Here is a 288,358-nt window from a genome sequence, read left to right on the forward strand (position 1 = left end):
AGCTAACACCTGTGCTCAGGTGAGTGTTTATGTTCTTCTAAAATGGATGGTGGAATGTGAAAAGAAGGAGGAGGAGCGCCCAGCCACCCCCACACCCATACCCCCGCCGCAGCAGCAGCGGCAGCCGGAATTCCCCCAACGCCACACGGGAACAGGCAGGGAACAACCGCCCCCCGGGCGACCAAGACCGCCACCCAGGCCAGGGCCAGCAGGAAGTGGCATGTTTTGACAAAGTTCTGGACACATAATACGGCATTATTGCACATACAATAACATCAAGTATAGGTGCGTGTGGACTTGTGTTGTGAAGCCAGTGCTGGATGGGGCACACCCTACATATTTTTCAGTATAAATCAAATTTACACTTTTTTTCAATACAGAATTTAAAGAGGCATGAAAAGAAGCAGGAAATTAAGTTATCTGGAAAGATTACAGTACGTATGGAGGTCATTTTTTGTTATTAGTGATGATCAAATAGGAAACAGGATTAGGATATGTATCTGTTAAATCCATTGACTATATAAAAGAACTGGACTGACTGAGTGTGGCATCATCCGTAGAAAATTGTTTACCTCCAGCTCTATCCAACTAAAGTTAATTGCCATTTTTTTGCAATATGGACACCGCCATGTTGGAGCCAGACGACATCAGAGATCAGAGTCGATCTGAGTCAATGTTGCTATGGCAACTACTGTCGCCGAGCAGGAGTGAGCTTGTTGGAAGTCCATACCCCTAAACCTTGAAAGCGGGCTAAAACAAAATTTGTCAAACGTTTGATGTGAGACTGCATTCTTTTATTGAGGCATCAGATTGGTCAGTTTATAACTTCAACTACAGGAAAATATCATGAAATAAAAATTAGGATTAGCAAGAACATGTTAAAAAAAGGCATCTGAGCAAACACTGTTATTCTGAAAAACAGAATGTCTGAGTACTAGCTGTTTATTTCTCTATTTAAGTCTAGGATTTTGCGTTTATGGAGCCAGCGGGTACTTCCTATATGGAACACCAGGGGGGAGGAGTCACTCAGTCCAGTCAACGGTTGATCCATGGATCACTAACAAAAATCAGGCCAAAACATTGTGAGGTCTTCATCAGTGAAGAATTGCTGAGATGAAGAATAGATGTCTACCTGACGATATTGAAAAATCATTATAAACTAAACTGGGCATCCTTGCCCTTTGACCCTCCTTCGCAATAGGTTTAAGGTCAGTCATTTCACCTAAGAAAACTGTATTTAGATTATATTTACAGTGAAATGTTAAATTATTGGTTTATTTTTGAGATTGTATGATGAACTTGTCCTGTCAAAAAATATTGGCAGCTTAAAACAACTAATCCAAACAGATGATATGGTAAACTCTTAAATTAATCCATATTTACAATAAAACTATTTGGCTGGTTGCTTGTTTTCTAATGTTTTTTTTAGAAAGAAATAATTGTTTTACAGCTGAATGAAAATAAATAAATAAAAAAACATGACTGATCACATAGATCCAGCTCTTAGTCATTTCTTCAACTTTGAAGCTGAAGACCAGTCTGCACATGTCTGCAATCTGCTGTAAAGGAGAGGTCTCCAGTGAAAAGACTCCGGCAGTCTTCTCCTGTTGCTAAAGTCAATCTCCTGCTTGACTTTCTCCTCCTGCCATGATGGATGTGCTGCGTGCACACGTGTTTCAAAGGAACACGTGAACCGACACAGACAGATGGAACAAAATACAAAAAAATTCAGTGAATCATCCATGCAGGGCCTTTGTGAGGTTTATAAACATGTGCCTACAAATAATGTAAAAGCCGGAGAAGCAAATATATCAAATAGTCTTGAAGTTCCCCTTTAGGCTGATGTTAACAACGTCCATATAATAAGATTAGGTATTAGGGCCACCATAAAAGAAAGAAAACAAAACAACTTCATGAGGATGATGCTGTAAATGTATGATTTAAAAAGTTGTAATTTTAGCAGTAGTTCAGCAGTGTGATGTCCATCCCACTGCTCTGAATTGACTGCAACATAAACGAATGTTTAAAACTAATATAACATTTTATTTTCGAAAAAGCATGATTTCTTCCTTGTAAAATTATGACTTTTTAAAGCATTAATGTATGACTTTTTTCTTGTAATTGTTTAATTTTTTTCTCATAATTGTATGTTTTTCTTACTATTGTACAACATGTATAAATCCCACAAAAGTCTCACAAGCTTTTCGGATTCTTTGAGTATTTTCTTCACTTTTCAACATTGTACTGACAACCTTCGCAAACTTTTCAAGACATTTCGGAAACTTCCTCATGAATTCTAATGAAATCCATCATTTAAGTGAGGTACTACAGTGGAAAAGTGCGGTTACAGGAAGCAGACGTGAAGAAGGTGGTTGGTAGGTTCAACTGTCCAGATCAACAGAGTTTAGGAAAGAGGTGAAGGGATGTGTGCAAGCAGGTTGGAAGGATAGAGGAAGGTTTCAGGTCTGAATCTGACTGAAGGTGATGGTTTGTCCTCTAATCGCTCTTCTTGTGCTTTCACTTCACCAAAAATAAACTATACAGTATTTTCATAGCCATCATTTAATCATATGGGCCAACCATATAAGTGTAAATGTTTGTGATACATGTCCTATCAGATTGTCAAGTTCTACATGTGCAGATGATACACCAAACTCTACGATCATTAATTGATCAATTTTCACAGTTTTGTTTTGTTTTGTTTTGTTTTTTTAGGATATAGTTTCTGCAAAGAAGCAGGAGTTCATTAGAAATTTGCCTCTTAGCCGTGGGCGGGACTGTTGGTGCAGACCAACCACACCCCCTTTTCCCTTCCCGCTGCTGTGAGTAGGGAGTTTGTAGCCCGCGTTTATATCACAAATACACATTTGTTCAGACAGAATTTTTTCATCTGCTTCTGTTTCACAATGATTTGAATAAAGAGATACTCAGAAAATGAAGTTCTAAACTTAATCTTCTTTTTATATGTCCTCCATCTTCAGAAAAATCTATGCAAATACAACAATGACATTAAAAACACCAAAAACATGGTTTTCATTGAAGTGGGTCTATATAGTAAAACGAATGTCATGTATTACAATTCTGATACAATATCGAACAAAAAGTAATCTGCAACGCATTAAAGTTTGGAAGAGACTTGAATGATGATCTAATATGGTAAAGGCTTAAGGACAGTGTAGAGAAAAATCCATGCAAGTCTGTAAAGTGTTTCTTGACAGATTATGTCAGAGAAACTTGTGGAAGACAGAGAAAAAAAGCCAATTGGAGATTGTTGTTACTCATGACACAACAGCGAGGAGCTGGTCATCACTTCCACTCCTCTGCTGTCTACGCACTTGTTTGCAACGAAGCGACCCGCGTGCACGGATGAAAGACACGGAGAGTTAAGGGTCTTAAGACTTGAGTAGTATGTGATGTGATGCACCTCACGGTGAACACAGATTGGTACTGAAATAGTGTGTCACCCTTTAGCCTCCCTACGTCAGAAGGGTGCAGGTGAAACGAAACAGGGGGGGAGATGGAGAAGACAGAAAGGACAGATAGAGGAAGAGGTGAATAAATTGAGTCAGTCTGCTCAAGAAACCGATTCCAACATGAAAGTGGTACAGCGTCACACTGCATTAGGTCAGATAAAGATTGAAGAGGACATGCATACCAATATCCAACACAAAAACCACCTGCCCCCGAGCTGTGTGAATGAGGCCTCTCTCATCCTGACAAAACTTCCCAACCTCAAGCGAAACCAGCCGATTGTGTTCTCTCACCTGTCATGTTGACATCAAAGACTATTTCCTGCACTCTCTCAGTACGAAACAATTGGTTTTATTCAATTGGAAGGCAACCCAAGGGTTGGCACTCAGCATACTTTGAAAATCTGGCTGTTGGTACTTCTCCTTGATAAGCAAGTACAAAAAAAAAATCTAACCTAATCTTATGGTTATAATATTTATACCCATCAAAGTCATAGTTTTAACATGGAATCCCATTTAAACAGGTTAGTCAGTTTTCTATCAATGATCTATTAAACAAGAAGTTAAGAATTAAAAAAAAACATTGACAGCAAACATCTGCAGTACCAGTAACAACTACTATTCCAAAAGATTCAGTAACCCTTTTACCCCTTTATCCCTTTAACTGCTCAACCAAAGAGAAGAGCACATTTAGAAAACATATTATTGAAAACAGTGACTATGTATTACTTACCCAAAGGCAAAGAGCAGAAGAAAATGCATTTTTTAATTGATTTTGTTTTGGTTAAGTAGTTAAAAGGTTACGCCTGTTTTAACTTCCAATTATATTTAAAAAAATGTTCTTCCGAGTTTCCGTTCAATGTGATGTTCCGTTGAATACAGTCCTGGATTAAACTTTGCAAATTAGTAATATTAGACATAAAAGGGTTCATCTTAAAGCCGTCGTCAACAACAGGAAATTCCCCTAATTTTATTTTTGCTTTTATTTTCCACTCTTGGATTATTGCGGGACAGTAAGCCTTCAAAGTGGGTTACTGTTCCACAGACAAATCTCAGACAGAGCGGGAGGGAAGCTGCGGAAGAGAATCCTTGAACGATCTTATGGACCCTGAATGTAGAAATGATTACCGATGTTTTAGCCCAGTGGAATTTTCAGAATAAAAGCACAGCAACTACCGTTGCAGAAATACTTCCGTTGTGAGTTATTGTGTTGTGAGTTCAAGTGTTCTATTGTGAGTTCAAGTGTTGTGAGCTAAAGTGTTGTGTTGTGAGTTAAAATGTTGTGTTGTGAGTCAAAGTATTGTGTTTTGAGTTATTGTTTCGAGTTGTGAGTAAATTTCTTTTAGTGTTGTGACGAAATGTAGTGTGTTTTTTTATGTTGTGTTGCAAAATCTAAAGTGCTGTGTTGTAACCCTTCTGGGCTATCATACTTTTAAGACTTCTGTGGTCTCAATTTTTCACGTTTCGGCACAACCTGTCAGGTTGCTACAATGGATCAATATGGTCGGATTTAATTATTTAGTACCATTCATGTGTAAAATACAATAAAAATGCATATTAAGAGCATAGAAGAGAGAAAAGCTTAAGCTAGATAAACACATTTGATTAAAAAGTCTATAATTAACATAGTCTTTTAAAGGAAGTTGAATTTTTATCAGAAAGATGCATCAGCCATAAAACATGCTGCTACACTTCTAGAGGTACTACACTGATTGGCAGGAAATCAACATCGTCTAAATCATAAAGTGGAACTCCAATCTCTTACTCAATCCTCTTCTTTAATTCCCAGTTCTCAAGTCTTTTAATAAATGTCCTACTTGACTTACTAAAAGTGTTTTCTCATCTTGTAAACTGTAATAACACTTTTATTCAACATGTTTAGAGAAAAATGGAATGTTGAATTATGGAAGACGGTATATTTGCGTAAGAAAGTGTTAAAAAAAGCAATTTAAAACTCAAGCATAAAACATTAATTTCTGCGCTTCAGTGATTTAAACATAACAAACTGTGACAGTCTTGGACTCTTGCAGCCTTTCTTGACATATATCAACTCAGAATAAGCATGCTTTATATGTGTTGGTTGGTATGCATATGTGTGTGTGTGAACTGAAGATGTGTTTGAGTACATGTTGTCATAACTGAATGTGAAGCCAACAGGTATGTTTGCAACACTTGAGTAGGTGTGTGGACAGGCCCCGCCCCTTCTCACTAATGTTTACACCATAGGATGATAATCTTCCAGCATCTTGCTGCTTAATGATTGTACCCCCCCCCCCCCCCACCTCTGTAATCATCCTCCAGATTTCCTAAACTCCCCTTTTCCCCCTTTCTTCTGTGCCCGTCTCCAAAATCCCTTCTTTATTTCCTTTTCCTCTTTTCCGTCCAGTCCAACAAAAAAAGAATACAGTTTTAATTCATATAAATAAAGTTTAGCCTAAATTACAAAAGGGGTTTATACAAATACTCACCTTGTGTGTCAGATGATCCAGCGCCCCCGGTTTTAACAGCAAAATATGTCCAACAAAAGAGCAGCTCTGCTGTTGGACAGGACAAGTTAAAAAAGAAAAGAAAAAGCCTGTTTGCCTGTGTACCCAATTAGGCGCTGGTGCTTGAGGTGGTCTCATCATCAGCATTAATCCTCCGTCCTTCCTGCAGAGCGCCGCTGGAGCTATCCGCTCCAGCAGGGTCACAGGCCAACCCCCAGAACACACAAGAACACGCAAGAACAGGCAAACTTTGAAAACAGCATATGCTCGGCCACAAGGTGAAAGTGTGGCATGTTCTTCTCTTTCCCCTGAAGCCTCAATATGCTTCCTGGTGTTTGAGACCTTCAGCTGCTCTGTTTGTTTGCAAAATTGGGGAAATAAAACAAAAAAATACTTAAAAACAGAACCTGACCCTCAAAGGGGGGAAAACGTTGATCTATAACCTGGGTTTGATAATTATGTTGGGCTATTTTATTAAAGGGCCTACATCATGCTTTTCTTAAGCCTTTCAGAGTAAACTATATCCATATATATGAGAATATATTACGTTTAGCACATTAAAGAACTTTTTTTTTGTAAATATAAGTTATTTACACAGGTTATTGCCCTTTAAATAATTAAATGCACTCAAAGAGTATTTTAAAATATAGCTTCTTGGGCCTAAATGTCAAAAATTATTTTGTATGATTGGAAACAATTGCAGTTTGTTTATAAGCTAAATATTTTCAGCCATTAAAAACTCAATATAAGACAGAAACTTATAGTGTCAAAATCACAGCAACAAATCCCTCAATGCAAAAAGAAATTAAAGGTCATGATAACAATTAAAAAAAAGCAAACAAACAAAGAATTAAGTATAACAATGTAGGAACCAAAACACATTTCCAAAAAAAATTGAAAAGAAACAAAGAGGAAATGCTTCAGAAAGAAAAGGTATTTCCAGAAACCTACGGAGCCCCTGAAGGGCCATTGAAGAAAAAAAAAAATTGAAGTGAAAAAAAAAAAAAAAATTGAAATATATAAAAATCAATTGAAGTAAAAAAATAAAATTAAAAAAGCTAAAAGTTTTAAACTAAAAGACAAAGGGGCTCTGTAGTAATCAAAATTAACTGTTGAAAAAATGTAACACAATTAGAAACAATTAGAATGGGACGTCGCTGATTGAATGATGTGTTTGAGATTTTACTTTTTTTTAATGAGTCTTTAATGTATGAATACTTATACCTGCCTTTTCCCGTTTCTGATTGTGTTTTCTCAAGAAAGTTTAGTATTTTTCACAAAGTCACAAAGTTAGAGGCTTGTCGTGAAAATTGGAGGAAAGACAAACCTAACTTTGTGCGTTTCATCTCCTGCAACAGGCCCCCACTCACATTGATGGGCTCTCATGAAATGAAGTTCTGAGATATTTCTGGGCCACCGTGACCTTTATTTGAAAGAGGACAGGCACGGAAAAGTGGGTAGAGACTGAAAGATGAAACACAGCAAAGAGACAGAGGTTGACAAGTACTTTCATCCTCTCAGAGTCGAGCTGCAAAGAACCTTCCGATGGGGCCGTTTTAATGTGGGGAAAATGTTCATTTTGGAAAATTCAATTTGAGAAGCACATTAATCCCGTTTCATAACACACTGTTTACTAAAACCGTTGTCTTCGAATTTTCATTTAAGCCAGTGCGTAAACTGTAGATTGTCAAGAAGCACAGGAGGAAGTTTTATTGCAGAATTTTTAAAGTGTAATTTAACCGACTGTAATATAATCTCTACAGGGAATAAAAAGCTCAAAACAGCTTTACTGAAGTTAAGTTTCTTAATGTTGATATCCTTTACTAAGACAATAAAAGCTTTAGCATCTTCCAGAAAAATAAATTGAAAAGGAAATAAACAAGACCACACAATTGCTAGTGTGTAAGCAAAGAATAATAATATAATATAATATAATATAATATAATATAATATAATATAATATAATATAATATAATATAATATAATATAATATAATATAATATAATATAATATAATATAATATAATATAATATAATATAATATAATATAACAAATTCCACAATTAAAATGTGTATTGAAAGGGTTTATAATTAAGAAATTATAAACCATTTTAATATATTATTACCCTGACATCAAATCAAAATATGTCAGCTAAAAACTATTCCAAATAAGGTTGTATTGTAAAAACAAGACACTGAAATTGTTTGCACAGACAAAATGAATGAGGGAAAAAAAACTGTTGACAGCACTGCTGGGAAGATTCTGAGAGGATGGATTAAAGGGAAGGTTCCCAGAAATGCTAGAGGCCACAAAATTGCAGAACTATGGTTGAGATATGACCAGAAAATACAGTGCAGTTTTTTTGTGTAAGTGTGAGTGTGTGCATTTGTGTGGCAGTGAAGCCTGAGGCTTTATCTACTGAGAATGGTTTGACTGGGAATCAGACTGCTTGTTGGAGGCAGATCGTCACAGACAGTCTGAGATGAACTCATATATGAACCTCGGAGTTGCACGCTCTGTGATTGCTGCACACGTTAACGCCTAACATACAGCATGACAGCACTTATTCTTCTGCCAGCAAAAACACAAGCTTGTGTTGTGACTAATCACACTGCATTGTTTGCTGCAAATGTTGATGTCTAAAAATACTGCTGCGTCATACAACACCTGTTTCAGGGAGGATTAAAGATAAGAAATGAAGTCAAAAAAAAAAAGAAAAGAAAAAAGGAGGAGCAGATGTTTTAGCATTCAGAACTGTGTTTGAATGTTTGCTGGAATGTGCAACCAAAGATTGCAGACCAGGGTCACCTGATCGCTGGATGCCTTATTAAAAAGGTGCTACATCAACACCTGTCGAACGGCCCTCGTAGCGAGAGAACTTGCCCGTTATAACGTCGACATTGCAGCCCTCAGCGAAACACGCTTCCCAGGCAAAGGCCAGCTCAATGAGATCGGAGGCGGCTACACCTTTTTCTGGAGTGGCCGCAGTAGTGAAGAGCGACGTGAGTCTGGTGTTGGCTTTGCAATCAAAGATCATCTTATAGGAAAACTTGACAATATACCAGAAGGCATAAACGATCGTCTCATGAAACTCAAGTTCTCACTGGGCAGAGGGAGATCCGCTACCCTCATTAGCGCTTACGCCCCCACCATGACTAACCCGGAAGATGCTAAGGAGAAGTTCTATGAAGAACTGGATGCCCTCATTTCCACTGTTCCGCAGTCGGATAAGCTTCTACTTCTTGGCGACTTTAATGCTCGTGTAGGTCAAGACCACCATGCTTGGGAAGGTGTCCTCGGACACCATGGAGTAGGAAAATGCAACAGTAACGGTCTCCTCCTGCTTAGAATGTGCGCCACCCATGGCTTAGCTATCACCAACACCATGTTCCGCCTCCCATCTCGAAAGAAAACATCTTGGATGCACCCTCGATCTAAGCATTGGCACCTCATCGACTACGTCATCGTCAGAGCAAAGGACAGACGGGATGTTTGCGTGACTAAGGCAATGTGTGGTGCTGACTGTTGGACGGACCATCGTCTCATCATTTCTAAGACCAATCTGCATATTCAGTCCAAAAGAAGACCACAGGGTCAGATAGTAGAAAAAAAGCTCAATGTCAACAAGCTTAAGCTCCCTTTCATTCAAGAAAAACTAGTAGAAAGCCTAGAAAATCAGTTGACTGAGGATATCGGAAACGACTGGGACTCCTTGAAGACAACAATTCATTCTGCTGCCCTTAAGGTGCTCGGACCAGTTACCAGGAATCATCAAGAATGGTTCGATGAGAATGATGCCAAAATCACAGCTCTTCTGGAAGAAAAACACCAGCTCTTCAGAGCTCATCAGTGCGATCCAAACTCAGTCTTAAAGAAAGATGCCTACGTCAGTAAACGTAGACAGGTTCAATCAAAACTTTGTTCCATTCGAGATACATGGCTGAGTGAAAAGGCTGACGAGATTCAAGGCTTTGCAGACAGACACGACATGAAACGATTCTACGACTCGCTCAGGTGTATATTCGGACCACCAACATTAGGCAGTTCCCCTCTACTGAGCGCCGACGGAGCAACACTCATCACTGACAAAAACAAGATTGTAGAGAGATGGGCAGAACACTTCAATGGCGTACTAAATCGTCCATCTTCTATCAATGACGAAGCTATCCAACGCCTCCCACAGGTGGACATAAACCCAGACCTGGATATAATACCATCAGAGGACGAGGTTGCCAAGGCAATCAAGCAGATGTCGACTGGAAAAGCACCTGGCTCTGACGCCATCCCTGCTGAAGTATTCAAGTCAGGGGGCCCTTCTCTCCTACACAAATTAACAGTGCTACTCCAATCTTTCTGGGTAAGTGAGACCCTTCCGCAAGATTTTAAAGATGCCACAATTGTCCACATCTACAAGAGAACGGGCAACAAGCGTTCCTGTGACAACCATAGAGGGATTTCACTTCTCTCCATCGCTGCAAAGATCTTTGCCCGACTGCTCCTAAATCACCTCCTTAAACACCTTGAGCAAGGTCATCTCCCTGAGAGCCAATGCGGTTTCCGTGCAGGTCGAGGGACTGTTGATATGATCTTTGCTGCTCGTCAGATCCAGGAGAAAAGTGTGGAACACAATCAAGATCTCTATACCACCTTTGTAGTTTTAACAAAAGCATTTGACACTGTGAGTAGAGAGGGACTGTGGAAAATCATGGCAAAATTTGGCTGCCCAAACAGGTTCGTAAAGATTGTTAAACAATTTCACGATGGGATGATGGCCCGTGTTCTTGATGATGGAAATACCTCTGCCCCTTTCCAAGTGTCAAATGGAGTTAAGCAAGGTTGCGTACTTGCCCCTACACTGTTTAGTTTGATGTTCTCTGCAATGCTGACTGATGCTTTCAGGGAGACACCCTTAGGCATACCCATCAGGTATAGGTGTGATGGAGGGCTGTTCAACCTCCGACGTCTGAAGGCCGTCACTAGAGTAAAAGAAACTGTGATTCGCGACCTGCTCTTTGCTGATGACTGTGCCCTCAATGCCATCAATGAGCAGGACATGCAACAGGAAATGGACGCTTTCTCATCTGCCTGCGACAACTTTGGCCTCACTATCAATATCAAGAAGACTGAAGTGATGTATCAGCCCGCCCCAGGAAAACCATATCAGGAACCAAACATCACAGTCAAGGGGCAGCGACTTCAAGATGTAGAAAACTTTACCTACCTCGGCAGCACTCTCTCCCGCAACGCCAACATCGATGCAGAAGTCAACAACCGCATCGTGAAGGCAAGCAGTGCCTTTGGGAGACTGAGGAAGTCAGTCTGGGAACATAGAGGCATCTTACAAAACACCAAGATCAAAGTGTACAGAGCAGTCGTCTTAACAACACTTCTTTACGGCTGCGAAACCTGGACCACCTACAGAAGACATGAGAAACTTCTCCAGCAGTTCCATCTCCGCTGTCTCCGAAATATCCTTAAAATTCGCTGGCATGATCGAATCACAAACACTGAGGTCCTGGAGAGAGCAGACCTCCTTAGCGTCATTACCACCATGCGCAAAGCTCAGACACGATGGGCAGGACACGTCTGCCGTATGTCCAGGATACCCAAACAGCTGCTGTATGGTGAACTCAGCCATGGTAGCAGGAAAGTTGGAGGCCAGCGCAAACGCTACAAAGACTGCATCAAATCACATTTGAAAGATTTCAATATCGACGTTTCCACGTGGGAAACCGCAGCATCTGACAGACCGACTTGGCGCAGCTTGATTCATAAAGGTGCCATCTACTCAGAAAATAAACGTTCCAACGCAGCCAAGGAAAAACGCCAAAAACGTAAGGCTCTAGCTGACCAATCTACCAACACGACCCCCTCTCACTGGTGTTCAACCTGTGGAAGGGGTTTTCTTGCCCGTATTGGCCTTATTAGCCATATGCGGACACATCCCTCCGCCCCTTAGACAATGTACTATTAGTATTGCTATGGTCATACTCAACTACGAGTTGACGAACAACACATCAACACCTGTCGCACTAATGTTGCTGCTCCGCTCTTCGTATAATTCACTGTTAAAAGACAGTACATGGAGAGACATTAGTGTGGAGAAAGTCTTCATGGATGAGGTGAAATCAAGACAGCTTTATTTGAGTTTGGTGGCCTGAATCATAGTGCTTGGTAGCTTTTATAGAGCCTTTGGAGGAATTTTATTTAAGAAAATTGTTTCGGTGGGGCTGGAAACCCAGAATTGAAAGGAAGATGGTGGTAATATTTTACAATAAGCACAAAAATTGAGTTACGTAGTAGAAAACAAAGAAGCAACTTTTTTATTGACAGTACCATATTACATTGGTCCCTCATTTATCGCCAAAGGTGTGTTTTAAAAGTAACTCGTAAAAGGAAAAATCCACAAAGTATTCAGCTTAACAGTAATCCCCCGCCCATTCGTGGTTTAATATTCGTGCCCCGCCCATTCGCAGGTGGCCGCAGATGACGTGACGTCACAAGCGTGAGGCGCAGAACAGCGCTCATTCCGCGAATTTTGAGAAACGATTTACTCTGTACTTTACTGTAAAGTATTGTTTAAGATGCCATCCAAATGCCCTGCATCATCTCCATTTTCTGGAAATGAACCAAACGGCAGAAAAAGGTTCTGACTCTGCAGAGGCTCTGGCTCTGGGAGTTTTAAAACAGCGTCAATTATTCGCGGATTTTCGTTGTTCGCGGGGGGGTGAGGAACGTAACCCCCGCGAATACGGGGGGATTACTGTATTGTTTTATTTGACTCTGATGAAAATTGTGTTTTTAACATGTTCTCTTGGCATTTAACTGATGATGGTGGATACATGTGAAGTATCCTCCATCATCTTTAAGTTTAATTTCTAAGTATTTCTTTATTCAAATCACTGTGAATCAGGAGCAGATGAATAAAAAACAGTTTGAAAAAGATTGAATTTGTGACATATTAAGTTCGCTGGGCGTAGCTTTCTGCTCCGCTCCATTCAAATGCACCTACTTGTAGACGACTAGATCCATACCTTGGATCTGTGTGTTGTGTGGCCGTGGTGCAGAATTAGAGCGGTCGACCTTGGATCAGAAGATGGGAAGTTCGGTTCCCGCTCTGCCTGCCAATGTGCCAAAGTGTCCTTGGGCAAGACACCAAACGCCACATTGCTCCTAGGGGTTAGTGCCACTTTAAACACTCTAAGAAGGCAGTAAAGCATTATAAGTAAGCAGCATTTACAGTGTACGTCTTTGTTTTTCTCATCCAAGCTGGCATTTGGCTCAGAACTGTACAACTGGATAACTCCAACATTGCTCCTAAAACTTGTGCTATCCTAGGCACTTAAACATTGGGAGTTGGGTCATCTAGACCCACTAGACAGTGCTCTGAACCTTTTTTCTTCAATGATTTGTGATCTTCACTGGTGTCCATGGATTACATGAAATCTTTCCACCTTTATCCACCTTTGTCATGGTAGGGGGAACACGTCAATGTAAGGGTGGGGTCATCTAAGATAGCACAAGGGTCAATTTTTGTTGTACCGATAATGTTAGGTTGGGGTTCTGGGGGCTGTAAGCTCATGGGAGAGCAGATAAACAGATTGATGATGGAAAGTGCGGGTATGTTTTATCTTTGTCAATGATCCCACCCACAACTCAGAGGAGAATTTCTGATGAACTCCTGTCGCTCTGCAGAAATTATGTCCTTGAAAATGACACAGGTTTTTAGATTTTGGCTAAATGTTGCATAATCATAATTAAAAAAACAAAAAAAAAAAACTACAGGAACTCTTACAATAGCTAAAAATGTGATCAGAGTAGGACTTAAAATGATTAGGTTTCTGGTCTCAAACACAATTTCATGACTTTCAGAACTTTGAAACTCTGATGTACTGATGAGGTTGGCCGACAGAAACCTTTATTTGGTCTATTGATATCCAGATTCATCTGCAGCTTGTCTGAAAGACAGCAGCTTGTTGTGTTTGGACAGATTTGGTTTTTCTGTTTATTGTGCGTGTAGGATTCCAGAGAATGTCTTACTCTGCTATCCAAAACAAACAGCTGTTGGTGTCATCCACAGAAGCGATTCACTCCTGTGTTTTCAAACCAGCATATGGCTCTGTGAAGATTTTTTTTTCTCTAAAGAAAATCTAACAAAGCCATGAAATAGGTGATAAAAAAGTCAAAACTGTTCTCTTTCTTTTAAGTTGGCTGATAACAGCACGGCGACTGGAAGGAATAATTAGGCATCCCTCGTTTTCCACTTCTTGTTGCTACAGTTTCGACTCTGAGGAGTCACATAAAAGGACACAAGCTTCTATTTTTGGCTTCCCACTCGTGCTTGAACACAGTGACTCGGCACAGTCGAGAAGTTGTAATCTAAGGAAAAGAATTACCAAACACGCTCAGATGTCATGATGACAGAGTTATGAAATGAGCGAAACCTGTGCTCATTAAATCCCATCAGTGGCGCTCAAACTTGTCGCCATAACTAAGTGTGTAGGCAGGAGAATTGTCTGGTATTCAGTGGTATTTTGTCCTCCATGTCTGTCTATTCAGTCTAGACACTTTGCACAGAAACTTTTTTGAAGATATTGCATTTATTTAAAGTTTGAACTTCAGATTTCATGCCCTAATTTCTTGAACAGACTACAAGCAAGTCAGGACATTAACTTTTCTGAATCACTTTTCTTAATTGGGCAGAAATACATTCCCACGTCTTTAGTTTTCTCTTGAGCAAACTAATAAAATGCAGGGTATGCACCTTTTTTAATATAATGTCACTGGTAATAGATCCCAGTGGCCTGACTTATCTTCCCAAACAATGCATAAAGTGGGTGGGGGAGTGATGGGTCATTTCTAATGTTATGAGGCACAGAATAATGAGGAAAAACATTGAAAACACAACAAATGACCATTTGTTCAATGTAATGACTAGTTGCATTTGGAGAAAGAAGGGTAGTGCTAAGTTCAGCTAATGGTTTCCATTTGGACCAAAACTTAAATCTTAACTTTTTCAAATCAGAAAGCGTGGGCTAATAAGGGCAGAGACTTCTGATTTAACAGCTCAGACACTACACTCTGTCTTTAAATAAAAATATGAGGTAATGTGAGATTACAGCAGATTTAGTGGAAAAACTACACATAGTAAGGACAAAGTAAAAGCTAAGGTGAAAAATGTATTAACATTTCATTACTTACTGATAAAATAAATTCTTCATTTGGTAATCCAGGAAAACTTATCCGTTAAATGAAGGTCCTTTGATGTTGCATTTTTTAAGGAAAATATTAAGTGCCACAGCATGACTATTCAGTGGTGTTCCTTTGTAACACTGGTCTACAGCTTTTATTGGTAAAAGGGTCAATTTCCTACTGATCCAACCCAGCTAGACCACCAAGTTCCATCTACCCTTTTCGGAAAAATCCACTTTATTTACATTTTTTGTGGCCATTAAGCAGTTTATTTATAAAATCTAGCTTCTAAATAGGCACATTTATTGAAGTATAACAGTGTTATATTTTTGCATATATAACAATTTTAACTTATTTTACTTTTGACAGTAGCACATCCAGGCTCATTTCAAGATAAAATACTCTTTGTGTCAAATACAGCCGCAGATTTACTGGTATTAAAAATGCAAGAAAGTCAAACATAGAACTTTCTTTTATTGGCTTTGATTCATTTCTATCTATTTTTTCCTTTTACCATTGAATATGAATATGACAGCATAAATGTAGAATCACATTTTTTGTATATAATCCAAATGAATTTGCCTCTGAACACTAACTAGAGACTGATGTCCAGCAGAAGAAAAGAATATCCACCCTTTGGTTTATCCCGTCAGGGATTGCCACTTCGAATCAGCTTTCGCTGAGGTTTGGCAGAGATTTTTATGCCAGATGCCCTTCCTGACACAACCTGGGCTGGGGACCAGAACAGGGTTACCCAGACTTGGGGCCCCTTGTGGCTACATAAGGCAGTAGGGCAAAAGCCCTTGCCCAAGGACCCACACTGGATGAAGCTCATCGCTAACACTAACCCTGGTTTCCCATGCAGTAGTTCTTCCCACAGCCAACAGAGCCATCCAGTCACTTCAGCAAAAGAAGATAAGAATACCGGAAGTGCTAAACAACAAACCACTATGACAACAGCTGAAACTTTTTTTTTTACCATCATTTTGCTCAGTTTATCTGATATGATAAATCTCTAAGCATAAATAACAAAACTTAATAAACTAAAACTACATTACCACTATTTTTTTTAAATAGTTAAACATTTTTTCTAAAAGCCAAAGAGTCGCAAAGGGGAATGGAGGAGCTGCATGTGGCTCCAGAGCTTCAGGTTGCAAACCTCTGGTTTATGAGCTCATATCTGAAACAAACTCAGCACTAGACCTACTGTAAATAATAAAACTCATAGGTCTTATCTCCGGTGGTCCAAGCTGTCCTTTGCAGAGTTGATTGCATTCATAATCTGTCAGACTTAGAGATAATTTTATGCAAATGTATCAAAATATAGTGAATCTATAGTGAGCCATCACAAGAAAAACAGGAAAACCATCATTGGTTGAAGACGACTCTCAGTTTTCAAAAGGAAAAAAAAAAGGAAACCATTTTTTCTCAATTAGTCTCCATGACAACACGTTCCGAGCAAGCAACATCAATACAACCATGCAACATGTTCAAGTTTTATTCTGAGTCCCAAACTGTGAGCTTACTAACAGCCAACAATTACCAGCAAGAAACCAGCCTTTCCATGACTCCCCGCTCTGTTCCGTTTGGTTTCACCTCACTGACTGATACAGCAGAACTCGCCAACTTTACTACTGAATCTTCTCAACCTTAAATCTCACAGGTGGCCAGGAGCCGTTTTTCTGTCACTGGAACATTTTTATTTACATCTTTCTAATGAGCTTTTTGGACATAATGGTTGCAAAGCTGCTCGTGATTACAGTCAAACGCAGCCCAGGCTCATTTTTAATGCTGCCCTTTATCAGTTTAAATGTTGCGACTGTTTATCCAGCTGAGTTATGGGAAGTCTCCTTCTTCTCTGTTGTACCCTAATTTCTTGCTGTGCCCTGGCGTGTGGATTAATAAGCCAATTCCCAGTATGTTGTCTTGTTCCTGAGTGTAAAAAAAGATGGTGTGAAGATGGGGAGCGAGCAGGAGCTGCAGAGAGAGACATCTGGCACAGCATTTCTACAAAGCTTCCTGTCCCTGTGGCCTCCCCCTATGTAAGCCTTTAGGGCATGAGTGCTCGTCAGCATGAGGAAAGTGCTGCTTCTGCTGCTGCTCTTGTTGATGAAGAGCAGTAGGTGTCCGTGATGGACAAGAGACAACAGTGGGAAGAGCACTCTGTTGCACTTTAGATATGGGTGAACAAGTGTTGTCATGCAGGACGTGTGTACTCAGCTGTCACTAACGCTGCCACACAGCTCGAGCCCCTTTCAGACATGGAATCTGTGACATTGCCGGCTTGTTCTCCTTGTAAATGCAGCAGCTCATGAGATTCCAAAGTTAGCTGTCTCTTATCCACAGCATATACATGTTCCATAATTTATGGAAGCACGCAGCAACACTGCACATACTGGTGCAATTCTCAGAATCTTGAAAGCTGCCAAACTGACCATTGTCAGAATACAATCGCTTCTCAATAGAGCTGCAGTATTTGAATCGATATTTACACAGGGGATTCAAAAATGATGCATCAAATCCATGACTTGATTTTATTTTGAAACAATTCCTTCTTTTTTTACTCAAAGAACAGAGTCTGTTGTCTTTTAAAGTAAGAAGTTATACATTTTTAATGAGAGGTCCACTTTCATTCATTTTAAATTAATTCAAAATTGATTTAAAAATGAAAAGTTGAACATTAAATCAATATTTAATTGAAATTTCTTGAATCACCAACCAGACTGAAAAGTGAAACTGCATTGATTGAGCATTTTGCCTCTTCTAGTAGACAGTAAAGGAAGTTTTTAACTAAAAACAAGTAAAGATGCTGCATAGTTCCTTCTGAAGCTGTCTTTGGTCAATCACAATTCTAAATTCTCCTGCCTTCCTTAGTGGGGAGTGAGTTGGCGTAGGATGTATGCAAACATGTCTGCCAGAGAAGTTTTGTTCCAGTTGGATTGTTGGGAATTGGTCCTTTCAATCCAATTCAATTCAATGTACTTATAAAGCACTAGTTTATAACCACTGTTGGGTTGTCTCAAAGTTGCATGCAAAAAGGAAAACTAAAATAAATCCTACTCTCTCATTTATGATTGTTCTGAATCAGTTCCAACCACGTTATTTCAATGAGTTATTGGTTGAATAATAACAGCCTATGTAACAGATTGCATAGATAGATTTTGGTGTAATCTTTGTACTGAGTAAGTAGAAGTGAAGAGGAACAGCTGACATATTCAGAAAGAAACCTCCAGTAGAACCAGACTCAGTAAGGGCAACCATCCGATCGGTTGGTGTCTTAGAAGTCAATACCATCCTGACATGGCAGCATATCTTAAACTGAGCCTATATGTAGGTCGAACTTCACGTGTGTTGTGTGTTTCGACTGCTCTCACTAGCATGCTAAAGTGGTGAGACCGACTCAAGTAAAGGAAATGAACACTGTCGACAGGAAAACTTTTAAGAAGTTAAAATAAACGTGACAATAAGAACTAAACTTAAACTCACTAAACTCGGATGAGCCTTAAAATCAGGGAGAACATAAAGGAGATGAAAAATAAATGAGCTGACAAAAGCAAATTGAAAACCCGACTCTTAATTAGACAGAGGGATAATTGACGAACAGAAAGCAGCTGTGGATGATTTTCAAATTAAACCTGCTGTGACTAACTGAGGGAGAAACACAAACTTAACTGGAACACATCCATCTATCCATCCATCCATTGTCTACACCAGGGGTGTCCAAATTAAGGTCTCAGTCCGGTGTCCTACATGTTTCCAACCAACCTGCCATTGAAGCTCCTTATTGGCTAGTTGATCCAGGCAATCAACAACAGTCAAGGCAGAGTTTCTAGAAAACAAGCCGGAGGCTGGCCCTCGAAGCCTGCATTTAGGACCCCCCTGGTCTACTCCCTACTATTACGGGTCAGGACTCTGGAGCCTACCCAGCTACTTTTGAGTGAATGTAAGGTACACCCCAGACAGTTCATCAGATCATCATAGATAACCAGATTATTGGAACACCAGATTATTTGGCAAATATGCCCAAATAATTTGGGCATATAGCATATATGGACAAATTATCAAATTCAACCATTTATGCAATTAGCATAATTCCAGCTGATTATGAAGTGGAGAAAAGCTGCTTTGTTTTGATATGCTGCATTTTACACCAGTGAAGTCATTAGGCAGTCAATGTAAATCAACAGATTCTGATGCAGAGAAAAGCGGCTTTGCCCTGACATGCAGCAAAGTGCAAAGTGTTGCATATAGCATCAAAATTCATGGAATTCTATTGGTTGCGTAGATGGTTGAAAGTTATGGTCTTTAGTAATTTAGGTGTCACTGGCGACATCCTCTGGGTCAAACGGTTAAACTTGCCGATGTGTGTCCACTGTGACCACACGTATCAATTAGAATGGATCCTATTCACATGTGATCATATAACATAACTTGTTAAGCTTGTCTGGATCTTTTGAGCCATCTTTCCAGCCGCTAACACTTGGATCATTTAACAAGATGCTCAAACAAGTACGCTTTAAATTCTTTAGGTGAGTTGTGCCGGTGACTTTCTAAAAAAAAGGACACAAAAGGACACCATCGCACTGGACTGGAAATTGATGGAAGCGGCAAAATATGAAGAAATCTGTGACTTTTGGAGTTCTTAAAGAAGAGATTTAAAGTAAAATGTTTTTGAATGTGCAAAATTCAAGTAAAATATGGTAACTGGTACCAAAAAAGCCCAAGATCCCATGCAGGCAAGAGCTATTTTCGATTTCCTATGAATCTCATTTAAATGAAACCTCAAATGTCTGAGCTCGGTGAACTACTATAAATGTACAGAATGCTGCATTATGTTGGATTAAAGTAGACAAAAATGAAAAAAAGTGACATGCATCTGTCTGATTAATTGGAGAAATAGTCACAATTTTGAATCTTTTTAGTCTGTCAACAGTCTGCTGTCACAAAGGTTTCAGAGATACTACTCACTTTTTGTCCTTTTCAAGTTGGTGGGATATTGTTCCTAATCTGGTTGACACTTGCTTAAACAGCAGGATGCAAGGAGCCTGTGGAAAGGTGATCCTCAGCCTGCTTCAAAGAGTCTGACGGTATTAAAGCAAGATAAGACGATAAGCGAGATAAATCTGCGGAGATGAGGAGTGAAAACAGAGTATTTTAAGGATTTAGTGGAGCTTTATTTTCCTCTTCGCTGTGTGTGTGAGAAGGAGAGCCCACAGATCACACAAGAGTCTGACAGATATTCTCTGCACTTTATTGCCTTATTATTTTGGAAATCTGTCCAGCTCTGTTTTGATCTGTCTTTACACTTCACCAAGTGGTTCATCTATCTTGCAAACTACAACAGCCATGAATCATCAAGGTAACATTTATCCTCTTTCTGTTGTGACTTATACTGGAGTGCAAGAAACAGGCACATTATTCGATGTCACCTTTGAAAGAACTCCTGTTTTTTATAAACCTAACCAAATAATAAAGAGAGAAGCCTCTCTTTTTTTGCGCTAACCCTTTAAGGGCAATTCTAACTATTGTTAAAGCTAAAAAATGTAAAAAATGCTGTGGTGAAGGGAGAACTCTCAGCTGTGTTCATGAGCTTTGAGCCATCACCAGAAGAATGAGGTCCCGAATACAAGTGGCTAAAATAAGTCGCCTCCTCAGGGTGGCTGGGCATTCACCTAAAGATAGGCGTTCCGGACATGTTGCATCTGCTTAAGATCCCGGGAAAAACTCAGAACAAGCTGTAGAAACTATGACTCTTAGCTGGCCTGGAACCATAACTTATAATGCATGTATCAGTGATAGTTTTTGCTTCACATCAATTGTATGTACCACACAACACACCTCACTAACATCACAGGAGGGAGGAAGAATTGAACAGTCGAACACTCCCAGAACTAGTCAAGGGTATGTATGTAGTATGAGTCTCAGGTCAAATCTCAGGTCTGCAGGTCTAACTTCCAAGTCCAAAAATCTACTATTGTTAGTTTTTTTCCAACTGCAAAGACTTGGGAACTTCGGGCAATTGCATATGTAGTGCAGTCATCTGCACTTTTAAAGACGAGTCTCAAAGTCTGTGTGAGGAGTTGGTGATATGGTGAAAAAGTACCAACTGCAAAGTCCAATTTGCATCCCTAAAGAGGGGGGGGGGGGGGGTAAAAAATGTTATTTATTTTTGAAAGTGTGTTTCAAAAATGTTTGAATTAATCTTTGACATATGAAGAAGAAAGAATGAAAGTTACCGAGTTGGGGGGCGTGGAGTGCACTTTGAAAATCCTGCTCTATTAGCATGAGTGAAATTCTTTGTACATCACCTAATAGCATCGTTTGTTTTTCGCCATCATCGTCACGTTATCTCCTGCTGTGAAACTGATGTCTGTGCTTTCCTCCACAGGCTGAGAGGCTGTCTTGAAATGAGCCGTACAGTGGACTGAGGCAGCCGGTTGGGTAAATAAAGATAATGGTCATTATCTCCTCAACGCTTACCATAATTGGCAGATGTCTAATGACTCGCCCCGACAGGTGCTTCATCCCCTCCTTCTGACTCCCAGCTGAGAGGAGAACGACCTGTCCTTTCCTGCATGTTACATCAGTGAGCAACATTATTCAGTCAGTTTTTTTAGGATGTTTTTTCTTTTTTTTGGTTTTGCAGCACATCATTTGAAGCATAAAAGTTCCTCTTTGATGTCTCACTCCAGTGGCAGCCCCAGCAGGACTCAGGGAGCATTCCATCAGCGCGCGGCAAACAATGAAGAGGATTTTCTGCAAGTGAGAAATGAATCACTCAGATGAGAGAAGGCTTAATTTAAGTGTTTCAAGCCTAATTCTTTGTTTTTGCTTTTTCAGAGGGGCACCACTGAAACAATATCGAATGCTGTTGCTAGGAAACACCAGTCGCGGTGTATGGATAGGGTGCTGGTGAAACAAGAGATAAGCCTTGGCACTGACTTCAGACCAGTTGATAGGAGCAGCAGAAGAGGCAGATTTGATGGTTGGAGAGAAACTACGGGAGACAAGGTGAAGGAAAATATGCAGCCGATATAGTCAGGAGAATGGCTATATTTAAAGACCTCAGTTGTTTTTGAGGTACTTTGCTCGAAACTCCTTTGTAATTTTAACCCAAGCGACTTGGACGCTGCTCCTGATTCAGCACCTCCCCTTAAATCCTTCATAGCAATCAAACAGGTATGAATAATTCAGTGCCGTCAAACAACTCAGACATAATCATTTAATGAGTTTTTCTTTATCCTTTAGCTCTGATTTACGTGGGTTAAGATAACTTCCTTTCAGGGAGGAAAACTGGGTGAATCTTTTTTCTTTGAACATAAATGCATCACTTATCTCAGTCAGGATAATAGTTGAGGATGTGTGGATTGCTTTTTCTTGAATAAAGTAACCAACGAATTTTGAAATTCTTTGAAAACTGTAAACTCATCATGCGGCACATTGTTGAAAAGCAAATCTAGCATCTGTGTGAATATGAGCGGAGCTGGGGACGGTGGCTCTCTTGTCGTCTCATTTGTCAAACAGGGATTGTTTCAGATTCCAGGATAATAATAACAAAAAAGTCACAAACTCATATTTGGCGCCCCATACATCAAAGCACACAAACATGATAATGTTTTCTGTAAGACTGATTGCAGTACAACACAAGATGAAATACGAAACAGAAGCTGGACGGTTGGCTGGAGAAAGAGACTTTGTTGGTATCAGATATATACAGACCAGCAAAATTCTCTTTTCCTTTAGAAACTTCACTGTTGTAAACAAATGTAATGATAAAACATCTATTGGATGGAGGCTTTAATTATACCAAAACTTGAGTTGTCCTAGGAGAACCTAAAGATTGAAGATGCTCTGACACACTGATATCTGCACCTATTAAAAAGAAAAAAACAACAATTATCTGATTTTGTTTTTTACCTATATACTTGAGGAAAAGTTGCATGTTAGTCACTTTTGTCTTGCTGATCAGAAAATCCTCCAATCTGTTTCCCCAGCTGTTGGACAGGACAAGTAAAAAAAAAAAAAAAAAAAAAGATTGCTCCTATCTACAACCCTCCTTGGCCCTGGGCAACCCAAAAACCTGCAGAACCTGTACAGGTAAACCCCCAGTATGGGTACATGCAACTAAGGCTTTACTAAATCTCTTTGTATTTCATTCATTCATCTTCTAATTCGTTTTTCCCTTTCAGGGTCACAGGGATGCTGGAGCCTATCCCGGCCACTTGCGGGCAAAGGCAGGGGACACCCTGGACAGGTCGCCAGTCTGTCGCAGCTCTTTGTATTTAACTATTGAAATTATCATGAAATTTGTGTCATCTGTTATGTTCAATTGAGAACCAGATCAGTGTAGTATCTGGTGTTATGTGTTATGTACTGTCAGGGTTCATCTAAAATGTAGGTAAACACATTTACCTACATTTTAGATGAAGTTATGGCAAAAGGGAGTTTCAGAAATGGTGTTTCTGATTATTCTAGCTCACTGTTGTACTTTGATACAGATAATGGTGGAAAGTCATGAACGTCTGATTTTGAAGCCATATTGACAATCTGCTCCAGTGTTCTACTTCCATAGAGATTGTTTGAGCCGGCTTACCACACAGCAAAAGATGATCTCTGTGCTTTATGGATGTGGATCAACAGGTATTGCCTCAGGACATGAAGTCTTTTTCTGGGGTCTTTTGATGCTATTGGAGTGGATGTTCTACTGCAGAACATTACCAGTAAAAATTTTGAGCATTAGGAGTTCAAAAAGGTTTTAAAAAAGTGATGGTTTGAGAAAAAAAAAGTGTCGCTTTGATGCTACTTTTTTTTTAATTAAAGGTATTAAAACAGATTTGTCATCTAAATATAATATAAACTCATAGCACATGTTTCTCTTTTGGCTTTTTCCCATCAGGGGTTGCCACAGCGAACAAGTCGCATGGTAAACTTGGCAATGTTTTACACCGGATGCCCTTCCTGATGCAACCTTCTCAAAGCAACTGGGCTTGAGACCGGCACAGAAGTAGAGAAGGGAACAGGGAGCAGCCCGGATTCGAACCTGGATTTCACAGATGGAAGGCGCTGCAAATCAGCACGAGCTAAACCGGCTCCCAAACTCATATAGCACATAACTTGGAATAAAAAAGGCAAGTTTTCTGTCTGGATTTTTTGACTCGTTTAAAAAATATGAAAGACAAAAGAATTGATGTAAAAGAGAGCAACTTTTTGTTGTTTGTCCAAGTCTCTTATTAGCATTTCATGGTAGTGAAAACAGACTAAAAGGTATACTAAATAAGCATTTGTTTAGAAGCCCCACACTTTCAAACCCCAAAACGGACAACCAAAGCCTGATTTAATCAGCTAGTGTGATTGTTCCGGGTCTTATAAATGGATGGTTCTAACTTTAAGATCCCTGAACGTGGTTCTGCCTTCTGCTATACAAATTTGGAATGATTGCTAAATCTACTAGAAAAATACATCCACAACACTTTAGACATACCGGATCGGTCGAGGCCCGGGTTAACAACGACCGCCACCGATGCTGTTAACCTACAGGGTGTCGGTGGAAATTTGACTACTGTTGGTGGAAGAAAGAGGGGAGGCAGAAGGGTCCGTGGCCAGAGAGAGAAGGGAAAAGGCAGGAACATAGGTTTGAAAATAGGGACTCTTAACGTTGGCACAATGACAGGGAAAGGCAGAGAGCTGGCAGACATGATGGAGAGAAGGAAGGTAGATGTACTGTGTGTGCAGGAGACAAGGTGGAAGGGCAGCAAGGCACGTAGTATTGGAGGAGGATACAAACTGTTCTATCATGGTGTTGTTAGGAAGAGAAACGGGGTAGGAGTGATTCTGAAGGGGGAGTTTGTAAACAGTGTTCTAGAGGTGAAAAGAGTCTCAGACAGGATGATGAGCCTAAAGTTAGAAATTGAAGGGGTGATGGTGAATGTAGTCAGTGGGTATGCGCCACAGGTTGGCTGTGAGTTAGAAGTGAAGGAGAGATTCTGGAGTGAGTTGGATGAGGTCATAGAGAGTATCCCCAGAGGAGAGAGAGTTGTTATTGGAGCAGACTTTAATGGGCATGTTGGTGAGGGCAACAGAGGTGATGAGGAGGTGATGGATAGGTTTGGTGTGAAGGAAAGGAATCTGGAGGGACAGATGGTGGTGGACTTTGCGAAGAGGATGGAAATGGCTGTAGTCAACACTTACTTCCAGAAGAGAGAGGAACATAGAGTGACATACAGAAGTGGAGGTAGGAGTACTCAGGTGGACTACATCCTATGTAGACGAGGTCATTTGAGAGAGGTTAATGACTGCAAAGTGGTGGTAGGAGAGAGTGTAGCCAGACAGCACCGCATGGTGGTGTGTAAGACGACTCTGGAGGTCAGGAAGAAGAAGAGAGGGAAAACAGAAAAGAAGACCAAGTGGTGGAAGCTACAGAATGAAGAAACTAGTGAGGAATTTAGGCAGAAGTTGAGACAGGTCCTGGGTGGTCAGGATGAGCTTCCAGATGACTGGGAAACTACAGCAGAGATTATCAGGGAAACAGGTAGGAAGGTGCTAGGTGTGTCATCTGGAAAGAGGAAAGACGGTAAAGAGACTTGGTGGTGGAATGAGGAAGTACAGGAATGCGTCCAGAGGAAGAGGTTGGCTAAAAGGAAGTGGGATGTAGAAAGGACTGAGGAAGGTAGACAGGAGTACAAGGAAGCGCAGCGTAGAGTGAAGAGAGAGGTGGCAAAGGCCAAACAGAAAGCTTACGATGAGCTATATGACAGGTTAGACACAAAGGAAGGAGAGAAGGACTTGTACAGGCTAGCCAGACAGAGAGACAGAGATGGGAAGGACGTGCAACAGATAAGGGTGATTAAGGACAGAGATGGAAAGGTGCTAACAACCCAGGAGAGTGTACAGAAAAGATGGAAGGAGTATTTTGAGGAGCTGATGAACGAGGAAAATGACAGCGAAAGAAGGGAGGAAGATGTGGTTGTTGTGGAGCAGGAAGTAGCAGAGATTGGAAAGGATGAGGTTAGGAAGGCTCTGAAAAGGATGAAGAGCGGAAAGGCCGTTGGTCCTGATGACGTACCTGTGGAGGTATGGAAGTGCTTAGGAGAGACAGCAGTGGAATTTCTAACAAGGTTGTTCAATAGGATTTTAGAGAGTGAGAAGATGCCTGAGGAATGGAGGAGAAGCGTTCTGGTTCCGATCTTTAAGAACAAGGGTGACACGCAGAACTGCAGCAACTATAGAGGAATAAAGTTGATGAGCCACACAATGAAGCTGTGGGAAAGAGTAGTGGAAGCCAGGCTTAGGAAGAAGGTGGAGATCTGTGAGCAGCAGTATGGTCTCATGCCCCGTAAGAGCACCACTGATGCCATTTTTGCTTTGAGAATGTTGATGGAAAAGTACAGAGAAGGTCAGAAGGAGCTGCATTGTGTGTTGGTAGATTTAGAGAAGGCGTATGACAGGGTGCCGAGGGAGGAGCTGTGGTACTGTATGAGGTCGTCTGGAGTGGCAGAGAAGTATGTCAGAGTAGTTCAGGACATGTATGAGAGAAGTATGACGGTGGTGAGATGTGCTGTAGGTCAGACAGAGGAGTTCAAGGTGGAGGTGGGACTACACCAAGGATCAGCTTTGAGTCCTTTTTTGTTTGCTATGCTGATGGACAGGCTGACAGACGAGGTAAGACAGGAATCTCCCTGGACAATGATGTTTGCGGATGACATTGTAATTTGCAGTGAGAGTAGAGAGCAGGTGGAGGAACAGCTAGAGAGGTGGAGGTTTGCTCTGGAAAGAAGAGGCATGAAGGTCAGTCGTAGTAAGACAGAATACATGTGTCTGAACGAGAGGGATCAAGGTAGAAGCGTTAGGTTACAGGGGACTGAGGTGAAGAAGGTGCAGGAGTTTAAGTACTTGGGGTCAACAGTTCAGTGTGATGGGGATTGTGGAAAAGAGGTGAAGAGGCGAGTGCAGGCAGGTTGGAGCGGTTGGAGGAAAGTGTCAGGAGTGTTGTGTGACAGAAGAGTGCCAGCAAGACTCAAAGGAAAGGTGTACAAGACAGTGGTGAGACCAGCTCTGCTCTATGGGTTAGAGACGGTAGCAGTGAGACAGAGACAAGAGGCTGAGATGGAGGTAGCGGAGATGAAGATGTTGAGGTTCTCCTTAGGAGTGACCAGGTTAGACAGGATAAGGAACGAGTACATCAGAGGGACGGCTCATGGTGCCTGTGTTAGCGACAAAGTCAGAGAAGCCAGACTGAGATGGTTTGGACATGTTCAGAGGAGGGATAGTGGATATATTGGTAGAAGGATGTTGGAGATGGAGCTGCCTGGCCGGAGGGCAAGAGGACGGCCAAAGAGGAGATACATGGATGCCTTAACAGAGGACATGAAGTTGGCTAACGTTAGGGTAGAAGATGTTCATGATAGAGTGAGGTGGAAAAGGATGATTCGCTGTGGCGACCCCTGATGGGAAAAGCCGAAAGAGAAAGAAGAAGAGAAATAAATTACCTATATATACAACAGAAACTAATCTGAGCTGTGCTTTTAAAAATTGATAAAAATCTAAATTTTCTAAGAAAATGTCTTTTCCTGATAACTGTGCTGCTTTCACGTTTATCTTTTCTCTTTGTGTACCACTTGTTTCAACCAGAATCATAGTTGTTGAAAGATTTTCTTATGTCTACTTTCATGCGTTTACATATTCTCTTTGCTTTCAGATTTATTTCATTTTTCTTTTTCCCCATTTTTACATTTTTTCCCCTTCAACTTCAGTGTTTTCACCGATGTCAAAGTCTTCATGGTGATCATGGTTGCCGCAGTGGGAAATCCCGAGTCTGACTGCTTGCTCTAATCGGGAAATGCTGCAGTAACGTCCTCTGTGTTCATAAAAGGGGGTACACTGATTCCTAAAATACAATATTATCATTTCAACATCAAGCATCGAGCCCGACTTCTGTTTCTATTCTATTTTGGGGCACGTGGGGGTACTTATTTGCATTTTTATCATTTTTTTTCACAGCTTTTAGTTTTTAAGCTTGAAATGTATTTGTATTCCCTAGAGCACTGTGTGCTACAAATGTATGAAAAGTGTTTCATAAAATAAAGTTTTGGTTTGTTTTTTTATTATTTTACCTTTAGGGGGACGAGATAAATTAGCAAATGCAAACATCCTGCCACCTACTGCTCTGGCAGGGTATAACCGTAAACATTGGGAGGGGCAATAAATTATTTAAGGTACAGATGAAAGCCGGAAAATGCTTTAAGCCAAATAAGCAAGCTTCAGTTCATTTCACGTGATCCGTACTGTGCAGCTCCTAAGATTCCCTCGCGTGAGAAACAAAAGACAATGAAAATAAATTGGATTAAAACTATCTTGTAGTGACATTTTCAAATGAGACAGAACAAGAGGAGGAACGATTACTAAACTGTTCCCATAGTTTAGAATTTAAGAGGCATCTACAAACTAAAGGAAGCTTAATGGGCAGAAATTTTGTTGGAAAAGATTTGATAAAAGGTGGGTCTTGTATGTGAACACTTTAGAATTGCATTTTAATCCTTAAAACACAAATTAGTTTGCTATCAATTTGTGTATTAGATCATACTGCACAGCTGTTAAAGCAAGCAAAATAAAACATATTTAAACTTAAAAAAACAACAACTATAAAACAAACGAGAAACAAATACTAAGAATTAAAACATGTTTGAAGGATAACCTTTCATGAAAGTGGGTTCTGCACTTCATTCTGTTGCACTGAATGTCCATTGAATGTTTTTCTTTCCTTTGAAAAAATGATCTTCATAAAAACAGTTGATAGCAAAATTGTTATATAAATTGCTTTAGCATCTAAAAGGTATGACTAACACAAAACATGTCATTTCATTTTGTTAGTTTAAATGTTTTCTTCTGCCTTTCTTACAAAAATACTGAGCTTTAACGGTCTCATTTTGCAACCGGTTGCATAATGTGAAACTGCGAGAAACGGTGTCAAAAAATAGCTAGAAGAGAAACCCTGCTCTGCCTTAAATGTTGACTGGATTCCATTCTTTCCTCACCACTGCCTCAAAAATCAAAGTAATGTGAGGGGGGAAGAAGAGATTCATGCATGTTTGACAAGTTGTAGAAACGAGAGAAAAAGGGTGGAGCAATTGAGGCCAAACACGTAGAAGGGAAATTAACAGTTAATAGGCGGGACTTGTTAACAGACGTTTGACAACAACATCAGGCATCTGCACATGGTTCCTAATTAAATAGAAGTGTCAGAACTCTTTTGGCTTGGAAATACCTGCCAAGCATTGCTGTGTCTGCCAGCTTTTCAGCCCGCCATATGGAAAAAGTGACACAACTCTGAGATATATTGGTGTGGAAGAGAAGACATGATGCCATGCACAACTTTGAGCAATAAAAATGGAGAAGCAAAAGATGGAAGTGCATCACAAATTGATTTTTAAACACTTCTGTGCTTTGTAAACTTTTCTAATATAATACTCATAAAGCAATTAAATGTCTTTTAGGGAACATATATTTAAAAATACTTCTCATTTGCAATTGTCAAAAATTTGATATTTAAATTTACTTTTGTTCAAAGTTGAGATTAAATACAAAGTATCATCAGCATAGAAAGAAATAAATAAAAACCCCACCAAATTCTTCACTCACCCATCCAATTGATCAGAATCAGATGTCCTAATCACTTCCCCAGGCCACATGTCCATGAACTCACGCACTCGGGCATGCAGACTGTTTTTACAAACGTGTGAAAGAATGGGTAGCTCTCAGGAGCTCAGCAAATTCCAGTGTGGAACTGTCACGACTGTGCAACAAATCCTGTCGTGAAATTTCCTCATTCCTCAACATTTCACAGTGAACTGTCAGCTCCATCATAACAAAATGCAAGAGTTTGGGAACAACAGCCACGAAGCCCACGTAAACTGATGGAGAGGGGTCAACGGATGCTGAAGCGCATAGCGCATAGAGGATGCTGACTTTCTGCACAATCAATTGCTACATAGCTCCAGACTTCGTGTAATCTTCAGATTAGCCTTGAATCACATAGAACACCTTTAGGATGAATTACAGCGGACAAAGAGAGCCAGGTTTTCTCCACCAACATCATTGTGTGACCTCAACAATGATCTTTTGGAAGAATGGTCCAAAATTCCTATAAACACACTCCTCAACCTTGTGGACAGAAGAGTTGAAGCCTTAATAGCTTCAAAAGGTGGACCAACATCATATTGAAAAAAATATATATTTATCACAATTATTAAAATGAACATTGTCAGAATTTTCTCTCATTTAAATTCTCGAAGTCTAAATCTCCATAGAAAAATAAATACAGTATCACAGATTAAGCTAAAGATAATCTTTTAAAGCTGAAATCTGCATAATAGATGCAAAATAGACTCAGTATGGATGAGACTGATTGTCAATGGTTCATAGCTAGTCAGGAGGCAGAACACTAAAAACAGAGATCTCAAACAATGAACAACTTAATGGCGAGGGACCACTGTAAATCATTCAAATAAATACTAATGTTGGCCCAAGGATGGAACCTTGGGGAACACCATTGTGAACAGGTACTGGGTTTGATGCTTGGCTTTAACTGCCCTGAAACCATCTTGGAACCGTTTGTTGCTAATTTGGTCAATCTTTTCAGTGAGTGACAGAATAAAATCCCTTGGCCAAGTCCAAAAAAGCAGCTGCACTGTATTCTTCGTGTTTACAGTATCACTCACAACTTCCAAAGGAGCAGAAATCCAGCTGACACAAGGCAGTCTATGGGATTACACAGGTACGGCTAGTCAAAAAGCAAAGGCTGCTTCAAGAAGGCGAGTGCAGCCACAGACGTGTTCTGCATCTGTATTGCTTACTGGGAAATGTGTTTTCTCTGATATGCACCCATTGGGTTATCTCAGTTTCTTGTTTAGAACAGTGTCATTCATTGCTTACCCTCTCCTGAATTTGCAGCATTCTGTCTCACCTGGATTTTTTCCCCTTTTTTTTATCTTTTCTGCCAGCTTTGGCATCCTTCATTTCCCTGTTGCTGCTCCTGAATAGCTCCCCACGTCATGCACACAACATTCATGTCTTTGGGGGACAAATTAGAAATGCCGCCATAGATTCGTCTCCGAACACAGTATGTACTTCCTTTTGTAAATGCTGATAAAAAGCCTTGCACCTTCCCTCTTATCACCCGCCATTCTGTTGCTTCAAAATTGTTCTTCTGATGTAAGCAATGTGAAAGCTACATGCTTCTCCCCGAGTGCTTTCGCTCAAAACCCCCAGAACAATCTCTGAGAGAACAGATAAGTAGATGTACACTTACTGATCTTGTGGAATGCGTGTCAAGTAAAAAAAAAACAACATGTGAAAAAAGAAAGAAAAAAAAATCTGAATCTGGGAAAGAAGGGCATTGTGGGAAATCTTTTAAGCAGAAGTTAAATGGATCTGCTAAGATTCTCATCTGATCCTTTACAGGTTAAGGTTTGCATCTTTCCCAGACTCAGAGCTAAGTTGGAGCAGTTCAGACTTGAATTATGTTCACACAATTGAAGTGTAATATTGTTTAATGACTTTTAAGGATTTAAAGGCTATTTTCGTGCAAAGACTGTTATGCATGAAACACTGCAATTCTATTACTTTACTTAGACAATATCTGAGCATTACCTACATGACATTAATTCCCCAATTCTAGAATGAATTTGATGTCCAGAGCACATATGTAAACTCATACTCCATATTTCTTTATTACAAACTTTGCAAAAGAAAAAGAAAAAAGGTGGCCTAAAATCCCTTCTGCTCCACTCTTTTGCATTATGTGTTATTAAAAACTCCAAAGCTAAAATTATGTTTGTCCTAAATTAAAATTTTAAAACGTGTCTGGTAGAGATTTAAAGCCTACAGTTTAGACAGGATCTGAAAGTTTTTGGACCTTTTTCTTTTACAAATTACTCTAAAACAACGATTCACCTTTTAATCATTTTGTTTGTCAATTATTGAATGAGAGAGCTTTATTAAAAACAAGTCAAACTAACGCTGTTAATTAAAGGCCTCACAAATTTGCCGTCGTAAGAAAACGTAATTTTCAATTATTTCAGTTTTTTTGAATTAATTTTAGTTGAACGGCTTTGTTTTCTTTTTTTAATCTTTGCAAGGGAAGCAATTTACAGTAAATACCCAGATTCCTAACTGCTGTTTTTCATACATGAACTTAACACAGAAAAGTTAAGTTTATCCGACTAAACGCTTGAAGAATGTCACCATGACACCATTATTTAGAATAAAAGATGTAAATAATTATTTTAAATTCTAATTAAAATTTAATAGCTTTTTACCCCAGTTATTTATATTTTATCTAATATTTTATCATTTTTTGTGCATTTTTATTCCAAAATTTCTCTTAATTTAGTTTGTTTTTTTACACAAGAAATACAGCTGTTCGGTTCAGGTGTATGGAGTCCTATACTGTTCATAATTAAATAAATAAATATTTAATTAAATAAATAAATATGACCTCATGCAAATACACAGTCAACCAATAAATCTCTCATAAATATATAAAATGATCATGATATTGTGAAAAACATGCACACAGATTTTAAATTGGCCATTATATTATTCAATATATTTCATTTTGCTTTAAAAACCTGTTCATTATTTTAAAACAGCATTTTAAAATATTCATTTTAATCATGTTGAATATTATTATAATTCCATGTCTTTTTTCAGAAGCTCGTATTTCAAAATCAATATTTTCCAAAGTAGCTTTTTTTTAATTTCATGTTGCTGTTTTTCACAATGGCTTATTTATTTCATGAACAGCTTTTTCAGGAGAGTGAGTCTGTCTGTCAATCAGTGAAAGTAGGCGGGATCTAAACGCTCATTGGCTCATCCATGGAAATCGACTCCTATTCCTCGATACCCGCTCAGCGGTGTACCAGTCAGAGAGATGACATATTTCAGTGATATCTGCACGGCTTTGCTGACATTAGAGATCAAATAGAGACAAACAATCTGTCTGCTGCAGAAGATGCAAACATGGACCACTCTGTTTTTGTAGTTTGAGGGTTTGTGTGGACCAAACCACAGAGGAGCTCCGGTGGTCCACATCTTGATGCCCCCCCCGTTGAAACACTCCTCATTCTTACGCCATTCTCTCAGAGCTCACATCGTGCTTTACACTGTGTCGGCTCGCTGGAGGTGAGCTGGCGGACCAACAGAGTCAGAGCAGGCAGCTGCGCAAAACGGAACAAGCCTGCTCAGGCCTCCTGAACCTTATGATATTTTTCTATTTTCATTGAGACAATGATTATAATCAGGTCCTCTGATTTTTCCCTCTTGGGGAAAATGTTGAACCTTTCCTGCGATGACGTTTCTGACCATGGTCGGAAAACGCAGTGGAGATCCGGGGTTTGTTTGGGGTTCACTTTCCCCGTTCGGATGCTTCCAGAGCGGGTTAAAGTAACAAGTCTCTGTACTTTGGAGAAAACCTGTTTTTACTATTACTTTTCCGGCGAACTGAGCAACAGACCCTTAACTTGCGCTCACACATACACTCGCGCTGCCTGGGCGCTCTGATTTACACGTAATTTAAGACGTAGTTTGACTGCAGGACCTGAAGCAGAGACTCTCTGGGATGATCTCATGAACTCAAACATGGAAACATTGTTATTATGTGGAACTATTCAAAATAAATAAACCTGATCTTTTAACACTCCCTGTGCATTGTGCATCCATGCATTGTTACTGAGATAAGCACAGGCAAGCGCTCTATGTGGCTATCAGGCTAAAAACATTAGCTTGTAGCCCCTCCCACACGCGGCATGGTGCGTTCATGGAACTCCAGTTCATAGAAGCTTTGTGGAACTCCAACAACCACCCAGCCTAACTTAGGCCACTACTAGATGTTAATGAGAAGATGAAAATTGGTGAACCGACCACAAAATCATCCGAATTATGCACACTCGCTCAAAGCCACTTTTATCCGCAAATTTAGAACAAAAACTGCCCAATTTCGTGTAACACTGTGGATGTGTTGAGGTGCATCCCCCCTAGTGTTGAAGAGTGTGCATTGTGCCGTCACGTTTGGTGAAGCATCTTCGATCGATGTAGTCAGGGTGCTGCTGCTCATGTCTGAGTAAAGGAGTAGCCAATCACAAAAGTGTCTCTGCCTCGTCTAGTTTGATTGACAGACAGACTCATTCTCCTGAAAAAGCTCTTCATGAAATAAATAAGCCATTGTGAAAAACAGCAACATGAAATAAAAACAAAGCTACTTCAGAAAATATTGATTTTGAAATCCAAGGTTCTAAAAAAAAGATTTAGAATTATAATAATATACCACATGATTAAAATGAATATTTTAAGATGCTGTTTTAAAATAATGAACAGGTTTTTAAAGCAAAATGAAATATATTGAATGATATAATGGCTAATTTAAAATCAGTGTGCATGTTTTTTACAATTTCATGATATTTTTATATATTTATGAGAGATTTATTGGTTGATTTTGTATTTGTATGAGGTCATATTTATTTATTTAATTATGAACAGTATAGGACTCCATACAGGCGTGCCTTCTGTAAAACAAAAGAAAAATGTCTTGATTTTTAAGTCCATATCCAATCTGAGGCAGCTTATGACTCATTAAAAAAGGCAAAGCAATTCAGAGAAAAAGAAGAATCAGTAAAAACTTTCATAGGTTTTACTGTCATATGTCAACTGACATATGACTGTAAAATAGAGAGGATCCCACAAATTCAAGATAATAAAAAAATAAAAAAAGTGGCTAGAACTCTTTCAAATTAAGATTTTACTACATTTTACTTGTTGGCAGTCAGGTACAGAATTTCCTCACAGTGTTGTTGTCCTAGGATCTACATAAGTTGGATTTTCTTTTGTGTGTACATCATTGTGTTTGACATAAAAAATGTAAATAAGCTCTGCCCCCTCTGGTGAAGGTCATGAAGAAAGAACAGCAACTTCCCACTTTCCCTTTTCCTTCTCCTAGATCAGTGTTTTTCAACCTTTTTTGAGCCACGGCACACTTTAACCCTGAAAAAAATCCCGCGGCACACCAGCATCCAAAAAAAAAAAGCAGAAATTCATGGTCTGTATTGATCGACAGCCCCCCCCCCCCCCCCCCGCAATCTCACGTGAATTTTTGTGATAATTGTGGCAGAAAAAGCAGGAAGTTGCGGCTGTTTTTTTCTAAGAGATGAACCAACAGCTAAAGCTCGTCTTTAGCTGGTATATTTGTTAGAACTGAGCGACTTTATCAGCAGAATTAAGAACAAGGAAGTGAAGACTTTAAGCACTTCTGATTGGTCAGACTGATGACATGTGATTAAGCCTTCAAGAATGATTGGCGGAGACAGTTAAAGGGACGGGACTTTTCCTTACACAGTTATAGATGCAGCTAAATCGCGGTACCGTGATTTTTATCAAAATGTCTTTAATAGAATTAAATAAACACAAAGAAAAAGTAATTTTATGATCGTTTATATTCCTAACTACTCAGTGTTTTATCAGGGCCTGTTTGGATGAACAAAGAGCTGATCCTGGAGATGGAAAATGTTTTTAGATCAGTTAATGAGGGTAATTTCTCCACGGCGCACTTGACCATCTCCCATGGCACACTAGTGTGCCGCGGCACACTGGTTGAAAAACACTGTTCTAGATGGAAGTGGTGAAAGTTCCAGAAGCAGATGGAGATACAGGAACTTCTGTTGAAGCTTAAAGTTGGGTTTTTTAATTTTTATTTCTGTTATTTAGTTGTTTAGAATTGTTCTATTGGAAAAATTACAGTTTTTCTATTGATTGAAGTTTCTTCTTCCATTAAAAAACAAAAGTACAGCAATGAAAGCTGGTCTGTCTCTAAAGTAAAAGTTTCCCTGCCCTGCAAATAAAAGTGGAATCCACTTCCACCAAAGCTCCACCTTGTTTACCTTTGCAAAAACATTTAGCTTTAAGCCCCTTTTGGAGATTTGTAAAACTTTCATGTAAATAAGCAATTACGAACCACATTGTTGTGCTATGTCAGTTGACATATTAGGTAATTACTGTATAATGATGTTTATCCTCAAAGGCTGTGTTTGTCAGGGGAGCAGAGGCTGCGTCTCATCAAGATTCAACCTCCGCCTCTCACATCAGCCTCCATGATGTCAGTTTCATCAAAGATTATGTACTGTTCTTTTAATTACATGGAATTAATCCAAGTTTGATTTTTTTTAATGCACGCTGCACCACCACTGAATGATAAACAATAACATGATTTTCAGAACCGATCCAATTGTTTCTAAAGATCAAAATGAAAATGAATGCATAATTAATGTTAAAAAGACTAACACATTATTATATTTTATGCAGCAAACTATGACATGAATGCAGTAAGTTTTAAAAGTTTTCTTGTATTTACATTAAATGTAGTCTGTAGGAGCCAAACAGTACATATGTTGTTTGTCCTGCTGGTATCGCTATCGTAGAAATTCGACATGTTTAACATGAGTGCAATTCTGCAATTAGAAGGGTCCATTGGTCAGATATTGCCATTTAGTGAAATAAAAGGTGTATGTAAGTTTTGGATAGTAAGTAAAAAACAAATACTGTTTTAACTTACAAAAGTGGACAAAACTGAGAATCTTTTGACATGAAAAATGGCGTTTAATCTGCAGAACTCGTCAACCACACACAATAGTAGTTCAAACATTGGACTGAGCCACTATTTAGTCTATTAAAATAATAGAATCCATGAAGTTTGAAACAACCTGAACTAGAGTTTTGTAAATTTTGGTTGCGTGTTCAAATTCTAGCCAATAACAAGCAGAAAAGTGGGTTTCCTCAACTTTGCTTTTTGCAGAGGAAGAGGGCAGATTTTACTGCCGCCTTTGTTCCAAAACATGTTCGGCACCTTAAGTCACATGTAAGATTGAGTCAAGATTAAGAAGGAAAGGTTCAACTTAGCAGTTCAGAATCTTGTGCCTCGGTCCACCGTGCAGGTGGACATGCATGCTCTGCATTCTTTGAACCTTTATAATAACATTTAATGTAAATGAAAGATTTCATTTTCATTTTTTCACATAGAACAAAAATAAATGTAAACACACTTTGGTAAAAAAATTACTGTGAATTTCTGAGTTGAAGACCAGGTTGTTGACCCAGGTTTTCAACGGCTCATGTTATTCAGCCAGTCACGATCAAGGAATCGCGCACACAGTTCGTGAAAAGTGCTGGGGGACACATATTATTGATTCTATAACAAGAGCCTGCGGGCCAGTAGAAATTTGATGACATCCAGGACTTCGGACATGCTTGCTCTAAATTGTCCCCAAGTATGATTGGATGGCCCTGACTTTGCTCCACAGTAGCCTGGCTGGCGCCAGCAACCCCGTGACCCCAAAAGAGAATTCAGTGGGTTCTAAATTTGGATGGATTTGGATCATACATCCAAATGTATCATTTTCATCTATATTCTATTAGGAAAAAGGTTGCAGAGACAACAGCTGAAGCACAGCTTTGTATTCTTTCCTCTCCTTATTCACTTTCTGTGCCAAGCCTAAGTCGCTGCCACAAGTTCCACACACTGTTTGAGGTATGAGACGTTACTGGTTCTTCCATATGGCTTCATTGTCAATCAATTTGGCCAAAATTAGGTTATAACTGGAGAAAACGTTTTTTTTAAAAACAAAATTTTTCTATAAGTGTGAAGCAATTTATCTGATGCACAACAGCATTCCACCACGGTTGACAAAGCAGCTACTTTTAACCTGACTGTTTTTCACAGCAGGAATAAAAAGTGAACTTGCTGTGCTTCATTATGAGCCTTCTTTACTTTTTATTGCTGCCTCTGTCTTAAGAACCACTCATAAGATGCAGCTCTCTTAACTAGAAGATTAGGTTCCAGGAAACATAATGAACTGTGCTCGACAGGCAATTAAAGCAATTCCTTTGGTTCGCTAAGGCGTTTCACTGCTTTCTGACACGGACTGGCAGGATTAATGTCTAAAGCTCTGATAGGTTTATACTTTCATAGAAAAACATTGGCTCTTAAAAATACATGCTTTCAATCATTCAACTTCAATATATGAAATTATTCAGATAGCATTCTCCGAATGCTTGATGTCCATGTCTCTACTTTTTTCCTAATTGCTGCAGAAGTTCTTAACTTCTAAGGACTGGAGCACTCAAGCATCTAAATATTGTTCAGGAACAGCCAGTCCACTGCATTTTAATTCTGTCTTTTTGCAGTGATATCCGTGTTTAATGTCGACAAAAAGATCAGCAGATCTATACATTTTTGTTTATGTCAATGACAGAGCTTGACTGATGCCCCTTTTTCTCCCCATCTTTATCTGATGTTCAGTTTTGGATGCCTGTCAGAAAACAAAAACTAGATCCTGAAGTTGAGGTTTTACATGTAAATCGATTTTTTTGTTTTTGTTTTGCTAAATCAATTTTATTTTCTTATTTATTTCTCGGTGGAGAATTTGAATTAAAACTGCTCATCTAGTTAAGACAAACTTTAGCAAAAATAAAATGTTCATCCTGTTACAAAATGTTTGCAAAGACTATTAGTTGGATTTGGTTCCCACCTTTCTAGTGTCAAAATGTCCTTGGGCAACACACGCATTACTCCTAGGGTTAACAGGTTGATGCTAGTGTTGTGCTACATTTACTTTAAAAAAAAACTCTTCAAAAGCATCGGTAAGCACATCCTTATATCTGGGTTGATGAGATCATTCAGAGACTCTCCCAGTATGGTGACGTCCACCATCTACTGCAGGAGCTGCGTCTGAATGACGGCCGCTTTCAGCGGTACTTCCATCTGTCTGTGACCCAGTTTGACGACTGGCTGTCCTTCCAAGGAGGGAATCAATAAAAATAAGAATAACATTAGAGGACCTTTTCATCACTGAATTCAATTGAACTTTATCTTACAGGAAGGAATTCCCTCAAAGTGTCAGCTCAAAGGAAAAACAAGGGACATCATAATTACAGCTCACCAAATACCGGTTTAAAACAAAAAAGAAATTAAATAAAAAAACAGGTAGACAAAAAAATTGGCAAATTTTGATGACCTGGTCATACAAAGGATGACGCTCATTTCTACACTGCGGGTGTTTGAGTCTGTCGCAGAAGGAACTTGTCAGTCCCTTTACGGTCAGCTGCAGTGGGTGAGAACACTTGTTCCCGATGGATCCAAGCTTGGTCAACATCTTCCTCCTCCACAGAGCCCAGCGAGCTGCCAAGGACAGAGCTGTCTCCATACAAATGAAACAAATATGATAAATTTCCGTAAGCTCCATGATGGTTTAGGGGCTCCACCGCCTGATCACACCATCAACACATCACAGGCCAAAGGTGAGTTCCTAATTGGTTGATGCAACGTAAAGTCTTTGCCAAATTTCCAATTATTTAACCTTTTTGGTTAAATAATTTTGGTCGTGCCACATTCTTGCGCTGCCCAAAATGGGTCCCGCGCGAATCAAGTTTGGTGTAAACGCTTTAGGTCTTCAGGGAAAGTAGAAAAGCACTACATCATTCCCCACAAAAGATGACAAATGAAAAGGAAAATGATAGAAAAAGTAATTAAATCTAGAATCCTAAAGGATGGATGTAGTTTAGTGAATTTGCTCTTTTCTTATTTTCTTTCTCTCTTTTTCTGACAATTCTAACTGTTGTATCTTTAGTAGGCTTGACAAATCAACAGTTACTTCACAAAGAACACACAGTGGTCTGAAAAGAAGAGTCTGCAAGATTAAGTAGTTGGATGTCAAAACTTTTAGAGAAAACTGACAGAGGAAAGGATAGACAGCAGTTGGATTATTTCATTGAAGGCAAGTCCTGACATTGTGAGAACAGCCTCCCACTCAAAAGAAAGCATTTTTCGGTAAAAAAGAAAACAGCAGTCAAGTCAGTAAGAGTATGTTAGTACAAGAAAGTCCATGACACGTCTCCAAGAAAATAATAGAATGTCAGCAGCTGAAGAAACTCCGAGAGAGGCTGATCTAACCTTTTTTGTCCTGTAATAACAGGAAACTAGAAACATGTCCTGCTTTTAGCCAAAATCCCTTCTAACCTTGGTGAGGCTCATAAATGTATGCTGAGAGAATTGCATCGTGAGATGCCTTTTGAACCTTTCTGCCTGTGAGTATGCAGGAAATAATTACACACTACAGACAAGGAGCCCAAGGCTACACAGAGAGCCATGTTGGTTTTGACATTGAGTAGAGATAACACTGACAAGCAGAGGAGAAAAACCAGATCTTCAGCTCATCATTGCACTTAACCGTTCCTCTCATGAAGCATTGATCTCTGGAACGTTTGGCACAGTGGTCAAAGAAGCTGCCACCTGAAAGAAGTCATTTCTCTGGCAACTGTAAAGACAAATCCAGCAATTCAGAAAGAGAAGAGAGGGGCTTTTTCTCAGAAAGAAAAACTTTTTTTTTTTTTAGAATGAAATGTTCCTTGATGATTTGAAATGAGGTACAGGGTACGATCTACTTGAAAGTGAGGATCTGACATGTCAGAACCATTGAAAAACACCATCTGATTCTTTTTGGTTTGTGTCTCATTAGAAGGTTGCGCCAATTGAGGGTATGTAAATGTTTCTGAGTGGAGACTTCGAAAGTACAGTAAACCTTTGTTTTTCGCGGGTGTTACGTTCCAAAAAGAACCCGTGATAGGCAAAATCCGTGAAGTACAAACCTTTATTTTTTTAACAATTATTATACAATTAAATACTCTATCATACATTGAAAAGAAAGAACAAACCATTTTATGGGCTTAAGCATTTGTTTCACAAATAAAAGTACTTTAGAAAGGTTTTTTTAACAAATAACTTCTGTACTTTACTGTCAAATAATTATTTTAATCATCAATGTGAGCAGAAGGCTTTAAATTGCGGAGATTAGCCCCGCCCACCGCGACCTGAGTAATTACATTAAATGGGAGGAAATTTAAAATGCTTATGAAAAAAATAAAAAGTACAAACGGACAAATAGTGACTCAGGTGTATTTCACTGCTCTTCAGACTGAGCCGCTGCATCCTGACTCCACTCTGCAGTGTTTTCTTCTTCTGAAGCCCGCGGTGCAGCTGTGTTTTTGTTCGGGGGAAGAACATAGTGATAGGCAGTTGTTGTTGCTCTTTTTTCCGTGGGTTTTAGAGAAACTCGAAATTGCAAGAGAATTTGCACGTAATGTAAATTTGGCAAGCTGTTTTACGAACGTGTGCATATTAAACATTATTGACGCACAGGTAGAGAAGAAGCGGAGTGAATTTTAAGTCAATCAGAATGCAGAACACAATGCACAATGCAAATCCGTGAAGTAGCGAAACCGTGAAAAGTAAACCGCGTTATAGCAAGGGATCACTGTATTACTAAAAGATGTTGGACTTTTGACCTTTTTTGTCTGCTGCAGCTGGTATTCGAACTGCTCTCATTTCTTTATCTCATAAAACGATGTACATATCTGTGAAAAACATTTAATGAGGCTAATATTTTTATTTTTTTATTTTTATTTTTTACAAAATGCAACTATTTAGAGAAAGAATAGCAAGAAAAAAGGTAATTTAATTAAAAGAAGGAAAAATTTGGATTTGGATTCAAATGCGATTGGCTTTGATGCACTCTAATGAAATTTGTATTTTTGGTGTTATTAACATGTTCTTGTAGCATTTTTCTGAAAATGGAAGACATTATATATACATAAATAAGCAAGCTTAAAATTAAATTTCTGAAAATTTCTCTATTCAAATCATTGTGAATCAGGAGCAGACAAAAAAATGCAGTTTCAAAATTGCTGCTTTAGAAAGTACACAAGATCCGTGCTCAACCTGAGATGAAGGGAAAAACAAACAAAACAAGACCTGGATTCCCAGAGGCCTTGCAGGAGTCTCTGGGGACCCTAGCAATGGATTTTTTTGTTGTCAACATAAATTATTCATACTGTGAAACAATACATATAAACACACAAACACATATATACACTCACTGGCCACTTTATTAGGCACACCTTTCCAACTGCTTGTTAACGCAGCAACTCTATGTATTTAAACCTGTAGACATGGTCAAGATGATCTGCTGCAGTTCAAATTGAGCATCAGAATGAGGAAGAAAGGTGATTTAAGTGACTTTGAACATGGCATGGTTGTTTGTTCCAGACGGGCTGGTCTGAGTATTTCAGAAACTGCTGATCTACTGGGATTTTCACCATCAACTATCTCTTGGGGTTTACAGAAAAAAGAGAAAATATCCAGTGAGCGGCAGTTCTGTTGGCGGACATGCCTTATTGGTGTAGAGGAAAATGTCCAGACCAGTTCCAGCTGATAGAAGGACAACAGTAGCTCAAAGAACCACTGGTTACAACCAAAATCTGCAAAAGATTATTTCTTAACGCACAATACATCTCACATTGAGGCAGATGGGGTACAGCAGCAGAAAACCACACCGAGTGCCACTCCTGTCAGCTAAGAACAGGAAACTGAGGCTACAATTCACACACACTCACCAAAAATGGACAATAGAAGATTGGTCTCCATTTCTTCTGCCAGAAGTTACTTTCTACCCCTAAAGGATCTCAAACAAAGCCAACAAAAGTGTTCAAAATAAAGTTTCCTCAGAATATGAAACCTGAAAGTTTAAAATTCCAGATTTGTCACATAACGGAATCAATGAACTTTGTAAATAAGCCTTGATTGTGCATGCAAAGTAAAAATAGTGGGGAAAAAAACATTTTTACTGAAAATATGACCAATAATCTACAAAATAAGTGTAAATATATAAGAAAAACGAAATAACACATTGACTACGAGGGACATTGAGGAAATGGATCTAATGTTTAATAACCCACATTTAATTCCATCATAATTTTGCTTGTAATTATTGATTTTTTAAAATAATCTGAATAAATGTTTGACAGTGGATTTTCTTCACAGCCCTGGAAGCAGAGCGGCCTAACCTTATATTCGTTCAGATTTCGATCTGTTCTCTTATGAAGACAGTTTTAAGTATACAGTAGATGCTCCCAGAAAATAGACTTCATTCACTGCCCCTCACTGTGCACTTTAGAAATCCATTTTCTGGATACCGTCTCCTCTTATCTGAACTGTTTCTCATTCATATATAATTCATACACCTTTTTCATTTCATTAATACAGATTTTTCTGGGTCGTACTCACTCAGATTTACGCAAAACAATGCTATGAATTCATATCTGTCTTATTGAGAGCCAGGGTAATGTACTTGAATGAATATTTTATGACATTTTCTTTAATGTACTCCATCGAGAGAAATCAAAAGTAATTTGAAGTGGCTGCTTGAGGGAAAAGTACAGGGTCCCCTGCAGCCGGAGTGATTGTTTTTCTCTATTAACAAGTCTATTAAATTAATTAGAATAAGGTTGGTGGCCTAAAACTAGACAGATGACAGTATCAAAGTGGTGCAGTTGAGACAAAAGCAAAGAAAAAAGTTTGATAATTGTCCCATTTGTTGAGAAAAATCCAGTTTTAGATAGAATGCTACCAATAATAGAACGGAAATAGTAGATTTGAACGTTCCGTCAAAAATCCTGTATTTATGAGTTACTTTATGCGTGGGTGTAAACATGTTTGTTTATTAATTTGCACTGCAGTCCCCATGCACTGCCCCCCCCCCCTCCCTCCCTCCAGAGACGAATCATCATGATTAGCTGATGGGTTTTGTGTTTGGATCCGGCACCAATACATTTCTAAATTTAGCTTAAATAGCACATTTTGCAATGCCTCTCGATCCATTACTGGCATTATTAAGAGTCATTTTCTGCTTTTTGTTTGAAACCAAACATCCAGTTATGCGGCAGTCAAAGCAGAGTTATGGTGTCTGACAAAATATATGAAAATATTCTATATTTGAGACTCTGCAGTAAAAAGGAGTAAACCCTCACATGGATCTAAATCTGAAAACTTTTAACTATACTATGAAATTATGTCAAAAATTCAAATCTGTAGCTGCTAGACTTGTGCGTTGTTGGATGTCTTTCCCCTTACTCTATTTTGTATGTAGTCAAGAGAAGCTTTTAGGTATATTTATTCTCGTTTTAGTTATTTCAACACCCAGTTCTGCATTCTTTGTTTTTAATGAATGAAGGATGCAGTGATTTGACAGAACCGTTTAGTTTTACCTCTGAAAATAACAAAAAAATCCTGAAACTTGATGTGACAAAAGGCCCCCAACAGTGACTGACTGAAAGCTATGCTCTAAAACATGTAAAGATGTTATTTGCTAAAGCAAAAGCAGCTGTGAAAAATGTAAACGGAAACTTGGTGTGACGCGACTGAGAAAAAAAAAAAAAAAAAAAAAAAACACGAAATTTTACAGAACATAACCTTAATTCAAACAAGACATGGTAAGGAAAATATCAAGTATATGAATAAACAGGATGAGCAGTGGGTACTGGGACTGAGTATCGATCTGATTCCACATAATTACAGGAAAAGCATCGATTTCATCACACACATCAATTTTTCACCTTGGTATCGATTCTACAGATCCTCAGATCGAAACACCCACCCCTAATAAACAGAACAGACAATGCTGTCATGGTTAAGAATGGAAGATACAGCACTGAACACGCTATGGGGTAAATCAGTGACTTGATTTTTGGTCAGTGAATTGGATCCAATCAGATTGTTCAAAATGAACCTACATCGACTATGAATCGTCATCAAAAATTATGATCTGAATCGAATCGTTAAAATGAACCATTACATCCCTAGTAGACTTTATTTGATAGGGAAAGATCCCACAGGTTTGTGTAAAAACAGTAGAACATGTAAGGTGTCATAGACTGTTAAAGAAAAGAGGTAGACACAAAGAGGAACTTTAATCCTTTAACGCGAGATATGTCGCTGGTGACAACCTAACACATGTACGCATCTCTTCAACAATTTATGATTCTGATGAGGAGAAATCAAGCTTTTCATAATGGCTTTATTATATTATGCAACACCTTATGTTGGTGAAGAAGCTCTGCTGTTTAAAGGGTTAACTGAGAGTGGTGCTGATCCTGAAGAGTTTTTTCTTTTACAAATCTTTTGGTTCCTGCACTTGTTCGGCTGCACACCACCACAGCTTTTAGATGCTTCTGTAAAAGGTGCAAGTGTTCTGTGTGAATACCACATGATCCACTTCCTCCTGCACATATTGCACATATTAAACTCACTATCAATATGTCTGCTGAGCCTTCATGTTGTATTGACCAGGCATAGTTGAGTAGGGAACAACATCATTTATCATCTCCATTGAGTTCCAGAAGTTTTAGGATTTACCTGCAAGTGAAGCAATGTGGTCCAACCATCTGATTTCTTTCATTCCAGTCAGTCAATGTTAATTTCATAGATCACTTTTGTGTGTACGTGCACGAACAGATGTGTTGTTAGCATTTGCAGGTCACATATTTTTAAACATTCTTATGTATGGCTCACATATTTTGGTACAAGAATGTAAGGATCTGCTGCTGCTTTGGTTGAAATTTTGTTTGGAAATAAGATTAATGCATGGTTTTCTGTTTATATAAATGGATTCAACACACTCATTTTGGCCCTTTAAACACCATACATTATTAACTTTGTCTTCTTGAGACTGAATATGTTAAAAACCGGCTTTTCTCTCTTTTTTACCTTTTTATTTTGCATTTTATGCCCTTAGGAATGATTCTTTGGTTTCTGAAAGAGATGTCTTAAAGAATTTAAAACAGCCTTTTGAAGAAAAACAAATAAGAGTAACGGTAATGGATAGCTTAAAATTAAAGGCAATATCACTGTTTGCTAGAGGCAGGAAAAGTGCAGAGGACATTTAGCAAGCAACAGGACTTCTGGTCACTACGACCTGTTTACTTCTTTTTCTATTAAAAAAAAAAAAAGAAAAAAAAATTTTAATAAGATTTTTTTTCTTTGCAAAACAGAAAAAAAAGACGTTTTTCCTTCTTTTTACCAAGGGGTCTTTTTACTTTCCTAAGATTCTGTTTTTGCAGTGTAAAACTGAATTCCTCCAAGGCTCTGTCTGGCGATTCTGTAATTTTGTTCTAATACGAGCCCATTTCTTATACGTAAAAAATAAAACAAACAAGTACAACTTAAGTCAGTTAAAATTAGACAAATAAAAGAAACTTTCATAAATTTGAGAACAAACTTTAGAACACATTAGAAGAACTCTTTAATACTCTCAAAAAAATAATTTAAAGAATACTTTGAACATTTTTTACTTTTTAATGCTACATTAAAAATCCACTCCAATCGTCTTTTGATCAATATTAAAAATGTTTTGAGTGGTCTTTTAATTATGATTATGTTGTATTTTATCAAAAAATAAAAACAAATAAAAGCAAAGCCGTTTTCTTCCAGGACATAATTTCTGTAGTTCATTAGAAATTCACCTCTGACTTGTGGGACTGTTGTCACAGAGCAACTCCACCCCCCCTCACCCACTCCATTGCTGAGAGCTCTATGTCTACACCATCTCCCGCTAGCTTACAGCCCCTCACACACCAAATCTATCATTACTGGTTCAACAAAACAAAAAATGGTGAGTAATATTGGAGTGAACCAGCTGTACAGTTTTGAAAAAACATGTCAGCTTAGACGAGGAAAACAAAGACGTACATGGATCTAGTCGTTTACAAGCAGATGCATCCAAATGGAGCAAAGCAGGGAGCTTGTGACCCCCCCAGCATATTTTCCATGTCGCCACTACGACCTTTTTCAAATGGCATCTTTTCGTCTGTTCCTGATTCACAACAATTGAAATAAAAAAATACTCAGAAAAACAATTATGAGCCAAAATTTTTTTAATTATGTCCTCCATCAGAAAAATGCCACAAAAACATTTTAAAAACACAAAAACACCATTTTCTTCTGAGTAGATCTTTAAGGAAAAATAATAGTTTAATATTGACTGGTCACCATTGAAATGGCTTTCGTCATATAGGCTTAACAAAGCAACAGGTGTAACCATATTTTCTCCCCCATTGAAAAGACTTAACAATGGATGCCAAAGGCAAACTTTGAGTGAGTAAGTCATTAAAAAAGAATAATCATCAATTTGACGTTGGGCCTGAAGCCTGCTGCCTTTCCACAGACTGTAGCTGCTGTGGTACGTTAGTGAGGTTTAAATGTCCTCACGCCTCCTGTACGTGTAAAATAAATAAAATGAATAAATTGGGTTCAGTTTTCATGTTTAATTTCATAACAGATCTTCAATTAGGCTTTTATGAAAATTCATTCAAAAGAGCTGAGGCGGTTTTTCACTCAAACCCTCTGAGAGAAAAGCTGGTAGGTAGAAATATGAATTATAAACGTCGGCTGGGATGTCTTCTCCCATAGCTGTGTGAGAATAATTTCAAGTTAAAGTACTTTACATTGACATAACTTTTTTCCCCCTCCTGCTTTTTTATTGTTTCCGCCTCTGTTAGATGCCAGAAAGGCGTCACTGCTTTGGATTTAATGGCTACTGCTTGTAAAGTGTTCCATTAAACTTTACATGTTATATTTTTTTAACCGTCCTTCATGCTGAAAGGCTTCAGTGCTCCAAAACATCACGCCATATATGCATCAACGGGATATCATCCACTGCCGCAGCAGCCGCCAACCCGTAGGGAAACTTTAGCCTGATAGGAATATTGCCCTGCACAGACTGTTTCTATGTAATTGAATCACGTCTTGCATCTGCGCCTGTGTACCGCGTTGTGTGAGAATTAATTTAATGGCTTGGAACAATGTTAATGCATTTACAGCGTTGGGTTTGAGAGGGTTGGTGACCTACGGTATGCATCTCCACGTAGGTTTGCTTTTCAGCTAATGTGATGCTCCCAGTCTAAGGAGAGTGGCAGAACAGTTGATAAGCACGAAAGGAAGAAAAAGTCAAAGTTTTACTTTTTTTTTTTTTTTCAAAGTTCTGTTTTATCTTAATTTAAGGGCAGCTCAGAAAATTGGTCTACTTATGCTCATATTTACTCCCATGCATTCTTTACTTATCCATAGATTAAAGACAGTAAAAAAACAGGATGCTGTGGGCTTAATTCTTATAAATGGAGCAATTCTTTTCTGCAGAATCATTGGGACTAATCAAATTATTGACCAAATTTGTATTTAGAACTTTTTAACTTGATAGAATATATCAGTCCTCTTTAGGACCATTAGGAAGTGAACAAACAAATAGTAGTTTTGGAGTAACCAATGGCTTTACATGACAACCTTTTTTTTATCCATATCCCCCAACAATTATGTTTGATCGATCCAATCAATACACAAGAGCTGTTTAGAGAAAAGAGAATTCTTTCTTGCCTCTCTTTAACTTCGACCCTCTGGTTTCACCTCACCAATGGTTTGCTGTGTCCTGAAGGATGGGGGGCATTTCCATGGTCAGAAAATCCCTGTGCCCCACCAGCAGTGAGCTGGTGCTGCAGGAACAGCTGTTAGTGTAGGTGGTGTATAGTGCATGGGGAGGATTCTGGTGGGACTGCTGAGCCTTGGTTACACATCATTATACTGCTGGAATGACAACACTTGGCCACTGTTGCTGCTATACAAACCCTCGTTAAGGTTCTCTCTGTCTCGTTTAGACACTTGTTAGCTTGTGTTTGTTTCTATTCATAGTTTCCATAAGGAGTTAGATTAACCCACTGACACCGGAGCTTTAGCTCTAGTGTTTACAACCATTGAACTACCCTAACTCTGTCCCTAACAGTGGGCATAAGCAGCTTTGTACTGACATGCAACAGTTTATGTTAATGGACCACATTTCTGTTTCAGAATCAGTTGTAATTAGGCTAATTGGTTTAAGAGTTACGGTAGGTCTAAGAGCGTGTGATGTTTTGCTGTCAACAGTTCTGGTGTCAAAGGGTAGTTTTGTCGAAGCAGGTGACTGGGTCGTAGCTCGTGGCGTGACTGGGACGTGGCTCGTGGCGTAGCTGGAGGCAACAATGGCTCGAGGCTTGATTGAAGTTTGATTCTGATTTGAGGCTTGGCAGAGTAGTCCTCGGAATTCCGTGAGGAGCTTCTGTTCCATAGGACTGGACACTCAGGCAACCACTGGTGGTGAGATTGTCCTGGAGACGAGGCATAGGATGAGTCTAGACAAGGAATAACAACATGAACTAAGAAACTTAGATTGAACACACTAAGCACCATCGGGGGCAACGAAATAGCGATGAATACTGGTTCTGGATCTCCTTTTGAAGGACTGGAGGTTGATGAGGTGAGTGGTCGCAGCTGGTAGAGTCAGGAACAGAGCAGAGAGGGAAGGGGGAGGAGAGCTGCCAGAGGCACCATGACAAATCAAGTAAAAATACTACATAAAAACAATACAATCAGAAGTTATACCTTCATATAAAGACGTATTAAACTTTGGATAATTAGACATAAAATTAAATATTGGTTGAAAGGGAGTGGAAGGAAGCGAACTTATATAATTCCACCCCTGTTCTAACGTAACCATTTTATTACACGATTTATCATTTTCTGGTTCATAACTTTTTTTTTTCAGACAGAATTGAGAATCCTTAGGAATCAATAAAGCACATGACAAAGATGAATTACTTAATTATTATGTAAAAATAGACATAACTATTTTAGAAATCAACATAGCAATTGCAGATCAGTTATCTATAATATATGCAGATTAAATTCATTAGAAAAATCATGTACATAATTATAAAATAAACTCTATCAGTAAAATAGACATAACACTGTTTCAAAAATCTTCATAGCAAAAATTGATCAAGTATCAAAAGTAAAAATCATGTGCAAATTATGTTTCATTAGGAAAAATGATGAATCGATTTCTGGAGCAAGTGAAGTATAATTAGAAATCATTCATTTTAACCATCTTCAACAATTGATTGAGCATTCTTTTTTATCTTTATTTTCTTTTCAATTTTAATTTTTCTCACAAGGTACTGCTGTGAATTAAATAAAATAAAAAAACAGGGTCCATATTCTGTCGATTATCCAAGGTTGGTGTTCCATTTTCTGCTGATTCTGCTGACAGCCGTCCTTCTGGTTTAACAGATTTTTTAAGTTCTTTACGCTGTTATGTCTGCACACACTAAGGTCCTTTCCTTCTGCGGCTGTTATCAGCAGTGCAGAAAGTTGAGGTGCAGGTCAGAACTCTGAAAATCAGGGTCACTTCAGACTTAGAGATAGCGATGAATCCAGGCATCATATTTCCTGAAATTATATTTGGCTCTTTGATTTATTACTGCATGTTGGATCACAACCAGAACCTTGGTGCGGTCCGGTGGGCCGAGGGTTTTGTGCTTTGACTGACTGTCCCTCACTTGTACAATGAGCGGCATTTGGACGACTTGACGTCAGCAGAGAGTGTTCAACGTTTTATGCATGTATTGGTTTGGCTCAACACAAACGTCTCATTCAGTAGGGGGCACAAATGATTGCTTCTAAAGATGAAGCTAAAGGAGCATCAATTTGAGCAGAGCTTTAATGTTTCAATAAGACAACATCTCTTTTTTTTTTTGCAATGAAATGGATTCTGGTCAGAGCGGCAAATCTGGTCTAAGTATAGCCATGCATGAATGCAGATGGGACCGCAGCACTGCCAAAGGCTTTGCCTAGAAACTAATAGCCTCTGTGGATCGTAAAATGTCTCCTTTCAAACTTGTTAAATGAGACCTTAGAGGTATGATGAGTGGGTGTGCAGGAGAAAGCGAGTCGCGCACATTGGATAAAATAAACTCCACATAGGTTTGACTCCTTTTTTGCTTTTTACGGCGTAGAAGCAAAAATAAGCTAAATTAAAGCCACACGGACAGAAGGTGTGAAAAGAAGAGGAATGGTATTTGGGACCTGAATGCAGGAAGCATGGATTCATTGGAGACATGAAAAGTGAGACAAGCTTTTACACTTTGTTTTAACACATTTTGTTTTACCAGCAGCTTCGAGAACAACCTAACAACTGGTATTGAAATTCATTTTAGTACTTGAGGGTACAAAGATATCCTTTTGGAAGCGATTGTGGTTATAGAGATGGAGCGTTCTCATTTATTCTCTGATTTAAGATTTGTGCGAGAAGAACATTTCATAGGATGGATTCTATACATAAGCTTGAAGCACTTTGTCAGCGGAGCAAATTAATTAATTATTATTCAATTTTCTTTACAGTTTATTTCACAAAACTGCATAGTCCAGTAGCGTCTTCACCTCTTTAATGGATCAGGTTCAATTTAGACGGTCCATATCATTGTCTTTACGCAAGACATTATGGAAAACATGCTTATCTAGCAAGCTCACTCCTGATTGGCGAAAGTGCTTGCCATAGAAACATTGACTCAAACAAATCAGATCAATCCCTGCTTGTTGACGATTTCTGGCTCCAGCATAGTGTTTTATTTGGCTGGAACCAAAAGTAAGCCAATTTCTATGGGTGATGTTACACACACTCGATCCAGTCAATCGGCTAATTAAATAAAAACTATTTTTTGTTTGCCTTTTAACTGATATGTCTTGAATATTCAAACAAACATGTAGAAAAATGTGATTATAAAAACGATGGCCGTTAGATTTCTGTGCAGAGTAATGCAACACAGCCACAGCAGAGCTAAACTGAATCCATTAGCATATGAAAAATTATTTCCATTTTATTAAACACATCTAATTCACTTTAGATAACACAACTAAAGTAAAACCCATTATGGCTTAGTATAGCTAATTATTAGTTAAAAATAAAAGAAAAAACATTCAATTCCAACCTTCCAAATATTGACTTAAGACACAAAAACAGATGGAAGACGCTCCTAAGAGAAATGAGGATCCAAAAAAAGCACAAAGTCCAACATTTACTGACTCAGGAGAACCGTCTGTGTACTTTTACACATGCCCGCTTTTGCGATGCCAATAAAACTGTTAGATCCGGCTAAAAACCATCTTTTTTCCATGAGCAGATTGCAGAGCAGGTATCCAGTCATCGTGCCCTGTTATCATCTCTGTTCCCAAAGCAAACAAAATTCTATAGGTTTATAACCATTTTAAACAGGAATTATGGGAGATATTTCTTTCCATTTTAAGAGTCCACACTCAATATTCCTGTTTTTATGACAGAAAAGCTTATCTACTGCTTCTTGGGTTTTACTGCCCTGTATGGATTATTGTAAACTACTTTGATCATAGGTTAGGAAGGAGGAAGAAACATAAAAAACAATGGATCTAGGAAAAAGGAAGACAGCAAAGATGAAAAGCAGAAGCAGTGTGGAATCAGAAATGCAGAAATTATGCTGAAACGTCAGTAGCAATTAGCCTACTGGAAGAGCAATGCCTTCCCCTGGAGTTTCAGAGTTAGCCTCAACCTTTTGACCACTCATCTATAACTTAGAACTCATTAAATACTCAATAAGGCACACCTTTTACCTTGCTCCTGATGTATTTAAATATCATAATATAACAATAGTGTTCTAAAATAGAAACAGCACAGATTACCCAGTTATCACTGTGATGAAGATGATTATGTTCAGCTTTCAAACCAAATATGTCTCATTACATCTTGTGCTGTGACCATAAGCATTTTCGCAGCAGCAGCATCATCATTTAGTGCAGTTTGGCCAACTTTAAACACGACACTTACTAAAGTAATGCAACTAGTGTCAAATTATACAAGTCCTGCGTTGTTAGTGCATTCAAATTTTATATTTCGCACACAAGTTTTTGAATGTCTGCATCAACACGTGGCTCAACACTTTTTTGGTCTAGTGGAGCCATGTTTTATAACAACAATTGTTACTGTTGTTTGCCATGGCTCATCTGTTGGATTCCTAATCTGTTTACGTCGGCCAAGATGGCCGTTTTGGTCCAGTTGTTCCACACCGAGGACAGACCTTTTACAGACTGAGGAATCTCAGAGTGAACTGAAGCCGAGTCTGATTCGAAATGAACCAAGACCATCTCAAAAGATGAGTCCGAGAGCAGTTTCTGGTCCCGAAAAAAAGTTTGTTTGTTTTCTTATTTGGGCTAAAAACTGCATAATTATTATTAAAAGACAACTGAGAACACTTTGAAAATAAATCAAAAAAGGATTGAATTTTCCAGGATTTTTGTTTCCAGTTGTGTCCCAACAAAATAATGGCTGATGTTTTTCCCACATATTTACGTGCAGCCAAAATGCAGATTGCGGCATTTCCCACATGGATTTTGTATTCATTATACAAGGCTAATGTTGTTAGTACGTGTTAGCCTCTCCTAATACTGGCTTCTTCCAGCTCCGTTCTTCCAAAACCAAAGCACGGACCACACGGATTAAAATTAAAATGATGAGCGAACAGGCGCTTCATAATATTCATAACATTATTAAAAGCACATTTAGTTTTTCTAGGCCCATGTACACGGTTGAATTTTAATCCGACTATTGATCCGATCAAGATATTTTGCCCATGTAACCGCGGCTTATGTAAACACACGTATACGCGTGTTTGGGGCTTTTGCGTTCGAAACTCTTTTGTTCACACGTCACTATGCAAGTTTCTACTAGAGGTGAGATCGGGCCTAAAAATTCCAGCCCGACCCAACACAGGCCCGCGGGCATTGAAGCAGAACCCGGTCCGAACCTGACCAATTAACTTGATTTGCTGGCCCGAGCCCAAAGCAAACCCGAAAGTTCAATTTATCCCATAGTATTTTTGGCAGAAAAAAAGTCCAGATTTCTTAACGGTAAAATAATCTACATATTTTTTTGATCATGAAAGTTATTTTCTTTCAAACAGAGAGTGGTCGCTGCAGCCGCGCGCGCAGTCAAGCTCGCTGTTGTGGCATAGAGTTCTGCCGGAAGCGCTGCGCATAGGTTCTTCCCTACATGATAAATGCATTTGCACAACGAAATAACGCTGGAACACAGAATAAGAGGCCAGACAAAGAGAGTGAAAGAGAGATCTTGATGCGCACTCGCTTAATTACGCGGAGAAATTCTGCAGCCTTTTCAGTTCCCCAGTCTTAAGTTTATCCTTGACTTCTTGCTGCTCCATATCGGGGATACCTAAACAAAATAGCTGCAGACTTGCGGAGGGAAGATTACATTCACGACACGTGCGCAGAGCTGCAGGCGGCCGGTTGCTGGTTTTCTGCCAGTTGATGTCAATCAACGGTGGGCTGGTGACTGGTGGGATAGAGGGGGCGTGGTCTACCTGTGTGTGTGTGCGTGCGTTCGGTGAACGTTCTCCCTTTGAGTAAGAAGAAGCTGGCTGTGCCTTTCGGTTCGTGCGGTAACCGTTCTGACATACAGGATTAATAAAGAGCTGTTTGACAACCGCCCGCCTAAGGAGCTTCTTTGCAGCCATTAAAATATATTTATTAAAAAAGTCAGCGACAGAGAAGCCGGCCCGAACCGACCCGAACGTAATGATTGTCATTTAGTGCCCGACCCAACCCGAAATTCGGGTCGGTTCTGACTCGGGGCTCGGGCTTAAGATCTTACCTTTAGTTTCTACTACCCTTTTTGCGGCATCCATCAAATGCTTTTTGAAAGTTAAACTTGGTCGAATTTTGTGACTCAGATTTGGTAGTGACGTATGGATGTCGTCTCGGACTGTTTGAAAATTGATCATGGAGGCAAAATCAATCATTGCAGTTTGTTTCCAACCAGAATTATATAACACCAAGACTATCATATGGAGCTGTGAATTAAAAATGAGTTGCGAGACATAAGCTCACAGTATGAAATGGTTTTGATAAGCTAAAAGACTAAAGAATGTTGACACAATTAAGAGGTAGGTTTGGCGGCTGCCTGCTAATTTATGAGCTGGAATGTTTATACATTTTATTCCCATGCTGCTTCCTTATGGAGGGAGCTTCTGCATCTTAAATTTCTTGTTTAATTTCCATGAGTTGCGTTTATCTTTTTTAGGCGTCAATCTATTTGTATTTTCATCATTAAGCTCCGAAGAAAAAATCTTATGTCAGCAAAGCTTTTGTTTGTGGTAAGAAAACTCACAGCAATAAAGAAGAAAGTTTGTTCCAAAGCATTAAAAGTACATTTGTTCAACCAATAGAGTCCAAAAACAAGATCCAACTGGTGATTTGTAGTTTTATTCACTATGTAGATGGTTGTTCTCCAATTAGGGGATTTACTGTGTTTTCCAGCATCTCAACATTCCCTCTTTAAGTGCTCAGTGGATGATTGGAAAGCAAAAGCCCATGAGAGTTGTGTAAAAAGAACATTTGGTTCACAAGTGTGGGCGTAGTAGAAGCATTAAGTGCTTTAAAGAAGCTAGATAAGGTTGAACTGTGCCATTTACCTGACAGCACGTCAGACAACACAGGTTAGAAAGCCCTGCACATTTTAGTTGGTTGAATGCTGTATAGCATTCAACCCTTTGTTTTCCTCTTACGCTATCTTCCGCCGTTTTTCGGCACTTAACTCCTTCTACAATTTTCAACCTATTTTAACCATTCAACTATTAAACTGTTCAGCTCTTTCAGCTTATTACTGCTATGACTTTTGGTTTTTCAAATCCTTGAACTTTTTAAGATATTCCAGGATTTTCCATGATTTTTTCTCCATTGAAATACATGGAGAATTTTTCGTGCAGAAGTTCACAGTTAAACTTCTTCTACAATTTTTCACCTATTTTAACCATTCAACTATTAAAATGTTCAGCTCTTTCATCTTATTCCAGCTATGACATTTTGTCCTTCAAATCCTTGAACTTTTCCAGATAGTCCCGGTTATTCCCGGATTTTCCAATATTTTTGCTCCATTGGCCACACCTTTGCTTCTTTAAACAATTGTAACTTTAACATTCTTTTGGTTAGAGACACCGTTCAAACATGGAAATGTTCACAAGGTTTTGGACTTCAATATAAGGCTCAAATTATTATGGGATGGCAACACCACCTACAGTTTGGCGGCCATTTTTTGCCAAAATGTGAGGCAATTTTAAACTTCTTCAAACTTTCACCTATTTCAATCATTCTACTATTTCAATGTTCAACTCCTTCAGCTTATTCCTTTCAGCTATTACTTTTGGTCCTTCAAATCTTTGAACTTTTCAAGATATTCCAGGATTTTCCAAGATTTTCGCTCCATTTAAATACATTGAGAATCCTTGAAAACCTTTGGTTCTTTCAACCATTGTAACTTCAACATGCCTTTAGCTAGAGATACCGTTCAAACGTTAAATTGATCACAAGGCTTTGGACTATAAAATAGGTTTAGAAATCATGATGGGATGTCGACACAACCTACTGTTTGGTGGCCATTTTTTGACCAAATCTGAAGCAAATATTGCATTTAACTTCATCCATGGCTGGAACTGAACATATTGAAATTCACTGGATCTGGACATATAAGGAATGTGGGCGTGGTTAGCAAACAAACTTCGTTGCTATGGACGTCCAAAGGTTTACTTTTTCTGATTTGTCTGAAACTGACGTCGATTGGTTCGTCATCCCCAGGCGACCCAAACATAAAATGGTTGCTATGGAGATAGAATTAATAGAAAAGCCGCCATTTTGAAAAAAGTGGATTTTCTATCAACTTAGACATGTAGCTTTTACCAATATGATACTCTCAAACAATGTGTTTTTTTGAGTCGGTTGATGATGCTGATTCCAATGCTAGCACTTTTAGCCATTTTAGCAACATCTTCAAATTTTCAACAGTTCAGCCATTTTTTCAACAATTTCAGCTTTAATGCTTAACTCCTTCTACAAATTTTGACCTATTTTAGACATTCTACTATTACAATGTTCACCTTTTTCAGCTTATTCCTACTAGGACTTTTGATCATTTAACTTTTCAAGGTTTTTCCAGTACAGTTCAGACATTTCTTCAGCAAATTTAGCTTTCATTCAGCAGTACAGCATTCAACCCTGCATTTTCTTCTGGAAATGCAGCTCCTTCTAGTTTTACATTGCTTCCTTGTAGATGGAAAAGTACCAGTAAAATGGTTTTAGACCTAAATTAGATGTAAAAGCTTAATTTTGTAAATAATATATCTGATTTTGAATAGTTGAAAAACAGAAAAGTTTGCTTTAAATTTTAGAGATTTGAACACAAAAATATTAAAAGCTAGTAGATGTGAGGGCAACAACAAACTGGATCTACCATGGGGTGAAGTTCTCACCAGCACTTTAAAGAGCTTGTCTTTAGGTTAAAGATTAAACAAGTGTAGAGTGTGTACCCAACCTCTGCCTGACAGTGACTGGGATAGCAGAAACCCTGTGACTCTGAAAGGGATTCAGGGCTTTCTGAAGGTTGACAGACGGAAATTGCCCATAGGTGTGGATGAGAGTGTGCATGTTTGTCTGTCTCTGCGTGTCCCTGTGATGGACTGGAGACCTGTCCAGAGTATACCTTGCCTTTGGCCAACAATAGCTGGGATAGGCTCCAGCAACCTAGTGACCCCCAAAAAGGATTTAGCAGGTTTAGAAAATGGATTGATGGATGCTTATAGGCTAAATTGGTATCTGAAGAGGTATTAGCTGATGAGTATCCACCCTGAGACGTGTTCCAAGTCTACTGCTGAGTCATACCAAACATTCTGAAAGTAGTTCCCCAGGCCTCCCTGCTTGATGACGACATTTTTGACTCTGGTTCTGGGACTGCCAATTTCAGAGCAAATGCAACAAGAAAAATATATCCTGTGATACACAACTTAAACTCAAAGTTTATATACAATATTGCACCCACCTAAATGTTATTACTTTTTAAATCCATCTGGGATCTCCCCAAATATCTAATGTCTTCTCCTTTACTGCAGCCAAAGACTCTTGAACGCATGATGAGGAAAAACATGGCACTTATTGAGCCAGGCTACATGGACAAAGCAAAACTACACCATCTAAAAAAAGCTGGTAACTGCTACAGATTTACTTGATGCTATAAAATTCTCCGGTTAAAGCAGACATTTGGTTTGTGTGGTACGCTGAAGGACATGACCCGCCTGAAAACATCCACCGGCAAAATCTGTTGTGCAACAATTGCAAAGATGCCTGTAAGGTCTAGTAAGAAATTAATTACTCCTGTCTCCTTACCATATTTTATGCATAGCAGTTTGCCTGTATGGCATCTCTGTTGTATTAGGTCCATGTACTCCCTCCAGAGTTTTGTAAAAGTAGCAGGTACACTTTCCATCTGCATTGTTTTTATTATTGATGTGCAACGCCAGAGTGCTATCGCACCACATCCACTGTTTGTTCCTGATAAGTTCCAGCGAAGCCGCATGACTCAGCAGCAAAAATCACAGTTTCCAGCAATTTCACTGTGTCGTTATTTAACCTTCTGAGAGATTGATGATGATTGTCAAAGTTACTCAGGGATGAAGACTGCCTGGGGACTAAAGTTTTCGGTAAGTACTGTTGGATTCCACCACCCTCATTTTACAGACAATGTTTTTCTGCAGAGCAAAAGGGAAACTAAACCTCTGCTTTTTGAGTTTTTGTCAAAAAAAGGGTACTTAGAGCAAGTTGTTGAGTTCGAAATGAGCGAGTAGCAACATGTGTGGCAATGCAGCTATCAATTTGGCTTCAAAACTAAACCTCCCTCCAACAGAGAAGAGGATAAAGCATTTTTGATATTTTGTCGAATCCTCGCCTTTGCATGACAATTAACATGTTTGCATCATTACCCCCTTGGAGCGGTAGCGCTTTTAGCAGTTCTCAGATAGTGACAGAGCTTTCCAACTGCTTCATCCATTCTGTCTGCCAAATATGCAAGATTTTTCTCGCTGAACCACAATCAGTGTGTTGGTCGTTTGCCAGCCAGCATTTCGCACGGCTGTGTCTCCGCTTTCTTTCTGAGGAGCTTCCTTCTAGTTGCGAAAGGGTTTTGACGGACTCCTACACTGCACCCACCTTGTAGAGACGGCAGTGGCGGGTGCAACATTTTTATTTTCACACTTAATAACTAACTCACTGGTGAAATAAATGACATTCATTTCTGTATGAATATACATAAAAAATAAATTTGTGTGCTTTGTAAATTCTAAATCTAAAATATTTACTGCATAGGGACATACTTTTATTTTACATTGTTATAATTAATATCATTTGTTTTATGTATAAACACAAGATACACTACTCACAATTAGTTAGGAATATTGTTAAAAATAAGAGTGGATGTCATAAACAATGTTTGCTTCACTTCAGATTTTTGGAATAGGAAGGTAATTGTTTGGGGGTGATAGATACAGTTCATTTTGTGTTTTCCACATAATGGTGTCACTCTGTTGAGAGTCCTTTACTTGTTGGGGCCAAAACAAAAAACTTCTTAGAGAACAATCTTTTCCAACATTCTGTGTTTAAAAAGCTGATTTTGCTAGTAATTAATTCAAGTTTATCCATGAAGACATGACGTTAGCGCCACCTGTGGTAGTCCCTTCAGGTTGGTAGTAGGCAGTCAGAGGTTGCAGGTGAACTTGCCTTAAAGTGTCATCGGCAAACTTTCATCAAGATGCACAACTACTGGCAGAGTTTGTGACAGACCCAGGAGTTACAGACCATGACCCGTACCTAAGGACCTCTGCACTCAGACATTGTTGCAGGGCCATTAACCAGAAGTGAGGGCTACTAGGGTTTCCAGACAAACCATTCACAACTGACTCCACCGCTTTGGCTTGAATGCCAGACGGCAGTTGCAAGTGACTCCCCTGACACCAGCATAAAAAGGGTAATTGTGTATTATGTAGAGTTCACACCGAATGCAATTTATGAAACAAACTTGCCTTCACCACCTCTGTATTGAACATTGACTTTATATGAGACCTGGACTGAGCAAGTTAAGTTATAAGTTATGAACAAACTAATCAGATGCCTCAATAAAAGCATGTCTGCTCCCCAGACACTGGTCTCCACCTCAATGTTTGACAGAATTTTCCGACTCTGCTTTCAGTGGTAGGGATGTGGACTTGAAACAAGCTTACTTCTGATCACCATAGAAACGTTAGCTCAGACCCACTCAGAATAACCATTGTCGTCTGGCTCTAACATGGCGACATCTGTATAGAGAAAAATGGTGACTGAATTGACTTAATTTCACTGGAGCTGGAAGTAAACCATTTTCTATGGGTATTGTCACCCTTGCCCAGTCCTGTTCTCTCATACAGTCAATGGCTTTGAGACGTCTTGAACTGGCTCCCATTTGAGTGTCCAAAAAAGTGTAAACAAACGTCAGGCAAACCCGCCTGTATAAGGAGCTACCACTAATTTTTACTTTACAATCTTACTGGTACATTATTAAAGAAATGATGTCGAGAGGATAGTTTTTTTTTTGTTGTTTGTTTTGGAGCTAAAGGCGCCGGCAAGCACATCGCATTGTCTGTGTATTCAAGGGCTTACTGGGTATACAAGGTCATGCAGAGATGTTCCCAGTATGGCAATTTTCACCATCTATTCCAGGAGCTATGTCTGGATGATGGACAGCAAAAGAAGAAAGTCATTTTCATATGCAAACATGAAAAATCATGCTTGGGAGAGCCACAAACAGCAATGATCAGTTTTTCCTTTATGGATGTTTTTCTGACTCCACCTGCTGATCTCATTAAAAAACATGTCATTACCAAATCCATGTTCCTGATTGGTTGACGAGATTCAAATATCCAGGTTTCCAGATTTTGAAACTCTGGAAAAATTGACACATGCATCAAGCTGTACAAAACTAAATACATGAAAAGCAACGGAATGTCAAGTAGTTGGCTCCACAACAGCCTTGCTGGGAGGGTTGTAATGAATGTCGAGCTTGTTTTTCCCGCCCAATTGTAAGTTGTAGCAAGGATACCCACATCTCAGCAGGAAATTGACTTAATCTTAATCTACAAGACACATTTCACATGAATTTGCACCAAGTAATGAAAAGCAGATGCTTGTACATCATTTGCAGAAGCCAACATTAATGAAGAATCATCAACTATTGTTTAAAGGTGCATCTCCAATCTGTAAAATTAAAATTAAAATAAAAGTGGCCAAGCCCAATGATGATACATTTTGATGAGTCTTACTAATTCTTCATCAGTTTAGCTACATAAATCTGTCATGTCATGGTTAGTTCAAAGTTACAGTGTATTTTGTAAAGCAGTCAACCAAAGATGCCACTTATACACTTTCCTTACCACAAACCACAGGATAATCTTCGCTGCGAGGTTACAGAAGAGCTCAGTAAACATTTTTCTTTTACTGTATTTATACTGTTTTGCTTAACTGCGGGCATAAAACCCCAAATATGGTCTCATGAAGGCGGCACCTACTTTAAGCTTTAGTCACAGGGGGCTTGACTTGTACAAGTGTTGCAGGTTTTTGGATTCAGGCGCATAGAGATTTGCTAACCGGACCCTTAAAAGGGAAACTAAATGGGTTGAATTTGAATATCAATTTTTAGAAGTACTAACCCATGCTATCATTTACAGATGATGATAAAAAGAGATGACCAATTTACAGTAAAAAGTACTCAAAGCAAGAAAAAGATCAGTGTAAATGTATGCTTGTCATCTTGATCAGCTTTAAAAGCAATAACTAAAATTATATGTAGTCCAGCATCTTTTATTTTTACGGCAATTTCAGGAGAGCTATCAAAGAACATCAGACCTGCACACATCCCATTTTTAGAAGAATCTTCCTTTTTGAACATTAAAAAGACCCTAATAAAATAATAATTTTAACAGGCATTTAGGCATTTTTCAAATTTGTTAACATACCCAAGTGCATGTATGTGTAAATAATTACATCAGCAAAAAAGAAATATATATATGAACCTAAAAACATACATTTTACACTGTGTGTAAATTCTAAGGCGTAAAAGTTTAAAAGTTAATATCCTATCAGCAGTCAATGTTTGATCTACGCATTTAGGTTGAAAACAAACTAGATGCAGCTTTAGGCGGTTTCATAGAAAATCTCTGCTGATAATGTCAAACAATCAACAGTTGAACCAAGTATGACAGAAAAAACACACTCGCCATTTAAAAAAAGTAATTTTTCCTTTAAATAATCAACTTTTACAAGAACTTTACGCCAATCGAGAAGGCCCGACAGCCCCCGATAGCCCATTTATCAGGTCAGCGAGTCATTTTCTGATAAACTTCAGCACACTGTAAAAAGAATATGTTGACAAAATATATCAAAAGGTTTTAAATGTTGGTGTATGGAAGTCGGCTACATTTTCCAAAATGAGTCAAAACACTTTGGACAGTTTTCTTTCACCAGTATTGGGGCTCATTTAAAAAGAATGGACAACTAAATAAATAAATTAATTCACAAAAACAGATGAAGTTTAAGTTTTTTTTAAGTTGTGGTCAACATGGGATGTCAAAAAGCAAACAAATGTTGATTTTATTTTTGTAAATGATCCAAGTGATAAATAAAAGCACCTTTCTAAAAATAAAAAAATAAAAACTACTAAGCATAAACACAATAAACTCAACATGAAGGTAAATGTAGGACTGAAGGAACCAAAACCAAGAAGAGGGAGCAGCGCAAATGTGGACTTATATAAAATAAAGGAGGGTAGTTAACAAACAGGAAGCAGCTGTGCTGATTGCAAACTCCATCCATGTGTGATCGTGGCAAGAAGGTAAAACAGGAGGGAAAAAAAAACTCCCAAAACCATTTAATTGAGTTAAATAAATAAATAAAATCACCAGGATTTTTTTCATTTGCTTAATTATATTTGAACAAAAAAATACTAAAAGTAAAAACCTAAGACTGCTACAGACGTTTTGTTTTTTTGCTTTATAAATCCTGTAAGAAATTAAACTTTTGAACTAAATGTGTTGTTATGATGAAGAGGAAAAGAACAGTCAGACTCATCTATAAAATTAGGATTTAGCACAAATTGAATCTTTGCTTCCTGTGAGGACCTTACACGGAGGCCAGATCTCCAGTACCAGACTCTAAAATGGGTGAGTGCATGCCTCCTTTTCTCAAAGTGTCTCCCCTATTCAGCAGCAATAATTTCCAATTTCCTTTTGCACTGCTTTGCTCCAGTTGGTATAATCAATTTCAATTTGGTATTATTTAGAAACAAAGGGATCCTCGCTTGGCTGAGAATCTTTGATCTGGCACCAGTTTATTCCGCAGTCCTTTATAATTTGCACCGCTAAATAGACCACCATCCCATCCTCCTCCAGCCTCCTTCACTCTCCTCTTCATTTACCTACCTTTGCTGATGAAGCTGATTGCTGCTCGGATTTGAAGTAGAGAGCGTGAGGAGTCGTGCTCGAATCACGCTCTCATGCAAAATTTGATTTATTTTCAACTTGTTTTGACTGAGACATCAAAAGCAAAGAAGGCAGCAGTAAAAATAAAAAAGAGTAATGATAAATCATCCATTTCTGGTTAAATGTTATTTAAAAATACACACCATACTGTAAAATTGTTTAAATTTTTCCCTTTTTTATATTATTATCACAATAATTTTACATTCAAGACTTCCATTAGGCAGTAAAAATATAACAACAACAAAATGTTATTTGATTTAAAACAATATATTTAAAAACAAACAAATTAAAAATAACCATTTTAAACACTTGCGGCTCAATTACTTCACCATCACTGCATATCTTTAAACTGCATATTTATCTCCGACATAAAGATCTTGTCACCTTAATACATGCAAGAACAATAAACGCCTTTGCTTCTTTTTTAAATATATATGTCAAGTACACACAAATTTTAAAACCGGGAGAACTGTTTAGTAATCAATGTGCACAAAATTCCACCAGCTCTTCTATTTGAACTCACTGGTTCTAATGGCTGGGCTCCCCAGAATTAAATAAATCTGTAGAAGATAAAGATAAAGAAGTAGAAGATAAAGTGTTCTCCTCATCTATGATTCCATGTGATTTTCTTGACCCAGTTTTTAAGATTAGTGGAGAAAATATTTTCCCCATCATCCCAGGCTGGTTTAACTTCCTTCCTCACCAATAAATAATGTCATGTTTTTTTTTGTTTTTTTTTTGCAAAGTATAATGATCGTTTTAACAATTCTGCTTAACAAATGCAGCAAAAATTGTATAGAACTCAAAAAGGGAGCAAAATAGTTGTTAGTGTTCTGTGTATTTGCTGCCAAAAGGCATCTATGTTTCATAGGAATTCTAATAAAGCTCCTGGTCTGTGCTCATATTTAAAGACCCATTTTGCGTTTTTTTTTTTATTATGTTAATGCTGCTTTTAGCTAAAATTCAAAAGCCTGTATTGTTTTTTGGATATAGTTTCTGCACAGTGCCAGTAGTTTATTAGGAATTCGCCTCTAAGTTATGGGTAGAATCATTCCTACCCAGAAGTGAGTCAACTCTATCTCTGAGACAACTTCTTTCACGTCGCGATTTCATTGCATCATCCTAGAGCCAGCTTCGGCAGTGTGTCTGCGTTTCGCTCACAAAGGCAAACAACATCCAAACTTTTGCAAAGCAGAATGCGGAAATTGTGCATTAAAAGGAAAGCATTGTTTTCAATCATCACAAGCTCTGTGGAGAAAGTGGGTGTAAGTGTTAAGCTGGGGCGGTGCTGGCAGTAAAGACTCTTCCTGGAAGGGCCGGTTCTCACTGGTCTACGTCAGAAGGGCCGGCTCTCACTGGTCTACGTTAGAAGGGCCGGTTCTCACTGGTCTACGTCAGAGCGGCCGGTTCTCACTGGTCTACGTCAGAGCGGCCGGTTCTCACTGGTCTACGTCAGAGCGGCCGGTTCTCACTGGTCTACGTCAGAGCGGCCGGTTCTTACTGGTTTACGTCAGAAGGGCCGGTTCTCACTGGTCTACGTCAGAAGGGCCAGCTCTCACTGGTCTACGTCAGAAGGGCCGGCTCTCACTGGTCTACGTCAGAGGGGCCGGTTCTCACTGGTCTACGTTAGAAGGGCCGGTTCTCACTGGTCTACGTCAGAGCGGCCGGTTCTCATTGGTCTACGTCAGAGGGGCCGGTTCTCACTGGTCTACGTCAGAAGGGCCAGCTCTCACTGGTCTACGTCAGAAGGGCCGGCTCTCACTGGTCTACGTCAGAGGGGCCGGCTCTCACTGGTCTACGTCAGAGGGGCCGGTTCTCACTGGTCTACGTCAGAGCGGCCGGTTCTCACTGGTCTACATCAGAGAGGCCGGTTCTCACTGGTCTACATCAGAGGGGCCGGTTCTCACTGGTCTACGTCAGAGGGGCCGGTTCTCACTGGTCTACGTCAGAGCGGCCGGTTCTCACTGGTCTACGTCAGAGCTGCCGGTTCTCACTGGTCTACGTCAGAAGGGCCGGCTCTCACTGGTCTACGTCAGAGGGGCCGGCTCTCACTGGTCTACGTTAGAAGGGCCGGTTCTCACTGGTCTACGTCAGAGCGGCCGGTTCTCACTGGTCTACGTCAGAGCGGCCGGTTCTCACTGGTCTACGTCAGAAGGGCCGGTTCTCACTGGTCTACGTCAGAAGGGCCAGCTCTCACTGGTCTACGTCAGAAGGGCCGGCTCTCACTGGTCTACGTCAGAGGGGCCGGTTCTCACTGGTCTACGTTAGAAGGGCCGGTTCTCACTGGTCTACGTCAGAGCGGCCGGTTCTCATTGGTCTACGTCAGAGCGGCCGGTTCTCACTGGTCTACGTCAGAGCGGCCGGTTCTCACTGGTCTACGTCAGAGCGGCCGGTTCTCACTGGTCTACGTCAGAAGGGCCGGTTCTCACTGGTCTACGTCAGAAGGGCCAGCTCTCACTGGTCTACGTCAGAAGGGCCAGCTCTCACTGGCCTACGTCAGAAGGGCCGGCTCTCACTGGTCTACGTCAGAGGGGCCGGTTCTCACTGGTCTACGTCAGAAGGGCCGGTTCTCACTGGTCTACGTCAGAGCGGCCGGTTCTCATTGGTCTACGTCAGAGGGGCCGGTTCTCACTGGTCTACGTCAGAAGGGCCAGCTCTCACTGGTCTACGTCAGAAGGGCCGGCTCTCACTGGTCTACGTCAGAGGGGCCGGCTCTCACTGGTCTACGTCAGAGGGGCCGGCTCTCACTGGTCTACGTCAGAGGGGCCGGTTCTCACTGGTCTACGTCAGAGCGGCCGGTTCTCACTGGTCTACATCAGAGAGGCCGGTTCTCACTGGTCTACGTCAGAGGGGCCGGTTCTCACTGGTCTACGTCAGAGGGGCCGGTTCTCACTGGTCTACGTCAGAGCGGCCGGTTCTCACTGGTCTACGTCAGAGCTGCCGGTTCTCACTGGTCTACGTCAGAAGGGCCGGCTCTCACTGGTCTACGTCAGAGGGGCCGGCTCTCACTGGTCTACGTTAGAAGGGCCGGTTCTCACTGGTCTACGTCAGAGCGGCCGGTTCTCACTGGTCTACGTCAGAGCGGCCGGTTCTCACTGGTCTACGTCAGAAGGGCCGGTTCTCACTGGTCTACGTCAGAAGGGCCGGCTCTCACTGGTCTACGTCAGAAGGGCCGGCTCTCACTGGTCTACGTCAGAGGGGCCGGTTCTCACTGGTCTACGTTAGAAGGGCCGGTTCTCACTGGTCTACGTCAGAGCGGCCGGTTCTCATTGGTCTACGTCAGAGGGGCCGGTTCTCACTGGTCTACGTCAGAAGGGCCGGCTCTCACTGGTCTACGTCAGAAGGGCCGGCTCTCACTGGTCTACGTCAGAGGGGCCGGCTCTCACTGGTCTACGTCAGAGGGGCCGGTTCTCACTGGTCTACGTCAGAGGGGCCGGTTCTCACTGGTCTACGTCAGAGGGACCGGATCTCACTGGTCTACGTCAGAGGGGCCGGATCTCACTGGTCTACGTCAGAGGGGCCGGATCTCACTGGTCTACGTCAGAGGGGCCGGTTCTCACTGGTCTACGTCAGAGGGACCGGATCTCACTGGTCTACGTCAGAGGGGCCGGTTCTCACTGGTCTACGTCAGAAGGGCCGGCTCTCACTGGTCTACGTCAGAAGGGCCGGCTCTCACTGGTCTACGTCAGAGGGGCCGGTTCTCACTGGTCTACGTTAGAAGGGCCGGTTCTCACTGGTCTACGTCAGAGCGGCCGGTTCTCATTGGTCTACGTCAGAGGGGCCGGTTCTCACTGGTCTACGTCAGAAGGGCCGGCTCTCACTGGTCTACGTCAGAAGGGCCGGCTCTCACTGGTCTACGTCAGAGGGGCCGGCTCTCACTGGTCTACGTCAGAGGGGCCGGTTCTCACTGGTCTACGTCAGAGGGGCCGGTTCTCACTGGTCTACGTCAGAGGGCCGGATCTCACTGGTCTACGTCAGAGGGGCCGGATCTCACTGGTCTACGTCAGAGGGGCCGGATCTCACTGGTCTACGTCAGAGGGGCCGGTTCTCACTGGTCTACGTCAGAGGGACCGGATCTCACTGGTCTACGTCAGAGGGGCCGGTTCTCACTGGTCTACGTCAGAGGGGCCGGTTCTCACTGGTCTACGTCAGAGGGGCCGGTTCTCACTGGTCTACGTCAGAGGGGCCGGTTCTCACTGGTCTACGTCAGAGGGACCGGATCTCACTGGTCTACGTCAGCTCATAAGAACCTGGATTGGCGCTTACAGGGCTTTGGGGAATTACTCAGAGATGTGTGAAGGGATCAAAATACCCCATTGGGGTTGTTTTTTGTCAGGAATGAACATTATAATACCTTAAAAAGTTAATTTTGTATGAAATGGGCCCTTTAAGCTGAGCAAGAAGATTGTTTCTCCCCCAGGGTCACAAATACCATCTTTTTCAAACTGTTTTTTTTTTTTTTTTTGCTCCTGATTCAAAACAATTTGAATAAAGAAAAACTTAGAAAGGCAATTTTTAACTTTCCTAATATATGTCCACCATCATTTTTTCTACTCTGATGTCTTAACAGTCACGTCAGTCAGCTCTGAGAATCCTTTAGAAGTTTTTTAGACAGCTTATATTTAAGGAATAACACATTTTGTCATCACAGGGGGCGTTGTTTTAGATTTAAATTGTCTCTATAGAATAAAAGTAAAAGACGATGTAGATAAGAGAGGAGCAACACTTGAAAACAGAGCTTCACAGGTTTTACTTTAACAAACTGAGAGGAAGATTTTTCTATTTTGTTCCTGGCATAGCTTCAGGCTGAATCTGAAAGATTTAAAACCATTAATCGGAGTATTTGAGCCTTGGTTTCACAAAGCAAGAGGCCAAATTGCCTGTCTCCCCCCTCAAAGCAAGCGTCTCAGTGAGTCACTGCTTCACGCAGCTTTTCTTGTAGGTATTTAGAGTCTACAACAATCTCAGCACAGACAAAAGGAGGTGCCCTTTCATGCTCCATTAAAAAGAACTTGAGTATCTTTCACACAACAGGCCTGCTTGAGACGCCAAGCGCTGCCTGCGCAGCCAAGACAAGCGTGCCGCCTGTTCTTTTTATTTTGTGATACTCGGGCGACATTTGGAGGAGCTCCAGCTTTTGGGATGATTGACCACAATTCTTTTTGTGTCGCTGCCTTTCAAGCTCAAAGTTAGCCTATCAAAGTGGCGTGCTCTTTGAGCGTTAATTTTGTTTGCACTAAAACAATGGTGGCGATACAGTGGAAGTCATTTGTCTCATAGGAAGTGAGTCCAGGTTTCTGTGGTAGTTTTGCTGAGCTGTACGCCACATTTATCCTTCACTTTTTCACAAAAAATGTGAACTTAATGACCAAAAAGTTGCTCAAGACTTAAAAGTTGGATAATAAATATGTTTGTATATGAGGGAATACATTTGTTATGTCACCTACCCCTCAACATAGAAATACCAAAGGAAACAAATCCAGCTCTAGTGGATTTATAAAGATGAAAGAAATTGTGTCTTGTATCTTAAAATTTAAGGGAAAACAAAAAGCTACATTTAAAGGCTTCATGCGATTTTTTTTTTTATTTTTTTTTTTTATTTTTTTTTTTTTTAATTTATGTTTATTTTAGTAACAATTTCAGTAATTTGTTTGTCTCCTTGAAGACAAATATTTTTAAAGACTTGGTGAACTTTTGGTCAACTCAAAGGGCAGAGCTTTGGTTCGGCGAGATGCGAGTCTCTTACCCAAATCCTTCTGGTTGCACAGTTCTAATGCATCTTCATTGCCAATCTGCACTTTGGCACAGCATTCAGGCTCCGTGCAATTATCCCACTTATCCAAATAACAAAAAGCATTTCAGGCAAATGCACAGTGCCGATCTAAAGCTTCGGCACAAAAAGAGGTGGCAGGGTTTTTTTTCTTTTTTCTTGAGTGTCACCATTAATGACGTATTAATTTATGCTACTGCCCCAGCGGTTGTTTTGATGCTTTGTCCACCAATCCACTAATGCCATCACTTCAGTTAATTACCCTCAATTAAGACACTATAAAAGACTTGTAAAGAATTGCTAATAAACTCATTTGGAAACGTGGAAACATTCAAAAGCAGACCCTGGATTGAAAGCAATTAACCCCAGGCATTTAGATAGGATACTTCCATTTTTCCTTTCCATTTTTACACTTTAAAAATAATTTTAAGTGAAAGCATGAGCAAAAAATGTGAAAGTTGTGAGGGGCTTAACGGAAACTGTATGACTAAATACTCTGACCCTTTAGCTTTCCAGCACGTCGTGAACTAAATTCAGATACGACATGAACTTAAAAATGTTTTCAATATGTTCTTGTGACATTGTTTCTGATGACGGAGGACATATATTTAAAGAAAATTAAGCTTCAAATTGCATTTCTTATATTTCTTTATTCAAATCGTTGTGAATCAGGAGCAGACGAAAATGAACTGCTTTGAAAAGAGTGTATTTGCGAAATGGAAAATAAGCTGGGCGCGCAACAAGCTCTCTGCTCCAATCTTTCTGGAAAGAGGATGGGAAGGGGGGCGGGGTTGCTTTTCAGCCACAAGTCAGAGGTGAATTTCTGATGAACGTCTGCCCCTCTGTAGAAACTGTCTAGTTTTTTTTATTTTGGCACAAAATGACAAACATGTTTAAAAGGCCTCTGAGAAGCTTCATCCAGTGTGGGTCCTTGGGCTAGATTCTTTGCACTACTGCCTAACAATGTAGCCACAAGGGGGTCCTAGTCTGTGCCCCTTGTGCCGGTCCCCAGTTCGTATGACATACAGGGTTGTGTCAGAAAGGGCCTCCGGTATAAAAATCTTTGCCAAACCACTTGTGCAAATCAGTAAAGGTATATGCTGAAAGGTGAACAACAAATGTAATTTTACATTCTATTTAGGCCTGGTGCTTGGTGTTTGGGGTCCTTCATAAACCCCCCTTTTCCTGACACTTTCTGGATTAAGCTTGACTTTAACCTGCTTAAAATCTCCCTAAATTCTTTTTTTTAACAACTTTTCAGATATTGATTTTACAAGGGCTTTTTAAATAACGTTTTTGGTTCACCAACATATCGTATCTCAACATAAACCAGCCTTATCTTCTTTTAAAGGTTTACTTTTCGCACCAGAATGTCAGAGAAAGCCAAATTTAATCTGGCAAAAGAGAACCTAAAGTCAAAGTAGGATTTGTTTCTTTCCTATTTGGATTATAATTGATGTTTTTAATGAATCAAATGAACTAAGAAGTGTGGAAAAACTGGCTTGTCATTTACTAACAGGAAGGACGTGTCTCTGGGAATTCTGGGCATGTCTGAGTCGCTTGATACTGCTGAAGTTGTGAATTTGCCTCGCTAATGGTGAAGTCAAACAGAAAGATTAAAAGCTCAGCAAAACGCCAAGCATGGCTGACGGGTCACCAGCCTCCTTTGAAGCATATTTCCAAACAGCTGATGCACACAGAACGCTCCCTTCACTCGTATTGTGGTAAACCTTAGACAGGAGTGCAGGCGAAATCCGAAAGGACCGAGCAAAACACTTCAACCTGGAAGCGCCTGTGACACAAATAATGATGTTGTCTTTTGCTTGCTGATTCATGAGGATGGCTAATTAGCAAGGACATCAAATTGTTGTGACAGTTGTTTGGATCTCCCATCGTCTCTCTATTGATTTGAGCTTGTTGTGTTTCTCCTTCTGCTGCCTCCTTTCGCTCCAGCTTTGTCTTTTGTTCTGCTTCTCCTGAGAGGACTGTGGGAGCAGCGTGTCAGTGACTTGCCAAAGTTGATTAAGACAACCTTGCCCCTCTTGCAGCCCATAAACCTGACTGAACAACACAACATCTCTCACATTTCAGCTTAACCATCTCCAATAAACAGTCTTTTAATTCCCAATTGATTTTTTTTTTTTAACCTCCTTAAGACCTGACGTTTACATGAGTGAACATCACATTGTGGGTTGTATTAAAGCCTAAAAAATAAAGAATAAAAATGGCACATCAAACAGAAACTCAGGTCTTAAGAGGTTAAAGAAAAAAGTTACACATGACATTGAAACCGAAGCTTAAACTTTTTAAAATTTAAGAAAAGAAAAAACAGTTTGCTTGAAAGGTTTTTCTGAATGGATTTATAAGAATATTTCTCAGTCGTAAAGAAAAAAGACTTGCAAGCTCATGCCTAAAACAAAAAAAAAACTGCAGTAAGATTTACAAAGAGCAATCTGTTGATTTAAAAATCCCACTGAACTTGCACAGCATGTAGATTTCTGATTACATTTAAAAATGTCACTAAAGATTTGAATCCACGTTACAGAAATGGAATTCACGCATCTGCAATGCGGCTTTGTCATTCAAACTTCCATTAAAACCCCTTTTCATGTTTGTTTACACTCTAACTTACAAAAATAAAGAATACAGACAGTCACATTATTTGCTTGCCACTTAAATTTAAAATTTTTGACCAAGTGAGATGAGATTTGGACAAGTTAATTGAATTTACATAGCCATTTTAAATTTTACAATAAGGTAAGATTGTTTACCATTAAATTTTAGGGATTTACAAATGTGAAATGAAACTTTTTTTATCCCAAATTCTATACTTAAGTACCAATATTTACCAATATTGCATCTGTTCTTTGTTTTAATTTCATCTTGACAGCTGAGCTAAATCCTGCTGTGTTGGTGATTAACTTTTCAAAACTATAAATCTAAATTTGCAAGTTTTCTATCCAGTTTACTTTAATCAGAGGAGATACTGACGTAATTTCACAAAAGAAAAGTACATTAGTGCCGCATTTTACATATGCACATACGAAATGTATTTTGCATTTCCATGATAGTGCATTAGATGACTCTTTGTTCACTGTGTCTCCCTTAATTTGGCAAAAGCGGGTCCATTATAACTGCGATTTTCTGTAACTAATTGCGGTGCACTCAAGCTGGCCTTTGAGGCTCTGCTGTTCATCAGCATAACCCAGGTGTGCATGCATGCAGGGCTACATCCATCGGTTTTCAGTACAAACACTCAAACTCAAAGAACAGCATGTGCGCCCATACTGTGAGTCATGTGCTGCCGATGTATTGTGAGTAACTATAGCATGTGGTGGGTGTTTTTGACTGTCAATGTGTTTATTTATTTATTTGGTGATGTTGGAAGGTTTACAAGTCTCTGTATCACCTGCAGCATTTGTGTGCCCTATTAATGCCGAATGCTCACCAAGTTAAAACATGTCAAACCGTGTCTGACAACTGTCGGCAGATGAGAACAACGTCGGCTTCGTGTCCCTATTTCATATGCCTGCTTTATAATGCAACCTAGCTGCATCTCACCACACCAACGCCTCAGTTGCTACAGGAGCCACATTGTTAAATAATTCAACAGTGGCATGTTTCTAAAACCTAAACCACTGCCACTCAATACGGTTGAAATCTGTGCTGATTCAGGCTGACGTGTTGAGACAAGGGGCTATTTAGGGGCATGAGAAGATGGGGGTTCAGCTCCACTTCAAAGTGTTCAGTTTATAGTGTGAAATACATTTTTACAGCATCAAATTTGTCCAGTTTTCCAAATATTCCTTGTTTTTGAAACCTGTATTGATCCATTTGCAAAAGCATTTTATGTTCCATTATTTAGTTTTTTTTAATCTAAAATCTGTAAAATATGCAAAAACCATGTTATGTGAAGATTTAGCCTCTTCTTGAGAGGAACTTACTAAAAACAGCCTCTGCTCTTCTTCATCTTTCCATATCTGCACCTCCTCCCATGATATGCACTCTATCAAACGTTTTGTAAATGATCAAATTTTATACAATTTACTTTGGTTTTTCTGCCGTCTAACGCCCCCTCTGGAGTTAGATGTGCTGAATTTTTACAAAAATCAACACAAAGTAAAGTACTATTCCGGACTGCTTCTCCAGTAGATGTCAGTAAAACATCCTCCCTATAGTTTTCTTTTTGTGTTGACTAAGGGATGTGAGGAAAATGTCCAAACCTTCAACACCAGCAGCTAAAATTATATACTGTAAGTGAAGAGAAACTCTATTGATGAGGTAGGGAACCTGACTTAGTGCAGGTCAGTTAAATCAAGCTGCGTTCAGAGCAGAAAATGAACCAAAATATTGTTTTTGTGTGGTTTCTGTCAATTATTTTAAGTTTTTTCTTTAAAAAAGACACCACTTGATGCTAAAAATCATTAGAATTAAATAGTTCTCAAGCTTATTGCCGTGTTTAAGTGGATTTTATTTTAATTTTTGAAGATTTTAAATACATTCATTAGATTTCTTTGGTGCTAAAAGCAGAGTACAAATCTTTTGTTTTGTGGTTTGAAATAAGCTCGGACTCAGTCAGTACCAAAACAAGTTTAGACACTTAAAAATAGGACGACAAAGCTGCATATACAAGATTTCCTCTGCAATGAGACTGTTCTGGGTCTGTTTCTCTTGGTGTAGCCGTTAGTTGATCAAGTGTACGCCATTCAAAGATTTGCCTTCTGGCAGCTTTTTTTAATCTTTTTTTTAATATATGTGTTGTTGCAAATTATGGATTGAAAAGGGGCAAATAACTCATGATGGTAGAAAAGCCAGCTGACTTCTTGAAGCCTCTCACTGCTCCTCTGTCGCTATATCCGTCCTCCTCGCCCCCTTCCAACCCCCCTCCCCTTCCCCGCTCTCAGTCGGAGCGCTTCTCGTCTCCAAAGCTCGTCTGCGGTAGCATGTCCTCAGACGTGCAGCCGCGGTGCGATGAAGCGGACCAAAAGACGCCGCCAGCGCAGCGCAAGTACAGGTAAGCCCCTTCACCTGGATGCTTTATCCCTCCTCTCGTCTACATGATACGAGCAATTTGCTGCGCACACCTCTGCTCTATCAAGTATATTTGTTTAAATGGAAACCAAAGCTGTCAAATTAAGAGACTGAGGGCTTATTTTGAAGTGAAAGCAGTCAACGTTTAAAGATAATTTGACAATGTTAAGTGGAGTTGAACCTGTTAATTAGTGGACTCTCGCTATAATCGTAGGTGTACCTGTATTAATGATTCTCCCGTGCGTAAAAAGCCCCCATATGGACATTTGCGAGCGTAAAAGTGATTTTCGTGAACGAAAAACAGCTGGAAAAGCACACAAGTTGGCAGTATCCCCGTCTGTTCTGTGGGTACATTTGATCACGAAGACAATTAAATATTTATCGCTGGATCCTCATCCGATTGTGCCACAAGGCGCACACTAGTGGAAGCAAAGCCAGCCTCGCCGTCGTGCATTCTGAACGGAGCCGCTGCGCTCAACGCCGCGCGCTTTCTCATTCAAATCTTAGCACGCATTCATCCAAGACCTTTTGAATTCATGTAGTTTTACGCATTTTAAAGAAAAATGTTGGATAGAAATCTTTTTGTTCAGGGAGCATCTTTGAGTTTTGAATTAACATTTTCCAAAACTCATTTCTACTTGATCATGAGAAACAAGTAAATATTGATGCATTTTAGTTTACTGTTTCAATATTTACCATGGAAGAAGGCGCACATCCAGCTCCTAAACAGTTTTTCAATTCGATCTAATTTGCCCAACGGCGTTTTCCTCAGTGGTCGATCAGAAACATGCTGTTACTTTCGCCTCAACGCTCCTTCAGCATAGCACTAACGCACCGTTTTGCGTCGCAACTGTTCCAGGCATGCGTAAAAGCGCAACAGACCTAAGTCCAACTGCGGGTCCTATTCATTTTTTCTACACACACAAATGCGCACGCATGTACGCACACAAGCAGATCCTTCACATGATGCTTTGGGTGACGCAGGGAGGATATTGTGTGTGTGTGTGGGGGGGGGGGGTGTTTTGGAGGTAAAGCTGGATTCTTAATCAATCAGACCTTATCATTTCTTTCAGCTCAGCTCATTGCACTTTTTTAATCAATATGGTAATTTCCGTTACATCGCTTTAATGGTGTCTGTGTGAGGTGGTGGTGGTGGTGGTGGAGGTGGAGGAGCGCACTTCTGAAATTTTCCATCTTTTGGCTAGATGAATCAGAACAGCCCGATGTGTGACGGCTGGAGATTTACTCAAGTTTGTGAACGTTTCATTTACTTTTATATTAATTTGGGGAAAGTTGGGCTGCGTGGAAGTGGGTTCAAGTGTGATGGACAGACTAACTGCAGACAGGGGAGCAAACCATTTTGTGAATGAGTTTTCCAGTTTATCAGATTTCCCCCCTCTTTTTTCTTTTTGAGGACTTGTTAAAAAAAGTGTCACCAAGGGGGGAAGGTATAAAATCCTTCTTTCCCTGCAACAATGAGCGCTTGACCTTGATTAAGCCTGCAGAGTTGGCTCAATATTGGTGGTAGTAAACGCACAAAACCTGTATTTTAAGGTATATGGTTGTGCACTCTGTCAAAGTCTCTTAATTTATCCGTGCAAATAAAATATAGTCGATAAAAAATACAAATGCAGACTGGTCTTTTTATTATTTTTATGGGTTTGTTGTCTTTTTTCACATTAAACAGAAACTTTCTTTGAAAATCTCCAGATCAAAGTAAACATGGCTTTTTAAGGAGTTTAATTTAAAATAATGACAAACACAGATGCATTTTAAATATAAAAATACGATCAAAAGTCTTTAATATGGTTAAGGGTAAAGTTTAAACTTGGAATTCGCATTATTTTTAATGCACAAAATGAACGTTGTGCCTCAATTTTTACCCACATTTCTCCAAACTTCCAGTGAGTTCTCATTCCTCCTCCTCATTTTGCTGCTGTCGTGGCATTTGGCAAACATTTGCATCCATGCAAACGATCAAACCTTTGACTGACATTTCCCAGCTCATAAAATCATTCCTATCAGGATGTTGCAGCCCATTTTGCAAAAGGCTGCACCGCTGCTCTCTCCATCACAAGAAGTTTGAAGACTTGTTGCTGTCGCTCTCCTCTCGTCAAACTGTCTGACGCCCTGATGACGTTGATGGATGAGGTTTGCATCCTTGTTATTTATTTATCTTTTGTTTCACTTCTGCAGGGCAATCACTGCTGCACTAATATTTGATCAGAGATGCAGTAATGACAGATTATTACACATTATGTGGTGTCAGAGAGCATGTCTAATGGCATGCATTGATTTATTGAGCTTGGCTCTCAGTTGAGCAGAAATGCTGGTGTTGTTTGAAGAAGTGAATATTTTCTGCTGTTTCAAAGATTTCTTTAACATTCAGGGTAACGTGCTGCCCCCTATGGACACATTTGGGCACTATTGGAGTTTATTAAATGATAGCGTAGTCATAGTTTGTCCAAAGAAAATTATTTCTCACCTTTTTGTCACATTTAACAGCCAGAACATAAAGAAAAAAGCTTTTACCTTCCCTGGTTGAATATGTTTTTGCCTGCAGTGGTTGTCATTTTAATTTTTTTTAAGCAGAGGGGAAAGTAAAGTTTTTATTTTTTTTCATTCCGTCAGCACAGACGTCTCTGCTGTAGAGAGGCTGCACATTAGTCAATCTGTGTATCTGGCACACAGAGAAAGGAATGTCTAATTATCATGCATTCAAGCTCACTAGGCTTCTCTATTTGCACTGAGCTCCTGCTCTAATCGCTGCTTTTCTTGTCATTACACTCAATTTTTTTCTTTTTGCACAATTAATATGCTATTTTTGCTCCACACGGATGCGCCGGGATGTCTGTGAAGTATCGACTCTGTGCTGAAAGGTTTCACTGAGAAGAGGGAAAAACAATGGCTTGTGATGTGAAATTTTCGTGGGAGAGATGAAATAGGAGATGTTTTTAAGGGGCTTTTACATAACCGGGGGAAAATGGCTCACATGGGAAAGCATGGGATTCACATGTTGATCAAATTCTGGACTCGGTGTGGAATTTTCTTACTTTATCCAGTGTCCTCGGCTGGAAGGACAAACGGCCTCTTTCCTGAGCCCATATCAGATACGGAGTGATTGCAGAGCTTTATATTATGAAGTGCCACTAAACCCACAGCACCAAGTGGCATCGACTGGAAAGGATTGCAGGGACTGCGAATCCTCCTTAAGGTCCTTATCTGACAGACGCGGGGAGATAGATGAAAGAAAGAAAAGCAATAATTGCATTCGTAACAAAAGACTTAGAATGAGTGGAGCTGGAACGACTTACAGCCATGAGTACGTGTATTTCATCAACACCCAAATGATTCCCCGTGACACTGTAATTGCTCATAAAATCTGCTTTATGAAACCAATTCTCCAGGTCCTGCTGACTGCCGTCCGAGTGGACTCGTATTTCATTTGACTGAGAATATGGATGACAAAACTCGATGGGTGCAGCTTTAAGACTTCCACATCTGAGACGCTCAATTGTTTTCTGATGGCGCTCAGTGTTGAAGTATAATTCGCCGCTGCTCAATTAAGCGGCAGGTTAAGCACACCGAAAGAAGACTTGTTGTCATTTTCCCAGCAAGGGCAGAAGTGTAATGAAAGTGATTCGAGTGGTTCAGGTCATGCCCCCCCCCCCCCCCCCCCCCCCCCCAACTCCCCACACACACACACTCCAATACAAACCTGGATTAATAAAAAATGTCTGTCCACCAGCAACAACAAACATAGTCACCGCATTTAAAGGGTGGTGAGGGGGAATATGTAATCATTTTTCTCCATTTTAAAAATGTATTTGTGTGTCTGAAGTGACAATTGACTAAAAGACTTTAAAACTATTTTTTTCCTGAGAATGCATACCTGAGTCTTTGCTTCATATTCACAGGAAACTGTTACATCCAACTCTAATCCAAGCAGAGGTTTGCAACCTCAATAGTTAAAGAGCCGTTCAGGTCGATTTCCACAACCCAATAGGAACCTTTGTGGTTCACAAAGTCTTATTTCATTTTTTGAAAAAATAAAACACAAGTTTGTATTTGTTATTGTTAATATTAAGATACATAAAAAAGAAAAACGTTTTAACATAAAAAAAAACAATCGTAAATAGAACATAGCCCTTTTTTCAAAATGTACAATAACTTTTGACGGACGTTCACATGACTTCTTTTCAAAATAACCAAATAAAAGACCTCTTGTGTCACAAGACTAGACCTACTAGTAGGTAGTGTAGTTGATCTTCACATTTATAAAAAATATATATATACATATTTTACCCTTTGTGGGGACATCTCAGCCAGAAATTTGTCAATTGAACAAATACAAATTAAAACAGAGCTAAATAGGTGATCTATACTGTATTTTGCACCAAAAATCCTTTCATTTGTAAAACAAAAATAGGAAATCTGCCTTATAATCCGGTGTGCCTTATTATTTGCCCTTATTGAATTTAGATGTTTTTTTCTCTTTCTTGAGTTTATCAGGAAAACAATATCATTTTCTAGTTAATGTTTCATTGTAACAGAAAATTAAATTTCTTGACTTCATTTTAGACAAAATGCTATTTTAAATTAATAAAAATATATCATAACTGGATTAAAATGTCACAGTTCTTTAATATTCAATGTCTGTTTTGATAAATGTATTGTATTATGGTTAAAAGTTGGTGGACCAATGCCTCAAATGGAAATTAAAAACCTAAATAAAGTACAAATCCTAAGATGTTGTCTTTTAAGATTATTTGTTTAAAATAAATCTTTTATTTTTAGTCATTTATTTTTAATCCTATTCGATAGTAACAACTTTTTATTCTGCATTCATGTAACCAAAGCTTAGAAATAACTGTTTAGGAGGATTACAAGCCTTCCCTTTTAATTAAAACATTTCCCTATGGTGACGCTGGGTTTTATTTAATTAAGATTTAATCAAATTTAGACCTTAAATAACAAAAATTGAGGCTTTTTTTAGACGTGCAAAACACAGCAAAAAGTCTTGCTTTTTATTATTCATAACGCAGAGCTCAATTTTCTTTTTAATCAAAGTGGATGCAGATTGTCCTTGGCATGGCAACTTCCCATTATTGCAGTCTTCTCACTGCAGCATTGTTTGTCTGCATCAAAGCAGGAGAATTTCAACAGAAGCACAGACAGTTGTGTCCTGAAGACCTCTAGAGATGCTTTTGAATGAGCCGTGCCCTCCAAAAGTCTCAGGTGTTACTCAGTTTTTTTTCCCGCTCGTCTAGCTGTTGGGCTGTCATTCCCTATTATTAATCGCAGTAAATCTCAAATCCAAATGTTTACAGATGATTACTTTATTCTCCGACTGGATTGATGTTTGAAAGTCAGCAGGCTGCATCCGTCCAAAAAGTCTTAAATAATTTTGGTTTCAAAAACAGAAATGAACAGTCACAAAGTCTTGTAACTGACGCAAACATGACCAAGCACTTTAACATGGAACTGGTGCTATTTGTGTGGGTGTTTCTTCTTCTTCTTTTTTTTTGAAGTAGCCCTGTGTGACTTTTCCTTGTTGTTGACCAGGAGCACTAACAAGCAATTAGCCCACAGGGACTAAGCTTGGTGTTGGAGGGGGTGAAAGCTGAACATGTGAAGTCTATAGGTTACCCTTTGTATAGTTTTCCCGGAAGATTTTAGTTGTTGTGGTTAGTAAAAGTCCCTGTAGACACAAAAGGCAACTTCAATTTAGACCAGCAAATGAGGCAGAAAGGGACAGGAAATGAGCCGAATACAGTTCAGTGACTTTTATTTATTGCAGATTGAAGAAGTTTTGATGCATTACCCCAGCAATAATCACTTTAATTATAAGTGTAAGTCAATAAGGGACAAATAGATATTTGGTTTCCTCTGAGTATTGCTGCTGTAATTATTGACGTGATACTGATAAACAGCACCAAGTACTAAATAAAGACAGAACCAAAGTCTGTAAAAAAAGCCCCCTTTTTTTACAATTGTGAACCTTTATAATTTCTGCTTCCGGTCGATGATGTCAGGTGCCATCTTACCTGCAAGCAGGTTCTTCTCACTGAAACATGGTTTTCTTGAATCATTTAGTAGCCATTGATTAATCCTACCCTAGCCTTCATTCGCAAAAACACAGATCAGCAGTGAAGATTTGTTAACTTATAGAACCCGGTTTGAATGATTCGTTGGTGTATTTGACAGTGTTGTGACTGAGTAGGGCAAAATTCATTAAGGACATTTCCCCAATGAATGACTGCAACGATACAGATTCCTCCAGATCAAATCAGAGAACAATAAATCCAATAGTAGACCAATTCTTTCCAAATGTTAGCTGTTAGAATCTTTTGTCCCTTTCTTCCCTCCGTCCTAGATCTGTTATAACAATCCCTCACATAAAATGATTCATTTTTAACCATTTTTAGTAGTGAGAAGATGAAGCCATCACAATAAAGACAGCATACGCTGAATGATGCTTTTTGAACCCATGAACGGTGTTTCTAGAGTTCAGAATTAGCCTGAGGGCTTTACTTCTTTATCATCGGCTTGCTTTGCACACAAGATGTAAAGTCTGAACGGCAATTATTAATTGTGCTACATAATACAGGAAACATTCATGTCTTTGAGTGCACAACAGAGGATGTCTCAATGTGTTTTGGAGACAATGTAATCGGTACCATCTGGTAACAAAATGGTCTCGCTGTAATTTTTAAAAATGAGCTTCAAGGCAACCAATTCACTTCTATTATCTCACATTTGCTAATAAAAAGAACACAAAGCAAGGTTTACTGTCAGTAAAATTCACAGTAAAATATTTAGTGTCCTTATGGGAACATAAACCAGTTGATTATTTGCCCTCCACTCTAGCCAAAGAAGTTAAGAAAAATTAGAACTTGATTCAATTTTTATTTTAAAATAACATTTCTTGAGAGGCGACTCTAACTTTTCCAAAACTGTGCAAAACGGTTACTCTCTTCACTTGTCAAGAAGAGTAAAAAATCAAAATGTGTGGAATCAAAGCTGAATTAGAGCTGCCTCCGAGACAGATGGCTCTACAAAAAATTCAGTGCTGTGTACAATACAAACTCGACAGATTAACGCGGGCCGTGACCCTGGAAGTCTGGGATAAAATCAAAAGTAAACATTATTTTCTCAGTGGGACACTGGAGTATGAGCAGAGGCAAAGTGGTGGTTGCTCCACGGATCCCTGCTAGGGGTCAGTGTTATTAAGTCCTGTGACAATCATTATCGGTCATTCTTATTGCATTTTCTGTTTTTACTTGTTTTACTCTTGAGCTTTTTGCAAGTGCAGAGTTCATCCAGTGTTTCTTTTAGAGCCCTGAAGTTCCCTTTTATGGGGTCAGCCAGTTAGATTTATGGACTCTGTCAACACTGTCGGTTTAAAAGTAAACTCAAGACAATCCTCAGAAATCTGTGGTAAATACCACTGTCTTCTTTGATTGCATGTTTTACATGCTATGGCTTCAGAAATACTTTTTCATTTTTTTGTAAGGGGGGGGGGGGGTTCTTGGGGAGAAAAGGGAAAATTCAGGATGTTTCCGAAAAGAAAACATTACTTCCAGATGCAACTAGTGTGTTTTTTAAAACAAAACATTTTCTCAAATTTTTTTGTTTTTTATTATTCTGATAGAGCAGAGATTATTGGAATATATGTTCTTGATAAATTTATTCCAGATGAAATTCTCGATTTTCTTTCTTCTGATTTTAAATGATGCCAAACAGTTTTGGGCATAGCAGACACAATTACTGGGTTTTTACATGTGGTACTACTTCTAGATACACATTAAAGCACAGAACGTAGGGAAGTCCACTTTCAATGTGAAGCCAATGTACAGACACCATCAGAGGTCCTGCGGTGACTTCCGAGCATCAAATGTGGTGTGATTTTCACGCGTAAGCCCATTTTCTTCAGAGCAGAAAAATTAATTTCAAATACTTGAACCAATACTTCAACCAATCAGGAACTTGACTTTTGCCTGTGACATGTGGATGGTGTAATTAATGGATGAAGTCCACAACCAAGTCAGAGGAGAAGCTAATCATTGTCAGTTGCTCTCCTCCTGAACTTTATGATACTTTATAATTTTCTTTTTGTTTTTATCAGCCCTCCTTAGACTAACAATGACAGTAGGTTGTAATTCTCTCCATTGCTGCCATCAATACATGATCGCTGCACTTTATATTTTAGCGGGGAAACCGTGACTACGAACACCAATGCCTTCTGGGTAATGTACCGCTAGTTATTTTTCAATTGAGTTGCATTGTAGTAATATTATCAGATAACTAACATAATAGTTCTGCCTTTCCTTTTTTTGTTATCGTTTGTGTTGGTTGGTTTCCGATCCGGTAAGAATTTAATGTCCCGTGATAAATGGCGGACGATTCCCATCTCATGGGAATCCCAAAATGTCTGCCTCTACTCAGCAGCGAATTTGACATTTAATGCAGAAGTGGAGGACGCCGATTTGCGTGAATCGCTTTTGCACTATATGCGTCATTGATTGGTCTTTTATTGCAAAAGGAATGTTCTTATTTTTTGTTGTTTTGGCAAGGCAGAGACGACCAGGGCACTTGTTCTTGCAGTTTTTGTTCCAGATTTCTTTTCAGGTTTCCAAGGCACCATTGACAGCTTTTGGTTTCTTGGGCAAAGCGGTGAACATTACCGATGTATTTTGACAGTAATGTAATATTGTTTTTTAGATGTTCATACAAATGGGTAATTTTCTGATGTTTTAAGATGGAAAAAGTGCAAAATTTTCCATTTTTTTGGTTTTTTAAGCAAAGCAGAGAGGATTACCAAAATGCTTTCCTGCAGAATTATTACCTGATCATTTATTTAAGGCCTTTAAAAAAGTTGTGTTTTTTGTTTCTTTAACAAAGCATTGAAACTGACCAATTTTTACAACCATGTATTATTTCTAAGGTTTTCACAGAAAACAGGGTCGTGATATGTCACCAGGAGATAAACATAAGTTGGTGAGGGAAAAAAAGCTTAGCCTGAGATTCATAAACTTGCTAAGTGCAGTGTGAGCGGTCATCTGAGACCTGGATGTCTCACTTCCCTTCAGGCCTCACTCTGAGAAGTCGGTGGACATTGTACTTTATCCAAGACTGTGCAAATAGACCTGGTTTCGTTTGATATTCTCAAAGACGATCCCTGAAGGTCTGTGTAATTCTTTCCAGGTGAATGATTTGACATTTGGAGGGAACGCGAGCGAGAAGGAAAGTGAGTGCTTTTCAGATTGTCTGAGCTTGTGCATGCCTGTGTGCCATGGAACTCGTGAGGTTTTCTTCTTTGCATTCTGCAGTTGCCTTTCGCACTAGTTCAGTCCACTTTCTTTCTTTTTTTTTTTTTTTTTAAACACTTCTCTTGGCCTTGGCCTCCCGTTGAGCTGCCTCACAGTGTCACACCAAGAAGCCCTTCTGAAATGCGGTTATTTGACTTGACAGGAACAGGACTGCTGACAGAGTCCAGAGACTACGCAGTGTCAGTGGAACACAAACAGGCTGAGGAATAGATTCACTGTAAGGCACCTGACGCCCCTGTGTTCACACTCTCTGATGGCCCTCTTTGACAGCCCTCTCACAAACAAAAAAGGAACAGAGAAAAAGCATGTACGATCAGATAAAAAGTAAAAAGCCTAAAGACAAGAAAAGACAATTTAAAGTTCTAAGTCTGTATTGTGTGGACTGCAGGTTATGTTTTCAAATGTATCAAATCAAACTTTATTAATAAAGCCCATTTTTTTCTAAAGAAAAAAAAGTGCTTTACATAATAAAAACATCTTTCAAAACAGCAAAATGTCCCTGTTCATGATGTCTCTTAAGGTGGCTGTACGAGCCACGGGGGAATTCCAAGACACACCTGTGCTCCCCTTAAAGATGCAGTCACTCTACTCTACGACCCTCCACAGGCCTAGCCCTGCAGCACAACACAACACACAACACAGGTGGATATGACTAAGACTTTACCAAAAAGAGTTAAGACAAGTACACATAAGTAAAGCCAGAAATGCATATAGTATGTGAACAATGGAGACTAAATGTTGAATTTCTGGCAAATGAACATTGTCTCTGTTGTGCTACTGAACCTTTCCCTTTATCATTTTCTATCCTTGATTTATAAAGTTTTAGTCAGATATAATTATAATGATTCTTCGCATTATTTTTTTTCGTGGATCACAAACACACTAAGAAGTAAACCTTAGCCGAAAATCCTCAGTCCTGTTCCAGATTTACTTTATTTGTCGCTAAATGAAAATATTTTTAGACATCTGGAAAAAATAATACAAGTTTTACTTATTTTTCTCCAACCTGTCACAAATATTGAAAACAATTTTTGTACCTTACTCTCAAATCATCTTGTTTAATAACTGTCACAGATTGGATTTCTGCCATAATTAAGCAGAAAATTATTTTTAAGTTCAGTGTTGTGGAGCATTCACAAAACAGTAAGCTAGATATTTTAGTCACAAAATCAGTTTTTAGGATTTGCAGCCTCTAAAGAAAATGTCCACTTTCTTTCACATTGACAGTTGTCAAAGTCAATTTAGGGAGGATTTGGGAGGGGTTTGAGGGGTTTTGTTGAGAGCGTCAAAAAAAGCTTTTTTAACCCATTAACCCATTTGATGCAAATATGCATCAAACCAATTTGGCTCCAAAAATAAATTCTAATTTTAAATTAAAATTTTATTTGTCACATACACATACATATAAATACAGAATATGATATGTAGTGAATTTTATTGTACGACTGTATGAAATATGGTGAAAGATAAAAACGACTGATTGAGATAATCAATATTAATATGACAATAAAGCCTACCATAGTATCAGGTCATACAAGTGTAAAATTACTTTACTTTAGCATCAGCATGAAAGAAAAAAAAACACTTTTTTTTCATGCCTGTAAAATAAATTCAGACATCAAGCGGTTAAAAGTTCTTTTCAATGTCAAAAGTCATCAGTTTTCTATATTTTGATAAATTTTGTTTTACTTCAACCAGTTTACTTAATCTGACACTAAAGACTGATTTAATGAAATATTTTGCGCATTAATGCGGTAAAGAGGAGCAACCAACACACCGCCTCAACTTGATGTGGTTTGCCACCGCATGCTCACTCATCACTTTGCAACTCCTCTGCGAACATCACTTCAGAGTGTTTCTTTCAGAGTTTCTAACGAATGATCTAACAGCTTTAAGTGGCAGCAGTGCTAAGCAGGTACGGCTTTTCGATCAGTGGAAGAGTGCAGGAGACAAGGTCATCCTGGTTCTCTCAGCTTTGCACCGTTTTCTAATCCAATCAATACTTCCAAGCGTGGTTAAAGCAGAGCGCTCATTTCTGAGGGATGCTTCGAGCAAAAACGAATGCTTTTTAAGCTTCAGTTGGTTAAGCATGAGAGTTAAAAAAAAAAAAAAAAAAACTGACAGTCTCTAAAATAGGTGAAAATTTAGACGGCGTAATTTAGACTTCGCCCAGCAGAAAAGTGATTTGGGAAAGCTTTCAAAGACACGGAAGACAATCGTAAAGGTCACAGTATATCGTTAGAAGTGCTAATAAACACTTTGATTCTTAGACTGGTTTATATTTGGTGGGAAATCCCCTAAATGTATCTATCAAATGAAAAAGAAAATCTCCTGGTTTGTGCTAGTTAGAAATATAATAAACTAGCCCATCACATGACAGATCCCCCACCATGATGACCATGTTCAACAATGCAACAGTCTGCACGATGTCCATTTCTGCATTGATTCATCTATCACTGTGGGACAACTGGGATCTTGATTCACCTGTGAACATATTGGGCGGCCATGGTGAGCAGTCGAATTCTGATTGGAAGATCGCAGGTTTGGTTCCCGCCCCACCCATCCATATGTTGAAGTGTCCTTGGGAAAGACGCTGAACCCCACATTGCTGATGGTGGTTATGGGTTGGCTTGAGTTTGGCAGCGGAGCTGCCATTTGAGTGTGACTGTGTGTGTGTGTGTGTGTGTGCATGGATGAATAGGACTTTGACTGTAAAGCGCTTTGGACCTTCCAATAAAGCAGCAAAGAGCTACATAAGTATACGTCATTAATCTTTTTACCATAATAAATTGTCATTATTTCATTTCAATTCATTTATTTATTTGTTCCTTTCATGAAAATTATTGATTGTCCAGTATGTTTACATGTTTGTTGTACAATATTGAAAATTATCATGATTATCAAATTAGATTGCTGTACATGTGACCTGCATCCCTGAATTTGTGCTTGTTGATGACGTTGCTTCAATATTGGCGGGGCAGCATGGGCGTAGCTCCTCTTGTGTAACCGCCTACAGATTGTCTTTGAGCGATTGTGTCAGATGCTATGAGACATCAATTCCAAAGCTATGTCGATTGAACCAAATGATTTTGGTGTAGCGACACGTGGACTTCCCAATCTTGGTCCGTTAGTTCCTTTATTCTGCACTTCTTACAAGTTAGAAATGGTGCTTAAGTGACACTACAATCGTGCTATGACTTCGCTTTGACTTAACCTGGCAAGCAACAATGTCTTGGTCACCTTAAGACAGACGTAGCATGACATTTTGACTAATGGACCTAATTTAGCAAGATGCCTGTCTAAACCTTTGTATTGGCCTTTTATACAACATGCTAACTAGACTTGACTTTTCTGGATATCTGTTGTTTAAGAACTTGTGGAACCCTTTTTAAGAAATCAACAGCCAGGTGTGCCTGTTGTTATGTCATAAGCAGGTTCTGAGTGCATTAACCTCTTCCAACAAATACATGTCTTTATAAATAAATGATAGCATACATGCAACCATGAAAGCAACATCATGTTGCATTCACCATTATCATATCCATAAGGATAAAAAATTCTTGTTAAAGAAAGTTGATGGTGCGGATTTAATTGAACATCTTAAAAAGTAGTTTTTTTCCATGGCTTCTACAAGACAGAGCTTTCAGATCCTGAAAAAGATTTCACTACGATTAGTTCATTTATGGTGGCTCAAAAGGTCAAGCCAGTTCGTTGAAAGCCCAATGTCATGACTGCCTTCATTTTCTGACAGAATGCTGTGCAAGTCCTAGTTAGAGATAATACACTGTGGTCAGTTTGAAGTAGATACATACGATTAAAATTAGGCCAAAAAAAGTCACTACAGCAGCACATTGGGTCTCTAATTTTGGGCTTAAAAATCTTAGAAGCAATAAAAGTCAGATGCCTATTCTTCAAGTTTATAAGTTTATCACTCTATTGTTTTAATACTGTACTACCATATAGAGATGAAGCTCAAAACTTGACGGTTAGCTCCTCCCACATGTGACAGGAGGTTATGAACACATTTTTAGCCAAACATTGAGCATCAGTTTTGATGTGTGAAGTACGTTTGGCGAGATCCCAGCATTATACCGGGCTTGGTCCTGGTCATTAGTCTCAGCTTTGTTTAACAAAGAAAACATGTATTTGTTTTCTAAATGAGGGCTTCCATGCAAGCATAAGGCCATGTCAACAAGGAACTTTTTTAACGTGTTTAACATATATACAAAACTTTGTTGTCAAATAGAGTTTCTCGGTTGTTTGCTTGTCAAGCTGTATTTTTCTGACGCATCGGCAGTGTTGGTCTTTGATTTCAAGGACGTGGTAGTTATGGAGACTTTTTCCTGTCTCAGTTACCTGACATGGACATTTTAAATTGCAGTGGTAAAACATCTCTTTTTGCAACATTGCCATTGACGGTGTGGGTACCGGATGTTCTCGGGTTGCCGGATGTTCTCGGGGTCCTTCAGGGTCCTTCAACCAATGATGACGTCACACTATTTGATTGGCTGTAAGTTGCGACGACCAATGAGTTAACGTCGCTAAGTTTTTTTAAAAACTTTATTGACAATTGCTGTATCATACATTAACAATGACATTCACGTTAACAACGAACAATAACAATGTAATGAATATTGCTTCGAAAATCAGTCACCATTGCCAAACATAACATATTAATATAGAAAATAAAAAATAGAGGGGAAACAAAGAAACAATGAACATAACACACAAATAAATAAAAACATAAGTAAAATAAAATAAAGGAACATAGAAAAAATCTAAATAGTTTAATACTAGTTAAGTTAGGGGTACTCGTGAAGTTTGTATTTCTGAACAAAACTAAGCAATTTCAAGCCATTCTTCTTTTTCATATAATGAAGTGATTGAAAGTAAAAACAGAGCTCTTTATTAAATGTTATAAAAGTGGTTTGGTCTTCAAAACTTGACCTCACCAAGATGGCGGTGCTCTCCTCCCATGAGGAACCACGTGATGTCCCCTCTAGTGATATAACTCATTGGAAGGACCCCGAAGGACCCCGAGAACATCCGGCAACCCGAGAACATCCGGTACCCACAACGGCTTTCAAGAAATAATAGGTTGTTATAATAACAGTCATTTATATGGGAGAGAAGTTGAGCTCTTTTATTGACTATGTTTATACGCACATCAATATTCCAAATTTAACCCAAATAAGCTCATGTCCAAAAATAAGACTGCCAGAAAAAACATGCCTGTTTGATCAGCTTTGCAGGCATAAGGTAGTATTCGGAGAAAAAAACTATAAGACATGTGCAACATGATCATTGTGTTTGTTGTACTTTTGCACACAAACCCCTTGCTTGTTCTGGAGAAGGAACAACTTTAGTTATAACTTGAGGGGAAAAAATGAATTAGATAAATTTGCGAAAGTTTCCACCTCGGGGAAAAAAAAAAAAAAGATTTAAACTTTGTTTACAAAACAACTTCAAGGCATAAAATCCTTCAAAACAGCACCCCAAACAAAAAAAAGGTGCTTGAATCAGTAACAGTTACATATCAAATGCGAGTAAAAATACATAAAATTGTGCATTCACCATCCAACGGTAATATAGGCAAAAAAAACATAAATGAAGAAAAAAAATACATATGATACAAAAAGGAGGGGGGCAGACCAAGACATTAGTCCTCTATAAGTGTTTTAAAATATTCATAAACATCAAGTTTTTGATATTAATTAGTTTCAAACTAAAGAGGTAAATGTCCACTAAAATCTGGAAAATTGGGTTTTGTGCTGCTGAGAATAAGGAGGTTATGGATGGTGGGGTGGGGCGGCCGTGGTGCAGCGGTAGAGCGGTCGACCCATGATCGTAATATTGCAGGTTCAATTCCCGCCTTGCACGCCCATGAGTCAAAGTGTCCTTGGGCAAGACACTGAACCCCACCTTGCCTCTGGTGGTAGGCAGGCGCCTGTGTTTGGCAGCGGAGCCACCACCAGTGTGTGAATGTGTGAGTGAATGTGTGTGTGACTGGGTGAATGGGTCTGTGACTGTAAAGCGCTTTGTCCTTGAAGGAAGAAAGGCGCTATATAAGTATACGCCATTTACCATTTACCATGGATAGTAAAATAAATTTTTTGTGGGGTAGAAATGATTTGGTTGATAACCATTTTTATAGGTCTTCCTAGAAAGTTTTAAAATAAAGACAATAAAAGAAAAGCAATCAATCATTTCAATATTGCAATCACAGAAATCAGATTTGTAATCGTCCAGATTGAATCTTTGTCTTAGTAATTCTTTGGATAGAAGAATTATGAAATGAACTTCTTTTACCAAAAGGGATTTTGGGACCTCTGCATCAGAAAACAGCTGAATAATAGAGTTTTTTTATAAAGTCAGGTTGAGAAAACAGAAAGCCCACTGCATGCCAATAGATAAATACATGCACGAAAAGTTCCCCCCTTAATAAAAAAACCCACTAAAAACATAGTGTTTTTGTGTGGTTCCAGACTTTTAAAAACACACATGCACATTTGTTCATTGAGTAATCCATTGTGGATTGTCAGTGCAAAAAAACCCCAAAGAAACAAAAATAAAAGGGTATGAATTTTTGACGTGACAACATCTGAGACATAAATGCTGGATTAAAAGGAAAAGTAATAATCTGTTTCAATTTATTATGACATCAATGGATTCTGTTAACCCTTTACCACCAGATACGACACATGTGGTGCCTAAGTAAAACACGCTCACTGACCGACGGTATATCTTCAACCATTTACGCGATCAATGTGAATCAGCTCGTTCTGATGTTGAGAAAAAGCAGCTTGACTTTGCTTTGCACTGATAGGCAACTCTTTACTCATGTAAAGCAGTGTTTTTCAACCAGTGTGCCGGGGTACACTAGTGTGCCGTGGGAAATTGCCCTCATTAACTGATCTTGAAACATTTTCCATCTCCAGGATATCAGCTCTGTGTTCATCCAAACAGGCTCTGATAAAACACTGAGTAGTTAGGAATATGAAAGATCGTAAAATAATATTTTCTTTGTGTTTATTTGATTCTATTAAAGACATTTTGATAAGAATGACGGTACTGCGATTTAACCGCGGCTACAGCTGTATTCGGAAAAGTCCCGCCCCTTTAACTGTCTCCACCAATCATTCTTGGAGGCTCAATCATACGTCATCAGTCTGACCAATCAGAAGTGGTTAAAGTCTTCACTTCCTTGTTCCGATTTAGATCATAAAGTCTTTCAGTTCCAACAAAAATACCAGCTTAAGCTCGTCTTCAGCGGTGTAGCTTTCCACAGAATCTGGTGTCAGACCGTGGAACAAGTGAACAAAACAATGAAGCCCAGAGATGCTAGTCTTTCTGCGTTTGGCGGCTGTTTGCACCACATCTCCCATGATGCATTGGGTTAAAGTGACAGCGTCTCAGCGCACAATGGGTCGTCCTTGTTAAACGTCTTGAAACCGCAACAAACACACATCAAACAGTTTTTAAATCTTTTAACTTAACTTTTATTACAACTTTTATAAAAAAAACAGCTGCAACTTCAAGCTTTTTCTGCCACAATTATCACAAAAATGCACGTGAGATTGCTTTGGGGCTGTAGATCAATACAGACTATGAGTTTCTCCTTTTTTTTTAATTTTTGGATGCTGGTGTGCTGCGGGATTTTTGTCAAGGTTAAAGTGTGCCATGGCTCAAAAAAAGGTTGAAAAACACTGATGTTAAGTGTAATAGAAGGCGCTTTTCTCCACTTCTGAATCCCTTGGTAGTCATTAATTGAGTAAACAGTTGAATTGTTACTGCATTTGAAAAAAAGTCAACACTGGAGCTAAAGCTAAAGATATAAAGGGTTAAAATCTTAAAACAAGAATTCAAGTTGCTTACAGTTCCTACATGAAAATTTTAATATTACAGTTATCAAAATGAATCAATTTCTCAAAATACTGCCTTTGCAATCATAACTGTCAATTGTTAAGCATGCAGGTGCATGTTCTTAGACGCTGTTTGTCCATTGCATCGTGATGCAAAGTGCAGGAAAAAAAAAAACTGTCATCAGAAGGCTGGACGCTCTGTCCCCCTACTGATTTAGTTGTCACACTGGAGAATTTACCTCTCAAAGAAGGGATGCCATTAGTTAAATAAAGATAATGTGTCATGAAGCCCCAACAGATTCACTGCAGTAACCATCTTGTCAGATATCAAATGCTGAGAATTAATCCAAAGGGAACTAAATCCCCATTCCTCCTCTTGCAGTTAATTGCAAATCATGGTGTCACTTTTCGCGTTGCTGCAACAATCCCCTGAGTGTAGCTCGTCCAATTATCTGTTGGCCAGTGATTTATTTGGTCACCTCATCTCTCCCTTAGTCCCCGTGCCATCATCCTTCATTCCAGCTCCCTACTTTATCATTCTGCTTATCCTACATCCCTGCTCCTCTCATCTTTCCATCTCCCCGCGCTCGGCCTCCATCTCCAGAGCGGTAATGGTCTGGTTCACCGTGGCGGGCGGGCGGGCCTCGGTAACGAAGCTGCTGCCCCGCAAATACTGTGGGTATGTTGACTTTAGGATAGAATTCGGCTTCAAGTCACACATCAGTGACAAATTAATGTTTGCTTCACTGAACCAAAACCAATAAGTAGCAAAAATGTTTTTTCTGGTAGAGCTCAGAAGTGAGGAACAAAATATATATATAAAAAAAAAGATTTTACAAATCAGGGATTTTCTAGGTTCCTGATGTGCTTCTCGTAAATTTTAAACCAGTGTGAGCTTTTGGGGGGATGTCCAAGTGCAATAGTACGTGGTAATTATCTAGAAAGTAGAGCAGTGGGTCTCTGAAGTGCAGTATTGGCCCATCCATCTGCTTGTCAGCATCATTGACGAGCTATCTGGCTGCTCCTGCTCCACCATTCTGACTTCCCATGACCCCCTTGGTCGGCTTTGACAGGCAGAGACGTGCTCTCTTCATGAAAAGGTGTGTGCATATGTCTGTCCGGCAGTGTGCTCAGCGGGGATCAGTGTGCCCGTGACCCGGGTTGACGCACATGTGCAGAGAAGGGTAGTTTCCCCGTGTCTGCTGTTCCCGCGTTTCTCCTGTCAGCTGTAGTCTTTGTGGAGCCCGAAGAGCAGCCGTGCATGGCTTCCCTCCATCACAGAGACAGTCTCTGTCATCTTTGCCCACTCATGTTCCTGTAGCTAAATGTCTAATCTATTTCAATGACATGAAACTAAATTAGGCCTGTTTGAAATCCTGTTCATAGGACAAACACAAATGTAGATATGCATCGTGTTTGTGCACAAAGTCTGGTTGTCTTAATTTAATAAAAACAAAATTAATAAGTCTGGTCAAGCATAATCAAATTTGGATTTTAGGAAAGGATGGTCCCACATCCTAAAGGTATCTTTTCATTAAACAGTAGCTAAATGTGTGAACAAAGCTTATGCCAAGCATGGTTTTTAAGTTTAGTGTACCTTAAAGATGACTAATGAAGCCTATTTTTAACTCAGTCAAACATTTTTCTACATTTTAAATAGTTTCCCTCTGTGCATCAGTAAACATTTCAGGCTTTGGTATCAATCTGCAGCCCAGGAGTAATGAAACCATTAAAAACATTCCCTATAAGCTGATTTTTGATGGGGAACCAGGTAGCCTGGTGTTCTGTTTGTGTTGAAACAGAAGATGTTCAACCTCAGTAATGAGGAGCAGGTCATCTGTGCTTTCAATGAGCTCAGAGCCGAACAGAATCACTGTAATAACAGGTAAAACACACAAAAACACATATTTGCTGCCTTTGGTTTTGAGCATGAAGGATGTCTAATGTATGGGACACATTTTATCCATTGTTTAAGCAACAAATGCAACTCTAGCTGATGCGTAAGTGGGCAAAAGCAGCCTTGCACTGATATGCAACTCTTTACAGTAGGAAAGGGTTTATGCAGTCTTTGGGAGTTGAGTGGTTGCTACAGCAAGAAAACCTCTTTACCTTATTATTGCAACGCTGTAATGTAAAACTGATATGAAAAGCCATTTTTTTTGGCGTCAGAATCAGCTGATTGACATCCATCGCGTAAACAGTTACGGAATGGTAAATGGCCTATACTTCTGTAGTGTTTTTCTACCCTCCTTGAAGGCCTTAAGGGTTTCACAGTCCTACTCGCCCATTTGCACAAACACAATTCACACACTGATGGCGACTCTGGCACCAGCCTGTGACCACCAGGAGTAATGCAGGGATCAGTGTCTTGCCCAAGGACACTTCAACACATGGACAGGCAAGGCAGGAAACAAACCTGCAAACTTCCCATCATAGGTTGATTGTTCTATCTTTGCCTTGTCAAAGAACTTGTGTTGTTTAGGAGTCACTGGCGACATCTCTGGTGTTAAGCAGTTAACGGTTTCGGTTCTTGCACCAGCAACCATTACCACTTGTATAGTTACCGATTGCAGTGAGATGTATTTTTTAACATAACTCTTTCCCACATCCACAAATAAAACAAAAACAGTCTTATGGAGTAGCATTTTTCCAACCCACAAACAGTATCAGGTGAAAATGACTCTGAGGTGGGACTGAGTATCCACAGCCTCTCAAGAGCTCCATGTTTCGACAGGAAAATTTATAAGATGACACAGATGCAAACACATTTAGAGGTTTGTTCTCCAGCTCATTTATTTACATCAATAAAAGTAAACCCAATCTTCTTTGTGTTCACACAAGGGCTCATCAATGCATGCAACTATGCAGTTTGAAATAGTGTCTTTTTCTCAAAGTGCAGTTGCACGGTGCATGCAGCTTCTTGTTGATACTTTGATGAAACAGGCGTTCGCTGTATACCTTGATGGGACACATCAGAAATGCGCTCAAGTACAGATGGCAGATTGAGTGGAGAAGTCTGAAAACAGATGTAATAAAAGTTGCTACAGAAAAGAGACACCAGGGATCAAGTGTTTTTTTTTTTTTTTTTGCTTTTTTGCCCTCAAATGATTGTAGTCTGTGCCTGTAGCTGCAACAGGGCAATGAAGCATGAAACCTTGATATGAGGTTCTGCTCGTTCCTCGGCATCCACGGCCAAGAAAGCCACATCCGTCATGCAAAGATCATCCCCACCCTGCCTCTTTGAAGTAATAACTTGGATCTGCTGCGGCAACACGGTTTCAACCACACAATTTTCCCCACAGAAAGACAGCAGAGTGAAAAGGTTCTTACTCCTGTGGAGCTACTTATTGAGAAATGCTGCAAGATGGATGTGAAATGTTATGAGACCAGGTGTAACATGGCCAAGTCAATCAATTTCCATTTAAGACATGCTCCTTGATCATCTATAATTCTTTTGAGCAGGAAACCTTTCAGGTCTTTTCAATTCAAGTGATGTGCTTAACCATGCAGTTCCTTCAGGTAAAATGCCAGAATGCGAAGTAGGGATAATCAAGAGGCAATATCTCAAATGCATTTTGCCGGGGGGTTTTCTCAAAAAAAAAAAAAAAGAAATCACACATCAGATGAAATTCTTTGCGTTTAAAGGGCCTATATCATGCAAAATCTGCTTTTTTTTTTTTTAACTTATAAGTGTATTATAATGTTCAATCGTCAAGAAAATAACCCCAAAGCGATATTTTGATCCATTCGTTCATCTCTGAGCATTCCTCTGAAACCCTGCTGTCTGAGCACCAGCCCCTCCCAATTGCAGATGATTGGGTCCCCATGTTCATATGTATGGAAGGGGCGGAACAGCCCCTTCCAGGAAGAATCTGCACTGCCAGCACCGGCCCAAGGCAAACACACACACATTCTCCACAAATCTAACGGGGATTGACAAAACGCTTTCAGTTTAGCATCGAATCTGAGAAGAAAGGGTTCATCTTGCATCTAATCTGCAGAGACAACAATAGTTTTTTTTTGCGTAAGATAATGTCTTCTAAGTAAGGAAAATGTGTTTTAGGGTGTGAGAGATTTAGGAGTTTGTTCAGCCTTCCCAAAGAAGAGCCCACTCATCAGACATGCCCATAAAAAACCCAATAAAACCTGAAAACCAGCAAGACAATTCTTAGTTCTATAATAAATGCAACAGTTCATAAGAATATTCTCTTAGCTTTTCATTTACCAGTCAGAAGTTATTTTATTTCGTAAAACATTCATTCTTAAGTGTGCCAAAGGCAATATTTTATTATATATAGTAACAGTTTACTCTGAAAGGCTTAGAAGACTTTTAAGACCTGAACGCCAGTGCAGCCCAGTTCAAGACACGAGATCGGCCATTGTTCACTTGGGGTGTAACGATTCAATTCATATCATAATTTGTGATTGACAATACGATTCATAGTCAATATTAGATTCATGACATCTTTAGCTGACAATTCAACTAGTGTGACTCAGAGAGAAATACCTGGTACTGAACAGTGCAGGTGAAGTTTTCCAGATTCCTTGTTTTTCTTATATGATTATCAAGTGTAACTTAAATATGTGTACAAACAAACAAGTAAACAAGAATGAATGTGAAATCCATTCACATCTTAGTTTCCTAGAATTCCGCCCACTGTTGTCTTTCCACATCAAAATAATCCAAAGGGAACATTATTAGAACATTCTAGCACTCTGTATGGTCACATGTCTTTGCTGAACTCAAAGGGTTTCCTCACACTGGACTGGAATGATCAAACTTTATTTATAAATATGATGGACTGATCCTTTTTGGCTGCATCATATGTGTGTTGTCCGCTGTGATGACACTTGGTCGTTTTTACGTAAACCTGTGTCTCAGTCCAAATGGTATTTTCCAAAATCGATTATGGATTTATGTCATGTTGAAACCATTTTCTAATGGTTAATTCAATTTACATAATTTTCCAAGATTTCTTGTTGTGGAAATTATTCATTTTGGAGGTCATGAAATAGAGAAATAGAAAATTGTTGAGTTTCTTGTTGTTTACTCTCATAAAACAATGAGAGCTCAAGATTGCTGTCAATTTTTCTACTACTTATGTCATCCATTTTTCCAATTTATGGAGTGTCTTCTTACGTTGATTAATCGTAGCACCTCTATTTTTAACTGTCCATGGCATGATAGTTTCTAAGGAAATATATTTAGTTTTTTAAATACAAGCTGATTCATTTTTCATCTTTGCGCCTGACTGAGCATGCCCAGTGGCCACCAAAACATGGCGATTGATTAAGCTGTCCAGACAGCTCACAGTCGAAAATACACCTGCCCCGCTTGTCAGCGTCTAAACATCAACAGGCCCCCTCGTGAGGTACTTTTATTGTTTTGGGATGAAGGCACATCCATTTTGACAGGCTTCGCTGCCCAGCTGATGATGTGTTAGTGCCATTATTCTCTGGGAATCTATTTGGAAAATGGCTGCACAGTGAAAACAGAAACTAGTGACATGATTCATTGGTTGCATCCAAAATGAGAAGAGAAAAAAAAAGACCAAACATGAAGTTTCTATTTGGAAAAAAACTGTGTTTATTATTCCCTATTTTCTTTCTGCATGATGAAAGGAGCTGATAAACAAGACTGCCAACGAATAGTAACAGACTTACAGCTCGGAGAGGTGGAAATGGGGAAAAAGGGAGCATGAAGGGCGGAAGGGTGACCAATGACCTAGTTACAAAATCAGCATGCGAGCACTCCATCTTTTTCCTCCTTGTAGCTACAGACCAAGCAGGTCCGGCTGCCATCCAGCTGACACTAGAAGTTTTCATTTCCAAGCATGACTAATTCATTATAAAGCTATTTGAGGGCCTAGAATGCTGTTGTTCTCACCTGAGTCTGAAAAGACCACAAACTGCTGACTGTCTGAAAAAGTGCTCTCATACCTGCCCATATGGCTGAATGGAACGCACGTCTTGTTTGGAATTCAATGAGCATTTGCCATGCATGGTTCAATTTCTTTAGAGCAAAGTAACAAAAAGACAGTCTTCTGATTTTAGAAAACTAAAAAGGTCTGACATGGCGCCCCATCTACTTTTCTTCAGAGTTTGCTCCCCTTTCAAACAGTCATTTGTCAGAACAAATACGTCAATCTGTTTGGAGGGAAGCATCACCACAGGCTTTCATAAAACCAGCTGCATGAACAAAGTGCACGGTCAAATGTTAAAGTTATCAGTGGAGTGCAGGAGCGAAGGAGTCCCTTCACCACTCCATTGCTTTTCATACCTGCACTCCAGGATTTCAGTCGCCTGGCAAAGCTGGCTATGACAGGGCAGAGCCGTGCTGTTGGGCCGAGATAAAACATAATGCAAAAATGAAAATTAAAAAATGTTAAATAATCAGTTCTAAAGAAATCCTGTTTTTTTTGTCTGAAGCAGGCCGCAGGAAAGGAATGGGATTGAAAGATGATGCGCGGAGGGATTTATGAGAGGATTGAAAGCCTGTAAAAATGTACACATTGTATTTTGCAAAATGCGTTTTCCAGTTTAATCTTTTGTTCAATTTGAATAACAAAATGCACATATTTATGGCTTTGCTTATTTAAATGTTAATCTTTTTTTTATTTGTTTTTTTACAAAACCTAAACAACCTGCAAAAAAAGGAAAAGCTAAACATCATTGGTTTGCTCACAGTTCTGGCTGCAATGTCCAAACTTTTTCTGTTGCTGAAGCTAAGCCTGAATGAAAAACCTGATTTAAATTGTTAAAGTAAATTTCAAAAGTTCATTAGTCTTAGTATTTGGTAAAAGAAGAACAACAACACCAACTAAGAGCAACATAGTGGACTTAAAGACTGCAGAAAATAAACCTCAAATTATCATCCGTCCACTGCCATGCCTAACAATGCATTTAAAAGGTTTTCATGACTTGTGTGAAGGCATTTTTCATTATTTTCTTAGAATTATGTGGAAATGTCAGGAAAATGGCCCAAATCCAGATTAAAGTTTGATTTATTGGAGGAAAATGGATTAATCAGAAATTTGAGAATATTTTAAATTAAGAAAAAGTCTAAATATTTGAAAGTAGAGAAAAGTTTCAGAACGATTTTTTTATTTATTTATAATAAGCTGCAATATTGGGAAAAATCTGCACAAAATGAAAATTCAGACGTTACTCTGGAACTTTATGGGGGAAATGTTGAAGTCTTTTACAGTAGTCCTTTATTATTGTGTAGCTAATTTTTCTTTTAGTGCAATTCTGCATGCTTTTGTAAAGCACATTCCATCCTGATTGGCTGTAGACCGTGTCACTCAATCGCTTCTGCGCTTTATCTGTTGAATCCTTTTAGTTTGCAAAAATGTACACAAATTTTGATCCTGCTTATCTTTGTTTTCATCCTTATAATAACGGACTCACTTTTTTTATGATGGTTTGAACTTTGAGAGTTTAAATAAACTCGTCTGTCTTAGAAAAGTTTTTACAGTAAGGAGTTTTACAGTATTAAAACATCTGTAATCCTACTTCATGGATTTCACCTATCGCAGGTTATTTTTAGATCGTAACCTTTGCGATAAACAAGAAAGCGCTGTACTCCCACCCACCTGAAAAACCTATTTCTAACTATGTCCACTTGTGAAGAGTGTTGATCAATGAAAATCAGTGGGTGTTTTATTTCTAAACAATGTATTGCTGCCTATTTCTCTTTTGTCAGATATGTTTACGTTTGTTTCCATTTAAACTTAAAAAATAATGAAGCTACATCTCGCTTAAGTTAGCCAAAACGTCCTAGCCAAAGCGATGTGATGCTGGTATTAACCGTATTAAAATCCAGCATAGCAGATTTTGATCCATGGCATTCATCAATGTTTCCATATATTCATACTTTGAATGTAAAAGAAAAACCTTGAGGTGATGATTTGTGTTTTCCTGCATTTGCAGCTGTCATTCCTGTCAAACAGAAAGAATATCTGTGATTCCCAGAGGAATACAAACATCCTCTAATGGATTTAAAGATTCAATTTGAGAAAGCTCTGAAATCACATCAAGGTAATGGGCCACTTCCTGAAAGTATTACTCATAATTCAGAAATAGGATTATGGTGGTCAGGCAGTATCTGCAACTGCTCTGAAACCTGATGGAAAATCTCAACAAAGTCCAATTCCATGACGAAGCAAAACAAACTAAAATGACAAATGAAAAGCCATCAAATTACCAGGGTTCTAGATAAAACAAATATATTTAACCTAAATTCTCTCCTTAGCTCGTCCTGCTCTGTCTTCATGGCAGAAAAAAGGCCTGCTGTGTTTATGAAAAAAAAAAAGATTTTTGAATTTGATTATATTTCTTTTTGTGTTACTGCACAAAAGAAGCCTAAGCCTTTCCAGAGCTGACACGTATTCCAGACATGTGTGATTAAAACCCACACTGGCAGCAAACAAAAGCTCCAGTCAGTCATGTTTAATGGTATTGTTCCAATCAAAGCGCAGATGAATTCATCTAATCCTCACTCATTCAGGAAATGTTTTTGGCTGAACCTCAGAATGTGATTTTTTTTTTTTTCCAGTCAAAATAATTTCTTTGTAAAATATGATGCCAAAAATATGATTTCCGCTTAAAGTGTTTAAAAGCTAGACAAACTAAATGACTGTTAGAATAGTCATTTTGTCAAAAGAAAAAAGACTGTTGAATTTCCTGACATTTATGTTTAAATTTAGCCTCATTTAAATAGCTTTTATTGAAAAACATCTATTTTGCCTATATTTGCTCTCTTATCCCATCTTAAACAGCACAGTTTGACCTGGTTGAGACAGTTAAAATAACTTAAAATGGGTGTTATAAAATAATAGTGTAGAAGAATTAGCGGTTACTACCTATCATTTGTGAGAGCTTGCATTCATGCTAAATCAATTTTTTAGTTCAAAAAATGTCAAAATAACCAGTTTTTTGGGGGGTTTCTTTGACAAAATCGCAGATTTTGTTTTTTTTATTTACCTTGACTTTGCTTCAGCTCGTACGTAGGTTCTCTGGATGTTAGCGAAGTGACACGTTTGTCCAACTACTCAGCATTTTGACATCTTGAATCAGATTCCATAAGTTCTGCCAGTGAACTCAAACCTCAATTTGCATCGCTGCCGTCTTTGAGGAGCATCCAGAGCAGCAACTCTTTGGCAATGACAGAAGATGTATGCTGGAAAAAAAAAGCAGTTCTGGATTTCTAGAGGTTGACCACAAAACGCTGACAACCTGAAAGATCCTGTCAGCAAGTCGAGATTTACTGGGTGAGAGAGAGAGGAGAAAAATGTTTACCTCATCTAAAAGGGGAGAAAATGCAAAGTATAGAAAATGTTGACTGTACAATTAGCAGAGGACTAAATATGGTATAGGCATGCATATGCATACAATTCCAATAGCAAATAGGGAAATTTGGAGCATAACAAGACATGTTTTCTGTAAATAAATATTAGGTCAAAAGATGAACAAGGGGTGCAAGGGAAGACAGTTATTATATTGTGGCTGGTTTAAACTTTGTAAAGAATAATTTCCTTTTTAGGTCTATTTGGATGTTAACAACTGGACATTAACTCAAGCCGCGTCTGACCTTTTAAGGTATGACAGATAAATAAAGTTAAATAAAATGACAAGCGTCATAAAACAGGTATTTTCTAAATATAGTAATAAACATGGAGTCACTGTCTCTGCAACTTTATTATCTGCGTGTGTGAAACATTCAAAATTCAGTTTCTGCATAGCAGGGAGCGCTTCTTCTGGTAAGTGAGAACAACTGTCTCGATAAAACCGTATTTCCGTGAATTAGAAGAGGCGTCATCCATATGTCACTATGAAATCTAAGACCCATGAAAGTCTGACCTGGTTTGGCCTGGTTTTCAACACATGTTCCATTGCCGCACCTTTGTACAAAGAGCCCAAAAACGGTCTAAAAAACTTGACGTGAATGCCAGAGTTTAAACGTTCAAACCCGAAGCGCACATTTACACCCATTTACATAGACTTGTCATTGAAAATGTTTCCTTATATATGTGTTGTCAAAGGGGGTGTGAATGTAGTGTAACACATTGTACACAAAGTGTTAAGTACAACCTGTTGCCTGGAGCATGCCCGTAGTATAAAATGTGCATGAACATTTTCTTTCTACGGGTTCACCAAGCGCTGTATGAGCTTGATATTTCAGTGGCCCCCCAGCATGCCCTGTGCAGGTTTGCCCATTTATCCCCTTAGGACAGCCTGTAGGCACTAATAAGGGCAATTGTGACTTAAGCTTTAGCTCCAGTGTTGTCATTCTTTTGATCACCGTAACTCTTCAACCGCTCAGACAAATGTCACAAATCTCACTGAAATGCAAAACTATTTATCCAACCAGCGTGAGCCAGTTGATTTTGTTGCAGACGAACGCTGCTTTTCTTCGTGTTAAAATCTACGTTCATCGCGTAGACTATTGAACAGTTACAGTGGTTCAAAGGGCGTGGGATCTTTTGCTGTCTCCGGTGACGGCTCTGGTGTTAAAAGTTTAAGGGAGATCCTTCACATGGCACAGTCTACTGCTCAGAATAACTTCCTACACTAAATATATGCATTTCTGTGCAGTAGCTCAGAGACCGTTTCACAATTTGCAAGACTTAGAAAGAAAAAAAAATGTGTTGAATTCTTTTGAGAACAATTTATTAAAACACCTTGTTCACTGAGATTAAAATGAACAATAAAGAAAAATAAATGTAATTAGTCTCTCAAATGCTTTGAGGCACTGTCAGGACAAACTGTTCCACAGAGGGAGACGACAAGAGGAAGTCAGAGGAGTGTGTATGGCTAAACAAACTCGCGTTGAATACTACAGCCTCCTGCCCTGAGGTTAAACAGATCTGCTAATCTCTTTCTTTGTTTGCTTTGGGTTTTGCATTCGTCTGGGTTGCTCTTAAGCCGGCACTCTGTTGTCTCTCCTTAAATGTAGAAAAGCATCTGCCGACTAAAATGAAGATCAATGGCAACATGAACCAAGATATGGATTTAAACTCCCACTCCAATCATCTTTTGATTTATTGTTAAAAGTGTTCCCAGTGGTCTTTTGATTACAATAATGCTGTTTTTAGTCCAAATGAAAAAAAAAAAATGGTGTTGTTTTCCAGTTTCTGCAGAGCGTTAATAGTTCATAAGAACTTTGCCATTGAGTTGTGGGCGGGACTGTTGGTGCAGAATAAACTTGTGCACATTCCCCATGTTCTCTTTGTTTACTCTCTCTCTCCCTCTAGCTCCTCACTATCCCAATTAGCAATGCAACAAAAAATGGCAAACAATATCGAAACTATCAGCGGTAATGTCTTTGTTGTAAATATACTCTTTTTAAACATTAATTTTTTTATGATTCAGAACTATTTGAATGAAGAAATACTCAGAAACGCAGATTGAATATTATTTTTTTTGTATTAATTATGCGTTTTCTATCATGAGAAAAATGCCACAAGAACACAATTTTCAATGCAGTGGGTCTTTAACAAATGTTACTTAAGCTATTGCTTCACCTTTTGGAATAAACACATTAAGTTAATACATTTATTGTGAATACCTCAAAATATACAAGAAGCTAGAAGATTCCTCCATAAACTCTTGCTATTCTGACCGGAGGTTACACTTATCAAGACTTTATTTTCTCATCACTGGAATGTTGGTCGACATCAGATAATGAAGAGACTGCGGTGATGCCCATGGAGATCCATGACTAGGTTAAGACATTAGCGAGAAACTTTTTCCTGCTCCAGTCTCCGATGCTGAAAGTGCAATAAAGCCCACACTTGAAGGGAGCCGGGCAGCTGGATTCAGGAGAAGATAAGTACTAGAAAACTGCATTATGGACGGCCCCTTCAGAGTATTTAAAAATGGAGACACTGGAAGACTAATTTTATTCTCCTGCGCTTTCGGTGAGGTCTCTCCAAAGAGCTTCCGACAGCTCATGTCTGCGCGAAGATGTTTTTGTTACAGGACGGTTTAAACGGCACTCTTCGGGGGATCTTTTAAAGATGCACAAGTCATCAAACATAAAAGCGCTTCCTCACAGATGGGTAGTCTGAGGTGAAGGTGTGATCAGTAAAAATATGATGACTGCTTTCATCTCTGTGGAGATCAAGTTTAGCTGCCAAGCGCCTTTCCTCATTTTCTATTACCTGCATGTCACATTCTCCTCCCGAGCTCACTTCTGCACTTGATGGAATTTTATTACATCTTTATGCATGGGTGACCCACAGCGAGCCACATTCATAATCATCAAGCAAGTCTATATCAGTCGTCTATAAATAAGAATGTAAAAGTTGTTCAAAGTTGGGATGTGACAAAACTTTATCTAAACAGCAAAGACAAGTGATGTGATGAACAGAATCATGTCTTCAGTTACAGACTGTAGAGGTCATAATGGGCTGGTTTAAGGATATGTTTATCATGTAGACCCTCAGAAAAGCATTATTTTATAAATCAGTTCAGAAAACCTTAACATACTTTTAATTGATTTTTTTTTAATTCTGTTGTCAAACTTCAATTGAAAATGACCAGTTTAGGGTCCCATTGACTTATCTGAACAAAATTGATCCCGTGTCACATTCCATTAGCCAAGGTGTGATTGTCTTAGTGTTTTGAGATTTCTCTTTCGCGGACGTCAATGATACAGACGTGATCTGAGGTCCTGCGGTTTTGAGTGACCAGCGCAGCGGTCTGGCAGCAGCGTGATTTGAGCGGCGGGCCAGGGTGAGCCAAGTTTTGAAAAATCTGAACTCTGGCAAGGTCGCCACATCGCATCAACCAATTAGGGACTAATTTTTGAACATGGGACGTTTTTAGTGTCTCCATCAGTGGGTAGAATACACATCCAATATGGTGGATCAATCCGATCGTTCTACTGAACTTCAATCCATTTTCTTAATCCCCTAGAGCCCTTCCTGGCTACTGTCTGGTGAAAGCACCCTTCTGTCGCAGGGCCCATGAGGTTGGAGCAATCGTGATCACTATGCCGGCTCCCGGGCGGTGAGCTGGGATGGGAAGGCAGCCTGACAGGGCTTCCTGAACTTTATGATGAATTGTCATTTTTTTCATTTTCATTGAAACGATAGTAACAATAAAAAAGGTCCCATTAATTTTATTCCTGTTTTGATTTTATCCCCTCTGGCTAATGCAGGAACCTTCAAACTCAGTCAGAAAGAGAACAAAATACTGCTGAAACGGACGTCACACAGCAGTGGGAGTTAAACTCGCTGTACCGGGAGAGACTCTGAATGATCTCATGAACCGGACATGGAGGCATGATTACTGATGGTTTTTTAGAGCTCCTCTCTTGTGGAGAAGGAGGGTCTAAGGGCAGCGATGTCCAGTTTAGCTTAGTCTGTGTACTCTAGTTTAGAAATCAGCTATTGTATTTTATAACTGATTTTGTTTTTAATACATTAAAATTACATGCATTTAATTCATTATTAGTGAAACCCATTAAGACTACTGTGTTGTAATATTGGACAATATCAATAAAATAAAATAAAAAATGGAATTAAATTCAAACTAAATAAACCTGATCTCTTAACATCCTCCAAGCTTCCGTGGATTGTAAGTGAGATAAACACAGACACCTCTCTTTGTACCGATCAGGCTATAAACACAAACTGGTAGCTCCTCCCACATGCGGCGGGGGCGTCAAGCTTATGTAGACTTTTTTGGACAGGCAGCGAGCAGAGGATCCGCTGAACTGCGAAAGAGGGGCGCTCGACTCGAAATTTGCAATGCGAATTGTGTACGGTGTGAAAGCAGCTTTACAGTCTTCTTCTTTTGTAGAAACAGTTACCTGTTGGGAGAAATTTACATTAAGCAGATGTTGGACTATTCCTGCTTTGTAACTCTGTAAGTAAACTCTCGCTCTCCCTCTCTCTCCATCTATCTATATATATAAATGACACATTTGTCTTCTACTCCATGCTGTCACAAGCACATAACTATGTTTACTCTATTTATTTTAAATACAGAAACCACATAACCTGACCTATTTAAGCCGGCTCCTAGCCAGTTAAAGTTTACTTTAATAAAATCGGGTTTTTTTGGGCAAATTTTATTTATTTCCAAGTTTTGTTCAAGTTGTCTTTTGTGACATTAGACAAACCTACCAAAGCTCCACCACATTTTTGTGCATGTCAAAGTAAACTGCATCCACTCCCACTTGGTATTAGTTATATAAATATTTGTTTCTGAATGAAAAAACTGAATTTAACTGTACAGTCAAAAATTGGATTTTCAAACATGCTTCTAAGCAGTACAGCAGCCTTGTTTATGAATTGTTGTCATTGATTTGTTTGTGCCAAGAAATAAACCACTTTATACAACTGTAACACCTCCCGGTGGCCTACTTGGATAGCAACAGCCGGGGATTTTATGATGAGGTTCCCCCAAAAAAGACATGCCAAGTATAAATAAAATCATTTCAGATTAGAAAAAAAAAATGCGTTTTACCTTTATACCACAGAAACTAGAAAAATGTTATTACCTACCATTTGGAAAATGTAATATATTGTTATATATTTAGTTAAACACATAAAAATTGTGACAAGTCTCTCTTCTGAGATCAATGAACTGAAAGAAATTAGTTTAATAATCATCTGCAAACAGATCAAAACAATCAAAAACAAGCAAATCTTAGTTTACCGTCCATTTACATTTTAGGTGTATTCATGTTCATCACCAGGGCATGACATTGATTTTTAATGTGTCTTGAGCTGAAATTATTGCTTTTTTTAGATGCAGACTTGTGTGTATAAACGCTGACTCCTGCACATTTAAATTCAATGCCTTCTTTATCTAATACTAAAAGAACATGAGCAGTTTGAAGAAATCCCCCGAGAGGACGGTTGTTTATTCTTGCAGCTGCACACAATCAGATGCCTTCCTACCCCCCTCCACATCGCACCTTCTTCTCTGTGTGTTGCCAATCCTCTGATCGTTAATTGAAACTGCCAGTTAGGGGAGAAAGAAAAAACATGAAAATGTTGCCGTTAAATTTCAAAGTTCTCAGTCTGAAGCTTGGAGCACATTTATTTCACAAATAAATCTAAAGCAAGTTCAAGATTTTCAAACTTTTGACTAAAGAGATGAGAAACAACCATTTTAAAGACACCAGAAAAGTTTGATTGTAACCTGACCACTAAAAATGGGCTTGTTCTGTTCCATCAACGTAAAGTCACCAATCTAAGGCTTTTTAGAAGGTTAAATGCTGCTTTAAATCAATGGAGGAAGAAGCAACTCTTTTAACCGAAGAATATGGTCGTGAACACACAATCGAGGAGGTCTGTGGTGGACCGAGCAGTAGAAGGCAGCAAACAATTTTATCAAAAATATTTAAATTTATTTTTCAAAATGTGTAAATGGGCAAAAATGGGCCCTTAAAAGAGGTCAAAGCAACAAAGTTAAGTCAAGTTTTTAAATGTAACAGCGGACAACTGAACAGACAAAGCAACATAATTAAACTGACCTTCCTCATTGCAAACACAAGGGAACATATATAGTGGCTGATCAAACCAACTAGACACACAAGGGGGAACGTAAAAAAGACTAAGACAAAATGCAGAGAACAAACTAAACTAATGTCCAATGAATGAAACTAAGGACCATCAAAATGGAAACTAAAGTAAAGAAACACAAAAAGAGTTCCTTGTCCACTGGGTGATGATTCAGTCCAATTAGCTGCCTGCTGAATATAAGGCCTCTGCTGACTGGCATGCATTCTTGTGTCAGGCCTGACTTGATTGTTCCAGCAGCAGATGGCAGCAGCAGCAACAATGGTTCCCTTTTGCACTGGTAACTCAAACAAAACATCAAATTATAATAAAGTAAACTGAAACATGTTGATACATTTTATGATCAAATGTGTGTGTTATTTGAAAAAGAAATCTAAAAGTATATGCAAACAAATAAAGTGAACAGATATATGTAGGGTGTGGTGCAGGAGGTTACTGCCCTGATGGTGTGGCAGCGTAGGCAGCCATCACGAGGTCTTATGCATTTGGGACAAAGAATCTTCTTTAAATATTTATTGGATTAGACTGAAAGAAGATGACAGTCTGTATGTGGGACACGTTTAACCAAGGAAGGAGTACTTGGCATTTTTTGGACTAGAAGATGATTCTGACATGGATCAGAATCAAAAGGCGTAATTTCAGAGAAATTATAATTATGTTCATAAAACTATTCAATCCCAATCAAATGAAATACTTTTAGAAGTTTGTGTGCCTAATATGAGATCTTTTGTTCAGATTTGAGTAAAGAAATGTACATTTTATGCTAGTTAGTTTCAGACGTTATGCAATCTCCTTTATTTGCTTCTCCATTCAGGGTATTTAGCACATTGATTAACCCTTGTGCTATCTTGTGTCATCTTGTGTCATCTTGTGTCTTGTGGGTCATCTAGACCCACAAGACAGTCCCCTGAACCTGTTTTCTTCAATGATTTGTGATCTTCACTGGTATCCATGGATTACATGAAATCTTTCCACCTTTATCCACCTTTGTCATGGTACGAATAACACGTCAAAGTAAGGGTGGGGTCATCTAAGATAGCACAAGGGTTATAAGACGGAGATTTAGAGGTTTTAATATTCAGAATGAAAGAAACTTGGTTTACAGTTATTTCTTGTAAAAGCTTGTTTTTTTCCCCATAAAATAATTGTCATTTATTACAAAAGAATAAAAATAAGTGATCTTTGTAATCCAATTTTTTTCTAGCAAACAAAATGGACCATCAGCATATTTGATCATCTTTGATTAAACACACCTCTAGCTTTGGTTGTTGTACATTGTGTCCCAAAAAAATTAGAGCCTGTGGGTTATGACAGCAAATCTAAAATAAAAATAATTACAATTTCCTGTCCAACTGTGCAAGTGCAAAATGGATTGCTAATTACCTCACCAAAAAAAAAATCACATTTTCTTGTTTTTTTCCAACTCCCCCAAGAAGCTGTCCCATATTTCTTTCACTTGTAGTTCACAGAAACTAGATCGAGAAGGATTTGAGACGCCTTTCAGAAAATCCCAGGTTTCCATAGTGTCCCCTGCTCTCACAGCCATTTCCGCAACTCCCTTCTAACCCCCATATTTAACCCGTTTACTCTGGAGCTTTGACTCCAGTGTTTCCATTTTTTCATCTACCATAACTCTTTACTCTTTACGCAGTTCATGTAAGTCTAGCTTCTGTAATGGAGAAAAGCAGCCTTGCACTGATATGCAACACGTTACAATAGTCAAATGGTTGCATAATCAGCGTAAACCAGCTGACTCTGTCTTGGAAAAAAAGTGGTTTAGTGCCGTCGTGTGATAAGTGTTGCATGGCGGTGCAGAGCCAATATGAAAAGCCACTAATTCACATGTCTTATCCAGGTGTCGCCGGTGACATTTCTGGTGTTAAGCTACATACACATGCACATTGTGCGTGTTCAAGAACCTGGGTTCAGTTCTTTTAGCATACAGTGGTTTAACTTGACTGTAGCTACCCAAGACTAGCGCATGTACTCACAGTAGGAAAGTAGTGAAAATCAGATAAATCTTGCTCTGGACTTTTTCTTTCTTAGTTCCATTCCAATATATGAAACACGTGGTGTCATAGAATTCCGGCCAGACACAAATAGCAATAATTCATTTCACAGTTAGCACTTCTGTGAATTGAAAAGGACATCCTTTCATCAGTACCAAATCCAACTTCCTGACTGGTCAAAGTTCAACTGGTTTACCTTTCAATGTTTGTTGAATGGCTGCGGGTTTTCTCCGTAGAGCCAAAAAAAAGACTTAAAACTTGTATAGCAACGCATCCATACAAGCGCTTTGAATGCAAAAGCTTAAAACACGCTAATATGTGTGTTTACATTGACTTGTCATCGGAAGTGATGCGTGTTTCCGAGCCCAGTGAACATGGCTTTAGGGGTTAACAAACGGACAAATTGCCTTAATACATTCCATTGCTGTGAAGATATTTTTTTCCCAAAATGTTGTTGTCATTAAAAAGATGTAATAAAGCTTAAATGCAAAGCCAGTGAGATGTGAATTGGACTTGCTGGAAAAGTTTGCGGTCTCTGTAAGTTTTCAGCCTGTTCTTTCACTAAAATGTACTGCCTCCCAGTGAACCCAGTCCCCTGTAAATTTGCTCCTTTATCGAGTTCTCCATCCCCAGAGGCAGTGCTCCTGGTAGATTAGGGTTATAAAGAGTGGATAAAGACACACACATAACCTTTTTTCCAATAATCTTGACAATTCCCTTTGTTTTTCTCTTACATTCAATTCAATTCCCCACCTAGAGAAAAATATATCAGTACCGTCTACTGAAGTTTGTTTTCCACAGTTCACCTTAAATCTGTTAAACTTCTTTTCCAAACTGCACTTTTCTTAGATGAATCAGCATTTCAGTGATGTGTGAGAAATCCTACTACATATTTTAAACCCTTATCACCTGACAAATTTTTGAATAATTTTTACAATCTCGCTGCAGACCTTCTTTTTCTAATCGTCCTTTCACATGATTAGAGCACTAAAGTACACTTATGTTTATGCAGTTTCTGATCCGGCAACAGCTTCCCCTATTAGCATAATAAATGAATAAAAGCTTCAGAGACAAAGATCATTAGGCAAATTCCTTCCACGGGGAAATCATTTGGACAGTGTTTCCTCTAACTAGGAGACTTAAGCTGCCTGGTCGTGTTGGAGTCCTAATTGTCTTCTGGCGCAACAACCTGCTAACCTTGTTTCAGTTGCATTTTTTTTCACCTGTGATTACGGAATGATGCTGCTACTACAAGCTGATATTGTGGCCAGAAGAAGCCAGGGTTACAACATTAGCCTTGTTTGATGAGCACAAAATCCATGCTGGAAATGCCGCAATCTGCATCTTGGCTGCACGTAAATATGTGGGAATAACATCAGCCTTTATTTAGTCGGCACACGACTGGAAACACAGATCCACCTGATTGTTTGAACGGTTTCTAAGAGTGTCAGGATGGAAGCCTAACAAAGCACTTAACAAAGCACTACCCCCCTGTCCGCAAACACAAAGTTATAACTCTGGCTGCTCTGCTCACAAACACGGTTCACTCACGCAGAGCAGCCAGTCCGTCCTGTTTGAGTTCCAAAGCTTCCTCTGGAGCATCGCACCGTCTATGCGTGACGTAAACCAGAGCAGTAGTGACACACGATTGGAATGAACCGTTCACATGAACAACAATCGGATCAACAATCGGCATAACCCACCTATCTCGATCAGAAAGAAATTTTGATTCGAACGAGTCTGATCGGGGCAGAGTAAGCCGAACGGCGTGTTTACATGATGCAGTTTTCTTCCGATCAGGCCTTCTTTCCGGTTATTATTATTGTCCATGTAAACGCAGCTAATGTTAGGCGTGCTCTGGCTGAAATTTGCATTTGAAAATAAAGTGTGGCTTGCAGTAGTTTGTATGGCAATTTAGGTGAGAGACCTGCAGAGCTTGAAGACACAAACCTCAGAGACCTTTAGGAGCCAAAACTCCCTTCACACCACCAAGTGGGTGTGATCTGCATAGAAAATGACTTAATTCCTGCTCCAACAAATTAAACTCAACTCAGTGTTTTTTCACAATATGGGCACGGCCATGCTGTAGTCATGTGTAGAGCTGTGATGGTGTGGGATTTTTGATCACCGGTGTGATGAACAAGTAGGGGTGCGGTGTCGCGGTTAATCGCACGCCCCCCCCGCCAAACACAAAATCCCCCAGCGGCCGTGTTGCAAGGAATACAATTACAACTCAGTATTCTTTGTTAACAAATAACAGTAACAACTAACTACTGCCTATCTTACTAATGAACAAACAATAAAGTTGTTGTCGAATGACTATGTATATGTGTGTCAGCGAGCCTTCACCTGTGCTCTCTTGTACAGACATCTTCTCACAATATTATATATTGCCCAGTAATAAACAAGACTGCAGACCCTTTGTCACCTTTCCGGTAGCCATGAAGCCTGACACCCATGAAGAACACGGGGCGGGAGGCTCCGCCTTTATTTATACGAACACGCAACTTTGCGTGTTCGTATAAATATCTAAAAATCTAACAGCGTTCATGTTTGGTGTTACAGAGTGAAGGAGAAAAGTAATAACCCCCCCCCAAAACAAAATCCTCCAGCAGGCGACCGTGTAGCGCACTCAAGAACGCACGCAGCTTGTAATGGAAATGAATACAATGGAAATTAATAATTTGAATGCAGTTAATTTGTCGTATTTCCTCGTGAGATGGAAACTTCTGTTGTAGAATAAGGATGTGTATGTGCTGCTTAAACCGCACGCGTGTGTTTCCCCCAGAAACTCTCGAAGTCTGAACACAGGACTAGCAGAAAAAGTAAATTATCAGCAAAGATGAATGTGTTTAATGTGTTTATTATAGTTCCAATCACGCACCATATGCAGAACTTCAAAAAAATAAAAAATAAAACTTCAACAACAACAAAAAAGTGCGGTGATGCGGTTATCGTCACACCCCTAGTATGACATCAGTTAGTAATGATTGGTCAAAATCGCCTGTACTTCATCATTTCTATGGTAACCACACGCACAACTCAGGAGCTTGTTGGAAGTTTACAAATTCAAACAGGGGCCATTAATACAGTAACGAGTGGAGGACAGAGTATTCTCTCACAGAAGAAGATACAGGTCTATGAGAGCCAGAAATCTTGCTCGATTGTATGTGACCAAATACTAATTTTCCACCGTAATTTACAAAAAAAAAAAAAATTAAATCAGACAATGGGATTTTCTGGACTTTTTTTTTTCTCATTCGGTCCCTCATAGTTAAGGTATACCTGTGATGAAAATTACAGGTCTCTCTCGTCTTTTTAAGTGGAAGAACTTGCACAATTGGTGGCTGACTAAATACTTTTTGCCCCACTCTACATAGATTATAACTAAGGAAAAAGAACAAGGTACATGTTGGCTTCTAATATAACGGGCAAAATCAATTGAAGAAATTACCTCAATTGTGTTGCTTTGTATGTACAATACAATTTTTTGATAAATTCTCATTTTTCAGCTGCACACTTACAGACACACCAATAGTTCCTGCATGTAGACACTTCCAAGTGCAAGCCTCTTCACCTGAACGAGATTGTATTCTCCCATTTTCCATTATCTGACATGAAAATGACGCTTCCTTGTGTTGAAGTAATTATGAATGTAAAAGTAGGCCACCTCTGCAGTGAGGCAGAGAACAGAAAGTACCCGGTAGACAACTCCCCCACATAAAGTGAAGGTTTTGCTGTTATAGTGACTTATTGTTGGATTTAATGACCTGCTCCAATCATCTTTTGATATATTTTCAAAGCAGTGGTCTTTTAACTAGGATTATGACATTTTTAGGCACAAACAAAAGTGTTGTTTTCTAGGACGTAGTTTCTGCAGAGCGGTAGTAGTTCATCAGAAATTTGCCTATGAGTTGGTGCACAATAAACCCCTAAAACTGAGCTCTCTGTTCATACACTGTCCCACAAGCCATCAGCCCTTCACACCAACAAAAATGGCGAGTAGTATTGGAGCTATCCAGTCGTGCAGTTTTGAGCCAGATTCCAGCTCAGACAAGGAAAATAAAGACGTTCGTGGATCTATTTGCCTGGAGGTGGATGCATCAGAATGAAGCGGAGCAGGGAGCTTGTGGCCCACCCAGCGTATTTTCCACGTCACAACGACAAGATTTTTCAAACAGAATGTCCTTGTTTGCTCCTGATTCGCATCAATTTGAATACATTTTCAGAAATGCAATTTTGAGCTGAATTTTCTTAACATAGGTCCTGAATCGTCAGAAAAATGCCACAAAAACATGTTAAAAAACACAATTTTTATTGGAGTGGGTCTTTAACAGATCTAAAGCATATAGAAATCTGTATGTTTTTATGATCATATTTATAAACTTTTGTCTTAATCTTCTACTTTTTGTGAAGCCATCCCATTCTCTTCTACTGAAAATGTAAAAGACAGAGTTGTAGAAACTGGTCTCTGTAAGTCTCCGCAGCCGCTGATATAAAAGTAACACTTTACGACTTGTGTTCATTGCTCATTCTGTTTTATCTGTTCTTTTTGCACAGAGGCCATGGCCATTAACCATGGAGCTGGAGCCAGATACGCCCATCGATTCATTCTGTCACAGACAGTCTCTGGTGCTGCTCTGAGTGCACACTCTCTGAATATGCCAGCTAAGCACGACAAAGCCCAACAGACTGTTTAACACTCGTAAGTACTCACGCTCCTAACTAATGTAGTGTTGTCTTATAGCACTCGAGCCTTGTCAGATCCCTCAAGAGGGAGACTTTTCTTTAACTCAGATTTCTCTGTGAATATCTGTTCTTTTTACAACATTTAAAACCGTTGCGCTTTAATTTTTATGTAACTTTGCTGTGTTTTATACACCAACAGTACCAACAAAAAAGAATAATATAATGAATAAAGGTCTAAAACAAGTAAACTTTTTTGTACGCAGTAGCTCTAAGAGGGGTTTGATGCTAATGGTACCCCTTGAACGAGTGATGAACATGTGTTTGTGACGCTTTGTTCCGGAAATTCTGAAGCGGGTAACAAGAGTTCGCCCCGCATCAATAGGTACAAATGAGCTCTTCAGCAAAAGGTAAAAAGGGGAGCTGCGAAGCCTGACACTTTTCCATGTATTATGCTACAATCACAATCCCACTCTGAATAAAAAGTGCGTTCGCTGTCAGAAGGCACCCAGGAGTGGCTGAGGTTAATTGCATCACAAAAATTCAGATAATCTCAGGTAAGTCATTGTCATGCATACTAAATTAATTAGGCATGCTATATGTACAAGTCACCGAGCCGCTCCTGCTCTTCAGCTCTGCAATCATAGAAAGTCTTTAACGGAGGTTGCCAAGATAGTTAGCTTTGTTATTTAAATCAGAACATTTCCTTTTGGGTTTTGTTTTAAACTCTTGTTAAACTCTTCTGATGTATTTTCTTCAAGAAATACTTGAAGCGTCTATCATTCAAGATGTATTATAATATTCAGTCCTCATAAAAAAACAATCCCATCTGAGTATTCCTCTAAAAACCTGCACTCTCAGCACCGGACCCCTCCAAAGGAGCAGGTATTCACGTTGTGACTTAACAAAGTGAAGAACAGCCCCTTCCAGGAAGAGTCTGCGCTGCCAGCACCACCCCCAGGCTAACACACACACACACACTCTCCGTGGAACTAGCGGTAATCGACTAAACGCTTTCATTTTATGTGCACATGCATCTATGCTAAAGTTTGGATATCGTGTGTTTTTCATGGGCAAACGCAGACATGCTGCCAAGGCCGACTCTAGGTTGATGTCATGAAACGGGGGGCACCAACAAGGAGGGAAAGGCGGTGCCTCAGAGATCGATGCGTCTTACTTCTGGGTAGAAAAATGAACTGCAAAAATGACTGATATTTCATTTGAAAAAACGTGTTTCTATAGTGTGCCACAGGTAATATATTATCATTTATGAGGATATAGTTTACTCTGAAAGGCTTGGAGAAGACTTTTAAGAACTGAAAGCCAGTCCAGCCCACTCATTTACAGTTCAAGACCCAAGAGATCGGACACTGTTCACTAGTAGTGTATGGATTCAATTCAAATCATAATTTGTGATTGACGATATAATTCACAGTCAATATTTGTTCATTTTGGTTGATCTGATTCAATCTAATTCATTGACCTAAAATGGAAAAAAAAATCCCAGCAATAGTTTCTTGTTAAATCAAATCTTTGTCTTTATAAAGTACTAAATTACAACCAATGTGTCTTAAATTGCTCTAAAATGACAAAATAATAATAATAATAATAATAATAATAATAATAATAAAATAAAACATAAAAAAAGACAAAAAGAAAAATGTTTACAAGGGATGTAATCTGAATAATTTACAATTTAATTTAGTTATTCCAAGTCAAGAAAGATCCACTTTGCAGCCTTTGAGAAGCTAACATTTCTTTGTTTTGTTCATAATAACTAGAAATTTAGTAAGTTTTTTTTTTGGTTTGGTCTTATCTGATATCATTTTGGTACCTATTCAATCCAGTTTATCAATGCTTGCATTCTTTATGAGCTGCCACATTCAGTTGGCGCTGCGTGTCAACACAATACAACCAGATATCTCCGTTACGTCAGAGCTTTTCAGATTTTGTTTTCCTCATTTTATGCATTTGCATATTTGATTACACAAAGATGTTTCTGGGGCTGTGCAGCATGTTCCCATGCACAGAAGGACTCTGATCAGTCGTCACTCCATCATGTCAGACGTTCTCTGCGGGCCGGGAGAACACGCATCGCTATGCGCTTGCTCGCCATATCAGCAGCGTCACCTCTGGCTTCGAGGAGTGAGCGTGGACATTATCAGCAGATGTGGCGTTTGCACGTACACAGGCCTGCACTGACACCAGCGTTTGATGTCTTTCCACCAACAACACTGTCAAGAGCTCTCCCTCTTCATCATACTGATGCTGTCCAGAGTCATATCTCAAAAGGAAACGCTGCTCTTTGAACTGAGATTTTTGTGTGGATGCGTGTGTCTCATCGCCTATCTGTGTCTCATTTGCATCAGTCATTCAGTCTATCTGCTTTTTTGTTTTAGTGCATAGAAAATTCTGTTTTGTCATTACATTCTTTCAGCTGATCATTCTTTAGTGTCCCAGTTATAGACTAACACAAGAGGGCAGCGCCACACTTCAAGGGGGGGATCAGTTATCTATGGGTTCTCGGTCCTTCCCCCACTCAATCTGGGTGACACTTTCCCAGCAGGTTCATGGGAATGAGCTCCTGCACACCCACTCACGTCTATGTAGCTAATAACTACCCAACGCCACACCAAACATCAGCCATTTTCAGCAACAGATGCTTGAGTCCCTGCAAGAACTGTCAAATATGCATAAAGGAGACGAGGTCTATGTCTTTAATCCCCCAAAGCAATTAATACAATCCTTTCTGAGGCCAAGCACTTGGATCCACACATCAAGCTCCTTTCTGGGCTTCTTGAATTTTTTAGCTTGACTAATTTGCAGATATGTTGGCCAGAGGCTTGCTTTAATGGATTGGACCTGTCTGGAAGGTAGTGACAGGCTATATATTGAGAATTCTCCTCACTGGTGTTTGGGGCTTAAGGAAAACATTTATGTTTTCACAATGACAAGAAGCTGCAAAAAAAAATATTATTTTGTTCATGTAATTTCAGAATTCTTTTCTTTATAATAAAAGCCATGTCACACCGCCACTACGTACATTTTGCACATATTGTATGGAGGAAAATTGGTCACATCACATTAAAATGTGTGGAAAAAGTTGTGGTCTTTATGTGAAATTTTCACCAATGTATCACGAATGAACCACGTTAAAATCACAGAAGAATACAAATAAATCACGCATCAATTGTGCATCAATTACGTAATTTTAACGTGACATGTGCGCTGTTTAGGCGATATAAAAGTACATGTGTGAAAAGTCCATTTGACATTTTTGGAACGGTTGTGGAAAGCCAAAGTTTTGCGAATGCATCTCTCAAATATCCCACACAGTTGCATGAGATTCACGTAATAATTGCGTATGAACTACATGATACATGCATAAACTGTGTAACAGCTCAAAACCAAATTCACATAAAGACCAGTTGGCCAAAAGCCTTGACAGACATCTGCACATCGACAAATGACGAATGCCAGAAACATTTATGAGTTACCTATATCACGCATTAGTCGCGAAAGACCGAAATGTCACACATGGAAAATGCGCCAAATGTGCAGTGTAGTTATTTGACATAGCAATATCTACATGCCTAAATGCACTTAGTTGCTACTGTGTGATTGACTGATTAGAAATTTGAGTTAGGGAGCAGTTGGATAGGTGTGCCTTAGAAAGTGGCCGGTGAGTGTAAATTGTCTGTGTTTGTGCTGCATTCTGTTATCTATCAATTCAAACAGGCGCCATTTTCCCCAATCAACCCCTTTTGAAGTGCAGAGGAGAATTCTGTTGCCTCTCCTGCAGAGTGTGTCGTCTTTTCAGTGTATAGAAGGGCATTTCCCCGCTCCCTTTTGGTCATTTCCTCCCCAAACGTTTCGCCTACAGTCCCGTATTGATCCAAATGTTCAACGCCAGTCCGCGGAGAAAGAAAGAAGGAGGGTTGATATTCAGCTTTCTGTTGGTGGGGAAGCATTATTGATCGCTCCCAAAGTGACAAGATTGAGGGGGCCCACTTTGACATGTTATCCCTGTTGCCTCCGGCAGCCAAAGACCAGGCCAAAGGAGCTGCAGCCATTGATTTCTGTGATCATGAATGGCCCAAGAACCATTAATCAGTCATTCAGAGTGTGCAATAGGAAAAGAAAATATATATATATATATATATATATATTTTTCATGCTGTTGTGGTGAAATATGACAGCCTCTTAGATATAAGAGGACAAGTACATTTGATGGTAAAAAATAGGCCTCCTGCACTTTATGACAAGCTGTGATGTCCTGAAAGCTCCAGCGTTTATATCCAGCACAGGGAGTTGCAGGTTTTCTGGCATCTGTGAGATTTTGTTTGTGCATAATTCACTGGTGAAGCGTGACGCTGATATAGCCTCTCCAGGTCTTATGATCATCCATCAGGTAAAATTGCATTCTTTTAACATTAACCGGTCAAATATAATAAATGTGGCCATATAGAGCTGTGCATAGTTACAGGACAGTCAAGCCCCCAGGTTAGAGGAATCTGACCTCTTTTATTTTGCAGCTTATTGAAGGCAGAAAGTCAAATATCTTGTGGTTTGACTTTGTTAGGAAGACTTTTTTTTTAATGTTTGCATCATTTAAATTATTGAAGGTCTTCAAAGGTTTTCTGTTGGAGATAAAAGCATTTTTTCCAAGCTTCTCCTTGACCACTGCACGAAAATAAGTCTTTCAAAAAGATTGGAAGGCAAAATGTAGACCCACATTTGCTGTCATCGATATTATATAAATCCATCACTGTAATCTAGCAGGAAATTGCACGGGCATTTCCAGAGGTGTAATCGAGATGTGGGTGCACTCGAAGTCCGAACGCGGAGGGAAATGAAAGAGCAGTGATGGAGCAAAGACCCACGCGGGAAAAGAAATGCCAAAAACATGAGAAACACACAGAGGCTGCTGGGAAGATAATGTTTCATTTGAGCAGAAGGAATGCACAAAATAATAAATAAACAAGACACAATAACTGAATGGAGGGGAGAGTGGAAAGAAAATGCTTGACATGCTTCAGTGATTGCAGTTTCTGCCGTCCCGCTGTTACCCTTCCACTGTGTCGCCGGCAGGTCTCCAGTTCCATGCGCTGAATAGCCAATTACCCATGAAAATAAGACAGGGACGCCCAGTTGTAACTGATAAGCACACACAAAACAAGCAGCTAGGCAGTAAAAATGCTGGTGTACAGAAAAATACTTTTGTTATAGATGAGTTTTCATAATTTAACAATTGTATCAGTTGCAATAAATCACAGAGCTGCTATATCATTATATGTTCTTCTCTGGAGAGGTAGATTGCAATAACCAGAAGCTTTACACACCATGGATGATCATAAATAGTGTTTACAGAGCGGGAGCTGTACTGTGAGGTCTAGATATCTTCTTTTTTTAGGTTAAAGTTTATATATTGGTGCAGTATAGTTCTGAATTCAAATTTTCTCAGTCAGTCCCTTAAAAAGCTTAGTTATGTCAGAGCATAACAATACAGTAGTAAAGTAAATGTTTGGTTCCATATATGCTCTTGAGTTCCTGAAAAAAGCTCCTGAAAGTCTCAAAACATAGACAAGGACTATCACACTCCTAGCAATTCTAAAGCAAATAAGGAAAATGAGATTCAAATGCCCACTACAAATTATGTCTGCCACTAATTTCTACAAATACAGTATATATAACCTGAACTTCATGGAAACTTTTTTTCTTTGTCAGTTTGTGGTCATTTAGACTTTTAGTAGAGTTTGAGAATATCTTTCAGTACGTTTGGTTGCAAATGGTTCATACAGAGTAGCTTTGTAAGGTGTTGACCAATCTTGAGGTGCAAGATCTTAGGCACAGATACATCTATTAGATATCTTAATCATGGCTATTTCAATATTTACAGCTATGGATATACATTATGTATTTGATAGATATCAATTCACACAGTTCTATTGCAGATTGCCATCTAGATCTAGCAGATGACTTTCACACTACAAACCACCCAAAAGGGATTCAGTGGGTTCTGAAGATGAATGGATGGATGTAAATTTGCAGAATTTATTATTCTTAAATATCAAATGTTTTAAAAGTTCAGTAATAGACATCTAATAATATTCCAAGATTGATATCAGAACCCTATTGGTAGACATCTAATAGAGTAACAAAATAAAGATGTCTGAGATGTCCAGTAGACATCTGGATTGATGTATATTAGTCAACTGAGAAACATGTTGTGCCTGGTGAGAAAGCAACGTGAAGACGAAGAAGCACTCCAGTTACGATGTTTGTGTTCTGTTAAAATTAAATTATACTCAAAACTTGCTGTGGTATTGTCTCATACACAGGATCATGGAGTAATTTTACATTCGATGCAATTTCAATCGGCTGCAGTGAAACATAAGTAGGCTATAATAGGATTCTCCTATTCCGTATATGTTTCTTTCTTTATTAGAACTAATCTTATGATACATTTAGCACCGTTTTCTGGTGTTGATGATGAATATTGAAGACTGTGACATAAGTGTTTTACTCCTAATAAGCTACAAATGTTGTCATTGAATAAATGACCCCTTCCCCTGGCCTTCCAAATAGGAAGTACCAGCTGGCTCCAAGAAGCCAAAATCCTGTAGACTTTTATAGAGAAATAAACAGCTGTTGCTCAGTCTTATACTTTTAACTTTCCTGATTGTTGTATTTGATCTTATTTTTTATAATATTTGTAATAGAGAAATTTCAAGTGGAAGGGGTGTGGACTTTCAACAAGCTCAGTCCTGATTGGTAAGAGTGGCTGCCATAAAAACGTTGACTCAGACCGACTCAGACTAATCACTGGTTGTGTCCGGATTCCTTCCCTACTTCGTGCAATATATTATACAGTGCGTTCACCATTTTGTAGTCCTGTCCGAATCTACAATACCAAAATTGAGTGCCCTGAAAATTTCCCAGAAGTCTTTGCAAAAAAACAAACAAAAAAAACAGTGTGCATCAATGACCACTAGATTGGCAAATGGACCACAATGCATTGCATTTGGGAAATTTTTGTGAAAAAAGTATTTTCTTTTTTTTTAAACCAGCCACATTTTCATCATCTAAACACAGTGGATTCAAAAATAGTCTTTGTAAAATGTTCTAAATAATCATATTTTTACTTTTTGTAATTGTCGATGTTATATTTGTGGTTTAACGTAACAAGCTACAAATATCGAATTCCGACTATTTAAACAACTGGGTTTGGTTTGATGCATTCGTTTTCATCCTTGTGCTGCCCCTTTACTTATAAGAAAAAAATACACTTTAATAATATGAATTGAATCTAAACTGTTTCCCTACGGTGTCGGTTAAAAAAAAATGGAAAGGTGAAGGAGAAGGGAAGGAATTGAAGAAAAATAAAAGATTTATTGATCTCAATGTGCATGTTGGTAATTTTGAAAGAAGCGGGCGGCCACCCACTCTTCTTCTAAAGTCCTTCACCTCGTGACCTCAGCTTGTGCGGCTCCAAACCATAACAAGTTTGCTAAGAGGCACGCCTGCATTTGATAAGTTGGATGTGACAGCAAACTGCTCGAGCCTCAGTAGCCTATTTGTGCCTGTGAGCAAATAATACAATGAGGTGCAAATGTATTCATATAATATCTCTGTTCTGATTAACATTTTGATTCGTATGATTTTTCTCCTCCACTCAGCTGCAGGTTGAATGAGGGAATTTCACTGCCTTGTGTGAATATCTCTGACATGGTAATATATTTTAATCATCCAGGAGATTTTATTGTTTCAGTTGAGAAGGTTTTCCATCTTGGTGGGATTACATGAACTAAACGTGCGTTAAATGGTCTTGTAGGATCATGCCACCAAGTGCAGACTGCTGTTTATGTTGCAGTCCACTACCTGTGTGTAAGTATCTGACCCTGTGCAGATCTTTTTCCTTCTTGCCTTTAATTAGATTGTAAATGTCAACATATTAAGCGCTCTCTTCCGCTGTGTGAAGCATGCGAGAGGTACCAGCTGCTGGCCCGAGGACTGCTGTTCGTCTTTTGTCACATGTTGACTTGGGACAATTAGAGATTGTGAATGGCCCAGAGGGAGCTCCCAGAATAGCTACCTGAGGCGTTTCTTGCTTCCTGAACCTCCTGGTGATTGGCGTCTCAGCAAAACCAGAAGAGACACGACCTAGCAACCGCCACTTACAGACTCACCTTAAACATAAGACTATTTCCCCATCAAAAATTTATGTCAAACAGAAATAAATCAGCCACTTCTTATCCGAGATGAAATGTTTCATAAATATGTTCTTAGTTTATCAAAACCAAGTCCAAACATTTCAGAATAATTTATGCACGTTGTGTTACATGTTTTCCTTTATCCTGCTGAATTCATTTATGATGTTTCATTATACTGCCAAGTAAACTCAACACAATGTTCTCATCCCCCTAGTTAAGCAGTCCGTGACAGTAAATCGCGTTATTGAGCTTAAATCAGTTGGGCTATGTGTGGACTCAATGCAGACCAAATAAAATACGGAAAAATACTTTATTTTCAAGCTGCAATCCAAGCAGTTACAGAAGTAAACAGAGTTGCTGATTAATAAATGCTACATGGAATGATGTTACAAAAAGTAGTTTTGGATAATCTTGCAAAATGAATGGCAAACTGAAATCTTCAGCCTTATTAGTCTAAGTCACAAGCACCATTTAATTAGTCGGAAATCCTAACTTCATTACTTCATGAAGCGCCTGCACACAGCAGCATTCCTGTTCTCAGGGATGTCTAAGCAATGAACTACTGTTGGATAAAATGAACTACCAATATTCAATTTTAATTTCCGTTTACTTCTTATCTTTTTCCCTCATCTTCTACCTTTGATTCATTGTTTAGTTGACTGCAGTTCCTCCAAAGACCACTAGTAACAGGTTGCAAAAATTAGCAATTCACCATTGATTTTTGTATGAAGACCCACTCCAGTGAAAATCAGGTTTTTGTTGTTTTTATCATGTCCTTGAAGCAATATCCTCACGATGAAGAACATATATAAACAAATTAAAGATTAAAACTGCATTTCTAAGTATTTCTTTACTCAAATCACGATGAATCAGGAGCATGAAAAGCCTAATTTTTTGAATGACATTTATTCCTGGAGCCAAATAAAATCCCTTGGTCATTGATTTCTGCACCCCAGTGAAGGATTTCTTTAAGAAACACACTTGGAGAAGTTTTTGATTACCACAAAGATTGAGAGAAAAAATTGAAAAAGACAAGACATTCCCTAGTGCCTTGTCTTGGCATCCATGGTGGAAATGTATAATTTCATGGCTTTGGAATTGTTATGCAAATGACATGAAAATGCGAGGGGTTGCATCGTCTCTGGAAAGTAACGTCGAACCGTGTGCTGCATTTAAATGCCATCAATTCATTTACATCTGCGTGTAATGTACATGTGTTTCCTTTCGGGGGGATGTGAACAGTCTCAACAGCCTCTTCAGTCTTTCTTTGTCTCCTGTAAAAATCCAAACTTTTAGAGACTCCAAATTTTCCTTTCTTTTTTACTTTCTAGTCTATCAAAAACACAAAAGTCACATATTACCTTTTTTCCTGTGCTTGAGTGCATTTGTTGTTGCATCAGCTGCCAGAACCAAAGTAACTGAGAAAATGCAGCTTTGTGGCAACTATCAACTGTCCAGAATTGTGGGGTGTTGTGACATCACAGATAGTCTTTTTCTCCATAGCTTCACATTAAGTTGCATGCATGTAGCGTAAAGAAGAAGAAAACACAAAAGGTGAGGATAGGAGAGGCAGATTTCCCTTTTTTAAACCATATACCTTAATACAAGTTCTTGAGAAAAAGATTTCCTGCATCTTTGTATCATTCTGACCTAATGATGCCACTCAAGTCTCATTAAAAATACATTGTGAAATGAGCCCAACATATTTTTTTCTTTGAAAGGAAAACAAAGAAATGACTTGTATTGAGGTATGTATATGGTTCTTTCATTTTACTATTATATCCCGAAGCAGAATTGATGCTAAATGGCTGAACTCTAATGCATTCCAATAAGGTGCATTGGCATTGAATGTCAAAGTAGAGTTATATAAGCAGTGCATCAACTTACAGCAAATGCTGGTACTGGAATGATAAAAGGCATTATACCCATACACCAATAAACTCCAAAGAGCTTAACAGCCATCACCATGCTGATGATTTCAAATATAGGAACACAACGAGATAGCAGACTAAGATCATTCCCATTCACTGTGGTGATTATCGGTTAAATAGATACTCAAGAAAAATAATGTGTGTTGTTTCAGACTGTACATGGATATTAAACACTGACACGTTTGTCTAAAACTTACCATCTGGCCTTTCCACCAAATTAGTAATGGATAAATTCTCAGGTGGAGGAATTTACATGGATGTGAAGGCCAATGTGTGTGTGGGTGCGTGTGTGTGTGTGTGTAGGTGGGTGTTTGTGTGATGTGGAGAAAAAAAAATACAATTTTCTGCATGAATTGCTGCTCGTCAAGACCTGCGTGATGGAGAGCATGCCACCAGTAATTGCCCTGACGCCAATAAACTTATAATGTGAACAGCAGTGGTGAGAGGTTTGAAACGACTTATGAGAAGGGTCAAACTTCAGCTGAGAGCAGAGATTGTTTAAATAACTTTTGCAGTCTTTCTCAGAACATCATAAAATTCCGTCATTGAGTCACAGAATTGTGGCACCAGGAGACCAAGACTTTCGAAGCTTTGTATAATGCAACCCTAATTTTTTATTGTTCATAGTTATTTTTAACAATTTTTGAATGACTAGTTTTTGTATCGAAGGATTTAGACTTTGAGTGCTGCTTGGTCTTCATTGGTCTAGAACAGGGGTCGGCAACCTATACCTCTCAAAGAGCCATTTGGCAATACTTGTATTGATTCAAAATGCTGTCAGAATATTTATTTAATTATTTATTTTAATTATTTATGAGCGTGATGTTTCCTTTGATCTTTTGTCTATTTTCCACAACCTTGAATAGACTTTTATGTCTGTCAAACACCCAGAGTTAAGATGAATGGGATGACGGAAACAAATGTCCTTTGATGCAGACTCATTTCTTTTTTTTTTTTACTTCTTTAAATCCAGTAAACCCAATAAATTATATTAATTTTGTGGATGACAACTATTTTTCATTAGGAACCACCTCTCTACCTATTCATTGTTTTCCCCAGAGTGTAACCCAGCTTCTGGCGTGTCATCATAGTAGCAAGGTGACAGGATAGTAGGGGCGCCCTAACACAAATTTAATTAATTTTACGCGGAAATGGGTGGTTTTAGTCTAAGGGGGAAAAAATTCTTTTTTTGGGGGGGGGCCCTCATGTATCCCCTACGAGATCACCACTAACTATCATTCCAGAAAAACTTTCCATCCCACAACAGACTCTGGTCGGCGTTCACAGCTGCAGACATGCCCCCTCCGCGCGTTCACACTGCTCTCTTCCTCCTGCCCGCCTGACGGTGTTAAAGGCACTACGACAATCTTGGAACATTATAGTTATTTTACAAAAACAAACAGAGCCGCAGCACAAGCATGAAGGAGCCGCATGCAGCTCCGTAGCCGCCAGTTGCCGACCTCTGGTCTAGAACATGGGTGTCCACTTCCAGACGTTTAGGGCTACTGTACAACATGTTTTCCAACCAACCTGCCTTTGAAGCTCCTTATTGACTAAACACACCTGATCCAGGTAATCAGCAGCAGATAATACAGGATTTCTGGAAAACATCAGGAGGCCGCCCCGTGAGGCCTGGATTTGGACACCCCTGTTTTAGAATCTTGTGGTCCCTATTACAATACATAATCCACTGGAAGCCTAACAATGGTTATTTATACCTTGTATGATGATTTGCTCGTGAACAGGAAAAAAATCTAGGCTAAAATTGACCAATGGATTTGATGTGACATCTGGAAAAATACACTTTATAACTGTCTGCTGTGGTGAATATAGACTTTAATGAACCCTTTTACACTGGAGTGGTGGTACAGTAGCTCATTGAACTACTTTTCGACCGTTCGACTGATTCTGATGTGGTGCAAGACTGCTTTTGTCTGCGTCCGAATCAGCTGGTTTAATTGCTTAAGAACAACAGTAAAGTGTTGCACATCAGCACAAAACTTCTTTTCTCAGCCTTTATATATATTGGAACTACATTGATTGAGTCAGCGGTTGAAGAGTTAAGGTAAAGTTCCAGTGTGAGAGGGTTATAAGACACGGCTCCCAATTTACCCATCAATTCATTTGTAACCCTTGTGCTATCTTAAATGACCCCACCCTTACATTGACGTGTTCTCCCTACCATGACAAAGGTGGATAAAGGTGGAAAGATTTCATGTGATCCATGGACACCAGTGAAGATCACAAATCATTGAAGAAAAAGGTTCAGAGCACTGTCTAGTGGGTCTAGATGACCCAACTCCCAATGTTAAAGTGCCTAGGATAGCACAAGGGTTAAACCTTAGCCACAAGGAAAAATAAAGCGATTTTTCACAGAATGGGATCTAGAGAAGAAGGTTTGAACCCCAGTCAGCTGGGTGTAGATAGGACTGCAGCTCCACATAGCAAGCAAACATGTTAAACAGCAAGATGGCCCATGGATAATACCCTTAGGTCTGTCCTTATAAGAGGACAACAGTTGCCCTAAGGGACACATTCCTGCAATAACATGACCTTCAAGCATCTTTAGGCCGGCCTTCTAACACCAGAAGAGCTAAAAAGGGAAGGGACGTTGGCATGTACTTGAGTAGACTGGTTTCTATGCAAGTGGGAAAAATAGAACAGATGAACAAATAGACATTTTCGGGTTGTTCGGACATTTGATTTGGGGCATGTCAACAAGGTCACCCTGTGGTTGACCCTAGACATGCAAATAAAAAAGTAGCTCTCAGCTGACCTTATTGTCTAGAACAAGTTAGGAGCTGGGGGCAGAATCAGGCATACTGCCATCCACAACCCCTATGGTGCACTAGTGTCAGTTAATTATTGAACTGGAGTACTTTAACACTTGAAATGTTTCACTAAAACATCTTCCAGTCAGAAAATCAACAAAGTATTGACTGCATATTTTTCTTCTAATCCAAAAATGATGCAATGAATTTCAGGGTCACATCTGGCTGTTGCTTTTATCAATTCCCTTATATTCATCTATCTGTTAACTTCTACTCGTCTAAAGATCTGATGATCAAGCCGAGGCGTGAATGTGTTTTCAGCGACAAAATGAAGACGTTACATCAGTAATGCAATACTAAACTGATGGTGAATCGCTGCGTTAACGTGGATGTGGATGTGGGAGCTCAAACAGCTATGTATGAGACATTAACCTTATGACAGCTCCCTCCTGTGAGGATTCTGATTGAACACATGAACAGCGTTCAGAAACTCAAACAGAATGGGTGAGCGGCCAGCTGGGAGTCCAAAGCAGGAGACGGAGTCAGTCACAAGGAGCTTCCTCTACTCCCGCTTTATAAAATGTGACAAGAACATTCCTGGCACAGTGACACAGAAAATGGAGCTACCTCTCCTTCCCCACGCACTCCGAGAGAAAGACAACCCTCTGAAAACACTTATGAAACACATTTGTGAAAATAAAAATATAATGAAGGCATTGAGCACGCTGGTTTGGGGTTTTTATTGCACAGTGTTTCTGCTTTCAGCGGGCTGCCGTTTCAACGGGCCTTGGACACGCACAGCACAACCATTGCAGGCAGCTGCTTGATTTTGTCAGGAACAAAAGGATGAATGTCTTTATTCTGAATGTGACTTGTCAGCAGTTGATGAATGCCTGACATCATTGCTAGTTTCAACTCTGGCAGACTGATAAACTACGTGAAACTGCTGACAAATGGCCACCTTTCTCCAAGAAAAAGGCCATTTCTCTCTTTGGCATGTACAGATAGATTTCTATTTTGACATTATAAGAGAATTTGTATCACTGTGGAGATCTTACCAGTATGTACACTGCATCAAACCGGCCTTGACTTGGTATTCTCTTTTATGGAACTTTGCGGTTACTCACTGAGGGTCACAACTGGACAAAAACATGAGTCAAAAGAAAGAAACCACCTGTGATATACATTCTTTTACACAAAATATGTGTTTTAGATGACAGATTCATTTAACATATACATTCTACATAAGTAAAATATATGGCACACATTTCAGCTATAACAAAACCTTATAACAATTTTAACTAACAAATATCCAAAAATCATAAGCATGAACAGATGCAGGTTCAACTCCCGTTAAGTTGCTGATGGCAAAAAAAACATTTGTTTTAAATGTGAACAACATTGGTTTTTGTACATCAACATAGGGAATAAAAACCTGTTTGACAGGAAATACCAGCGGTGTGGTTTAATGGAAGAGTCTGTTCCCTGTTTTTTTCAGTTAATTCCAATGGTTCCGTTTAAGTTTTATTTTAATCATAACTTCTGGTTGTTGGAGATCTTTTGCAAACCAGTTAGTTCTCGTGTGCCACAATGGGGCAAGTAAACAATATCATTCAAATAATTAAATTTAAAATTCAGCTCGAGAGGTTCTTTAGAGCGAAGCAGTGCTTTGGGATCCCATAGATTAAGCCTGTTTGTTCTTGTTCCTCGAGATCTTCCACCCTGCCCTGTTTTCCAGCTCTCCCTGAACTGATTGCTGCTGATTATGTGGACCAAGTGTGTTTATTCAATCAGAGTGTGGAGACATCTGATTGAGCTAATCAGCAACTAGAAGGGCTTGGAGATCTGGAAAACCGTCAGAGTGGTAGACCTCGAGGAGCAGGAATGAGCAGACCTGCGTAGAATGTATTACTGCAGTGTCTCGGTTAAAAACTATTGTTTTTTTTTTTAAGTTGGCGCTCGTGAATCATTGTAGAAGACATTTTCAGACAATTTCTTTGCAAAAAGAACTTATACCTGACAGAAATGATGTAACAGACAGCTATTACTGACGCTGATGACTGCTAATCTTAGCAACAACAAAAAAAAGCTAAAAAGTGCACAAACCATGCCAGAGTTAAACACAAAACAGAGGCTACATTCACACCGCAAGCTAAAACGACCCAATTCCGATTTTTTTTTTTGCCCCCACGCGACCTGAATCTGATCTTTTCATGACAGTCTGAACGACACAGATCCAATCTTTTGAAATGCGACCGCCGTCTGAACGGCCAGGCCACATGAATCCGACCCGTACGTCATTGAGACGCTACAAACTTCATAATTTTGCGTTGAAGTAGGCGGGAACGAGAACATAAACATCAACCACTGCTGAGACCAGTCAGTGGAAGGGAAGCAAGGTCACCGATTTGATTGATATTTGGGGTAACAGCTCTATTCAGGCCAAACTCCAGGGCTCTTATCGTAACCGGGCAGTTTTTGAAAAAATTTCCAGCGAAATGGCCGAGCGTGTTGGTAAACCTTTCCCGCGATGACTTTTTTTTCCTTTGCGACCATGGTCAGAAGCGTGGGGGAGACCTTTTTCAGGGCCGAAGGCGGATCCTCGTTCGGGGTCCACTTCCCCGTTCAGACCCTTAGATTCTCCAGAGCAGGTTAATAAAGAGTCAATATCAGTTCTGCTGGGGGAAGGCTTCCTTTATTATCGTTCTCCACACACAACATGAACCACACTTCCGCTGCCCCCTCTCACTCCCTCCTGCGCTGCATGGGCTCTCTCCTCTCTCATACACACACGCGCGGCCCCAGCACATATACATCCCCATTCCACAACAGTGGGTACAGACGATCCTGGCTCCAATGCCTTCTTAAAATGTGAAGATTGTAATTGTGCTGGCTCCTTTGTGAAAATAAATGTAATAATGCAAAAAGTGATCAGCTGTTGACAACACTGTTGTTGACATCCATTGTTAACGTTAGTTAGTTCCGCAACAACGAATGTCGTTCACCGTTGAGTATGCTTGTGCGTATGTGGGTAGCTTCTGGGACATTTCACGGTCACAAAACTTCACATTTTATCGGAAATGTGAACGGCCTTGCAAAAAAATTAGATTTTTTCAAAAAATCAGAATTGAGCATTACCCCCTGCAGTGTGAATGTAGCCAGAAACAGCAACATTCTCTAGATTTAAAACAGCTAAGTATATCTTTAACCCACAATTCAGGAAATCCAGACCTCGATGGCTGCATTCTTTCTTGGCTGTTTTCCAGCGTACTCTCGCTCTGCTCTGGCGTGTGCTAATTGGCTGGACACAAAGTTTCTCTGGAGTCCTGAGCCATTGCAACCTTTTAATATTATTTTTTTTTAGATGCAAAATAGTGAATAATATTTTCACGGTTTTATATTTTTTTATGCACGTCATGGTAAAATGATTGCAGATAAGCTATGGTTTCAACAACTTCTGCACCTAATCATAGAGAAAGATCTCACTGGTGCTCACTGGATTTGATCATAACCGCGGGACAGCAATGATGATTAGAGGGAAAATGTTGTACACCTCATGAGTGTTTTGGATGATTTTGTTGCTGAAGCAGGTTATCAGGTTTTGCTTCATGCAGACTGAGCTGAAAGAGAACATTTTAATTGGATAGGATCAAAATTGCCTGGCTTGGTCATTGATCATATGTCCTCCTCCTCAGCTCCTAGTCCAATTCATTTAAGCCAATTTCAGGTCCAGCAAAGACGACTTCCTTGTTTCTGATCAATAAACCAAGACGAACACAGTGCTCTCAGATATCCACATTTCATGTATCCATAAAGTCGTGCCCACGTTAGCACAATTATCCAAATGTTGATTAGAATTTGCCTGCATAGTTTTAGCGATACATTTTGTTGGTCAATTTGCAGTATTTCATCACTGTTTGATTGCTGGTTTTCAATTTAAGGCTTGCTGTTATTGTTACAGCAGCTCCCATGTTAGCTACAACCTCACCCATTTCCAACACTGATTACCCTCCTGTCAACAAGCCAAGAGCCCTGCTCATTTTTCATCTATTTACGCCACCAATAGTTTAGACAATGAAAATTTCGCTCGCAAACAGCTTGGATGCAGAACCCCCTTTTTTGGAGGGGACATCCTTCAACTGCCTGTGTGGTGAATAAGTCAAATGACAAGCTGATTGGTGACTTTAATCAGTCTCTGCTTTCAAATTTGTATCAGGGGCCACAGACATAAACATAACACCATAACCGGTGTGTAATTGCAAATTATGATCCGAATGAGAGTGTTAAATCGGCTTCTGTCTGTGATAAAACTGTGTCCAAGGGAATAAACTGGCATCAGCAGTAATACTTCATTTAAGAATATTTTCCTTTTTTTCTTTGTTTTGTTTCAGAAGTTAGAAAGATGTACTTGTATTTAATAGATCTTTGGCGGGTTTATTTGAAAAGAGTTAATTCTTTAACACAACAACTTTAGCTCCAGTGTTGACCTTCTTTGAACTACCGTAACTTTTCAACGTTTGACATTTTAGCGTAATTCCAACAGATTCTGAAGCAAAGATTAGCAGCTTTGCATTGATATGCAACAATCTATAGTAATTAAATGTTATGTATTTAATACAAATTAGCTGATTCAGATGCAGAGAAGCGGCTTTGTGTTGCATAATGCTTCAAAGTTTCTTTTGTATGTGTCAGAATCCTTTGGAATTACCTCCACAAATGTTTGAGGAGTTAGGCCGAATCATGAACCTTCCCCCGCCCCTACAGCTTCTCCCTACCCCTACATTTAGCCCTCCAGTTATAAATGACGTCATCAATAGTCGCTGGTCATTGACATTAGCGCACAGCTGCCAGCGCTCGGAAAGAGCACAAAAACATCAGTTTTATAAGTTTAAAAAGTCATCCTAAAAAAAAATGAATGACCTTAGGAGTATTTCAGGCATGCAGTTCGAGCAGTGTGTTTACCTGGTTACTCCTCCCCGCAGGCGGTTCAGTCTAATTAACTCACCTGTTTAGCGTCCTACTTAAGTTCCAGGTGTGCGGTCCAATCCCTCTTCATCTATTTCCCGCGAGCTCTGCGTTCATCGGCAAATCCAGGCTTCGAGGGCCGGTTTCTTGCTGGTTTTCTAGAAACTCCGCTTATTTGCTGCTGATTACCTTAATCACGTGCATTCAGCCAATAAGGAGCTTCAATGGCAGGTTGGTTGGAAAACATGTAGGACACCGGCCCTCGTGGCCTGGATTTGGGGACCCTTGCTCAAGGTGGACACCCATATCCCTTCAAATGCCCCTGCAATTTAAGGAATAGGGAGAAGTTGGAAGGGTAGGGGAAGAATTTGGATTCGGCTTTAGAGTACTTCGAGGAGCATGAGTTATTTCGCTGTCTCCGCCGACAACTCTGTTGTTAAAGGGCTAAATGATCTAAAAGTGTTTTTTTAAACAACTCTCAAAATTTTCATTTAATAGTCAACTGACACCTACATTTTACAATAAGACATTAAGATTCCAACAAGGTTTCTCTAAAATAGGTCTGCATTCTCTTAAATGTTAAAGGGTTAAATGTCCAGAAACAACAATTAAGAAGAACTGACATAAATTCAGACAAATGCAGGAATCAAGTTGTTGCTTCCAAAGATGGATTTAGAGGCTTCAGAGTTTTTGAGGTACTTGGTACATTTGTAACCTGATCAGGAACTGACGCTGAAAGCCCAAAGTCATAGTTTTGGTAAATTTGGTTGGACAAAGGCAGAACTGAAAATTTTGATTTTTTTTTTTTGCCCTCTCTATCAGCTCCAAAAAAAATCTTCAACCACCTAATTTTGAGCTCATACAGATATATACCTTGGTAAATAGTAAATGGTGTATATTTATACAGTGACTTTTCTACCTTCCTTGAAGGCTCAAAGTGTTTTACAGGCACAGACTCACTTACCCACGTACACACATCCCTTTGCCTAACGCTGGCGCCAGCCTATGACCACCAGGACACTTCAGCACATGGGTGGGCAAAGGAGGAAACAAACCTGCGATCTTCTGATCAGAGGTCGACTTCTCAAGTCTTTGTTTTAATGACTGAAAGAGTCTAAACTCTTTTATGAATTGATTCCTAAAATATCATCCCACGCCTTCAATTAGTTGCTTTTTCTTTCTTCTTCACAAAAGATGCTCTTCTGAACTTCAGGCAATTACATCAGTAAAATCTGTAGTGAAAATCCATACTTGGATGACAGGAGTTGGCAGAAGAAAGTAGTGGAAGTAGATCTCTGCTAAGAGTGTGCAATGACCCATTACTAAAGTCTGGCCTCTCTGGCTTCTCAATATAGCCTCATCTGTCTTTGAAGCACAATGGAGCTGCTTTTATTACTGAAGGGGTCAATGATAACTGCCCCTTCTTGGCTGTTTGTCTGGCTGTCCGCTGCCAACAGACCATGTGCTGGTTCATTTCAACTCCCACAGTGACATGCAGAGGAGGCCTTTGATGGCTACCATCTACATGTTTGGATTTTTCGCTTTCTTCAAGAACACCTCTTCAGATACACAAGATAAGTTCTAGCCTTGGATGCAGCTGCTAATCAGGGGCTATAAATCAAATTGGCAGAGCCACTCCCTCTCAGCCTCAGCCACATAAAAGCAGCAAAGCTGAGTGAAGCATATTGATGCCAACCCCTGGAGAGCAGTCGCCAGCGTCCAACTGGACTGAAGCCTAGCAGCGCTTCTCGTCGCTTCCTGCCATTGCAGGCACACTATGCTTAGCAGCGGTTTGTCAAACCCACTGTTCCATGAAAGCATGACAGCATGAAGCCTGTAGATTAAAACCACTCAGCTCTCCACTGCTGCAAGAAGAGACACACATAATCTCACGTGGGGAGGTTTGACAAAAGTCAAAGTTTTTGCTCACAGCCTGATAGAATTACAGTTTCTGTTCCATTTGCCTTTGGCAAGTCAACCAAGAGAAAAATAAAATCTTCTCTCGCAGTGCTGAACAAAACGAGTCCATTGACTTGTCTGCATTCTAGATATCCCAGCAGTCACATCCCTAAGATTTATGGAGCAGTTTTAACTACATTTCTTACATCACAGTAGAGATGAGGCTATTACACAACAAAACAGCAGCCTTTTTTTTTTTTTTTTCAGAGAATACTGCCCTTTCAGAGCTCCCCTGTGAGGCACAAAGCCCCTATGAGTCTTCCCAGCCCTTATGGGAGTAAACAGATCAATAATCTCACCTGAGAGATGAAAACTCACCTTCTCAGAGCAGTGGTGATCAAGCAGATTCTACAAATCCCTCCTTTCAGCTGCGTCCTTAATGGCTCTAATGGATACCAATGCTCTTAGCCGTCTTCTTTGACGCTGATTAAGCCAAGAGTCTGAAATATAATGTCTTAATCTGATTAAGACGAGAACATAGACAAGCAGGAAGGTACAGAAGGGTCTGGCTAAATGACACTGGTTTTGGTTGTTGATGAATATGAATCTACTTATGTTTACATCTGTTCCTGGAAATCATTTTAAAAGTTTACAACAGTAAAGCAATATTTTTGTTGGTTAGGTTGTGCATTTCAATGTTCCTTGAGCCATTTGGGCCAATAAGAACCAGGTCCAAAAGAGTACAAAAGACTGAAGAAACCAAACTTTAAAAAAAATCATGTCAATTCAAACACAGGTCATTGTTGTCAAACTAAGTACCTTTAAGAAAACTGGTTTGTACCGATAATCCTCTTGTTATCTTGTAATAATAAGCGGCTTTTCGCTACACTATGTTTACGCTTTCCCATATCTTTGCTATGAGTCCCAATTCTTCCGTTTAGCTGTTTTTGTGGGTTTTTTTTTCCTCTAGAAATACACTTTCCTTACACCATTTATACCGTTTAGTCTACTTCCACTTGGTGGCCTGGGAAGGCTGAAGCATCCCCATGACTCTAGACAGTAATAAAGTTAACTTAGGAAATGGATGGAGGACCAATGTTTGCTTGTAAGTTTCAAGTTAGAGTTCAAGTGAGCTTTCACACTTTCAGAGAGCAATCCAATAGTAAAAATGTATGGAAGCTTCTAACACGTCAACCTCTAAACAATGTTTAATTCAGAAACCAGGTTATCTTGGATGTATTTACACTGAGTTTACTTCCAGGAATAGTCCACTTTTTGTGTGGCAAGTGATAATGCTTGCCTGAGCTCTAACGTGAACAAACCAAGTAATTCCTAGTCTGTTTGAGATTACTGGTAATTTAAATGAACTTTGGTGCAGTTCACTGTGGTGTAAAAGGTTGAATCATACATAGGACTTTCAAAATAAGACTCAGTACCTTTTTGTTGGTTGGATTGGGAGGGCAACACTACTAAACGGTTCACGATTGTAGCTGTGTCTGCAGCTCACCAATTAAATGCCGAAAACAAATCTCACACACACAGGTGTGTAACAACTGATATGACTTTAGCTTAGACCGTCCATAGAACCAAAAACTATAGTAGCGCAGAGGCGATGAGGAGAAAATGAAGGTGCTTATTGCCCTCTATTCCTATTCTTAACTTTCCTACAGCTTGATCTGTGTCAGTCTTTGAATTGCTGAAAGGGGCAATGTGTGACAGTAAACCATGGCAAAGTAATCTTGCATTTATTACAGCGGGAGATGAGGGAAGCACCCAGAGAGGAGGAGGAGGCAGAGGGTTCCAGGGGAAACAGGATCATTAATAAAGTAAAGTAAACTAAACTAAACAAAATTCCACTGCATCAGGCAGGCAAACTCGAAACTCAAAATACATGTCAAATACACAGGGGAGACCTAATCAGCACAGGAGGAAGGAAAAGACAGGACTTAAATACATATAGAAGAGACGAGACACAGGTGGAAACAATGAGGGCAGATGGGGAACAAAAGTAAAACTACAAAACACGACGAAACACAGGAAACCCTACAAAATAAAACAGGAAACTGAACTCAAAACATGACAGAAACAAAAGACAACTAGAACAGCATTGTTGTCTTGGACTACAAACCCCAGCAGGGCCATTGGATGATGAATCCAATGGGGGCTGTATGCAAATTCTTAGTGAAATTGTCTTACCCTGTGCTTTAGTGTAACTCAGTTCTGCACCATTTTGACAGGGGCAGGGGTATGAAAGGTACAGAAAACTCTTGGTTCTTAGTTCTGCTCACAGAAGAACCTGTTTATGACCTCGGTGTTACTGTTTGGCAACCAACAGTGCAACACTTTACGTAAAAGTGTCATTTGCAGCCATATATTAAAAATACAGCACAGAATAATGACAACGCAACTCCTCTTATGACAGGACAGGAAAAAATAGAGTAGTATTGATGTTGACGTGTACTGTATGTGGGAAATTTACCAAAAAAAACTAAGTGGTCAATATTACCATTTACCTAAGTGTCCAAAGCTACGTTCACACCGATTTGTGTGTCAGGCGTGTCTAGTTTCAAAGTTAAGCCGATGTTCAGACGTGATCAGAGGTCATGTGGTGCATTTTGACCATCGAGAATGCAGTCGGGCAAGCAGCATGTTTTTCACAGTGTGTCCAGAGTTCAATTATCTGAACTTTGGGGTTGAATTTCCATCGTGTCAAACAATCAGGGTCTCATCTTATCCCATGACGGTTTGATGATTAGCGGGCGCAATCCAAAACCATCATGGAGGACAATCTGATTGTTCTGCTTTAGAACTATATGATATTTTTCTTATTTGTATCGCGTTAGTGAACATATTTTTGCCTCCAGCAGCAAATTTGACAAAAAACAGAGGTGGCAGATGGGAATTTGAAGTGCTACGTTCAGTGTGAACGTAGCACAAGAGTTCCTGGAGTTGAACTCTGTTAAGTTGTTAAGTTTTTCCCAAATATACATAAATAGAAGTTTTATTAAGATGGAAATCATCCGTTTCTGTAGTGGTCAGTCATAGGTTTGGGTGTATTTGTGTCAGCTTTTATGCTGTTTCATATGTGATGACTCAGATCAGTACAGTCATCTACAGATTAACCGGCCACAAAACACGTATAAAACTGTTTACTTATCAAAAAAGAAAAGTTGCCGTCTCCTGGGACTTATTAAGATCTGAGACAAGACAGAATAATGTACCTCAGCTGTGACATTTATCATAGGATCCAGGCTGGCCCAAAAATCAATCACTCCCACCACCTCCATTGAGATGGAAGCAGCAATGATGGATACGAGCCCCCGCCTCACTGCCAGACAAGAGATCCACTGTGGGTGTGTATGTGTGCGGACGTCACCGCATTTAGCAGTGCACCACAGGGGAGCCGGGGGAAATCACACAGAGACACAGGGAGAGAATAAACAAACAAATCAAAAGCATTAATCCAAACAAACACAACATAGGCGGCTTTTTTAAGGGCCGTTAAACCTCCATTATCCACATCAAATTAAATCTCTTTTTTTCCCCTTAAGTCTTTAGGGAGCTATGTTAAGAGCAGGTTTAAAAGCAGAATCCCCACGTTGACTGATGATATCAGCCCTAATCTTATTCTATCTTATTGAAACCTTTGCTCATTTTCCCTTTAAATGGAGAAAATGTTTATTTCCTCAATATAGAATTTACTCTCAGTCAAATCTTTGAAGCTTTCTGACAGTTTTATTATCAAAAAGCAATTTAAAGAAGCAGAAATGTTTCCATGTAACGCATAAAAATGCATCTCTCTCGGTTAACTGATGAATCATGTCATTCCGAGTCTGTTTATAAGAGCAAACACACACATGGTCTTCCAGCTGCCATCGTTTGATGATCCAATTAGAACTGGAGCCATGAGACGGTTAAAATCTATAAGGTCTGCAGTAAATGTCTTGTACGAAAGCAGCTCAATAAATTACAGTTAAAGAAGCAAAAAACAAACATAAAACACCAGAATAGCCGTGTTGATGCTTGCAGCAGGTCTATAATAGACCTATAGAGCTTTCTCTACCACTAAGTCAAGTAAATATAAAGCTAGAGTGCTTAGATAAAGATCTCATTGGGATGCTTGTTCAACTAATTGCAAAAAGTACTTTTGAGTAAGTTTCTAAAAAGTGTTGAATCTTTTGTAAGATTTGGACAATAACGGGTCACAGTTTTTCTGTGGATAAAAGGATGACAATTTCTTCAAATAGCAACTTGTTTTTATATTAAAAGAAGGAAAAAAAGAACAAGAATCTGACATTTTCTTATGCTTAAGTTAAGAAACCCCCACCCTCCCCCAATGTCTAATAAAATATGTGATATTTTATGACAATATGCTACTACATCACTAGGTGGTCAAGCTGGATGCAAACTTTGTTTTTTTTTTGTCTTCTATCTATTTAAAGCAAAGATAGTACTACATCAGCACAGGCTCCCTACTCCACTCTATTCTGATACATCCACTCACAGATGACAAAATGCGTCCAGTCTTCATTTTTCTTGCTGGCATCTGGCTCAAAAACTCAGATATTGCTCGCCAATTTGTGTTGCCAGTGGGAGGGCATGTAGACAAAGGGTTAATGGTAAATGAGCACAGGCTTACTTTGCACCAACGGTTCTGCCCACAACTCAGAAGCTCAGAAACTCAAAGCAGGTCCTCTTTTTTATTTTATTCTTTTTTTTAGCCATAACTTTACTAAAGTTATTATTAGGTCACAACAAAAGTTTGTGATCCTTTGCGTCGTGTCCTGCATATTTTAAATGCTCCTCTTCTTCAACAGTCTCGATGCAAATGAAGGTGCTGGAGCTTGATGAAGAGATAATTGACCCATTTACTGGAATCAGGTGTGCTGGAGCGCAGGATGGGAAAACATGCAGGGTTGGGGGATCCTCTCAGGGTTTGGGGGAGGATTCTGAAGTCATGGGGTTTGGAAATAAAATGATCTTTTATTAGGAAGGAAGAAAAAGCAAAGCAAACCGGATTTTCTCCTTTTAGTTTCACGTGAACATTAATCTGAGTAAATCCTATAACCTGTCTGTGTGTGTTTGTCCGCCTCTGCAAAAATGGGACTGAGAAGCTCAGGTGCGTTCCAGATGTCAGCTGCTTTCCTCGTCAACAGGATTGCCTGACGACTGAGCGGCGGCAGCTGCGGTGAGGTGGGCGGGGTCAGAGTCCCACGCAGGCTATAGAGTTTGAATTCTATGTGTGCAACTTTTATTTTAGTTTTATTTTGTTGGATTTAGAGGAAAAAGAGCTTTTAGCACAATCCAGGAACTTGGCCTGACCCGAGCTTTCTTTGTGCCTCCGTAAGAAAAGTGTGGATGCAGACTTCTGAGATGACATTTCAGCTGAATGGATGGAAACCGGCCATAGAAATGGTGAAGGTTAGTCTAAAAATAAGTAAGAAAAGCCTTCAGAATCTTGCATAGAAAGGTTGAAATTTAGATGATAAAATAAAGTATAAAAAACACATTTTAATATCCAGCTTGACGGGCTGTGGTTAAAGCTCACTTTCATAACAAGAGCAAGGTTATAAGACAAAATCATTCTCGTTTGGGCTGTAAAAAAGGTGATTTGAGGCACTGCTATATCAACCTCAATTCTTATTTTATTCTCCTGTTACTTTTAATTTTTTTTGTAAATGAAATTTCAGCAAGTTCCCTGCAATTTTGACCCAATTTAAGAGGAACATCAAGCTTTCGTGTCTTCAAAGGTTCTTCTTATTCTACCGCACAGAATGTTTGCATTAGAATGTTTACAAAAATGAGAAAAGAATCAATCTGAAGAGGAATAATTTCATTTTGACTAACATAGAAGTAATAAAACAGTTATAATTGAGTTCAGGAAGCTGGATTATCTATTGCAGATGTTTGTAACTCTCTGTAAGATGAGCTTTTTGTCCTTTGTCTGTGCTCACCTTTGAGTTGGACTGTGATTGCAGCATAATGATGAGCTGACACAACTTTTACTCTATTTTTTAAAGTAAGGGATATTTTTGTCTCTTTGGTCTCACCAATTTCCCTTTTTTTTTTTTCTCTGATGTAATCGGTGGTCACCAGGATCAAGTCACAACAATTATAGATATAAAAAGACCTTCTTTCATGGAAACTCTACGACCAGGTCAAAGAAACATGGAATTAATTTCCTGAGATGTAGCAGTTTGTCATCTCACTTTCATTATGTATTTATGGCTGAAAACATTGATTGTACAGACTGCAAAGGGATAACATCTATTGCTTGTGAAAACTCATACTTTCGAAGTAAGTAAGCAGTTTTTTAGATTAAAATGTTAATAGTAAATTAAAATAGTGCGTATGTAGTACCATTGGCATTAGGGGTGAAACGATTCATTTTAACAACGATATAACTCATATCATAAATTGTGGTTGATGATACTATTCATAGTTGATTGGTTCATTTAGAACGATTCGATTCACTGACCTAAAGTAGATCCAGGACAACCAGTGGGATCAATACCTGGCACTGAACAGTGCATGTGAAGTTTTCCAGATTCCTTGAATTTCTTGCAACATAATCAAGTGTAAATTAAATGTGTGTGCAAACAAGAAATTAAACAAGAATTAATGTTAAATCCATTCACATCTCACTTTTCTAAAGTTCAGCCAACTGTTGTTTTTCCACATCGAAATAATCCAAAGGGAACATTATTAGAACATTCTAGCACACTGTGTATTCACACGACTTTGCTAAATTCAAAGTGTTTCCACACTTTGGACTGGGATGATGGACTGATCAATTTTTGCTGACATCACATTTGTGTTGTCCGCTGTGATGACACTTGGAATAGGAAAATAAACCTACGTCTACAGATTCTCTAATGGCATAGGTCCACTCTATTGACAACTTGCCTCAGACAGATCGATCTGGTTGGATCATAAATTGATTCATCGATTAAGTCGATTATTTGTCACACCCCTAGTTTCCAAATCATACATGTTGATGCTGAATTTAGCCAGTTTTTAGGAATGCCGGCAATTCCTGTTAAAAATGGCTTGAAGTGAAGTTGCTCTTGGCTAAACTAGAAACCGCTGCCTGATGTCATTGCATAATTGGCGCATATAGTTAAATAGAAGTTTGGATGTTGTTGACTGAATATGACAACTGGACTGAGTGACCCCAACCCATCGCGTTCCTAACAGGATGTACCCGCTGGCTCCAAGAACCCATCATTTTTCTATAGAGAAATAAACAGCTATTACTCAGTCATTTTATTTGTCAGAGTTCTTGCTCGGCTAACTTTTTCGTGATAATCCTCATTTTTTTTATTTCTTTTCCATAGTTCAAGTTGTTCAAGTTATGAACTGGCCAATCAGATGTGTGACAGATTTCGTTTAGACTGCTCTCAAATGGTAGGGTGTGGACTACCAATAAGCCCAATCTTGATTGGGGAGAGTGGTTGCCATGGATATATTGATTCGGACCGACTCGGATCAATCACTGCTTATTGACGTTGTCTGGCTCCCACGAATGCGTTGGTCTTGTAAAAAATGGCAACTGAATTGACATAATTTGGTTAAAGTCTAAAGTAAATCACTTTCTATGGATGAAGTCACACTTACTCGGCCCATTTCAATGCAACTAAACATGTGAATTCAAGGAATATCATTGTGAGAAAAATGAAAAAATTATAACACTTCATACAATCTCCTATCAATATAATTTCATTTGGTTTGTTGTTTCTAACCTTCAAAAATGATCATCTCTATTCTGGTGATTGATTTTTTTTTTTTTTTTTTTGTATTGACATTTTGACTAGTAATTAAAACCAAACTTTCTGTTTGGATCAGGATCAGCAGCCACAATTTAGAATTATTCTCTTTTTCAGTCCAGATCAAAAACCAAAATATATTTCACAGTCTCGCTGCTTTTTCTTTTGACACAAAGCAGGAAGGAGCTGCTCCTGAACAGGTGACACTTTGGCAAAAAACCCATTCATCTAAATATAAATGTTCTTTACTTTCTTCCTGTCCGTCTGTTTAATTTGGCCCAAACTGAACAGTTTCATTATGAAAGAGCAAGAAATAGATGAAAAAAAAGAAAACCTTAGCAAAGGATAAAAAAAAGAGATGGCTTTAGTTTAGAGGATTAAACTAAAAAAAAAAACAGAACGTGAAGAAAATCTGAGTAGTTTTGGTTCCAGAATGATTCACTTAAAAGCATAAATTCCATTATACCATTTCATAACAGGAAGTATATAAATAAGGCAATATTCTCATCACTATTAAAAGTACAGTTTAATCTGATTTTAAAGGTCATATTAATAATATCTTTCCCCTTGTTTATCTCAGTGATGCAGCTTTCTGACACATTCGGATGTATTGTGATACTGAAAACTCTCTAAATATTACACACCAAATCTGTTAAAAAAAATTCTCCACTGTCTTAGCAAATCTTGCAGCAAATGAGGTTTCAACATTCGTTCTGCCAGATTTGAATGACCTAAGCGTTTGTTATATAAGGCAAATATCACAGTCGTTGAAGGATGCTCATATTGGGGAAAACGGCTTGAAAGATTGGCCTTTTCAATGGATTTAAGCTACAGGCGAAATGACATCGAAAATTACAAATCAACGAAATCCGACTTGACAGCAAACTTCCTTTGGCTGTCTTCCTTTCATTTGATAATGCCAACAAAATAGCCTTCATGTGTTTGCTAATGAGAGCTCATCAGAGGGGATGGGAACAGCTCTTGGCACATTGTTTTGATAGTTTATTAGGTTAGGTGCCATCTTGCTAAAAATGAGAAACTCCCAAAGAGTGTTGTCATATAAATGTTTGGCGACACTTAAAGTACTACTCCAATCATCATTTGCTCTGTTAAAGAAGTGTTCCCAGTCGTCTTTTAAATATAAATATTCCATTTACAGCTAAAATTTTTAATCCTGTGTCGTTTTGTAGGACTTAGTTTCTGCAGAGCGGCAGTAGTTTATCAGAAATTTCCTCTTTGAGTTGTGGGTGTTGGTGTGGAGTTACCCCGCCCCCTCTTCCCCTCACCATTGTGGAGGGAAGCAGGGAGCTTGTGGCCGACCATGCATAATTTTTCAGTCACAGTTTCGCTCATTTTCAAGCTACATTTTTGTCTTCTCCTGATTCCCATTGATCTAAAAAAAAGTAATAGTCAGAAATGCTCCATCATCCAAAAAATGCCACAAGAACGTGTTAAAAACAACAAGAAAATTGTATGCCATATAAGGCACAAAAACATCAAATGGCATGGAAAACGAATAGGAATTAATTAAGTTAGAATCAAAGCTTACTTTCCAACATCTTCAGAACATGTTTTCCACATTACTTGTACATATTATTGTCTTATATTTTGATTCATCTGGTATGCACAGTTTTCGCATAAGGCTTTGTTCCTCCTGTAATACCTTCCGACATCTTTGACGATACTTTTTCCCAATCTAGATCCACCAGTCATCTCTGAGATTCTCCCTCAGTGAAAAATTCAAATCCTTTTGACATCTTGCCAGCAGTCTTTTTTTTTCTTTCCCCCAGAAAAGAGAGTCTCTGATCATTAATTATCACTATAAGCTTCACAGACTGGCTTAGCAGCTACCATTATGAGGGGTTATTTCAGGTGGGGCAACCACTCAAGGCAATGCAAAGAAAGGGAAAGTCCTTTAAATACAGCATGTATTATGGATGAAAATGACTGGGAAAATGGCAAAGGTTTCAAATGTGGGAGCTTATTATAATATAACCTCAGAGGCAGAGCTGCCTGCCTTGGGCCTAAACTTAGGCTTTTGGGTAAAGTCCCACTCCGATCATCTTTTGATATATTGTAAAAGTGTTTCCAGAGGTCTTTTAATATGATTGTGCGATTTTTAGAAGAAAAAAAACTAAAAACATCGGAGTGGGTCGGTAAATGGTATAGGGCATAAAACGAAAAAGCTGTCAGACGACGTAGATCCTCTCCTTAGACGAAAATGAAAAGGTTTTACACCGTTCGATAGCTAATCTTTTTTTTTTTCAGCAGAGCAAAGGAATGACGTTCTAATCAAATCAGGAGAGGCAGATAAGTGGATCCTGACGAAACTGGCCGTCTCTGTAACAACGTGATGTGACAGGCTGTGGCGTTTGAGCACTTGGGGTTGGGTCTCGGCACATCTGTTACTCCAATCAAGGTTAACTTCTGTGGATTAGCGTCTGTCAGCTGGCCTTTTTTCTCCCCTTTTTCTTGTGATACTTTTAGGCTTTACAGCCAGGATTCCTGCCAAGAAAGCTGATGGCCACTTGTAACCGGCTCTGCCGTCTCTCACGGCTCAAGTTGCTGCTGCCACCAACATGAGATGCACTTCATGCATTAGCGGCTCTTGGATCGGAATTTCTTCTAAAATTAACTCTTTGTAGATTCTTAAGGTTTTGGCATTGAGACGTGTCCAGCTGTTTCCTCCAATTCTAATACGTATTTTCATGTAAATGGTATTCTCTACCAGCAAAAATGGACCAGGTACTATAAATAAAACAACCTGTCCAAGGGCAAAACAGCTCTGCTCTTTTATTTTTATCATGAAACACTGAATCACGGGTGCAAGGCAAAAATGGAGGGAGGGCTGGACAGTGAAATACAGAAACAATGAAGTGGAACAAATCCAACAGGCACAAGCTTTATCTCGTTCCCTTCGCCTTCCCCACCTTTTTTTTTCTTTTCATTTTTGCTATCTTTCTCTATCTTAATGAGCACCACAGCTTTCTATCTAGGGATGGTGCCAGTGTGATGCATCACAGGCAGGGCGCATACAGAGAGATGAGGACAGGATGGTAGCAGGGTGACAGTGATGCTGGCAGAGCGATTAAGGGCGCTTAGACAGGCACACACTGATTCAGAGTGTAGGCAAAAGAGCACCATCATGCTCAGGGAAATGGCAGAGGTGGACTTCCAACCTCTCCTTGAGAGGAAAATGTCAGGATCTAAACTAGAAACATTCCGTTTGTGTGTGTGTGTGTATGTGTCTACAAGACCGGGGAGACAATTTCAAGACTGCATAAAGATGACTGAAGGCTAATAGGGAAGATGACTTAAGGTCAAGGAAAAACAAAAATCCCCATTTAAATTCAGTTTAGCACAGAAGGCGGATTCACTTTTTTTTTTTTTTTTTTAAAGGAAAGGCATCTTTGATCTGGTTTTTGGGCAGAAAACTCTAAAGGATCCAGTGAAAAGAGAGGAGTTTATGAAAGGATGATGCACCACAATTTCAGAAATAGTTTAACCCAGCTTCTTTTCTCTGCTGCTGACTGAGTGATCCACAACACTTCCTGTATTTGGAAAGTCTTACCGATTTTAAAGATGAAATGAAATGCACCGCTGTACCTCCAAAGTCGTGGCAGCAAGTGACAGCATCTAATTTTGGCCTCATTTCAATCAACCTGAGTAGTCCCACCACTAGTGTTCATTTTTTTGTGCTCTGGTGAAGATGGGCCGCCTTAAGAGCGGTAAACTTACACAGAGCAAAAGCTGCTCTGCTGGCAAGAATAATGATAATAACGGTATTAGAAATCAAAAAGCCAAAAACCATCGTTCCTCAGGGGATCCTATCCTTTTCCCCTAGTGCCGGAGAAGAGAATATCTTTGACAATGAAAATTTTCTTTATTTTTCTATTAAATGTGTGGACAGCCTGAACGTTTTTGTTCTGTTAGAAATCCATCCAGTGTGGTCAAAGGTGCTCTGTTGCCAGATTTATTCCAATTGGACATGAGATTAGGTAAAATTGCGTATGGTGGTACATAAAGGCAAGGCAAGGCAAGGGCAAGGCAAGGCAAGTTTATTTGTATAGCACAATTCGTACACAAAGTAATTCAAGGTGCTTCACAAAACAGAAAAATGCATTAAAATCACAATACATCATAGAAATAATCAACATAAAATTTACTTTAAAAGAAAAGAAAAAAAAAAAAAAAGATTTAAAAAGAAAGGAAGGAAAGAAAAGTGCAGATAGGACCTTTCAGTCATATACACGGCTAAACAGAAATGTTTTAAGTCTAGATTTGAACATGAACACAGAAGAGGCCTGTCTTACGCCTTCAGGGAGGCTGTTCCAGATTTTAGCTGCAGAATATTGAAACGCTGATTCCACTTGTTTAGTTCTGACTCTGGGTATCAACAGGAGGCCGGCCCCTGAGGTCCTCAGAGTACGAGATGGTTCATATGGCACTAACATGTCAGAGATGTACTTTGGTGCGTGGCCATGGAGAGACTTGTACACAAGCAGAGCTGCTTTGAAGTCTATTCTTTGAGGTACAGGGAGCCAGTGCAAAGACCTGAGCACAGGACTAATGTGATCATACTTCCTGGTTCTGGTCAGGACTCGAGCAGCAGCATTCTGGATGTACTGAAGCCGTTTTACAGCTCGTTTGGAGAGGCCGGTGAGCAGGCCGTTACAGTAGTCTAACCTACTGGAGACAAATGCATGGATAAGTATCTCCAGGTCTCGCTTTGAGATTATGTTTTTGATTTTGGCAATGTTTTTCAGGTGGTAAAATGCCGCTGATGTTACTGACTTGATATGGCTGTTAAAGTTCAGGTCAGAGTCCATGATTACCCCTAGATTTCTGACTTGATTTGAGGGTTTAAGAGACAGAGAATGAAGGTAGCTGCTGACAATTTCTCTTTGTTTCTGTGGGCCAAAAACAATAACTTCGGTCTTGTCTGAGTTTAGCTGGAGAAAGTTGTTCTGCATCCACGCGCTGATCTGTTGGAGGCAGTGGTTGAGTGAATCCACTGGCCCATATTCACCTGTTGTCAGTGACACATAGATCTGAGTATCATCTGCATAGTTGTGATAAGAAATGTTATTAATGCGTATTAACTGCCCTAGTGGCAGCATGTAGAGGTTGAACAGAAGGGGTCCCAGGATCGATCCCTGGGGCACACCACAATTCAAGCCCATGTAGTCTGAGACACAACTCCCAATTTCAACAAAATATTTCCTGTCTTCCAGATAAGACTTGAGCCAACTTAGGGCAGATCCAGAGATGCCAACCCAGTCTTGGAGTCTGTGCAAAAGGATCCCATGATCAACAGTATCAAAGGCAGCGCTCAGGTCTAGCAGGATTAAGACAGAGACTTTTCCATCATCAGTGTTCAGGCGGATGTCATTGGTTACCTTGATAAGAGCAGTTTCTGTGCTATGATGGGGTCTAAAACCTGACTGGAAAACATCAAACGAATTGTTTAATAAGAGAAAGTCAGTGAGCTGTTGGTAGACAACTTTTTCAAGGACTTTTCCTAAAAATGGCAGATTAGAGATAGGTCTGTAATTATTCAGTACAGTGGGATAAAGACATAGGTACTGTACATGCAACAGTATGTGGGGGGTTGATCAGTAAGGGTGCCACAGGTTTTGGTGTCCATGGAAAGTCATAGAGAACCGCGAGCGCATCTTAGGAGGACCGCATGTGTGTCCTGTAGTTCCCTTGGGACTCATACTGCCGCCTTAAGGGAGGTCATGAAAATGGAACGTACCATAGTCGTGTGTAGGGTAAGAGTATCAAGAAGTAAAGGTTGCACCCACTTATGACATACGGGTGCCCTTATCGTACGGTGACCTCATGCTACACTTTATTTGTTAGTAAGGTGCATGCACGGTGTGTGAATGTGATATGCCCACACCCTCTAAAAGTCTAATTTCCTCATTTCTAACAGTCAGGCTGTGTGCAAAGGAGCTTGAATTTAGCCTTTGTGCAGGATTAAGGGGGGTTGAAAAATATGAAAAAGGCATTTCTTGCCGGCCCACCGCCTGTGTCCCACCTCCTGCACCCTTACTAGTTGTATAGATCTTCGCTACAACTTGTCAACCTGGCCGTGGAAAATTATTTAGATTACATCGATATTTTGCATGAGCCACCTGCATGCCCTGTACAGGAGTTACCCTTACCCATAGACAGCTTGTATCCACCGGTAGTAGGACTTGTTGCAGAGGCACTAACACTTACACCACAACTGTTGTGTATCATCTAGAATAATCAACATTTAAACTTGAAACAACAAAGTTAATTACTTTTCATGTAGAAAAAGGTTGTCTGGACAGAAATGACCATATTAGGTTGTTTTACCTAACCTAATATGGTCATTTCTGTCCAGACTCTCATTCATCCAAGATGGGTCCATAGCAGAAAGAGTTTTAGGAAGCGTCATTTGGACTTAGTTGCTTGAGTTGTAGATGTTTTGCCTCTTAGCACTTTGAAGTTTCTTTCAAAATGTAAAGCGAGCGACAGTGGCTCAGGTGGTTGAGCGGGTCGTCCAATAACCGAAGGGTTGGCGGTTCGATCCCCGCTCCCACCAGCCAAAATGTCGTTGTGTCCTTCACCCTCCTTGCCTCCAGTGTGGCTCCACTGGTGTGTGAATGTGCATGAATGTTCCCGGTGATGGTCAGAGGGGCCGTAGGCGCGAAATGGCAGCCACGCCTCTGTCAGTCTGCCCCAGGGCAGCTGTGGCTACAACCATAGCTTACCGTCACCAAGTATGAATGAGGAGTGAATGAATAATGGACACAATGTAAGCACTTTGAGTGTCATAAAAAGCGCAGATAAATCCAATCCATTATTATTATTATTTTTTTTTTTTTAAATGAAATGTGTTATCATTGTTATTATTATTATTATTATCTTTTCCAAGAGGCTTTTAAAATAAACTGGTAAAATAACGGCTTTTTATAACCTCTTCAGAGGTGGAAGTTGGACCCTATAAGTGACCATCACAAAGACCTTACAGGTTTTGGGTCACATGCATCTGGGATTCCATTAAAATCCATGCTTAGCTTGTGTTGAAGTATTTGAAATGTTCATAGAACACTTGGTTCCTTTTTATCCATGCTTAAAAGTAGTAGAACCCTAGTTGTTTTTTTTTTTTTCCCATGGTCCCACCATCCATGTGCTTGATGCTCTTTGAGCAGCAGTTAAAACCTTTTTGAGGGTGACATTAATGGCATTTAGCTCCCTTAGCGAAGTACACTTCAGCGACAGAGAGTTATAATTACTCTCTGTCCCGAGTTAAAATGTCTGGTCATGAAGTCAGCCTGTGCTGAGAGCCGGTAGCACAATCACAGCCACTCATTGCACAAAGTCAGAGAGCTCACTTGCATAACATGGCCTCATTATTCAGAGGCGATATTGCACCACTTTAATAGGAGGTGACCTTTCCATTTGTTTGCATCATGCTCTGCCAGTCGTAATTTACTTTTAATTCCAATCATGCTATCCAAAACCCTCCAACAGATCAAAGCTGAAGTCTACATCGTCTGCTTGCTCCAGTGATTTAAGTTACTACTGGGGGAAATAAAAACTTTAGCACATCAGCATAAAAGGAGCAATTCAGTAATTGTTTATTTTTATGAGAACAACCATCCATCCATCTTCAGAACCTGCTGAATCCCTTTTGGGGTCACGGGGTCGCTGGAACAAAACCAACCACGTACGGGCGAATCAACATATGTAACATGTTATTGGTCTTGGGGAGGAAACCCACTTATGAACGAGAAGAACACCCAAACTCCACACGGAAAGGTCCTAGCTGGGATTTGAACCAGGGCCTTCTCACTGTGAAGGAAGACTGCTGCTAACCACTACACCACCGTGCAGTCCTACATTAGGAATCTGAGTTCTTAAAAAATATGAAGAACTTCACCACTTTTAAACGTTTTAATTAGAACATAAATAAGAATTTTGCTTTATTTGGACCATTTGATGCACCAATCATGTGGGACATCATGTTCACTAACACTAACGGGCAAATAAACAAAAAACTGTCACTCCAATTGTCTGAATCCTATGATCCCACCAAGCATGTGTCGCACGTTCAAGAATGCAGCAAACACGGGTTCTTGAAAGTGCTTTTAGCTTTTGGTGTTCTCACTGGACTGTTGCTACCCAATGCTAACAAATCCTCGCAGTTGGGAGAAGCTTGGTGCGAAATGTTGAAGCGGTGCAAATCTCGCACATCTAATAATTTTGTAATGGTTGGCAATTCAGTGAATAAAACGGATCCATATGTCATTAATGCATTCCAATCTCTGATTGGTAAAAGTTCAACCTGGTTTAACTTTCAAAGCGCGTTCAATGGCCACGGTTTTTGTACTTTGAGTCCAAAAATGGACCCAAAAACATGTACCAGTTTAGAACACAAAATGCATATATACACACATTTACAGTGAAATGTTATTTGAAATTGGCCACTTGAACGTGTGAACGTAGCTTTAGATCTTAAATGTCCATATAATATTTCCAATTACTGTCAAGCCAGAATAGCCCATAAACAGCATTAAAAAAAAAAAAAAATAACAAGCAAAAAAAAAGAAAAGCACCAGAGATGTTGATGGAAACCGTAAAACATGGCAGGCTACTTCATTAATGACTAACCAATATTGTTTGTGGTTTTCGGTCAACCTTTGGCATCGTTTAGAAACAAACTGTATGGAGGATAAATGACAAAATTATTTTAAAAATCCCAAACAATACAGCATCCAAAAATCAAATAAACACTTTCCATTTATCGTTTTTAAATTATTATTTAAAATTCAACCATATTTCTCCTTAGTTGCTGTTGCATAAAACAGAACAAACCAAATACACAAATAAATCAAGTTAAAAGGTTTTACTTTTGTAGCACGAGAAGACAAAAATATAATTCTGTTCCAACTTGGAGTGTTTGTTCTTCACTTCTTTTTCTAATATTGACAATGTAACAAACAAGCTTGGCTATACATATGAAGCAAACACCAGCAGTTATCCTACAAGATAACAATGTATGCTTACTGTCCTTTAACTGTGTGACAAAAAGAGTTTAAAAAAATGTTAAAAGTCAGCAATAGAAAAAGGGGATATAACTAAGTTGATCTTTAAGTAAATTTTGTATTTTAAAAAGGGAATGAATGCTGAGCTTAACTGATTTCCATTTCTTATGAAGGCTTTTATTTTCTTTCTATATATCCAAATGGTTTTTTGGGAACCTAATATTGATACTCATTTGTCTAGAGAGACTGGAAGATTTTACTCTAAAAAACAGACCTGAATGTCATATTTGTGGCGCAGAATATAATAATAATAATAATAATGGATTGGATTTATCTGCGCTTTTCAAGACACCCAAAGCGCTTACATTGTGTCCATTATTCATTCACTCCTCATTCATACTTGGTGATGGTAAGCTACGGTTGTAGCCACAGCTGCCCTGGGGCGGACTGACAGAGGCGTGGCTGCCATTTCGCGCCTACGGCCCCTCTGACCATCACCGGGATCATACATGCACATTCACACACCAGTGGAGCCACACTGGAGGCAAGGAGGGTGAAGTGTCTTGCCCAAGGACACAACGACATTTTGGCTGGTGGGAGCGGGGATCGAACCGCCAACCCTTCGATCATTGGACGACCCGCTCAACCACCTGAGCCACTGTCGCCCCATAAAATAGTCACAGCTCTCAGCAACAGTGACAGGAAGTTGGGCTGGAGTTGCTCTGCATTAATGGTCCACCTGCAGACATTATTCAAAAATACCCTTTGTTTTTTTTTATTTTGGTCAAAAACAACAAAATCCTAAATTAAAGACCACTGGGAATGCTGTAAAAAATTGATAAAAGATTACCTGAGTGGGATTTTAATGTGAGGAACGTGGATGTAAACACGTTTCGCTGATGGTGCAGCAAAGACTTTTGAACGCAGCTCTCTCCTGCTTTTGTTTTGTAGGCATGAAGTAAAAAAACATAATGAAGACTTGGCGCGATAAAAATGACTGCCAGGTGTCAAGAACCACTTTATGCTGTAAAAAGCCCAACAAATTCCCCCGAGAGCCTGTAGTGGGCCACATGTTTTTGTGCAGGGACTGATAATATATTATTCCCGGGATGTTCATGTGCGCACACCCCCATCTGCTGATGGATTCTTTTGAATGCTGACAGCAAAAAGCTCACAGTTGTCTCTGACCTTTAGATGCCACTTCACAGAAGTTCTGTTTAGACTGATTTTGCTGCAAATTATCTTTAGCATTTCAGGAATGTCATTTTAAGGTGCTGCCACTGCTGATACCCCCCACCCCTCCACCCCACTGCGTCTGAGAATGCCATGAGATCTGTCCATTGATATTCAAGCTACGGCAGCCACCTCGCCATCTGTGAAAAATGACTGTCACAATCGACCTCTGCCGTTCTGCTCAGGCAGCCAATCACACGGGCGCGCTCCACCTTCCAACAGCAGAACCATGTGAAAAAACCCTGAAAGATGCTATTGGAGTCGGATCCAAACATCCCTTCAAGTACTAATTTAATTTTGGTCAGATACAGGTCAGTCTAAAGATCAGGTTCATTTTTTTTTTTTTTTACTGCGGTTGACAGTTCAAAAACTATCTCAGAGATTTCACAAAGCCCCTACGAGAGGCGGGGGAGAAAAAAGAAGCTGAGCCAGTAATGAATGAACAATGTCTCCCAGCTAGCTGGGAAGGTAAGGGGGACAAGTCAATTTTCTCCTGTCATACAGCGAGAGCCCGCAGCCCCTCCACAAATACTGTCAAGCTGTTTACTCAAATGTTTGCTATCTTGCCTCTCACTTCACATTTAACATTTCATTTCAAACTCCTAATTTACCCATGACTGCAAAAGCCCTGCATTGTCTTGCCTCTGCTGCTGATTGACTCAAATTAGCAACCTTCCACGTTTTAATCATAACTGCCTCTGAAGAGTGGGACTGAGAGCTTCGCCTCCATCTCGGAGCCCTATGGAATCTGGTTTGAAGACTTTCGGGCATGGCCGGATATAGACATGGGCAAGCGGGGGGCTGCGTCCCCCTAAAAACAAATCAAAGCACCATGTCCAGAGTGCTTTAATTTAACACATAAAAAAAAAAAAGATTACCGCAAACAACATATTAATACCATAATACATATTTTGATATGTTGACATACCTTATTCTACAGTTAACTGTCTTATGCGATCACCCTTCCGCATACCCCAATTCAATTATGATAATGAACACCTCGTCTGGCTTTATCCCTGACATAAAAGATAGATATGGCGCTATGGCATCGTTGTGGGTTAATTCTGTCAAGTACTACAAAGTTGCGTAATTGTGACGTCAAAGCAGCGATGGGCGCATGCTGTGTAGAGGAACGCAGAGAGCGATGTAGGACATGTTTTCAGCTGAGTTCAAATAAAACGTTCATGCAACTGTTAGACCTTTGTTTTATATTTGATAACACGACAATAGTTATAGATTAAAATGAGAGTACCTTGACTAACGTAGCCTCAAAAGGGCACAAACCAGTGTTCTGTTTGTCCCAAGCCCGGTACACACTACAAACGCAACACAAGTTAGGTCATTTTTGACCCAACTACAAAGTTAAACACTTCTTTCTAAGTTATTTTGAAGAAACAAAACTCAGAAAAAACAAAAAAGTCAGTAGAGCTCCAAAAAAGTTACGCAAAAATATATCCCAACATAAGAAACCCTAAAATTGGGTTGAAGACAAACCTAGTGTTTTAAATTGTATTTTTAAGAGTGTCAGGTAGAGCATGTAATAAAAAAGTTATAAGACCTATAAAGGCTAGATGGACTTAGACTTATCATAAGAACGTTTTTTTTATGCATTTTAGGGACTTTCCCTCCCTGATATTGTACCTGCATCCCATAGTGGGGCTAAATCCGGGCCAACACTATCAACTCAAGTGTTTGTGGTCTTGCTTCAAATACTTCAATAACACAGAAAATCCTTTTTTTTTTTTGCTTTGACAGTTTCTGTGTCCTTGCAGATGAAGGATGTTTTTCACTGTGCACCCGTCTGCAGCAGTCCAGAAACACGTTGTAATCAACAGACAGACATATTAACATCTGGCGAGCGAATCTTCTCTCTGGTGTAACACCTCAGAACAATGCCGGCTCACAACAGCCTGCACAAGCCCAAAGCCATGGAAATAATGTAATGTATGAAAAAAGTCCAGCACGTTATTCCTTCCACACTGGGCTTGCAGAAATCCCCATCAGCTTGAATGAGTGTGTTTATTGACTTTTCCATTTCTTCTCCCATAAAAATGTGTCCACTTTTGAGTATCTAATCTGTGCCTCATGTGGGCAAAAATGGAACGACAGTGAGTGTCCCTGCACTGTAATAATGGAATATGGAGGGAAGAAAGAAAAAATCACTATCCTGTGCAACTTTATGAGGGAATATCATACCTACCGTTTGTTTCAGCTGGAACATTTTCTTCCATAACAAATGGCCAGTATTGCCTCTGGGAACTCCCCTTCTGTTCCTACTTTCTCCTGTAATGCATGCCAAGGAGCTGGCCTGCGGCCTCTGCTGGCACTTTCTGGCTCATTACAGATTTCACATCCGGGGTAGATGTGGATGGCCTCTTCTGAGGCTTTCCATTCATGCAGCGGCTCAGTAATAATCCCACACAGGTCAAACAGAGTCTTGCTCGTGTTACTTTGGGGCTCGCTTTTGCAAAAAATTTCAATTAAACTTTGCTCCTGACTGCCACTTCAAAACAAGGGTACTGTACAGCGCCTGCTTTTCACTCAAGAGTGGTCGATTTTAGCTGCTCTATTCTTGGCTCTCCACAAAAAAAAAAAAATACTTTTTTAGACTTTTTGCCAGTTCCATCAATAACAGCCAGTAAAACTAGCTTTGAGTACTTGTAGTTAAGGCTTATATAGGTATCGGCACCATTTGGATTTCATTTAGTGCTGAACCGGTGCTTTTAAAACAGTTCCAGTGCCGAAGCGGAGCTCCAACCGGTGGTTGAAAACAGAAAAAAAAAGCATTTTTTTTCTAAAAACATTCAAGTGTGATGTAGCAGCATCCCAGGTATGAAGGAAAGCACTTGAATGTGCATAAGAGGCTTTATTTCATGTATTCTGATAGGAAGAAAAACTATGCTGAAGAACAACCTTCATGCATTTGTGTGACTACATTTTCTTTCAACTTTTTTCAAAAACTGAACGGATGTGTTTCACAGTCACTTTTTAAATTAAATGTATAAGTCCTTGTATACCTTTGCATGTTCACATTAGAAACTGTGTAACCTAAAGCTTCTTAGCCCAAAGTCTTTAAACAGATAAAACTAAAAGCTCTGCATCTTTGAATCTTGAAAAATAAAATCTTGAAATTATTCTACTTCCAGGACACAACTTTGCGGCCAATGGGACTTGTCCGACCAGTTTCTCATATTTTATTACACCTTTAACATTGAAGATGTCAACAGTGACAACTAAATAACACACGCTCTCTGACCTATCGGGAGTTTTTGACAGTTTACCCAGTCAACGGGAATCAGCTGGTTCTGATGTGGCTTTTCTTATTGGCTTTGCACCAATAACATGTTTCTTAATGCCACAGATCCACTTTTCTCCATGACAGAATCCCCTAGACTTGCATGAATTGCATAAATGGTTGAAGTTACGATAATCGGACGAATGTCTCTACTGCAGCTAAAGTTTTGATGTTAAAGGGTTAAGCTGTTTCCACGTAGTGTTGACTTGCTTCCATTGTTGCGTCTATGTCAAGAACGGAATAATCCTAAAAAAGTACTTTGACCTGTAGTATAACATATTTGTAAAACATTGACATTTAAAAAAATAAGCTTGACCCAGTAAGGTTGGGTTTCAAAAATATGGCTTCAGCATTATCTTTTCAAACAACAGATATTTGTTCTTTCTTTCACACAGACAATCCCTGCAAAGCTGTGCAGTTTAAGGCATTATAAGCATGTACCCGCATCAATGAAATGCTGGAAAGCCACAGAATGCTGTGCCTAATGTGAACCCCCCATGGGTTAGCTGTGCAGCAGCAATAACAGGCTTCCCATGTTCAAACATCAAGTAAACGTCGGCCTACCTCCTTCACCCCTCTGTGGAGAGGTTCAACAGTGAAAACGCATGTAATCATCAAAGGCAGGGGGTACGTGCTTTTGTGAGATCAGTGCTCTGAGATGGAAGACTGGAAACTGGACATTAGAAGTCGGTGAAGTGTGGCTGCCATTTCTGAAAGCAAAGTATTATATTTGTTGGCTTTAATATGAAGCAACAAAATGCCAGATCTAAACAAATCTTTCTGGCTGGTAGATAATTCGCCACAGCTGATGCTCAACTGCATTTGCTGCAGTATAACCCTTGTGCTATCCTAGGCACTTTAACATTGGGAGTTGGGTCATCTAGACCCACTAGACAGTGCGCTGAACCTTTTTTCTTCAATTATTTGTGATCTTCACTGGTGTCCATGGATTACATGAACTCTTTCCACCTTTATCCACCTTTGTCATGGTAGGGAGAACACGTCAAAGTAAGGGTGGGGTCATCTAAGATAGCACAAGGGTTATTCTGCCCAACATAATTTCAAATATGGGCATATAGGTGGGTCAATGTAAAGTAGGAGTTTTGTTAGATACACCTCTAACTGTGCACGGATTTAACTCAAACAAAACCAAAATAGCATTTCTAAAAAAGGGGACAAAAAAGTTTTGCTCTTGTTCTAAAGTTGGATTTTTCATCATGGGAGTCAATAGAAAATTGCTTACTTTTAAAACCAACCTTCAGTGGTCATTTGAGGATCTGCAACTATGAGTCCGTCTAGATGTCCTCCATAGACTGATAGTGATCAAAATCTGCACATTGACTATGGAAATCTGACCATTAGAAAATTCTAGTCTACGAATGATCTGGTGCATTCCAGAGAACTACGTTGCTGTTTTCAGTTTATACTCAGTAAGGCTGCAATAGTGGATGCAGGAGATGCTCAATGCAACCTGAGAACTCAAGTTGCCTACAGTATATGCCCTGTATTTGACCTACAGATGCAGCGATGTAAAATTATAACGTATTAGTCCCAACAAAGTTTTCTCTTTTTTTTTTTCATTCTGTGAACTGTGCAGGGCTGTTCACGTAATGCATACATGATCCTTCCGTGCCCTGTACAGGCCCGTATCTAGCCATAAGACCAGCTGTGACCACAGCTTTTCAGCTATAGAACAGCTTAAGGTCATCATACGATAGCGTCATCTTTACGCCGAAAGTATGTGGAATATACGTTAACTTTATGAATACTTTTACAATGCATCCACCATATGCATTAAAGTCCTATGTTTCATTTTCAACTGACCTCAGTGGAACTGCTAGACACACCTGTGTTACCGTTAAGATGTACCTTGAATCAGGCACTTCTCTCTACAACCAGGACAACCCATAAACCAGCAGCCCCCATAGGGGTCAATGCCTAATCTGGTGCCTGAGACAAAACCCTAAAATATATCAAGCAAAGGTGAACACATGCAAGGAAAAATCAGCTTTTTGATTAAAAAGCTGCATGGGTTATTTTCTATAACTCGTTTTAGGATAATTGCTGTCATTAGATAAAGGACATCAAATTATATTTTCTTCAGCCTCAGATTTGGAGCTGGAATCCGTGGGGTTAGATTTTGGAGCCTGACAAAACACATTTGTGAAATGAAAGGTTAAAGACTGTGCAGCTGAACGAAGCAGCTCAACTTGATCAACTTTGTCTTAGTTCACAGTGCCCATCTGACCGGCCAACAGTCCACCAGAGGAGAGTCAGGACAGAAGGTATGGGAAAAATGTGAGGTTGTCCCTCCGCTTTTCCCAAAGGGCATAAGCAATTTTCAGCTCTAGTGAGCCAGCTCAAGGAATATCCAGCACCGAACACAGAAGAATACTCAAGCTCATTTATTCACATCCTCCTATGACAAGGGTTGATGTGTAACAGTTTTTGCCAAACTACACACTTTGGGAAAACTTAGGATTTCTTAATTTATTGACTAAAATTGTATTCATTTTGTCAGGTAAAAATTGGAAAAGTCTTGGAAAAGACATTTCTCTTATTTAGACGATGCCTTAAAGAAAATGAAGGTCACAGTTTTACTCTGTTGGCATAATGACAGAGATGCCACTCATTCTCTGATAGTGTTCTGTCAGATGTGTACTTCTGCTGAGAGATTGATAGCTTTGTTCTGCTGCTCTATTTTTTATCAATCAGAGATGAAATCAAGATACTTTACATCCACCATTCAGACTATAATTTGGGGTAAAAGAAGATCCACGTGTTCCTGGTTTAATCATATCACTGACTTGAGTTTCTGCTACAGGATGTTAGCATGACTCAGCCTGACAACCCAAGAGTTAGAACCAATTCCAGACTCCTCTGTGACCTTTTTGTTTTGGAAATCCAGAGTTATCCCCATTGAGCTTAACAAGGATTTGTCCATGTTTAGTTGACAGAAGGCGGAGCGCAGCTCTTGCTGGGATTTTTGGTATGGGAAGAGGCTTACGGCAGCAGGAGTTACACAAAAAGTAGCTGAGGGAGGGAATTGGCTCCTCTCGGCTAAGACCATATATACTGATCCACTGTGCCCCTCTAATCCACATGGCTCAAGTGAGCCACAAGTGTGTCCCATTTGTATTGTTAGTGTTTTTCAATGTAAATCAGTGGACTTAAACATTTTATGGGGATTAGAGCAGCTTAGCTCCATGTCTAATGCAATGATTAGGGATTTCTGGCTCAGCTGATAAGTGAATGTTCACTAGTTCCTCAGCAACCAGGCTCAGTGGTTAAGACCGGTGAGACCTGTGTCAAAAGGCAGTCTTCAACCAGAAATTACCATAAAACCCCATCAAGTTGTTTGGCAAATTATTACTGTTTTTCCTTGGTTTAGAGTTTCCTCAACTAACATTTAATCAACAACTTCGACAGATTGGGGTCTAAGTTTTATAAAACTTTATCAGTGATAAGCAGATTGCAAATCAAAATGCTGTGATAAATCAATTCTCTTAGGATTGCAGAATTTTAACAAATAGGTTCATTTAGTATTTTTTCAGTGAAAAAACTCATGTTGTGGTTGTACAAAAAGCTGTCTTTACTTCCTCCATTGATGGCATATCTGAATAAATCTAAGCATAAAGTCCTCATTTGGTTGTGTCTTTATCATAGCAAAATATTTCAAATTTCTTTAAGATTTATTTTTTAAAAAGACACAAATTTCCCCCCAAAAAAACATTTTTTGGAAAAACAATAACAAATCTTTCACCAAGAAATAAAATTCCAGAATAAAATCACTACAAATTATCTAAATGGAAGGTTCATTAAATTTTAATGAATTTCATTTGTATTTAATGAATTATGAACAATATGGGAGTTTACTGACAGAAGGGGAAAGCATTTAAAGACATGAAAAAGATCAATCAATCAATGCAGTCTTCTATAATTAAAAAAAAGTAGTTAAAAGAAATATTAATTAAGCTTGACTGTCTTTACATTAAGCCACACAACTGTTATAATAAACTTCTGACCCATAGCTGCTCGCCGTCTCATGCTGTGTAGAGAACAGCAGCCTGACAGAAGATGATAAAATGCCTGCTGGTCCATCTCCTAAGTAGATAACCAAAATTACTTTTGCCAGCTAGCGAAAGACAGAGCAGAGTCTCCGTGAGAGTTTTTATTAGCTGTCCTGGGACATTATAAAGAAGTTCACCATAAAAGCTGAAAATCAAGAGGAAACTCTGGTTTTATCTTGGTAAGTGATTTATTATTATTATTTTATATTTAACAAATGGTATCACAGAAGTACAATATACGCAGGCACAGTATTTGTATGTGGAAAAGTATTTAGAGGAAAATAGCTAATGCTTTTATTTATTTATTTTTACTGAAAGTGAGTCCAACGTAAGATAAGATTTTAGTATTAAAATAAAATATTAAATATTATCAAGATGGTTCATGTCTGCATCTTTCACAATTTGAACATTTCCTTTAAATAACCTTAAAATCTATTAAGGTCATTTAAAGAAGTGTTTACTTATTCTAGTAGATAAAGCTTTCTAGTGATGGGCAATATCACACTTTGAAGATTTGTTACCATGCTAATTACTGATTTCTGTTAATTCTTTATTTGTGAATTATTTTTTATCCTAAAAAACAACAAAAAAAACATTAAAAAAAAATTTGTTGATTAACATCTTTAATGTGCAAGGTCAAAAATACAAAACCGTTTTTTTCTGACATCACCTATTCAAGCTGTGTGGCTCCTCTGATCATGTGACTGATGGACAACCGCAATATGCTGCGGGCTGGGAGGCGTTTCAGAACAAAACACTGGAGTACCTAATAACCAAAAATATCTAGAAATGACACATACACTTTTAGAAGAAGAAGGCCCCCGGTTCTAGTCCCGGCTGGGGGACATGAAAAACACAACATCAATGAGGGACCTTTCTGTGTGGAGAAAGTCCATAGGTGTGAGTGTGAGAATGAATGGATGTGTGATTGAGGATATTCCACCCTGATATTCCACCCTGCGACAGACTGGCGACCAGTCCAGGGTATCCCTTGCCTACGCCCAAGTGGCCGGGATAGGCTCCGGCAACCCCGTGACCCCGAAAGGGAATAAACGGTTAAGAAGATGAATGAAAATGAATGAATGAACACTTTAATAGAGTAATAGATACTAAAAAGGGTGATTTACACGGATCTTTATTTTAGTACTGTTGATATTGTTGCTCCCATCATTACCTTCTAATGTCCTATGTATCTTTTGTTTAGTTTCTCTTCTTTTTCAGCTAAATATAAAGTTCAAATAAGTGAACAATCCTGACAAGGACTGCAATGCGCAGGACTTCCGTTATTATTTCTTTTGTTGTTTTGCCTCGCCCTCGTAATTCTTGACCAATGACTGAAGAGATCTGTATGTGGTTTTGTTTCCACGCCTTGGTTTAGAACATAATGGTCCGCTTGAGGGCAGTCTGAATACGATCTGGACCAAATTAAGCGGACTCAGTCCGGACCAACAAACCTTTCCAGTCCTATTACCCCCTCTGTCTCTTTGTCTCGCTCAATGTGCCATATAGTTCTGTGCGATTTATATTTGACTTAAGTTTGAAAATAGACCGTTCATTGTTGGTACACCTTAGAATCCTGTGTGCCCTATAGTGTGGAAAATATGATATGTTTTTCTGGACCCTATTGTGTAAAAGGAAATGGCATTTGGAGAGCAACAACTGCAAACTAATACACTTTTTACCTCAGTTTGGTGCTTATGCTTGTTTTTTTTAACCTATCCTGCCTTTTTATTTTTAACATTTTCTTGTTTAATCTGACTGCACACATTGTGAAAAATCGAATGCATAACAAATGTTTACCATCTTTTTGAAAGCTACAGAAAGTATTCAATGTTTCTGAAACCCCAACGGAATAATACTACCTTAAAACAGGGACCACATGCTTGTAAGAGAAAGCTGTTTTAGCATGACCTCCTTACTGTATTTTGACACTCAATGACAAATTCTTCTAAAGTGCGTTCTCTCTGGAAGCCTGATTTCAAAGCAGAAATGTATCAGGCCAAAACCTGAAACTTTGTGAAAGTGTGAACATTATTTCAGCCTGATGATATTTGTGTCAAACTGCAAAATGATAAGTCACACATGGAGCGTTAAATGTCACCCAGAGCCACTGAAACCGCTCGAAGAGCGTTGACAATGTTTGAGAGCACACAAACCAGAATATCAAAGGGCCGTGTGACGCACACATCTGAGTAGCACTGTATAAATCAAAGAAAGTCTTCCACAGAGGCAAGTGTTTATAGTTACAAATCAACTAGCAGGTCACCTGAGGATCAAAAGAATGTTTGGAGTGGTGTGTGAAGAGAATTTTTGAGTGGAAATGAAGCTTTTTGAAGATCAAACGTCAACCTTATTTATGTCAATAATTCCTTTTAATGTTTTTATTGGATTCTGGGTAGCGTGATTTGTGTGCAGAGTATAATTAAACCCTTTAAAGAAGAGTGTTATTGGAAGACAAAAATGGTCGACTATAAAAACAACAGCCACGAATGAAAGAGTCCTGAAGTGCATTTAAAATAATGAAGAAATAAAAGCAGTATTTTAGGACAAACGGTAATTGTTATGCCTTATTTAGTTTAAAATGCATCAATCAAAGTAGATGGGTGAAAAAAGCAGTGAAAATGGTTCTGCTTTGAGCGCTCTGTAAATGGAAATAAATGAATGGTTGATACCAATGCATACCAATGCATAGGCTTTCTAAAGTCTAATATTTGGTTTAATGCTTTTTTTATGCCGCACAAATTTTGTAGCAGGTGTTTGTCCTTAATGATCCAGTAGATTTTGCATTTCTGCAGTCATCAATTCATCTGCCTTCTTCATTTATTACATATTTTCCTTTTAATTTCTAATATTAAATGAAGAGAACTTTGTGTCAAAATGTTGAAAAAGTGGTGTCGCCTTCAGTCTGTTTTCTTTTTTAATCATTGCGCATCTATTTTTGCACCCTTTTTAACTTACCTTTTTTTACTTTTTCGCTAACAAAACAGGTGCTTAATGGTGAGTTATTTATGCGTTAATTATGTTAAGCATAGATGCCAGAAATCTGTGCCTCTAATTGCAGAGCTAATTGGCTTAGAGGCTCAAATTGTTGCTGTTATTTGATGAGTTAGATGGGATGAAAGCTGGATCAACAGAAAATGGCACAGTGACAACATTGTTGATTCAATGAAACTTGCTTTTTATTTGTCGTTGTTTATTGTTTGGGTTATCATTATTATTTGCAACCCCACCATTACATGTGATGGCTGATTGAGGGTTTATAACACATTTCATTCAAAGATGCTAATTCGAAATGGGGCTGAATTGGCATGGTTTTCATAATTCCATGTTTAGCAACATTTATGTTTTGGATATACACTCACTGGTTAGGTTATTAGGTGCACTTTGGTGTAGCTGGTTGGACCCCATTTTGCCATATTGACATATTGGCATCACACAGGTGCTGCAGATTTTTTGGCTGCACATCGATGAGTACATTCATTTGAGTCCAATTAATTCATTATCATGTTCAAGAAACCAGTCTGAGCTAATTCCAGCTTTATGACATGGCACATTATCCTGCTGGAAGTAGCCATCAGAAGATGGTACACTGTGGTCATAAAGGTATGGACATGGTCAGCTAACAATACTTATGTAGGCTGTGGTGTTGTAGCCATGTTCAATTGGTACTAAGGGGCCGAAAGTGTGACAAGAAAATACCTCTCATACCATTGCACGACCAGCCTGAACTGTTGATACAAAGGCAGGATGGATCCATGCTTTGATGTAGGTGATGTCAAATTCTGACCCTACCATCCGAATGTCACAACAGAAATGGAGACTCACCAGACGGGGCAATGTATTTCCAATCTTTTGTCCAATTTTGATGAGCCTGTGCAAATTGCAGCCTCAGTTTCCTGTTCTTAGCTGGTGTGGTCTTCTGATGCTGTAGCCCATCTGCCTATGTTGGGCTTTCAGAGCTGCTCTTCTGCATACTTCGGTTGTAACCAGTGGTTATTTGAGTTACTGTTGTCTTTATATCGACTGGAACCTTTCTTATCCTTCTCCTCTGACCTCTGGCATCAACAAGGCTTTTCCGCTGAAATAACTGACACATTAACAACTCTAGGGTTTACAGAGAATGGTCCGAAAAAGAGAAGGCTGTGCGTGAAATCCCAGTAGAGTTTCTGTAATGCCCAGAGCAGCCTGACAGGCACCAACAACCATTCCACATTCAAAGTCACTTAAATCATCTTTCTTCCCTATTCTAATGCCCGGTTTTAACTGAAGCAGATTTTCTTGACCATGTCTACATACCTAAGTACTTTAATTTGCTGCCATGTGACTGGCTAACTCGAAATTTTAATTAACGAGCAGTTGGAAAGGTGTGTCTAATAAAGTGGTAAGTGAGTGTAAATGGGCAGCAAATGTCTTTACAAATCCTCACCTAACTAAAGCTCTCTGTTTTCTTCTCTTACAGATTTCCTCAGAGTTGGAGCTCGCAACGGAAGACCAAATGAAATGGATGCATTTAATTTTACGTACTGGAATGCCTCTGAAGGCAATGAGACTGTGGTGGAAGAGAGTAAAAGCCCCTACAAGACTGTGGAGGTGGTCTTCATCGTCCTGGTGGCTGGATCCCTCAGTTTGGTCACAGTTATTGGCAATATCCTTGTCATGCTTTCCATCAAAGTTAATAGGAACTTACAAACTGTCAACAACTATTTTTTATTTAGCCTTGCATGCGCAGACCTAATTATTGGACTGTGTTCTATGAACTTGTACACAGTTTACATAGTAATAGGCTACTGGCCTCTGGGACCAGTGGTGTGTGACTTGTGGTTGGCGTTGGACTATGTTGTCAGCAATGCATCTGTCATGAATCTTCTCATCATAAGCTTTGACAGATACTTCTGTGTCACTAAACCCCTCAGCTACCCAGTAAAAAGGACCACTAAAATGGCAGGAATGATGATTGCCGCTGCCTGGGTTCTTTCATTCATCCTCTGGGCCCCTGCTATCCTTTTTTGGCAGTTTATTGTTGGTGGGCGGACAGTGCCTGAGAAGGAGTGCTATATCCAGTTCTTTTCCAATGCTGCTGTCACTTTTGGCACGGCCATTGCTGCCTTTTACCTGCCCGTCATCATCATGATCCAGTTGTACTGGCAGATCTCCAGAGCGAGCAAAAGCCGCGTGAAGAAGGACAACCGAAAGCCATCGGGGGCCAACCCAGAACCTCTATCGCCTGTACAGAGGAGGAGCAGCACTCCAAAACCCAACAACAACAACGTACCGGGGGAAGATGCAGGGCATTCCCAAAACCAGAAAGTCGATGGTGGGGCAAACCAGCATGATAGCAAGCTGCAAAATGGGAAAGGACCATCATCCACAACTGCTGAAGGAGAGACTGAAGGTGAAGATATGGCACGGGAGAACTGCACCCCTGGAGACGAGAAGGAGAGCTCCAATGACTCCACGTCTGTGAGTGTAGTTGCTTCCAATCAGAAGGATGAGGAACCTGCACCTTCCACTGCCAACTCCTGTGCAGAAACAAGTCAGCAGATCCCACGTCAGCGAGCCAAGGCTGGGGGGTCCAAACTGACCTGCATCAAGATCAAGACAAAGTCCCCCAAGGGGGACTACTACACGCCATCAAACGCCACAGTAGAGATTGTGCCAGCCACGGAACGGCAAAACCACGTGGCTCGAAAGATCGTGAAGATGACTAAACAACCCCCGAACAAGAAGAAAAAAGGGGCTCCCTCTCGAGAAAAGAAAGTTACCCGCACCATCATGGCCATCCTGGTAGCTTTCGTGGCCACGTGGACTCCTTACAACGTTATGGTGCTCATCAACACCTTTTGTTCCAGCTGTATTCCCAACACAGTGTGGACTATTGGTTACTGGTTGTGCTACATCAACAGTACCATCAATCCGGCCTGCTACGCCCTGTGCAATGTCACATTCAAGAAGACTTTCAAACATCTTCTCATGTGCCAATACAAAAACATCAGATCAGCCAGATAAATACGGACTTCCACAGTGGAGGCATGGAGTTGTGTATGTGTGTGCAAGTTTGTGGATAAATGTGTCTGAAGAGGGGGTTTGTGAGGAATAATAGTGTACATCCTGAGGTCATTTTTCATTACTTTCACATTAGCTTTGCTAATTCTCTTGGTTGTAGCACTTTACACTAGTTCCACTAAAGCCAGTTGCTTTGGGTGGGATGTGGTAAGAGACAGTGTGGAATGGGAATTAGTGAGAATGGTAAGCTTAAAAAATCTGAGGGTCTATACAGCAGGGACTGACAAGGAGACGATAGAGAAAAAAAGAGTGAAAAAATAAAGATAGTAGGAGGATCGGTGTCGGACGGAAAACAAACAAAAGCTTCAAAATGGGAAAATAGGGCTGACTGAATGTACAAACCTCACAAGTTTAAAGTTCAGTAAGATAACTTGTAGATAGCTGTACATATCACTGTATATCCTACGTGTGTGTGCAAACGTGGGTGTCTGTGCACATTGGTTTGTGCTTCACTGTCTGATTTTGTTTTTGTTCATCATCTTCATCATCATCATCATGGCAGTTTTAACCAGCATAGAAGAAATAGGGCCTGGGCCCTAGCATCAAACAAACAGCAGCTGGACAGAAAGTTGCCACCACTGACTGTTTATGCAAACTGGAATAAGTGACCTCTTCCTTCTTTCGTTCCAAACAGCAAGTACGCACTAGCCCCAAGAAGCCAAAATCCAATCCTTTTGTCCAAATCAATATATTTGTCAGAATAACCATTCTTGCTGCAACATCTTTTTTCACGTCCATACTCCAAACATTTGATTAAAAGATTTCGTGGAGCCTATTTTCAAGTGGTAGGGGTGTGGCCTTCAAACCAGTTAATTCTTGATTGGCGAAAGTAAGACCAACATGAACCAATTACTGCTTACTGACAACATCTGGCTCCAACATGGCATCTTCCATATAAAAAAAAAAATGGTGCCCGAATTGACTTCATGTGTTGGAGCTAGAAGTAAGCCATTTTCTCTGGGTGAAGTCACTCGGTCCACTACTCATTTACAGTCAATGATTACCACAGATAAATGTTGTACAAAAAAAAAGTTTACTTTCAAAATTAGCACACAAATAGAATATGTAACAAAAAATAACAAAATTGTTTAAAATAAACAAAGAAATATATAATAACAAAACAGGATTGGAAGTTGTCTGCTCTTTCTAGTTGAAATGGTGAAATGACACTTCTGTGTGTATAGGTTGGTTTTCTTACAGCCACTTTGTTTTAGTGGTGTTTGTAAGGGGATTCCTGACAATTGCATTAACTTTTTTTTTAAAATATGATAAGAGATCCCTTCCAATTATGAAGAGATTGGTACAGTAGTTCCAGATGGTTAAATACATTTATTTGGTACATCGTTTTTAGACACGAAGGTTGATTTATATCTAAACATTCAGAAATAGACTACTCCAAAAAATATGATGATGCAAATGACACGTAAATTTAAACCTGCATGTTTTCTTTTATTTTAGGCTCTCAACATTTTCCAGACTTTCTATTAGTTTCTGCTGTGGAACAAAAAGACACTTAAATTTGGGATTTTATGAGTTTTTGCCAAGTAAAGGTGAGGCTACTGAATCCTGCTGCTCAAGACCAACCTTCTCCTACCCTTCTAGCGGCTTCTTGCCATAATGAATCAAGTTCAGCTTTAGGATCAAAATTTTAAAGATTCCTGTTATCTATCTCGACTATCTTGACCGGTGTCTAAAATGTCATCTGAGTTTGACTGATCAGTTGGGTAGCCAGAAAAGAAGCAGAGCAGTAGCTTTGGAGATTCCTGACATCACACTGCTCCACACGAATGTCTGAAGAATTTTGAGTGACATCACAAAGTACTTTCCCCCAAAACAGATCTTTTTATGTCTTCTCTTTAGCTCCAAAGACAATTTTGGGGAATTTCTTGAACAGTCTATAAACATTTATCTGACGATGTGATACTCCCTCCAAGACTTCAGGCGAAGTTTTCATAGGATTTGAATAAATTATAGTGACTTTACACTCTCCAAATGACTTGTGAGAACATCCCTCTGCTATAAATGATGCAACGTTCAAAGAACATCTACTTTTACATGGGATGTGATTCCTTGAATAAGAAATTATCTCGGCTGCCTCATCTTGGGGATGTTTCATCATCGGGAAAGATATTTCTCCTCAGTTCACAACATGCTTTACCATCTGTGATCATCTGATTCTAAGGTAGATCTATTAATACAAAAAAGTGAGTTTAGTGCAGAAAAATAATATTTCAATGGTTAAAAAGGAAAGAAAAACATCTATGGCAGCAAAGTTTTAGTTTTTTTTTTAGGATTTTTGTTATGTAACAAAGTCACTGCATCTCAACTTCCACCGTCACATGTTGTATTTTAGATTAATTTTAACATAAAAAGCAAATTAAATAAAGTGAATTAGGTACACAGAGGAAGAACACAACCTAGAACACACCAACCCTGAAAAGAAAAACTGTAAAACAGGATTGTTTGCTCACTTTTCATTTGTCCCTACCTTTATTGTGGACCTTTGGTGTTTTTTGGCAGCTATTAATGCAAAAATATGTTTGGCAATTTTTTTTTTTTTTTTTTTTTTTGCAGGACACTGTCATTTTCCATGAGAAAAATCTGATTGGAGCTCAGAGTATAAAAAGCATTTTTGATTTATTGTTCTGCTCAGATGAGTGACAGACATTATTTGATTCTGCTGATTAGTGGGTTGTGTCACAGCATGCATTGTTTGCGAAAACTGTGTGAGTGGGTTTCAAAAGCTGAGGTGTTTGCACGCTCCAACAGTGGAGTTTACTTCTGATCACAGGTCATGACCTCGTGATTTTAAACATTTTTAAAAAGGGCTATTTTTGTGTCTTGACATCATCGTTGTGATTCATCCTTCTTCCACCGTGCACTTAATTTGAGTTAATCAAATCCAAATCATTCCTGTTAAATTAAAAGTGATAAGGATTTGTGTTCATTTTAATGGCAGAAGAAATGAGAAAATATCAATTTACCAAGAGGCGTGTTGCGTGTACTCATGCGTGTCATCCATCATTTCAGCCTATTAGACTTTTCTCAGTAACAGTAATGCACGCTCAGTAGTTGGGGTGATGAATATGCAGCAGCATTCGCCATCAGGAGGTTGCCACAGAAGCTGGTAGGGGGGCTTTGCAAAGATTTACGCCTGCGCCGGATATCTCCTTGAGGCTGTCGGCTTTAAAGAGAGATCTGGGACAGATCCTATAATGAAAACTCACCATGAGGCTGATCAGATTACAGGCCGATGTGGAACACCTACATTTCAGATTAAAGACTGTCCATTACACGCTCAGCTTGCGCTTTCATGCTACACGCCCGTGCCCCACTTACTGTACTGCAGCGCCGCGTCACGTCTTTAGTTCTTACAAGGTCACGGCTGTGTCATATAGGACACCTGTGCATTCATTAGCTCGCACTATAATTCATGATCATTTCCCGAGTCTTTGCTCCAAATGGTGCATTCCTCCCTGCTAAATTACAGCTTCCCTGATGGCTTTTGTATCCATAATTGATGTTCGTGCCATCGTTGGTGGAAGAACTTTCTGCTTTCTCGTGCACAGACAAAAACTACCAATTTTCTTTCATAATTGGAAAAGAATTGCAAATTGAATATTTTGCGCATTGAAAAGTTGATCTAACATTTTATAAGTAAGGGCAGCCAGATGATGTGGAACAGGCCTACAGGAAATTTTCACAATTGTGTGAAAAAATAAAAGAGGCAAAACAGCCTAACTAACATCCATCTAACATGGTGGGTCTTTTTAATCACCCAAACAATTTTCAAACCATTTTTATATATAAACCTAAATTTTACTGCGAATGCTTATCAGTTGTCTAATCATGTAACATCAACAAACAATAGTTCCAATGTATGAAAAAGAACTGTCTTTCATTGCATCTGGACCAGTCTAATCCAGTCAAACAGGTGGTGGTAGTGTAATAAAATGAAGCTTTTTTTATTTGCCATTTAAGGGCATGAATGACTTTCAGCTCTTCAGATAATCCTGAAGTAGATTGTATTTAGTTGAAGACCTGCATCTCATTTGGGTTGTGCAGGTGGTAACAAAAACATATGAGCACAAATTCAAGATTTTTAACAAAATTTAACAAAAAAGTCATTAAATCAATTGAAATTCTTGTGGTATGATTTCAAACAGGCTAATCAAACTGAAAATGTGACCCACTTCGATGAAAAATTCTGTTATGGGTATTTCCAACATGTTCTTGTGGCATTTTTCTGATGATGAAGGATATGTATTAAATTAAAGTTATTTATTAAACTGCATTTCTAAGTATTTCATAATTCAAATTGTTGTGAATCAGGAGACGACGACCAGCATTAATTTCCTAAAGCCTATGAAAAACTCAACGACACACAGGTTTTGGTTTTAGTTTTTGTCTTTGGCAGGAAAGGCAATGCATTACAAGTTCAAATTGTTTTTTAAAGTAGTTGCTGTTTTAGCAATTTGAAATATGTTTTACGTTAAGTATAAGAAAATATTCAAAAACTACATATAATATCTTACATTAATGGGACTAAAGTAACAATTCTGAGTTGGGTTTTAGGTCTTGCTTAGTCTTTGTGGTTGGAACATCTTTTTCTTCCAAGAGGACATGAAACTTGTTGTAGGCGTGAGGAAATTCAGACCGGCTGCACATTAATGCTCTCAATATTTGAACAGAGAGCCTGTGACATTTTAAGATGTGACAGATTAATTATAGAAAGTATTAGACACTTTAATTGCTTCATTCTGAAAAATTAGCTGTAATCCCCAACCTAAAGTTTGTTTTTAGTGTTCAGTCATATAAAATTAGTTCCCACCCTTAACTGATCAGCATAACTACAGTTTATTGTGAAATGTTCAGTAGAATGCCAAACAGTTATTTAATCAAGTTGAACAGTAAATTGCAAAATGCATGATATTTAATAAAATGGAACATGTTCGTTTATATTCTGATCATCCTTTGATCTATTTATTAAGTGGTCCCAAAGGTCTTTTATTTTTGATTATGCCGTTTTTAGGCTAAATAAAAGGACACATGTTTTCATTTTCTTGGACTTAGTTTCTGTAGAGCCGCAGGAGTTCGTTCAAAATTTACCTCTGAGTTGTGGGCGGGCCCATTGGTACAGAGCAACCCCCACCCCCCACCCCCTTCCCCAGCCAGTCTGTGGCCTGCTCAGCATATTTTTTCCATGCCACAAACAGCATCTTTTTTAAAAGGCATTTTTTCATCTGGTTCTATAACAGAATGATTTGAAAGAAAAACTCAGAAATGCAATTTCAAGCTTATTTTCTTCCTGTATTATCAGAAAAATGCTACAAGAAGTGGGTCTTTAAATAGTTATAGAACAAGTAGTTAAAACTGTTTAGTGTTTGTTACATACTAATAAAAAGACTTTTCAAGTCATACTTTTGTTTTACTTTATCTTTGGGTTCTTCCGTAATATCATATTCTGGTTGACTTGATTTGATGAAGTGTCTCCTGTGCTTTCACACTGCACCCTCTGGAGGGGACTGAACTGCCAAAAACTGTCATGTAGTTACAACAGGGGCTCCTTTGGGAGCAGTTTTTCTCTTTCATTTATGCCAGTTCATTGTCCTGTTGACGTTTTGCCCACATTGTAATGAGTCACACCAGGGTTCACTTGCAAGTCAACTGAGATACTCGTCTTTATAGATTGTTCATCTGTCAGAGGAAACAAACTAAATACAGACCAACAACCCAGTGCACTAGACTTTCTTCAGTGTGCAAACAAAATGATTCCTGAATGGAAAAAAATAAAAAGTAAATAAATAAATAAGGACACAAGCAAGTGCAAGGGAAAAAGGGACAAATGTTTTGGAGTGTTTCTTTGGCTAAGTTAGAGGTCAAAACTGATCTTAGTTGTCTTATATAGCAATTGATAAATTCACAAATAATCATCTAGGTAAGACGTTGAAATGACACTGTTTCAAACGTGGCCTTATTGGAAAGTTTGAATTTGAAGTGAGCCTCTGTGTTCAACATCCAAACCTTTGTCACATTGATAAGTGGAGCCACTTCTGTCAGACATCTGTCACACATCTCTGTCGAGAGCGAAGAGCTTTCCAAAAACATCTAAGTAATCTGAGCTAAGCTGTCGTTTGAGTGGTACCAGCGGCAGGGGTAAGCGGCTCGCAGCTCGAGCGGCGGTCCAGCTGCTTGGGTGTCGGATGAAAAGCAATGGCAGTTTATCACCTCCTGGAGTGGGAATTATTTGGGGGGGGCGCATCGTGACACTTCCTGTATCCAACCCATCGTGAACAAAGAGACATTGTTGTATCGGCCCTTGTCTGGAGGTGGTTTGGGAGAAAGCAGGCTTCTGTCAGAACAAGAGAGTGTTCTTCTGTGACAGCCAGAGAGTGCAGCTGCCACGCATGCGGCTGAGAAAGCCACCCCAAGGTGTGCTCTGTACATATGAAACAGATGAACGCGCCTTTGTCATCAGCGTTACTGGAAGAGCGGTGGGGAGGGGGTGAGAGAATGAGAAGAGAAAAGGTTCTGTTAGAGACTGGACCCAAAACTGGAGCATCAGCGCAGGCTGGGGACCATGTTTGGAGAAAGTCGCAGCCATTCGGGGCAGGTCAGCCAAGGGTTTTGCTGCAGGAATTTTACTGTCTCCAGGCTAAACTGACATCTGTTATTAACACGACACGACACGGCTCTGTTTACTGTCTTTCATCTTGCTTTTCTCTCATTTCATCCAAACAAACCTCAACCTTTTTTCTCTCTCCATCAGACCATGTTATTGTTCATTCCAATAACTTACCTACTCATCCCTGTTCACCTGTCTAATAAAGCTAAAACAGGGGTCTGCAACCTGAGGCTCCAGAGCCACATGTAGCTCTTTTATCCCTCCATTGTGACTCTTTGGCTTTGAAGAGAAATGCTAAAATAATTTACATGAAAACAGGTTTGTGGTAATAGTTAATTTGTTTTGGTTAAATTTGTGTTTATGTCTACATTGTTTAAGACTCACTCCAATCATCATTTGATCTATTTTAAAAGCGTTCCCAGTGGTCTTTTAATTATGAAACGAATCCAAAAACCTGCGTCGCTTTCTAGGGTTTGTGCAGAGCAGCAGGAATCGGAAATTCGCCTTTGAGTTGTGGGCAGGACTGTTGTCACGAAAGTAAGCCTCTGCTAATATCCCATGATCCCTTTGTGTACATTCTCTCCCGCTAGCTTACAACTCCTCACACTCCCCAACCTAACATTAGTTCTGCAACGGAAATTGTGAGCAATATCAGAGCCATCTAGCCATACAGTTTTGAGCCTGATTCCAGCTCAGACGGGGAAAACAGAGACGTTCATGGATCCATTTGTCTCCAAGTGGATGCATCAGAATGGAACAGAGCAGGGAGCTTGTGGCCTGCGAATTGTTGTTTTTACATAGCAACTTTTTCCAAGTTTCCAAATCCAAAATGCACTGAATTTTCTTTAGATGCATCCTGCATCATCAGAAAAATGCTACAAGAACATGTTAAAAACATCAAAAACATTTTTACAGTTAACTGAGCAAAGTTATGCACATAAAACCCATATTCTTATCTTCTGCTGCACAACAGCATATATGGTGTTCAGAGGCAAAGTTCTTTAAGTATACAATTTGCTTTTGGATGTATTGATTTAAAAAAAAAAGATGCCAGACCATAATCATCTTGTTTACATTCATTAGTGAAAGAGGAAAAAGGATGATAGTGCAACAAAGTAATAGAAAAGTCATGTTGGACTTTCATTCGGTAATTGTTTTATTTTAAAAGGAATTTCCTGTGCTTTTATCAAAAGTAAAGTTCAAATTTGAACATACATCACTTAATCATTACTATTTATTTATCACTTTAATTATTGTAATAGCTATATTTTATTATGAAATGGCTTAATGGCTACAAAAACATAAGTAAAGTGTATTTTTCTGAATGGTGAGGTGGGAATGTGCCGCTCCTGCTGGGTTTTGATCGGAAAGAACCTGGACCAAATGGTTCTTTTAGGTTGCAGACCCCTTAACTAAAACAAACATCGATGGTCTTTCCTGTCATTGTGCCGTCACAGCTAGTTGGGCTCCCGTTCACACGGCTTTAATCAAAGGGCTACACTCCTTTTATGGAGAACATGTGATATGAAATGACTTCAAACTGAAGGTTTCTCAACAACCTTGTGAAGTCACAGCGCGCTCTCTTTCTCTGCGCTGGGAGATTTTCTTTTCCAGGACGGAGAGCGTATATCGCCAGATTGTACAGAGCAATTTAAAGTGCCTTATCCGGAGTGACATGAACAAATTGCTCTTTTGCAGTAAAATTCCCCTGTTGTGTGGTGTGCTGAGTATGATGCACATTTTAAAAAACAGTAGTCTTCCTTTAAAATCTAAATTGTGTTTTAGCTCTGAGCTCCAATCCCAGGGTTTGTGTCTTAAAGAAAAGTGCTCATCTGTTCACTTTCACACTTTTTATTTGATTAAAAGAAAAAAGTTTAACTAAATAATTCTGACATTTTGAAATCACACATTTCTGAAAGGGTGTGGCTGCAAATGATGGGGCTATTTTCAATATGTTTGTGAAATGTTCCTATTTTTTGATCATATCCTCCTGACTGTGCAAATATCTGTAGAGGACATTTCTAAACCTAAATATCTCCCAATCACTGCATACTAATGAAATAATTGCTTTTATCTACAGAGGACATTTACGGGTTTTTCAATGATACCAAATGTAAAGGGGCGGAGTTCTGGGAATTGTAGTTTTTTTCCGATTTAAAATAAAATGTAACAGACAGTCAGGAGGATATGAAGTACATTCTGAAAAGAACAAAAACATCTTCCCGTTTTAATCTTAACAAGCTTCCAAAGATTCACTAAAACACTGATCTATGTGTTAATAATATATGATATTGAACATTTTCTGTCACATTTTGTAAATCTGAATCTTATATCAATGTACAAAATCAAATGTAGTTATTCAGATTAGAGTATGGTCAGTGTACAGGTACTTTTTTATGTTACATCAAATATGAGAATATTATGAATATTGAAAATGTTTTAAGGGAATGTGAATATGAAAGGGTATATATGTACAATAGTGAAGTTTATGATTTACCAGAAGTGGATTCTTAAAAGAGACTGGAATTTAGCTTTTACAGATGTATTAAAAAAAGTTCCAGGGGATTTTTGAGGAAATTTCTTATTTGGACAAAATCAAAAGGGGGTGGACCTCAGGAGGAGGACAAAATCTTTAAGCTTTCTGTATGACCTTAAAGCCCAGAGTTCTCCACTTTTATTCACCGGATACCTGGTGTAACATTTTAAGGTTTTGTTATCCAGGAAAAAAAAAAAAAAAAAAAGTTCACTTTTTTTTTGAGGCAACTAAACAGCGCTAAGTGCGACTTTAAAGACCACAAAAGTGTGGATTAATAATTTAAAAAAAAGTAAAAAAAAGAATAATAAATCAGTAGCCTGCTGCAAGTGTTAAATATACATTTACTGTTAATATTTCATTTTCCTATATATGTAGATGTTTACTGGGTATTCATTCACTGTGGCTTGTGGCTCTTCTTGCAATAGGAAATTCAACTGTATATTGTTTGCATTGTATTTATATGACAAAACATTATATGTGACTGAGACGTGGTACATTTAAAATGTACAGACATTTAATAGCTATCCGAATGTCTGTCCCCAACAATTGCACATTTATCCCACTCATCATAATACTATACTTCCTGTACAGTGACAATGGTATTGATTTGATGCTTCTTGATGATTATTTGTTTTGGACAATAACTGAGTGTTAGTATCATCGGCCACCTTTGACACTGTAAGATGAACTGCATTAAGTGGTTACACTGTATCATATTCCTCTACAAATGAAATAAAAGCATACAAAATGTGTTTGAAATTTAAATGTATTTTTTTATTTTCTTTTGATGACCCAATTAGAAGAGGTAATGCTTTTTATTTTAAAACAGTTTTCTATTTTACGCTTTGAATGTTTACAATGATGGACAAAGTACGGTGGCCCTGAAGTGCAAATCTACAAATCAATTGACACCAAAGCCTTTTAAAGGTCACAACGAATATGAAAATAGCAAAACCAATAATACAAAAAAAATAAAATAAATAACATCAGAACATTTTGAAATCAAAACAAAATTCCAGAGAAAAAAACCTGAAGTGATTTTTTTTAGAAACAAACTTAAATGTTAAAAAACTATAAACACAATGAGAAACCGGAAAAGGCAGATACTACGGGACATCGCTGTTTGGATAATGATATCCACTGTCGCTTCGTGCCAAATAACTTTTGGTTAGTGATGAACAAACATCATCATCCAATCTGCGGTTTGATTTCTAAAATATAATGTTGCTTTCTCTCTCTCTCTTTTTTTTTTTTTTTTTGAAGTTACTGTGATCCTTATTATGTTTTTGTGGCGAGCGATTTGTTGATATGATTTCAACTTCGGGGCCACTGTAATGATGCAAACACTTTCTGCAAAGTTGATGCATGCCAAGATTTTTGCAAATAAAACATTTTTTTATCTAGGACGTTTTTTCTTCATTGTTCCAAAGAAAAAAAAGTTAAAAACAAAGGAACATTTAAATTTCTAACTCTGTCTCGTGCAGATGTCTCCATGAAAACCAGACAAAACTTTGGTCCAAAATGCGTTTAAATTTAAATTGAGCGATTTTGCAAATCTGTTTATGTGTGATACTTCAGGATAACCTGTATGCACCTCTGAATTGTAAAATCACAATGTGACACAACAGTAAAACTGCAATTCATTTTTTTTTTCCCCTCCAGCTCATTGAATGAAATTTTAAAAATTCCTTAAAACATTTAAAAGTCTTAAAGTTTCTTAGTTCTTTAGTTAAGGGGTACTTATTCACCCTGTTGCTGAGTATTTTTTTTTTCCTCTATGGCTATGAAACTTTTTCACAGTTAAGGAAAATAATCTGTAATGAACTACATTAAAGCTCAAATAGCTATGAGCAGAGCACTAATGGTAGTATTGGGTTACTAATACAGAAACGCTAATACCTCTTAAAGACCCACCCCAGTCTTTTGATCTACTTCAAAAGCGTTCCTTGTGGTCTTTTAACTATCATTGCGCCAGTTTTAGCCAAAATTAAAAAGCTTGTGTCGTTTTCTAGGACATAGTTTCTGCGGAGCAGCAGAAGTTCATTGGAAATTCACTTCTGAGTCGTGGGTGGAACAGTTGGCACAAACCTCCCCACTTCCCCTCCCTGTTGCTGAGAGCTCAGAGTGGCTATTTCATTTGTTTTATTTTATTTTTGTCACATTATTTTGTCTGTTTCCGATTCACAACAATTTGAATAAAGACATACTAAATTTTCTTTATTTACATTTGCCCTCCAACATCAGAAAAATGCCAAAAGGAAACATCAAAAACACAATTTTAATCAGTGTGGGTCTTCAAGGTTAGCCATAACGAAACTCTTATTGTGTCTTTTAGTTTTCATTTTCCGGTGTTTCGCTTTTCTAAGTGAAGTAATATTTTGTAAGCAAATCTAATTAGGTTTTTTTTCTTACAGTTTCTCTCCTTTGAACAGTTTTTAATCATTACAGCTGCTTTCTGTCGCTTTAGCCTTAATCAGATCACTTTTTCTCTTTCTGGTTTGCATCTTGTCACGTTGCAGTTCCAAATGAATTTTTTTTACATTTCACCTAATTATATAAATCGTTAATGTCTGTCATCAGGCCCTTTATTCTGTCACATTTAGCTCAAACATCCCTAGTATTTCTGACATGTAGAAATCCCTAAAGTGTTATTTAATGAACATGAATTGTGTGGGAATAAAGCTTGTCAAACGTTTTGCAGGTAAATTACCACTTCAAGCAGCTGCCATAAAACTAATTTTGTTAATCAAAAAGAAGACATTCGAGACATCCTGAGGAATTTGCTTTTTGTACTATAGGTTTTTTTGATAGTTTAGTAAATTTGACCCTGATAAATTAGTGGTTTAATTTGGTATAATCTGGCCTGAACCTGAATTATTCATTTGAAGGGAATTTTCTTTTCCATAGTCACCTGGTTACATGTTGAGCGTGTAACATTAAAGTAGTAATTATTTGCTGTTCTTGACTGAATTGAAATTATTACTGTCCTGGATTGAAATTAAGGCATTAATCTGTATGTTTATGTCTCGTTTTCTTTGTTTAAAGACCCACTCTGATTATATTTTGATCTATTTTGAACTTTTCCAGTAGTCTCCTAATTGGTGTTTTCAGTCAAAATCCAAAATCTGTGTAGTTTTTTTAATTTTTTTATGAAAACAGTTCTGCAGAGCAACAAGAGTTTGGTAGACGTTAACCAGTGAGTTGTGGGCACACACAGAGCAGCCCCGCCCCCTTTCTTCTCCCTGTTGTGGAGAGGACCAGTGTTTGTTCTAGGCTCCAAATTAGCTATTTTCCAACTGCATTTTTTCGTCTGCTCCTGAGTCGCAACATTTTGCACAAAGAAATATTCAGAAATGCCAATCTGACCTTTGTTGTCTTTACATATGTCCCTCATCAGCAAAATGACACAGAAACATGGTAAAAACACCAAAATCACAGTTGTGATCAGAATGAGTAATATGAAACGCATTCCAGAAAACGCTGAACCAGTATTCCTGAATATTCTTTAAACATACGGTGTGCTTACTGGACTGTCACTACACGATATTAGGGTAAGTACTCAAAGGTTTGGTTTAAATGCTGGACCAGTGCAAATCTTGCAAATGTCTCTCTAGCCTTTTTATTTAATTGCTCTATTCCCATATATGATCCACTTGGTGTCATATAACTCTGGCTGGCAAAAAACACAATTATTGATTTCTCCATTATGATAAATTTTCAATTGGTTGGCACTTCTGTGAATTGAAAGGAACCCTGATCTATACATCACTACTAAACCTGAATCCCTGATTGGTCAAGGTTTGACCTGGTTAAACTTTCAGTTTGCGTTCAATGGTTTCGCGTTTGGTCGTAAAAACGTATGTAGTTATGCAGGACCACTGGAGTTTTGAACATGCAAGCCCAAAACATGCAAATGCATGTGTTTACATGAACCTGTCTTTGGAAATGATCGCTTGAACGAGTGTTTCCGAGGCTGGAGTGAATGTAGCTTCAGAAATTAATCTTCTTGAGGCGACCATTGTTGTGCTTTGTAAATTATTATATGAACTAAACCAAATAAACAAAAAGTTAATCAAGAGAAACCAAAAGCGTTTTTCATTTCCCTGAACTACAAAAGCAGAAGAGGAAGAACCTTGAGTGTCTTTTTCAACTTTTTCTTTTTATTTCTTTTTGTTTTTGCAAATATACCAGAAAGCATAGGTTGTGGGTGAGGATACATTGGGGAGCGATAGAGAGTGGATAAACTGAGATACAACAGAGCAGAAAAAGAGAACTCAAACTGCAGTAATTTCATGCAACTTCCTTTTACAACACAACAGAGTCACGGGGAATTCTAGAAATGCAAGCGTTTGACTTCCAAATTAATTAAGTGGAGATGTTGGCGACTTCACTTTTAACAAAAGGCTTCATTAGGACGGACCACAGAGCAAAACATTTTCCAGAATTAGAGTTAGGGTGTGCAATTGTAAAACAAAGAAAAGGCAATTTGTTCTCTGGAAAGTAATCCTAAAAAAATAACATCATTAAACCCTATACAAACTCCTCATTATCCATCCCTACCACTGCATATAATGTCTCCTACAAAAACATACAAGTTTCATATCAGGTGCTAGAAAGAAGGAAAGATAAAACATATTCTTCACTAAAGGTCATGCTTCCACAGTTTTTTACTTCCCCAAAGGTATATAGGCTCCTAGAGTCAAGCTACTAGACACATAGTGAGGAACCGGGTTTTTTTTTCTGTGGTCCTCCGCCGATCTCAGTGGTTCAAACAACCTCACCAGGCCATTGAGGCACGCTCTCGCTTCTTTCCCTCCTTCTTCTGCTTTTTTGCATCTGCAAGAAAGAGGACAGAGTTATATCCCACAGTTGAAAGGGAAGTGACAAGAACCCCTGCTCGGTTTTAGGAACAAACCACTTTATCAGCTTCCAGCAAGGGTGGACTGGCACTTGGCAGCCATGACAAGAGCCACAGTGCGTGGCTTTGCTTTCCGCTGAGTGACCGCTGTGCTCCAGTAAACACGGTGTAGGCCTGCGCTCCGGCCGGCCAGTAACTGGCTAGCTGTTTGCCGGTCTGTCGAGTTTTCAGTGTTTACCGTATCCGCTCGACCGGATGCATGTGTGTCTCTGCATCGAAATGCTCCCTTCATTTTTTTTTTTTTTTACATTTTAAGTGCTTTTTTTGTAAAAAAAAAGAAGGGCTATTTCTAGGAGTAACTGACGGATTTGAAAGCATCTCATCTCAATTTTCAGACAATCATTAGCAAAATGTTTTGACACTAAACTCAACTGAGTCAAGAGAATCTTCTCAATTTTATAAATACTTTTTTTAATGAAGAAAATGAACTATAATTATGATAATCTGAGTGGAACAGTGTGACACCCCTCTTGATTACTGGTAATTTAAAAGAAAAGATTTAGATTGAGTTTTCAATTACAATAAGACTGGCAGCCAAGTTTTTAATCCTCTATAAAGAGCAAACTAATAAACATGTAGAGGAAACAAACAATAATTCTAAATGCAAAAAAATAATAAAATTCAATCCCACTTTTAGGAAAAGTAAAACTGGGCTTTATGTTGTTTGGAAGGAATACATTTACAAAAAAATGTGTTAATAGCAAATTTCAGTATGATAGTCTCAATTTAATGGTGAAGCACATTGGTGCTAGTATCATGGTTGATGATCAGTTTGAAATAAAAAAAAGTTAGATGTAGTCATATAATACATTGACTTAATACATTTAACTTTTGGGCTGACCAGAGAGTTGTTAGTCTTTGTCCAGAGAATTTTCTTTCACGGCTCTATTCCACTTTATATGAAAGACTTGATGTCATTGAATTCCAGCCGGGCACGAATGACAATTATTCATTTCTCCTTCATGATTAATTGTCAAACGGTTCCCTGAGTTAAAGGGACGCCATCCATACCAAATCCGAGTCTCTGACTACTAGAAGTTTGACCTGGTTTAAATTTTAACAAGTGTTCAATCGTGGTGCATTTTGTACGTAGAGCTGAAAAACAGTTGTAGAACCTGGCATGAACTTGCAAGTCTGAACATGATATACGTGGAAACCCGTAATGCACACATATGCGCGTTTACATAGACCTTTCATTGAAAGTCGTCACTTAAGCGTGCGTTGCAGAGGGCGATGAATGTAGCTTTAGATGACAAACACCTGACTTGAAATTTTTTTTTGTGTTTATGATGTTTCATTCCTGTCACTCTTTGTTTTCTCTTTGCCTTTGCTGAGTTTCTGTTCAATCTGGACAACACAGCCAAGACATGCAACTCTGGATCTCAGATACCTCTCTGTGGGGCTCTAAGCTTTGTCTTCTCTAAAATCTACAAAAGACACATGCATGATGACACGTGCTGCATTCAGGGGGCACCTAGACCTCCCCCAAACCCAACTGTTACTGTTCAGAATGTTGATTTTGGCGGTCAGTTCCTGGAGACTGTGACATGGCAGCCATTGTAAAGTCAAACATTTCTGTATTTTTTGGTAAGCCCTCTGATTCCTGCTGCTGTGTATTGACTCTCTGCCCTCTCCTGACATGGGGGGGGGGGGGCTTACACAATTCCCTTTCCTACACGCACCTCATTGTGCTTAGCAACCCCTTCTTTTTCCAAGTAACCTCTCTGCTTCCCAGAGCTTATCTTCCAACTGGCAGACGCAGGAAATCCCACTTTACTTGGATAGCTGGTCTTTCCCACCGAATGATTCTGCTTCATCTGGGCCGCTGCCATCACTGATTTGCCTCTCTTTTGCCTTCAGCACTCACACGTCGAAGATTGTCACTCTGCATCCATGCAGCCAGTTTCATTAGGGTGACAAAGAGGTGCAGTGCAACACACACATCTCTAACCTAAATGGAAGTGGACTGGTGAGACATCCAGGATGACATTTTCACACACATTTTTTTTTTTCAAATATGTAGAATTTATACAGAGCAATGCAATGAAGCTAAAAGTTGTACGTATGTATGTATGGATAGTGATTTTCATTTATCTATCTTCTTGCACTTCCAATGTCATTATTATAAATAAGAACATCCTCTTAATAGCTTACCTGGTCAACTAAAGGTTAAGGATGTCCACGCATGTCTCACTGACTTTTCATGCATGTACCTTTTATATAACTTTTATATATACATGTATACAATGCACATATCATGTTAAAACTACGTATTTGACACACAAATTTCTTATAATTTGCATAAAAACAGCGCGACAATAAAGCAGGGTTTATTTTCTACGTTGATTTACGAGTTCTTTGGATGGTTTCTTCGTCAGTCTTCCATGGTTTTAACGTGTTTCATTCGTGAAACATCTCTGAAAATGTCATGCAAAGACCACAACTGTTCTCACTTTTTCCATGTAAATGCATGTATGAACAATTTGGATCAGTGCAATATGCACAAAATGCACGCAAGAAGCTTAAAGAAATATCGTCTATCGGAAGATATCGCCATGCCAAGGGAACTTCTGGTCATCACTGATGTATCATATCGGTTTCATTTTCTTTTTCACTTTTTCACTTTTTTTTATTTTATTTCTGGAAATTTTTTAAAACATTTCATTTTATTTATATATTTTTTGTGTTTTTGGAATTATGTTCTGGTTTATTGAAATTTTGTTTTTATTTCCAAAATTGAATAGTTTTTTTATTTATTTTCCTTCTTTTAATCGTAGTTGAAATGGGTTATATACAGTAAGTACCATTAGGACCACTGTACTTATATACCCCATTGTATCCCCACAAAAAAATATCCCTGTAGAAAAAAAGCAACAAAAAAAAAGCAACTTTCAAAGCTCAATTTGAATGATTTTATAAATGACACATATTACAGTAATTTATGTCAAAAAGCATAAAGTTCAGTTTGTTTGCATAAGAAGGGACTCAGATGATTATGGTTGTTTGATGAATCTGCAGCAAAGTCCTTCTGGCGTTTGAACGAGTCATCTGCCGAGCGCGATAAGCCATCCGCTTATGGCTTTTGGCTGCAGTTCATTACTCCTAATAATCCTGTTTGCACAATAGGACACTCACGCAGGATCAATAACATCTTTGTTTGCACAGTTATTGCAACCTTGTCTGTTTCCAAAGGGAAATCAAGGCGCTCTCGTGGCCCTTTTTTTTTTGCACCAGTCTCCCATCATTCATGTATTTTCATGGTTAAGTTGCTCCCATTAATCCAATACTTGTTGCTGCTTAAGTTTCCAGAGAACTGCAAAGAGAATGGGCGAAGTTCAGCGACTCTGACACGGACAACAAAAGCTAAAAACCTGTAATTACAGCTGAATCAGGAGGTAACTGACGCAGCATCGCTTTCATACCCTCACTCAGCCCCGACACTTCAGGGCTTCTTTGTGCTAATGTTATATCCAATGCAAATCGGAGATGACATTGCCTGGGATTTGCAAGGGGTTTGTCAGATTTAGCAAAGATGCTATCCCAAAGAGATTAGCATCTTTTGAACTTTTACTGTAATTATGAAACTGATGATCGAGGCTTCTCGGTGCAGATACCAATTCCAGTTCATTTCAATTAAAAACCTAGTTCAGAGTCACTTTTCTTTGATTTTGACCTACATGTCATGTGAGGGAAGAGGACGGCCCACATTAATGTAAAATGTGTCCGATTGTCAGCAGGAGGTTGAGCAGCAGAAACTGGGTGGTAAACACAGCTTCAGCTGTAATTAGGTTCAAACGACTGATCTGTATTGGTCACTCTGCTTTAGCATGAGTCCAGGCAGGCCAAAGGAACTTGGTTAATCAACACAGAGAAACAAGATTTTTTAAGTTTTCAATGTTTATTTTTTATGTTTTTATCTATTATTTTTGTGTATCAAAAAATCTTCTCTTTTGAGGAATTAAAAGTTCAAACAAAATTCACTTTAGTGTTTCTGATTCAAAGCTGTTTTCACTTTCCTAACCATTTTTGTATAAGAAAGAAAGGTAGGTTTTACTCAATTTTTTGCATTTTAGTGAAGTACATCCATCAGCAAAGTATTCTACACCAAATTTATCTTTAAAAAGTTGAAATAAAAAAATAAAATAAAAAGCTGGTTAAATACTGTTTCTTCTATTCTCAGATCAAACCGTAAACTCTTAAACCTTTACCGGATATGTTTTTCATGAACTCAGTATTACAATTGCCTAAATCCAAAATACTCTAATCATGTAAATATAGCTCACACCAAAGTATTCAATACAAAATTTACTTTCGGTATAACATTTTTTTGTACATAAAAGGCTTTATTCCGATTAAAATGAAAGTCCTGATCTGCTAATCCAGTGATGGAGCCATTTGTGTCTTTTGTCACACCATGCTTTTCTAATTTCTGTAATGCATTCTATTGATCTCTTCTTTACGGTAATAAAAAAAAAAAAAGATAATATCAGTTTGATCTGAGCTGCAAAAAAACTAACTGGAAATAGTATAGAGGTTTATTAGCATTTTGGTTTTCTTAGCTTTTTCTGCAAAAGGCATTTATGCCTTGGTTGTTACTTGTAATTTAATGAAAAATTTAAATATCCCCTATTTCCTGTGAAATATGCAAAAATAATATTAGAAGCTACACGTTTGCATGAAAACAAGACTAAATTACAACATGTCCACCCATCATGGTTGCTAAGAAATATGTAGATAAATTACTTTGACAAACAGAAATGTAAGTTTGCACATATAATACAATGAGAAAAAACTGCATTGTGCTACGATAAATGGGTTGCAGAAGGAGCATTTAATGCAGTTTACCACTTTGATTATTAGATTAAATTATCGTTCTATTACACAAAGAAATGAGCAAAATAAGTCATATTTACGGTTTAGATGGTTGTCTTACTTAGACCTTTTGTACTAATCGTTGGCACATGGAAGTTGATGGTATTCAGCTGAAACATTCAAAATTATCCCTATATTTTAGTGATTAAACTGCAAAAACAATTTAGTGTAAATTAGATTGTTTTTAAATATATCTTTTAAACAGATATCTCAGCCCATTTTGTGAGATTCACCAATCTAAACTACAATAATATTAAGGCAAGTTTATTAATTATTTGACTTTTGTTAGATATAGAACCTGCAGTTGAGAGTTTTCCCTCTATATTTCTACAGATTTTTTTTGGAATACAATTTGTTGTCCTTTGGGTTTGTGCTGGATGCTCTTAAATTCAAAGTGGAGGATCAGAAATCACAGCTTTTGAGACATGAAGGTCCACCTGCTGGAATTTCAAGTATCCAAAGTTTTAGTATCTATGAAGGCGTGATTGCTTCCTCTCATCTCACCTTGCAGCTTGGTCTTGGGGATTTTCCCACAAGGCTTGGTGGCCGTGACAGTGGGGGTACAGGTTGCATCCATGAGTGCCCGCTTCAGAACTCCCGTCCTGTTCTTCATCCCCGTCACCAGATCACACTCACCCCAAGCCTTGAAGTCGTACTTGCATTCCCCTAAGAGAACACAAAATCTTCATTATATGCTAGAGTTTATTAAAGGACAAAATCAGATCAAAACAAAGCAGGAAAACCCTACTGAAATGTCACAGCAGGCTTGAGTTTGTCAAGGAAGCCCCTTGAGTCCAGGAATTAATGATTTGTAGACTTTTAATGGCTGTTTGATGAGCAGTTGGTCGTTGCTTCCTATCTGTCCAGCATCCACAATGACTTTTTGCGGAGCTTTTGTTTGAAACAGAGAGCTCAATGCTTTACCTCGCAGGAACAGATGCTTCCCAACTGTTTTGATCTCACAATTCCTATGTGATGCAATAACTGATAGATAAATGTAATCAAAAACAAGCCAGTTTCTTGAAGAACTAAAGGACCGAAAGGATCTACATCTACCGAGAACTGAATATCATTTCTTACGATGCATTGAATTGTGAAATGAAAAAGAAAAAGCTGTTTTTTGATCACCTCTTACCTGAAGAGGATCATTTTGAACTCTAAGTATTGAAACTACTCAGTACTTCAGGGATATTGCCAAAAACTCAGTAAATGTCATCTACACAGTGTTTGCGTCAAAGATTTTCGGGACAGGGGGGTAATCGTATTGGGGTGAAACACCTTGTGTTGTGTTTACTATATAATGGTCTCACTGTGTCAGTGACTTACTTATTTGGGCCAAAACCCCAAAAAATAATAAAAGGAAACCCTTGTCAATGTGGCATCAATTTTATCAATATGTCTAAAAAACTGATTTTGCCAGTAAGTCATTCCAAGTTCATAATTCAGCCATAAACACACAATGTCGCTTAACGGACAAGCAGCGCCACCTGGCCGTAGTGCGCCTTCGAGTTGGTATTAGGCAGTCAGATGCTGCAGATGAACTTGTCTCAAAGTGTCATCAACCGACTTTCATCAAGACACAGACCTAATGTCGGAGTTTTTGACAGATCACAACCATGACCAGAATCCTAAGGACCTCTGTACTCAGACATGGTTTAGCAAATGCCACACAGCTGCAAGCCCGTTTACCAGATGTGAGGGTTACTAGGGTTTCCAGACAAACCGTTACACCCTACTTCATTTGACTTGAACGCCAGACGACCGCTGTAGGTGACTCCATTGACACCTAGACACGTTTGCAGTGGACACAAGGCAATGTGACCTGAAGATTGCAGCAGTGGTCTACTATCCGGTTCACTGATGAGTATCAGGTCAGCTTGCACAGCAATGATGGTCATCAGCGTTGCTGGAGAAGGGGAGGTGAACCCCATAGAGAACCTCTGGGACCAGCTGAAGCAGAGACTGGATGATCAGAATCCACCCCCAAGTGACCTGGTAGAACTGCATGTAGCACTTGTGGAAGAGTAGAACGCCTCAGAACCACATCATGAGGCTGGTGAGGACCAGCAAATGGTGGCAATACCTGCTATTGATGTGATCAATGTTTGTTATTTGGAGTTATCCTAATCATTGTCTTAATTTTTTAAGGTAATAAATATCAAACTAATGAAAATAGTGTTTCTTCTCATTCATTGTGAGTAATATCAAAGGGAACTTATATGTATTCCATTTAAATTTAGATCAAATGGGAAAAAGACTCATGAAAATGACAACACTCCTAACTTATTGTGAGGACTGTACAGTTCTTCTCTTGCTGTCGGTCCAATCGAATCTCTAGCGGGCCGTGACAGTCATTTGTTTCACATGTACCCTCTGAAATCCCAGGGTGCTCATCAGAGAAGGTGAAGGTGGGATGGAGGGTGAGGACGAATGGGTTAGGAGAGCAGAGCGAGGGAATGACAGGGCCATTGTTACAGGAAACCTACAGGGAGTTTCCGAGCCACCTCTCGGCATTAAAGATCCCCTAGTGCCCTCATAATTTGTGTCTGGGAGAAAGAGGGCAGCTTTTATGTCTCCTGGGAACTCGCCAGGACTCATATATCCTCTTAGAAGCATCAAATGTGCAGAAAGAAAGAGTTATCAAACATTTGATGTCAAATAATCACAAGATTTACTTGCGCTACACACAAAAATAACTACTGACACGATTTACAAAAATGTTAGTTTAAAATTATACAAAGTTGAAATATAGTGACAGAAATATTTTCTGAGAGGAGCTTACATACAAGAAAAATGAACTCCAATTATTCCCTTTATGTGTCACCTTACAATAAAAACCTGAGGGACAACTATTATGTTCAATTATTTCTGAGGTTACAATAATTAATGTAAATGGATAACTTTTGTCTGACTTTGGTGACATTCTTTTAACCTTTTAAAAATAACTGTGCTAGTACTGAAGTCATGTTTTTTGACATTTTACAAAACCGATTTAACTGTCTGTGAAACCACATCATTAGAAGAAATTAGCTTGATTTTGTTTGGAGAGTCTGTAAACGTTTGCAGCCAAACATCATTAGATTCTTACTGGAGAGCAGTAACGTAACATTCCAACAAAATGAGGGAACCAAATTCAGGAAAAGACATCATAACCTGTATAATCAAAGTGAATATTATTATAAATATTAAAAATAGAAATAAAAAGATTGTGCCTTTTCTTTCTGTGGTTTTTTGGCCGTTAGCAAACAGCTTTGTGGTGCATCACCGCCACCACTCAGTCTGGAGTGTAGATCAAGCCATGGACACACCAAGCATGTGACAAGAATGCGCCAAACGTGCTTATGTGTACATGCATTTAACCCATGGTGTTCACACTTGACTGTCTCTACCTGATACCAGCGCATGTACACAAGTTAGAAGAGGTGTGGTGCGAAATGTTTACGAAATGCAAATCCTGCGAATCTGGCACCAGGCTTTTTCTTTTTTCTTTTACAGTTCTATTCCAACATTTGACTCACTTACTGTCATAATATTCCAACCTGGCACAAACCGCGATTATTCATTTCTCCTCCATGTTTAATTTTCAAACGGTTGGCCTTTCCGTGCCATCTACACATAACTACCAAATTCGAGTTCGACCTGGTTTACCTTTCAAAATGCGTTGAATATTACTTTGCCTTTGAATAAGCCTTTTAATTTTGCTTTATTTAGTCTCACATTCACATTCATTCATTTCCTGCAAGTCCTTCATGAGCTGGTATCTATAAAAATGTCACAGCCACTCCTAAACTGTGTATAATGTATAAAGTTGGATTGTACCATTTGGTTGTCCGTTTTAGTTTCTTAGTTCTTGTCATGTTCTGTTTTCAGGTTATGCCTGTCAGTCACACCAGATGTAGATTGCCAATCGTCTACAGCTGTCTTGATTTGTGGTAATGATCCTCCGTGTGTTTAAGTATCTGTTTTTTCAGATTTTCCTTTTCGGGTCATATGCTTTTCCTGTTTTTTCTTGTTCCCTGAAGTCCTGTTTTGTCATGTTCAAGTTAATTATGAAAATTTGTTGAGGAAATGGGATAAGAGTCATAAAGGCAAGAGTGGAGGGTATTGTCAAGACTTCAATTTGGTCACACTCAGTTGAGTTACAATCTTTTTAATATTGGAAAACAAATTGGTGCAAAATTTGATTTTTGCACTTATGAGAGAACAAAATCTCAGCAAGCTGCTCAACGATCTGAACAAGGAAGGGAGAAAAGATGGCATGAACAAAAAGAAAACCAAAATCATGTGCAATGAAATAGCAAGGAAGAGGAGAAGGAAAGGAATAATTGCAGATGGAGAACAACTGGAGGAGGTGGATGAGTGTAAGTATTTGGGAAGACTGCTAACACCAGGAAATGAGATGGCGAAAGAAATAGACGAGAGAGTAACAACCGCTTGGAAGAGATTCGGACGGTACAGTACGTTTCTGAGAGATCAAAAAATGCCCATGTGTCTCAAGAGGAAGATCATGAACAATGTCATACTGACATCAATGACATATGGAGCTGATACATGGTCACTTACCAACTGCCAAAGAGAGAAACTGGCAATCACCCATAGGAGCATGGAACGATCAATGCTGGGTGTTACGAGGAGAGATAAGGTCAGGAACGAAGACTTAAGATCAAGGACAGGGGTGAAGGATGTCATCGAGAAAGTGATTGAAGCCAAAGGCAAGTGGGCAGGACATGTAGCCCGAATGAAGAACCACGAATGGGCTAAGAAAACAACAGAATGGACTCCGTGGGACAGGAAGAGAGGAAGGGGAAGACCAAAGAAAAGATGGAGAGATGACATCGAGCAGATGGCAGGCAGCACGTGGACCCAGAGTGCCCAAAACCGTGATGAGTGGAGTAAGATGTGGAGGCCTTCCGCCAGCAGTGGCGTGACAGGCTGATGATGATGATGATGATTATGATGATGATGATGATGATGATGATGAGAGAACAAAACATTATTTAAAGACAGGAAGACCTCTCATCATAGATAAATACTTAAGAAACAACTTTTGTTGTTTACTATTATTTCTGCTATGCTTAAAGAAGCTTATATTGATGATTTCTTAATATTTGTCATTAACGACATCAGTATAAACTCGTATATTGTAGTGGAAAAAGAAGCACTCAACATGCAAAGCTTTAAGCTACACAACAAAGGACTAACAACCTTTTCAGGGTTCAGCAACCATGTGACCCTGAACAGAATTAAGATGGTAATTAAGACTGCATGTATGAAATTTATGAAAAGTTAACTGAAAAAATGAATTATTTATTGAATTCCAGACTGAATTTTACTTGTTTTTTTTTGTTTTTGTTTCATTTACTGTGCATTCATTGTTTCGTGGCGGATATGAATCACTTTCTAACCAAAGTTGCAGAGCTAGTATCATCTGTTTTTATTTACATCCGTCTAATGTGCTCGCTTTTATCATTTGGCAAAGCTGCACTGGAAATCTTTTGTTGTTTTGGAGGAACATATGGTCCTAGAGAAGACACCTGCAGCAGTTGCCGCAACAAAGACTGCTTTGAGTGTTTCAGGAAAGTGTAAATACGCCCGTCTGTTTGTGGAAACATTTTACCGTGATGAAAGTCTTCCAGTGGAGGAAGCAGTTTGCAAACACTCGCAGGTGTGGGATTGAAATTGCTCCACATTCCAACATTGTTGCCGCTGTTGTAATTTCCCCAGATAGTGGAGATGTTCCTCTGTCTGGATCTTTTAAACACAAGAAGGGCTCATTCGTCTCCTTTTTTTGTTTTTATCTCCGTGACCCCTCCACACTCCAAAGTCTAAAAGCATTTCACTTGTTGCTTCAATTTCAGAACTTTTGGTACAAGAATGGTGCAAAAATGTGTTTAGTTAGCAGATGCATTACCTCCTCAAAGAGATCATTTATGGCAGTTTTATTGCAAGCAGGAGGCTCCTGCTTAACAAGCTGTGATGTAGGAACAAAAGCCTGTCATTGCGGGAACTTGCACATACAGTATGTGAGTTTGACATATTGCAGCCCAAAAAGCTAAAGAAATCGTGTTGAACGTGTATAGGGTTTATAATTTAGCCGTTAATTTCCTGTATGGTAAGAAATGTACTAAAAAACATAGACTATCAAAAAAAAGATGCATATTTGGTGCTCTCGAGGTGAAAATTGTTTCACTGACGATGCAGGAGGGGGATTTCTGTGTTTTCCATCACAATGTATCATATTCTCTGCAGATATTTTCTTTGTACCTCTTACTAGTCTGCTAATGTATTCCCGTTGTAAAATTGGTGCCATTGTTTCCGCAGATGGCATTCAACAATAGGTCATGAGGAGGTGTGACGAGATAACTGGTGCATATAAGCACGAGGACTCTTTGGAACCGAGACTTTTTGGAAAATAGCTGATTAAAATACTTTTGAAAGGTTAGCATTTTTAGATTTTTCTTATGTGGTTCTTGTTGGCACACAAAGGTCAGTGTGGTGGCCTTTCTCACCCCCGAACTTTTTCTTCCAGTTGCACGGGATCTTGCAGCGTTGGGTCTTGATGGTCTGCTTGCAGTCGGTGCCGGTACGCGTTCCCTCTCTAGTGCCAAGTCCACAGTCACCCTCATTGGCCACGCAAACGCTCCACTGCCAGTCCCCACATTCTGACTTGCGCTCCTTCTTTCCTAAAAGGTCAACAATGACAGTTAAAGAATAGCACCAGATGTCGTCACCAGACAACATGGTAAGAGTCATTTTTGTGTTTCCACTTCACAGTTTACGATAGCCTTTTTGTTGTTGCAGTCAAAAGGTATTTTTAGGTGTATTTAACCCTTTTTGTCTAATTTGATAATCCATTTTCCATTTAAACAGGTTGTTAGATGTCCTTCAAATATTGATTTGATAGTTAATAGAAGTAAAAGCTTGGTCTCAAATGCCTTTGCGGTAGAGCAAAATAATGTTAAACATTTTACCCTACTGGCATGTAAGTGACCGGTTGAAGCAAACACATAAATTGCACGGGTAAAGTAAGGGGGTAATATTTGAGATGCAGGTCTGTTGGGTGGACTTTTTCTTTCTATTAACACCCCCCAAATACAAAAGCGGATTGTGCACTGAGCCCATTATTTGTTGTTCATGTGAACTCATGACTGTTGTGAATAAAGACATAAGACAATTAGAGCGTAGGAATTGTGGGCATCCTTCAGGCGTCCTACGGGCACTCACTATACTGTAGGTATCACCTGCACACCCCGTGCATGCCTCATCTGCGCAGTCCGTAATATCCCTTTTGTCCAGCAAATATAAATAATTGCCTTATTTTCTCTTTCAGTCAATAATGTTGATCACAGAATATTAAAATAAGTGGACGGTTTTTTTGGACGTGGTTTTGGTTACGCCGGTCTCAAAGCTGCTTGGCAAGCCCCCCTCAAGCGTCCGTCGGTTCCAAAGGTTTAAGATGCAGCAGCTCCCCTCCATGTTCCACTATGGGCTTGGACACCCAAAATCCACAGTACCCATACAGGTCAAAATCCTGTATAGGCACGTGTACTGAGGCTTAAGCGTTCCAAATGTTGAACTAACCCTGTTTTTTCATGTCTACAACTCTGCTTGACATCAAACTATCCCTGCTATGTCTGCTGCTGATTACCTGGAAATGGTGGGTTCACAATTAGAGCCTGAACTCAATAACCTCCCACTTTAACAAAATGATTTTAAGTGTGTATTTCATTTTCGATTGAAATGAAGTTTTCTTTCTCTAATTAAATTAATGTTTGGGCTGTTTACTGCTCATTTGGCTTCCTCTCCTTTTGCAAAACATTCTTTTTTGTCTCTAGTAAATTTTCACCAGAGACCAATTACATCAACTTCAAAGATGCATTTTCAATCTTACATTTTTCAAAGTTGCCTACTACCAAACAAATTGTTCAGTGGGACAGAACGCTGTAACGGTGCTGCTCTTTAGTAGCTGATTTAAATTGGATCCGAAAGGATCCTATTTGCATAATGTAAGACAAACATTTGTGGACATTGAGGTTTCACCTTGTTTCTCAGCTTTGCCTCCGTCTGCAGCCATGACTGTTAACACCAGGAGGGTCATAACAGCCACTTGGATCCACTGTTTTAGTCCATTCATTCTGAAAAAGACCAAAACAAGAATTAACCTCTGAAAACACATCTGATGCTGACACGTTAAGAAAAAGAGTTGACTTATTTGTCATACACTGCAAACTCAGAAGGGTTTCTGTCTATATTGTCTTGTGTCGTATCAGCTGATTTTGTGTTTCAGTTAAAGTCGACTCTCAAGTCCTAAAACTTACTAAAAATTATTATTTTTCTATCATACATTTTCATTGAACACCTTTAAGCTAGTGCATAACTACAGGCAGTTGGATTTCTTTTTCTTTATTTTCAACGCAAAATAATTATAAACAGAGCTTTTCCTTTTTTAAAGCAGACAGTGAAGTCCTGCAAACAAAAAATAAAAATAAACAAAAATGTTGTTCAAGAGTCCCAATCCTAATCTCTTATGTTTTTGCATGTATGACTTGAATGCAACTCAATAACAAGTGGATTTATTCAGCATAGGATGGTTTTGTGCAAACTAAGCAATGTTGGAAAGTTATTAAAATAGTTATTGCAAGGTCCCACTAAAGTCTTGTGAAAGTTAAAAAATCTTTTCAGCTCAAGTCTCCAGTTTTCGTTCTCAGTCCACACATATATGTATTTAATTACAGATGACTTTACTAAACTGTATTGCATCAAAGTTGTATTTTTGTTAATGATGCAAACCTTTTTCTGAGGGTGGCACCCTCCAGAATGCTTAGAAGAAATCTTCATCACAGATTAATGTTTTTATTTTTATATGATAATCATCCCATACCAATATCGCTTTTCTCTGCCTTGATTAAGGCCCAAAGCACTTTGCAGTCACACATGAACACACATGAACACACACTAGCACTGCTGCAAGGCAAGGAGCTATACCCAGACCAACAGGAGCAACGTGAGGTTGTGTTTTAACCAAAGACACTTCGACATATTGGCAGAAAAGGCATGAACACAACCTGCGATGGTGCGACCTTCTGATCAGGGATCGATTTCCGCCTCACAGCCGAAATGATCAAAAGAGACTGTGAACTTCAATGACAGCTAAAATTAAATTTGCAGCTTTCCATAGATCATTGATTTGAACCGTTTTTCATTTGGTTACAATGGTGAAGCTGAGTATTTCAAAATACTTGACATTTTTTAGCATTTACTTGATTCCGACAGGCAGTTGATCATTTTTTAGAATTATAACAAACAGTTAAACCTTTTAAAAAGTATAAATAAAAGAAGAAAGTATCATTTATGGTGTAAAGTTAAACTAATTTTTAGTGGGTGTCCAGTCAATTTGTTTTGTTTTGCATCCCTGACAAGGTAGTACAAAGTAGCGTTGAAATATGAACAAGTATCAGCATCAGGTTTCTCTTCTATGCTGACCCCAGCTCCACCAAAAGTTCAACTGCCACCAAATGTCGACTCCTGTTTACTTCTTTTGCTCTCGTCCAGAGCAAAATAACCAAAAGGCTGATGCGTGGACGGGCTTTAAGCGTGCAAAGGGGCGCTGACCTGCAGGATATTTGTCATAAAGAAAGATCACACTTGCATTGAGGAAATATGAGCCGTGTCCTCATAAAGCTGCAGCACAAGTGCTGGAACTGTCAGGGAAAATGCAGCATTTATTCAGATGGCTCTTTGTTGTCTGTGGCACACTGGGTGCAGCTAACATTTCACATTTACAGTGCACGATATAAGCTTTAACAACTAAAAATAAGATGTCATGCATCGACTTCCATGCCTTATTTGATCCTCCTGCTGGTTTTATTTGAGCAGAAAGCTCCTAAATTGCACTGCCAGGGAAATTATTGCTGTCTTCTTGGGTAATGCTGCCCTTTCCCTTTTTTATAAGAAGATCTTCCATCAGGCAATGGTATCTAAGAGAGAGTCAGCATCAGACTTAGGCAATTACTAAGCGTCTGACAGAAAAAGTAATACAAGGCTTCAGCCTAGAAAACTGTAATTTTTCTTCTTGTTATCTTGCACAGCTGAAAAAAAATAACTTTTTTTAGACAAAAATAGAATAGCTCTAAGTCAAAGAAGTGTCTATTCATTTAAAATGAAGTGGATGTTTTCCATAAGTCAAAAACTTTAATAATAAGCATGATGTCTGCATTTGCTCTGCAAAAGGATCTCCGGTCTTTTATTTGTGGCATCTCAGGGCCAAATCCAGTTTTGATTAAATGCTTCAGACTACCAGCCTTTTTCATTTCAATATTGACTCTAAAGGACTCCAAACTGTTCATAAACAAAATAAAAGGACAAAGAAAGGGGAAAGACATCATTAAATCTGTACTGTAAGGAGCAAACACAACCAGTTCTGAGAAAAGAAATCCAATAAAAGCATCCAGATAAAGATCATTTTTTCATGAAAAAGAAATAGTGGTTTTTGGAAGATAAGAAAGCTTTTCCCTCCGTTAGTCACACGCAAAATGATGGAGTCCCAGTGCAATACAAGCATAATAATGGAGTCAGGTGATGACTTTAAATGAGCCCTCTCCAGAGAAAACCAAGTCTTTGAGTTAAGCTTACTTAGCCATTCCCCCTGTAGCCGCCAAATCCTGTGAAATGTCACTTTACTCCACCTGCTGAGGTTAATAAATGAAGAGAAAAGTCGATGAGTGCTCCAGTTTCAAAAGCCTGACTTCACCTACGAAGTACGACTGGATGAGCCCTTGACACTCGTCAAGCAGACACGTGTGTAGCCGGTGTGACACCTCGATAAGGAGAGCTAAGAGGTGCCAACTTAAAGGGCATCCACATGCGTTTGCATATATATTTTTGTGCCTCATCTTTCTTTGCACACATCTTCAGCTCTGCAGCGGCGGCACATAATTAAAACCAGCACAGCTGTTTCCTTCCTGGGAGACTGTACATTAAAAACAACCTTGACTATCTGCTGACATCACATAACCCATCGATATTTTAATAATCCTATTAAAGCCCTACCAGAGCATCGTGACACAACAAACAGGGAGTCATTAATCATGACTCAGCTTGTCCTCAGACTCCGAAACAAAAGAAAATTGCAACACCTGAAGGTTTGCTGAACTTAAGCCCTCCATCACCTCACAGGTCCCTGAAAAAGCTTTGCAAAAAGTTTGTGGAAAGGTCTCAAATTGTTTTCAAAAGGTTACGAGGAAGGAATTCTTCTTAGTCATGGAGAGATAAGGTTTACACGTTGGATGGAGTTCAACTAAAAGGACAAGCTCATCCTTTAAAAAAAAAGATTCAGTCTGATGTAAAGATGACTGTAAAACAGATAAGTAAAACAACGGAGTCTCTGCCTTTTCTAACACAACTTTTTCAGTGGTTTTTGTAATATTTTACATAGAACAGGTTCAGTAACACTTCTATTACAACACATTATAATACACCTAAAAGATTAAATAATATATATTTTCCTGAAATAGGCCATTTAAATAAGGCACAACATGGTGGTTTGGGGAAATAGAAACACAGGAAGAACATATAGTTGGTTCTAGGTCATAATTTAAACAAATTGTACACTGTTGATTTTTAAGAATTTTAAAGGATTTTAAGTGCCTTACAGTCCAGAAAATAGGAACCAAATACAGAACCCAAGACCAGTGTGTCTCAAACTAAGATTATAATTCCGCTTTACAAAAGCAGATTAAAATTACTATAATAACAGGATAGAAGGACACCGGCTCTGGGAAAACATCTAGTAAAATGAATGAAAGTATTTGTGTTTATAAACCCTTAAAGAAAATTTGTGACATATTTTTATGTCAAAACCGATTAAATGGCTCATCGACCACAATTTTAAACCGATTTCTTTATAACAGGTTTGATTCCCGCGCTGCTCACCTACACTCAAAAAAAGGAAATTACCAGCCAATTAAGTTAACGAAAAAGTAACTTGTGATTTCAACAAGAAAATTTTATGTTTGTAAATCTTACGTGAATGAATCATGTCGATTGTACATAAAAATAATCCATTTAAAAGTTACTAATTTCAATCACGTTGATCCAACATGATACCATTAAATTGGATGCATTAGTAATCGCGAGGAATTGTGGGATACCATTTTCTTTGTCTATCTGGGCTGATTGGGGTCTAAGTGTGAGTTTTTGTCCATGGGTTTTATTGTCTAGCTGTTTTACTCTGTTTTAACTAGTGATTTAAACTGTTATGTTTATTTTTTTTTTGCACCATGAGTTAAAGTTTGGTAGAGGATGATCACCAACCACCTTGTGTGGCAAACTGTTAATGTTCCAATACTTAACACAGAGTTCGTGGTAATTGAGCTCCTGTCTTGTGATGGACTTTGCTGGGTAATTCATGTCTTTGATGTGAAAATTAAAAGACCCATTGGTTGTAACTTTGGAACAACATATCAATTACAGATGAATAAATAAAATTAAAGAAATAAATTGAAATTCAAGTTAAATAAACTTAATTTACTTAGGTGACCAATTGAAGTGATTCAATTAAATTGGATCAACTTTTTTCTTTTTAGAGTGAGCAACAATATCAATTTAAAGTTGGGTGCAACTGCTCTATTTAAATTGAATCAACTTAAATTTATTAGTTTGAACCTAAATACATTAAGTTGACCCAACCTAAATACATTAAGTTGAGCCAACCTAAATAAATTAAGTAGGACCAACATGATTCATTTTTGTTAAAGTAACGCAATCTAATCATGTGGAAATCCTTTCCATAATTTTTTTATGTTCATTCAAAGTGAACGTTTTTTGAGTGTATGAGCTGAAGTGTCCTGAACCTCAAATTACTCATATTGGGTAACTGTAAAGCAGTGGAGCAGTCATCGGTGTGTGAATGTGTGCGTCAATGGGACTGACTGTAAATACACCATTTAACCATTTTTCATATGAACCAAATGTAGACACGTTAAATATCAGAACAAATAAAAGGATACAAGAATAGGTGTACCAGATTAGGATTTTTATAAATGTTTGTGGATTACTGGGTGAAAAAGTCCAGCCATAGACTTTTATTCTGGAGTTGTCAGCAGCAGGAAGAAAATAGCTCTTCTTTACCCAGCAAGGCTAGTTGGTTATATAGCTTCTCATACTCTTGCGTCTTTAAACAATTTATATGTATCCTACCAGTCGGTTGTAATCATTGACTGTGTGAGAACTGGACTGATTAACCCCTCTCCCCAGCTTTTCAAACAGGAAGTACCCGCTGGCTCCAAGAAGCCAAAATCCCATAAACATTTATAGAGAAACAAACAGCTGTTACTGTTATTCTCTTTATCAGAATAACCATTCTTGCTCTGCTACCTTTTTTTTTTAGCATATTCTTGATAATCCAATTTTTTTTCATACTTTTTTTTTTTATTTGTTGTTATTCTTGTTATAAACTGACCATTCAGACACCTAAATAAAAAGTATGTTCTCTCACAATGAACATTCAAAATGACACCGAACACTCCTATCATTTGAAAGTGGGAAAGTGGCACACCGAACTATTAGACACAATAAGCAATTCAAAAAGTCTAAGTCGGTCAGACTTTATCAACTTCATCTACAGCAACTCTGTCTAACACGCTACATGTTAGCCATGCTAGGAGCCTTGTTACTGTGACTACGTTAACTTCCAACTATGTTAGTAACTAAAATCTGTCTGACACCATGTTAGCCATGTTTGCATATTCACAACACCCAACCAAATATTTTGACACAGCACTGTATTTGTCTCAAAATCACTTCATCATCAGTGACCACAACCAGCAAATATCCATATTTAAGGTGCTCCGGATTACAAGGAGTACTGAGTGTGCCTTATAGAGCGGAAAACACGATAGACCTTATATGTATAAAACGTTCAAGAGAACAGAATTCCATTTAAAAGCTTGGGCATTTGAGTGTTTGCAAAGATCTCTCAGAAGAAAGGTAAGAGGAGAAAAACCCAAGACGCCGGCCGGCTCAATTAGCCTGTCAAGACTTCTCCTTCATCAAATTGATTCAGGCACAGTTTGTGGTCAGAGGGACAGTGGAGGAGAAGCAAAGCAAATACCGGCCGCAAATCAATAGACCAGCACTGATCCTGTGAGTGCTCAAACCGATTTGGAGAATATAATTACCAGTCCAATGAGCGCACAAAGGTACCATCTTCTTCATATACCAATGTTCTGGAAGTAACACGTCATCTGCTTATGGATGAAGGAGGACTTTTTTTCCCCCCTAATTTTACTTTCATAAATCTTCTAATAATGTAGTCAGATGGAAGTGGCCCTTTCTTCATCCATAACTAAAGAACTGTGTAAAGGTGGGAAGTTAAAACCAACTTCAAGGAAGCCCATGGTGATTGCTATAAATGTAAAATAATAAGTTCACTGGTAATTCATCACTTATATGGTCCAAGCAGAGCAAAATTCCTGGGGTGGGTGGGTGTGCTGACTCAGCACTGTAGATAACCCCCCACCCCCACCACCACCACCACCACCACCAGCCAGAGGAGTGGAGTTTGGTTCTTTAATTCAATAAGTTTGCTCTCTGATTTGACTCCTTGTTAATCAAAAAACTTGCAGGCTTAAATGCATATGGGGGAGAATGTAATTAAGGAGAAGCTTTTCCATAATAGGTTTATGAAAACCACCCTTTCTTATCAAAGGATTTATTTCAGCTTTTAATATTTCCAAGCTGCCTTTGAACATACTTAGCAGAAGATGAGAGTGTTTGTCTCTGGGAGCCAAGTTTTATCGTTTAGTGCTGTTCATATTGTCAATGTTTACAGAGCAGAAAGCTGTTTATCGTAGAAGAAAAGTTCTTGGTAGAGATAAAACATTTTTAAAAAGAAATCCAATTAAAGACAGGGAAGAAAACCTGATTGTTAAAGTAATGGTAAAGTAATGCAACAATGACTGACGCATGTACTATAAATGACAAATGACATGTCAATGGTAAATGACAAACTATTTTTAAGTATTATTATATTATCTTACAAATGACTGTATTTTCCCCCTTTTTTCATTCTGATTCTTTTTTAGATTCATTTATTTGGCTCTGAGCACATTTATCCAACACAATGTTTGCTGGATTTGGTGAAAATAAATATAACTTTGTTGATTACAACTTTATTGAACTACAAACGGATGCAGTTGACTTGTTACAGATACTATTCTCATGTCAAGCCCCAGACTGAAGGTTACTTTTGAGTCTAACGTCACTTCCTTACTGAATTGTGGTAATTTCCACGCCTGTTTGAAAAGCTATTTCCTATAATATATCTGGTTAACTTTCCTTTCCATTTTTGTTAAGCCTCAGTCATAACTGTGTAGTTGGGCTCTGTGTATAGCAAAATTGTGCAAACCAGCACCGGGTACCTATTTCTTTTCTATGGACATGCTGTAGGTGAACAACTACAACCTCCAAATCCAGCGCACGGAGCCTGTTAGTGTTGTTTTCTCGTAATAGGTGCGCACTAGTTCTGCTCGGCCGTACTAGCACCTTCTTACGACTGCAACATGGCGTTAGGGCATTGCACGACAGCTTCACCTGTACGTCATACGTCAATAAGACTTACATTATCCTCCCAAATATTTCACAATACATTTACCACACCAACGACAATGGTACAATCCATTTTCATGGTATCATCTTAAATTGTTTATTATAAACTGTAATATTTTTCATGGGTTTTTACATACCCTTTCTTCCCAATGGTCAAGGATGACAGATGCCCCTCAGCAGCATCACCTGCCATTTCCATCCAACTTATTCGGTTTTACAGTCAGAACCTTCTCACTTTTTAACAACATATTAAACAATAATATAAACTTGCCCTGGATCATTCTAATCTATCTCATCTTTGTGGATTTGTCCACTTTAAAGCATCCCAGTTCTCATCATTAATGGAGTCACTGACTTGAGGGAGGTTCAACAGCTGATTACACAATTAGCAGTGATTCTCCGTCACTCTGTAGAGAATCACTGATCTCACACTGAATCTGTGCAAACACAATGAAGAGCTACGACAAACGAGCTGTGGCCTTGGCTTGTCTCGGTCAGTTCACCAGTTACACTGGAAGTAAAGTCAATTATCATGGCAGCATGAACTGCAGAGCTAAGCTCAAATTTAGAGAAAACTAGCCTTTTGGCTTTCATTCAAGAATAATCGATTTAAGAAAACAAAACCAATTTTTTAAAGTTAAGTTGAAAGTTTTTCTTGTGTCTTTGACAGGACTGCAGGAAAATACCATGTGACTGTCAGTCAAGCTTACAAGTCATGTCAGAAAAAAGACTCAATTTGTAAATGAAAAGCAGACAAGACGCACACAAAACTTAGAACACTGAAAGTCATGATTTTGAATCCTTTTGAAATGATTTAAAATCTGTTGGGAAACATTGACTGAAAGGTTTTACACCCAGGCTAAAAAAAAAGGCATTTTCAGACATGAGATACACAATATTTACATTTTTAAGGTAATTGAGTCAGGTATTAATTATTTCTCAATTTTGATTAAAATGTGACTGTGAAAGTAATTAACACATATGTAGATTGAGCTTTAGCAATGAACTTCCTTAAAAATAGGGGTAAAATCTTTTTTTTTTTTCATTTTATCAATCTAATAATTCTCTAATTGATAATACCAATATTTTTATTCTTGGGGATTTAGTCCACCATAGACAAATTGCGTTTGTTATCTGCTAGAAAAAACAGAAGAAAAGAACAATAAATACTTAATTCTAACTCATACGCCGGAGTTCAACCAGAATACATTATACTAATTCAGATTTTTCAATTATCATGTTTAGGATAAGAAAAACATGTCTGAACACTGAAATTGAAAACAAATTCTTTATTAAAAATGTTTTGGTGAGGACTTATCAACAACAAAAACCTTTTCTCTCCTTTGTCAGGAGAGCCTAAACGCATGGAAATTATTTCCTTCTTTTGGTGGATTTGCCTTCATTCTCTTTAAATTAAAATTGTTCATTGTTTTGGACAGATTTTGAGATTAAAAAGAAAAGTTCTTTACATACTAATGAACTGATATTTTCTGCTGGTTTATTTGTCTTCTCATCAAAGGAAGTCGGGCGGAAAGATTCCCCATCAGACGCCCGTCCCTCCTCAGTGAGCAGTTTTGGTTCTAAAGGGGGTTGAAGTGTTTACAGAAAAGACATGTTGTTGTTTTTTTTTCCACCTGTCTTCTGCGATTTAGAGACATTTCAGCTCAGATGGAAGAAGACCGACATCCGGAGAGAGCTAGGCTTTTTGGAAACGTGCATGTAGAGTCAGCATATAACTTAAAAAGTCAACGGAATCAAAAGCATGAAGTAGCAAGCGGCTGCTGCAGGGATATGGATGTTTTATAGATAATCTTTAGAGAGAATTTCTGCTGAGCGCAACAAACACCTCCAGGTTTGGTGATGACGTCCACTGAAGTAGCAGCGTTCCCGCTGGGTCGCCGGGATCCTTAATTGAGGAACAGCAATATTTCACATGTGCTTCGGTACAGATGATTAGAGGAAAGTGCCACACATTTCTGACTAGTGAATTACTTTTTTTATTTTTTTTAAAGGTCAGACTTTGGCGGCGTTGGTGGTGGTGGGGAAGTGCGGATGGGGTCCCTGCTATCTCTCAGAACAGCCCCTGAGGAGGCCCCAGGGAGCCACGCTTGCAGAAGAAAAACACTGCGTGTGGCGCTCCATGTAAGGGAAGGGGAAGGAGGAAGCAGAGTTGAGCTTAAGCAGCAGAGTAGAGTGATAAGCTGGTTGAAGGACAAAGAAACAGTAACAAGGATAAAAAAAAAATTTAAAAACAATTGAGCGCAGCGGAGCTGAAACAGCAGAAATGAGCAACTTTTAGTTCATGTATAAATGCTTCCATTTCGCAGAACACATTAAAAATGCCTCCAAACTCTCACTGGGTTTGCTGTCTCCCCTCATCTCTCTGTAGATGGAAATTGGATGCAAAAACTGGAGCAGAAATAAGTATTTTCTTCTGAAAATACACAAAAAAGCGCCACAAAAACAAAAGTGACCTAAACTGACCTAAAGTGCAACATCTTCGGGCCATAGTTTAGTTCAGGTTGCGGTCTCAATCGCAGGAAGTTATTTGGAAAGTTAACAATCTTTAATTAAAAAAAGAGAACAATAATTCAAGCTGAGCTCAAAATGATCATATAAAAGTTAAGTACAAAGGGACTGGAGGCAAAACACCAGATCGGAAATGAAGACAAAATGATTTATAACAGAACAAATTAAAGCAAAAAGTTGTATACACAGAGGAAGCAATTAAACTAGAAGCAGCTTTGGGTTTCACAAACTAAAACCAGGTGCAACCAGACAAGGAACAGAGCAGCCGCGGAACTAAAGGGCTGAGCAGTAAGGGGCCAAATACAGAAACTTACTTCAAAAAAGATGAAAAACTAGCAAAACTTTACATTTTCAAACTAAATATTAAGTAAATAATTTTTAAAAGAGATGTTTCCCTAAGACTACTGATCAGATTGAGATGCTTTCCCATTCACTCAGCATCAGTTCTCGTTCAAAAAAACCTGTCGGGTTTGACTTCTCACTCATTTCTCACTGGGTTTATCATTACCATAAATCTGTACATTTAAAGTAGATTCCACCTGAAGGGGGCAATTAGTGTCAGCTATGAGAGTAAACATGGTGAAGCAGCATCCTTCACTCCTCCTGTCTAAAAATAAATCATGATGTAAACCATTTCAACAACTTGCACATGTTGGGGAAATTATAAAGGTGATGTGAAAATGATTTTTTTGTCCCTTTCCAAAATGACAGTTTAGAGGAGTTTAAGTAAGTCCACTCCAGATCCTAGTAAAAAAGGACAGAGGTTAAACAAACTGAATGTCTGGGCCTCTGATTCATCTGAAAACGTTTTTGTCCCCCTCCTGAGCTCCGGTGTTTAAACTGCAGAAACAGTCCCTGATGTGCGTGTAAGGTGTCAGCTGCAGCTCATTATCCACCTCCATAAATATCTGGTTGCTGTCTCCACACGCTGCCAGGTGGTTGACTGCCTCACTGGAGTCCCGGTCAAGCCTGTTCTGGTTTTTGTGCATTTGAGCATCAGCCCATCCTGTTTCCTTCTCCGCCAGAGAGTCAGCCTGGACGTGGCCAGCAGGCACTCCTGCTTTTGTTTTCAGTTAACTGCCCAAAAGATGTTAAACAGGACGTGGGAAGGATGTTGCCATTTTCCGTTCCAGCTCTTAGTCAGGGGCAGAAGTGGAGTACAAACAGAATCTTGGGTAGTGCCTGAGTCCAAGAGTCCAGTATTGATGAAGAAAATAATTATCGTGTAAAATGTGAACAAGAGTTTACATTTGAATGTCATAAAACAAATTAATACATACTTTAAAGTATGAAAATGTGTGAATTAACTGAACCGGCAATCTCTGATTCCATATACTGGAGTTTACAACGCCCAACACAACAGGGCTCCAAAAATTCAACAATTCAGCAGAACAAAGAAAAGTGAGTGTAATGAAGACTCACTCCAGTGAAACTGGGGGATAGTCCAGAAGGCACGTTTAACTATCCTGACTTTAACCCTGAACTCTCGCTGAAATCCACCCGAACTTGCGTACTTTGGGTCTGTCAGTTCCAAAAGACCGGATATGAGTTGGCGTAATTACGCTTGACTTGGAAACAATGGGTTAATGCGCGTGCACAGCAAGTGCATAAAGACAGCAGCACTAAAGTAACACCTACTTAATTGAATTAATTTGACTGTATGTAAAATAAATGTCTGATAACTACTTGTTATGTTTAAGTTGACTGAACTTCAAAAAATGATGTATCTTAACCAAAGCAAATAATTAAGTTAGATCAAAGTAAAAAGGTTTATCTTTCCAACATCCAAACTTGGTCTTATCATCCTCTCATGGTGGAAAAAGTATTTTTTGAGCTTCTTCATCCACTAAATCATCTTCAAATGGACACACCATGCTTTTTCATCTCTCTAAAAACAAACTAACCTTCAACTAAACCTGCTCCAGACCAGGTAAGGTTCAGAGCATGAGTTGCTATGGCAACTTGACATATCCTGAAACATACCTCCATGTTCGGAACCAAAAGTTGAGGTTATCCGCCTCCTTAGCCTCAAACTTAACGTGGTAACTCACATAGCCTGTGTTTTGGAATAACTCCCTGGTGTTTTTTTGTGTTTTTAACATGTTGTTGTGGCATTTTTCTCCCGATGGAGGACATAAATTAACAGAATAAAGATTAAAGTTGCATCTCTGGCTATTTCTTTTTCTAAATTGTTGTAATTCAGATGCAGACGAAAAAATGTTGTTGGATAAAGCTTGTAGGATTGACGCAGAGGGGAAACACGCTCCCTGCTCCGCTTCATTCTGATACATCCAGATGTCAGAATCTGGATCCATGTATGTCTTCCTTTTCCTCGTCCGATCAGGAATCTGGTTCAGAACTGTACGGCTAGACGGCTCCAATATTGCACGCCATTTTTGCTTCTTCAGTTGGGGTTCTAAGAGCTGTTAGCTAGCAGGAAAGTGTGTAAACAAGGGGATGATTGAAAGGGGGCGGGTTTACTCTACCCGTACAGTCCCACCCACAACTCATAGAGGAATTTCTTATGAATTTCTGCCGATCTGCAGGAACTATGTCCAAGAAAATAATTTTTTTTTTTTTTGCCTAAAAACAGCCAAATCATAATTTAAGGACCATTTGGAACACTTTGAAAACAGATCTAAAGATAATCGGAGTGGGTCTTTATGGGGACGACCCACCAAAGAATGTTAAATAAAATACATAAACAAAAATAATAATGGATTAAAAGGTTGATAAAACCCACCAAGTGATCGTTTTTTGCCCTTCTTGGTTTTGTGAAAGTTTCTTTGCTTCCTTTCTTTTTTTATTTTTACAACCCCCTCAGCTGGTGATCTAACCATTGTGGAACATGCGGCCACGCATCAACAATGTCTGCAAATCCTCCAAGCTTTGAGATCCACTAATCCTAAATGTGAAGGCGGGGTTGAGTCCTGTGGACATCAGTCTTATGTTTGTAGGTCCTGTGATAACCCTCTTGTGCATTTGACTCCTAAAACAACAGCAAACTATATTTCAATAAGGATCTGCCTACATATGTGAACATAAATGCTTCCCATTTTTCTACCTCCATCATCTCTGATGACGCTAATGTTGAATTTGCTGAATTCTGCCTCCTCCATTATTCTTCTAAGCTGCAGATGGAGACACCTCTGCACTCTTCAGGCTCATCTTATCACCGCGTGTCCTCTTTCCCTTCTCCTTTCCATGTGGCTGCTTTTTGATTGCTTGAAATAGCTGGGCTTGTCCTATTCAGATGCTTTCTGTCTGACTGCTGGATGTGTGCAGCCTGCTCCCCCTGGCAGCCGCTGACAGCCCAGGAACAGAACTCCATCTCGCTCCGTCTCTCAAGCCCGACGCTCTTAGCATCACCAGTCCAACACCCCCGTCTTTTCCGTCTTTTCCTCCTGCCGCCTCTCCAAAGGTGCCAATTTGAAGGTGCCTGTTTAATTGAGTGGGCAACATTTATCTTTATGTGTGGAAGTGTGTGTGTGTTCATCTCGGTCTGAAAGCACCTCGAGTCACTCGTTCATTAAAGAATGCTGGATGAGAAAGCGCACTGCGTGGGCAGTTTTGTGTGACTTCTGATTAAGTCATCTTTCTTCTCTTTTTTTCACATCTCCATCCCTTTCTCATGCTTCTATCTCCTCTTTATTCAGCTGAGAGTTGGACAGATAAATCGTGTTTGTGTCCACTTCATCCGCGGCACCATGAGTGTTTCTGTGAAATAAATATCTCCTGTAAACAGACACAGGAAGGGAAAGGTGACAGCTTTGTGAAAAGAGCAGAAATCTCCATCTTCCTGAATATGAGTGGATGTAATCTCGTCCATATTAAGGCTTATAACGATGTGACCACTGTAGCTGTCAGTCAGGACTTATTGATTTAAAAAAAAAGGACGTTTGATATTGCAGACTGCAAAAGACTAAAAATATTATACTTTGTAATAATTTGATTCTACTCCCAAATTGATGGGCTTTTTTTTTTACCTGTTGGCGCATACTGATGCAAACCCGCAAAAAAACACTTAGGAAAAAATTATGAAGCTCCACCACAGTAGATTTAAAGACACACTCCAATAAAAATAGGGGTTTTTAACTTGTTATTTTGGCATTTTCTGGCATTTCTGATCATTTCTAAAATGTCAACGGAAAAAAAAAAAATTAAAAAAAGTTAACGGGCCACCACTTCCACGATAAATGGAAATTTGCCAAGTTTTTCAGTAAAATATGAAACAACTGTCTGCCTGATGTGCCAAGATACACTGGCTGTTTTCAAGGAGTTCAATATCAAGGAGGACTACCAGTCAAGACAGGTTACCTACTAAGCTAACTGGAAAGGAACTGTTTGCCATTGCAATGGAATGTTCATTAAACAGTTCATTTGTATATATTTTTTGGATATAGTTCAAAATATATGAGGCCAAATGGTTGGCCCTCAAGAATTTTCAACTCACCAAATTGTCCTCTTACTCCGCACTTACAGTCCAGCCTTCAATTTAGAACTTGTAATGACCTACTGCCACTCTGCAGAAACTATGTAAACGACACAGTTTTTAAGATTCTGGCTAAAAAAGGCATAATCTTAATTAATACTGGGAACATTTTGAGAATAGTTTGAAACAAGATTCGAGCGGAACTTTAAAGTTTTTGGTTGTAGTCTTAAAGTCTTACATCTCCTGTCTAAAACAGCTGGTTTTGGCAGATGCCCCGCCCACATCCTGGTCAGATCTCAAGAAAACGTATTCACTTTGACACTCCCAAATACACAGACAGACACACATTTAACCTTAATTCTGGTGTTGTTATTTAATATAAGCAGTTTTAGTAGATGTCCCGCTCAGCGTCTGATTTGATACAAGCAGTCCTGAAACCCTGACTGTGCGCTAGCTGTCTTTTCATTGGCTAACCATTCAGAGGTGGGAGCATCAACCTCGGCGTGTACAGAAACACTCATGGTGACGAGGGAAATTTTCCAACAGACCATCTCGAAATCAATTGTTCTGGGACTGTAGGGTTGAGTTGTGGTTAGCTCCCTTACCGCTCACCAAAAAAGTTCAAATACCAGCTTGTAAGATACCCAGTCCAAAAACATGCTTCATAGATTCATTGATGATTCTAAATTGTGAATGTGTGTGATTATGTAGCTCTGCGAAAGAGTGGTGACTTCTTAAAGTTTACCCCATCTCACTCACCCACAGTAGCTGTGATAGGCAGCAGCAACGGGGGATTCAGCACGTTTAAAAGACGGACAAATAAGTTGTTCTACAAATGTTTATCTAAAACATTTAGATGTCACTATCACATCTTTAGGTTAGCGGTCACAGTTTGTTGATAGTTATTGGGTTGATGCCGGTTTTAAAAAGTCCTGCCAGATAAACTTTCACAGACGCAGCAGTCCGAACAACCGCGACGGAATGATCCACTCAGGGATCTAATGGTGTTCCAGATGGGATTGTCAGAACCACATGAGCTTGATCACCGATAGCAGCTCATTTCGTGCAGCAACACCCGCGTCTCCATAGGCACCGCGCTGCCAGTACAAGAGTGGTAGATTGACAGCTTTGCGACATCCCATTTGACAGTGATAATAACAATCTGTAAGAAAAGTTATCTTTTAGTTTTTTGTCATTTATGTCTCTTTCTGGCTCCCAGCCAGACCTTGAGGTTTCTTTTCTCCATGAATCCGAAACAGAAAATTATACTTTTCTCGCAAGCTGTGTTTATGATTATTCATCGTAGTCTAAGATCAATCTACAGACCATACAGTGCAGTCTAACCAGGTTTTCCACCAGTGTCCCATGACAACAGCTGCTAGTGCAGGGGTCGGGAACCTTTTTGGCCAAGAGAGCCATAGACGCCACATATTTTGAAATGTAATTTCAAAAGAGCCATACACAAATGTAGTGTCCCTTTCCCACACTGAGGCACTGAGACGTAACCTCTTTTAAGGTTCTTTATTCTGGTTACTGTAGACCGCAACAAACGCCGTACAATTAATTCAACAACTCCTGAATCTCTCCCGCTGAGACGAGACAGAGCGCTTCTCCCAACTTTATATTCCCCCCTCCCGCTCCAGCTCCTCCCATTTCCCTTATTTGGCCCATAGCTGAACCCCATTGGTCCAAACTACCTAACAACAGGCTGAGCGACAGAACTGATAAATTGATGAATTGATGAATTGATGTAATTTCAACATTTTTAAAGTACAATAAGTCTGTGGATTCTTTTTAATAATATTGTTATGCTGTTGCTGATAAATGAGGCGTTGAGACTTTAAACCTGATCGTAAGTTGGTCTGATTGTTCTGTAGATGTGAGAAAGACTGCTCACATGCAGACGCGGAGCCAAACACACACACCCACGCTGCAGTGAGTGACGGGTAGCGGGTTTTACGTTACTAGAATCCCTGCGTGATTCACCTGCTACCTGTGCCCACAACTCCACCCTCCACCCCCACCCTCTGCTTTCTTCCTCACACATCCCGTCCCCGCAACTGCGCGCTCTTTCTCAGAGATGGGAGCGCGCAGTTTTAGGCACGGCAATTCACAGGTTTCCGGGTGTACAAACTCTGTGAAATAATAGATAATAGTAAACTGATAGTTTTCTCTCCAAGCACCGCTACTACTGCGCGCCTCTGGCATCGCATCGCGCCCGAGAAGGACTGGTCTAATGAAAAAAAGAAAAAAAAGTATAAATAAAGATTTGTCTGCGAGCCACATGTGACCATCAAAAGAGCCATATATGGCTCGCGAGCCATAGGTTCCCGACCCCTGTGCTAGTGGATAGATAAGGCCGACCCTTACCTGTAATTCTACAGCCCACACTCACACACCGTAGGAAACACAGCAGATCAAGCTCTTCGATTGCCAAACGCAAGCACACTATCAATACTGTAGATGCTACAAATAATTCTCTATGGTCGATGTGAAATTTGCCCCCAAGAAATCGTCAGAACATTTCACAGAATTATCATTTTCTGCTATTCTTTTTTTTTCTCTGGAAGACATCTGTTTATGTTAGACTCCAAGCTGAATCTGCTTCTGCATCAGGAGAGCCGAATGAGCTGAGCGGTTTTGGTGCTGTTTCAAATTTAATTACAAGAAATTGTCAGGTTATTACTTTGTACACACTTTATATGCACATGTTGAAAAGTGCTCTCCAGTTTTCACAGCAAATTTGTGACATTTGGATGCAAATTTGCACAGTTTGAGAGGGAAACTGAACCTGTGTTATGCTTTAAATTGACAGTATTTACCTACAAGTCATTAAGATTCAACAAACTCTATGTGAAAAGGTTTTTTTTCTATTTTTGACGAATGCTTAGAAGTTCATTTCTGACTGTTGACAGGCGTTAAACTGGATATTCACAGTAAAGAAGATCAGTGAGGCATCTCATATATCCAGCCATTAGCAAAAAAACATAAAATCCTGATTCAAGTGAAGACTTTAGTTTATCTCTAATAACACATGACCAGTGTGAGTCAGGAGACAGGAGAGGTGTACAGAGAGGAAGGCGAGAGGGTGAACCAGCGCTCGGCAGAGGTCAGATGGACTTTCACACCAAGTGAAGTGAAATCTAGTGCGACCGAACAGCCCGGGTGTGAAATAAAATTAAAAAAACAACTCCCCCTCAAAGTAAGACTGCTGCACATTCAGTTTGATCCAATAGGTTTTACAAACTTCTCACACCAACAACTAGAGATAAAAGATAATGTTTAGTTTCTTTAAAAAAAAAAGAAAAGAACAAATACAGCATTGTTTCATTTTCTGCTGTCAAACTGAATTTATTTATTTTTTTCTCTTTTGTGGAAGAGTCAAAACTCGTAGGTTTGTGCCTTCCTAAGCATAGGAAGAAATGAACCCCCAGCTGATCTATATCCGGTAAAGCCAGCCAAAGCTTTGGATTCGATGGGGAGCAATGGAACTCCAAGGCCAGCAGATGGGAGTTTATGAGTTAGGGGGATGTTCTGCTTCTTCCATTTAAAAGATAAACTGATATTCAGGTATTTTACCAATCCATCCTTATTTAGAATCTCACTAAAGTTATGCCTTAGTCACAACAGCCCTTACGGGGCAAACCTGTACGGGGCAGGAAGGTGGGTACACAAAAAATATCAAAGACCACTTGGTGAGGCCGTATAGCCAAACTGTTCATGCACATTTTTACTACGGGCATGCTGCGAGCGGCGGGTCGTAGTTAAAAAAACACCCAAGACGATGGTAAGATACAGGCGTATCATACAGATTTTGCTTAATTATCCCCCATAATCCTGTGGAGTTCGCAGGGAACCTGTCTGTGCTGTACATGTGATAAGTACACGGTCCTTGCGTACTGCTTAGAATTATGTTCACACCAGGTTTACGCACTTTCAAGAGGTCACTTCCATTGAAAAGTCCTTGTGAGCGCACGTTTATGAGCATTTTGAGCTTCTGCATTCAGAAGTCTTGCTTATGAAAGTTTTTAAGATTGTTTTCAGGCTTTGCTAACGAAACACTATGCCACTGAATGCGCATTGCATGTTAAACCAGTTAAACTTTGACCAACCAGGGTCTTGGATTTGGCAGTGATCCATGAATAGCGTCCTTTTCAATTCCTATGTGGCATTTTCACGGTCATTAAGGGGCCAATAAATGCTCCTTACCAACAAATAGAATGTGGTGTAAAGGCAAAGCCACCTGTACACCATAAGTATTAGCAACTAAAAGTACCCATACAAGTATTTCATAATATACTTAAGGGAACATACCATTGTTCTGCGTGTAATTTTATGACCTATGCCTTAAAGATGCAACCACTCCTCTCCATGGACCTAGAAAACCCAAAAACCCACAGCACCCGCACAGGTCAACCCATGGCACGGGTGCTTGTAACTAAGGCTTTGGTGTTTGACATCACTAACTATCACTATTTTCAGGACTCTCCTTTTATTAATGTGATCTGTTTATTAATGTAATCTACAAAAGACGATGTAAAGAAGGGGCCAGTGGATTTATGAGAACATCCTCCCAGGATCTGCTCCCATTCTTAATTTGACTTGCAAAGCCCCCCCCCCAATGATGTACACAGGACACAACAAAATGCTTTTTTCTTTCTTCCGGCTGTCTGACACCAGCAAAAAGACAACGCGCGGCATTGCACGGGGGAATCATGTTTGTTCACGTTACCAAAACAAATAGTGCTGGACAGCTTTGACAGTTCTTCCTCTCACTTTTTGGGGAAACTGAAGGTTGTGTTTACAGCGTTAGTGTCACCCCGCCGCCAAAAACTTTACCCAACATGTAGTGAATGTGCCGTCTATATTTACCCGTTATTCCTGAGAACTGCATTCTGTTTGTCTGTGCTTTTGCTTTATTCCACACCTTCTTAAAATAGGTTTTAGATGTACAGGCAGATCAATGGAGTCTCTGGTGGTGAACAACAAAAAGACTGTATGATTTCTTTATGCTCTGAAGCAGCCCCCCCTTGCCTCTCCTCCCCACCACCACCTCTTGTAGCCTGTGCGGTAGCAAAACAAAGCCTGACTGCAGATTACGCCAGCCTCACAGAGGCAAACAGGAGTGAATTTCCCTCCAGGCTGAGGCTCACCTCAGATCACACAGAAGCAACGGGGAGAAATACTTACAGTCCAGCATCGAGGAGACACTTGTCCCACCCTCTCGACCAGTCAAGCCCCCCACGAGTAACGTCTGAAAAAAAGCTCTATTGATTTTCAAACTCTACAGCAGCTTGAGTCACGGCCATACATCCGGTTTTACCGGAGATGGCTCCAGGCAAACGAGTCTAGAGCTTTTAATCATCAATGTGTGGGATTTTGAAAAGGAGGCCGTCACCACGGGCTATTTTCAGCCACCTGCCGGTGACCGCTCAGTTTGCACCAAAAACGCGGGAAGCAGGTGTGCTGATTAGTGGACTGGCATCCTGACCCCCCGCCCCCATTCAATTTTCATCACTGCCTTCAAATGTTTGCTTGATTTATATTCTCCAGCATGCCGCTCACAAGAGGACGCCCTGCAGGGAGCGGGAAGTTTTAGGTGCAGCGTGAGGAATAGTCTTTCTGCTGCTTTGGTCGGGAGGGATTTGTTCTCTTCCCTGCAGTGATTCGATGCTCATGTACCTCTGGCAGCTTAATGCGCAAAGACAGATAGACAGAAGCGAGGTGGGGAGGAGGATAAGCCTGAATCGCAATGAAAAAAGGAAAAAGCAGCATTTAAAAAGTAATTGAAATCATTTGGTCACCAGTTAAAGAAATCCTCGGAACTAAACGAATAAACTGCAATTAAATACAGAAACTTTTAAAAAGATTTTTAGCATAAACATTGAGGAATATTTGTTTGATAGACTGAAACAGCAATTATTTACTCAGAAATATGCTTTCTATTGAACATCACTGCACTTAAAAATAAGTCAAACGTAATCAATGAAAAGACATTAGAAATTAATATGTTATCCCTCCCAGGCCCACCTTTGCATGCACATTTAGAAGTTTACACTAACTTTAGACTGATTTTTTTTTTCTTTTATAAACTTCCAAGAACACCAAGACAAACTTTAATGGCTTTAGATCAGATGCTAAGAACTGTGCATCATGCTTCCTAAAAGAAAGGAAGAAGACTCCATTAGCCTCATATGGCCACCTCTAGAGATGTCACAGAACATAAACGTGCCATTGTCATGCATGTGCTACACAGCAAAATCTGTAGTGTTGCTTAATGTTGATCTTAGTGTTGTTTTGAGCACATCCAGTGTTAAAACAGCATTGGGGGCGGAGCTTTGTCCTGTAACGACTGGCACAGTTATTTCAAACTTGCTTGAAAAGTCCCTCTGCGACATTCGTTTCAACATTCTGACTTTCCAGTCTGAATACACCCTAAAACAGATTGTTAATAGACTTTATCATAATTTCTCATAGACCAGGTCCTAATCCTGCGTTTTACAATTCTATCAACTATGCAGTTCTTAGTACTTTTGCAGCTACAGCGCCAATCATTAGCGAAATCATGAGTCTTGCATTACTAACATGTATAGAAGCTACAGAAATGAGAAAAAAAAGAAAAATCAAATTATCTGGTATTCCACATTCTAATAGACTTTATCTAATTCAAAGTCCATGTCTGTTTTCAGCACATAAAAACAAGTTTTTTCTAGGGCTATTATTTAGTCTTAAACTAAATATCAACTAAATCAGACTTAGCTGTTGTTAAACTAAATTTGCAAATCGCACACAAGCAAAAACAACACTTGTAAATACTCCAAGATAAACATCTGACTTTGATTGTTTATGAAAATCAGCATATCACTGTAGGACATTGATTTTTAACTGTTGTGGTAAAATCTCCAGCATTTTTGAGGAAAAGAAATCATAATTTTCTCAGCAGACGCACACAAAATAGCAACGTTTTAGCTAAAGTTGTGGTAAAACTTCTAAAAGTTTTTACCCCCTTCCCATCTCTAAATCACATCTTTCCCTGAACTGCAGGGGTGTTTAAATTAAGGTTTTAAGCGGAGGGGATAACAGACTGGAATTTAGTTCCCGATTTATTCTCTCAAAAGAATTTAAAAAAAGAGTAATTGCTTGGAAAACCATCACACCTATTTAGGCAGTCTACTTTTTTATCTGCACAAAATTGCAAACAGGGGGCTAGTACAGCTATTCTTTTGATTGAACTGTCAGCAGAGGGCTCTCCTGATCTATCTGGGATGGTGCTGACCTCTGCTGCAGGGAGAGCCTTTAATGACAGCCACCATCTTTTCATGGACACACTGAGCAGGGATTCTTTGCCTCAAATAGTATGGAAGTGGCCTTTTCTGCTCAATTTCACATTGATTTCCTCACCGTGATTCAGGCCCACACTAGAGCATCCTTCTTAACTTTGACATCTACATAAAAGTGGTTAAAGTTGTTGTGAAGCTGTCACAAGAAGGGGAAGACCTAACCTGTTACAAAGTGTGATATAAATGAAGAAAGGCATGAAAACAAGTGTTAAAACTTTTGGATTAACATTTTCTTTTTTGTTTCTTTCTTAATCTGTGCTCACTCTGTGGCTCAACTGTCCAAACCCGTTAGAAGTCGGTCAGACAGAGAGGTTATAATAACTCACAGCTGACAGAGTTTCCCCTTGTGGGCTGTTGGGGGATCAAACATAAAAGCGGGCAAAGAACAAAGGCTTGTCAGGACTGTTAAAGATGCCTGGACCATGGCAGCCCATCAAAATGTATTCCCTGAAACAGGCATGAAATACAACGGCTGGAACCCATCAGACACGTCGACGCTTCACACTTGTCTTTTTTTTGGTGTGAGATGATGTAAACCCAAAGAAGGTCTTACATGTGAAGTTTTTTTTGTGACTATTTAATCGTTCACTTATTAATGAATAATCAAAAATATTTAGTTGAAACATGGTTTTTTAGTTTAGAAGCTTTGCCGGCTGTTAAAAAATATTTCACATTGAGCAACAGCTGGTTCTATCGGTTTGTAGCCCTGCATGGAGAAATGACATCAGCTGACTAAGAAACGACCGGAAAATATCCTGACAAGCAGAGAATAATTATTATCCGGATGACTGAATGATGGATGAAACCGGGCTCTCCAGGAAGACGATGCCCTCTCGCACTAAACTAGTCAAGGAGGAGGCACAGACTCTTGGTTTTAAGGCTCAGAGGGACAGAGCGACACTCCTAATGTGCAGTATAAAGTACACTACGGTACTGTCTACTTCTTTGAATTTGTTTTACAAAGCATCATAAATGTTTCAGAGGGGTTTTTGATGAGGAGGGATCATTCCTGGACATCCTTTGGCCACAGGGGGAGAGGGTAGTTCTCTATATTTGAGGTGTCTGCATATTTGCTGGTGTCTCTGGTCCTTAAACCCGGTAAATATGGGGGGAATACTGATGAGAGATTACAATAGCAATCCATTAATTTTCCCTTCATTTATGTCATACATTTGTTAATTTACTTGGCATAGTACCCCGGGCACGACTAGGTAGCTTTTTAAAACCCAGCTACGACAAAGCTAGAGGAAGGGAGAGAAAGCAAATGGTGCAGGGTGAGATCAGAGCAGAGATGGAGGAAGAGCGCCGGAACAAGATGGTGGCGGTGTACCAACAAGGCACCTGGACAAAGGTGGGACAATGCCAGCACATCAAGTTCATTATCCAATCTGTGTATGATGTACTCCCAAGTCCAACCAATCTGCAGCGCTGGGGTTTATCAGACACCGCGGCATGCCAGCTGTGCAAGAAGAAAGCCACCCTAGAGCGTATCCTCAGTTGGCGGCGAAAGGCCTTGGGGGAAGGACGGTATCGCTGGCGTCACGACCAGATCCTGAGTGCCTAGTCTATCCCCTTTTTTAGAGCTGGGAAGAAGGCACCACAGCGGCCAAGGCTGGAGGAGGGCTTCTCACCACTATAGAAAACTAGGAAGACAGCTCAAGTTCCCAGAATACATCTTGGCCACTTCACTCTGCCCAGACATATGAGTTAACATCAGAGACATCAAGGAAGTGATTCTGGTCTAGCTCACTGTCCCCTGGAAAGATAGAATGGAGGACGCCAATAAACGCAAGCGGGCCAAATAAGCTGATAGTGTCAGAATGACCGAGGGAAGGCTGGAAAGTCCGCTGCAAACCAGTTGAGGTAGGGAGCCAAGGTTTTACTGGCCAGTCACTTGCACGCACAATCAAACTCCTTGTGGTAAAAGGTCAGATGTGCAGAAGAGTCATCAAAAACATAACTGAGGCTACAGAGAAAGCCTCAAGCTGCTTTGGATCCGGAGGGGGGATCTGTGGAGTAGTGGCCCACTTGGTCACAGGCCGGGGGCCGTGCACCACCAATGGGTCACCTGATGGTTAAAGACCTGAAGCACCCTATGACCTCGGGTTTAACACTGATGTGTCCAAATAGCACCTAGTAGTGCATTTAAGAACCCCCCCCCAAACTTTCCAATTCTAAACAATCTTTCATCCTTTTGGCTTATCTTTGTTGGGTCAGTTCATTCACATCTGTCAATATGAAGAGTCTAAATAACACAGTTGGAATTTGTTTCAACAGATATCTTTAAGTATTTATTTTAAAAAGGGTATATTTAGAAGATCTTTAGTTTGGAGACCTTCCATGCCAAAGAACTCCAGGAATTTATTTTAAACACTCACAGTACATATGGTGGTTAAGAGTTAAAAAAAGTATTTCATTTTGTTACTTTTTGGGTTCCATACATGCAAGAATCTGAGTTGACCCATCCTGAACTACCAATATAATAACATATTATTAATAAGTTGCAATGACGTGAATCATGTCTTTTTACATCAGAGTTCATGCATTGCCCAAATTTGTGAAGCACACGTCAGACAGGAAGTTACTTATAATCCTTCATAATAGCAGTCATGAAAAAACAAAGACACATCATGAAAAGGTGAAGTATGGGGAATCTGTGGGATTTTTAAAACGTTCCGTTTTATTTCATGTATTCATTTCTTCAGCAAATTCCACAACTATCAATGAAGGATAAAACCTATAATGGATAAAGAAAAGAAATAAAAAACATAATAAAAGGTCAGCTGGGAGATTACTAAACCACAGACATGGAGGAACATTTTGGCTTTAAAACTCTCCAAATAGCCATAAAAGTTGAAGTCTTGCAGGAATCCTTTGTAAAAAAAAAAAAAAAAAAACACCAAAAAAACCTCCTAATTTAATTTATTTTATTTTCAGTGATAGCATCACTCACTTCCTGCTGCATCTGTATCCTCAGCAGATCAACCATCTCTGGCAACACACTGTACTTCAGGACCCAACGACAGTTTTATTTCTAGCTGTCAAAGAATGCTGTTTTGCTGTGAAAATTGGACATACCAGATTTGTCTCGAACATAGCTTTTGTCTAGCTTTTTATTGATTTGTTTTTGGGTTTTATTTGACCCAAACGCATCAAATCAAAAGGTAAACATGGAGCCTTTCCTTCCTCTATTAGCGCCGTCTTTGTTTTTGTCGGTTTTGAAGCGCAGTACAAGTATAACCTGTCAAGGCAGGAATCCCTTACAAAAAAAAAAGGGAGCTAACTGTTTAGACAAACTATTCGATAAAATAACGTGTCCATCACAAAAAGAGTATAAAAAAGTTCTACATCCTGCTTGATAGAGAGGAAAAGTATAGAGCAGTTGGTGTGGAGGACACGTGTAGAGATCCACCGCCTGAGGTCCTCTTACATCAGGCCCAGATGGGAATTCAATACACGGCATCCACACCACTTCATTTATCATGCTGGAATATTGGTTGGAGCTTGCTTGTCTGCAATTACGTCAATGGCTTGGGGAGATGAATATGACCACAAGCATTTCAGATTAGATGGTTTCTGTTACTTTTAGTGACATGACCAAATGTCCTCTTAGACAGGAAGAATGGAAGATCCCAGTAAATGAATCTCTGAGTTTGACTGTGATTATTGGGAGAGCAATGTAAGGTTATTATGAATGCCGTTACATTGGGTGGACATATTTGTTATGTCAAACCTATTTAACCCTCTAACACTGTAACGTTGACGTGTTTTGAATTACCGCAAGTGCTCAACTGCTTACGCCAGGGGTGACCAAATCCAGGCCTTGAGGGCTGGCTTCCTGCTAGTTTTCCAGAAACCCTACCTTATCTGCTGTTAAATAACTGAATCAACTGTGTTTGGCCAATAAGGAGCTTCAATGGCAGCATGGTTGGAAAACATGTAGGACACCAGCCCCAGAGGCCTGGATTTGGGCACCTATGGTTTACGCTATCAACCTAATTCCAACGGATTCTAATGCTGGATAAAGCAGCTATACAGACCTTTACAGTAGTGGCGTGTTTACGCAATCAACATAAATCAGGTGATTAGCACCAGTATTGACGCAAATACACTTTTTCCATGTCAGAATCCGTTTGAATAGCTTTAATTAGTTGAAGAGTAACGGTAGTTCAAAAAAGCTTTTGTTATTTTACAAAACATGATCAACTGTGACCAAAAGCAACTGACCAAAAAGAGTAATACTAGTAGAATTAACAACTGGTATCAATTGCGTTGACCAAAAACATAATTGCTTAAGCGTGAATACGGCGTGAGGTGGTAGCATCATGGTATGGGCCCCTAATGACTACTAACAATGCATACTCCTGAATCAACTTCTTTTGGTATCTACAGAGAATATTTGAGGTTTTTTGTTGAAACACAATGTGAAGGGGTGGGTCTCTGGGAATTGTAGTTTTTGGTGGATTTAAAAGAAGGTTTGACTGAGCAACTTTTTTTTCCCTCTGGTAGTCAGGTGGATATTCGATAGCAAGATTACCATTGTAAAAACGCATCATCAGAAGGGGTCTGTCTCAGAGCTAGCAGAGCTGAGACCAACAGGTTAGCAAAGTGGTGTCTAGTGTGATGAATCACACACACTTGCTTTTGCACAGAGATCTGTTAATTTTACATTTTCTAACATGGAATTTTTTCAAGGAAAGACAATGGTAAAGAATTGTTTGATAGAGTTTAAACCTGGTATTTACCTTCCACAGAAGAACAAATTATATGATAAGTATCAAGGGGCAACCAATTCCAATGAAAAGTCGGTGTAAATATGCACAGATGCACGTTTTGGACTTTTGTGTTCAAAACACTCATGTTCACACTTAGCTGCGCAAGTTTCTACAACCTTTTATATGACATGAATTACATCAAGTCTTTCATATAGTAGAATAGAGCTGTGAAAGAAATAGCCTGGAGCAAGATTCACAAAATTTACACCACTTTGACATTTCACACCAAGCCTCTTCCAACTGTAGGTGGAAGACATGTGCTAGTAAGAGGTAGAAAAACTCCTCCCTGTTTGATCAGTGTGGACACTTAGTGCTAAACGTGCTTTTAAAATGTACGTCACATGCCCGGTGAGTCCGTAGCTTTTTACAAATGTAAAGTTCGTAAAAAATGGTTCAACTTTCTCAAGCCATTTTCCCCTTCTCCATAGATGGGATTTCAGACTACCGGTATTTTACTTAGTGATCCTTAAATTAAAGTGATTTATTTTTCTCGAAAATGGGGTGTAGCCTATGGAATTATTTGTAACTGAGTCCCAAATCCCCCCCCCCCCCCCAATTACATCCTGTTTTTATTTGTTGTGTTGTGCAGCTCAAAGACACTATATAAATGCGCTAAATTTCAATCAAACATCTATGTGTCCAGAATCTTTAATCTTGAGACATAGTTATCTAACAAGTTAACTATAGAAATCTAATTTAAGTGCAAAAAATGTTTTTTTTTATTTTTATTTAAAGGATACAAGTTTTTGGCATACTTATAATTAAAAAACTGAATATGAAAACAGGATTACAAGGCAAGGGTTCAAGTTAAAGCCACAAATCTAAATAAAAGATTGATTTTCTTTCATCTCTTCCTTCTTGAGAAAAGCCACAGTGGTCTCACAATTTCTGCAGTCAAGTGTTCACACCTGCTTTGAGTTCAGATAACTACAGCTGCTGCATGTTATGTAATTATGCCTCTTTATAAAAGACTCGCTATGATTCTGTTGGCTATATTTTTTTTTCTCTCATGAATGAAATATTCTTCCACCTGCCAGCCTGACCCAGGTCTTTGCTTCTCCAGCAGAACATAAAAGGCAAAAAAAAAAAAAACTATAAAAAAAAGCTGACCAACTTTTTTTGACCTCGCATGAGCATTAAAACCATAAAGAAAATATAAGTTCCAATCAATGCATAAATATTCTTAGCTTCTAATTGTGCCAAAGTGATGAATTTCACAACTACTGCTGCATTAAAAAGACATGGTCAAAGTTAAAGCCAGAGTTTCTGCGGCTACGAAAACACTAGCAGTCGTTTTGTGACAGCTTAGATGTGTGTGTGTGTGTGTGGGGGGGGGGTTAACGGGATGGATGAGGGACTTGTACCAAGTGGCTCTCGGTAAAGCCAAAAGCGATAATGTGACCTTTGAACTTGCAGCTGAGCATCATGGGCGTCAGAGGAAAGTTCAGTCCTAGTGCAGTAGCATGTGTTCACGCTTTCTTCCACGTGTCGAACATTTAAGCCATTTGGTTGATGGTGTCAACTGCGTCTGATCGTTTCAAGTACCAAAAAATACACAAATATGGTAAAAAAGGCCCGTTTTTGTTAACCAGTGATTGACACATCTGCAGGGTGTTAAGAGAAGGCAGTCATCCGTGCAGTAAATCCACTGTTCAGTTCCCAGCAGCAATATGGATTTCTTGCTGCAAGCTGGTGTGCATTCATGTCCTTGTCACAGCTCAAGCTCCTCTGTCTGCAGGCGTTATGGGCCGTCTAAGCCTGAAATAAAAGATGGAAGGACGGCAGCGTTGGGTCAAACTAACATTTTGATTAGAAGGGCATCAGATTTTCTTAACTGAATTATTTTAAACCTACATAGACAAAGCCTTTTTGTGACATGTAAGCTACTTTTGACGAGAAAAGATACATACTATGGTATATCATATATACACAAAAAAATCCTTTATTATAAAACACACCTGCCAATGGCGGCCAGCGTAAATATTTTGCATGGCTCGCAATAAATTACAATTGAGGATTTTATAATTCCAACTGTACATTCCTTGTTTCTTGTAGTTTTTGGGGACATAAGTATGCACAGTACTTAGTCCCAGAGAAGAAGGGATCAGTGAAAACTGAGTAAGAGCAGGAAAAGGAGAGAGCTTTTTTTAAACTGCATTTTGCTCCTGATTCATTTCAATTTAAATAAAGAAATACTCAGGAATGCAGTTCTGATCTTTAATTCTTTTATACATGTTCTCCATTGTCAGAAAACTGCCCTAAGAACACGTTAAAAACACCAAAAACACAATTTTCAAATGAAGTGGGTCTTTAAAGAGTTTAGTTTGTTTATCCTGCGACAGACTAGCGATCTGTCCAGGATGCCCCCTGCATTCGCCCACAAGTGGCCGGCATAGGCTCCGCCAGCCCCGCGACCCACGAAAGGGACAAAACGGTTAAGAAGATAAATGAATGAATGCTTTATTTATCTTGTTACATAAGGAAATGTTAGCTTAAAAATTTTAAAGAGGCACGCCGAGCTGATCTTACTTTGAAAACTGTAAATCACCTCAAAAAGTAGGATAATGGCTCAACTGTGACTAAAATGATTACATCTATTTAAGGTGACTTTATAAGACTTTTACGGGAAAATTAAACAAATAAGCAGCTTTTTGGGAGTTTGTTTTTCTCATTTGATCACAGTGATCTGATGGGACAAACTTCACAGAACTGCTTTCATCGTGGTTGTTTTCAACCTTTCAGGTTGCCGCTGATCTAGATCTACAGAGATCCAAGAACTCAGCAGCGTGCTTTATACAGTCCTCTTTTGTTTTTCAGGATGCTGATTCCTGCTTGAACCAGCGAGCATGTGAACCGCCGCAATCTCCAAACTCCTGCCGACGATCTCACAGCCCGACCTGGTGTTTATGATCACTTGGAATGTGGACTCTGAGGGAGACGGGGGGGGGGGCTTTATAATGAGGCTTCCTCCTCTGTTACTTGTTTGTTTGGACAGACCAGCTCTCTGACAAGCTGCAGATACCAATAAATGGCAGATCATTCTTTTGTTTCTTTCTCATTTATTTCATGTCCGTGTGGATTTCAACCATTGGTGAAGTTTTCATCCTTACTGATCCGGCTCTCTATTTATTGGTAGTTGGACTGAAAGCCGTGCAAAACCACGAAGGGAAGTAATTTAATCTTCCATTCATCCATCAGAGGTGTTTAGTTTTTTAAATAGATATTTTTTTCCTAGGGAATGCAATGCCCTACAGCAACGTCGAGACATCCCAAAGCTGCAAAAAGCCTCCAATGGGTCTGATTAAAACCTGCTGAGATTTAACCAAGGATTAGACACCCCCCTCTGGGAGAAAAAGGCTTTGTGCACCGTTTAAAATTAGTTTGGCATTAAATGTTGAAGCTTTAGCCCCAAAAGCAACCTAGTAACTGCTAATTTAAAGCAAAGGGATGGAAATCTTATCTTACTTATTTGCCCCATCATATTATTAGCATGAATCCCAGACGGATCTCCTTTTTCAGCTTACTACTGACATGGAAAAAGCTTGAGTTGCAAGAGCAAAGCAGAGTACATCACTGGTCCAACAATCAGCAGGGCGACCACGGAAACCGACCGTGTTCCACAGCGATGCTCACAATCAATTCAACTTTCCATTAGACATCAGTGGCTGCATCATAAAAAACGGCTGCCTCCTCGGTGAGCGGGACGGACCTGCTGCAGGGAAGTCAAACCCACACACAATTACACCAACCATAAAACTCTTTCTCTGAAAGTGATTTTAATATTGCTAAAAACGCCGGGGGTTAAGATGCATTCATCTCCGCCTCCACAGAGTACCTTTTAGGCTAAATGGAGTCGTACTGATGACCGATGATGGGCATCGGTCATGCTTTATACCAAAATAACAATAATTTGAATGTGACTTTGTTTGAATTTTATGGCTTTTAAAGAGAAAAAAATGCTCATATTGTGTGGAGCTTATCCCTGTGTTCTGTGGTTGTGTACAAACACATCCTACTCCCATGTGTTTCACACACTGAAGCCTGAACACACAAATTCTGAAGTCCCTCTCTCACAATTTTCCTCAAAATGACTGGCTTTATTTGGCTTAACCCTTTAAAACTGGAATTTTACCTCCAGTGTTTACAGTTTTTTTGATTATTGTAACTCTTCAACCGTTTATGTTATTAAAATAATTTCCAGCAGATTCCGAAGTGGAGGAAAGTAGCTGATATGCAACACTTTACAACAGTGAAGTGTTTACAAAATCCAAACTCCAGTGTCTCAAAATACTAGAACTACCCGGACTGTATTTCGTCCACTACAATATTTTTGTTATTTTGCTAAATAATTTAGATTACCAAAACCATGAGTATTTTACAGAATTCACTGATGTAAATACGAATCAAAGTTTTCAATTGCTAATCTGATTTTTAATAGGAAAAAAGATGCAGAAAACCAATCTGTTACTGTTTTAACCCTTGTGCTATCTTAGATGACCCCACACTTACATTGACGTGTTCTCCCTACCATGACAAAGGTGAATAACGGTGGAAAGATTTCGTGTAATCCATGGACACCAGTGAAGATCACAAATAATTGAAGAAAAAAGGTTCAGCGTACTGTCTAGTGGGTCTAGATGACCCAACTCCCAATGTTAAAGTGCCTAGGATAGCACAAGGGCTACAAAAGCTCTCAGACTAAATAATAAAAGTCTTTAAAAAGACAATAAAACATTGATTTAGTCAAATATTCTATGGATCGATTCAACAAAATGTTGTGTATTAGATGTTTCTTGTACATCCAGATCAAAACAAATGCAGGATTTCCAAAAAGAACATCATATTAACAGTGTAACATGGGGGTGTTAGTGTCATGGTCTGGGACTTAGTGTTCCAGCATCAGTTCATTAATTTAAGATAAATATCCCCTGAATTATACAGCATAAAATTGCCAAAAAATACCAACAAGTCCACCTCTGAGTCAGTAGAAGAGGACAACAAGGAAATCTATCTATATAATTGTGTAAATTGTTTATTTTTTGTCTGTTCAGTTCTCCTTTTTTGACAAATTAGACAGCTACTCTCCTTCTACAAACACTACGTCTCCTCTAAAAAGGTAAACTTAACCATTATAACATCAACCAAACCTGTCACTAAGTATTAGCTGTGTTTTGATGAATTCAAGGTGTTGGGGTGGGATCCATTAGTCCTTAATTTCACAGAAACTTTGGGGGAGGTGGGCAAACATGCAGAAAGTCTACAGGCTTTGAGTTTGTACTGTAACTTCAAGGAAAACTATTCCAGCTTTCTTCTTCACACTGGCACAGTTGAAGAGGGGAAGGACAATAAGTGAAAGCAGCTGTTTACTGCAGATCTGTGTTCAGTGAGATACAGAGCGAATAACCGTCGTTACTGCTTGCATCTGTAGGTGGCAATCTGAGTCCATTAGTGAAAGAAAATTAGTTTTATCTACAAAAGGAGATGTGAGGAAATGCACTGAAACATAAACAACAAACGGCTGGCAGTGTGACTTTAACCCTTCAACACCCGAACGTTGATGTTCTCTGAACTACCGTAACTCTTCAACTGTTTACACAACTAAAGAAATTCCAATGGATTCTAAAGCAGAGAAAAGCAGCTTTTTGTATCGTGTCAGAATCAGCTGATTTACGGTGATTACGTAAACGGTCGAAGAGTGTAGAACATGGAACGTGTGTTGTCTATCCATTATTGATTACATTTTTCAGCACATACATGAAATCATAGCATACTACAAAAGAACTTAACCTAAAACTAGCATTTACATCATATGGAAATGTGCATGGAGGAGAAAGAACCAGAAAGGTTTTTGTTGAAACCAACCAACAAAACAGAGCCAATTAAACACAAAAATCATTTGTAACTGAGTTACAACAAATATTTGTTTAAAGGTCTATATTTGGATTTCGTTTTGTAGATAGTCAAAGAGTTTGCGTTGTATCAATAATAGTATTCTGTGGTTTGGGTGCACTCGACTAGTTTTGTAGAAGGTCATTTTGCAGTCTGTCTTGTTAACGGTGGTGAATTTGGCAATTATGAGTATAGTCATTTTTAAATGTGTGTGGAAGCCAACTAGTATTAGAAATGTCTCTAAATACTAATGTAGAAGTTAGCAGAGTATTGATTTCCTGAAAGTTAAGTGACTTGAACTTATTGAATAATGGTGCGTAAGGTGTGGCCAGGGATGTAAATCTTTTTTCCAGATTTTTCACAAGACTTATGGAACCAAAAATCACTTGACCTTCAAAGAAAACAGACCTACCTAAAAATCTAATAAGTCAAAGTTTGTTTTACGTTTTAAAACAAAGAAAACATGCACCTACATAGGAGGCCGCAGTTCTGAAAGATCCTCCAATTATTGAAAATGCAAACAAATTTGGATATAAAAGAAGAAATTCCTTGATATGGATTTGGATTTGCCAGTTTTCACATGCGTTTGATTGCTGTTGTTTGCAGCAAGACTAGTACAATGAGTCCATTATTTTTCCACGTAGAGCTAGGCAGGTTTTGACAGCTTTTTAAAGCTACTTTATAATTGAAATCATGTGTTTATACTTCCAAATAAGCAGCTAATCTTGTGCTCAGCTGTGGCTTTTGCATTTCGGCAAAACCAGACTTATTCATTTGTATAGTTGTGAGACATCTCACTTTGTTCAAATTTCATTGTGGCAAAAAAACAATGCATATGACAACAAAGTACCAACTTCATGCATCCAATTAAGAATAACCCCGCAGTAGTACGTTAACTGCCTCAGTAGGTAAGGAAGCCTGCATCCAACCATGAAACCATTGCTTCGTTGGTTTGCTCACTTTTGGAAGGTCTGGAGTGAATTTGTCAGTACTGGTGCTCATGTAGGTGGCTGCTGAACGAGGCACTAATGAAACTACTCATTATAGTGAAATGAAAACTGCAAACGTACTGGGAACGAAGGTTGCCTTGAGCTCATCCACTGGGACCCATCTGGAGGTGCTGGTAGTGGGGTAGCTCAGGTTGTTATGGGTTGATTACATGTACAGTACAATGCACTTATGCTTTTTTTTTTTTTTTTTTACTTTATGGTAGACAGTGGTAGTAAAAAAGCAGACAGGATCAGCAAAAATGATATGGATTTTCTTGATTGCTAGCCAAGCGGGATTCGGCCTGACGTGCCTTATGGCCTCTAAAAATGATGGCTGAAAGCCTCGGATTATTATTAGCTCTCCTAGGAGCAAACGTCAGTTGAAGCCAAACGGGGGTGGAAAATTTAGATTTATTTTTTTTAAGAAAGAAGAAAGTTGTAACAACACTTTAGTATAAACTTGTTGGATGCTAGAAAACATTAAGTAATGCTTTGAATGTGTTTCCTCAGAGAATGGGGAGCGACAACACTCAATCCTTAGAGGGTTTGTGGCTTTCTCTCACCTTGACTATATAGAGGTAGTTCGTTGGGCGTCCCTGTGAAAAGGTCCGCTTTTTCACACACGATTAATAAACAGCCTCAGGAGATGGTCGCTGTTCATCAGCTGAATAAAAGAGTGGGTCAGACTTTTTATGAGAAGCTCAGGGGACGTGAGAACAATCTTTGAACCTAAAAGCCTCAACTTGGTGGCTCCCTTTATAGTTTCCGTCATTTCCTGGGAGGTTCTGTTGATGCCAAGAGACCTGAGTATCTTCAAAGGAAGTGCCAAACAGCATGCAAGATTTATGCATCAATTGATCGAAATGTACAGATGGAAAGAAAGTAGTTTATGGATCTTGAGACGGTAGAGCCACATCTTAACGACATGCTGTAGTGCTGGTGGAGATGATAGGTTATAGTGGACATTTAAATGGTATATAATTAAAGTAAGGGCCATAAAATGCAGAGAAAGTTCACAAACCATTAAGTTTATCACTCCAGGGTGGTAAAAGTGCCTTTGAAGAGACACCTGGGCTGGATCAGTTGCTTCAGTTAATTACTTTAACTTCTTGGGTGGAACCTTTTTGAGGTATTTCTTGAATTGTCAGTTGGTGCTGTTGTAATTCTTCCAGCCTATGATGTTCGATGGACAAGAAGGACAAAAAGGGAATCCAAACAATCTCCTATGGAGCACAACTGCCTTCTCCAGCTCGGCTTTTTCTGTCAATTCTCTTCAGAATGGCTTCCATCTGAATCCGTGCTCCTTGACAGGCCTCTCTCCTGGCATCCGTCCCCTCCTCCTTTCTTCTATCTCCTTCTCTTTATGCTGCCCTCCCTTTCTATCAGGGCCCTGAGGACCCCATCAATGCCCATTCAGTTCACCCCACATGTGAAGGGTCAGTGCATACCCACAAAAATAAACCAGCCCCTCAATGGGAGGATCTTTGTGTGTGTCCACACACCCCCTGCGGTCTTCCTCTTTCCCTCACACCTACTTGTGCCTTATAGATGAGAACTGGCTCCCTTCACAATGTCTCCCACCCCCCTGGAGTGGACTTCTCAGGGCCCTAGAAGCCCAATTCTATGCCTTATTGCTTTTCTCGTTGATGGAGAAAGCACCCCCCAAAATCATTTGTGAGGACACAGAAGGAAATTAACTGGCTTTTGTGTTAAAACGCATTGACGTATAAGCAAAATCACGTGCTGAAGTAACAAGAGAAAAGGATTTGGGTTTCCCTGATGTTACGTTCACACCGGCCTCGGTGACACGCGTTCAAGCAACCGCTCACAATGACAAGTCAAAGTGCTCGAGTGCACGTTTCACGCTTCTGCATTCAAAACTCTTGCATTCATGCGTTGCCACGCAAGTTTTTAAGTCAGTTTTCGGGTGTGGAAATGAGCATTGAACGTGCATTAAAAGTTAAACCAATTGAATTTTGACCAATCAGGGCCTGGGATTTGGTAATCATAAAGATGAAATTAATAATTGCAGGAGATTTTAACATTTTGCATGAAGCCTTTTCAACCTGTAGGTACATGTGCAAGAATCGTGTAGCGACAGTCCTGTGTGAAAACTTTTTGCGGATGTTTAAGAATGTGCATTCAAGACCGCGCGACACATGCCCCGTGTGAACGTAGCATTAGGCCATCAAGAGGCCATCTTGGATTTCTCAGAGCTCGCCCCTGCTGGCTTTTGTCCATCTTCACCCGCATTGTGTTCTAACTTCCTACAAGCTTTCTTCAGCTCATCTCCACATCGTGTTTAATCTCCCTTCCGCTCTTTCATTAGGACCACACCGTGTGCTGATTCTGAAGAAATGAAGCGACCACCTCATTTTGAGCAAGAATGAACTGGAGAGAGCCTTTGTCTGCCACAGGAATGCCCATAAGACAGAGAGTTTGCTCTGACTCGGGCTGCTGCGCTGAGGCTGAAGGAAAGCCATGGCAACGCAGGCAGAAGGTCTACTTGATCACATAGTGCCGATACAATGCAGCACTCCACGGTTTGTCATTCCAGTCAGGCCTGACCTAAATTACGACATCCTGGGAAAAAGCGGTCCACTTCAACCAGCTTACATGCTGACTTAATTGGGCTTGCACATTTTTGGCTGATAGCTATATTAAACAAAACATATGGATGTTTGAAGTCTAATCACTGAGGAAACAACCCTGTTAATGATTTAACGCCACACTCCAAAGCCTGTGGCTGCTTGGATTATTGGGTCCAATTGTTTACCCCGTTTGTCCACAAGCCATTTTTCCATCTGCAGTTATAATTCTCAGCATTTAAACTACTTTTTACTATTTTTTACACATTTATTATCTTGTCTCAACAGCCTTCAGGGGACAACAATGTGATGTTTAAATGGGAAGAACAACAACAACAAAAAAAGGGATTAGGACCACGTCTACAGAAGTATTTCACCAAGGGCAAAAGTCTCCACAGAGATGCACAGGTGCAAAAACATTTGCACGATGACTTGAAGTAACTTTTGTGAAGTTTTTCAGAGAAATTCAGAGTACACCTTACACAGCCTCCATAAATCAAAGTTTTTGCACAAAAGCTGTTTCACCCAACAGTTTTTTTTTGGCTCACATAGCTGCTCAAGTATATACGTCCGCCTGCACTCACAAAGAAAGAATCCACTTACTTTACTCTGGAGGTCTGGTAGTTGTTTGTCAGGGGTAAAGGCAATAAGTTCTGTGGCTCTTTTTATCTGAACCTCTGCCCTGCCTCTCCAATACTATTTCTCTGTGTGGGCCGGGCGTAGGAAAGCTGTGTAGCCACTTTTTTTTTTCTTCCTCACTTTGTTTGTGTGTGTTGCTTGTGTTAAGGGGGAGGGTGACGGGGTGTGGTGTTCAACATCGGGTTTCCTGGCTCATGATCAGGAACTCATTATACCCTCCAAGGTCACTCCAGGGACGGCCTGCCCGGCACTCAGCGAGACACCACAGGGAAGATGTGAGAGAAGGGGCGGAAAATGGGGGAGTTAAGAGCCCATGTGCACAGGAGATCCGTGGGGACGGGAGCCAAAGGACCGGCAGAGGAGAGGCAGAGAAACGAGACAATGAGCAACAGTGATCCAAATTCCAGCAGAGGTAGATACTGAAAAAAAAAAAAAAAAACAGGGAGCAGACACAACAACATGCAGAGCCACAGAGCGGGAAGGAGCGCCTAGAGCATCTAGCCAAGCCACAGAGTTATGTAAAACACTGTGTTGATCCATGGAAAAGTGAGTGCAAAGCAGTCGATACCATAATGATCAACCACAGACAGACTTTTCATTTTCTTTTCTGCATGGACTGTTTATATAAAATAAAAAAGAATTCCAGATAATCAAGTTTTTGTTATTCGGAGTAAAATTTTATCGACTGGAACAAAGAAAATGTTTTAAAACAGCCATTTTTTTTATTTCACTGTTATTGCCCAGCCACACCTACAGTAAATAAAACACACTCTTTGACCAACCGTTACACTTTGACCGCTCACCCGATCAAAGACAATCAGCCGATTCTAATGAGGAGAATAACGGCTTTTCATATCAGCTATGCACCAATATCCAACACAGTACTAACGTAGAGCCTTGAATAACGGAGCAAAGCTGCTTTTCTTCATGTCAGAAGAAGATAAAAGTATGTAAACGGTTGAAAAGTTACTGTTATAAAGAGAGAAAGACATTACAGCTTTAGCTTATGGAAATTCTGTAAAAATTCATACCAAGTAGACTAACCAAAATTCCTACATGAGTACGTAAAAAATAGGAACTTTTTTCTGTAATGCAACAAAGTATACACAATTTGATGATACTGTGGACAAACGTATTATATATTAATATATTAATGCTAATAATACATTTTATTTAAAAGCACGTTGCAGAGCCCTCAAGAACACTGTACAATTTAAAAACACAATAAAAGGTATTAAACTTCGTAAAAATGTACCTTATTTGAAATGCTTCTCAACTATCACCAAAAACTTAAAATATCTTTAAAAACAAAGGTTTTTTGCATCTTAAGGATTAGAAAAATCTTAAAAAACCTGAATTAACCGATTGTTTTGGATTTATAAAACATGTTTTTTTACTTTTAAAAAGTAACTTTTTTGCTGTATTTATACTGCAGGTCTTGATGCCCAAATCCGATTTTCTGACTATATTGGATTTTTTTGATGACCCGCTTACATCATGTTTTAAAAGTGACCCGTATCCGAATTTTGCATTTACAATATACAATGCTGAAACTATCAAACATAGACGCTCTGAGGACTACGAAGCAGCATTTCCGCCTTCCGCGGACCTCCTTTGGACTTTTGTATGATTGCGGTTGTCATGGAGACAACGCAGCGAGGGAAGGAGGCGTTGCCTTGGGCCCTCCTGAGGGGATGCGCAGGAGAGGAAAAAGAAGGGCTGCTCGGCCGGCTTATGTGCTCTCGCTGAGTTTTGAACGAGGAAGTGTTTGCAGACGTTGTGCTGTCCTAACAGTTTGATCCAAGCAAAGAAATAAACGGCTTCTAGCCTGTTCCAGAGCAACGGTGTCCCGCTTCATTAGTTACCGTTTGCGCCCTGACCTGGACCGGACCGGAAATAACAGCAGTTTCTGACTACGGTCTGAAGCCTGAGGCTGAAAGGTAACATGCTGATGGGGCTCCAGCTGTCCTCGAACAGCAACATCAGCGCACAAAATCACCTATAATAAGTCATGTGAACTCAGTTGGTGGTGTCCTGAGTTGACGTCATTTACTGGGGAATATCCGATTTGTCTGCTTACATGGCACACGCAAATGCACGTATCCGATTCGTATCCGATTTATTTCCACATATGAGTGAGGCCTGATTCCGTTCTGAGAAAAAAATCTGTGCGCTTTTGTCCTGCTTACACGCTCACAGGTCATATCCGATCTGTGCCACATGAGAGGAAAAAATCGGAATTGGGTCACTTGAACCATGCAGTGTAAATGCGGCCTTTGACATCATTGGTGTGTGTTCGCATGGAAGGATGCTAACATGCCAGCATCCTAACACGTTAGCATGCATGTAAGACTCAAGGAAAACATAACTTGCCCATAATTTTAAATTAATGCGAATTCCATTCACTGACGATTTCACTGGAAAACATCTGATCAGATTTGGGTCACAGGAAAGACTCAGAAAGGATTTTACTGTTTGTGTAACAAATTGCAAAGCGACCTGTTAAGCTAATTGGCAACCAAATATCACAATCCTGGCTGGATGGATGGGAGCCTGAACGGGTAATTTATCACCTGCCTAAACCATTTAAGTAGGAATTAAATTCTCCACACTAACAACTACAGCAATTGGAAAATTTAGTTCCCTTCTTCCGGCTACCTGCCAGCTGATCTAAGTCACTGTCATTCTGTCTTCCTGGCGTGATTGTTTTTTCTCGAGGTGCTAAAAGTGGAGCACAGCCTCGATGTGTTTGTGGTGGCAGATGGCTGCAGATGACCCTAAGAGCAACACCGGTACACCGCCACAGCTGTGTTGGCCTTGATTGACAGATTACAGGACACTCAATCAATAAAGTGCACCATTAGTTCTGTCCACAAAGCCCCGTGTAGTGATGTCAGACCGCCTCTATAAATTCTTCGCCGTCCACACAAAGAGAAATGGCCTTGTTCGTCACGTCATAAGACTGCCGTCCTGATTGAGTGCTTTGGGTGACTTCATTCTGCCTCCGATCTCCTCCTAGTGTGAAAACAGCACTTCGTCAGGCGTTAGATAACCCCCCCCCCAGTGACACAGAACACTTATAGGGTATAGTTAAGTTCCTCACAATGTTAATATTGTAAAAGTAAAATTAAAAATCCACATTTATCACATTTATGAGGTCACTTGACAATCAGTAGACATGATAATATAGAGTTGGCTTGATTTAAATTGAAACACTTGTAATTAGTTTGCTTGACTAAAATCTTTCTACTTAGATTTTCCATTAAGCCCGGAGCCACTTGAGTCAAAGTAAGAACTGCTCTGAGGAAATCTGACGTCCTGCAGGAGAAATGAAAAGGTTTAAAATGCCATACGACTAAATGAACACCATTAATGACTCTTTTTCAATATTCACCTGAACCACTTTAATAGGTTTTACATTGTGCGATAGGATATTCCAGCTATTTCGACACTTAAAGGGCCTATATATCATGCAAAATCAACTTTTTGAGCTTTTCAATGTATTATAATGTTATTTTCTCACAAAACAAAACAAAAACCCCAAAGCGGTATTTTAATCCATTCACACATTTCTGAGCATTCCTCTAAAGACCTGCACTCTGAGCACCAGCCCCTCACAACCCACGAAACAAGCTGACGTAGATGAGTGAGAATCAGCCATCCCAGGAAGAGTCTGTGCTGCCAGCACCACCCCCATTCTAACACACACACACAATTTCTCCACGGAGCTAACGCTGATCGGCTAAACGCTTATATTTTATATGTACAGTATGCACATCCATCTTTGTAAAAGTTTGGATGTTGTTTTCTTCCGTTGTTTGCTTTTCATGGACGCTGCCGAGGCCAACTCTAGGTTGACGTCATGAAATGGGCGACACCCACAATGATCGAAACCCAGTGCCTCAGACATTGAGTCGTCTTACTTGCGGTTCAGAAAATAAACGAGGCCAATCACTGTTGTGTCGTCTGCAAACTTAAGGAGTTTGGTTAAGGTTTGTAGTTGTGAGTGAAGAGAGGAGGGGAAAGGGTGGTACACCAGTGCTGAGTAGAGGCCCGTTCACACCGGGACGAGTTTAACACCTCGTGACTAAACAAAGGGCACCAATGAGAGTGTGCACACCGACGCGAAAAAACGCCACGCGTCAAAGCGTCAAAAGAAAAAAAACGCCTCGGGTTCGTTTTTTTTTTTCGACGCATCGCGTCGAAATCTATTCGACCAATGAGACTGGCGCTTTTGCACACTTGTCTGGAGCTTCTGAAGTTACAGTAAAACACAACTTGGGGGCGCTCAAACACAAAACTGCCTTGCTTAGCACACATACCAGCGAAGAAGATAGACGCCAAGTAGCGTCTACACTGTCGCGAAGAAATAATGACGGACATTCTAAAATATCCCCGAACCAAGCACCAGTTGGAGCTACTGGTGCTTGAAATATTCATGTTTTCTTTGTTTGATTCTGACAAGCGCGTAAATACTTGCTCTCTTCTTCTGAGTGAAAAGCGACTTTAAGAAGCGTAAAGTTGCACAGCGCCACCTCGTGTACAGGAGTATTTCTGGTTTACATTAAGCGCCATCTAATGGCAGGGAAGGAAATTGCATGTTCGCTCGGCTCATCGTCAGCGAAAATCGCCTGGGTGTGAACACAAAAAACGTGGCGAAAAACGCTGGCGAATAACGCCTGGCGAATATTTGTCCCGGTGTTTACGGGCCTTATGACGGTGGTGGAATAGGTGAGGTCTGAGCTAACATGTTGAGGTCCGTTGGTCAGAAAGTCCAGGATCCAGCTACAGAGTTTGGTGTGAATGTCCAGATCTTTGAGTTTGATAATTAACTTGGATGGAATAATTGTGTTGAATGTTGAGCTGAAGTCGACAAACTGCATTCTTGCGTAAGTGGTGCTTTTGTCTAGGTCAGAGGTGGGCACTGAGGGCTGCATTCCTGCATGTTTTCCAGCATACCCTGCTCTGGCATGTTCTAATTGGCTGGACACACCTGAACCAGGTAATCAGAATCAGAATCAGAAAGCCTTTATTGTCATTGTAACACAAGAAACTTGTGACAACGAAATTTCTGGTGCTCTCCAGCTGCTTAAACAATAAAATAGATAATCTTCTAAAGAACAATAAAATTGAGTTTAACTGAAAATATACATATGTACAAAGATACATAACTATTCTAAATTGCATTATATTGCACTGGGAATTGTTAATATTGCACATTGGCTTCAGATATTGCACGAGTTACAGTTTTTGTGGGATTCACATTTATTTAGGAGGTTGACTGCTCTGGGAAAAAAACTGTTCTTTAGTCTATTTGTGCGAGCTTTGTGGGATCTGTACCGTCGGCCTGACGCTAGCAGTTGGAACAGGTGGTGGTTTGGATGGTGGGAGTCCTTGATGATTTGCCTGGCTCTGCTCGTGTAGCGAGAGCTAGCAATGTCCTCTAGGCTGGGCAGGGGGGAGCCGGTGATTTTCTGGGCCGTGTTGATCACCCTCTGCAGCGCCTTCCTGTCTGCGGCCGAGCATCCTGCATACCAGGCTGTGATGCAGTACGTGAGGATGCTCTCGATGGTGGCTCTGTAGAAGGTCACCAGCAGCTTCTTGTCCAGGTTGTTCCTCCTGAGTATTCTCAGAAAGTGGAGACGCTGCTGGGCCTTCCCTACTGCCGCAGTGGTGTTTGCAGTCCAGGAGAGGTCCTCTGTGATCAGCACACCTAGGTAGCGGATGGAGTGAACCCTGTCCACGCTGACCCCATTTATATAAAGTGGGGGCGGGTCCACTTTCCCCTTTCTGAAGTCCAGGATTATTTCTTTCGTTTTGGTGGTGTTCAGGTGGAGGTTGTTTCCTGAACACCACTTTTCCAGTCTGCTGACTTCATCCCTGTAGAAAGTCTCATCTTCCCCTGAGATGAGCCCGACCACAGCGGTGTCATCAGCAAACTTGATGATGGTGTTGCAGGGGTGGGTTGGCGTGCAGTCCGATGTGTAGAGCGTGAAGAGGAGAGGGCTCAGTACACATCCTTGTGGTGATCCTGTGCTGATGGTGATGGTGGATGAAAGGTGGGGTCCAAGTTTAACAGATTGTGGTCGTTCTGACAGAAAGTCTTTAATCCATGAGCAGATGGGGGAAGAAAGGCCCAAGTGAAGCAGTTTCTCTGTCAGGATGTCTGGGATGATGTTGTTAAAGGCTGAGCTGAAGTCCAGAAAGAGCAGCCTAACGTAGTTCCCTGGGTGGTCCAGGTGGCTCAGGGCAGAGTGAAGAGTGGTGGAAATAGCATCATCTGTTGAGCGATTTGGTTTGTAGGCAAACTGAAGCGGGTCAAGGGTGGGTGGGAGATTATCTTTGATGTGTTTTGCTATCAGTCTTTCAAAACACTTCATGATTACAGGCGTGAGGGCGACTGGCCTGTAGTCGTTGAGGCTGTCTGCTGCTGGCTTTTTGAGAACCGGAATTATGGTGGAGGTTTTGAGGCAGGCTGGGATACTGCACTGTTGTAGGGACTGATTAAAGATACTGGTGAAGACGTCCGCTAATTGGTCGGCGCATGCGCTGAGTACTTTGCCTGGTACTCCATCTGGTCCCGTTGCCTTCCTGGGGTTGGCTGATTTAAGCACCCGTCGTACTTCCTGCTCCCGGAGTACTAGGGTGCTGTTGATGTGGGGTGGTGATGATTGTGGCGTGTCTGCTGGGGGCCTCTGCGTGTCAAACCTGGCAAAGAAATGGTTTAGCTCCCTTGCCAAGGAGGCATCCGCTCCAGTGGACACTGTGTTGCTGCTCCTTTGATTTGTGATGTGGTTTATCCCCTGCCACATCTTCCTGGGGTTGTTGTCAGCGAAGTGCTCTTCAATCTCCTTTTTGTAGGCCATTTTGGCCTTCTTTATGCCTTTTTTTAGGGCAGATCTGGCTGCGCTGTATTGGAGCCAGTCACTGTCCCTTGACCTGAAGGCGGTGTCTCGTTTTTTAAGGAGAGATTTTACTTTGCTGGTCATCCATGGTTTCTGATTTGGGAAAGTTCTGATCCTTTTGTTCACAGTCACATTGCCTATGCAGTGGTTTATATAGGAAAGGACTGTGTCCGTGTGTTCTTGTAGATTTTGGCTGTAGAAAGTGTCCCAGAGTGTGTTTGAGAAGCAGTCTTGCAGTTGTGTGAGGGCAGCTTCGGGCCAGATCCTGATGGTCTTTGTTTCTGGCTTTGTTTTCCTTCTTAGGGGGGTGTAGGTGGGGGTGAGGGACAAGCAGAGGTGGTCTGAGCCTGCTAGATGGGGGAGGGGGGTGACTTTGTAAGCCTGTTTAATGTTTGAGTAAACTTGGTCTAAAGTGTTTACTCCTCTGGTGGCAAACTTTACATACTGTGTGAATTTGGGGAGCACAGTTTTAAGGCGTGCTTGGTTGAAATCCCCAGCAATAATCAAAAGTCCATCAGGGTGGGCGAGCTGTTGCTTGTTGATGATAGTTAGCAGGAGGTTGAGAGCCGTGCTAGTGTTAGCATCTGGTGGTATGTAAACAGCTAGCACCAGAACAGCTGTGAATTCCCTCGGGAGGTAGAAGGGCCTGCATAAGATGGCTACAGCCTCCAAGTTCGGGGAGCAGTGTCTTTCGGTGATGCTGCTGTTGCTACACCACTCGTTGTGCACATAAACACAAAGCCCCCCTCCTCTGCTCTTACCGGAGCTGTGATCTCTGTCCTGACAATGTAGCGTGCGTCCCGCTAGCTCAATCGCGGCGTCGGGGATACGCGGTTATAGCCATGATTCGGTGATGATAATCAGACTGCAGTTCCTTGTGAAGCTGTTTTTGGCTGTTAGTAGTTCCAGTTCGTCCATCTTGTTGATGATGGACCTCGCATTTGAGAGGAGGAGGCTTGGAATTGCGGGTCTGAGCGGTTGTTTACGTAGCTTAGCCTCTGGGCCAGCCCGGCAGCCTCGCTTCTGCTTCCTCTCTCTCCTCCGCCTTCGTCGCTTGCCGGGTGGGCTTACCATCCACGGAGACCCCGGTAGCCTCGCTATTTCCTTTGGGATGTTGTGGCGCTGCTGAAAGTTCTTTGTTACCGACTGGGTTTGTCTCAGCCCAAGGTCTATCAGGTACTGGCGGTGGTATTTAAAATCGGCGTAGCAAAAATCCAAAAGTAAATAAAATACAAACAATAGAATAAAAAGCCATGCTGGAGAGCTGAGAGCCGCTGCACCCGCGCGCGCCGCCGCCATGCCTCACGCCATGAGTAGGGCAAGATTATTGGCTGGACACACCTGAACCAGGTAATCAGCCATGAGTAGGGCAAGACTATCTGGAAATCATGCAGACACACCGGCCCTCGAGGCCTGGAATTGCCCACCCCTGGTCTAGGTTTATTAAAGCAGATTGAAGTGTGAAATTTGGATGAGATCTGGTGTGTAGGAAATACAGCAATTCCAAAGTTTTTAAACATGTTTGCTGAAACATTAAAGTTTAGTTTCTAACTTGCCTAACTCACAGGATTAAAGGTTTTCTGACTTTTGATCAATTAGACTCATTTTTATTTTAGGCTTTTTGGCTTCTTTGCCCCTGTGGTTCAGAGTGTTGTGTTTTTGTTTTTTTTATGTGGGAGTCTCTGGACTGAAATCTGATTAAATACTTGTCAGATTATTATATATTTTGTAGTTCTAATCTTCTTCTAATCGGTAAATTTTGACTTTGTGCTTTTTTTAAAGGGACGTGAAAAGGATAAAATGGGGATAAGAGGAAAGAAAACTGTCATTTTTTCAGAAAACTATGTTTTCTTGGAAAACTCCAAGGGACAATAAATTCCAAAGGTTTCCCAAAGTTTGTCTGGGATTAAACAAAAAGGAGCTAAAATAGCATAAAAGATGTATGTGCGGGGAAGCAGAAGGTTCCAGAATCAATTATTAAGTCAAAGATGTGCTGCTCCATGAAAAGTATTGATCTGCAGCTGAAACGAAAGCTGATAAAAGCTATTGATATTTTCACTAGAATGAGGGGAAAGATTTTCATGACCTACTTGAGCATCAAAGATCAGCTTTTTCTCTGAAAATGCATAACAATAAAAAGGAATGTTGCCATCCATCAATTATTTCACATTTTAGGGAATTGCACATTTGCACAAATGCGTTATTAAAAAAAAAAAAGGATTCTGTGCAAATGCTTCAGCTTCTGACACTGTAGGTGCGGTTGGGGACTCCAGCCCCACTGAGGGTCAGTAATTAGTATGACTCATACCCTGTAATGATAAAGTCATACTCTGCTTCCATCTCAGCTCATTTATAATACATATCATCCATTTGCTCCCCCTTCCCATGGTCCGCTGTTTGCTTTATTGCCATCCAGACTGAGCTTTTTAACTTTCATTCATCCCTGTTGATTAAATGAGCTTTGACCAATGATATAAAGCTGATGCTTTATCTATTTATTTATTTTTATTTTTTACATAAAAAGTGCCAACGGAGCTAAAGGTAAATGAATGACAATTGCATTAAAGATGTTTATCGTTTCAGCTCATTCCAGGTGAAATTCAAAGTTGCCATCTTTGGTCTGAAGCGAGTCAAACTCTGCTCAGTTCCTATAAGCCTCCTCATTGACTGCATGTCCACGGGCATTACAGAGAGAGGGCTGAAGCGGCCGGGCCGTCTGTGGTGAAAGTCTGATGAAACCAAAGGAAATCTTCCTGCCGGAGTCAGCAGCGGCATGCAAACCGCAATTGCAGAGCCCCAGCAGCACCCCATCAATCCCAGACACCAGCGCAGACGGATGAGCGCGCCAAAGAAAGGATGTCATATTTCCATACGCTTAATAAAAGTGTTCGGTTTCTGCAACAGGTATGAAAAATTCATTTGTGACCACCAGCCATAAACTGAGGCTTAAAAATCCTGAGTCCAAGCAAATTTATTGTATTCAGAAAGCAGGCATCAGGGAAAAAGACGGGAAACTATCTATTAGGTTGGATTAATTAATTCCAACATGAATTTAAGAAAAAGAAAGTTGATCCCTTAAACGGTTTAATTAATTAATAAATGAAGATTTATTTGTTGGCAACAGACGTTCAAGCGACCACTTACAATAAAAGTCTATTTAAATACGCGTTTCGGGATTCCACATTCCTCATGTGTTGACTCATCGCTACACAAGTTTTAACAACTGTTATTATCTGATTTGGTAGAGACGTATGGATGGCGTCCCTTTTAATTCACAAAAGTGCCAACTATTTGAAAATTGGTTATGCAGGGTTATGCCATTTTTGACCAAAATCCAAGAAACCTGTCATTTTCTAGGACAAAGTTTCTGAGACCGCAGTTAATCTGAAACTTGGCAACAAGAATATGTCAAAAACACAATTTTCCTTAGAGTGGGTCTTTAAGAAATTTCTTTCAGGATGTTATGGTGTAGCAATTAATCCCTTCATAAATTACAACAGATCTTTTTAAGCAATGGGCCACAAAAGCAGCCCTGACCATCATGCTACCAACATCTGTTTTTACTATTGCTGCGATGGACCTTTGATTTAATGTTTCTTTTTTTCTTTCACACAGACTCAGCCCTCTCAAGGGAGCTTTCTGAACTGTTTTCCATCAAAAGCGTTGCCGTCGGTGAACCTTCTGCTAGCATGAAATAATGGCTGGAAGCAGCTCGAGAAAGCTAATTATTCCAGTAATGTTTTTGTTTGCTGTCAGTAAAAGACCGCCCGCATAACCTCAATTAAACAAACACAGCACCGAAGTCGGTCTCCATCACAATCAAGTACTTTTTGGAGTGTTAGCTTTGCCTTTTGATTAGATGGGTGGTTTTTGAAGTCTTCTTTAATTTATTTTAACAAATAAGTTGGTTTTAATTATAAAATATGAGTTTTTGTTCAACAATGTTTATTTGCTTATATGTCTTCACCCAAAGAACAAGGTAGGGAATTTGTTATGAGTTTTCATGAAATTCCCATCGGAACATGATGACGCGGCTGCTTTTGGTTTGATGTTTACAACCTCAAACGTCACAAAGAATGTAAATAAGTCAACAGTCAATTCATAAAGTTCCTGGATTCAGTCCATTTAATAAAATCAAAATTTATCCTTAATTGGAAGCATTTTTATGTTAATTAGCGTTCATGCAGCATTTAGCGTCTGCAATGCGGAAATCAAACTGATCAAAAAATAACCTCAACATTAAATTGTACTCTTCAAATGATTGATTGATTTAACGCCTAATAACTTCAGAGGAATTTGCAAATCGTATCAAATAAATAAAAAAAAAACAGCTGTATGTCAGTGAAAGCTCCTGTCCCAGCAGTAACAACACGGCGGAACTTAATTTATGAATGACAATTAGTCAGAAGGACCCAAAAACACTCCAGCATCGCCGCTGGAGCGTGACAGCGTTGGCAAAAACAGCCTTCGCCCCGATTCGTCTCCCAGCCGACAGTCTGGCCCCGTCGCACAGCATTTATCTGCCTTCGTGCGCCTTCACCCCCCAAAAAACTCATTAATCTCTAATGGTTTAACTCTGTTCCCAGTATGGCCTGCGTATGTTCTCGTTAATGACTTTTCAATCTTATGCTACAGAACAGAGGTGAAATTATGAAATGCCTTTCATTTAAACAATGAAATCAGAAGGATGTGCTCCAGCCCTTTAAAAATCAAACATACCACCTGCAGGGGAAAATTAAGAAACAAACAAGGGAAGGCGAGTAGCCATGATTTTTTTTTCTGCCTACAGAACTTTCAAAGCCAAACACAAAGCTCTTCAGTCTTTCTCTTCAGTGGTTGCAAGTATTGATTCCCCACATTCCCCAATGGGTGTTTTCTCCTGTGACATAAACACAGCCTTCCATATTTCATTTTCACTATAATTTCAGACTTTTGGCTGTCAAAACAACCCGGGGCTTCAAACTGAAACCACACGTGCAGTTGAACGAATTTCTGTCGCCAGGTGCTCAATACCTCCAAGGCCAATTAGCGAGAGATTCATAAAATAAACAAATAAAAACACAAAAACTGAAGGATGAGAGATGAGACAGGGAAGAGGAAAACTTAAGACCTTAGTGATGTTTCAATTTACCACGTTTGCGAAGGTAAGAAATAAAGACGAAGCTGATGGAGAATGCTGGCGATCACCTTTAACAACAGGATCAGTGACAAGCTGAGGGACAAAAAGGAGGATAAAAACTGTCGGGGATCACTGCTATCACTGATGGAGCCCCTGCGGGACCACTCGTCTTTCTGTTTGATTTGTTTTTCTGTCATCTCGTCTGTAGCCAGTGGGCTGCGGTCTGTTTACTTGGCACGGCCCTTTTATCTGCTGAATGAGAGACAGAAGTAGGGGATATAGCTCTGTGACCAAGTGCTGAACCTTCCTCGTCCATCTCCTGACAAGGAAAACCATACAGCCCGGAAGGCAGCTGGCTGGATTATCACTAACCTGATATTCCTGACCCCTTTGTGATGATAGGTCTTTTTTCTGCCCGTATATCCAGACTCCGAATCAGAGAACATATAGTTGCTGTGGCCTGTTTTATACGCTTTTGAAGGGGAAAAATTTATACCAAAGTCTAATGTTGTCACAACAAAACATCTGTCTCACTCAACAACAAATCCCACTAAAAATGAACAAATACTGAAACACAACAGCAAATCGTGGAATGATTGTTTTAACTTATTTATTACTGTTTTCTTTATGTGGACATTATAAAAACATGACATAGCATTTTTTTTATTGTATTACTGCAATAAAATTGTTTAGCAAGGTAAAGTTTTTGCATCACTTCTGGTATAAAGAGTATTTGTTTTCCATTAAGTCAAGTGCAAAACACGAGAGCAGAAGATGGAGAAAAAATTATTGAAAGCAAGAAACTAACTATAAGTTAGCAGCTGCGGCCTCAGCTGAGGGTCGAGGTATCAAAAGAAACGCAGGTTTGAGACAAAGTCCATCACATGGAAAACGGTTTGATTTTGGAGCTCTTCATACTGTTTGACAGGCGCAGGGCCTCCTTTCTGTCGTCTCTGCAGCTTTTCCATGCAGCTGAGCGTGTGTGAACACATCGGCTCAGCGGGCGCCGGTTCCGGCCTTTGCAGGTGCTCACTGTCGGCCCAGGAGGAGGTGAAGCAAACAAAAGTGCCTGAGAAAACAGAGCTCTGGCCATCTGCAGCCAGCACTCGGCCGGCCGGCTGAAGGTTTAATGTTCTAACTCGCACCGCAGAGCTCCATCCTCACATGAAGGACATGATTAGAAAACACAAACAGCAGGCGCCTGATGCAAGCCATTAGTTTTCTAATTAAAAGTGTGGCGTGCGTACCTGCAGAGTTTGGGAAAAAGTCAATTTTGTTGTACTCGATGAAATGTCATCAGTTTCGATTGAGCGTCGTTTAATTGTTTGATAATGAGAGATGATTATCAGCTCACGAGGCTCCATCTTGATGGTGTAGGGAATGGATGGTGGCCTAGAAGTGTCAAACAAAACATAACTTGAAAAGAAAATGTTTCACAAAGTGTGACCTCCTATTTCAAGCGGGACGCCCTGTAGAGGACAAAGCTATGGGTTTCCTCTGCCAGGCAGTTTAAGAGGGTTTTTCTGTTTTTTAAAAATTGACAGATGGACAGTCAGTGCGACTATTTAAGGACACAAACTTTTCAAGTGAAGGACAACAACAAACAGCAAAAAGCAAATGTTCATGTCATATGAAATAATTTGACCTCTGATTGGAGGATCGCAGGTTCAGTTCCTGTCTGTCAAAGTCCTTGAATAAGACACTGAACCCTACTTTGCTCCTGATGGTCAGCGGTCGGTCCTTAGCACCTCAGTAGCCGCGGTTACACGGGCAAAATATCTTGATCGGATCAATGGTCGGATTTAAATTCCAACCGTTCACATGGGATCAGAAAAACTTTTTCCGATTAGAACAAACGTTCACATGGGTCTCACTTTCAGTCGAAATAAATCATTTGGGCATGTGCAGTAGTGTTGAAAATACCTGAAAAGGAAATGAGTCCCACAGTAAACAAACCTTGCTGTCATATACAGTGAGGTCAATAAGTATTTGATCACCCTGTGATTTAGCAAGTTCTTCCACTTAGAAAACATGGAGGGGTCTAAAATTTTCATCATGGGTGCATTTCCACAGAGAGAGACAGAAACATACAGAAATCACGTTGTACGATTTTTTTAAAAACAATTTATTTGTATATTACTGTGACAACTAAGTATTTGATCACTTGATTATCAGAAAGATTTCTGACCAGCAAAGACCTGCTGTTCTGCTTTTAAATAGTCCAACTCCACTCTGCTCATTATTCTAAATTAGTGGCACCTGTTTGAGGTCGTTAGCTTGCATAAAAGCACCTGTGCAGCCCACAATCAGTCAGAAGTCTAACTACCAACATGGGCAAAACAAAAGAGCTGTCAAAACACACAAGAGACAAAATTGTAGACCTTCACAAAGCTGGAAGTGGCTACGGGGCAATTGCCAAGCAGCTTGGTGAGAAAAGAACGACTGTTGGAGCAATTGTTTAAAAAAATCGTACAACGTGAATTTTTGAATGCTTCTTCAGATTCTCTCTCTCACTGTGGAAATGCACCTACGATGAAAATTTTAGACCCCTCCATGTTTTCTAAGTGCGAGAACTTGCTAAATCACAGGGTGATCAAATACTTATAGACCTCACTGTACATTTATGCAGCAGCTCGGTAATAAACGAGACGATATTCCAAACGTGCTTTTATTAATGTTATGAATATTATGAAGCGCCTGTTCGCTCATCATTTTATTTTTAATCCGTGTGGTCAGTGCTTTTTTGTGGAAAAACTGAGCTCCCAGGAGAGGCTAACACATCCGCTAACATAACAACATTAGCTTTGTTTGATGAACATAAAAATCCATGCGGGAAATGCTGCAATCTGCATCTTGGCTGCACGTAAATGTGTGGGAATAACATCAGCCTTTATTTTGTCGGGACACGACTGGAAACACAAATCCACGTGACTGTTTGAACGGTTTCTAAGGACTGAGCGACATTCTGCTTTGAAAAGTTCACACACGACCCAAAGCACAGTCCTCCTGCGTCAGGCAGCCGCTAACCAGAGCGATGGGACGGATCACAGTCTGAATTCTCCCACACATAACTAAACAACAAAATGCACACGTAACAAAGCATCCTCCCTTCCCCTCAAACACAAAGTTATTAATCCAGCTGCGTTGCTCAGAGACACAGTTCGCTCGGTCCACCGGCACCTGAGCCTGGACCTCACAGGGTCCAGACCTCACGGGGCACGTAGTGCTCCTACCCCGCAACCCCCTCGTGAGGGGTGTAAGAGAGGGGAGAGGAGAAGAGCCAGCGGGGCGCTTCGAACCGGGCCTCAGCAGAGGAGCGGGTCGGTCCTGTTTGAGCTCCAAAGCTTTCTCTGAAGCACCACACCTTCTATGTGTGACGTAAACCAGAGCAGTAGTGACACACGATCGGAATGAACCGTTTAGATGCAACATGATCGGATCAACAATCGGCATAACCCACCTATCTCAATCGGAAAGAAATTTTGATCCGAACGAGTCTGATGGGGCAGACTATTCGTAACGGCATGTTTACATGACTCATTTTTATTCTGATCAGGCGATCTTTCCGATAACTTTTGCCCATGTAAATGCAGCTACTGAGACCTCCGGTCTCCATGATGCCTGTTGTCACAAATATGCGACAAACACTCTCAAATTACCGAATGGTAGCATCAACTTAAAAAAAAATAGGAAAGACAGAGGTGATTCTTTTTCATCGCTGGAATCAAATTAAGGCAATAAAAGGTGAAAACTTAATTTATTGTTAATTTATTACCAAAAGCATTTCATTTTATTCGTTTTGGAGAGCACCTACCAACACCAGCCAACAGGGCTCAATGTGCCTTAGACAAGGAAAGCAGAATATATTATATAATTAAAAAAAGCATAAAAGACATTAAAACAGATTTTAAAATCGAGATTGAAACCAACATAATAAAAAGGCCTGCCTCCTGACTCAAACAAGCTCTTATTGTTTTCCTTTATCTCTCTGGATTATATTGTGAAAGACATTAGGATTTCTATAACAACATTAAACCTCACCAACTCATTTCCACCCCCGATCGCTATTCATGATTAATTCTCAGCAAGTGCTCCGACGCAGAGATTGTTCATGTGAAAAATAAAACACAAGTCTTTCCTTCTTTATTGATCATTTGTATAATAGATGTTTGTGTGAGTCAGAATCTATGACCCCGACCTTGGTTGTAATAAATCTTTGGCGCTGTCTCGGCTGCTGAAGGGGCGTATTGATTTGTAATTATGTCATTTGCTCTGTGTGGCGCTTCCATGTTTTATCTTTTTTTTGTATGCTACAAGTTGACTCACTGTTAGATTTTAAACGTTTTTTGCATAATGTATTTAAGTCATTTTTTACTGTTTGATCTTTGCCTCATGATCCACTCAAATAAAAACTGTCTTTTTGGTGTTTTTAATGTGATTGTTTTGCAACTTTTTGATGAGGGCACATAGTTAGAAAATTCAACATAAAATTGTATTTGTAAGTATTTATTTATTGAAATCGTTGATAAAGTACTTTTTTAAAATAACAAAAACACACGTTTTTTTTAAAGATAATTTTGTTTTGATTGACCGGATTGTTATGAAGAAAGTCCAGCCATAACATCTTTTCAAAACTACAATATATTAATTTTGAGTCAAGACGCTTCGTATCCATGTTTCTCAAAGCGATTCCCATCGTCTCCATTTTTAATAAAACTTGGTATCTTATATGCCACTGATTAGCAAAACACTAGCTTGAGCAAATGAGAACCAGCACCTACGTGCTGTAAGCAGAACAAAAAAGTCGCCCTCTGGGAGCAGAAGAGACTGCAGCGGAAAGAGGGAAATAAAAATGATATGCAAGGCCAGAACTTGCAATAACAGAGCTTGATAGTCTCGCAGTAATGTGGAAAACAGGCTTAATTAGTTTGCTCTGCTGGATTTGAAGTGCTGCGTTCTTCAAATGTTAAGCATCTGTTCCCAAAGTGCAGAAGTTAATTTTCTTGTTTAGTTTCTTTTCTGTCTTTTTTTTTCCTGTTCTACACTTGAAAGGGGAGACAGTTCAAGTGCTGATGTCGAAAGGCTCACAGCTCGTTTAATGAGGCGAGACGTTGGGCTGTCAAATTGAGTCCACAGCATTTTATTTTTGTTCATATTCTGTTTTTGTTCATGTTTATGGATTTGATAGTTTTTCCTTGCATATCTACTTTTGGATTTTGAATTAAAAATAGGCATTTTGGGGTGGAAAAGTTGGGATCTTACCTCACTTTTTCTGCTGTTTGAACATTAAACGGTCGCTTTGGATTATGGACACAAAGATTTAATCAGCTTTAAATCTGTAATGGAGCAAAAAAATGTTTATAATGTAAAAACTGCCTTTCTTTTAGTTTAAAAAGTGGTTAAAATAACTTAAGCAGCTGTAATTTCTTAAACTGTATTGTTGTTGAAAAAGTTCTTGTGATCCTTAAATACGTCAGAAAAAGCTCTTGAAGTTTTGTGGAATATTCTTCGGTCATTTTTTCTTTTATTTTGCCTTTTTGGGAAAGATGTCTTGATTTCTCTTTTCATTTGCTCAGCTCTAAACCTTTGGCTCAAAAGCATAAAGTAACCATGAATGCTTGTGTTGACATCTTTTTTTTTTTTTTTTTTTTTTTTTTTAACTTGTCCTGTCCAACAGCTAGGCAGACAGATGAGAGCTGAGGGCCTCTTGGGTTGGACATATTTTACTTTAACAAGAGGGGTTATTAATCTTCAGACAAACCAAAGGTATGTCTGAATAAACCCCTTTTGTAATTGAGGCCAAACTTTATTAATTTCAAACATGTCTGAAAATCTTTGGTGTTGGACCGGACGGAAAAGGAAAGAGGGGAAGAAGAAAGAGGGACGTTAGAGAGAGGGGGGGTAGGGGGTGATAATAGGAGGGGAAGGGGGATAAGACCATGAAGCAGCATAAAGCAACAAGTTTACTGGTTGTTAATCATTATGGTAAGGTTCAAATGTAAAAAAAAAAAAAAAAAAAAAAAAGGGCGGAGCCTGTCCACACACACACTCAAATGTTATAAACACACCTGTTAGTTGCAAAAATGTCCACCTGTCGACATGTACACAAAACAGATAGTGTTCACACGCATACTTATGCCTTAAAACCAACTAGTGTGAAATATTTCAGTCATTCAGTCTGTTGAGCTAACACCTGTGCTCAGGTGAGTGTTTATGTTCTTCTAAAATGGATGGTGGAACGTGAAAAGAAGGAGGGAGAGTGCCCAGCCATCCCCACCCCAAGACCCCCACCGCACCAGCAGCGGCAGCCGGATTCCCCCCAACACCACACGGGAACCGGCAGGGAACAACCGCCGCCCGGGCGACCAAGCCCGCCACCCAGGCCAGGGCCAGCAGGGCCGCCGCAAGGCCCCCAGAGCCAGAGAGCAGGGAGGCACGGAGGGAAAGAGGGCGCCGCCCCAGCCCAACCAGGAGAGCAGCCCCCCCGCCGCGCCGGGAGAACCCAACGCAGGGCCCCACCGGAGAAGGACGCCCACAGCCCCAGACGAGCACCCCACCACCACCCAGGAGTTCCGGGCATCCCCCCGCCCCAACCCCAGGTACGGGCCAGGACCCCCCAAGGGAGACCCACTCCGCACCCCAGGCAGCCATCCGCCCGGCCCACGGTTGGTCCAGGGAGGAGCGAGGCAGGGGCCCGCCGCCCCCGCCCAGGAGGGGGGAACCCCGGGGAAAAAAGAGGGCCCACAAGGGGTGTTGTAAATATGGCCCGACCAGGCTCGGCCACAGTTGGAAATTTGGCGGGGCCCAGCACTCAGGAGCAAGGACCAGAACCCACCCCCCAGGGACACGAACACCCCCGGCTCAGATGTAATGTGAACCCCCCCACCGCGCGGAGAGAGCACCGCCGGGCCCAGGAAGCCAGCACCCCGGGGACACAGCCGCCGTTGCAAAGGGGCCCGTACCCCCCACCAGGGAAGAGGCAGGGGACAGATGGTCCCAGGTCCCACCTTCCTTGCAAAATGTGTGTGCGTGTATGTGTGTTTGAGAGAGTGTGTGTGTGCATGTGTGTGTGTTTATGTTGGGATGTATATATTGAGGGGGGAGGGGTGTGTGTACTAAGGGGGGTGCGGTTAAAATTGGCGGGTAGGGCACTAAGGGGACGTCTCCTGATTACTCACAGTGACGTCCCCTCACCCTCCCCACCAAGGGGCCCTAAATGTCTAAGGTGCGGTTAAAATTGGCGGGTAGGGTGCTAGGAGGACATCCGCTGCTTGCTGGCAGTGATGTCCAAGCACCCCCCCTACCAAGGGCCCTACATGTCTAAGGTGCAAATAAAACCGAAAGAGGGGGGGCCCACTCCATACGGCAACCACAGGAGGGGGGTCACTGCCTAGTAAACCCCCCCCCCCCAAGGCTCATCGCAGGCTAAGCCCCCCACCCCCTCACCCTATTATGAGGTTATATGAGGAAGGGGGTAAGTTGGGGACAGATGATAGACTGTCCCCCGGTGGTCAAACAGCCGTCCCCCGCCCCCCCCCCCAGCAAGGGGGCCAGGCCCACCCAGCCCCGGGGCCCCACCCCCGGAGGCGCAGACACCCCAGGCCCAGCACCACCACCCCCACACAGAGAGAGGGGAGCCAGAAAGCGCCGGCCCCCCCCGGAGCAAGCCCAGGCCCCCACCCCCAAACGCCGGCCCTAGAAGAGCTCTGGTCAGGCCTCGACGGGACCGAGGCAGCCAACCGGCCGGGGAAACCGCCGATGGCCTCAGCGGAGACCCCGACCCGTCAACCCCCCCTGCCCCGTACCAATAGTGGCCCCCCCCCTCCCCCAGAATGCCCCCCCACAGGACAGGGCCGACAAGACCCCCACCCCACCCCACCCCCAGACCCCGCAGCCGAAGCGGATGACACCCAGAGTGACCGGGGGCCCCAAGAGGGTTGTCCCGTCCCGCCCCAGAGCCAGGGAAGGGCCGATCCCAGCCCCAAGTGTAGACGGGAAGCCCATCCAGCGCCGCTGGGCCCCCCCCCCCGAGCAGCGCCCCCCGCCAACCCCCCCCAGCACAGGCAAAGGGACCACCCCCCCAAGCCAAGCCAGACCACCACCCCACCACCCACACCACGCACCCCCACACCCAAGCCCAGAGGACCACGCAGCGCCCCAGGCCGCCCCACCCAGGCGCCGGACCCGACCCCCCGACCAACGGAGCCCCCACCACCCCCGGCCAGGCACCGGAGGCCCCGACCCCCACCCCGGCCCACGGCAGAAGGGCAAGGAGCAGCGACGACCATGCCCCCCCCACCCCCTAAGTCACGGAGTTAGCTATGGGAGACCAGAGAGACCGAATTCTTTCAAAGTTACTTGAACTTTGGGCTGACATTTTTTCCAAGCTGATATGATCAAGCAGCAGATTTCTGTGTTGACTTATATTTATATTTTTTTTGCTTTTCCAATTTATTAAAATAGTTTTTTTAGCAATGCAAAGAGTTATGAAAATGATAGAGCCTAATCCTCCTTCTACATCGATGGCACTCATGTCACCAAGCACACAAAGTGACGGTGAAGCTGTGATTGAAACCTTAAGCCAGACTGATAGATCGGCACATACCTGCTGCCAGAGAGCCTGGACAGGCGTGCAGAACCATAGTGCATGCATGTAATTGTCGGGTAGATTACTGTCACAGTGCTGACAAATGTCTGAGTTACTGAGACCCATCTTGAACATCCTCTGTCCAGTGTAGTAAATTCTGTGAAGAGTTTTGAAATGGATTAGCTGCAGATTTGGATTTTTTGTCATTTTAAAGGTGTTTAGACAAAGTTCTGACCAAAAACTTTCATCTGTGCTGATGCTCAAATCCGCATCCCATTTTGTTGTCGGAAGTGAAATATTGTTATCTAAATTACATAAAAGTTTGTATATTTTGGAGAGAGTTTTATTCATTGAGAAATTGATCAGAGTGGTAACTACATCTGGTAGCTTTAAATCGTTGTCTCTGTATTTAAACTTTTTAGTAATAATTGATTTAAGTTGCTGATATTCCAAGAAGTTATATATTCCATGTTTGTCTTGAAGTTCCTGGGGAGTTATGAATCTTCTATCAATAATTATGTGCTCTAGTTGTTTTATGCCCCCTGCTTGCCAAGCTGGGAAGTGGATAATTTTTTTGTTTATGAGGATGTCTGGGTTGTTCCAGATGGGTGTCATTTTGCACGGTTGAATTGATGATTTTGATATTTTGAGAAATTCCCACCAGGCTGTTAAAGTGGCATTTATATAAATACTTTTGAAACAATCCTGTTTTTTAACTATTTGACTAATAAATGGAAGATCTGACAGGTTGATCTTTCCACATAACGCCTGTTCCAAGTCTAACCATGAGTTTGTTTCTGGATTATTTTTTAACCATTTTAAGATGTATTGTAATCTATTTGCAAGAAAGTAATTGTGGAAGTTAGGTAATTCTAATCCTCCACAGCTTTTTGCAGATTTTAAAGTTTTTAGACTAATTCTTGCAGGTTTATTGTTCCATAGAAAGCTTGATATGGATGAGTCTAATGTTTTGAACCATTTTAATGGCGGTTGTGTGGGAATCATTGAGAAGAGATAATTAACTTTGGGTAAGATTTTCATTTTAACCGTGGCTACCTTGCCCATAAGGGACAAAGGCAGGTTGGTCCAGCGTGTTAGGTCGTCCTGTATGTTTTTCAGTAATGGGGTGTAGTTTAGCAGCACCAGTTCTGATATTTTGGGGGAAAAATAAATACCTAGATATTTTATATTGCCTGATTTAACTGGTATTGTGAGTCCTTGCTCCGCATTACTGTTCAGTGGTAATAAAACAGATTTATTCCAATTAATGGAATAGTCTGATATAGAAGAGAAGTCATTAATGATTGTTGCCGTTTCATTTACAGAATGTATATTACTTAAAAACAGTAATATGTCATCTGCATAGAGACTAATTTTATGATGGCTGTGTTTGGTTTTAATTCCTTTAATACTCTCATTCTGTCTTATTGCTGCAGCTAGAGGCTCGATAAATATTGCAAAAAGCGAGGGGGAGAGTGGGCAACCCTGTCTAGTTCCTCTTCCAAGAAAAAACCTGTTGGAAGTCTGTTTATTAGTTCTAACTGATGCATTGGGGTTGTGATATAATATTTTGATCCAATTGATGAATGATTCTCCAAACCCAAACTTATGGAGGGCAGCAATGAGGAACTTCCAATTTACTCTATCAAAGGCTTTTTCAGCATCCAGTGATAGTATAGTCATTTCCTGGTTTTTGATGGTGGCAAAGTCTATTATGTTAACGAGTCTGCGGACATTGTCATCCGAGTGTCTGCCTTTGATGAATCCAGTTTGATCAAAGTCAATTATGTGAGGAGTGACTTTTTCTATTCTCTGTGCTAGTGCTTTGCAGATAATTTTTACATCTGCATTAATTAAAGAAATGGGGCGATAGCTTGAAGGACTCGTAGGGTCTTTGTCTGGTTTTAGAAGAAGGATAATGTTGGCAGAGTTCATGTTAGGTGGTAGAGATTGGCTTTCATTGATAAATTTTACCGTTTTATAAAACGTTGGTGCCAGTTGTTCCCAGAATTCCTTATAAAACTCTGCAGGAAAGCCGTCAGGCCCTGGTGCTTTACCATTAGGCATAAGTAACAGAGCTTCATGAAGCTCAGACAACGAGAGCGGAGAGTCTAAATTTGTGATTTGATCTTCGTTTAACTTGGGCAGGTTTATATTGTTGAGAAATGAGTTGATGCTTTGTTCTGATGGATTGATCTGTGGAGTGTATAAGTTTTGATAAAAGTCTTTAAACGCATTATTAATTTTTACCGGGTCATGGGTGACATTCCCTGTTTGGTCCATAATCGAAGTGATTGTTGATTTTTCTTTATTAATTTTAAGCTGATTAGCTAGAAATTTGCCAGATTTATTTGAGTTTTCATATCTTTCCAGTCGAAGCCTTTGTATCTGGAATTGTGTTTGTTTATTGATGATGTCATTTAACTGCAGCTTGTGTTGACATCTGATGTCTATTTAATTTAGATAGTTTGACTCATAAAAAACTTTATATAATCTCCTGAAAACCTGCAACAAGCAGAAAAATAAGGTTAGCTGCATTAAATGAATATATGTGCATGCAATGAAATATCTACATCACTTTTTTAATCTAACAGAAAAATGATAGAATATGGATTTATTTATTTTTTAATTGAGGGAAGTTCAACCTGACTTTGGCTTTTTAGTTTGTTTTTCAAATTTTCAGCTTTTCTAAATAAATAAATAGTCCTAAATATATTTGGGCATAATTTTAGATTATCTAAATGTATATATCAGAGACCAGAAAACCATTTTGGCTTTTGTTCTGTTTTCCTGCTTCATGTTGTCGTCTTGTCTCACCTGGTTTCGTTTGGTGATTCTCCACAGCTGTTTTCAGTTAAATCAATCATCCTCTGTATATTTAAGGGTCCAGTTTCTTTTATTTCACTTCTGTTGAGTTGCTTGTAGCTTATACCAGCTTTGAGTCTTCATTGCTTGATATTCCATTCTTTAAAAGTTTTTTTTTTTTCTTATTAAAATGCATTTTTTCCTACACCACGGGCTCTGATTTGTAGTCAAAAAGTTTAAGGAGACTCATTATAATAGACTGTAAAATGGATAGCTGACATTTTTTAATCTTTATTTTTTTATCTTTTTGTGTTTTGTTACTTTGTATATTATTGTTTTGATGTGTTTGGATAAAAAACATTTATTTTAAAACAAAATGTAGAAAAGCTACAACCCTTTGACACCTTGTGATATTTTTAATTGTGAAACAAATCATTTGTATCTGTCTGTGCTAAATTAAGTAAAGTTTGAAGCAGAAATGGTTCAATGTGAATTTGCATCAATCAGCACCAAGATGTTAAACCTATTAATTATGTTTTTAATAGATTTGGTAGAACAGTGCAGGGATGTATAAACTTACAACTTTTCTATTTCTCTCTAACTGTATCTAACTGTAAGTTTATTTGATGACATAAAGAATTGTTTTGTTAGAAAAATGTTTACTTTTTTCCCTGTGTAGTGTGATCAAGTTCCTAAAGTCCCACTCTGATCATTTTCTGATCGATTTTTCAAAATATTCCCAGTGGTCCTTTAATTATAACTGCCTTTTTTTTTGTCAACCCCCCCCCCACCACCACCACCACCACCACCACCACCAAACGTGTCATTTTCTGAGAAACGGTTTCTGCAGAGTGGCAGGAGTTCATTAGAAATTCACCTCTGAGTTGCACCCCCTTCCCCTCCCTGGGAGCTCTCTGTTTACAGCACCTGTTTAGAAATGCAATTTTTAGCTGAATTTTCCTTTTTCCCCAAAAAAAGCCAAGAACGTGTTATTTTCTTCAGTGAGTCTTTAAAAAGGCTGAAGTCCTCCTCTGTTTCTCTTCCTGCTTTTAGTCTTGATGAAAACCAAAAGTCACGGTGTGACGCCCATGAAGCTTTTCTGATCAATCAACCTGTTGCGCTGCGGTTTCAGCCAAACGCTCGATAAGTTTCGACCTACAACCGAGGCAGTGGAGGGGGGAACACCGTCATGGATCCCTGCTCGCCCATCTCCCTGTATTGTTTTATTAAAATTGATAAAGGTCTGCGTGAAGGCAGCCCCAGCGAGCTTCTGGCCAAACCGATCGATGGCTGATAATAGCTCCTGCTGTGGTTTCAGCGCCTCTCACCACAATTCCAGCCCTGGTTGTACGAGTCAATATAGACTCTTGCCACATTGATGCAACAGAGAAAGGTGTTTGAGCTCCATGAGTCTGGGAAAAGCTGTAGAAGACTTCTCTAAGGAGAAAATCCTGTCTTCTTTTGGCTGCTGATGTTCTTCTGAAGCAACGCACAACAGAGGAGTCGACTGGATGTGCCACTCATTAGATCTAGGCCATTTCGCAGATATTAATATTTGAAAAGAAAAAAAACAGAAGGACCACAGTAAAGGCTTCAAACGTGGCATTGTTCCCATCTCGCCCAGGGTAACCGCGAGGACTCTGCGGAGCTTCAAGACCGTCTCATTATACTATTTCTGCTATCAAATGTTCTCAGAGCCCCACTGGGAGAGTTTGCAGTCTCTCCACTTCTTGAACGCAACAACGCTGATAAACAAAGAGGGTGTTTTATCAGTTCCTGTCCCACAATCCTCAATTTGCGAGTCAATTTATTTATTTTTTTGGTTATCCTGCTCTCATAAGCATATTAAAAGATGTGGAAACATGAAAATCATTAGCCCTTTTGGTCTGACATTTAAATGCAGTCAATTCTCTGAATCACCTGAGGACACCGGCCTCTTTCTGTGGAAATGTCATCCTAATAAGCAGCTCTAATGCAATCTACTGTTCATCTTCAGTTGCATTGGTGCATCTGTGTCCTATGATGTATGAATGCTGGGCTTTAAAACACAAAAACAAAGCACACTTTAAGACTCCACAATTCAGATAAGCTAACACCTGATTTCCTAAAATCCATCTGCCTCCATTTGGTGACACAAAAAACAGAAGGTTCATTAATCAATAGGAATGTTTACATCGCCTCAATATTTTAATAGAGTAGTTGATACCATTGGTAAATTGGTGATGTACGGTACAGACCAAAAGTTTGGACACACCTTCTCATTCAAAGAGTTTTCTTTTATTTTCATGACTATGAAAAATGTAGATTCACACTGAAGGCATCTAAAATATGAATGAACACATGTGGAATTATGTACTTAACAAAAAAGTGTGAAACAACTGAAAATATGTCATATTGTAGGTTCTTCATAGTAGCCACCTTTTGCTTTGATTACTGCTTTGCACACTCTTGGCAATCTCTTGATGAGCTTCAAGAGGTAGTCACCTGAAATGTTTTTCACTTTACAGGTGAGCCCTGTCAGGTTTAATAAGTGTGATTTCTTGTCTTATAAATGGGGATGGGACCATCAGTTGTAATGTGCAGAAGTCAGGTGGATACACAGCTGATAGTCCCACTGAATAGACTGTTAGAATTTCTGTTATGGCAAGAAAAAAGCAGCTAAGTACAGAAAAACGAGTGGCCATCATTACTTTAAGAGGTGAAGGTCAGTCAGTCTGAAAAGTTGGAAAAACTTGGAAAGTGTCCCCAAGTGCAGTCACAAAAACCATCAAGCGCTACATAGAAACTGGCTCACATACGGACCGGCCCAGGAAAGGAAGACTCACCTCTGCTGCGGAGGATAAGTTCATCCGAGTCAGCAGCCTCAGAAATGGCAGGTTAACAGCAGCTCAGATTAGAGAGCAGGTCAATGGCACACAGAGTTCCAGAAGCAGACACATCTCTACAACAACTGTTACAAGGAGACTCAGGTCTTCATGGTAGAATATCTGCTAAGAAACCACAGCTAAAGAAAGGCAACAAGCAGAAGAGACTTGTTTGGGCTAAAGAACACAAGGAATGGACATTAGACCAGTGGAAATCTCTGCTTTGGTATGATGAGTCCAAATTGGAGATTTTTGGTTCTGTGTCTTTGTGTGACGCAGAAAAGGTGAATGGATGGACTCTACATGCCTGGTTCCCACTGTGAGGCATGGAGGAGGAGGTGTGATGGTGTGGGGGTGCTTTGCTGGTGACACTGTTGGGGATTTATTCCAAATTGAAGGCATACTGAACCAGTATGGCTACCACAGTATCTAGCAGCAGCATGCTATTCCATCAGGTGTGGATACCGAATGTTCTCGGGTTGCCGGATGTTCTCGGGGTCCTTCAGGGTCCTTCAACCAATGATGACGTCACACTATTTGATTGGCTGTAAGTTGCCACGACCAATGAGTTAACGTCGCTAAGTTTTTTTTTAAACTTTATTGACAATTGCGGTATCATACATTAACAATGACATTAACGTTAACAACGAACAATAACGATGTAATCAATATTGCCTCGAAGATCAGTCACCATTGCCAAATATAACATATTGACATAGAAAATAAACAAAAGAGGGGAAAAAAGAAACAATGAACATAACACACAAATAAATAAAAACATAAGTAAAATAAAATAAAGGAACATAGAAAAAATCTAAATAGTTTAATACTAGTTAAGTTAGGGGTACTCGTGAAGTTTGTATTTCTGAACAAAACTAAGCAATTTCAAGCCATTCTTCTTTTTCATATAATGAAGTGATTGAAAGCAAAAACAGAGCTCTTTATTAAATGTTATAAAAGTGGTTTGGTCTTCAAAACTTGACCTCACCAAGATGGCGGTGCTCTCCTCCCATGAGGAACCACGTGATGTCTCCTCTAGTGATATAACTCATTTGAAGGACCCTGAAGGACCCCGAGAACATCCGGCAACCCGAGAACATCCGGTACCCACACCGGTTTGCGTTCAGTTGGACCATCATTTACTTTTCAACAGGACAATGACCCCAAACACAAACAATTGTGTAATTGTTTCAGTATATAGTCTATTTCAAACGGTTGGGACTTCCAGGAAAGAAAAGGGACGCCGATACATCACTTCCAAATCTGAAATCTCTATTATTGTGATCTGTTAATTGCCTTTTTTTTTTAAATTCATGTTCCCATATTTACTTAAATAGATTTCTCCCAAAAATGCAACTTCAACACTCCTTTATACCATTTTCTCTTCCTAATTATGCATTTTTTGGCATCTGCTACTTGTACTCCAAAGCACCTAATAGTCCAAAAAATAAAGTAGCAAAGCCTTATCTGTTGGCCTCCAAATTTTAGATTTAAACCTCAGCTCTGGAGGTTTCCAGGTCCAAGCGAGGAGCATGAAAATCGTGAAACAGAACAGAATTTTTTAAAAATCCCAGAAAGGAGAAGGTAATAATAAAAATCTCCTGGCTTCATGGAAAGTGTGTTCCTGCTGCAGACCTGCGGCAGCTGGTTGACTCCATCTGCAGGCAGAGGGCTGTCGGGATAAAGCGGAGCAGCGCGAGTAGGTGGGATGAGCTGATGGATGAGGTGTGGGTGGCAGCGTTGTTGGTGGCAGCTGTGGTCTTAATGGCAGGTCAGTGAACCCGCGTGGCTCTGTGGCAGCCAGCAGTCGTATTGTAGGAGGGATCTTTACAGTGTTGCTGACTGCATAGATTAAAGGATTACTGCTGCAGCCGACTGTGTGACATCTTTAAGTCCCGAAGCTCCCACCCAATTTCTGGGGGATTTATGTCATTGAAATGCTCCCTGCGGCTAACTTTATATATAATATAAGAACCTGAACAGGAGTTTCTGATTCATTCACCCTAAACGTGGCAGAAAAATCTCTGTTTTGGGATAATTTGATCCATTCCGGTCATTTTTCAGAACTTTTGTGGTCTTGTAAGTGGGTGATTTTATATCTCCCAGTAGATCCTGACGTACGTGTAACAGACAAGATTTGCAGGGGTCAAAAAAAAGTGCTTGAGCTCCTTTCATTCTCCATTTTCGGTGTTTTTCCTCTGGGTTTCAAATACTTTAATCTCAACAGAGCAGAGGTGGGTTTTTACAAGTTCCGGTAATACCTTAGTCATAACTACCCTTATTAGTGGATATGATCTATATACGGACGCCAAACGATAGCGTCACCTGTACGCCATAAGTGTGCAACTCCCATTAGCCTAACAAATGCTTAACAATACTCTTACCACATGCACGACAATGGTACGTTCCATTCTCATGAAGTTCTATAACTTCAACCTGCCTCCCCGCTAAGATGACCCTCTCTGTGACCCTCTACGGGTCCAGAAAACCCCAAAACCTGCAGCCCCCATACATATAAACATCCCATACTGGTGCATGTGACCAAGCCATAAGTCAGTTACATTTACTTTAGTAACTATGTACAAATTGTACTTCTTAGAGTAATGCACTATACTTTTTGATTTTAGTTGAGTAGAATAAACATGTAAAAATAGGATTCATACTTGGATATAATTGTCTACTTTCATCTAGTTCAACGTTTTACAAAGACTATTTATGAATCCACTGTGTTCTGATGATGAAAACTTGGATGATTTGTAAAAAATAAATTCCAGTACATTTTTTTTTTAATGAACAACACTGGGAGTATTTCAGGCAGGCAACTCGAGCAGTGCGTTTACCTGGTTACTCCTCCCCACGCCGGTTCAGTCTAATCAACTCACCTGTCTAGTGTCCTACTTAAGTTCCAGGTGTGCGGTCCAATCCCTCTTCTTCCATTTCCGCGAGCTGTGCGTTCATCACCCCACCCTCCTCCCCGGATTCCACCTGTGAGATCCATTAGGGGTAGTTTAATACCCAAAGTTTTCTATGGAGATCTTTGTTTTATGTCTCTGAATAGAGCCTTGTGCCAAACTAAACTATGACACAAAATACCCAAGTCCTAGAAATAATGCTAACAAACAGCTAAAACTGAGAGAAATTCCCTGACATGGATGCAATTTTCTAAGGCGGATGTATTTTTGAGGGAGGGGGGGGCAAAAACAGATTTGGGCTATCACAGACGGCAGAGTCGCTCGCCTAAAAACCCAATTGTCATCACTCTGCTTTACTGAGCTTGAGTTTAAAGGGACAGGAGGAAGCTGAGAGGGGAAATGGGTTGAGAAGAAGATGGAGAGAGCAGCTGTGTTGCCATTGCTCTCCTCCTGATGAGCTCAGCTCATTGAATCCATTCAACTCCTTCACATTTTTGTTGGCTGTGTGCTGGGGTGCCTGTTTGTTTGATTGCAGTTTTTCCTTGTGAGTTGGGAGAGTCGGATGACCTTCCAGAGGCTGGAGGAAGCTTTTCTGCCCCGGGGGGGCTTTCCCTCCAGATGAGATTTTCCTCCCGATCCTGCACACTGTTGGAAAAAATGTTTTTTTATGGATGTAGCTGCATGCACTTGTGTGTGCTAGTCTGTCTATCCATGCAACCCCTCCCACACTTGCCAAAAATAGCAAGCAAGGAAAAGACCTAAACTCAGATGTTTGTTTTTTCTTACTTCTACCCAAATCTAAAGCAGCTTTGAGCTGAACTTGTTTTCAACAGTTTTCATCCAAAACTGAGAGAATAAATTAATCTGTGGCAGCAAAGAAGCAGGTATGAAAACGTTTATAAAGCTCTGGTTTTATGTGTGAAAAAAAGATGAGAAGCCTCATTTTTCTGTGATCAGATTAAGGGAATAAAAAGCGTTTCGTCCATGCATCATATTGTAATCTGTAAAGATCAAATATTGATAGTGCAGGAAGAATAATTGTGTTCTCATGGATTTGCTCTTCCTTTTCTTCTTCACTTGCCTTTCTGGTGGCAGTTATAATTATGACCAAGCTGTAAGATTGATCTCGTGCTCAGCTGCTGCCTTCTGGCTGTAATCCTTTGTGACGCTGCAGTGAAATGTTATGCAATGAGAAGATTGGATAGAAAACATGACAAAAGCATTGTGGGAGAGGTGAAAGATGTGCACCACGTCCTTCCTGATTAATGTTTGGAAAGAGTGGGGAAAAAATCTGGAAAAATGAATCATTGATGGGAGATTTTTCTTGAGAAAAATTAGTAGAAACATAAAAATATATGAGTACAGCGTTGTCGAAAAAGTACGGAGCCCGTGCCCTGACATGGTTAAAATAAAAAATGTCTCGTTCCCACAAATTAATATTCCGGTCCCTTCAAAATAAGAAAGGAAAGGATAAAGTAACTAATAAATAAATCATTTTTGTTTGTTTTTTCCCCTCTTGAATGAATGTGGATCACAGAGACATGGCAGTAGCCGCGGAAAGCTGCTTTTGCGGCAGGATTGACGGAGACCGTACCGGGATGTGAACGAACACAGACATGGAGACATGATTTCCGATGCTTTTGTGCTTTTTAAAATAAATAATTCTGATTTCTAAACATCGTCAGTGTCTTCCATGCAATGGAATGAGACACCCAGACAGAAATGTGAAGGTATCTGCTGTAAATCCAAGTATTGCTAACATCCCTGTTTATGAATGACTAAACACGTGAATAATTATTTCGTTCGCACAAATTAATAATTTCAAGGGAACGGAAAATTATTTTGTGGGAACAAGATGTTAATTTGCGGGAACGAGATATTTTTTTATTTTATCCATGTCAGGACACAGGCTCCGTAAAAAAGTGCAGAAAGTTTAAAAAGTATTAATATGAATACGGAGGTTCTTGTAAACTGAAGATTCTTCTACTCAGATGTGTCAGTGTTTTGGTGTTTTGAACATGTGGTATTTTTCTTATAATGCAGGACAAACATAAAGAAAATAAAGCTCAAACCATTTTCATAAAAATCCGTGTGAATGAGGACTAGATGAAAAAAAATACATTTTAAAAAAGATTATTTATGATGTAGAAACAACTGCTTCGAGTTCTCAGCAACAGGAAGGGGAAGAGGGGGCGGGGTTGCTCCATGCCATCAGTCCTACCCGCAACTCAGAGGGGAATGTCTAATGAGCTCCTGCCGCTCTGCAGAAACTATGCAGAAGACACTTGGCTAAAAACAGCATAACATGATTAAAACACCACTGGGAACGCTTTGAAAATAGACCAAAAGATGATCATTGTGGGACTTAAACTTTTCTGCACATACCATTGATGTGTATAACAGTTGTCAAAAAGTTCTATTTCTTTGCTGCAAGCTAAATTAGTTAGAAGAAAATGAGACATAGCCAGAATGCTAAAGGCTTAAAATATTCTTATCTGCAAAAATACTGAATTTAAATCCTAGATGTTAAAGAAAACAAATAAATCAACCTTTCTATAAAAATGATAATCAAGTATGGAAAGAAAATCTACTCCAAATGCAGTGCAGAGTTCAAACCTTACGTTTTGTAGTCTCTGGATTGCTATTTTTTTCAGTGCAATTTTGCATGTTTTTTTTTTTTATATAGTGGATTGTTTTCGGCATCCCGATTGGCTTCAATCCTTGTCAATCGATCTCTTTTTGTGCCACAGAATGCATTAATTTTGACAAAATCATCAACCGCGATCAGATCTTTGTTTTCATTCTATATAACTGGACTTTTTTTTATTAGGGTTTGAGCTTCAAGAGTCTAAACAAGAGAGAAAAGTGTGCAAATGTTCACATCTGTCTGAAAAAAGTGAATAAAGTTTATAGTGAGGAGTTTCACAGCCTTAGCAAAACTATTAAAAATTGTAAAATAAATAAAGACGACCACTTTGCAGAATTTCTCCTGTCGCAGGTTATTTTCTGGAATTTGGCCTCTTGCGACAAACGAGTCTATAGGCAAACAGATTCAACCACGAGATGCTAACTTGGCAAACAAATGAATAATATTACAAAGCTGAAGGGGGTTAGATGAACTGCCAAACCTATACAGGTAAACGATGCATGCAACATTTAAAATATAAAAAAATCCAAACTCACCACTCCTAAACAAAATGCTAGATTACAACATTGCTGAAGTGCCTATATTGGATGCTAAAAATGCTCTATAATTGCAAAATACAAAACCAGCCAACAATCGCCAAAAGTTCTTTTATTAAATGTCTGAAAAGATGAAAGCAACTGCAGGGTTGTTCTTTGGGAGAAGCACACAAAAAGTTTAATTTTACTCCAAGCACCAAACCGATCAGTATTTGATGGATTGGCCGGGTACAGCCTCCTTAAGAAAACAAATCAATACTCAATAACCTACAACCTGTGGAATTTTAGTCTGAATACATAAACACAGCCAAGTCAAACACATAGTCTATTTTGTGTAAGTACCAATAAAAGGAAAGGAATGTTAATGGAAATGAATGAATAATTAATAAAAGTTTTGCATTTTCTAGGTGGACATATAAGAACTACTTCAAGATTATTCTCTTGAGTTGCAAGAGTTCGACTTTAGACCCAATCCAATCATATTTAGCTCTATTTTAGGAGTATTAGTGGTCTTTAAATTAGGATTTTTAGTTAAAATAAAAAATAAAAACTGTCATTTTCTAGGACATAGTTTCTGCAGAGCAGCAGGAGTTCATTAGAAATTTACCTCTGAGCTACAGGCGAGACTGTTGGCATTAGCAACCCCCCCCCCCACCACCACCTCCTCCCCCTTACTGACAGCTCTGGTTTTCGTGCTCTCCCACTAGCTTACAGCCCCTCACTACCCCAACCTAACATCGCTGGTGCAACGAAAAAGGCGAGCAATGTTGTAGCAATCCAGACGTACAGTTTTGAGGCGGATGAGGAAAACTTCTCCTCCTGATTCACAATAATTGAAGAAAGAAATATTCAAAAACGCAATTTTTGTTACGGTGCCTCTGGCAGATTCCTCCCCCTCATCACCTACACCTGGTACCTCCAGCTGCGCCTCCTCAACCTCGTCAGCCGGCAGACTCTTAAGGAGACCTCGGACCTGTAATCAACGCTAGTTCGTTGTACTCCCACGGTGCATCTCCTGGCCTCATCTAGATTCTTGTTCATGCCTTTGTCCTCGACTAATTACCTTGTCTTGTGTCACTCCAGGATCTCGCCCTCACGAGTTACTCCACTGGTTGCTGTCCACCTCTCGCTCCATCGCCCTCCTGGCTACCATCACGGATCATACGGTTGTCGCCGCCAAGACCCTCCAACCAACACCTCTGGCCTCCACAGAAGAACCTGGGACTCAATATTCTTCCTGCAGTTAAAATTAAACCTTTATTACTCACCTCAGTGCCTGTCGAGTCTCCTTACGGGTTCCAGCACTTGGGTCGGCTAAGTCAGCTAAACCATGACAGAACGAACTAGCCAAACTCCCGACCCAGCTGACCCGGAGGGCCTCCGACATGCCGTAAAACAACAAGGTATCTTTTTGGGACTCCACTCCAACGCACTCACCCGCATTACGTCTGTTCAGGAGGATCTGGTCTCCCATGTCAAGGATCTTACTCGGACTATTACCAATTTAACTGATCAAACCTCAAATTCTACAGCCTCTGTTTCACCTCCTGCTTCCGGCAACACTCTGGCCGTCACTTCCTCTCCGTCAGACGAAAACATCCGCCTTCAACCGGAGCCGTTCCACGGAGATGTTGAAGCCTGCAGCTGCTTTTTGCTACAATGCCGGCTCCTATTCCTTCAGGCACCCAGGTACTATCAGTCCGATCAGCATAAAATCTCTCTCATTGTCAACTCTCTTCGCAGTAAAGCTCTCCAGTGGGCCCAGGCCTTCCTAGCCTCTAATCCCCTCACTCATCTCCCCTTCGACCGGTTCATTGGTGAGTTTCGGCTTGTTTTTGACCAGCCGCGCAAACAGGAAGAAGCGACCCGGCGGTTACTCAGCCTCAAGCAGCGTAACCGTTCGGTGAGTGACCATATCGTTGACTTCCGCATTTTGGCAGTAGAAGCAGGCTGGCCAGACATAGCCCTCAAGGGAATTTTTTATCAGTCTCTTAACGAGGGGATTAAGGATCATCTATGTACCCAACCCGAAGCGGATAATTTTGAAGAACTAGTGTCAGCGGCTCTCCGATCTGATATTCGGCTTCGTGAGCGCCAGACCAAACGAAGTTTCACTCCTCGCAGATCTTCTCCCGACTTTTTTCCCCGTCCTCATCTGGATTCACAACCAGCGCCTGCTGGCATCAGCGCCCCTAGTCCCCATTCTGATGAACCCATGCAGATAGGACATTCCAAGCTTTCCCCTGAAGAAAGGCTTAAACGCCGTACTAATGGTTTATGTTTTTACTGCGGAGACGCCAGCCACATCGTCTCACAATGTCCAAAACGATTAATCTCCCCCATCCCCTCGCTAAGTGACAGGTCACGAGGGGACTTGGCCGAAGGTTCCGTTAAGCCCTTCCTTTTCATACCCGTCAAGTTTTCTAGTTTTAACCAAGTCCATGAATTCAACGCCCTTATTGATTCGGGTGCTGAACACAGCCTTATTGATGCTAACCTCGCTCGTCAACTTAGACTACCAGTTGAAACCCTCGACACTCCTATTAAGGCAGCTGGTTTGGGGGGTAAACAATTATCTAAAATCACCTCACGTACTGAACCCATCCAGCTAATTTCTTCTGGCAATCACCGCGAATACCATCAGTTTTTTATTACTGACTCCCCCCAAACTCCTGTCATTTTGGGGTATTCTTGGTTACGTTTCCATAACCCCCAAATCGACTGGACTAATTCTCGGATTATCAACTGGAGTACGTATTGCATGGCCAATTGTCTGCACTCTGCTATTCCTTCCACTACTATTGCTAATCCGCCAGAAAATGAGGATATTGATTTGTCAAGGGTACCATCATGCTATCATGACCTTAAAATCGTGTTCAGTAAATCAAAGGCTCGTGCTTTACCACCTCATAGGCCTTATGATTGCGCCATTGAGCTCCTCAGTGGAGCCTCCCTCCCCAAAGGGAGATTATTCAATCTTTCGGGTCCTGAAAAACTCTCCATGGAGAGTTACATACAGGAAGCGCTCTCACTCGGTCACATCCGACCCTCATCATCTCCAGTCGGTGCAGGGTTCTTTTTCGTTGAGAAAAAGGATAAGACCCTGAGACCTTGCATCGACTACCGCGAGCTCAACCAAATAACGGTTAAAGATAAATATTCCCTTCCTCTTATTAATTCTGTCTTCGACTCTGTCCAGGGTGCCAACATTTTCTCCAAGTTGGACCTTCGCAATGCTTACCATCTCGTAAGGGTCCGAGAGGGGGACGAATGGAAAACCGCCTTTAATACCCCCCTCGGACATTATGAATATCTCGTCATGCCCTTCGGCCTCACCAACGCCCCTGCCGTGTTTCAGCGTCTAGTTAATGACGTCCTGCACGATTTCCTCAATCGCTTTGTTTTCATCTACTTGGATGATATTCTCGTTTACTCCAGCAACGCCGCCGAACATCGCCACCATGTTCGTTTAGTCCTCGAGCGTTTGTTGGAAAACCAACTTTTCGTTAAGGCAGAAAAATGCGAGTTTCATGTAGATTCTGTCTCTTTTTTGGGTTACATCATCGAGGCTGGCAAAATCAGACCCGACCCCTCTAAAATCCAGGCCGTTTCTGAATGGGAGATTCCTGTGTCACGTAAAAAGCTCCAGCAGTTTTTGGGCTTTGCAAACTTTTATAGAAGGTTCATAAGGAACTACAGCAGCATCGCTGCTCCTCTCACTCAGCTCACCTCCGTTAAAGTGCCTTATGTTTGGAACCCCGCAGCAGACTCTGCCTTCCGGAAACTCAAAGAACTGTTCACATCCGCCCCCATCCTCATACAACCGGATACTCACAAGCAGTTCATTGTTGAGGTTGATGCCTCTGATTCTGGGGTGGGAGCCGTGCTGTCCCAGCGTGAATCTCCATCCAGCAAGCTCAAACCCTGTGCTTATTTCTCCAGGAAACTCAGTCCCGCGGAACGGAACTATGACGTTGGCAACAGAGAATTGTTGGCCATAAAACTGGCTTTGGAGGAATGGAGACACTGGTTGGAGGGGGCTGAACAACCATTCATTGTGTGGACAGACCACAAGAATCTGGCCTACCTGCGATCGGCTAAGAGACTAAATTCTAGACAAGCCCGCTGGTGTTTATTTTTTGACAGGTTCTGCTTTACAATCACCTACCGTCCTGGCAGTAAGAATGGCAAACCTGACGCCCTGTCACGAAAATATAACACCACGGAGGGGAGCTCTACGCCTTCCATCATTCCAGACTCCCTTTTCGTGGGCAACCTCACGTGGGATATCGAGACGAGGGTGCAGCAGGCCCAAGGTGAGAAACCGGCCACCATCAATTGTCCCCCAGGAACTTTGTTCGTTCCCGATAACCTCAGGTCTGACGTCATCACCTGGGGGCATTCATCAAAAATCGCCTGCCACGGTGGGGTTCATCGTACACTCACGCTTCTCAAACGACGCTTCTATTGGCCCTCCATGGAGGACGACGTGCGTGCTTACGTCGCAGCCTGTACTACCTGTGCTAGAGCTAAGTCATCCACCTCACCGCCTGCTGGTCATCTGCATCCGCTTCCCACACCCGGTCGACCTTGGTCCCACATAGCCGTTGATTTTGTCACTGGACTGCCTCCTTCTCAGGGTTTCACTGTCATCTTCACTGTTGTCGACCGCTTTTCTAAAGCAGCTCACTTCATTCCCCTCGCTCAACTGCCCACAGCCACCGAAACAGCCAACATCCTGGTTAATCATGTTTTCCGGCATCATGGAATACCTACCGACATCGTGTCCGACCGTGGGCCGCAATTTATATCACAGGTTTGGAAGGCCTTCTGCTCCGCCCTCGGAGCCTCCATCAGCCTCTCATCGGGGTATCACCCCCAATCCAACGGCCAGGCCGAAAGGGCCAATCAGGAGCTGGAGGCCGCTCTGCGTTGTTTGGCGGCCCAAAACCAGGGTGACTGGTCGGACCATCTCATCTGGATTGAATACGCCCATAACAACCACCCATCTGCTGCTACGGGTATGTCACCCTTTGAAGCCTCTTTGGGATACTCACCACCCTTGTTTCCTTCTCAGGAGCTCGATCTGGTAGTGCCCTCTGTCCAACTCCATCTACAACGGTGTCAGGACGTTTGGCGCCAGGCTAGGGCGGCTCTCCTCCGCACCAAGGAGAGCAACTGCCAGATCGCCAACCGTCACAGGGTGGTGAGTCCTTCCTATCAACCTGGTCAACAGGTGTGGCTTTCCTCAAGGAACATTCCCCTCCAGGCCACTTCCCGTAAGTTGGCTCCACGCTACATTGGACCCTATGTCATTGAGCGAGTTATTAACCCCACCTGTGTCCGCCTCAAGTTGCCTGCCGCCCTCAAAGTGCATCCTTCCTTTCATGTTTCCCAAGTCAAGCCTGTCCGCCAGAGCCCCCTTTGCCCGCCGTCCGCTTCCCCACCGCCCGCCCGGCTCATCGACGGGGCCCCGGCCTTTACGGCTAGTCGGGTTTTGGACGTGCGGCGCAGGGGCCGCGGTTTCCAGTATCTGGTCGATTGGGAGGGTTACGGCCCGGAGGAGCGGTCGTGGGTCTCCCGCTCCCTGATACTGGACCGCTCTCTCATTGACGATTTTTTTTCCGCCCATCCTGATCGTCGCCCTGGCCCGCCTGGAGGCGGTCGTTGTGGGGGGGGTACTGTTACGGTGCCTCTGGCAGATTCCTCCCCCTCATCACCTACACCTGGTACCTCCAGCTGCGCCTCCTCAACCTCGTCAGCCGGCAGACTCTTAAGGAGACCTCGGACCTGTAATCAACGCTAGTTCGTTGTACTCCCACGGTGCATCTCCTGGCCTCATCTAGATTCTTGTTCATGCCTTTGTCCTCGACTAATTACCTTGTCTTGTGTCACTCCAGGATCTCGCCCTCACGAGTTACTCCACTGGTTGCTGTCCACCTCTCGCTCCATCGCCCTCCTGGCTACCATCACGGATCATACGGTTGTCGCCGCCAAGACCCTCCAACCAACACCTCTGGCCTCCACAGAAGAACCTGGGACTCAATATTCTTCCTGCAGTTAAAATTAAACCTTTATTACTCACCTCAGTGCCTGTCGAGTCTCCTTACGGGTTCCAGCACTTGGGTCGGCTAAGTCAGCTAAACCATGACAATTTTAAGCTAATGCAGTTTACCTTTGAAGAAAATAAGTCATGTATTTATACTGGACCACTGATCTTAGCCTGTACGTTTCATACATTACATTTGGTGGTAAATATATTCTTTATATATTTATGTTTACTTTTGTTGTGAACATAATACTTGGAGATACAGATGGTTTAATTTTCAAAGTCTTTCAGCTTATTAGAGTTTGATTCATTCATTTGCTTTTGTTAAGAATAAAATGCTTTCCAATAATTTAAATAAGTTCAGGAAAAATCTTTTTCTACCGGCTATTTTAAAGTAATTTTCCTAACAGAGAAATTCAAAGAATTAACCAATAGGCGCATAGACTCCACCCCCTTCTACTGTTATCTGTCCAAGAGGATATTATTGAGTTAATAGACAATTTTCGTATATGATGCAGTGCAGAAACATCTAAAAAGTCGTTTTTGACATAAAATAATAACAATTGAATTCAAGGTTTTATGTAAATACATCAAAAAATTTTACGTTAAGTTAAAAATAAAATAAATACATTTTAAATGGAGTATTTCTAAGCCCACTAATGCTAAAATATGATTCTTTTTTATTGTGTTAATGGTAAAAAACAACCGTATCAAATGGGTCAAAAAGCATTTTAAGATAAATGCTTCTCATAAAATGTTTTGTAAATGATCCAACCTTTTTTCTGTTTATTTTAATACTTATTTTAGAGCTTTGGGATTTCTTTTTTAATCACAAAACTCAAAGAAAAACTGCGTTCTGACAGCAGGACGTTGGTGAATTGCGTGTCCATCGGACGCTGACGTTTGGGGATGAGGACAAACATATTTGCGGCACCTAGAAGTTTGATCACACCCGTCCTTGTGTCGTTTTTACAGGACGTTGAAAAACGGCCAAAAACTGGATGTTCCCCAAAAAGGCAATCAGTCACAAGCAAAGCTGTTCTACAAGCACAGATGGTGTGTACAGTGCAAAAGCTAACAGTTGGCAGATGAATTTCATGAGCGATAAAATGTGCAGTCTTTACACACAGTCAGTCACTTGAATGAATGACTTTAACTGCAGTTAATCCATCACGCCGTGAGTTTGAGACCTGTATTTGCTATCTGTGAGTGTCCTCTCTATACTCTTTTTTTATTTTATTTTCTCTGGTCTTAGTCTGCCATAATTTACAGGCTGCTGTTTCACTTTTTACAGTCTGCGGCGCCGCGGCGTAATAGACTATTGACTTTTTGTCTCAAATTTGCAAATAGTTGTCCAAAGGTGAAAAAGGAAAAGCAGCATGATCAGGTAGAAGGAGCTCCTGGGTAAAAAAAAAAATAAAAAAAAAAAAAAGAGCATTTTTAGGTGGCAATTGCCTGTTTTGTTTGTTTGTCTGCCTTTTCTCATTAGATGAGTAGAGATCGGCGCTCCACACCTCCAGCATCCCCCTCCCGCCTCCAAATCCAGCCCTGATGATGCTAACTGCTTTATGTGGGGGGCAATAATGAACCGCTATTACCCGGGTCACATTGACTGACAACCAATTTGCAGGGCAGAAGGAGGCTGCAGGTAGGCGTGGGCGTTTATCCCGGCTGGTTTTAAAAGTAGCCCTGGAGTTCAGGCGGGAGCTGGAGATTGCATCTCTTGATATCTATCTGTTTACCTCAAACAAACAGCTGAGGAACTCCTGAGCAGCAAAATCTGCTTTTTTCTAACCCACTGCTGGTCTTTGAGCACCAGTGGGGACACGCTGACACCCTGTGGTGTGGAATATGGGCCACAGAGAGTGTCATTTAGTCAGAAAACAACCTTTTGTAAAGATGGAGAAGATTATAAAAATCAGGTGCAAAAAGGTCCATGACTGCAGAGATGGAAAATTCATAATGAGACAAAACAACTGAAATATATATTTTTGAATGTAGACTTTTAACAGCAACATTGGAAGTGTTTGTATCTGAAGTTCCCATTTGAGCTGGAATCCAGTCAGCAGCACTTCTGCGCTTAACTTAAAGAGTTCAAAATCACAGCCATAATATAACCTGATCAGCAGACACACCTTTTTCTGAGGCCTTCAACCATAAACTTGTTTTAACTGAGCCGCAGTGCGTCTGACATCACTCTTTGAAAACCCGCCCATCTTTACGAGCAGAAGGGATGATGGGAACATGGCAAACATGTGCTCACATCAAATGGTCTGTGTCCTTTAAAAAATAACATGTTCTTTTGTCTTTTTCAATCAATAACCTCAACATGTATCAACAAAGTTTTTTTGAAAGATTTATACACGAGGATGGATTTTTCTCTGGTTCAAAGCATAAACTTGGTTTTTAAGAATACAATTATAGTCTGCAGACCATCACAAATACTTTTTAACCCTTAAAAGAAAACTTTGAGAATGAATAAAAAAACAAAAAAAACAAAGATGTTGTCTTTTTGAGTTCCTGTAAGAGCTGAAAATGGATCTATTTCCCGACCCTCTTCACTTGTGTCCAGCAGATGGACTGTTTTTAAATATGAAGTTCTTTTTTTTGTTCCTTCCTTCAGCTACAACAGCACCTCCACCTTTTAAGAAAACAATTTTTTTCTAACAAGAAGGAAATGATCACCAAATATTGTCACCTCCTGATATAACGTTCTCACCCTGAAACACAAAAGAGATTAAAAAAACATAGAAAATGATCCAAAACTTTTGTTGCTGGAGCAAAAAAACAAACATCATGATGTTGGTTTTTATGCTTTTTGTCAAGTGTTTCTGTTTTAGTGCCTTGTTGAAAAGTAATTTTCTGTTCAACTGAACAAGCAATAAAGAAATCAGTCTATTAAGTCTTAAATTAAACATGTGCTCTGTTATAACATTTTTAGGTTATTAAACTTTCAATTTAGTTGTTTTTAGCAGGCCTGAGTGTATGGATGCTGTATTTCCCAGCAAAAAAAGTTTTTACCAGAAAATTAAAGTAATTTTTATGAGATGTTGTCCGACTGGCAATCAGATTTTTTTAAAATCAAAATTAGCAAATTGAAAAGGTTCAAAATCTGGCTTTTGTTTTTAAGAAATGCTGTGGTTTTTGTTTTGACCACTAGATGGCGACATTACCCCACTAGTGGCTCATAAAAACCTTTATTAAAGCACAATTTTAAATTTATTTTCTTATCTAGATTCTTTTCCCTGAATCTTAAGCGATTCTTCACTATTTTAATTTTATTTTATTGCTCAAAATGTATTATGTCTAAATTTACTTTAGTCCAAAACATTTTCCTTAGATTTATTTGTTGTTGTATAAAGATATATATATATATATATTTTCAAATTAGGAGAGGTAGTTTTGCTTATATCTTACTGACTCATTTATAGATTAAACCACAGAATAATGTTGAATGTTTCCCCATTTTCGTTCTGAATGGGCTATAAAGGGTTAAGAAAATGAGCCCCGCCCCCTCTGAGTGACTCAGCAAAGCAGGAAGTGTTTACAGCTGTCACCACCCTGCATCTGAAAGGTACATCTAAACGCTTTTTCCCATCAAAACTCCTACATTTAAGAGTTTCCAGGTGATTTCTCATCCCTTTATGGTCTGAACGGATGCCGGTGTTTGTCCAGCAGATCCAGCTCCCAAACTTTGAAACTTTCACTTTCACAGTGCTGACATGGCTGGCAGGCTCTCTCTGCCTGAGGTGGACCTCACCTGCCCCGTGTGCTGCGACATCTTCAAGGAGCCGGTGGTCCTGAAGTGCAGCCACAGCTTCTGTGCGGCGTGCCTGCAGCAGTACTGGGCCCGTCAGGGGAGGAGGCGTGACTGCCCCCTCTGCAGGACCCTCAGCGTGGACGACCCCGTCCCCAGCCTGACCCTCAGGAACCTCTGCGAGGCCTGCGTGACGGAGGACGAGGGTCAGACGGCAGGCGACGCAGAGGGGGGGCTGTACTGCGACCCGGAGGTCACGTGCCCCCTCCACGGGGAGAGGCTGAAGCTGTTCTGCCTGCTGGACAAAGAGCCCATCTGTGTGGTCTGCCACACGTCCAGGAGGCACAAGCAGCACGACTGCTGCCCCGTCAGCGAGGCGGTGGCGGATGTGAAGGTGGATCCCGTCACGGTTGCCACATTTACCTGGAAAACGCCTCTCAAGTTGAACTGTTTTCATTTTCCACACAGGACAAAATGCAATCCGCCCTCAGCTCCCTGAAGGACAAGCGGGACGCTTTTGAAACGATGAAGAAGAGCTTGGAGAGCACAGCTGTGCACATCCAGGTGTCTCTCTGGTTTCTCATAGAGACAGCAGAGAGATGACGCTGGTTCACCACCAGACCCCATTTTCTTCCTCTGTGCTCAGGAACAGGCTCGGTTTGTGGAGAGGAGGACCCACGAGGAGTTTGAGAAGCTCCACAACTTCCTACTCGCTCAGGAGGAGTCCAGGATGGAGGAACTGAGGGGGGAGGAGGAGCAGAAGAGCCGAGGAGTGAGGCAGCAGATCCAAGACGTAGAGGAGAAGCTGTCGTCCGTGTCCGAAACCATCCGGGTTCTGGAGGAGGAGATGGCCCTGGAGGGCCTATCGGTTCTGCATGTGAGTCTGCAGATGTCCTCCACCTGCAGGTTCTCTCAGCTGATTTGACTTTATTCTTCTTGTGTTTGTTTTTTCTACAGAAATCCAAGAGCACTCTGGCAAGGTAATTTTGGGGAAAAAAACAGAAGAAAATAGTTCTCGGGTTCACCAGGGTTTAACCAAAAGGCAGCTGCATCTCCAGATAGAAAAAGATGCTTTTAATTTGAAAAAAAATAAATCATTTGACTTTTTTCTACAAATTTCTAGGCAAGTCCAGGCCAAAATGGACACAGTTGTATGTGCTGCAAATGTTACAACTAAACTGCATTAAATTTAAATTATTTTCTGAAACTTAACAAGCTTTAAGGTACTTCTTAGGGTGAATAAATAAATACATAAGGAATAAATCATAAATTGATGAGAATGAGGTCATAAATAAATCAATTAAAACAATTTCATTTTAAAAAGAAAAAGTCATGCAGTCACTTTTTTTGAAGCATAAACTTTATCTTCTAATGTTGACTTTTCCCTACAATTTTACGACTTTATGCTCAAAAAGTGACTTTTTTTTATTATAATTTAATAACTTTATTCTTGTAAAGTTTTCACCTTTTTCGTCATGATTTTATATTATTCTAGAATAAAGTCAGACTTTTATTTTAAAACTTAATTATCAGAAGAAAACTGGACTTTTCTCATAAATTTTCGACTTTATTCTTGCAAAACTGTCCACTAATTTTACAACTTTAGTCTCATTTCTTTTTCTTCTTTTATGGTACCCAGTTGTAGCCTCAAATTGTTTTGCACATACATGTATAAGCAGCAGTTTTCAAAAACGATCTGCGCATGGAGCGTTTTATTCTGAAGGAACCCACATCCAAACTCCTATCTTCTGCCAATATTTACGAATAATTCATTTCTGAGACAAACACGAGAGATTTCTGTGGATTTCAGGGTTTGTCCCCGGCACACAGAGATTTCTCCCATTTCTGTGTTTTTGATATTTTCTTAAGGATTTCTGCTTTAACACGAATATCAAGGCTTTTTTAACCTGTTGTTTCAAACATTTTTTTATTTAAAATTAACTTTCAGACTTACAATATTTACACTGAAACATTTTTTCTGTCTTATGTCCACTGTTAATACGTCACATATGTTTACTTTATCATACAGTATGCAATTTATGGCCAAATATCTTTATCAGATTTGACATATTTATGTGTATTTGTGTTTGATTGCTTGACATAAACCATACATTTGCGAGACATTTTGGGGTTTTTTTCTGTGCGCTGATCCTGCAGAGCCACCCATCCGGTAGAAGATCCCGTTATGGCTTCAGGATCCCTCATAAATGTGGCCAAATACGTTGATTCTCTGGCGTTCCAGGTGTGGAAGAGGATGCAGATGTTGATTAAATTCTGTGAGTTTCCCATCCAAACTCTAGAACAGCTTCTGCTGCGTCCGAGGTGGAGGTCAAAGGAGGCTGCCATGTTTTTCTGCAGACCCCATCACTCTGGATCCCAACACCGCCGCCCCCTGGCTCGTCCTGTCGGATGATCTCACCAGCGTCCAGGACAGCGACGTGAAGCGGAAGCTTCCCGACAACCCGGAGCGCTTCGACCCCGACGCCGCCGTGCTGGGCTGGCCGGGCCTTAGCGTGGGCAGGCACGCCTGGGAGGTGGATGTGGGAGACAACACGGCGTGGGTCATCGGCGTGGCCAAAGCGTCTGTCAAACGGAAGGAGAAACTGCCCTCGGTGCTGAACAACGGCTACCTCTGCGTGTACTTTTACCACAAAATGTACTTCGCAGGCACGTCCCCGCTGACGCGGCTGGCGCTGAAGACGAATCCGCAGAGGATCCGGGTGGAGCTGGACTGTGACAAGGGCAGGGTGTTGTTCCATGACCCGCACAGCAACACGCACATCCACACCTTCAAGCACAGCCTCACCGAAACGGTCTTTCCGTACCTGTGGGTGGGCTGCCGCAACAATCCGCTGACCATCCGGCCTGTGGAAGTTTCCCTCAAACTTCACCAGTTTTCCTAAAAGCCATTTTCAACTCTTGGGTCAAACTTGACCTCCTTTTTTTACTATAAAGGAGGCACTTTTAGCCCAGTTTCTAAACTTACTCGGTGGCTTTTGTTATACTGCAGATTGCTGTGCTCTTATTTTGACAAATAGCACACAAAAAATAAACAATTTGTGTATTTTTTTAAGTAATTGGCATGAAAATTTTTAAAAATGTTCATCTATTGATTTGTGGAAAGAATATGCTACTAACTGTTAAATAAGGTGTGTAAAATGATTACAGTTTCCTGCACACTTGATTCTCAAGATGTTGATTGCAAAAAAATAAAGCTAAATCTGAAGTATTTACTTGTCTTGATGTCACTTTCTCATTTTATAACGACGCTTCATGAGTCCAGATCATCAGATGATTTGTTTTTTTTTTTTTTTCATTTTTACTTTTGATTCACCAAAACCCTCCAAAAAACAGCCGGAACCAGCAGCGGGCCACTTTTTCCTCTTTATTTGTGTGTTTTTAAGACGTTTCCCGTTCGGAACCAGGTTCCTCTGCAGAACTGGCTTCACTGAACATACAAAATGACAGAACATGCAAACGTCCGTTTGTCAGTGTGATCGGTGGAAGTGTGATTCTCAAAAAGTCTTCAGCAATAAAATCTGACATTTAAAAATATATAAATAACTTTTCTTTCTTTAAAACTTGATTGCACGCTACAGACAAAAAATAAGGAATCTGAATAGAGTTTATTGTTTTTCTACTAAATTTATTGCTGGATCCTAAACCAATTTAGAGGTTTGCTTACTTAGTCTTTTTCTGTAAGAAAATAGAATTTTACATAGCAAATATTACCCTGAAATTACTTTTATTACCGTAACTTTATTTTTTCATCTTGTTATAATCTGTTCCTTAAGGCATAAAGAGGGAGTTTGATCCAGGCAGCTATTTAAGGATTACGTTCGTTCCCTTTAAAGAGCTGATTTAAAATAAGTTTTATCGCTAAAAGTGGTTATCAACTCCAGAAAATTGACTGCATTGTTTGGAAATAAAAATATGTTTTTCCTGTTATTTGTTTAACTAAAACAAAAAAAGAAAAAAAGCAGATTCACAGTCACATTCAAATAAAAACAGTTACTCACAGCAAAAAGGAAAATACACCTTTTACATTGACATAAATGGAGGCGTGATATTAAAATGAGGGTTATACGGTACAGTCATCTCTGATGTAAACGGTGTTACATTACAATCAAAACACAAAGTTTAAGATTTTGTTTTTGTTCCTGAAGTTAAAAAAAAAGATTTGACCAGCAGGTGGCGCCAAAATGCCAGGCCATGGTATAATACAAAGCAGTGAATGAACCATGACTTGATTGAGACCCAAAAAAATGAGTAAAATAAAGCTAACAGGCATGAAAGGTGACCTCAGATAAAACCGCAGAGCTCCTAAATATCACGTGAGCGTGGGAGCGGCTGGGTTTTTAACTCTTCCCTTCTTCTGTGGAAAACGTGTAATGCATGAGGCCTTCTGCGGGAGGCGCCGGCGTTCACTCGCACGCCAGCTTGCTGTCGAAACTGGAGAGGCCGATGGCGAAGGCTTGGAGCGCGCACATGGGGTAGTTGTAGTCCAGGGTGAAGATGTCTTCAGCCACACGACCGAACTGCATGACGATGTAGTCGGCTGGAGGGAGAACAGATCTTGAAGTACCGAACTCGCTACACCGCGCTTCATCTTTCACCGTCTCACTGTAGGAGCTTTTTCAGTGCACTGTGTTCTGCATTCTGATTGGCTATTGTCAATCAATCTCCTCTGTGTTGTGTCTGCTGAACAGAGTGTGTCCAGTTTGCCAAATCACATCTTAAATCAGATTTCATAATGAGCTCATTTTCAGCAAAGCTTTGAACTTTAGCCTGGTTTACACCAGTCTGTCTGGGACGCGTCTCTGCTGCGATGTGTGGGGCGTCCGTCTCACAATCGATGGTTAGTTAACATGGTCGTTGCATATAGACCCAACTGACTGCCAGAGGAGAGGTTTGTCCTGTCCCCTGTGTCTACGTGGTATCCGTGCTGTTAACGTGCGTTATCGTGTGTGCACGTCACCCAAAATGAAAAATAAAAATGTATACAGTTTTATTTTGAAAGTACAACAGGGGTTTTTTGCCGGGAAATTGACGCGTCGACGGCCTGGAATTGGAACTCCTGAGTAAAACTTGCGTAGGTGAGGGATGCATGTCAGACGCTGGAGGTGATTTAAACAATGCGATTGATTAACGAACGTTCAATTTTTTTGTGTCAACGCAACAGAGACGCACCGTAGAAGGACCAGTGGAAGTCAGGCTTTTGGGGGATGAAACAACATAGAAAAGTGAGAAAATTTTCCCATCTGTGTAAAAAAAAAAAATTTCACCAATCGCAAATTTTCTTTACTGCGTTTCCCCTGCGATAAACGAGGGAGCACAAGGACAGCTACTCACGGTCGTTGTCGTGAACGATCTGGAAGTTTTTCACCGAGGCCTGCGTGACGCGTCCGTGGAAGTTCAGCACGTAGGACTGCGTGTCGTCGTTCCACACGGGGGCCTTGTTGTGCAGCTCGATGAGGTTTTCCATGGAGTGATTCTGCCACCTGCTGAGGAGGCTCTCCTGCTCCTGTCACACATACACTCTGTCTAAATGCTGCGTTCACACAGAACGCCATTCACACGTCCAATTTGCTGCTCTACGAAATGTAATGCCCCATATTTCCACCCTCCTCACACTCACGTTCTGAGGCCGAACAGGAAGTCTCTCAAAGTTCATGTTCATGCCCGGGATGATGACGGTCATCTTCCGCGGTCCTTTGAAACCCAGCACGTTCGTTTCCTACGGGGAGAGGAAGAGTTTGACACGCCGGACCTTCGACGGACGGTGAACAGGTGGAGAGCACATCCTGTTTGCTCACGTAGCAGACGGCCGCCATCTCCTGGCGGGCGGGGCTGTCCTCCATCAGCGCCCCAACGGTCTTGCCGGGGTTGGAGCCGCTGTCGTACACCGTGAATTTGGTTCCCATGAGGTTAGACCTGATGCGAGAAATGATTGGACGTTCAGTTAGCGTCAAACCAACATCACCTGGACATGCATGAGGTCTGTTTTAACATGATGCAAAAGAAGGGGAGGGGCTTAATAAATGGTAACAGAAATAGAAGTTTAAAAAAAAAGCAGAATTTGATTCAATAATTTTATCTTTTAAGAACAATTTAGGATTTAGCATTTTTGGAGAGGAAAGAGGCCATTCCATCCTATTTCTGTTCAGTAAAAAATGGTGGCAGATCCAGGAGGCTGCAAGATTTTTATCTACCTTAGTTTACCGATGAAGCTGTCTCCCTCTCTGGACAGGTCAGTAGCGTCCACTGAAATAAGATAGTTGGATGTTTTGCTTTTTTTTCTCTTTCGTCCGGCTAAAAGAAAGACCTGGAGGGAAGACGCGAAGACGCTCTTTCAAATTAAAAGTCTTTCAAATGAAAAGGATTTCCTTTGCATTTCTTTGGGCTCCGCCCACCTTCTTGCCGTCTTCTTTTTCCATGTGCATGAAGTAGGTCGGGTAGAGGCCGCGGTCCATCCCCTTCTTATCGCGGGAGATTCGACATTTAATGGTGACGCCGCGAGGAGCAGGACTCAGCACAAACTCTTCTAGATTTGACATTTCTGAAAGCAGGTGGTCTGCTGTGGGTGACCCCGGGACAGCTACGTCCTGAAAAAAAAAATAAACACGTTCCTGTCATGTTTCAGATTTTCTTAGGTTTTTTTAGGTAACTTCTTCCTTCTTGCAGAACTCACGGAAACCTCTTTGCTGCTCGCAGACGAAGCAGGCCTGGTGGGGTCTGCATGAGGGGACAGGGAGCGTGTTCGCTCCTCCTCGGCGTCCTCTTCGTGCTCGCTGGCTTCGTCGAAGTTCATGCTTCCACACAGACCTGGAAGAGGAAGGAGAGGTCGGCCATAAAACACCCGGCTCTTCAAACCCTTGTCCTTATAGGGGATATACGGGATATCTGCAGGGGGAGAATGGTCGAACCCCGTACGAGGCACGCCGGTGGGCCCCGCATAAAATATTAAGGTCAAAGGGCACTTGACCCCTTTAAATCCTGTGGACTGCACATGGATCCTGTTAGTGCACTCTCCTTGCATGCAGCCCGACTGACAAATTGGACAGACTATACACGCAGCTTGCTAATGGCTGCAGTGCAGCTTTGGGCATCACCTGTTCATCACATCTGCTTTCAACTGAAATTATCCTCAAAAATACTTCAAAATACACTCACCCCGCGCACAACAATGTATGTTCTACTCTCACAATGTCCCTTAAGATGGCCATACCAGCCTCAGTGGAACTGCAAGACTCACCTGCGTTTCTCTATACGACCCCTCCACGGGCCGGACGACCCAAACCCTCGTACGGGTCACCCAACGGCCACAGCAAAGACGGAGCGCTACACAAGTTGTTTTAAAACCTCTTCCTTAAAACGACTTTCAAGTTTTCTTATACATTAATATTTTTAAGGATAAGCACAAGGATGTGGTGGGATTCATGGGAACTTCTCAGAAACAGGAAGAGAGGATCTCTTCTAAAAAGTAACAAAGGTTATAATTAGCATCCAAAAAAAGCTCCGACTTGTGATTTCCATTCAAAATCCTTTCAGTATTCTGTTTCCTAGTCTCAGTTCTCTCCCCTTCTCTGTGAGGTCAGCCAGAACCGTCAGTGAGTTCAGTGAGTCACTTTTAAAAACTCATCTTTTTAGTCAGGCTTTTAACTCCAGTGAGCGGATTTAGTGGGTCAGCTTATTAATGTTATTCTTTTGTTGTTTTATTGGTTTTATTGTTTCTTTATTGTATCATATTGTCTCTGATATTATGTGATTTTATGCTAGGCACTTTGGTTGCTTCTGCTTAAATAAGTGCTATACAAATAATTGATTGATTGATTGACTGACTGACTGACTGACTGACTGACTGACTGAAAGGTTCAGAGCACTGTGTAGTGGGTCTAGATGACCCCACTCCCAATGTTAAAGTGCCTAGGATAGCACAAGGGTTACAAACATAATATTTCACCAACTCTTAGGGCCACAAACATCAAAAGTCAAGAAATGTTCTCTGCAGCTGCAGGTCAATCAGAGGTTGAATCTGTCCTCTCTCATCTAAATCACTGCAGAGTGAGATAAGATACTTTTATTAGATACAGATAGGAAAAGAAAAAGTGCATTTGACAGACAATTCAAACTTTAAAAACAAAGTCTAAATAACCACAGCTTAGCAGGATTACAGCTTTCAGCACCTAAATCCTTCCTTCTCTTTATACTGAATAAACTGAACTAATGAGGCAAATATGCTCTTCCTTTTTTCTCTCTGCAGGAGAATCCTCCCTCAATATTCAAATCTTTGTAAATGGTGAAGAAGATTGGGGCTTTGAACTGTTTTATAGCAGTAAATAATGTGAAGGGAGTTCCACTGGTTTATTGGAGGCCAAAGAAGAGTCTGCAGCAGAAAACTGGTCCTTCTGTGAAGAACTCACCTTGTTTCTGCAGCATTTCGTGGATGTCCATCTTCGGTTCCAGCAGCGTCTCGGTGTCTCCGTCTCTCTCCGTCTCTTCGGAAACGGGGGACCGAGGTGGAGGCTGATGCTGAGGCTGGGTTTGGAAGGAGGGAGACTGGGGCTGGCTGACGGACAGGATTTGGATTTTCATGCCCAGGTCAGGACCTTCCGAGTTCAAGAAAGCTGCTGGACCGTCAATACCTGCAACGAGAAAAAAGCAGTTTTCCTGGATGAATTTCATATATTTTTTTGACCTTTTGAGGCTCGCCTCAGGAGATACTCTGCTTCCATTTCACCTCACCCTTTGGCTCTTCCATCTCCTCATATAACATCAATAGATCTCCTCCCTGCTCTGCCTAGCAGCTGTACTCTCAGTGCTCCACTCTCCTTCACAAACACTTTTTCTGTCTTTCTGCAGCTAAAGTTCGATTTGAGTAAAAGTCCTGCTCTCACTTCAGATGTCATCTACAAACATCTCAACGTTTCTTCAACTACATCAAGGTGTTTTTCCCCTTATTTAAACGGCTGATGTCTCCATGAAATATCAAGCAATAAAACCAAGATGGTGGAAAAAAAATCAGCTAACAGAAGAGCTAAACAAAAAAAAAAAAAACATTCTTGCATTTTTTTCTATCTCATTGAAACAGTTTCTTTTTGTAATGTGGGCCAAAGTTCAGTACCGTCCATGATGACTTCATTTGTGAAGCTGGTCTGAGACTCCACAAGGGGGGCCTGCTCCTCGGGGTGGCGGGTCCTGGAGAGGCGGGGTCGAGCCTCCGTGTTCGGTTGGACCATCAGAGGTTCCTGACGTTTCTTCCGCTGCTTCTGTTCCAGCAGCGACCTCTGCAGAAAAAAAAAAAAAAGCTGAAACCAAATCCCCTTCTGAAGACAACAGACGGGTTTTTAACGGTGGAGGATGGGAGGAAAAGGAGCTCAAAGTGCACAAAGTATTCTAAGAATGCGATATGAGCATATTGGGAATGTGGGCGTGGTTAACAAAAACCTCAGTTGCCAAAGAAACCTAAAAGTTTACTTTTGCTGACTCTTCTAAAAGTTACATAGACGTGTTTGTCACCCTCATGTGACCAAAAACTTAAATGGTTGCTATGGAGATAAAACCGACATGAATTTTTCATACATTTTTGGCAGAAACACAGAGGGAGAGCGCCCTCAACCAGTTAAGGTAGGTCAAAAGGAGGCGGCAAGGGCGGAAAGCGACATGAGGGCCGTAAAATGCAGCTAAAGGCTTAAAGTTTTTTTGTAACTGTAATCAAAATGAACAATAACTAGGTACATAAAAACACAAAAAACACAAACCAGTTGCTTAAAACTAGCAAAAAAATATTTGCGCTTTTTTTTTAGCTCAGTTATGTTTCTAGATTTTGATAACTTACTATAAGATTTCTCGTAAGGTCAAAATGACTCACCGTACTGCAAACAGAAATAATTTTACGATTTCTATCAATTTTCTTTTTAAGATTAGTGTTCTCTTCCTGTTTTTTGCTGTGTAAAATAATCTGCACACAAATATAAGAAAACACCAGGAAGCCTAACAAATGCCTCCAGTTTTAATCAACTTTGGACAACTTCTCCCTAAAGTCTGTCTGATTATAGATGGGGGTAGAGCTGAGCTGTTTCGGTCTAATTCACATCGCTGTCGTAGCTGGAGATGCATTGTGCAAACACGTTAATTACTGTAATGCGCCCGGTGGACAACAACAACTCCTGCAAACCGTTCGCTGAGATGGAAGGGACCGCCATGGCCTGTCCCTTAATTGCCAGACAAACAAAAGCTTTTCATGAGCAATCGGTCATTAAGCTAACACGGACGAAATTCCATCATATGAGCAGCAGCATCTGAAAAGAAGATATTTCTGCAAGATTCACAAGAGTTACAGAATATAACTGTAGGTTATGCTGGACGGACGGACGGACGGACAGACAGACAGACAAGGATTTATTGTCATATGCACAGCTTACACTGACATACAAAACAATGAAAGTGAAAACAGTTATTATTTTCTCCCGCAGTGAGTTATTTTAAGGCGTTACATTGTAAAAGCTTGTTTGTTGAAACCGAGAAGTTGATATTTAGCGTGCAGGACGTGACCTCATTGAGGCGTTCACACTCCTTCCTGGGTAAAAACTGAATTGAATTATTTGGACTTTTCCTGATGTGCAATCAAAATAAAGTAGATCATTTGTTAAAGAAACGCAAAACCCATGAAAAGAAAATACATTTTGGGGAAAAGAACTAGACGCATGATTAAAACCGAAACATTAGAGAAAAATGAAACAATTCTGAGAAAAAAAGACAAAGTGGACGGTACAGACCCGCTCCATTGTGGCTGTGAAAAGAAGTTTGGTCCTGCTAAGTTTCTGTGCAAACACTTCCTGCACCCTATTGCGTCCTCTGAAGGTCTGCTCCGATCCAGCACTCCAACAGACTCTTCTGCAGCCAACTGTCAAGCACCAGTGTGTGTGTGTGTTGGTTCATAATGCTGCCAAGCAGAGCAGCATGTGTGTTTGCTCCTCTCAGTTACATAAGTGGAGAAGACTCTCAGCAGAGGCTGCAAATGTGCTGCCAGCATGAAGTGCAGGAGGCGCCTCACTCGACATCCTCATCTGACCCTGGACTGGACTCCTCCCCGCCTCAAGTCAGAGGCTGGAATCATCAGGAACTGTTCAGAACACAAGCTTTGTTCACCTGTTTCTCCAGCTTCTGCCTCATGAGACTGCTGCTGTCGTCCTCAATGCCACTGAGGAGCAAAGCAGAGGACAAGCATGAGTCCCTCTGTTCAGCAGACAGAGGCCCTCAGCATCAACACGACCACATCCGTACAGTTGAATCAATTAGAAAAGGAAATCAGAATGGCATTCATCAGCACTAGCCTTGATTGGAAACCAGGCTTTTCACATTGAATTGACCTGATAGGGATGAGCTCATGTTGCTTAGCTACAGTGGGAGCCACGACTGTCACGACCGACTCCGAGCATCCAGGAAAGTGTGTCAATTGTCTGTGGATGTTGGAGAAACATCAGCTCGGCTCCTCTGGACGGAAAGGACCAGGTTGATTTCACAATTCCTCTTTCTTACTGCGCCTTTGAGCGAAAATATACCCCCCCCCCCCCGACACGTCCTCAAAAACTCACCAAAAATTGCACGGCCTCCGGTGAAAATTCGTTTGAGGTGTGGTGAAATGAACACCCCCACCCCCTAAAAAAATGATGACAGCAGGAAACAGTCTAAAACAGGGGTGTCAAACTCATTTTCACCGAGGGCCAAGTCAACATAGTGATTGTCCTCAAAGGGCCAGACATAACTTATACATGTAACTAAATATAATGAAAAACAAATGTAACTACTCCTTAATGTTAAATAACTCATTATTTATTTATTATAACATTTTTTTTTTTTTATTATAACATTTTAAAGAGACAATTGCAGTTGCATAAAAAAACATGTTTGCTTGTTACTCTAACATAAATCCTTTTAAATTAGATTCTGTCAGGTTAGGTTATATGGACAATGTTCAAGTCCTAATGTATGGTTAGGACTCCTCCTCTAGGATTCCTCCTAGATATGAATAAATGCACACCAATTTTTATTTTTTATTTTGATAAATTAAAAACTTTTATGCTCTCGCGGGCCACATAAAATGACATGGAGGGCCACATTTGGCCCCCGGGCCTTGAGTTTGACACATGTGGTCTAAAACGATGAATGGGGTCAAAACCACTTGTGGGGCTCTAAACCAAAACATGTGTCAGGGATTTCAAAAGAAAGTTTTAAAGTCATTATGGGATGGCCACAGATCCTAAAGCTAAGTGGCCGTTTTTGGCTAAATTTGACAATTTTTACCATCAATGCTTCGGAAAAAAAAAACTTCTGTTTGAGCCATTTTCATGAAAACTCCCACAAACGTTGCCAGGTTACGTCAACAACCACAACTGAAGTTTGGTTGACCTTTGACCTCGGGAATCTTGAATTTTCTACAAAAGTGACCTTTGGTAGCTTATACAAATTTTAACTCCTCCAAGGAATTTTCATCTATGTTCTCCTAACTCCTTGAGCATCAATGGGAAGTTACTTTGAAAAAAAAAGTTGGTTTGTAGATTTTGAACGGCGTCAGTGTGGCGAGCTAGCTAAAGTGACGTTACCTTGTTGCCTACAGGTTTCTAACCGGAATATTATGGAAATTGAATACATGAATCCTTGGCTCAAGCTGAATAATACAATTTAACACACCCTATAAACATATTAGGAATGTGGGCGTTGTTAACAAAATTCTCTGTTGCCAAGGAAATACAAAATTTACTTTTGTTGATTCTTCTGAAAATTACATAGGCCTGTGTTTCACCTCCAGGCGACCAAAAAGTTGAATGGTTGCTATGGAGATAAAGGCAATACTAAAGCCACCATTTAAAAAAAAAGTATTTTAGGGTGGCAGCAGTAGAGGGGGAGAGTGAGGGGCGTGTAGCGGCCGCTCGGCCAGTGAGGCCACGTAAAAAGGTGTAACTGGGTGGAGGCGGGGCCAGATAGCGCCTGTAGGCCAAACAGGATAGCTTTTTTAGACTCAAAAGTAAAAGATGAACAAAAACAACAGATACTCTGTTTACTAAAACAGAGTTTCTGATTAGCTCGGAGAGATGAAGGATAAAGTGCAATGCTTTCAGTCGTCCTTTCATCTTTCCCCCCAAACTCTCAAGCATGACCCTCCTCTTTTTGCCGTGGAAAAGTGGAGGAGGCGTCTAAAAACCTTTAAGGGAACCTGAGAGCTGCGCTTGGTGACAGAACAGGAGAATGGAGAAAGGTGGAGGTCATTAGATCCACTGTGCAGATGTTTCTTTAGGAACATCTGTCAACTCACAGACATCAAAGTACATCAAAGAATATGGCTTCCTAAAGGATCTCAAAAAAAGAACAAAAAAAACTGCTTGATTAAGAAACATGAACACATTTTTCATGCTTGCAAAATTTTGGTCCAAATCTAGGATTAATCCAGAGGAGTGAGATGCTTTTGTGTTCAAATGTTTTCTTTGCAAACCAAAATAAGACAAAGTGATATTAGGATAATTTTAAGTAAAACATTGAAAAGCAAGAATGTTTGTGACTTTATAATCCATGTAAACACACACATACAAAAATTATATGTATATATAGTATGACTCATCACTTCCTGTAGTTTGGCGTAGTGAGACTCCAAAGGCCCATGATGGGAGGCAAGTTTTCAACAAACTTTCATTTATTCACCTTTAATTCATACAATGTTATGGGGGGTTAATAATGGATTTAATTCTGTCGTCTTCACAGGTCTGAAGCTCAACAAAGTCATAGATGACGTGACGGGGCTGGATTGCCACATCAGAGGAAAAAGTGTTAACAAAAGGATATGATTGGATCTGCCGCGTCTCAGTGTTTATTCTGCATTTTTTAGGCTTCTTCAGCAAAAACCCTTCAGTTTCTGAACGACCTTTCTGTATTTTCCATTGGGACGATTTTTCTTAAGAGGATTTATAAAATGGTTTGTTGTGTTCACTAAGTTTTACATTTTTAAATTGACGCATCATCACCAAATGTAGCTGCTCTGTACAAAGGGAGAAAACTTTAAACAGGCTTCAGAAAATCCACAGAATTTCTTTTTTGATGTTTTTCAAAAAAAACAAATTTAAACATTCAAGGTACATTTTTAAAGAGATTTTTAAATGTTAAAACATAATATTGAATTATTTTTTTACTTTTTTTTTTACATTTATTTATATAGTTAGGAAAGTTTAAATAAAACTTAAAAGTTCCACTCTGATCATCTTTTGCACTTTTAATTATGATTATGCCGTTTTTAGCCAAATCCAGGGATAAAGGTGTCTTTTCTAGAACATATTTTATGTTGAGATGTACTAGTAGTAGTTCATTAGAAATTCACTTCTGAGTTGTGGGCTGGACTATTGACATGGAGCAACCCCACCCCCCCTTCCCCTCTCTGTTGCTGAGAGCTCAGAGCAGGGAGCTTCTGGCTTTTCTGCATCACAAATAAACATTTTTCCAAACGTCCTTTTTTTTTCCGTTTGCTCATGATTACCAGTGGTTTGAATAAAGAAATGCAATTTTGAGCTTAATTTTCTTTCTATATGTCCTCCATCATCAGTAGAATGGCACAAGAACATGTTAAAAACACCAAAAACACCATTTTCCTAAGAGTGAGTCTTTAAGGTTTCCTTCTCCAAAAGAGTCCTTGTTTCCGTTTCACAGAGAATAGGAATGAGTTTTATTCTGAGCTATGCTTTTGGACCAAAAACTACAGACCTTATTTTTAAAATCATTACACTGATTTTTTGCTTATATGGGACAGAGCTAATCGCCAACACCTTACTGACTGAATTCCACATCATCATCCACAGGCTGAGTTCTGCAGGACGGTTCAGTTCTGTTCATGTCGGGGTGTCTGTTGTCTTCTACAAAGACAAAAGCTTCCCTGTTTCCTGCTCATCTTCAGAAAAAAACTCCTGTTAATTCTCAGTGGTTACCATCTTATATGCTTAGATTTTGCCGTTTCTCCTCCGCATTCTGACGCAAGTCAATGAAAAAAAATAAAAGTCAAGTACACCAAAAACCTGGTGTGCATCACCTTTTATGTAAGGCGACATGATTTATTCACCAGGTCTGTGGACCTTTCAGTAATCAAAACCACACCAGATTTCCCCTTAAATTCCTTTTTTACCTCCAGGTTGTTTGTTCAACTGTTGTTAAACAAGGTTTGAGTGCACAGTTGTGTTGTGTATGCTGTTGTGTACCTTGATGTTGAGTTGGATGAAAAGCTGGTGGAGGTGGAGGGTCTTCAGAGGTAACAGGACGACCAAACACATAGCAGACGAAGAGAAAGAAAGATGAAGATTTGGTTCAGGAAGACAACAAGATATTCACAGCAGGTGGTCAATGGTTATTATCATTATTGTTGATCCAAAAACAAAACCAACAGAACAGCTATAGACCCGTGTATTTCAAAAGTTGTAGTAGAGTAAAATACTTTTCTTTTCTTTTTTTAAAAGCTTTGGCAGTGCACGTGTGTGGGGAGGAGCCATGGCGCAGTCCTGAGCGATCAATGTTTCATTAGTCTGTCACAGCTTTGGTGACGAGACGAGGACACGCTGCCGTTGGGATGTAACCATGGTAACCGCAGCTCAGTCAACCCTGCTCCTCACCAGCGGCGATTTTAAACCCTTCAGTCCCATTTTGCCCACTCCAGGACGTCGTCCTCAGACTGACGGCAGCATCTCCAAAGCCTGAGCGATCACTGTTTCACGGTCAAAAAAAATCTCATTCATTTAAAATGTGAGGCTCTAAAAACACTGTAGAAGCCATGTCTTCTCTATCATTTTCAGTTCTCTGTTGATGACAACACCTCAACTTTTTTTACAAGCTGTGACCTTTTTTTTCGGGTGTTAGTTTAGATTTAACAAAATCTTTCTAGGTATTTCTCTTCTCTGGAGTCATTCTGAGTCACTGATGTGCTCAAAGATCCACTTTCAGGCACCTCATGGAGGAATCACAGGGAAATCTACTAAGAAGTCAATAAAATTTAGCCCAGTTCCTCAAAAGAACCTTCTGAATTAGCTAGAAAAGGAGCATGCTGCCACAGTGATGCTGAGGAAGAACGCCTGAAAATCGTACAAATTAAAAACTTCAGGTGTTGATGGACCCCGAAAGGACCCCAGAACGACAAGAAAACATCTCATAAAGATGCAAAAACAAGTCATTACAAACAGAACAATGAGTTCTGGAGCAGCAGGAGCTGAAAGGCCTCATCAGTGCCGAAGTCTTAATCCACGGCAGTGAAGGTTTGCAGCAGCCGTCGTAAAGCTCTGATCTACAGAAGATTGGTGGAACGTGCTGATGTGGAAGCAACACAAATCTGACTCAGCTGGAACTGACGAGCATATAAAACGGAAACTCTGGTTTATTTCTTCTGACTGTTAATGCTGAGTCGCACTTACAACGATGGTTGCCATTTGTAGCCCCCAGAGGAGTAATTGTGTCTACGCATAAGCAAAACAAAACCTGAGCCAAGTCCCACACAGAGCCTGGAAAGTTCAATGAAGATCCTCAATGGATTCAAGTGTGCAAACAAAGTGTCTGAACATCCCAAAGAGCTTTTCCTCCTTTAAATCTGTCATTTGGCTTTAGTCTCACAAGCTTTCATTACTCAAACAAGTTTACTAAATAGCTCCAGAAAAAAAAAAACTTCCAAGTTACCACATTTTGAGAAAAAAAGACTAAAATAAAAAAAGCACAACCTACTTACTTTAAAGTTTTATTTTAAATTAAAACAACAGATTATGTATTTTTATTTCATTTAACACCTGAATGTGCCTATGTCGTACTAGAAGCAGAAGCTTTACAGACCTGAAAGCTCCATCTTGGAATATATTTTAAGTCCCTCTGCTATCATCTTTTGATCTATTTTCAAAGCTTTCCCAGTCATCTTTTAATTATGATTCTTTTTAGCCAACATTTTTTTTAAAGAGTTTCATTCTGTTGTTGGTGTAGAGCAACCCCACTCCCTTTCCATTAACCATAACTGAAAACTCTCTGTTTACATGCTTTCCCACTAGCTTACAGTCCCTCACACCCCCAACCTAACATTAGCGGTGACCCAAAAATTGGAAGCAATACCGGATCTATCCAGGTTTTGATCCAGATTCCAGCTCAGATGAGGAAATCAAAGACGTACATGGATCTAGTCGTCTATAAGTAGATGCATCAGAGAGGAGCGGATGGGGCAACACCCTAAAAAAAGCTCTTTTTCAATTGGCATTTTATTTTCATTTGTTTCTGATTCACAACAACCTTGAAAAAGAAATAATCAGAGATGCAATTTTGAGCTTCACTTTCTTGACATGTGACCCCCATCATCGTACAAATTCTAAATGCCACTTTCATCAGAGTGGTTCTTTACATTTTAGTGCAGAAGTATTTGTTCTATTTTCTGCATGACATTTGGTCTGTTTCTATAGAAGGGTTAATGTTAGAGAAACAGGATTTCAGTAACATTCATGTGTTCAAATCATTATAACTAAAAAAATTCTTGGGTAAACTTTAATGAGCAACCAAATCTCACACACAAACACACAACTCTAGTTACAAGAAACACAGTTCAAGCTTGATGCTCTAAATAAGTAACAACCTGCTGGTGGAAACATGAGCAACAAGCACAGCCCGACAGTCCTACAGG

The 288,358-nt window shown here is 39.9% G+C and overlaps 4 protein-coding genes across 12 annotated transcripts in view; 2 read left to right on the forward strand and 2 right to left on the reverse strand.

Moving 5' to 3' along the window:
* The first annotated feature begins 73,917 nt into the window (after positions 1-73,917).
* chrm2 (cholinergic receptor muscarinic 2) lies at positions 73,918-221,458 on the forward strand. Of its 3 annotated transcripts, XM_020714093.2 has the most exons (4): positions 73,918-74,091; positions 83,316-83,358; positions 113,411-113,555; positions 163,162-170,541. In XM_020714093.2, the coding sequence occupies exon 4, from the start codon at positions 163,203-163,205 to the stop codon at positions 164,706-164,708; it is 1,506 nt and encodes a 501-aa protein (XP_020569752.1). In that variant the 5' UTR covers positions 73,918-74,091; positions 83,316-83,358; positions 113,411-113,555; positions 163,162-163,202; the 3' UTR covers positions 164,709-170,541. The 3 variants fall into 3 exon arrangements, 2 of the variants coding, with proteins under 2 accessions (XP_020569752.1, XP_004083144.1); XM_004083096.4 differs by lacking the exon at positions 83,316-83,358; XR_002293045.2 differs by lacking the exons at positions 83,316-83,358; positions 163,162-170,541 and adding an exon at positions 221,216-221,458 and having other exon boundaries at positions 73,921-74,091.
* Positions 178,361-228,592, reverse strand: ptn (pleiotrophin). The gene is made up of 5 exons (XM_023952508.1): positions 228,468-228,592; positions 191,757-191,851; positions 190,226-190,399; positions 184,221-184,382; positions 178,361-178,762 (listed from the first exon to the last, which is right to left on the reverse strand). The coding sequence occupies exons 2-5, from the start codon at positions 191,848-191,850 to the stop codon at positions 178,704-178,706; spliced, it is 489 nt and encodes a 162-aa protein (XP_023808276.1). The 5' UTR covers position 191,851; positions 228,468-228,592; the 3' UTR covers positions 178,361-178,703.
* A 41,830-nt stretch (positions 228,593-270,422) lies between these two features.
* On the forward strand, positions 270,423-273,913 carry LOC101165930 (tripartite motif-containing protein 35). 3 transcript variants are annotated; one of them, XM_011491248.3, is made up of 7 exons: positions 270,423-270,501; positions 270,643-271,078; positions 271,153-271,248; positions 271,331-271,561; positions 271,642-271,664; positions 272,842-272,960; positions 273,043-273,913. In XM_011491248.3, the coding sequence occupies exons 2-7, from the start codon at positions 270,650-270,652 to the stop codon at positions 273,585-273,587; spliced, it is 1,443 nt and encodes a 480-aa protein (XP_011489550.1). In that variant the 5' UTR covers positions 270,423-270,501; positions 270,643-270,649; the 3' UTR covers positions 273,588-273,913. The 3 variants fall into 3 exon arrangements, with proteins under 3 accessions (XP_011489550.1, XP_004083245.1, XP_020569832.1); XM_004083197.4 differs by having other exon boundaries at positions 270,437-270,553; XM_020714173.2 differs by having other exon boundaries at positions 270,455-270,501; positions 270,606-271,078.
* Positions 273,914-274,055: 142 nt separating this feature from the next.
* tulp3 (tubby like protein 3) overlaps positions 274,056-288,358 on the reverse strand; it is an 18,760-nt gene continuing 4,457 nt past the window's right edge. For 2 of the 5 annotated variants that reach the window (XM_023952206.1, XM_023952205.1), the window contains exons 2-13: positions 285,921-285,962; positions 282,057-282,146; positions 281,836-281,887; positions 279,809-279,971; positions 279,108-279,329; positions 277,376-277,509; positions 277,098-277,289; positions 276,897-277,009; positions 276,501-276,618; positions 276,323-276,421; positions 276,037-276,208; positions 274,056-275,242 (exon numbers count right to left, since the gene is read on the reverse strand). In XM_023952206.1, coding sequence (XP_023807974.1) covers positions 275,109-275,242; positions 276,037-276,208; positions 276,323-276,421; positions 276,501-276,618; positions 276,897-277,009; positions 277,098-277,289; positions 277,376-277,509; positions 279,108-279,329; positions 279,809-279,971; positions 281,836-281,887; positions 282,057-282,146; positions 285,921-285,962 — 1,531 coding nt within the window. In that variant the 3' untranslated portion in view covers positions 274,056-275,108. Of the gene's footprint in view, positions 275,243-276,036; positions 276,209-276,322; positions 276,422-276,500; positions 276,619-276,896; positions 277,010-277,097; positions 277,290-277,375; positions 277,510-279,107; positions 279,330-279,808; positions 279,972-281,462; positions 281,732-281,835; positions 281,888-282,056; positions 282,147-285,920; positions 285,963-288,358 lie in introns of those variants that run through there. The other 3 variants (XM_023952208.1, XM_023952207.1, XM_023952209.1) reach the window with 2 other exon arrangements.

This window comes from Oryzias latipes, chromosome 23 (assembly GCF_002234675.1).
Source record: "Oryzias latipes chromosome 23, ASM223467v1".
NCBI lineage: Eukaryota > Metazoa > Chordata > Actinopteri > Beloniformes > Adrianichthyidae > Oryzias > Oryzias latipes.

Excerpts from the sequence above, each read along its gene's own strand:
- LOC101165930 (XM_011491248.3), top strand. The coding sequence starts at position 270,650 with ATGGCTGGCAGGCTCTCTCTGCCTGAGGTGGACCTCACCTGCCCCGTG. Across the intron at positions 271,249-271,330 it reads GCACAGCTGTGCACATCCAG|GAACAGGCTCGGTTTGTGGA; the intron begins GTGTCTCTCTGG and ends CTCTGTGCTCAG. Across the intron at positions 271,562-271,641 it reads AGGGCCTATCGGTTCTGCAT|AAATCCAAGAGCACTCTGGC; the intron begins GTGAGTCTGCAG and ends TTTTTTCTACAG.
- chrm2 (XM_020714093.2), top strand. The coding sequence starts at position 163,203 with ATGGATGCATTTAATTTTACGTACTGGAATGCCTCTGAAGGCAATGAG.
- ptn (XM_023952508.1), bottom strand. The coding sequence starts at position 191,850 with ATGAATGGACTAAAACAGTGGATCCAAGTGGCTGTTATGACCCTCCTG. Across the intron at positions 190,400-191,756 it reads AGGCAAAGCTGAGAAACAAG|GAAAGAAGGAGCGCAAGTCA; the intron begins GTGAAACCTCAA and ends TTGACCTTTTAG. Across the intron at positions 184,383-190,225 it reads CTGGAAGAAAAAGTTCGGGG|GGGAATGCAAGTACGACTTC; the intron begins GTGAGAAAGGCC and ends GTGTTCTCTTAG.